This window comes from Mobula birostris, chromosome 3 (assembly GCF_030028105.1).
Source record: "Mobula birostris isolate sMobBir1 chromosome 3, sMobBir1.hap1, whole genome shotgun sequence".
Classification (NCBI taxonomy): Eukaryota; Metazoa; Chordata; class Chondrichthyes; order Myliobatiformes; family Myliobatidae; genus Mobula; species Mobula birostris.
In genome coordinates this window covers 8,245,636-8,533,993 of record NC_092372.1, presented here as the reverse complement: position 1 = coordinate 8,533,993, position 288,358 = coordinate 8,245,636, and the positions used below count along the sequence as shown (strand labels likewise).

The 288,358-nt window shown below is 42.8% G+C and overlaps 3 protein-coding genes across 3 annotated transcripts; 1 reads left to right on the top strand and 2 right to left on the bottom strand.

Moving 5' to 3' along the window:
* Positions 1-96,324: 96,324 nt before the first annotated feature.
* On the top strand, positions 96,325-138,736 carry LOC140194889 (RNA-binding E3 ubiquitin-protein ligase MEX3C). Its single transcript, XM_072252197.1, has 2 exons — positions 96,325-96,910; positions 130,394-138,736. The coding sequence occupies exons 1-2, from the start codon at positions 96,496-96,498 to the stop codon at positions 131,665-131,667; spliced, it is 1,689 nt and encodes a 562-aa protein (XP_072108298.1). The 5' UTR covers positions 96,325-96,495; the 3' UTR covers positions 131,668-138,736.
* Positions 138,737-163,802: 25,066 nt separating this feature from the next.
* On the bottom strand, positions 163,803-276,168 carry smad4b (SMAD family member 4b). Its single transcript, XM_072252196.1, has 12 exons — positions 275,981-276,168; positions 261,097-261,501; positions 240,782-240,956; positions 223,903-223,932; positions 219,978-220,202; positions 216,356-216,475; positions 207,597-207,710; positions 203,151-203,201; positions 201,042-201,225; positions 189,085-189,253; positions 178,942-179,080; positions 163,803-167,617 (listed from the first exon to the last, which is right to left on the bottom strand). Exons 2-12 carry the CDS (start codon positions 261,334-261,336, stop codon positions 167,406-167,408), a joined length of 1,659 nt encoding a protein of 552 aa, XP_072108297.1. The 5' UTR covers positions 261,337-261,501; positions 275,981-276,168; the 3' UTR covers positions 163,803-167,405.
* A 4,901-nt stretch (positions 276,169-281,069) lies between these two features.
* elac1 (elaC ribonuclease Z 1) lies at positions 281,070-287,402 on the bottom strand. The gene is made up of 3 exons (XM_072251737.1): positions 287,203-287,402; positions 285,725-286,195; positions 281,070-282,977 (listed from the first exon to the last, which is right to left on the bottom strand). The coding sequence occupies exons 1-3, from the start codon at positions 287,357-287,359 to the stop codon at positions 282,472-282,474; spliced, it is 1,134 nt and encodes a 377-aa protein (XP_072107838.1). The 5' UTR covers positions 287,360-287,402; the 3' UTR covers positions 281,070-282,471.
* Positions 287,403-288,358: the final 956 nt, after the last annotated feature.

Genomic DNA, 288,358 nt, shown 5'->3' with positions numbered 1-288,358 from the left:
GAATGTACAAACCCCTCATAGACAGTATGTACAAACTCCTCACAGTGTGTACAAACTCCTCACAGTCAGTGTGTACAAACCCCTCACAGACAGTATATACAAACTCCTCACAGACAGTATATACAAACCCCTCACAGACGGTATATACAAACCCCTCACAGACAGTATGTACAAACCCCTCACAGACAGTATATACAAACTCCACACAGACAGTATGTACAAACCCCTCACATACATTATATACAAACTCCTCACAGACAGTATGTACAAACCCCTCACAGACAGTATATACAAACCCCTCACAGACAGAATGTACAAACCCCTCACAGACAGTATATACAAACACCTCACAGACAGAACATATAAACTCCTCACAGACAGTATATGCAAACTCCTCAGAGACAGTATATACAAGCTCCTCACAGACAGTGTGTACAAACTCCTCACAGATAGTATGTACAAACTCCTCACAGACAGTATGTACAAACCCCTCACAGACAGTACATACAAACTCCTGACAGACAATACGTACAAACCCCTCACAGACATTATGTACAAACCCCTCACAGACAGAATGTACAAACCCCTCACAGACATTATGTACAAACCCCTCACAGACAGCATATACAAACTCCTCACAGACAGTATATACAAACTCCTCACAGTCAGTGTGTACAAACCCCTCACACAGTATATACAAACCCCTCACAGACAGTATATACAAACTCCTTACAGACAGTATATACAAACCCCTCACAGACAGTATATACAAACTCCTCACAGACAGTATGTACAAACCCCTCACAGACAGTATGTACAAACTCCTCACAGACAGTATATACAAACTCCTCACAGACAGTACATACAAACTCCTGACAGACAATACGTACAAACCCCTCACAGACAGTATATACAAACTCCTCACAGACAGTATGTACAAACTCCTCACAGACAGTATGTACAAACTCCTCACAGACAGTATGTACAAACCCCTCACAGACAGTATGTACAAACCCCTCACACAGTATATACAAACCCCTCACAGACAGTATGTACAAACCCCTCACAGACAGTATGTACAAACCCCTCACAGACAGAATGTACAAACCCCTCATAGACAGTATGTACAAACTCCTCACAGTGTGTACAAACTCCTCACAGTCAGTGTGTACAAACCCCTCACAGACAGTATATACAAACCCCTCACAGACAGTATGTACAAACCCCTCACGGACAGTATATACAAACCCCTCACAGACAGTATATACAAACTCCTCACAGACAGTATATACAAACTCCTCACAGACAGTATATACAAACCCCTCACAGACAGTATGTACAAACCCCTCACGGACAGTATATACAAACCCCTCACAGACAGAATGTACAAACCCCTCACAGACAGTATGTACAAACTCCTCACCGTCAGTGTGTACAAACCCCTCACAGACAGTATATACAAACTCCTCACAGACAGTATATACAAACCCCTCACAGACGGTATGTACAAACCCCTCACAGAAAGTATATACAAACCTCTCACAGACAGTATGTACAAACCCCTCACAGACAGTATGTACAAACCCCTCACAGACAGTATGTACAAACCCCTCACAGACCGAATGTACAAACCCCTCATAGACAGTATGTACAAACTCCTCACAGTGTGTACAAACTCCTCACAGTCAGTGTGTACAAACCCCTCACAGACAGTATATACAAACTCCTCACAGACAGTATATACAAACCCCTCACAGACGGTGTATACAAACCCCTCACAGACAGTATGTACAAACCCCTCACAGACAGTATATACAAACTCCACACAGACAGTATGTACAAACCCCTCACATACATTATATACAAACTCCTCACAGACAGTATGTACAAACCCCTCACAGACAGTATATACAAACCCCTCACAGACAGAATGTACAAACCCCTCACAGACAGTATATACAAACACCTCACAGACAGAACATATAAACTCCTCACAGACAGTATATGCAAACTCCTCAGAGACAGTATAAACAAGCTCCTCACAGACAGTGTGTACAAACTCCTCACAGATAGTATGTACAAACTCCTCACAGACAGTATGTACAAACCCCTCACAGACAGTACATACAAACTCCTGACAGACAATACGTACAAACCCCTCACAGACATTATGTACAAACCCCTCACAGACAGAATGTACAAACCCCTCACAGACATTATGTACAAACCCCTCACAGACAGCATATACAAACTCCTCACAGACAGTATATACAAACTCCTCACAGTCAGTGTGTACAAACCCCTCACACAGTATATACAAACCCCTCACAGACAGTATATACAAACTCCTTACAGACAGTATATACAAACCCCTCACAGACAGTATATACAAACTCCTCACAGACAGTATGTACAAACCCCTCACAGACAGTATGTACAAACTCCTCACAGACAGTATATACAACCCCTCACGGACAGTATTTACAAACCCCTCTCAGACAGAATGTAAAAACCGCTCACAGACAGTATGTACAAACCCCTCACAGACAGTAAGTACAAACCCCTCACAAACAGTATGTACAAACTCCTCACAGACAGTATGTACAAACCCCTCACAGACAGTACATACACACTCCTGACAGACAATACGTACAAACCCCTCACAGACATTATGTACAAACCCCTCACAGACAGAATGTACAAACCCCTCACAGACAGAATGTACAAACCCCTCACAGACATTATGTACAAACCCCTCACAGACAGCATATACAAACTCCTCACAGACAGTATATACAAACTCCTCACAGACAGTATGTACAAACTCCTCACAGAGAGTACGTACAAACTCCTGACAGACAATACGTACAAACCCCTCACAGACAGTACGTACAAACCCCTTACAGACAGTCAATACAAACCCCTCACAGACAGAATGTACAAACCCCTCACAGACAGTATGTACAAACCCCTCACAGACAGTATATACAAACTTCTCACAGACAGTACATACAAACTCCTGACAGACAATACGTACAAACCCCTCAGAGACAGTATATACAAACTCCTCACAGACAGTATGTACAAACTCCTCACAGACAGTATGTACAAACCCCTCACAGACAGTATATACAACCCCTCACAGACAGAATGTACAAACCCCTCACACACAGTATGTACAAACCCCTCACAGACGGTATATACAAACCCCTCACAGACAGAATGTAGAAACCCTGCACAGACAGTATGTACAAACCCCTCACAGACAGTATATACAAACTCCTCACAGGCAGTATATACAAACTCCTCACAGACAGTATATACAAACCTCTCACAGACAGTATGTACAAACTCCTCACAGACAGTATGTACAAACCCCTCACAGACAGTATATACAACCCCTCACAGACAGTACATACAAACTCCTGACAGACAATACGTACAAACCCCTCACAGACATTATGTACAAACCCCTCACAGACAGCATATACAAACTCCTCACAGACAGTATATACAAACTCCTCACAGTCAGTGTGTACAAACCCCTCACACAGTATATACAAACCCCTCACAGACAGTATATACAAACTCCTTACAGACAGTATGTACAAACCCCTCGCAGACAGTATATACAAACTCCTCACAGACAGTATGTACAAACCCCTCACAGACAGTATGTACAAACTCCTCACAGACATTATATACAAACTCCTCACAGACAGTATGTACAAACTCCTCACAGACAGTATATACAACCCCTCACGGACAGTATGTACAGACCCCTCTCAGACAGAATGTACAAACCCCTCACAGACAGTATATACAAACCCCTCACAGACAGTATGTACAAACCCCTCACAGACAGAATGTACAAACTCCTCACAGACAGTATATACAAACTCCTCACAGACAGTATATACAACCCCTCACATACAGTATGTACTAACCCCTCTCAGACAGAATGTACAACCCCCTCACAGACAGTATATACAAACCCCTCACAGACAGTATGTACAAACCCCTCACAGACAGAATGTACAAACCCCTCACAGACAGTATGTACAAACTCCTCACAGACAGTATATACAAACCCCTCACAGACGGTATGTACAAACCCATCACAGACAGTATATACAAACCCCGCACAGACAGTATGTACAAACCCCTCACAGACAGTATATACAAACTCCTCACAGACAGTATATACAACCCCTCACAGACAGTATGTACTAACCCCTCGCAGACAGAATGTACAAACCCCTCACAGACAGTATGTACAAACCCCTCACAGACAGAATGTACAAACCCCTCATAGACAGTATGTACAAACTCCTCACAGTGTGTACAAACTCCTCACAGTCAGTGTGTACAAACCCCTCACAGACAGTATATACAAACCCCTCAGAGACAGTATATACAAACTCCTTACAGACAGTATGTACAAACCCCTCACAGACAGTATATACAAACTCCTCACAGACAGTATATACAAACCCCTCACAGACGGTATATACAAACCCCTCACAGACAATATGTACAAACCCCTCACAGACAGTATATACAAACTCCACACAGACAGTATGTACAAACCCCTCACAGACATTATATACAAACTCCTCACAGACAGTATGTACAAACTCCTCACCGTCAGTGTGTACAAACCCCTCAAAGACAGTATATACAAACTCCTCACAGACAGTATATACAAACCCCTCACAGACGGTATGTACAAACCCCTCACAGACGGTATATACAAACCCCGCACAGACAGTATGTACAAACCCCTCACAGACAGTATATACAAACTCCTCACAGACAGTATATACAACCCCTCACATACAGTATGTACTAACCCCTCTCAGACAGAATGTACAACCCCCTCACAGACAGTATATACAAACCCCTCACAGACAGTATGTACAAACCCCTCACAGACAGAATGTACAAACCCCTCACAGACCGTATGTACAAACTCCTCACAGACAGTATATACAAACCCCTCACAGACGGTATGTACAAACCCCTCACAGACAGTATATACATACCCCGCACAGACAGAATGTACAAACCCCTCACAGACAGAATGTACAACCCCTCATAGACAGTATGTACAAACTCCTCACAGTGTGTACAAACTCCTCACAGTCAGTGTGTACAAACCCCTCACAGACAGTATATACAAACCCCTCACAGACAGTATATACAAACTCCTTACAGACAGTATGTACAAACCCCTCACAGACAGTATATACAAACTCCTCACAGACAGTATATACAAACCCCTCACAGATGGTATATACAAACTCCTCACAGACAGTATGTACAAACCCCTCACAGACAGTATACACAAACTCCACACAGACAGTATGTACAAACCCCTCACAGACATTATATACAAACTCCTCACAGACAGTATGTACAAACTCCTCACCGTCATTGTGTACAAACCCCTCACAGACAGTATATACAAACTCCTCACAGACAGTATATACAAACCCCTCACAGACGGTATGTACAAACCCCTCACAGACAGTATATACAAACCCCGCACAGACAGTATGTACAAACCCCTCACAGACAGTATGTACAAACTCCTCACAGACAGTATATACAACCCCTCACAGACAGTATGTACTAACCCCTCTCAGACAGAATGTACAACCCCCTCACAGACAGTATATACAAACCCCTCACAGACAGTATGTACAAACCCCTCACAGACAGTATATACAAACTCCACACAGACAGTATGTACAAACCCCTCACAGACAGTATGTACAAACCCCTCACAGACAGTATATACAATCTCCTCACAGACAGTACATACAAACTCCTGACAGACAATACGTACAAACCCCTCAGAGACAGTATATACAAACTCCTCACAGACAGTATGTACAAACTCCTCACAGACAGTATGTACAAACCCCTCACAGACAGTATATACAACCCCTCACAGACAGAATGTACAAACCCCTCACACACAGTATGTACAAACCCCTCACAGACGGTATATACAAACCCCTCACAGACAGAATGTAGAAACCCTGCACAGACAGTATGTACAAACCCCTCACAGACAGTATATACAAACTCCTCACAGGCAGTATATACAAACTCCTCACAGACAGTATATACAAACCTCTCACAGACAGTATGTACAAACTCCTCACAGACAGTATGTACAAACCCCTCACAGACAGTATATACAACCCCTCACAGACAGTATGTACAAACCCCTCACAGACAGTACATACAAACTCCTGACAGACAATACGTACAAACCCCTCACAGACATTATGTACAAACCCCTCACAGACAGCATATACAAACTCCTCACAGACAGTGTGTACAAACCCCTCACACAGTATATACAAACCCCTCACAGACAGTATATACAAACTCCTTACAGACAGTATGTACAAACCCCTCACAGACAGTATATACAAACTCCTCACAGACAGTATGTACAAACCCCTCACAGACAGTATGTACAAACTCCTCACAGACATTATATACAAACTCCTCACAGACAGTATATACAAACTCCTTACAGACAGTATGTACAGACCCCTCTCAGACAGAATGTACAAACCCCTCACAGACAGTATATACAAACCCCTCACAGACAGTATGTACAAACCCCTCACAGACAGAATGTACAAACTCCTCACAGACAGTATATACAAACTCCTCACAGACAGTATATACAACCCCTCACATACAGTATGTACTAACCCCTCTCAGACAGAATGTACAACCCACTCACAGACAGTATATACAAACCCCTCACAGACAGTATGTACAAACCCCTCACAGACAGAATGTACAAACCCCTCACAGACAGTATGTACAAACTCCTCACAGACAGTATATACAACCCCTCACAGACAGTATGTACTAACCCCTCGCAGACAGAATGTACAAACCCCTCACAGACAGTATGTACAAACCCCTCACAGACAGAATGTACAAACCCCTCATAGACAGTATGTACAAACTCCTCACAGTGTGTACAAACTCCTCACAGTCAGTGTGTACAAACCCCTCACAGACAGTATATACAAACCCCTCAGAGACAGTATATACAAACTCCTTACAGACAGTATGTACAAACCCCTCACAGACAGTATATACAAACTCCTCACAGACAGTATATACAAAGCCCTCACAGACGGTATATACAAACCCCTCACAGACAGTATGTACAAACCCCTCACAGACAGTATATACAAACTCCACACAGACAGTATGTACAAACCCCTCACAGACATTATATACAAACTCCTCACAGACAGTATGTACAAACTCCTCACCGTCAGTGTGTACAAACCCCTCAAAGACAGTATATACAAACTCCTCACAGACAGTATATACAAACCCCTCACAGACGGTATGTACAAACCCCTCACAGACGGTATATACAAACCCCGCACAGACAGTATGTACAAACCCCTCACAGACATTATATACAAACTCCTCACAGACAGTATATACAACCCCTCACATACAGTATGTACTAACCCCTCTCAGACAGAATGTACAACCCCCTCACAGACAGTATATACAAACCCCTCACAGACAGTATGTACAAACCCCTCACAGACAGAATGTACAAACCCCTCACAGACCGTATGTACAAACTCCTCACAGACAGTATATACAAACCCCTCACAGACGGTATGTACAAACCCCTCACAGACAGTATATACATACCCCGCACAGACAGAATGTACAAACCCCTCACAGACAGAATGTACAAACCCCTCATAGACAGTATGTACAAACTCCTCACAGTGTGTACAAACTCCTCACAGTCAGTGTGTACAAACCCCTCACAGACAGTATATACAAACCCCTCACAGACAGTATATACAAACTCCTTACAGACAGTATGTACAAACCCCTCACAGACAGTATATACAAACTCCTCACAGACAGTATATACAAACCCCTCACAGATGGTATATACAAACTCCTCACAGACAGTATGTACAAACCCCTCACAGACAGTATATACAAACTCCACACAGACAGTATGTACAAACCCCTCACAGACATTATATACAAACTCCTCACAGACAGTATGTACAAACTCCTCACCGTCAGTGTGTACAAACCCCTCACAGACATTATATACAAACTCCTCACAGACAGTATATACAAACCCCTCACAGACGGTATGTACAAACCCCTCACAGACAGTATATACAAACCCCGCACAGACAGTATGTACAAACCCCTCACAGACAGTATGTACAAACTCCTCACAGACAGTATATACAACCCCTCACAGACAGTATGTACTAACCCCTCTCAGACAGAATGTACAACCCCTTCACAGACAGTATATACAAACCCCTCACAGACAGTATGTACAAACCCCTCACAGACAGTATATACAAACTCCACACAGACAGTATGTACAAACCCCTCACAGACAGTATATACAAACTCCTCACAGACAGTATATACAAACCCCTCACAGACGGTATATACAAACCCCTCACAGACAGTATGTACAAACCCCTCACAGACAGTATATACAAACTCCACACAGACAGTATGTACAAACCCCTCACAGACATTATATACAAACTCCTTACAGACAGTATGTACAAACTCCTCACAGACAGTATATACAACCCCTCACAGACAGTATGTACAGACCCCTCTCAGACAGAATGTACAAACCCCTCACAGACAGTATATACAAACCCCTCACAGACAGTATGTACAAACCCCTCACAGACAGAATGTACAAACCCCTCACAGACAGTATGTACAAACTCCTCACAGTGTGTACAAACTCCTCACAGTCAGTGTGTACAAACCCCTCACACAGTATATACAAACCCCTCACAGACAGTATGTACAAACTCCTCACAGTGTGTACAAACTCCTCACAGTCAGTGTGTACAAACCCCTCACACAGTATATACAACCCCTCACAGACAGTATGTACAAACCCCTCACAGACAGTATGTACAAACTCCTCACAGTCAGTGTGCACAAACCCCTCACAGACAGTATGTACAAACTCCTCACAGACAGTATGTCGAAACCCCTCACAGACAGTATATACAAACAACTCCTCACAGACAGTATATACAAACTCATCACAGACATTGGCGGTAATCGAACCCTGATCTTACAGCTGATGCAGTAAAGCATTGTGTTAAATGCTACCCAATCCTATTCTGCTCTCTGTTATTGTTTTAGCTTGTACTACCTCAATTAACTGTTCTAATAAACTGATCTGCATGAACAATATGCCAGACAAATATTTCACTGTACTTCGATACGTGTGCCAATCAGAAACTAATTTAATTTAATTAGGGGAACATTATCTCCATGAAGTGAATTTTGTCATCGAGAATAAGCTATTTTGGTATCTCAACAAGTTTCCCTGTGGTGAACATCTTTGCCTCGCTCAAATGTGGAAACAACATGCTGTGTTACCAGGTGAACAGATGAAGAAATTCAAGAGTCTTCATAGCCTACTTGAAAAATGCAATCTCTCCTTATTTCTTGGGGACCCCCTGGTCCATTGCCACTTGAAGTAGAGAAAACCTTTCAGGTTGATACTGACAACCTAAAACCCATGTGTCATGAAACTATAAGACTATAAGACATAGGAGCAGAATTAGGCCATTCAGCCCATTGAGTCTGCTCTGCCATTCCATCATAGCTGATTTATTATCCCCCTCAACCCCTTTCATCTGCCTTCTCCCCATAATCTTTGACACCGTAACTAATCAAGAACTTAGCAACCTCTGCTTTAAATGTACACAATGACTTGACCTTCACAGCCACCTGTGGCAATACATTCCACAGAGTCACCAACCTCTTGTTAAAGGAATTCCTCCTCATCTCTCTTACTAATGGGCATCCCTGTATTCTGAGGCTGTGCCCTCTGGTCCAAGGCTCCCCCACTGTTGGAAACACCCACTGCACATCCACTTCATCTGGGCGTCACAACCACAGACTCTGATACAGGGTTTACGCAGATGGGCTGCACAGCAGATTCGGCAATTGCGCTCGTGAATATGCACATGTCAGCTAGTTATTATTTCATTATGGTGGTATTTTAGTCCCTTCTTTCCGTTGTCATGCTTGTCGACACTTGGGCGAAGCACGGCAACATTACGTGGCCTGTTTGCATTCGGCCTCGCCTGAGAAAGTGAACTGTTGAGTCAAATAATGCCGGAGGCTGGTGGTATTCATTTTCAAAGACGTACGGAGCATGGACGAACTATTACACCTGGAGTTGAAGTGGTCGCTGCGTCTGAACAGGCCTCCATCTTGGATCAAAACTTCTCTTTTTATATTTAGATATTCCTTTCAGCTACGATGTTGGCATCTAGTTTTCCACATGAGTGTTTTAGTTAACGGCCCTGTCTGGGCTAGCATTTGTTATTTTCCTTTCCCTTAAAATCCTGTTTGCATTAAAGTCTGTGAACTATCGACCCACTTCAGTGTCTCTCCCTCTCCACACTTGGGAGATATCCAAACACCGTGAAACTAGGCTTTTCAATATTCAATAGGTTTCGATGAGATTCCCCCCCTCGTTCTGCTAAACTCCAGCGAGTACAGGCCCAGAGCCGTCAAATGTTCCTCATACGTTAACCCTTTCATTCCCATGATCAGTCAGGAGCACGCAGAAGACTTGGGTGAATGGAAGAAGGAACACAGAACCTTATAGATTGCTCACCCACCTACCCCACCACGCACGTCCAACCCTGTCAGAAGAACTTACAGCTCCTACACTTTTGCTCATCAGCTATCTGGGGTCCACATCTATAGATCCCTCAAAGTTGCCGCACAAGTCGTTACGGTGGTTTAAAAGCTTAAATATGTTGGTCTTCATTAGCCAGAGGATTGAGTTTAAGAACCATGGGGTAATGTTGCAGATCGATAAAACCTTTGTAAGACCACACTCACATATTGTGTCCATTCCTGGTTGCCTCATTATAGGAAGGATGTGCAAACTTTACAGAGGGTGCAGAGGAGATTTACCAGGATTAGAGAGCATGTCTTACGAGGATAGTTTCAGCGAGCTAGGGCTTTTCTCTTTGGAGCAAAGCAAGCTTTTCATTCCAGAACCAAGGCGATATCCTCCTTCTTCAAAGAAAGGGACTTCCTTTCCTCCACCATCAACATTGTCCTCACCCTCATCTCTTCCATTTCACACACTCCTGCCCTCACCCCATCCTCCTGCCACCACACCTGGAATAGGGTTCCTCTTATCCTCACCTACCACCCCGTTTACCTCCACATCCAGCACGTAATTCTCTGTAGCTTCCACCACCTCCAAAGGGATCCCACCACCAAGCACATCTTTCCCTCCCACTCCACGTTCTGCTTTCTGCAGGGTCACTCCCTACACGACTCCCTTGTTCCCTTGTCCATATATCCTTCCTCATTAATCTCCTCCCGGCACTTATCCTTGCAAGTGGAACAAGTGCTACACCTGCCCCTACACCTACTCTGTCATTACCATTCAGAGTCCCAAACAGTCCTTCCAGGTGAGGTGACACTTCACCTGTGTATCTGTTGGGATCATATACTGTGTCTGGTGCTCCCGGTGTGGCCTCCTGCACATCAGTAAGACCCAATGTAGATTAGGAGACCACTTCACCAAGCACCTATGCTCCATCCACCAGAAAAAGCGGGATCTCAGTGCCCACCCATTTCAATTCCACTTCCCATTCCAATATGTCAGTCCATGGCCTCCTCCACTGCCATGATGAGGCCACACTCAGGTTGAAGGAGCAACACCTTATATTCCATCTGGGTAGCCTCTAACCTGATGGCATGAACATTGATTTCTCCAACTTTAATGCTCGCCCCTCACCATTTCCTATTCCCATTTCCCTCTCTCACCTACCTGCCCATCACCTCCCTCCGGTGCTCTCCCCCCTGCCCTTTCTTCCTTGGCCATCTGTCCTCTCCTTTCAAACACCACCCCCCCCCACCATTTCCAGCTCTTTGTCTCATTCACCAATCAACTTCCCAGATTTTCACTTCACCTCCCCCCTCTCCAGTTTCATTTATCACCCACCTCCTTTTACTTCTTCCTCCTACCTTCTTACTCTAACCTCTCATCTCTTTTTCTCCAGTCCCGATGAAGGGTCTTGGCCTGAAGTTTCGACTGTTTATTCTTTTCCACAGACGCTGCCTGGCCTGCTGAGTTCCTCCAGCATATTTTTGCAGATTTTCTCCTGTTTGTGATAGGATTACTTTACCATTTCCTGTCAGTCACCTTGAGTACAGACACTCCTGAACCCAGTGTCACTTGATGGACACACAATCAATCTGTGTATATGAGCTATCCCGTGTATTTATATTTATTGTGCTTTTTAGTATTGTTGTGTTCTTGATCTTATTGTGCATTTTTGTGCTGTGTCAGACCGGGAGTAACAATTATTTCATTCTCCTGTGGCACGGTAGTGTAGTGGTTCGCACAACACTTCACAGTCCAGGCAACTCAGGTTCAATTCCCACCGCTGCCTGTAAAGAGTCTGTACGCCCTCCCCGTCACCGCGTGGCTTTCCACTGGATGACTTGGTTTCTTGCCACAGTCCAAAGACGTACCGGTTGGGAGGTGAATTGGTCACTGTAAATTGTTCCGTGATTAGGCTTGGATTAAACCGGTGGGTGGGGGGGTGGCGGGGGTTTGCATGGTTCGAAGGGCTGGAAGGGCCTGTATCCCCATAAATAAATAGTTAAGTAAATTGTGCACGTAAGTGACATTAAACAATCTTGATTGATTGATTTGTCCTTATCCATCGTCTCAGAACCCATGAAACAGAATAAAAGTGAGTTTAGCTTGATCGTCAGACTCACCTTCGGAAGAAGAGGACGTGCTAAGTCCATGCTCAAAAGCCTGGAACTCCAGTCTCCTTAAGACATCTTTCCCAGCTGGAGGTGCAACACACAAGAAGAAAAAAGTTGGCCGGATTTGTCCAAGGGATTCTTTTCACTACATTGCAGTTCATCAGAGGGACTGGGAGAAATCCATGTTACTCGAGATTGTTTAATGTGATTTCTGGTTCACAAGTGTAAAGGAGAACAAAATAATTGTTACTCCAGATTAATTGTTAACCCGCAAGCAGGCTTTTTCCATTGAAGTTAGGTGGTACTACAACTAGAGGTCATGGGTTAAGGGTGAAAGGTGAAATGTTTAAGGGGAGCAGGAGGGTGAAACTTCTTCACTCAGAGGCCATGAGAGTGTGGAATGAGCCGCCAACACAAGTGGTGCATGCAAGTTCGATTTCAATGTTTAAGAGAAGTTTGGATAGGTACATGGACAGTATGGAGGGCTATGGTCCCTCTGCAGGTCAATGGGAGTAGGCAGTTTAAATGTTTCAGCACAGACTAGAATGGGCCGAAGGGCCAGATTCTATGCTGTTCTTTTCTATGACTCTATGATTCTAGATCTGATGCAGCGCAAGAGAATCACAATAAGATGAAGAAAACAATAAAAGAACAGAATAAATATAAATACATCAGATAGTTATATACAGTACATAGATTGAATGAATTGATATTCACAGATATTTACAAACAGCTGGTGATCTGTTTGCAAAATGCATCCAAAATTACAATAGTTCCTTCTCAAGCACACTTGCATACTGTTAAATTTTCCATTAATAAGTACAATCAGGTAGTCTTTCAGAGCGTGAACTTTTCAAAAATGTACCTTCATATTCTACAGGAGGATAATTGCACAGTTTGATTAACTGAACAGAAAGCAGCCTTGCCCCATAAATCAAGCAATTTATTTTGCGCTAATCCACTACTTGTGAGTAAGCGACTTCTAATTGAAGCTGTCTTTAAAAAAAAATCATTTACTGCTTGCATTAGTGTAAATGTTCAAATGCACCATCAATGAAAACTAATTAAAAGCTTGCCTGCCAGTGAATTTAAACAGAAGCTGCTCAAAGGTCTGTAAGTAAGAGTAAGTAGCAGGAATAGTGAAATTTTATGGATGGTAAATTTTATAGATTATCAAAGGATGTTCTAAAACATCATTCAGTAAGATCACAAAAGCTCGAACTGTGATAATCAAAGTTCAGTTCAAAGTACATTTATCAAAGTACTGTATGTATAAATTATACAACTTTGAAATTCGTCTCCTTGCAAACGGCCACAAAACAAAGAGAAACACCTTGGAACCTGTTTTAAGAAAACCCTCACACAGCAAGACCATAGACGTGCAAAAAAAGAACAGATTGTGCAAACAGCAAAAATGCGAATAAATAACATACAAAACATTAAACATCAAATCGTAGAGCCCCCGAAAGTGAGTGTGTTGTGTATTTAATATTTCAATAGTATATGAGTAATCTTGTATATATATATTGGTTGATAAGCATTCTTGTTTATTTAAATAATTCATTACGGGTTATTAGTATAAATTGCATACATTATCACGCACAAAGATAGACCCACATTTTGGACCCCCGTGTCTTCCTCTGAATTAATTTAACGTTTTGAAGTTACAAAGCATAACAGAGTCCACAGCCATGAGCTGCCGAAGCAAATAAATTCAATCTAGGAGACAAATCCTTCAGTTCAGCGTCATGTCAATAGCTTCAGACCACAGCCACACAACTTATCACAGCCTACACTTAAAATTCTGAATGCTGTTTTTTTTCCATTTATGAGATTCTGGGCGTTGCTGACAGATTTAATTTAATTAATTTAGAGACCCAGCACAGTAGCAGGTCCTTCCAGCCCGACGAGCCCACGCCACCCAATTACACACACGGTCAAAGTCAAACATTTCTTCCCCATTCCGATGTTTGGTTTGAACAACGAGTGAACCTCTTGACCACACCTGCATGTTTTTTTTATGCATTGAGTTGCTGCCACATGATTGGCTGATGCGAGATACGCATTGACGAGTAGGAGTTCAGGTGTACCTAATAAAGTGGCCACTGCATGTAATTTCACCACCACACCTTACGTTTACTGCCGGGGCTGAATGCACAGTTCTCGGGAAGAATTAGAACAAAATCTGTTAATCTATTATACACAGATGTATCAGAGAGGTGAATGAAGTGGAATTCATTTTCACAGCATTCTGAGAAAATTGACAAGGATATTACTGGGACTTGAGGACCTGGTTATAGGGAAAGGTTAAAAATGTTAGGACTTCATTCCCTGGAATGTAAGAGAATGAGGGGAGATTAATTATTAGATAGGCACATGGATGACGGTAAAATGGAGGGAAAGGTTAAATTGATCTCGGAGTAGGTTAGAAGGTCAGCACAACATTGTGGGCCAAAGGGCCTGTACTGTGCTGTAGTATTCTATGTTCTAGGTTAAAAAAAAACCAAAAGAATAACAGCTCCTAAGAGGGATAGTTCAAATCTTTGTGTTTGTGTGTGCAAACAAATTTTCGAAGTACTTTTGTTTTGTGAAGACAAGGCAATTCATGATGAATTATTCCATGGAGTGCAACAGACTTCATTGTACAACACAACATGGGGCAGGAGAGGCTACTACAGAAGCAGCAATCATTTCTAAATCACATATTGTTTGTTAGAGTCTGTGATTGAATCAATCGTACTTGGTTATTAATTAAATAATTACTGGCTGCCTGCTGTGGACCATCTGCTAAAGACAATTCCATATCGTGTCTCCTCATGTTCAAAGCCTGATCAATAGCGCCATCCAGCGGAGCTTTCAGACTGTGCAATCCTTCCCTCGTACTTCTCTGTTTGTGGAGTATCCAAAATTCAAGAAGTTCAAAGTAAATTTTATAATCGAAGTACAGATACATCACCATATATTTTCCTGCAGGCATACTTGGAAATTCTACAGAATAGTAACTATAACAGGATTAATGAAAGATCAAACAAATTGCAGAAAACAACAGCTGTGCATATGCAAATATAAATAAATAGCAATAAATAACAAAAACATGTACGGAGTCTTTCTTTTTTGTTAAATGTAAAATGGCTTCTTTGTTATGTTATACTGGGGAATGCTGAGACAGTCTCTAACTAGACAGTTGCTTGGGTTATTAGAGATAGCAGGGTGCTATTAACCAATGGGTGGTCGTGTATCGTTTTGTTTTCGGATACAATGCTGTACCATATGACGGTGGACGGGGTTTTGATGGGGAGTCGGAGGAGAGACGGGGAGGACGGCAGACGGGGGTTTTTGGCAGGGAGTCGGGGGAGAGACGAGAAGTTGGAGGAGAGACGAGGAGGACGGTGGAGAGACGGGGAGGACGGAGGAGAGACCAGGAGGACGGAGGAGAGACGGGGAGGACGGTGGATGGGGTTTTGACGGGGAGTTGGAGGAGAAACGGAGAGTCGGAGGAGAGACCAGGAGGACGGAGGAGAGACGGGGAGGACGGTGGAGAGACGGGGAGTCGGAGGAGAGACCATGAGGACGGTGGATGGGGTTTTGATGGGGAGTCGGAGGAGAAACGGAGAGTCGGAGGAGAGACGAGGAGGACGGAAGAGAGACGAGGAGTCGGAGGAGAGACGAGGAGGGTGGAGAAGAGACGGGGAGGACGGCGGACGTGCGGAGAGGCTCCAGTCGATCACTCCGGGTGGTCCCGAGCCGTGAGTCAACAGGATTCGGGTGGTCGTCCGGAATCGATTGAGCTCCAACGGTTGTGCGCAAAGAACTTGGACTTTGATAAGTGTTGGCGCCTTTTTTTTCATTACTTCCCTTTCTGTATCGAATTTATATTAATGTCATAGAATTAGTAATATCTATAAAGTGTACTTGTTAAAATTTACTGGGTGTGCTGGCTGATGATTGATGTTTGGGATTAATTCGGGTGGCAACCGACCCTGTGGGGAGCGTTAAGGCAGGTGCTGGGTGGGATTTCCCCTAGATATATATGAGACAATATAACTGAGCATTACAAACATAAAGTAACAAGATAAAGAGTCCTTAAAGTGAGATCACTGGTGCTGGGAACATCTCAATGGATGGGCAAGTGGGTGTAGTTATCCCCTTTTGTTCAAGAGCCTGCTGATTGTGGGAAGTAACTGTTTTTGAAACCGGTGGAGCGACCTTATTCAGGATCTTCTGTTCAAAGTCATTAGTCTTTCCATACCAGGCAATAATGCAACCAGTCAATACTCTCTCCACAACACACCTATGGAAGTTTGTCAAAGTTTTTGAATCTCCAGGCTCCAAAAGAAGTAAGGCACTGCCGAGCTTTCTTCACAATTACACTTACGTGCTGGATCCAGGACAGGTCCTCTGGAATAGTGACACCCAGGAATTTAACGTTGCTAACCCTCTCCATCTCTGATCCTCCAATGAGATCTGGCTCATGGACTTCTGGTTTCCCTCTCCTGAAGTCTGTAATCAGTTCCTTGGTCTTGTTGATGTTGAGTGACACCATTCAGCCAAATTTTCAATTTTCCTCCAGTATGCTGAAAGTATTTTGAAAGTTCAAAGTAAAATTTATTATCAAAGTAATGTACATAGGCAGTCAGTGGCTACTTTATTGGTACCTCCTTCTGCCGCTGTAGCCAATCAACATCAAGGTTAGGCATGTTGTGTGTTCAGAGATGCTCTTCTGCACACCACTGTTGTAACGTGTAGTTGAGGTACTGCCACTTTCCTGTCAGCTTGAAATGGGAATGAGAATTAAAATGTTCGGCTACCAGGAAGTTCTGCTTTTGACGTAACGAGTGGAGGTGCTCAACAAAGCGGTCTCCCAATGTACGACAGATCTCACCAGTGTAGAGGAGGCCATATCAGCAACACTCTGCAAGAGTTGCCCCACCTGGAAGGACTGATTGTGACCCTGAATTGAGTGAGGGGAGGCTTGTTAAAGTACATTCGGAAATAAATAATTTTTGCCTCTTGAGCCTGCATAGTCCCTAGACTAACCAACAACTGCAGACAATTTCAGGGTGGCAGAACATTTTGTCTTTCTTACAAATTTATACCAATCAGCTCTGAGGCAATAGAGGGGTTGACATGACAGCTATAGAATGAATGTCACTGTTCCCTTTCATCACAATCAGAATCAGTTGATCGTCACTTATATACGTTATGAAATCTGTTGTTTTGCAACAGCAGTACAGCGCGATACATAAAGTTACTATGTTACTATACAAATATGTAAAAAAATAAAGAAATAAAGATAGCAAAATAGTGAAGCATTATAAGATCATCGTCCATTCAGAAATCTGATGGCAGTGGGATGACGCTGTCCTGAAACACTGAGTGTGTGTCTTCAGGCTCCTGTACCTCCCCTTTGATGGAGGAGATGAGGACCTGTTCTGTTGGTGAGGGTCCTTCATCTTTTTGATGCACTGCCTTTTGAAGATGTTCTCGATGCTGGGAGGCTAGAGCCCAAGGTAGAGCTTGCTGAGTTCCATCATGGGCCCTAGCCTCCCCAGCAACCCTCTGCAGCTTTTTCCGATCCTGTGCAGGAGTGCCTCTGTACTAAACATGTAATACAGCCAGTTAGAATGTTCCCCATTGTGCATCCCCCTCTCCTTTCTCCCTCTTTCCATTCCACATTCTGGCTCCCTTCCGGCCTCTTCTCTTCTCCTCACCTGCCCATCACGGCCCCCCCCCGGTTCCCCTCCTCCTTCCCTTTCTCCCATGGTCCACTCTCCTCTCCAATCAGAATCCTTCTTCTTCAACCCTATACCTTTTCCACCTGTAGCCCCCCTGGCCAGCCTCAGGGTCGCTCAGCTCACTGTCGTCTAGGGAAACAGCCCTCGGCCCCGCCAAACTGGGTAATTAGTTTGTGTGGATGCTGTGTGATGTACCCCACCCCGCCCAAATAATAGACAATACACCAGATACGATTAAATAATTTACAGTTTATAGATATTACTGGAACCTTATAATTAAGAGAGAAGAAAATATAACAGGAAAATAAAAGTTCAAAGTTCAATCTGTTCGTGCACAAACAGTTGGAGCTCAGGACCCTTCTTCTTCACCTGCGATCCCTCAGACCACCTCGACCGGCCACCTGGGAACAACCACAGTGGTTGACCAGACGCTCCACACGAGTCCATCTCCATCTCCTCTCCTCTCCTCACCCTGGACCTTGGACTCCTGCTCGGGGTCCGACCCCGTTAGCAGACTCACAGCACCTGGTCCATCCTCTGTCTCTCTCTCCCACCTTCTGCCCAAAACCCCGCGCATACAATATCTTACAGACACACCAAAAGCATAACAGCTATCCCAATTGGTTCGTAACACCTTCCTATCAGTAACGTGATCCAAACAATCTGCTAGCGGGAGGACTTTCTCAGCAGTTAACATAACAAAGAAGCCTTTTCAATTATAACATAACAAAGGAGCCATTTTAATTAGACTATGCAGTGACATATAAAAAAGAAACCCCTTCCACACCTATTACCTCCCAACTTCTTATTTCATCCTTCCGCCCCACCCACTCTCCTTCCTCCTCACCTGGTCTTACCAACGACCTGTCAGCCTGTACCCCGCTCCCTCCCCCTACCTTCTGCCATCTGCCCCCTTCCTGTTCAATCCTGACGAAGGGCCTCGGCCTGAAACTTCGACACTTCACTCACTTCCATGGATGCTGTCTGACCTGCTGAGTTCCTCCAGTATTCTGTGTGTGTGGCTCTGGATTTCCAATGTCTGTTGAATCTCATGTGTTAACAGTAAATACTTTATCTATTACACCAGAAAAGTGGTGAATTCCACACAGAAAACTGAAGAGTGAAAGGTGAGGTGATTAAGGGAACAAGAAGGGAAACTTCTTCACTCAGAGGGTGGTGAGATTATGGAATGAGTTGTCAGTACTGGCGGTGCATGCAGATTTGATTTCAACATTTAAGAGAAATTTGGATAAATACATGGGCGTGAGGGATATAAAGGGACATGTCTGGGTGTAGGTTGATGGGACTAGGCAGATTAATAGTCTAGCACATACTAGATGGACTGAAGGGCCTGTTTCAGTGCTGTACTGCCGATGACTGTAACATTACAGCATATCCTCCAATACACCGTTGGGTGTTTGTGTACTGGTAATGCTAGATATATCAATTTGTTCATTGGCATAACTTTTCATAGCACGTGGTATTTCAAACATTAATCATTCCATCTGGAACTAAACAGCCCATCTCTGAACCAGTTCACATCTGGGAAATAATTCACCATTTATCCCAAACGTCAGCCACTGATGGAAGTTGAGCTGAGTTATAACAGGCCTTGGATATATCACGAAATAAAAGAGGAGACCATTTTAAGTTATCTTAGGCAAAAGACACTCTGCAGATTGTCATAATTGTTTAGTCAATGTTAGATGCTGGAGCGTCATAGTGAAGGGAGATTAGTTCACAGATTGTATTACAGTATATGAAATAAATCACATTTGATTGATAGATTTTCTTTAAGTACTCTCTGGAGAATATGATGGAGATTTACAGCAATGTAAATGTGATGACTTTTCATTGTGCAAACCAATGGAATTTGAACATTTTTGCACAGAACTGGAACCCAAAGTTCAAAGTACATTTATTATTGAAGTATGTATACCACACATAGCCTTAAGATTCATCTTCTTGCAATCAGGGAAAAAACAAAGAGTCAATAACAAAGACTCAAACATCCGATGTGCTAACAGAGAAGAAATTGCACAAACAATAAAAAAGTGAACAAATAATCTTTTCTTCTCACTCAATCTTTTTATCTTCAAATTCCTTCACTGCTGCTTTCTTCTCTTTAATATAATTCCTTCCCACTTGTTCTGTCTCCAGTTGCAGAAAAAGCTCTGCATTTCATATTCTTTCCTTGTATGATTGATCTCGTTTCTTCATCCTTTTCTGATACTCCTGCAGGGTGCCTTCCTGTAACTGCTGTAGCTGTCTTTTGAGAGATGTCAATTTCTCCTGGGTCATCTGCTCTTTTACTTCCAGGTAGTCTTCATCATCCTGCTTATTGGCAATATCTGTCTCCCTTGCATCCTCTGTATCTTCATCCGAGTCACAGCCACAGATACTGCATTTGCCCTTATTGTCAATGCTGTCTAGCTCCTCCTCGTCATTGTAATAGTCAACAATGGGTGAGAGGAGAGCTGTGGACATCTTCCCCACAGAGCTGCCCTCCTTTGTTGACACATCTAGTGCCTTGATGGTGTGCCAATCCAACTGGGTTTTCCTGAGCCATTCACGTCCCAGCAATGGTGGTCCTCCATTTTTCAGTACACAGAGGTTCAGCTGCTGTGTTTCGTCTCCGTAGGTCACTGTACTTTAATTTTACCTTTGGGATGCACTTTCTGTCTTGTTTTAAGTCTTTAGCAGTCGTTTAGTTCATTTCAGAGGTATGTGAGAAAACAGTCATTTGTTGTCGTGTACAGAAATCGCTGTTAAAGCTGAGCCCGTGTCCAACTCCATTTTCAGTCTCACGCCTGCCACTTGTGGAGTGATTCATATTACTCTTAGATCATCTGTCTCTTTCACGCTGTGAAGTTGCAGACAAGACAATTCACTTTTGTCTGTGTCATTTTCATCAGAACTGCTTTCTTTCGTTTTGTGTACATTGTTGTGTTTTCCTTTCTGGGGTTTCTTGTTACTCTGTATTTTGTACTTTTTCTGCTGTTTACTAGCTTTGCATATTCTGCCAATGTGGCCCTGTTTACCACAGTTTCTGCATTCTTTGTCTTTAATCCAGCAGTCATCAGGGTAATGTGACCTGTTCCCACAACGGTAACATTTCTTTCCTTCATTCCTGTTTAGTGACATTTTATTTGTGGCATATTCCAGAGATTTTTGTTGTATCTCGGAAGCACCCCATGCCGCTGTTTCCATTGATATTGCAATGTTTAGCGCTTTCTTGAATGTAAGGTCTCTTTCACACAGAAGTTTCTTCTGTGTGGTTTCACAGTGCATGCCACACACTAACCTGTCCCTCAATGCCTCCGATAGACCAGCTCCAAATTGACAATGTTCAGCACAATTCAGCACAATATTCAGAAATGCTTTCATTTTTGCTCTGATTCCGATTGTGAAATTTAAATCTTTCAGCAATGACCAGCGGTTTGGGGTTTAAATGCTGTTGGAGAATGTCTACTATTTGCTTGAACGTTTTGTCAGCTGGCTTTTCAGGGGTTAACAAGTTCCGTAGCAGGCCGTATGTTTTTACTCCCATAATACTGAGTAAGGCTACGTCCACACTAGACCGGATAATTTTGAAAACGCCGGTTTCGCATAAGAGCAATAGGCATCCACACCAGGCGTTTTTGAAAATACCTCTGTCCACATTAAAACGGGTATTTGGGCGAATCTCCTCCTACTGGGCATGCGCAGGACACATCTACAGAAAACAAGCGAAGAGGAAACGGTATATTTGGTGTGCGTTTGTCCAGTTACAGGCTAGAAAAACTTAAAAGGAAATTGCCAAATGACGGACAGCTGTTGGCTCTCACGCAGGAGAACTTAAAACTGAAAAAACAAATACTGGAGAGTATGGAGGCAACCGACAGGGAGTTCGTGGACAGTATGACCCGGCTGATGATGAACATTGAAAAAGTGACTAACTCTGTTGCAGAGGGACTTGCAATGATGAGGAATATGATGGCCCCCCCCAGTACTTTTCACTGTCACAATACCAGCCTCACAGCCACTACAATAGCTACACATACGGCCACACAGACCCCCAAGTGGCCCCACCAACACCTTCCCCACTCCCACAGCCATCATCTCTTTACCGATGAAAGGGACGACAGCTACAACTAAATGCAGTAAGGCTTGATACCGGACAAAAGTGAAATTTGCTGTTACCTCATTTGTTTGCCTTTACTCTTGCCATTATTTTGCTGTATTTAACATGTGCAATAAAATGAGTTACTGGGCAAAAGTGATTTCATTTTTACCTGAGTAACAGTGAAACTTACAATTTTCCTTTTTTGGCCTTAACATTTTCACGTCTATGCCAAACATAAGTTACGACTTAAAAATAACATTTTGGAAGTAGTGACAATTACATCTATTGAATATTTGCACAAGCAGTACATTAATAAAGCACCTTGTTAAATGTATAAAACGTCTACATCAGTGTTATCTTGTATTTCCACACAATGTTACATTAGGCTGTTACACATCTATTGTCAGATATTGTTGTGGTGTTGGAGGTTGCGTTCAAGAAAACAATGAAGTGCCGCGCTGCCACCACCATTTGTTCTGGCACGTCATGACAGCGGTTTTAAAATTAGCCAGTTACTCCGTACACACTACACAGTCCAACTGGCGTTTTCAGGTTTAAACACTCTGGAGAGTGTTTTAGAAAAGCTCCGTTTTCAGGGGAGGAAAACGTCGTTTCGGTGTGGACAGAGGGTCAAAACGAAGAGAAAAAGCTTTAGTTAAGGATTTATCTGGTCTAGTGTGGACGTAGCCTAAGACGTTGGCTTTCTTTTCATCCTTAACACCGTTAGCCTCACAATATAACTCCACTCTTTCAATGTAAGCTGCCCAGTCTTCAGTGCCACTATCAAATGCTGTAATGGTTCCAATCATCGCCACCTTTGTTATGTTAATTAAGCTCCGTTCTCCCCTTATTTTCCTTTTTGACTCACGTGTCCTTTTTGCTAGTGCCATATGCGGACACCGTCTAGATGTGTGTGTCGCTCCTTTTTATCTCCCTTCTGGGGCAGGCAGACCCTCAGCCCCTGGGGGTCAGCACCGGCTGTGGTCTCAGCTGGACATTCTGCGGCTCCAACTGTGTCTCTTGGTCTCCCGATGTTCCCGACTCCGGCTGTGCTCCTGCTTCCTTTCAGACTCGCAGCCTCGCTCTGCCTCCTTCTCCCGCTCCTTGGTTCGTTCCTTGCGTTCTTTTTACGAGTGTCATTATCAATTAAAACACGGCGTTCCGATACGATGTAGGTTCATTAACCTTTTCGCCAATTTGTTGTGTATGGGGCCTGGTTACACAACAATGCCATTAATAAAAATGCTGGAGACGAGAGTTAAGTTTCATGGTTCTTTACTGGCAGAAACCGAACTCCGCACACATGTACAGACCAATACATGCCTAATAACACATGCTCATTCAACGACGTGTTACTAAAACATAAAGTAGTCCCTCTTTATACTGTAGGCTATATGGTACATGCAGGTTCCCTGAAAGTGAGTCCACAGCACTGCAGCTGGCCCAGGAGCCCATAGCTGCAGGCCACAGCTACGAGGCCAGGTCCAGAGCTGAGGTGAGTGCCGATGGCTGCAGGCCACAGTCACTGAGCCAGTTCAGTGCTGAGATGAGTAAACTCTCACAAAGTAGTGCACTGAACAACATTTCGGACTTGCCCTCGGCGTCAATGCCTTAATCTTTTTAATCCAGCTTGGCGTTTAGAGTCATATAGTCTTAGAAAAGTACAGCATAGAAACTAATCCATGCCAAAACATTTAAACGGCCTATTCCTATTGATCTGCACAAGGAGCATACCCCTACCATCCATGTATCTATCCAAAATTCTCTTAAATGTTGAAATCGAGCTCGCATGCACAACTTGCACTGGCCCCTCATCCTCTCTCATAACCCTCTGTATGAAGAAGTTTCCCTCAAACTCCCCTTAAACATTTCACCTTCCACCCTTAACCCATGACCTCTAGTTGTAGTCAACCCCAATCTCAGTGGGAAAAGCCTGCTTGTATTTACTCTATCTATACCCCTCATAATTCTGTATACCTCTGTCAAATCTCCTCTCAATCTTCTACATTCCAGGAAATAAAGTTCTAACTTATTCAATCTTTCCTTATAATCAGAATCAGAATCAGGTTTATTATTACTGGCATGTGATGTGAAATTTGTTAACTTAGCAGCAGCAGTTCAATGCAACAAATAATCTAGCAGAGAAAAAAAATAATAATAATAATGTAAATCCATTACAGTATATGTATATTGAACAGATTTTTTTAAATATGCAAAAACAGAAATACTGTATATTAAAAAAAAGTGAGGTAGTGTCTAAAGATTCAATGTCCATTTAGAAATCAGATGGCAGAGAGGAAGAAGCTGTTCCTGAATCACTGAGTGTGTGCCTTCAGGCTTCTGTACCTCCTACCTGATGGTAACAGTGAGAAAAGGGCATGCCCTGGGTGCTGGAAGTCCTTAATAATGGAAGCTGCCTCTCTGAGACACGGCTCCCTGCAGATGTCCTGGGTACTTTCTAGGCTAGTACCCAAGATGAAAAGCCGGCTGGTGACGTACATTAGATTAGATTAGATTATGAGGACACGCAGTCCTCTTTTATGGTCATTTAGTAATGCATGCATGAAGAAATGATACAATTTCTTCCTCCAGAATGATATCACAGAAACACAAGACAAACCAAGACTAAAAAAACTGACAAAAACCACATAATTATAACATATAGTTACAACAGTGCAAGCAATACCGTAATTTGATAAGAACAGACCATGGACACGGTAAAAAAATTTCAAAGTCTCTCGAAAGTCCCATCATCTCACGCAGACGGTTGAAGGGAGAAACTCTCCCTGCCATGGGCTTCCAGCGCCGCAAACTTGCCGATGCAGCATCCTGGAAGCACCCAACCACAATCCGACTCTGAGTCCGTCTGAAAACTCCGAGCCTCCGACCAGCTCTCCGACACTGAGCACCGAGCACCATCTTTGCCGAGCGCTTCGACCCCGACCCCAGCAATAGGCAATAGGCAATGCCGAGGACTCGGGGCCTTCCCTTCCGGAGATTCTCGATCGCACAGTAGCAGCGGCAGTGAAGCAGGCATTTCAGAAGTTTCTCCAGATGTTCCTCTGTGCTTCTCACGGCTGTCTCCATCAAATCAGGATTGTGCACTTCATAAATACGATATCAATTTGGAGCGGCCGCGCGCACTGCGTCGCGCCGCCATCTTCTCCTCCCTCCTAGTGGCATCAGCGCCAGACTTTGGACCGAAGGCTCCCAAGTTCAAACCCAGCCGGCTCCCCAGGCATGCTTTCCATCCGTGCGGGGTTGAGCGTCGAGCTAGCAACTCGACCTTGTAAAAAAGAAATTGCCTGCTACGGAAACATCAACAGCAAAAAGTTGATGGCCTATGCTCTCTTGTGAGTTTAAAAAGGCAATTTCCTTTCCCAAGATGAAGCTGACTAGATTTACAACCTTCTGCAGATTCTTTTCGTCCTGTGCAGTAGCCCCTCCATATCAGACAGTGACTCAGCCTGTCAGAATGCTCTCCATGGTACAACTATAGAAGTCTTTGAGTGCATTTGCTGACATGACAAATCTCTTCAAACTCCTCATAAAGTATAGCCGCTGTCTTGCCTTCTTTATAACTACATCGATATGTTGGGACCAGGTTAGATCCTCAGAGATCTTGACACCCAGGAACTTGAAACTGCTCAATCTCTCCACTTCTGATCCCTCTATGAGGATTGGGATGTGTTCCTTCATCTTACCCTTCCTGAAGTTCACAATCAGCTCTTTCATCTTACTGACATTGAGTGCCAGGTTGTTGCTGCAGCACCACCCCACTAGATGGCATATCTCGCTCCTGTACGCCCTCTCGTCACCACCTGAGATTCTACCAACAATGGTTGTATTGTCGGCAAATTTATAGATGGTATTTGAGCTAAGCCTAGCCACACGGTCACGTGTATTTAGGGAGTAGAGCAGTGGGCTAAGCACACGCCCCTGAGGTGTGCCAGTGTTGATCGCCAGCGAGGAGGAGATGTTATCAGCAATCTGCACAGTTTGTTGTCTTCCAGTTAGGAAGTCAAGGATTCAATTGCAGAGGGAGGTACAGAGGCCCAAATTCTGCAACTTCTCAATCAGGATTGTAGGAATGATAGCATTAAATGCTGAGCTCAGGACTTCCAGACCCAGCAACATCCTTGTAAATATTCACAAACATGAGAAAATCTGCAGATGCTGGAAATCAAAAGCAATTCACAGAAACTACTGGAGGAACTCAGCAGGTCAGGCAGTAACTATGGAAAAGAGCAAACACACAATGTTTTGGGCTGTAAGCCTTATCCTGAAGAAGGGTCTGGCCTTGTAGATTTTCTCTGTCCTCTTTCAACCTTACTTGCATCTTTCCTGTAGGCAGGTGACCAAAACTGCACACAGTACTCCAAATTAGGCTTCATCATCATCTCATACAACTTCAACAAAACATCCCATCTCCTGTACTCAGTACTTGATTTATGAAGGTCAATGTGCCAAAAGCTTTCTTTATGACCCTACCTACCTGTGCAGCCAATTTCAATGAATTATGGACCTGTATTCCCAGATTCTTTGTTCTACCACACTCCTCAGTGCCCTACCGTTCATTGTGTAAAACCTACCCTGGTTGGCCCTACTGAAGTGCAAAACCTCGTACTTGTCTGCATTAACTTCCATATGCCATTTTCAGCCCATTTTTCCAGCTGATGCAGATCACTCTACAAGCCATGATAGTCTTCCTCGCTGTCCACTACAACACCAATCTTGGTGTCATCCACAAATTTACTGATCCAGTTAATCACATTTTCATCCAGATCATTGACATTCAGTAGGTGACAAACAACAACGGGCCCAGTAGTGATAACTGAGGCACTCCACTATTCACAGACCTCCGTTCAGAGAGACAACCACCTACAACCACTCTCCAGCTTCTCACACAAAGCCTGAACCTAATCCAATTTGCTACCTCATTTTGAATGCTGAGTGACTGAACCTTCTTGACCAACCTTCCATGCGGGACCTTGTCAAATGCTTTGCTAAAGTCCATGTAGACAACATCTACTGCCTTTCCTTCATCAACTTTCCTGGTAACTTCCTTGAAAAATTCTGTAAGATTAGCTAGGTATGACCTAACACACACAAAGCCATGTTGACTATCCTTAATCAGTCCTTGTCTATGCAAATACTTATATATCCAGTCCCTTAGAATACCTTCCAATGACTTCCCCACTAAATTTGGAGAGGAAGGGACTTCAATCAGGTCCACTGCTCGAGGATAAAAGGCGAGAGCATAATAGAGCTTTGAACAGCGATCCAACTTCAATCAACTCAATCAGGATTGATTAGTAAGAGCAAATTAAATGAAGGCAGGTGTTTTCAGATGGCCTTTGGCAAGGTGCCACACATAAGGCTGCTTAACAAGCTACAAGCCCATGGTATTACGGGAAAGATAAAGCAATGTCTGATTGGCAGGAGGCAAAGAGTGGGAATAGAGGGAGCCATTTCCAGCTGGCTGCCAGTGACTAATGGTGTTCGACAGGGGTCTGTATTAGGACCAATTCTTTTTACGTTATATGTCAACGATTTAGATATTGGAATTGATGGCTTTGTTACAAAGTTTGCAGACGGTATGAAGATAGGTGAAGGGCCAGGTAGTTTTGAGGAAATAGTGATGCTACAGAAGGACTTGCTACAGAGGTAATGTTGCAGCTATAGGACCCTGGTCAGACCCCACTTGGAGTACTGTGCTCAGTTCTGGTCACCTCACTACAGGAAGGATGTGGAAGCCATAGAGAGAGTGCAGAGGAGATTTACGAGGATGTTGCCTGGATTGGGGAGCATGCCTTATGAGAATAGGTTGAGTGAACTCGGCCTTTTCTCCTTAGAGTGGCAGAGGATAAGAAGTGACCTGATAGAGGTGTATAAGATGTTGAGAGGCATTGATCGTGTGGATAGTCAGAGGCTTTTCCCCAGGGCTGAAATGGCTAGCATGAGAGAGCACAGTTTTAAGGTGCTTGGAAGCAGGTACAGAGGAGATGTCAGGGGTAAGTTTTTTTACGCAGAGAGTGGTGAGTGCGTGGAATGGGCTGCCGGCGGCGGTGGTGGAGGCGGATATGGTAAGGTCTTATAAGAGACTTTTAGATAGTTGCATGGAGCTTAGTAAAAAGCTCACCTTCAAAAATCTAAAAAGGAAGTGGTATGGCCTTGCCTAATTTTTGTTTATATTATTGGGCAGCCAACGTTCGTTGTCTTATTCTTCATTCTTTCTTCCATAATCGGTCTGACTGCCCAAAATGGGTGGCAATGGAGTTGAATTCTAGTAAGGATCTTTTCATTTCTGCACTTCTCGGATCCCTAATAAGGATTGAAACATGCCCCCCCCCCTTGGCTTTAGCCGGAAAAGCAGAATGGAAGTGCTGTCCCACCCACCTAGACATAAAGCGAGAGTTATCAAAACTACAAATTTGATTGCAAAATTGCAAAAAAGCAATGTCAGCTTTGAGCTGCTTAAGATGTGAAAACACCTTCCTTTTAATTGATGGTTCAATCCCTTAACATTCCAGCTTATAAGATTCAACGGGCTAACCATTGTCATATAAAAAAGCATAAAGGGTAGTAGGCATAAATAGGAACAAACATTCAAATAACAGCTGTGGGGCAAAAGTATAAGACAAGAAAATCAGGACACAAAAAATAGTCCTGAGTAACAAAGAACAACTAAGGGTTGTATAAATAGTATTGGCACTAGGACCCTCCCCTCCCTCTAATCCCAAAGCAAGAAAGCTACCAAAGAACAGCAGCAAGCTCTTCAGAAAAAAACTGCCCCTAAACCCAACTTCAGTTTCTGAATATCCTCATAAGCTCCATTTAATTAACAGTTCATTTAAAAAACCAGAGAACTTATGCACTACGAATTAAAAATTGTACATAAAGAAAGAAACAGTACAATCAAAGAGTATTAGACTTAACTCAAAATAATAATCCAGAGTACCATACCCGTGAAAAACTATAAAAAAGAATTCAGTAATTAAAAATTTAGTTTAAAAAGAAAACAGGGAAAAAACCAAAGAGAGAAAAAAAGTACTAATCAGCCATTTAAAATAATCAAATCGAGTCTGAAGGAGTTGCGATGGCAGACAGACCTTCGAAGAATTCCTGAGCTTCTGTAACAGAGTTGAACCATTTTTTGTCCCCAGTAGAAAGAGTTATTCGGAGATGGGCAGGATAACGCAGAGAGGGTGTGAATCTCTCACGACTTTGTATTCGGCATGCAGCCTCAAAACTTGAGGAGCATAATCTTCAACAATACAAATGGAATGAACCTTGAAATGCAATTTTCCACTCCGACATGCTTCCATAATCAAAAGGTTTTTCATCTGATGTCAATGAAAACAGAGTATAACTGGGCGTGGCCTAGAGCCTAACTCGGGCTTGGCCAGAAATGAACGGTGAGCTCTGTCTAACTTGGGTAAAGTCAGAGATCTTTCCCAAAAATCTCACAATGTAAAAAAGAAAAAAATTCAACAGGAGATCCGCTTTCGATGGCCTCTGGCAGACCGAGGATTCGTAGATTATACCTTCTGCTCCGAGCTTCAAGATCAGTTAAATTAGATGTTAACTTGGTGTTATACTCACTCAAATTAGAACAAACGGCTTACAGCTGCTGAACACGACATTTTAACTCTTCGGTCTCTGAGTCAAGATGAGAGAGACGTACGGCATGATCCTCCACTTTGGAATTAATTTGATACAATTTTGACTCCAACAAACTGAAAGAAGTCTTATATTCGGACTTAAATTGAGATATAATCTCTTGTCGGTGCTGATCCAAAATGGCGGTAATGTTGGTAGAGGAGCCGGAGGCAGTCGCAGTTGCAGTCACAGAGAGTTCTTTTTTCCCAGATTTAGAGGGCTTGAAAGCCATTGTAGGACAGGTGTATTCGCAGGCAGGTAGGAGAACAAAAAAAAATTAGCAGCTTGGGGTAAAAAAAAGATAAGAAGTGCAGAGGTAAGAAATGAAACGGAGCGACAGTTTTAAGCGACTAACCTATCGCCATCTTACCGGAAGTCCTCGACTATTTTCTAAATGGAGCAAAAATACAAAAAAAAACTGAGATGCAAAGGCCCTTGGGAGTCGTTGTGCGGTATTCCCTGAAGGTTAATTTGCAGGTTGAATCTGTGGTGAGGAAGGCAAATTAGCATTCATTTCAAGAGGACTAGCATGTAATGTTCAAAGTTTATTAATCACTGGAGAGGCCTCACTTGGAGTATTGTGAACAGGTTTGGTCCCCTTACCTTAGAAAGGATGTGCTGCAACTGCAGAGTTCAAGGGAGGTTCATGAAAATGATTCCAGGATTGAACGGCTTGTCGCATGAAGAGTGTTTGATGGGTCTGGGCCTATATTCACTGGAATTTGGAAGAATGAGGGGTGACCTCATTGAAACCTATTGAATGGTGAAAGATCTTGACAGAGTGGGTGTGGAGATGATGTCTCCTATGGTGGTCAAGTCCAAGACCAGAAGACACAGCCTCAGAAAAGAAGGGTGTCCTTTTAGAACAGAAATGAGAAGGAATTTTTTTAGCCAGAGAGTGGTGGATCTGTGGAATTCTTTGCCAAGTCTTTATGTATATTTGAGGCAGTGGTTGATAGATTCTTGATTGGTTAGGGCACGAAGGGATATGGGGAGAGGGCAGGAGATTGGAGCTGAGAGGGAAAATGGATCAGCCATGATGAAATGGTGAGCAGACTCAATGGGTCAAATAGCCTAATTCTGCTCCTATATCTTATGATCTTATGGTCTCTAAGTATGTCAGGCTCACTGGGCTATAATTTCCTGTCACCACTACAGATTCAGTGCTGCAGCAGGTTCGGCAATTGCACTCGTGAATACGCACATGTCAATTAATTATTATTTCATTGTGATAGTGTTTAACTCCATTCATTTCATCAAGTATTTATCGAGACCCGGACACAGCAATGCTTTGCTGCCTGCTTGCATTCCGTCTTGCCTGAGAAATTGGACAGTCGGGTCAACCAAATCTGAAGTCTAGCAGTATTCGTTTTATCCTCAGTTGTTCTTTTCAGCCGCAGTGTAGGCTTCATTCACCATTTGAGAGTTTTTGCTAACGGTCCTGTTTGGCCTAGTGTATATTGTTTTCTTTTCCCTTTGACACTGTTCGCATTGAAGTCTGTGAACTATCGACCTGCTTCAGTGTCTCTCGCTCAGCACATGGGCCATATCCGATCCCGGTGACAATTTCCTGGCTTATCCTTAGAGCCTTTCTTAAACAACAGAACAAAATTAGCTCTCCTCAACAGCAAACACCTCCTCTGTAATCTCTATCAGGTCCATGACCTCACTGCTGCTTTGCCTCATTTCTGTGGACTCTGTGTCCATCTCCTAAATAAATACAGATGCAAAAAATCCATTTAAGATCTCCCTCATCTCTTTCGGCTCCACACATGGATTACCATTCTGATCTTCCAGAGGATCGATTTTGTCCCTTACAGTCTTTTTACTCTTAACATATCTGTAGAATCCCTTAGGACTCTCCTTCACCTTGTCTGCTAGAGCAACCTCATGCCTTCTTTTAGCCCTCCTGATTTCCTTCTTAAATGTTCTCTTGCATTTCTTACACACCATAAGCACCTAATTTGTTCCTACCTGCCTATACCTTTGTCTTAACCAGGGCCTCAATATCTCTCAAAAACCAAGGTTCCCTTAACCTGTTATCTTTGCTTTTTATTCTGACAGGAACTTACAAACCGTACTCTCAAATTTCACTTTTGAAGGCCTCCCATTTACCAAGTACACCTTTGCCAGAAAACAACCTGTCCCAATCCACACTAGTCTGATCATTCCTGATACCAACAAAATTGACCTTTCTCCGATTTATAATTTCAACCCGAGGACCAGACCTATCTTTTTGCATATTTACTTTGAAACTAATGACATTGTGGTCATTGGATACAATGTGTTCCCCTACACAAGTCTGTCACCTGCCATGTCTCATTCTCTAATAGGAGATCTAGTGTCACACTCTCTCTAGTTGGGACTTCTACATACTGATTAAGGAAATTTTCCTAACACATTTGACAAATTCTTTCCCATACAGCCAGCTTACAGTATGGGAATCACAGTCAACATGTCAAAAGTTATAATCACCTACTATCACAACCTTAAGTTTCTTGCAACAGTCTGCGATCTCCCTATAAATTTGTTTCTTTAAATCCCACGGACTGTGGGTAGTCTATAATATAATCCCATTAATGTGATCATAATGTCTTTATTCCTCAGTTCTATCCGTAAAGCCTCACTAAGCAAGTTCTCTCGTCTGTCCTGTCTGACCACGGCCATGACATTTTCCCTGACTAGTAATGCCACCCCTCCCTCTTTCATCCCTCCCACTCTTTCACATCCAAAACAACAGAACCCTGGAACACTAAGCTCCCAGACATGCCCCTCCGACAAACAAGTCTCACTAATGTCTACAATATCTTAATTCCAGATGTTGATCCATGCCCTGCGCCCATCTGCCTTTCCTATAATAGCGTTTTACTACTATTGGACTGCAAGACCATAAGACATAGGAGCAGAATTAGGCCATTTGGCCCATTGAGTCTGTTCTACTATTCGGTCATGGTTGATCCGTTTTGCCCCTCCTCAGCCCCACCCCCAGCCTTCTCCCAGTAACCTTTGATTCTGTGTCCAATCAAGAACCTATCAAGCTCTGCCTTAAATACATAATAAATTGTATAATAAATTTCATAAGTTCACCACCATCTGGCAAGAGGAATTCCTCCACATTTCTGTTTTAAATGGACGCTCCTCTATCCTGAGGCTGTGCCCTATTATCCTAGATTCCCCTACCATGGGAAACATCCTTTCCACATCTACCTTTGAAAGGTTTTAATGAGATCCCCCTCATCCTTCTAAATTCCAGTGAGTACAGATCCAGAGCTATCAAACCTTCCTTATATGATAACCCTTCCATTCCCGGAGTCATCCTTGTGAACCTCCTCTAAACCCTCTCCAATGCCAACGCATCTTTTCTTTGATGAAGTGCCCAAAACTGTTCACAGTGCTCAAGGTGAAGCCTCACCAGTACCTTATAAAACCTCAGCATCACATCCCTGCTCTTGTATTCTAGATCTCTTGAGATTAATGCTAACATGGCATTAACCTTCCACACTATCGACTCTACCTGCAAGTTAACCTTTAGGTTGTTGTGCACAAGGACTTCCACATCCCTTTGCATCTCAGATTTCTGAATTTTCTCTTTGTTTTGAAAATAGTCTGCACATTTACTTCTTCTACCAAAGTGCATGACCATGCATTTTCCAACATTGTATTTCATTTGCCACTCTCTTGCCCATTCTCCTAATCTGTCTAATTCTTTCTGCAGCCTACCTGCTTCCTCAACACTACCTACTCCTCCACCAATCTTCCTATCATCTGCAAGCTTGGCAACAAAGTCATATATTCCATCATCTAAATCATTTATATACAGCATAAAAAGAAGCGGTCCCAACACCAACCTCTGCGGAACACCACTATTCACTGACAGCCAACCAGACAAGGATTCTTTTATCTTCTCTTGCTGCCTCCTACCAATCAGCCAATGCTCTAACCAACCAGTAATTTCTCTGTAATGCCGTGGACTCTTAACTTGATAAGCAGCCTCATGTGTGGCACCTTGTCAAAGGCCTTCTGAAAGTCCAAATATACATCATCCACTGCATCCCCTTTATCTATCCTACTTGTATTCTCCTCAAAGAATTCCAACAGGTTTGTCGGGCAAGATTTTCCCTTAAGGAAACCATGCTGACTTTGTCTATTTTGACCTGTGTCACCAAGTACTCCATAACGTCATCCTTAACAATTGACTCCAACATCTTGCCAATCACTGAGGTCAGGCTAATTGGTCACAATTTCTTTTCTGCTGCCTTCTTCCTTCCTTAAAGAGTGGAGTGACATTTGCAATTTTCCAGTCCAGACCATGCCAGTGTCAAAAGATTTTTGAAAGGTCATTACAAATTCCTCCACAATCTCTACTGCTACCTCTTTCAGAACCCTAGGGTGCGGCTTATTTGGTCCGGGTGACTTATGTACCCTTAGGTCTTTCAGCTTTTTAAGCATCTTCTCCCGTGTAATAGTAACTGCACTCACTTCTCTTCCCTCTCACCCTTCAACATCTGGCACACTGCTAGTGTCTTCCACAGTGAAGACTGATGCAAAACACTCATTTAGTTCATCTGCCATCTTCTTGTCCCCAATTATTATTACTCCTGCCTCATTTACTAGCGGTCCTATATCTACTCCCACCTCTCTTTTATTTTTCACTACCCACTTTGATATTGTTTGCAAGCTTGCTTTCATATTTCATCTTTTCCTTCCTAATGATCCTTTGAGTTTCGCTCTATAAAGTTTTTAAAACTTCCTAATCCTCCATCTCTCCATAATTTTTGCTTTGTTTTATGCCCTCTCTTTTGTTTTTATTAGCTTTGACTTCCCTTGTCAGCCATAGTTGTACTAATTTGCCTCCTGAGTATCTTTTTGTTTTTGGAATACATCTATCCTGCACCTTCCTCATTTTTTCCAGAAACTCATGCCATCGCTGCTCTGCTGTCATCCCTGCCAGCACCTCCTTCCAATTTACTTTGGCCATCTCCTCGCTCATAACACTGAAATTTCCTTTACACCACTGAGATACTGCTATGTCAGACTTTACTTTCTCCCTATCAAATTTCAAGTTGAACTCAATCACATTATGATCACTGGCTCCTAAGGACTCGTTTACCTCAAGCTCCCTAATTGCTTCCACTTCATTACATAACACCCAATCCAGTATAGCTGATTCTCTAGTAGCTCAATGCCAAACTGCTCTAAAAAGCCATCTTGTAGGCGCTCAACAAACTCACTCTCTTGAGATCCATCACCAACCTGATTTTCCCAATTGGCCTGCATGTTAAAATCTCCCATGACTATCATAACATTGCCCTTTTGACACACCTTTTCTATTTCTCATTGTAATCTGTGGCCCACATCCCAGCTACTGTTGGGAGGTCTGTTTCTAGCTGCCATCAAGGTCCTTTGACACTTGCAGTTTCTTAACTCAATCCACAAAGATTCAACATCTTCCTGTCCTATGTCTCATCTTTCAACTAATTTGATGCCATTGTTTACCAGCAGAGCCATGCCACTCCCTCTGTCTACAGTCCTATCCCTCCAATACAACGTGTAACCTTGGACATTCAGCTCCCAACAACAACCATCCTTCAGCCACGATTCAGTGATGGCTACAACATCATACCTGACAATCTGTATTAGTACAACCAGATCATCCACCTTATTTCTTATTCTCCATGCATTGAGATATAACACTTTGAGTACTGTATTTGCTACTCTTTTGATTCTGCATTCCTAATGCACAGATATGCACCCTGCTGGCTGCAGTTATGTCCTATCATCTGCCTGCACTTCCTGACAGTCTGACCGCACCCTATCTTTGCTTTTTTTTAACCATCCGTCCTATCCCAAGTCCCTTCTCTCCAGTTTCCATCCCCCTGCCAAATTATGAAAGGGGGGAAGAAGGAGGAGCACCAGGAGCAGAGATTAGGCTGGTGAGGAGAAGAGATGAGGCCAGAGTGGGGAATAGAGGACGAAGGAGGGAAGAGGGATTTTTTCAAACCAGTAGGAGAAACCAATGTTCATGCCATCAAGTTGGAGGATACACAGATGGAATACGAGGTGTTGCTCCTCCACTCAAAGTAGCCTAATCATGGCACAAGGCCAGGGGGGGGGGGGGGGGGGGGCCATGGACCGACATGTCAGAACGGGAATGGGAGCAGGAATTAAAATGGTTGGCCACTGGGAAATTCTGCTTGTGGGGGATGGAGTGGAGGTGCTCGACAAAGTGGACCCTCAAGTTATGTCGGATTTCACCAAGGGGAGGCTGCATCAGGAGCGCCTGATACAATTACTGACCCCAGTAGATTCACAGGTGAAGTGTTGCCTCACCTGAAAGGACTGTTTGGGGCCCTGAGTGGAGGTGAGGGAGGAGGTGAATGGGTAAGTGTAGCACTTCAGCAGCCTGCAGGGGTAAATGCCAGGAAGGAGATTATTGCGGAGGGACAAATGAACAAGGGCATCACAGAGAGACTGAAATTAGATGATGGGGACACTCTGAGTTCAAAGTTCAAAGTAAAATTTATTATCAGAGTACATACATGTCACCACATACAACCCTTCTATCGGCATACTTAACAAATCTATTGTACAGTAACTGTAAACAGGATCAAATGGACAACAAACTGTGCAAATTTAAATATAAATAAATAGCAATAAACAACAAGTATGAAATAACAAGGTAAGAGTCCTTAAATAAGTGTAGCTATCCCATTTTGCTCAAGAGCCTGATGGTTGAGGGGTAGTAACTGTTCTTGATCTTGATGATGCAAGACCTGAGGCTCTTGTACCTTCTACCTGATGGCAACAGTGAGAAAAAAGCATGGCCTGGGTGGTAAGGATCTCTGATGATGGATGCTGCTTTCCTATGTCACCTTTTCATGTGAAGGTGCTCAATGGCTGGGAGGGTTTTACCATGATGTACTGGGCTGAATCTATTACTTTTTGTAAGATTTTCCACTCAGACATATCAGTGTTCCCATACTCAGCCATAATGCAGCCAGTCAGCACACTTTCCACCACCCATCTATACAAGTTTGCCAAGGTTTTCGATGACGTGTGCATCTCCGCAGACTCCTGAGGAAATAGAGGCCACTGCCGTGCTTTCTTCGCAATTATATTTATATGATGGGTCCAGGACAGGTCCTCTGAGATAGTGACACCCAGGAATTTAAAATTACTGACCCTCTTCACCTCTGATCCTCTCCTGAAGTCTACATTCCCGGTCCACCCTTGAGAAAATGGCTCAGAGCAGAGGACAATGGAGACGGGAGATTGTCAATAGCCTGTGCTCCACTAGGAGTAAAGAGACGAAGAAGAACTATATCATTAAAGATAATACTGGTATCTTGGCTGGCTGATGATTGAAGATTGTTACTCTCTTCACACATTTTGCAATCTATATTATATGTTACAGTACATAGAGACTAGAAAACCAAGTTAACCTTCAGAAAATAGCCAACCTCCTTTCGACAGATTGATGCCTTTAAAATGGGTAATAATGACAGACAGATAGGTTTCATGCTTTCCATGATTGTTGCTATGGTAACAGTGGATGCAAAAGGAGAGAAAAATTTCATTGGCGTCTAAAATCCCTATGGTGCAGAGGAACTAGCCTCATCGAGTGAACACATTTGTAGCGCTCATTAATGTAAGATTTGTTTTCCTTAATTCAAGCTTTCCTTTGGTAGATTGGTCATGTAAGGACAGATGTTTGAGATGGAGTTGGGACGAAACACCTGCCGGGTGCTATGGTGGTGTAGCAGTTAGCATGACACAGTAACAGTCAGATTTTGGAATTCAATTCCGATATCATCTGTAAGGAGTTTGTACGTTCTCCCCTTGAATGTGTGAGTATCCTCCAGGTGCTCTGGTTTCCTCCCACAGTCCAAAGACATATCGGTTAGTAGGTTAATCGGTCTTTGTAAATTGTCCTGTGATTAGGCCAGGATTACGTGGGTTGCTGGTTGGTGCAGCTCAAGAGGCAGAAGGGGCTGTTCCGTGCTGTATCTCTAAATAAATAAAGTCATTCAGTTCAAATATCAGCAATTTTGTTTGAAAACATACAGAACGTGACATAAAGCCCATGCTCTCTTCTCACTACTGCCTTCAGGAAAGTAGTGCTGGATGCTGATGGTCTGGATCGGAGGTTCTTCATAAGTCAAGAATGAGGCATAAAATGTGTTGCTTACCAAGTGTTTATTAAGTTCTGAGGACAAAGGGATTAGGAAAGGAGAGTAGCGAAAGCAGGGCCTAGTAGTGAAGGAAGGTGAAGATAACAAAAGGGGCTGATGCAACATGGTTTATCCTTTTTATACCATTTTGTTAACAGCAATAGTTTGTTCAAGTTTAATTGTCAACCATACATGAATACCCATGAATACAGACAAGTGAAACACCATTACTCTGAGGCCAAGGTACAAAACATAGTACTGACAATCATACACATCACAAGGCACGTACGCACATAGCACATATTAGACAGTAGTAAAATACAGTCACACAAAAAATATATAGTTCAAATCTCTGAGTCCATGAATGTTGCAGTAGTCTGCAGTCGAACACAATACAGCTTGTCTTCTGCCGAGGAAACACTGGAGAGCACAACCAACATCAGCTTAGATACCACACCACACCAACTCCGATGCCTCAATCCTGGGTGGCTGCAATAAATGCCATTCAAATTCTGTTGCTTGAATGATCCAATAAGATAGCCCACATTCAAGTAATGTGATACTCGCAATCACAACCAAGTCGTTGTAAAAGCAACTACAACCACGAGGAAACATGTTGAACAATAAATGTACATGGGTAATTATATATGAATACAAACAGGCATAAGAAAGTTAATTTACAAGGAACATAACAATTTTAAAGCCTAATCCAACAGAAGTCCAGGAGCCTGAGAAATTGGTCCCAAACCATCAGGATCAGAAATAGTTACTACCCTTTAACTAACGGGCTCCTAGATCACCGTGGATAACTTCACTCATCTCAACTCTGAACTGACGTCACAACCAATGGACTCACTTTCAAGGACTCTTCAGCTCATTTTCTCAATATTATTTATTATTTATTATCATTATTTTGTGTTTTTATTCTGTATTTGCACACTTTGTTGTCTTTTACGCACTGGTTGTTTATCCAACTTTGTTATGTACAGTGTTTCATTGATTCTATTGTGAATACCTGTAAGAAAACAAATCTCAGGGTTCTATATGGTGACATTTATGTATTTTGATAATAAATTTAGATTAGATTATTAGATTATGAGGACAGTCAGTCCTCTTTTATTGTCATTTAGTAATGCAGGCATTAAGAAATGATACAATTTGTTCCTCCAGTGTGATATTACAGAAACACAAGACAGACCAAGACTGAAAAACTGACAAAAACCACATAATTATAACATATAGTTACAACAGTGCAAGCAATACCGTAACTTGATGAAGAACAGGCCATGGGCACAGTAAAAAAAAAAGTTCAAAGTCTCTCGAAAGTCCCATGATCTCACGCAGACGGGAGAAGGAAGAAAACTCTCCCTGCCATACCCAACCACAGTCTGACTCTGAGTCGTCCGAAAACTTTGAGCCTCCGACCAACCCTCCGACACTGAGCACCGAGCACCATCTCTGCTGAGCGCTTCGACCCGGCCCTGGCCGCCAGCAACAGGAAAAGCCGAGGATTTGGGGCCTTCCCCTCCAGAGATTCTCAATCGCACAGTTGCAGCGGCAGCGAACCGGGCATTTCAGAAGTTTCACCAGATGTTCCTCCGTGCTTCTCACGTCTGTCTCCATCAAATCAGAATTGTGCACGGCCCTTATTTAACAAATACGATATCATTTCATCGGCGAGGCTGCGCGCGCTGTGTCGCGCCACCATCTTCTCCTCCCGCCACGTTACTCCTCCCACAATTTATTTTGAACTTTGAACTTTGAGCATAGAACAGTGGGACACAGTACAGGCCCTTCGGCCCACAATGTTGTGCTGACCCATATAAACCTACTCCACCATCAATCTAATCCTTCCTTCCTACACACCCTATAATCCTCCATTTTTCTTGCCTCCATGTGCCCGTCTAAGAGTCTCTTAAATGACCCTAATGTATCTGTCTCTACCATCATCCCTGGCAGCATGTTCCACGCACTCACCACTCTCTGTGTGAAAATCCCCCTCTACTTTCAACCAGTCACCTTAAAATTGTGCCCTTTGATATCAGCTATTTCTGCCCTAGGAAAAAGTCTCTGGCTGTCCACTCTATCTATGCCTGTTATCATCTTGCACACCCCTATAGAGTCACCTCTCATCCTGCTTTGCTCTAAAGAGAAAGCCCCTAGCTCACTCAACCTATCCTCATAAGACATGTTCTCTAATCCAGGCCACATCCCTCTTTAATTTTTAAGATATTTCTTTCTACTTGGAATGCAGATCCACTCAGTTTTGATTAATGAGTTTCCATAAACTCGACTTTAAATATAGTAAGTTTCACCCACTTCCTCAACTTATTGGCAAGATTATATTGATGAGTGTAGCTTTCTGATTAATCACTGTAAACTGCAAAGCCTTCATTTTTTTTCTTGAAGCATTCTGTGTCATGTTAATAAACGAACTACTCCACAATTCTTGGAGACTTTAATATTTTGGATACCGTTTTACCGTAACAGCATCACAATGACATGATGTTAGCACCTCAGGGAAAATGACCAATTAAACACACGATTAAATCAGAAGGTGGTGAATTGCAATAAACTAACATCTCAATGTTCAGCATCGGGATGTTATTTCAATTTTGATGTAAATTTATTATCAAAGTACATATATGGCACCATATACGACCCTGCGATTCATTTTTCTGCAGGCATACTCAATAAATGGGTGACGGGGTGCAGATAAGACTCTACCAAAGGAGGTGCAAGATTTTTCTGTTCTAGAAATCTTTGAACTCAGGTTCTTCAATTGCTTAAAAAAAAATAAATGCTTGTCTAAAAATTGAAAATGATTACATTGTTTAGTCACATGTACCTTGCTTCTTTCCATCCCTTCCAATTCTTTCAGTCATTTATTTGTTTATTCAGATGTACAACACAGTTACGGGTCCTCTCGGCCCAGCAAGCCCTCTCTGCCCAGTTACACCCACGTGACCAATCAACACATCCGTCTTTGGAATGTGGGAGCAAACTGGAACACCCGGAGGAAATCCACCCCGGCATGGGGAGAATGTGCAAATTCCTCACACATTGCGGTGGGAATTGGGCCTAGTTCATTGGCTGTAATTAGCATTACGATAACTGTTAGGCTACTGTGCCACCAGTTGCAAAATCTCCTCACAATGGAAAAGATCAGCTTCACCCAATGGTTTCAAGAACATTAGAAGGCACAAGAAGCCACATAGTCCAAGAGCCTGCTCTACAATTCAGCAATTTATGATTTTCAAAGTTTTCCAATGCACCTGAATATCCTTGACATTTAATAAAGTGTAAAAAAAACTTAAAAGCACAAAAAATGTTTTTAAAATACAAATAATTTAAAAAGTAATAGCATGCCTTGTTCTTGTAGCCTCCAATGTGATAGCATTGATTTCTCCAACTCTGGTAAACTTTCTCCTCCCCCTCAACATTACATCCTTGTCTTTATAGTCTAGTCCTTTTGAAATGAATGCTAACATTGCATTTGCCTTCCTCACTACAAGCTCAACATGCAAATTAACCTTCAGAGAATCCTGCACAAGGATTCCCCAGATCCTTCCCACTTCAGATTTTTGAATTTTATCTCCATTTAGAAAATAGTCTTTGCTTTTATTTCTTCAACCAAAGTCATGACCATACACTTCCCAATACTGTACTCCATCTGCCATTTCTTTGCCCATTCCACTAATTTGTCTGTCTTCTGCTGACTCCCTATCTTTGTATCATCTGAAAACTTCGCAACAAACCCATCAATTCCATCATCCAAATCATTGACAAATTACATAAAAAGAAGAGGTCCCAAAATAGACCCCTGTGGAACACCACTAGTCACTGACAGCCAACCAGAAAAGCTTCCCTTTAATCCCATTCTTTGCCTCTTGCCAATAAGCCAATGCTCTATCCATGCCAAATTCTTTCCTGTAATACTATGGGCTCATAACTTGTTAAACAACCTTATGTGCGGCACCTTGTCAATGGCCGTCTGAAAATCCAAGTACACAACACCCACCAATTCACCTTTGTCTATCTTGCTTGTTACTTCTTCAAACAATTCCAACAGATTTGTCAGACAAGATTTTCCATTACAAAAACCAAGCTGACTCTGGCATATTTTACCATGTACTTCCATGTACCCAGAAACCACAGCGTAAACAATCAACTCCAACATCTTCACAACTACTGAGGTTAGACTAACTGGCCTATGATTTCCTTTCTGCTGCCTCTCACCTTTCTTGAAGAGTGGAGTGACATCTGCAATTTTTCTGTCCTCCAGAACCATGCCTGAATCTATTGATTCTTGAAAGATCATTACTAATGCCTCCACAATCTCTTCAGCTACCTCTTTCAGAACATTGGGGTGCAGACCATCTGATCCAGGTGACTTATCTACCTTCAGACCTTCCAGGTTTCCAAACACCTTCTCCCTAGTAAAGGCAAGTTCACTCACATCTGCCCCCTGAAACTCCTGAACTTCAGGCATACTGCTAGTGTCTTCTACAGTGAAGGCTGATGCAAAATACTTATTCAGTTCATTAACCATTTCCTTGCTCAAATTACTACCTCTCCAGCATCATTTTCCAGCAGTACAATATCTACTCACCTCTCTTTTACACTTTATATACATAAACAAACTTTTGATATCCTCTTTAATATTATTGACTAGCTTACCTTCACATTCCATCCTTACCCTCTTTTTTAGTTGCTTCCTATTGGTTTTTTAAAACTTCCTCTAACTTACGACTAATTTTTGCTCTTTTATTACCCCTCTCTTTGGCTTTAGTGTTGCCTTTGACTTCCCTTGTCAGCCACGGTTGCATCATCCACCCTTTAGAGTACTTCTTCATTTTTGGGATGTATCTATCCTGCACCTTCAGATTTGCTTCCAGAAACACCAGCCATTGCCGCTCTGCTGTCAGCCCTGCTGGCTAGTGAACCCTTCCGACCAACTCTGGCCAGCTCCTCTCTCATGCCTCTGTAATTCCGATAGCTTCTGGAGAGGTGGTGGTACATTCAGATACAGCGCCATCTCCGAGGGCCAACCAAAGGTGTATTATTTCTGTGTCAAATGCCTCTTCTACAATTGCAAGACAATGCTGCCATCCAAGAACTTCGGGTACTGCAAGTCTATCTCATCAGTGGGCTGCTCGTTGGCGGAGGATCTGGACTAGGTGCAGCCGTGTTGCTGCCTGCGAAAAGGAGACATCGAAGGCATTGGAGCTGGTGCATGAAGCCACCATGTAACCATGGGTGGTTGCCTTGGATGCTTCCCTTGTCACTGCAATACCTTGTTGTACGTTCAGAACATAAGGTGCCCCAGGCCTGTTTCCCCTGTCCGGTAATGCAACAAGTGGCAGGACAGCTGTGTGGCCTCAGTTGTAACGAGGATCACGGGCTTGCCTGCCGCTGCAGTCCGAGAGAGGAAATGCCAGCGGCAATGTAGTGTGGCATCCATGCTTGGTTGGGGGCTAGCCTCTCCCGTTGAGAGCTGAATTCCGTGTGTGTACTTGACTGTGGAGACTGCCATGAAATACACTGTCAATTTGCGGGACTGGTCACTCGGGAATCTGGATTATTTATATATATTTATGTGTGTATGTGTATATTTTTCAGCTGTATCTGTGTATGGTTGGATGATAATTAAACTTGATTTGATTTGATCCCCTTCACTCCAATGTAAAATTGATACATCTCACCTTAGCTTCTCCCTCTCAAATTGCAGGGTGAATTCTCATATTAAGACTATGACATAGGAGCAGAATTAGGCCATTTGGCACATCGAGTCTGCTTTGCCATTCAATCATGGCTGATCCTTTTTTACCCCTCCTCAGCCCCACTCCCCAGCTTCCTCCCCATAATCTTTGATGCCATGTCCAATCAAGAACCTATCAATCTCTGCCTTAAATACACCCAACGACCTGGCCTCCACAGCTGCCTGTGGTAACAAATTCCACACATTCACCACCCTCTGGCTAAAGAAATGTCTCTGCGTCTCTGTTTTAAATGGACACCCCTCTATCCTGATGCTGTGTCCTCTTGTCCTAGACTCTCCCACCATGGGAAACAGCCTTTTCTCATCTACTCTGTCTAGGCCTTTCAACATCTGAAAGGTTTCAATGCGATCCTCCCTCATCCTTGTAAATTCCAGCGAGTACAAACCCAGACCCATCTACCATTCCTCATATGATAACCCTTCCATTCCTGGAATCATCCTTGTGAACCTCCTCTGGACCCTCTCTAATACCAGCACATCTTTTCTTAGATGAGGAGCTCAAAACTGTTCACAATATTCAAGGTGAGGCCTCACCAGTGCCTTATAAAGCCTCAGCATCGCATCCCTGCTCTTGTATTCCAGACCTCTTGAAAAGAATGCTAACATTGCATTTGCTTTTGTCCTATGACACTGGTGACCATCCCGCACTTTTCCTACGCTACATCGATGGCTGCATTGGTGCAGCTTCCTGCACCTGTGCTGAACTCGTCCATTTCATCCACCTTGCCTCCATCTTCCACCCGGCCCGCAAATTCCCCTGGCCCATTTCTGACATATCCCTTCCCTTTCTGGATCTGACTGTCTCGATCCCTGGAGACAGGTTATCCACTGCTGTCTATTATAAACAACGGACTCTCACAGCTACCTGGACTATACCTCATCCCACCCTGCTACTTGTAAAAACACCATCCCCTTCTCTCAATTTTTCTGTCTCTGCCACATCTACTCCCAGAATGAAGCTTTTCATTCTAGAACAAAGCGCGGATGTCTTCCTTTTTCAAAGAAAGGGGTTTCCTTTCCTCCACCGTCAACACTGCCCTCAACCGCATCTTTTCCATTTCATGTACATCTGCTCTTACCCCATCCTCCGGCCACCCTATCAGGGACAGGGTTCTTCCTGCCCTCACCTACTACCTCCGCATCCAGCACATAATTCTCCAAAACCTCCGCCACCTCCAACTGGATCCCACTACCAAACACATCTTTTCCTCCCCCCCCCCCCACACTTTCTGCTTTCGCAGGGATCGCTCCCTATGCCACTCCCTTGTACATTCATCCCTCCCCACTGATCTCCCTCCCGGCACTTATCCTTGCAATCGAAACAAGTGCTTCACCTGCCCCTACACCTCCTCCCTCACTACCATTCAGAGCCCCAAACAGTCCTTCCAGGTGAGGCAACACTTCACCTGTGAGTCTGTTGGGGTCATATACTGTGTTTGGTGCTCCCAGTGTGGCCTCTTGTATACCGGTGAGACCCGACGTAGATTGGGAGACCGCTTCGCCAAGCATCTACGCTCCGTCTGCCAGAACAAGCGGGATCTCCCATTGGCCACTCATTTTAATTCCACTTCCCATTCCCATTCTGATATGTCCATGCATGCATGGCCTCCTCCACTGTCGGGATAAGGCCACACTTAGGTTGGAGGAACAACACCTTATATTCTGTTTGGGTAGCCTCCAACCTGATGGCATGAACATTGATTTTTCAAACTTCCAGTAATGCTTCCACCCCACTTCACCATTTCCCATCCTCTTGTCCCTCTTTCATGTTATCTCCTTGCTCACCTATCGCCTCCCTCTGGTACTCCTTTCCCACCCCCCCCCCGTTTCCATGGCCGTCTGTCTCTTTCACCAATCATCTTCCTAGCTCTTTGCTTCATCCCTCCCTCTCCAAGTCTCACCTATCGCCTGGTGTTTCTCTCTCCCCTCGTCCCACCTTTCAAACCTTCTCTTTGGCTTTTTTTCTCCTGTCCTGCCAAAGGGTTTTGGCCCAAAACGTCAACTGTACTTTTTTTCCGTAGATGCTGCCTGGCCTGCTGAGTTCCTCCAGCATTTTGTGTGTGTTGCTCAGATTTCCAGCATCTGCAGATTTTCTTTTGATTGCATTTGCCTTCCTCACCACCGACACTACTAGCAAGTTAACATTTAGATTGTTCTGCACAAGAACTCCCAAGTCCCGTTGCATCTCAGACTTTTTGGTTTTTCTCCCCATTTAGAAAGTAGTCCGCACATTTATCTCTACTACCAGAGTGCATGACCATGCATTTTACAACATTGTATTTCATTTGCCACTCTCTTGCCCATTCTCCTAAAGCTGTCTAAGGCCTTCTGCAGCCTTTCTGTTTCCTCAACACTATCTGCTCCTCCGCCAATCTTCATATCATTTGCAAACTTAGCAACAAAGTCATCATCTTAATTATTGATATATGGTATAAAAAGAAGTGGTCCCAACATCAACCCTTGCAGAACACCACTAGTCACTGGCAGCCAACCAGAAACAGATCTTTTTATTCCCACTGACTGCCTCCTACCAATCAGCCAATGCTCCAACCATGCCATTAATATATTGTGTCATATTATGATCACTGTCCCATAAGGGTTCCTTTAGCTTAAGCTCTCTAATCAAATCCAGTTCATTGCACAACATTCAATCCTGAATAGGTAGATCCCCGGTGGGCTTAACCAAGAGCTGCTCTAAAAAGCATCTCATAGGTGTTCTGCAAATTCCCCACCTTGGGATCCAGCTCCTGTCTTTCCCAATCTACCTGCATATTGAAATCCCCCATGACCATTGTAACATTGCCCTCCTGACTTGCTTTTTCTATCTCCTGTTGTAATTTGTACATCATAGCTTTGCTACTGTTTGGAGGTCTGTATATAACTCTCATCAGTGTTTATTTACTTGCTCTAGTCACAATGGTTCAACACCTTCCGATCCTATCTTTCTAAGGATTTGATTTCATTTTTTTACCAACAGAGCCACCCCACCTCTCTGTCTTCCTGTCTTTCTGATACAATGTGTTTGGATCTTAAGCTTCCAGCTATACAGTAATCCTCTTTCATCCATGATTCAGTGATCCCCACAACATAATACCTGCCAATCTGTAACTGTGTTACAAATTCATCTCCTCATTCCATATACTGTGTGCATTCAGATATAACACCTTCAATCCTGTACTCATCACCTTTTCTGATTTTGTCCCCCTTTTACATTGCATCTTGTCCTGTTGACTGCAATTTTGCCCTATCATCAGCCTCTCCTTGCCAGCAGTCTCACTACACATTGCCTCTGTTTGTAAACTAACTATCCCATCCTCAGCCAGATCAAGCAACACACATCAAAGTTGCTGGTGAACGCAGCAGGCCAGGCAGCATCTCTACGAAGAGGTACAGTCGACGTTTCGGGCCGAGACCTTTCATCAGGACTAACTGAAGGAAAAGCTAGTAAGAGATTTGAAAGTGGGAGGGGGAGGGGGAGATCCAAAATGATGGGAGAAGATAGGAGGGGGAGGAATGGAGCCAAGAGCTGGACAGGTGATTGGCAAAAGGGATATGAGAGGATCATGGGACAGGAGGCCCAGGGAGAAGGAAAAGGGGGAGGGGGGGAAAATCCAGAGGATGGGCAAGGGGTATAGTCAGAGGGACAGAGGGAGAAAAAGGAGAGTGAGAGAAAGAATGCGTGTATATAAATAAATAACAGATGGGGTATGAGGGGTAGGTGGGGCATTAGCAGAAGTTAGATAAGTCAATGTTCATGCCATCAGGTTGGAGGCTACCCAGATGGAATATAAGGTGTTGATCCTCCAACCTGAGTGTGGCTTCATCTTTACAGTAGAGGAGGCCGTGGATAGACATATCAGAATGGGAATGGGATGTGGAATTAAAATGTGTGGCCACTGGGAGATCCTGCTTTCTCTGGCGGACAGAGCATAGGTGTTCAGCAAAGCAGTCTTCCCAGCCTGCGTCGGGTCTCGCCAATATATAGAAGGCCACATTGGGAGCACCAGACACAGTATATCACCCCAGCCGACTCACAGGTGAAGTGTCACCTCACCTGGAAGGATTGTCTGGGGCCCTGAATGGTGGTAAGGGAGGAAGTGTAAGGGCATGTGTAGCACTTGTTCCACTTACAAGGATAAGTGCCAGGAGGGATATCAGTGGGGAGGGATGCTGGGGGACAAATGGACAAGGGAGTCGCGTAGGGAGCGATCCCTGCGGAAAACAGAAAGGGGGGAGGGAAAGATGTGCTTAGGGGTGGGATCCCTTTGGAGGTGGTGGAAGTTATAGAGAATAATATATTGGACCCGGAGGCTGGTGGGGTGGTAGGTGAGGACCAGGGGAACCCTATTCCTAGTGGAGTGACGGGAGGATGGAGTGAGAGCAGATGTGCGTGAAATGGGGGAGATGCGTTTGAGAGCAGAGTTGATGGTGGAGGAAGGGAAGCTCCTTTCTTTAAAACAGGAGGACATCTCCCTCGTCTTGGAATGAAAAGCCTCATCCTAAGAGCAGATGCGGCGGAGATGGAGGAATTGTGAGAAGGGGATGGCATTTTTGCAAGAGACAGGGTGAGAAGAGGAATAGTCCAGATAGCTGTGAGAGTCAGTAGGCTTATAGTAGACATCAGTAGATAAGCTATCTCCAGAGACAGAGACAGAAAGATCTAGAAAGGGGAGGGAGGTGTCGGAAATGGACCAGGTAAACTTGAGGGCATGGTGAAGGTTGGAGACAAAGTTAATGAAGTCAACGAGCTCAGCATGCGTGCAGGAAGCAGCGCTAATGCAGTCATCAATGTAGTGAAGGAAAAGTGGGGGAAAGATACCAGAATAGGTTTGGAACATAGATTGTTCCACAAAGCCAACAAAAAAGGCAGGCATAGCTAGGACCCATACGGGTGCCCATAGCTACATCTTTAGTTTGGAGGAAGTGAGAGGAGCCAAAGGAGAAATTATTAAGAGTAAGGACTAATTCCGCTAGACGGAGCAGAGTGGTGGTAGAGGGGAACTGGTTAGGTCTGGAATCCAAAAAGAAGCGGAGAGCTTTGAGACCTTCCTGATGGGGGATGGAAGTATATAGGGCCTGGACATCCATGGTGAGAATAAAGCGATGGGGGCCAGGGAACTTAAAATCATCGAAAAGTTTAAGAGCGTGAGAAGTGTCACGAACATAGGTAGGAAGGGATTGAACAAGGGGGGATAAAACTGTGCCGAGGTATGTAGAAATGAGTTCGGTGGGGCAGGAGCAAGTTGAGACAATAGGTCTGCCAGGACAGGCAGGTTTGTGGATATTGGGTAGGAGGTAGAAATGGGAAGTGCAAGGTGTGGGAACTATAAGGTTGGTAGCAGTGGATGGGAGATCCCCTGAGCAGATAAAGTCAGGTCAGCCAGATCACTCTATTTCTATAGCCTTGCCAAATCAGTTTTTACCTTCCTTAACAACTCCAGCAAACCTGCTCACAATGATTTTGGCCCCCTTCAGGTTCAGGTGAAACCCGTCTCTTTTCTGCAGGTCATACCTTCTCCAGAAAAGACCACAATGATCCATAAACCTGAACCCACACCCTCTGCACCAGTTCCTCACACCATGTATTCACCTGCCAGATCATCCTATTCTTACCCTCAGGCAGCAATCCAGAGGTTACTACCCCAGTGCTCCTGCTGTTCAGCTTTCTATCTAGCTCCCTAAAATCTCTCTTCAGAACCTCCTCGTCTTTCCTACCCATGTCATTGGTGCCAATATGTACCAAGACTTCTGGCTGCTCACCCTCCCGAACAACTCCAGCAAACCTGAATAATGTGGACCCAATCAGAGACGAGCTGAGAAATCATCGGGGTCTCACTTCCTACTATTACAGACATTTACAGCACACGCTGCACCCGCAAAGCTAACAGTATTGTGAAGGACCCCACGCACCCCTCATACAAACTCTCCTCCCTCCTGCCATCTGGCAAAAGGTACCGAAGCATTCGGGCTCTCACAACCAGACTGTGCAACAGTTTCTTCCCCCAAGCCATCAGACTCCTCAATACTCCGAGTCTAGACTGACATCTACATCATTTATTATTATATTGTAATTTGTCCTCGACTGTGCCTATTGTCTTGTTTATTAATTATTGTACTGCCCTGCACTGTTTTGTGCATTTTATGTAGTCCTGTGCAGGTCTGTAGTCTAGTGTAGTTTTTATGTTGTTTTACATAGTCTAGTGTAGCCTTGTCCTGTCTCACCTAGTCTAGTGTAGTTTTGTGTTGTTTCATGTAGCACCAGGGTCCTGGAGGAAAGTTGTTTCATTTTTACTGTGTATTGTACCAGCAGCTTATGGTCGAAATGACAATAAACTTGACTTGACTTGACTTGAGATTTCCTGGTGGTGGCTGATGGAGTAACAGCAATCTGCCATTGCTCCAACTCTAATTATCTTACTATTTCCAATCTGTCTTGAAACTTCTTTTTTTAAGTGTGATATTCTTTCATTATGGCTGGAAGGAGGGCCAGAAGTACTAAAAAGGATGATTTTCCTGCCTCTTTGAATTCTATTATGGATTTGCTGCGGAGTCATACACACAACACCTCTGAGAAGTTTCAACAATTCAGCTCTGAATTTAAACAAATAGATGGTAAATCGGATTCTATTCAACAAAGTCTTAATGAACACGATGAACGTATCAAGAATAATGAGGAAAATCTGTTGGCTCTGGAAATGGAAGTGGATGAATTGCAGAAGCTTTGTGAAAAGCTATCGAAGTCCAATGAAAAGTTAAGACAGAAGATTATCAACCTAGAAAATAGAAGTAGAAGGAACAACCTACGGGTTCTGGGTCTCGAAGAATTAATTGAAGGTAACCATCCTATGGAGTTGTTTACAAACTTTTTGCAAGAATTATTTCCGGAGATTTTGACGTCTGTGCCTATGATCAATGGAGTTCACAGATCTCCTGCATTTAGACCTCCTAACGCTCAGAGACCAAGATAAGTAATAATCTGTTTTCAGGAATTTAAAACAAAGGAACTCTTAATTTGCGAATCTCGTCAAAGAGGCATGATTGATTATAAAGGTCGCAAGATTAGAATTGTTGAAGATTATTCACCTAAGGTTCTGCAGGAGCGTGTTGAGTTCAAAGAAGTTATGTCCGAGCTTTTTAATATGGGTTTCAAGCCTTCCCTTTGCTACCCAGGCTGATTCAGAATCACACTTAAAAATGGTTCTTTCAAATGGTTCCGCTCAACTGTTGAAGCACAAAAGTTTTTAAAATCTGAAGGCTAACTGTTTAGTTTCTCCTCACATGAAGACACAAGATTAAATAAGAAACTTTTAATTCGCAAATCCCATCGAAGGGGCATGATTGGTTATAGGGTGGAATATTAAGATTCTTGAAGATTATTCGCTTGAGGTTATTCAGGAATGTGCTAAATTTAAACAAGCTCTGCTGGAATTTTTTTAACAAGGGTTTTAACCCATCCCTTGGCTACCCAGTTTGACTGAGAATCTCAATAAAGATGGATCCTTCGAATGGTTTCGTTTGAATGCTGAGGCACTAAGATTTTTTAAAGTTGAAGGCTAATTGCTTAGTCTGTTTTCCCATGAAGATATAAGATTAATGTTCAATGTCTGTCTGTATGAATAATTGTACCTTTTACTTTTGGTAAACCTTTGTAACTAATTTCCTTTCATATTTTTAATACTGTATTTTTGATAGACGAGAATTGAATCTCTTGTTTGGGTGTTGTTTAGTCTAGGTTGGAATATAAATAACCTTGAAACTAGTTTTGGTCTCCTTATTTAAGAAAGGACGTGCTGACGTTGGAGAGGGTACAGAGAAGATTCACGAGAATGATTCCGGGAATGAGAGGGTTAACATATGAGGAACGTTTGTCCGCTCTTGGACTGTATTCGTTGGAGTTTAGAAGAATGAGGGGAGACCTCATAGAAACATTTCGAATGTTAAAAGGCATGGACAGAGTGGATGTGGCAAAGTTGTTTCCCATAATGGGGGAGTCTAGTATGAGAGGGCATGACTTCAGGATTGAAGGGTGCCCTTTCAGAACAGAAATGCGAAGAAATTTTTTTAGTCAGAGGGTGGTGAATCTATGGAATTTGTTGCCACGGGCAGCAGTGGAGGCCAAGTCATTGGGCGTATTTAAGGCAGAGATTGATAGGTATCTGAGTAGCCAGGGCATCAAAGGTTATGGTGAGAAGGCGGGGCAGTGGGACTAAATAGGATAAAATGGATCAGCTCATGATAAAATGACGGAGCAGACTCGATGGGCCGAATGGCCTACTTCTGCTCCTTTGTCTTATGGTCTTATAGTCTTCTTTGGAGCAATCACCAGGTTTTTTGGGGGTTTGTCCATAGTTTGTAGATGCCGACTTTCTATTAGTTAGTTTTCTTTCTTTGGGAGGTGGGCAAGGTTATGGGGTTTTTTTCCCAGAAACTGTTTTCGAATTTTTAGCCAACTTGTTGCTTGGTTACCATTTCTCAAGGTTTATGGCTTGGTTTTTAACTTACATTTTAGCCCTCCCTTTAAATAATATAAAAAATGGACCAAACTATTAATTTACTCAGTTTTAACATGAAAGGGTTAAATCACCCTGTAAAAAAAATTAATAAGATTTTTGCTTATATTAAGAAATTTAAGGTCCCTATTATTTTTTACAAGAAACTCACATATACAAATGTGATAATCTATGTTTTTTTAGCCGTTGGAATGAACTTTGTTTTCACTCTTCTTTTCAGGCCAAACCTAGAGGAGTTTCAATTTTTATAGACAATACACTTTCCTTTGTCCAACATAAAGTAGTGTCTGATGTAGGATGTACATAAAGTAGTGTAGGATGTTTTATTACAGTTTCAGGAAAACTAGATAATAAATTAATAGTATATGCCAATGTGTATGCCCCAAATGTAGATGACCCAGGATTCTTTGAACAGTTTTTTTCATTTTTACCAGATCTGAATCTTTATTCTTTGGTGATGGGAGGAGATTTTAACTGTTGGCTAGACCCAATTTTAGACCGATCATCTTCTAAACCAGCGTCTCTTAGTAAATCAGCTTTGTTTATTCAATCCTTTTTATTGAAGTGTGGTATAGTTGGTGTTTGGCATTTTTTACATCCTTTAGGTAGGGAGAATTCATTTTTTTCCATGTTCATCACACATATTCCAGGATTGATTATTGTTTTATCGATAGTCAAATGATCTCATCAGTTCGTTCCTGTGACTATAAAGAGATTGTTGTTTCAGATCATGTTCCTATATTTTTATCTTTAAAACTCCCTGGTCTTCTTCAAACCAAGAGATATTGGCGTTTTCATTCTTTCTTTCTTCTTCCAATATTTTTATTAAACTTCAAATACACAAATACAGAATTCATAAGGATACTTATTATAAATCAAAATAAGATAGCGCAAATGCACTATATATAAATCACACTGATACAATCATGGTATCCCATATTCATGATCAATCAAATAAAATAAATTGAATTATGAAATACAATAATATGGTTAATTATATTATTTTTTTTAAATCTACCCCCACTACCAAGACAAAGCTGGTTGGTAAAAAAAAAACAAGAGAAAAAAAAAAGAGTACTTTAGTACTTTACCATATAGGGTTTTATAATAATGGCCCAGATCTACATTTTATTAACAATAACAATTCAAAGATTTTTAAAATAGTTCAGAAAGGGTCCCCATAGCATTTGAAAATCTTGATTAGAATCAGAAATCGAACAACGTATCTTCTCTAAATTTAAACATGACATAACATCGCATAACCATTGAGCATGTGTGTGGGGGGGGGCAACATCCTTCCATTTAAGCAAGGTCGCCCTCCTAGCCGTAAGAGAAATAAAAGCCAGTACCTGCAAATGAGAAGGCTCCAAAATTATAGCTTTTCCTCAACAATACCAAATAAGGCAGTCAAAGGATTGGGCTTAAAATCAACTTTAAAAAGTACAGAAAAAGTTTGGAATACACCTTTCCAATATGTTTCAAGGCTCGAACATGACCAAAACATATGAATTAATGAAGCCTCTCCATATTACATCTGTCACAATAAGGAGACATCTCTACAAAAAAACGGCAGAGCTTGTCTTTAGACATATGGGCCCTATGTACCACTTTAAATTGTAGGAGGGAAGCGTTTTAATACAACTTTGTTACCTGATAAGGAATTTTTAAAATTTCTGGAGAAGCATATTATTTTCTTTTTTGAAGAGAATAAAAAGGAAGAGACTTCTAATCTTATTGTATGGGATACTTTCAAGGCCTATATTAGAGGACAAATTATTTCTTATACTGCGAGTGTTAAGAATAAAGCTAATAAAGAAAGAATTGATTTAGCCAATCAATTAAAACAATTAGATCAAAAATATGCTGCAGCTCCAGATCCTGTTTTATATAAAAGACGTGTTGAAGTTAAAACTAAATATGATCTTCTGTTAACATATCCAATTGAAACTCAACTTCTTAAAGATAAAACTCAATTTTACATTCACAGAGATAAATCAGGCAAAATATCGGCCAACCAGTTAAAAATTTCTGCAGTTAAACAACAAATTAAAGAAATTTGCAAAACTAATGGTGATAGGACAACTGATTACTCTGAAATAGGGGTGTATGGGGTGTCAGGGAGGGGTAGCACCTCTGGTGGGAGAACATGTTGCGTCCTTTTCAAGACGGTTAGTCCACCTTTGGTCCCCACCTGGCACTCAACTCTCACCTGTGGCTCCCCATAGCTTTTGCATGCAACAGTGGCCACACCCTGGGCAACGGCTTCGACAAGCCGGCTAAACCAGGTGAGGGTAGCCGATGGGTCTCAAACCCTTGGTGAGATAAGGAGTTGTCTATCCCAGCATGTGAAGACAGACTCCAGTGGATTGAGCGGACGAGACCAATGGAAGGTCTAACGGTCAAGAAGGTGGTCTCTGCAAGCGTCATGGAACGTGTAGAGCAGGACAAGACACAGAAGATGTCCTGGTCATCCACTGCGCCCAGTCCAATATCCAGCCGTCTTGACTCTGTCTTGCCACTGGATCCAGATGGGAATTGGGAAGAGAGAGTGAGGCTGACGCTGCGCAACGCTCCCTCACTTAAATCCAAATCACGCACTAGTCTCGACACCATCTGGTGTCGAGGTCCTCATCAACATCAACGATGGACAAACAACTCTGAAATATATTATGCTTTTAGAGAATTCTATTCTAAATGTTATAGTTCTGATTCCTCTAAAGATAATACTATAATGAATAATTTTCTAGATCAATTAAATATCCCTGCACCTTCTGCAGATCATTGCAAACAGGTGGATCAACCCATTTCTTATGAGGAAATCGCCAAGGCTATACATTCAGAAGGCTCTGGGTCCAGATGGATTTTCTGGAGAATTTTACAAGGCTTTTTCTTCATTAATTATACTGCAGTTACATTTAGTCTTTTTGGATTCTTTCAAATTGGGTAGTTTGCCTCAATCTTTTTATGAAGCTTCTATTTCGCTTATCCTAAAAAACAACAAGGACCCAACTGAATGCTCTTCATATAGGCCAAATTCATTACTTAATGTAGATACTAAAATTCTTTCTATTTTACCTTCTATTATTTCTGATGATCAGACTGGATTTATTAAAAACCGACAGTCCTATTTTAATATACGCCGTGTATTAAACGTTATTTACTCTCCTTCTCAGGAGATATCGGAATATGTGATATCCTTAGATGCTGCGAAGGCCTTCGATTGGGTTGAATGGAATTATTTATTTAAAACCTTAGAAAAATTTAATTTTGGACCAGATTTTATTCAATAGATTAAATTACTTTATTTATCTCCTTCTGCTCGGGTTCTTACTAATTTTCAAAATTCCAAACCATTTAAACTTCACCGCAGAACTAGACAAGGTTGTCCATTGAGTCCTTTGCTCTTTGATCTAGCTTTAGAACCCCTTGCCATTGCTTTTCGAGAATCTAATGATACCTGTGGTATTTTAAGGAGAGGTATTACTCACAAAATGTGGCTTTACACTGATGATATATTGCTTTTTATCTCTAATGTTGAGACCTCGTTACCTTCTGTACTTTCTTTACTCTCCCGTTTTAGTCAGTTTTCAGGATATAAATTGAACCTACATAAGAGTGAATTATTTCCTTTAAATAAATTGGTATCAATTAATACTAATATCCCTTCTAAAATTGTAAGGAATCAATTTACTTATTTGAGTGTAACAATCACTAAGAATTACAAACACCAGTTTAAAGAAAACTTTCTTACATAATTGAACCATGTAAAAAAGATATTATTAAATTGGTCACCTCTCTCAATATCATTGATTGGATGAATTAATTCTATTAAAATAAATATTCTACCTAAACTTATAAATCTTTTTCAGGCTTTACCCGTTTTTATTCCTAAATCCTTTTTTGACTCTCTTGCATCTACTCTATCCTCCTATGTATGGAAAAATAAATGTCCTCGTTTAAATAAAGTTCATCTTCAAAAATTTAAAAAGTCTGGAGGTTTAGCCTTACCTAATTTTAGGTTTCATTACTGGGCAGTTAACATACGATATCTTACATTTTGGCTATATTATATTAATCGTGCAGACTGTCAGGTATGGGTTTCTTTAGAAGCTAATTCTGTTAATAAGTTTTCTATTATTTCTCTTCTTGGATCCTCACTTCCTTTATTTGTAAGTAAACTAACTGATAATTTAGTAGTTAAACATACTCTGAGGGTCTGGATACAATTTAGAAAACATTTTGGTTTATTGAGATTTTCCCTTTCTAGACCCATTTATTCTAATTTTTTTAAACCCTCCATGACTGATTTAGTTTTTAAAGAATGGGACAGGTTGGGAATTAAATGTTTTTGGGATCTGTTTGTGGAGGAAATCTTTTTTCATTTGAGCAATTGCCAACTAAATATAGCCTACCCTAAACTCACTTTTTTAGATATCTACAAATCAGAGACTTTCTAAGATCTCAATTATGCACATTTCCTATAAGCTCAGATAAGAACTTACTGGACGTAATTTTTAATTTGACATCTTTTTATAATGGTTCAATATCTAATATTTATGGTATGTTACTGGAGACGAGGAATGTTCCTTTAGATAAAATTAAGAATCTCTGGGAACAAGATTTACAGACATCAATGTCTGAGGGAACTTGGAATGAAAATTTTAAACTGGTTAATACTTCATCGTTATGTGCTCGCCATTCCTTCATACAAGGATAAGAGGAACCCTATCCCTGGTGGGGTGGTGGGAGCATGGGGAGAGAGCAGATGTGTGTGAAATGGAAGAGATGCATTTGAGGGCAGCGTTGATAGTGGAAGATGCTACACCAGGAGCATCAGATCAAAATCAGAATCAGAATCAGGTTTATTATCTCTGATATATGTCACTCACAAGTAAATTGTCACCTCACCTGGAAGGACTGTTTGGGGCCCTGAATGGTAGTGAGGGAGGAGATGTTGGAACAGGTGTAGCATTTACTTGGCATGCAAGGATACGTGCCAGGAGAGAGATCAGTGGGGAGTGACGAATAGAGATGGGAGTTGAGCAGGGAGCAATCCCTGCAGAAAGCAGAAAGTGGGTTGGGGGGGGAGGGAAATATGTTATTGGTGGTGGGATCGCGTTGGAGATGGCGGAAGCTACAGAGAATTATGTGCTAGACGCGGAGGCTGGTGGGGTGGTAGGTGAGGATAAGTGGAACCCTATCCCTGGTGGGGTGGTGGGAGGATGGGGTGAGGGCAGATGTGAGTGAAATGGAAGAGATGCATTTGAGGGCAGCGCTGATAATGGAAGAAGGGAAGCCCCTTTCCATGAAGAAGAAAGACATCTCATTAGCTCTGGAATGAAAAGCCTCATCCTGAGAGCAGATGCAGCGGAGATGGAGGAATTGAGAGAAGAGGATGGCATTTTTACAGGTAACAGAGTGCAAAGAGGTATATTTCAGGTAGCTGTGAGAGTCAGTGCTTCTTTAATAGACATGAGTAGACAAGCTGTCTCCAGATTTTGTGTGCGTGTGTGTGTGTGAGAGAGAGAGAGAGAGAGAGAGAGAGAGAGAGAGAGAGAGAGAGAGAGAATGAGAGAATGAGAATATATATATCGAGAAAGGAGAGGGAGGTGTTGGAAATGGACCAAGTAAATTTGAGGGAAGGGTGGAAGATGGAGGCAAAGTTGATTAAGTCAACGAGTTCCACATGGGTGCAGGAAGCAGCACCAATGCAGTTGTCAATGTAGCATAGGAAAAGTTGGGAAGGTGATACCAGTGTAGGCTTGGAACATTGACTGTTCCACGTAGTTGGCAAAAAGGCAAGGATAGCGGGAACCCATGTAGGTGCCCATGGCTACACCTTTTACAGTATGGGAGCTCCAGTCAATTTGTAGAAAGTTAAAATCACCTACTATCACAGCATTATGTTTCTTGCAACAGTCTGCAACCTCTCTACAAATTTCCTCAACTGAATCCCACAGACTTTTGGGTGGTCTATAATATAATACAGTTAATGTAATTGTACCTTTCCTATTCCTCAGTTCCACTCATAACGTTTCACTAGATGAGTTCTCCAGTCTTTCCTGACTGAACACTGCTGTGGTATTTTCCCTGACTAGTAATACCACCTCTCCCCTTTAATCCCTCCTGCTTTATCACATCTGAAACAATGGAACCTGGGAACATTAAGCCGCCAGTCCTGCCCCTCCTGCAAATAAGTCTCACTAGTGGCTACAATATCATAATTCCACTTGTAGATCTATGTCATAAGCTTATCTGCCTTTCCTACTTCAGGCTGACTGGTAAACTGCACTAAAAACAAAATTGGCTGACTTCCAGTTGTGGTCCAACTGAAAAGTCAGCAGATCTACTAGTTAACAAGTAAATTCCTAACAACTGCCCACCACACATGTTCGGACTGTGTTGGTCGTAGAGGCAAATGACACAAAGCCAACCTTAAAATTTAATCTTAAAAAAATCTTAAAGCCATACTAACTCTGGAAACGTGGTGACACTTGTGTGCTATCCAGTACCAGCCTTGTGGATTTGATTTGACGCAAAAGACGCATTTCACTGTATGTTTCAATGTGCATGTGAAAATAAAATTAATCATCAATCTTTTGTTTTTAAACAAGTGTGAAATGATAAAGATTTGGATTTTAAAGGATCAATAACTGTTAATATCAGACAAGAAAGCAGACTTAAGGTCAAAGAGCAGCTTCAATCTCAACAAATATTTAAGCAGTGTCACAAGGTCTGGAGAGGAGTCACCTTCTTCAGTCAACTCAGTAGTGTTTACCTTCAGTTCAGACTGCTCTGATAATAACACAACTCCTGTCAGGACTGACATACATTAAAGGCATCATCCTCTTTACCAGGAAGGAGCAGTCAAAACAACTGCATCCATTTTGGATTCTGTCTCCAACCAGATGACATGAATATCAATTTTTCCAGCTTCTGGTAATTTTTCCCCCTTCCCTGTTCTTCCATTCACCATTCTGACCCCTTACCTCGTCCCGTCACCTGCCTATCACCTCCCCCTTGTGCCCTCTCCTTCCCTTTCTCATCATAAGAGACACACACCATCCAGGTCATGCTCTCTTCTTGCTGCTGCCATCAGGAAGGAGGTACAGGACCCGCACCACCAGGTTCAGGAACAGTTATTACCCCTCAGCCATCAGGCTTCTGAACCAGAGGAAATAACTTCACATAACTTCACGCTCCATCACTGAACTGTTCCCACAACCAGCGGATTCAAGGCCTCTTCATCTCATGCTCTCAATATTTATTGTTTATTTATTTACTATAATTTTTTTTATATTTGCATGGATTGTTGGCTTTTGTATACACTGATTGTCCACCCTGTGGGGTATGGTCTTTCATTGATTCTACTATGATTCTTGGATTTACAGTATGCCTGCAAGAAAATGAATCTCAGGGTTGTATATGGTGACATATAAAGTATGTACTTTGATAATAAATTTACTTTGAACTTCTGCTGTCCTATCAAGTTATTTTTTCTACAGCCTTCACTTTTTCCACCTATCACCTCCCAGCTTCTTACTTCGTCAGCCCTCCCCCCAACCACCAATCACTAGGCTTCACCTATCACCTTCCAGTTTGTACTACTTTCCCTCCCCTCACTTTCTGATTCTGGCATCTTCCCCCTTCCTTTCCAATCCTGAAGAGGTGGCTCAGCCAAAAACGTCAAATATTTATTTATTTCCATAATTCTGCTGAGTTCCTCCAGTATTTTGTGTGTTTTACTCTGGATTTCCAGCATCTACAGAATTTCTTGTGTTTAGCATCCATTCCAGTGCAATGGCATCGCCCATATTAACAACACTGAAGCATTTTTACAGTCATAGAGTCGTAGAGTACTACAGCACAAAAGCATACTCTTTGGCCCATCTAGTCTATGTTGAATGATTATTTTGCCTAGTCCCATTGACTTGCACCTGGACCAAAGCACTCCATACCCATCCCATCCATGTACCTATCCAAATTTCTCTTAAAAAATTGCAACCAAACCCAGGTCCACTGTTTCCATTGGCAGATCGTTCCACACTTTTACCACCTTCTAAGTGAAGAAGTTCCCTCTCAGGTTCCACTTAGATATCTCACCTTTCATCCTTAGCGTATGACCTCTAGTTGTCGTCTCACCAAACCTCAGTGGAAAAAGCCTGGTTGCATTTACCCTACCTAGACCCCAATTCATTTGGTATACCTCCATCAATATCCTCTCATCCTGCTACGCTCCAGGGAATAAAGTTCTAACCTATTCAAACTTTCCCTATTACTCAGGCCCTCCAGTCCCAGCAACAAATCTTTTCTGTGGATAGGTGACCAGATGTATGATTTTTACACTATGGTCAAACATTTTAATGCCATATACAATGTTGTATCTTCCCCAGATAAGCAAAGCAGAGCAGCTAACGTAACACCTAGCAGCACCAGTGATGAGAGGTTCAGTTCCTACTGCCGTCCGTGTAAAGAGTTTGTACGTTCTCCCCGTGACCATGTGGGTTTTCTCCTGCCTCTCTGTTTCCTCCCACATTCCAAAGATCAGGGTTAAACCAGAAGATACAGCAGCAGAATTAGGCCATTCCGCCCATCGAGTCTGCTAGCCATTTGATCATGGCTGGTTTATTATCCCTCTCTGTTGCGAGGACGTGGCTGGGGACGAACCCAAGAGCAGGACACAGGCATGGAGACAGGGTCATGAGGCGTTAGCGCAGCCGCCAACGTGGAACAGGTATTCAGGAGAATCCCTGGACAAGATTTACGTAGATTATCCAGGGAATGGTGCGGAGCTTGGAACTGACAGTCCTAAGGAATCAGGAAACGAGATTTACACACACTAGAATAGACCAACGAACTGGCGAAGTGTGACAGTGACGCCAGGGTTCTTATCCTCAGTTCGCTGACGGAAAGCAGGTGTGCTGTAACTAATGAAAACTGGGAACACTTGGAAATCAGACCAGGGGATTCAGACCTAATCAAGGAGATAATAGCAAGATGGGGCATAGCCGACAGGACACTCTCCACACTATTCCCCTGCCTTCTGCCTGTACCCTTTGACAACTGAAGCTAAATCTTTAAAAATACAATGACATCACATACCAGCAATACCATAGCAGTTTTACAATGTGATCGCACTATGTGCCATTTCGTTCCCTACCCTAGGTAAGCAAAATAATTGCAAAGAGTGACAAAGCCTTTTTCTCTTGGCTGATGCTTCACACTTATGGTCTTTACTTCGAGAATATAGGAATGTAGGATCTCAGTTCCACAGCAATTCATTTGGCTAAACAATGTTATCACATTGGCCACACATCAAGGAATTATTTACTTATTAGCTTGAGGCATTCAACCACAACTTACAAATGGAACATGTCAATGTACACCAATTAATAATCTGAAAAATGTCATTCCTGTTCTATTGAATAGCTAGGCAATCTTCAAACTTTGTGTGTTTCCCTATTAACTTTGCAGAATAGGGTCCTCATTTGCATCTCAGTTGATATTCTATATTTTACCTCTCAACTTAATACTGAACTGATTCCACAACCTTTGCACTCTCTTTCAAAGACTCTGCATATCATTATTATTGGTGCAGGTGGGACTCCTCGGCCGTGGTTGACAGCTCATCTAGGAGAAAGAAAACTGTCAAACCTCCGCTGCCTTGCGACTATACCCACTCATGGGAAAGGCTTCGGGAGTAAAGCCTGAGAAAATATCTGGAGCTGGAGTTCCTAAGGCAGTCCTACGTTGAGCTCAATGCTGACTGGCCACCCCTGCGGTGCTGCTGGTGCCAAATTGTATTGGTCTCTACCATTCCTTTGGTTTATCAGCTGCATGGAGAGCGCGAGCCTGCAACATGGGCAACAGCATGCTCTCCACGTTGTACTACCCTGGTGTGTGTACTAGCTTGCGTGTCTAAACTGCCAGGATGCAACATCCATGGTCAACCATGACTAACAAAGACCTCACCATTATCATTATTTGCTCATTTTTTTGTATTTGCACAGTTATTGGGTGAGGATGCATTTGCAGAGGGTGGTTAGGGGAGCAGAGAAGGTTATTGGGGTCTCCCTACCTTCTGTCCAAGACCTCTTTCAGAGTCAATGCCTCCAGAAGACACGGTACATAATTAAAGACCCCTCACACCCTCTCCAAGAACTGTTTGTTCTTCTGTAATTAGGCAAATGTTACAGGAGCATCAAAACTAAAACCACAAGGCTACTAAACAGCTTCCTCCCACAGGCAGTCAGACTGCTAAATAGCTGCTCTACCTGACTCTGCTTTTGGACACTTTTAACTTGCACTGGACACTTATAACTTGATTTTAACTGACATGTGGCTGTTGTGTTTTACTATTTATTGTTATGTTTATTATTTAGTGTTGCGTTTTGTTATGTTATGATTGCACTGCCCCTGAGAAATGCTGTCTCATTCTGCCCTGCAGAGCTAATGTATGGTTAGAATGACAATAAAGTTTTTTGAATCTTGAATCTTGAATCTTAAATCTTATTCTACTTTTGCACATTGGTTGTTTGTCAGTCTCTGTGTGTATTTTTTCATTGATTCTATTGTATTTCTTTGTTCTATTGTGTATGTCTGCAAAAAAATGCTGGCATTCAAAGTTGCCTTCGCCCTAACAGTGACTCCATGGCGCCTAACGGCAACTCCTTTGTTTGCATCTTCGGAAACTGCTCTATTTCTATCTTTATTATCTCTGTTTTACCCTTTCAAGGTTCTTTTGAAGACCCAGACCCTGAATTACACACTGACTGCAGTTCTCTGTGGGAATGGGACCCACTCTCAGGATCTCACAATTGGCCATTATTCGCTATGCTAAGGACACGGCCTAGAAGACTACTGCACCTTCAGGGTTCTGGGATTTCATGGGTCTGGAAGCAGGTGGACTCGAGGTCGGTGCCTCCACAGGAAACTGGTGTGTCGTGGGAGAGGGAAGATTGAAAGCAGCGAGCTGGCTGCTGGCTGTGTGCCCGGAGACCAGATATCTTTGGGCACAGAACTCGGAAAAGTGACGCAACAGACTTTTAACATCATAAATCAGCCAGTTGTTTGTTATGTCTCCCCTCTCGTTGTGAAACGGGGACACTTCTTTTTCCCTCATTAGGGAGAGAGAGAGCCTGTGGTATGTTGAATTACCGGGTGAACGAGTAGTCTTTGGGATACTGCAAGTCTGTGCTTCATTAATGCTTTGCAGCACGTTTGAGTGCTCAGTGGGGGGGCACTGATGCTATTTTTGCTAGTGGGGGAGGGGGGGATCATTGCTTTGCTGCTGTTTACACATGGGAGGAGGTAGCTGGGGGGCGTTTGGGGTTCTAACGTTTAACTGTCATTCATTCTTTGGGGCACCTCTGTTTTCGTGGATGGTTGCGAAGATAAAGAATTTCGGGATGTATATAGTACCATTGAAACTTTTGAGAAGGTAATTCAACGTATTTATCAACAATCAGTTGGTTAAGCTACAACTCGATACATCACTATTATCTCCAAACCATATGACAGACACTTGGGTCCCCAGAACACTCACCACTCCGCCTGCAGTGCGTTGGGTAGAACCCTCCAGCTGATTGGTGAACTGCACTGCATGGTGAAGCTAAATGGTAACCAGGTCAATGGTGTGTGTACCGAACGGACCAGCCAGATCCCAATATCCTTGGCATTGACTAGAACAACAAGCTTGATCTCTGGAGCATCTGTCTGGATGTGGTCAGTACAAAGACATTGCCTGTTCAAATCATGTCAAGTCGACTCGATTCCACCTTCTGCTTTCTGCCCACTTTCTGCTTTCCACAGGAATTGTACCCTACGTGACTCTCTTGACCATTCGTCCCTCCCCACAGATCTCCCTCCAGGCACTTAGCCTTGCAAGCAGAACAAGTGCCACACCTGCCCCTACACCTCCTCCCTCACTACCATTCAGGGCTCCAAACAGTCCTTCCAGGTGAGGCGACATTTTATCTATGACTCTGTCGGAGTCAATTACTGTATCCAGTGCTCCCTGTGTGGCCTCCTGTATAGCAGTGAGACCCCAATATAGACTGGGAGACTACTTCGCCGAGCACCTACGCTCCATCTGTCAGAAAAAGTGGGATCTCCCAGTGGGCACCCATTTTGATTCCACTTCCCATTCCCATTCCGGTATGTCAGTCCATGGCTTCCTCTACTGTCACGATGAGGCTACACTCAAGTTGGAGGAGCAACACCTTATATTCCATCTGGGTGGCCTCCAACCTGGTGGCATGAACATCGATTTCTCGAACTTCCAGTAATGCCCGCCCCCTTCATCATTCCCTATTCCCTTTTCCCTCTTTCACCTTCCCTCCTTACCTGCTTATCACCTCCCTCAGGTGCTTCACCCCCTTTTCTTCCTTCCATGGACTTGCGTCCTCTCCTATCAACCTCCCTCTTCCCCAGCCTTGCATCACCAAACAACTTCCCAGGTCTTTACTTCACCCCAGCCCCGGTTTCACCTATCACCTTGCATTTCTTTCCCCCCTTCCCCACCTTCCAAATGACTCCTCATCTTTTTTTCTTCAGTCCTGATGAAAGGTCTCAGCCTGAAACATTGACTACACTTTTGAATAGATGCTGCCTGGCCTGCTGAGTTCCTTCAGCATTTTGTGTGTGTTGCTTTTCTCTGAATGTGTTGCTGTAGTACATGTGATAAATAAAAAAAATCTAACCTAATCTAACAAAGCAACCAATAAATATAAATGACAAATATAATGATAAACAAATAAATTAACTAATAAGTACATTGATAATAAGTTTACTTTGATTTTTACTTTGACTTTGAAGTGTTTTACATTGAAAGTAGAAAGAAATATCTAAACTTTGTATAGAAACTTTGTTTAGTATGTCCCCATACTTCCATTTACTGAATTGGCTCTTCCAATAAAAAGTTAATTCCATATTTATTCATTTCTTCCCCACCTAATTAAGTTGATTCATAATCAGGTTTATTATCACTGACATGTGTCAATAAATTTGTTGTTTTGTGGTCACCCACTTTATTAGGTACAATCATACTCCTGCTCATTAAGGCAAATACTTAATCAGCCAATCACGTCACAGCAACCTAATGCACAAAAGCATGCAGGCATTGTCAAGGGGCTTGCTTCGACCAAACACCAAAATGGGGAAAGAATGTGATCTCATTGACTTTGACTGTGGAATGATTGATGGTGCCAGAAGGGATGGTTTGAGTATCTCAGAAACTGCTGACCTCCTGGGATTTTCATGCACAAGTCTCTAGAGTTTACAGAGAACGGTGCAAAAAGTAAAATATATCCAGTGAGGGGCGAAAGTGGTTCAGAGGAGAATGGCCAGACTTGTTAAAGCTGACAGGAAAGTGACAGTAATTCAAATAATCACATTACAACAGCAGTGTGCATGCACAACACGTTGAACCTTGAAGTGGATGAGCTACAGCAGCAAAAGCCCATAAACATACACTCAGTGGCCACTTTATTAGGCACAGGAGGTTAGAGGTGCAAAACAGAAAACAAAAATAGTGAGGTACTGTTCATGGGTTCAATGTCCATTCAGAAATCTGACGGCAGAGGGGAAGAAGCTGTTCCTGAAATATTGAGTGTGTGTCTTCAGGCTTCTGTACCTCCTCCCTGATGGTGGCAATGAGAACAAGGCATGACCTTAATGATGAATGCCACCTTTTTGGGGCACTAAAGATGTCCATGATGGTGGGGAGACTAACGCACACGATGGACCTGACTGACTGCAACCCTCTACAATGTTTTCCAATCCTGTGCAGTGGCTGTTAGAATGCTCTCCACGGTACATCTGAACTGACTGGGGTCTGCAAGTGAGGACATTGTTGTGTATTTAATTACTTTAGTTACATTAGAGTAATCTTGTGTGTATATGTACACAGTTCTTTGATTAAGCATTCTTGTTTGTTTAAATACTTAATTACTGGTTATATGTAAAAATACATCATCATGCTACCTACCACATGATACATGTGCACCTCACCTAAAGACAAAATTACACTTACATTTCAGACTCCCATCTTCATTTGAACGAATTTAACATTTTGAAGTTGTACAATATAACATTGGCAATAAGGTATTTTCAAAATGAACCTGACACAGCTATCAACTTGTTGCAAGGAGATGTTTGGAATAAGAATGAGCAATATCAAAATAGAGCACCACATGTTCTTCAGAAGGTTTCAAGGTTTCATAGGTAGATTTAGTGTCAGAGAAATGCATACAATATACATCCTGAAATGCTTTTTCTTCACAACCATCCTTGAAAACAGAGGAGTGCCCCAAAGAATGAATGACAGTTAAAAGAACCGCAGCTCCCCCCTCCCACGTGTAAGCAGCTGCAAAGTGACGATCCCTTCCCTCCCCCACCAGCAAAAGGGGAGACATAACAAACACTAGCTGATTTACCACGATAAAAGTCTCTTGCGTCGCTTTTTCCGAGCTCTATGCACAAAGGGAAGACAAGATCGAGTTTAAGAAAAAAGGCCATAAACGGAAGAATTCAGGGTTCATAAAGAGTGAGTACTGGGTGATAATAATTATTTAAAAAACCAGAATTGGCTGGCTGTGTCAGAAAGATTGACAAATTTGATTAAACAGGTAATTGGCTCGTGTATACTGAGTTACTGGAACAGTATTTTGAAGCAAGTGAAATTTAGCCAATGAAAAGCGAGTGCCAATTTTGCTCAGTGTATTAGGTTTAAATGCATATAGTTTGCTTCAAAGTTTCACTGCTCCAAACAAACCATCTGAAATGAGCTTTGCGACAATTGTAAAAATAATGCAGGAACACTTAGAACCAAAGCCATTATTGATTGCCGAACGCTTTAGGTTTCACAGGCAGAATTAATAAGAAGAGGCACACGTAGTTGAATTAAGAGATTGTCTGAGCATTGTAAATTCAGTAATGGGTGTAATGATACATTGAGAGATTGTTTGGCTGGTGGAATCTTAAAATAAAGCATTCAAAAACAGCTCCTAATTGAAGCACAGCTTACATTTAAAAGAGCAATGGAAATCACAATTTCAATGGAAACTGCAGACGGATGCAATTGAGCTGGCATTTATTTCAAGGGGAATAGAATATAAAGGCAAGGAGATAATGCTGAGGCTTTATAAGACCCTAGTCAGGCTGCACTTGGAGTATTGTCAACAGTTTTGGGCCCCATGTCTCAGAAAGGATTTATTGTCATTGGAGAAAGTCCAGAGGAGGTTTACGAGAATGATTCCAGGAATGGAACAGTTAGCATATGAGGAGTGTTTGGCAGCATTGGGCCTGTACGCACTGGAATTTAGAAGATCTCATTGAAACCTACCAAATGTTGAAAAGACTGGATAAGGTGGATGTGGAGAGGACGTTTCCTATGGTGAGGGTATCCAGAACTAGATGGCACAGCCTCAAAATTGAGGGGTGACATTTTAGAACAGAAGTAAAGAGGAATTTTTTTTAGCCAGAGAGTAGTAAATCTGTTAAATGCTCTGGCACAGACTGCGGTGGAGACCAAGTCCATGGGTATATTTAAAGCGAACGTTGATAGTTTCTTCTTTGGTCAGGGCATCAAAAGATATGGTGAGAAGGCAGGTGTATGGGGTTGAGTAGGATCTGGCATCAGCCATGATGGAATGGCAGAAGAGCCTTGATGGGCTGAATGACCTAATTCTGCTCCTATGTCTTATGGTCTTAAAGAGTTGCAATCAGGAATGAAAGTGAGCATGAACAAAATTGCATCATCTAAACAGAAACCGTCCAGCCAAACAAATTGTGTGAACATTGTGGCATGGGGCTTACATACACCAAACAAACACAGATTCAAAGTGAAACTTGCAGAAAATGTAACAAAGAAGGACACATACGAAGAGTATATCAGGCAGACAAAAATAAATGGGATGCTCAGGGAAGAGGAGAAGATAAACAGTCAAGTTGGAGTTTCAAAAAGAGCACTAATCTTCATTTCTGTTGATGTAAAATCTGATAATGATGAGAGTGACACAGAACTGAATAGCCGTGAGATTTTCAATGTGAAAACTAACAATAGACAAGCGAACATGAGGAAATATGCAGATGCTGGAAATTCAAGCAACACACATAAAATGCTGGTGAACGCAGCAGGCTAGGCAGCATCTATAGGAAGAGGTACAGTCGACGTTTCGGGCCGAGACACTTTGTCAGGACTAACTGAAAGAAGAGATACAAAGAGATTTGAAAGTGAGAGGGGGAGGGGGAGATCCGAAATGATAGGAGAAGACAGGAGGGGGAGGGATGAAGCCAAGAGCTGGACAGGTGATAGGCAAAAGGGATATGAGAGGATCATGGGACAGGAGCCTGGGGAGAAAGAGGGGGGGGGAAGCCCAGAGGTTGGGCAAGGAGTTATAGTGAGAGGGACAGAGATAGAAAAAAAGGGGGGGGGGGGGAGATAATAAATAAATAAACAAACAAATAAGGGATGGGGTACGAACGGGGGGGGGGCATTAACGGAAGTTAGAGAAGTCAATGTTCATGCCATCAGGTTGGAGGCTAACCAGACGGAATATAAGGTGCTGTTCCTCCAACCTGAGTGTGGCTTTGAGTGATTATGCAGAAAGTTTGAAGTTAATAACCCATCTCCTTCTACCTTAGGTCATGAATTTATCAATCACCCCTGATGAGTTATTAACTGATGAGCTATTAACTTCAAACTTTCTGCATAATCACTCAAAGAGTTGAACTGCATGTGCATGTAACGAGAGCAGTATAACTCATCTCCTTCTACCTTAGGCCACGAACTTATCAAGTATCTGTGCTGTGGACACTCTCTGGAGGTCCAAGATCCATATGCTCCACGACCGCTGGACTAAGTCTGTAAATGTAGGAGGGGACTATGTTGAAAAATAAATGTGCCAGGTTTTCTAAAATTGACTCCTTCTACCTTAGGCCATGAACTTATCAATCACCCCTCGTATTCTATACCTCTAGAAATGAATGCCAACATTGCATTCACCTTCTTCACCACCGACTCAACCAGGAGGTTAACCTTTAGGGTATCCTGCACAAGGACTCCCTAAGTCCCTTTGCATCTCTGCATTTTGAATTTTTTCCCATCTAAATAATAATCTGCCTGTTTATTTCCTCCACCAAAGTGCATGACCATACACTTTCCAACATTGTATTTCATTTGCCACTTCTTTACCCATTCCCCTAAACTATCTTAGTCTCTCTGCAGGCTCTCTGTTTCCTCAACACTACCCATTCCTGGAAGTAGCTGGAGAGATTGCAGAGGCATTAACAATGATCTTTCAAGAATCGCAAGAACCTGGCATTATACCGGGTGACTGGTGTAGTGTTCTCGTGCAGTGTGTTGAAACTCTGACTAAACACCAAGTTAAACTGGAGCCAATGAAGACAGCATCGTAGTAAGGTTAACCATTTTCTGTGCACTCTTCCACATTAACATCGTATGGTGAAACTGTTGATAAAAAAAATACAAACATATACAGCGTCTGTCTCATTCTGGAGACCACGCGCTCTCTCTTCTTTTAGCGAGTGTCTCCAGCTGCCCTGAGTAGGGAGCGAGGGGGTCCCGTTAAACCACCATCGGGCTCCAGCCGACCCCGCGTTTGAAATTGAAAAGCCGGCACACGTGTCACCCGAACCGTCGCTTCCTTAACAGAAACCGCGTTAATATTTTTACTTCAAATACATTCTTACGAACTTATGGTGTTGCTTCGATAATGTTTCTTTGTGGGTAGAAACGGAGCTCTTCACGATCACGATCACGCTGCACGCGTGGCACCCACCTTCACACCTTCCCCGAACCAGAAGTTACACATAAGACACGGCGAAACCAGAGGTGACGTTATCACATGCTGCGATATACCATAGACAATGAATTTACCTTTGTTATACTGTAACTTAATTAACAACCTTTAACTTTAACTAGAAAATAGTTACAAACAAATCATTGAAACCGTAGACCCAACAAAGTCAAATAAATGCCTTAAGGTCAACACAACTGGAAAATCGTAAATGTTACTTATACTGGAGGAAAGATAACTCTTGTGGGAATGACATTCATAACAGTGAAATACAACAACCAACAAGACACATTATACTTGTTTGTGGTAAAAACAGGAGGACCAGACCAGCATTGCGAGGACAGGAGTGGTTGAGACAACTACAACTTTGATTGGAGATCCAGCCACCATTTGCATGCCACATCCCTCGCAATGAAGCCAACAGAAAGCGAATTAAGAAAGGAACTGAATGATGCCACAACTGTCTCCATGCCAAACCCCATGAACAGAGGTCCAACAGAGGTGCCAACCTCTGTGCCTCTGGTTGGTAAGCAAATTCAACCCAGAAAACACATTGCTTGCTCAGAGGAAGCGTGAAAGTGATGAAGTGGTCAACTACAACAGTTTGTAAGCAACGTATCTGAGAAAGCTTCTGATTTGTTAATCAGGCAGTTACTTGCAAAATGCGGCTTGGTTTTAAGCTGGAAGAGAGTTCAAGGAGCTTCAGGAAAGTTGCAAGCATTCAGCTATTGCGAGTACAAAGGACCAGAATCTACTCTGCGTAAGTTAAAGCTGTTGCATGAACTTCAAGTGGGGACAAAAAGCCTCTTGTAAAAGTAAATGCAAAGACCAAAGCCCAGCTGGATGAATGGAAGGCCAAGAAGAAAGGTGGTGTGGAAGAGAGAAGGAACATGAGAAAGAAAAAGAAAAGGATCAAGGAGATTCAGAGAGAGAAAAGGAAAAGAAAGGAGTCCAGAGCTGTCAGAACCACTTCCTGCAATCTCAGAGTCAACTCCTACAACCACCATGGAAGAGGCCCCAAACCTGAGATTGTTTCACAGCCACAAGTCTCACCTCCCGAGCAGAATGATCCCTGTTATCAGGAAAGACATAATCCCAAGAAGAGCATGGTAACCGGCCTCAATGGCTATCGTCCAGTGGCACTGGCATCCACAGTGATGAAGTGTTTTGAGATGGCCTCTTAGAAAGTGTAAATAGGACTACTTTAAACTCTAACTGCAGGTATGGCCATTGCCAAATAATTCAACTGCTCTTGCTGTGAAGAAGGGCATTTTGACAATATAATGGACTGCAAAGCCCTCTGTTGCCAGGGAAGGAGTGAAAAGCTATTCAATCTTGGAAATCAAATTTCAGAAATTGATCTACTGTAGTCATATTATTCACTTCCACAAAGTAATCATAAGAGGTAAAAGAACAGCCAATAAACCTGGCAACATAAATCACTTCTTAATGATGTCATGTAAATTGTCCTGTCCCAAAAGGATATGATTTATTCTATCGGATTCTGATGCTTTTAATCCAAGGTTCTTTCAGAAGTCAGGAAAGAAGCACAACATTTGTTGTTTCATGATCATTTTATTAAGCATTAATTGAACAAAGAGAATTGCAAAAGTGGCCAGTGATAGCAGGGAGAGAGAAGCAAAAAGATATCAGAGCCTCGAGGTCAGCTCTTTTCATACTCCATATAAATAGAGATAAGAGATGGAGATCAGATAAGAGTCAACCAATCAAGTAGTTCTTACCCAAATAATGCAATACCAGAGAAACGTCCAGAATCATACAAATAACCACTAGGGGACACACTGAACAACTGTATGTACATACTGTGACCACTAGAAAACATACCAAACAGTTACATATATATAAGTAGTTATAAAAAATACGAAGTACAAAGTAAAATTATTATCAAAGTACATATTTATCACCATATACAACCTTGAGATTAATTTTCTTGTGGGCATACTCAGCAAATCTATAGAATAGTAACGATAAACAGGATCAATGAAAGATCAACCAGAGTGCAAGAGACAAGAAACTGCAAATGCAAATGTAAATAAATAGCGATAAAGAATGAGAACATGAGATGAAGTGTCTTTGAAAGTGACATCATTCATTGCGGGAACATTTCAATGATGGGACAAGTGTAGTTGAGTGAACTTAACCCCTTTAATTCAAGACCTGATGGTTGAGGAGTAGTAACTGTTCTTGAACCAGGTGGTGTGAGTTCTGAAAATGTTGTAATTTCTTCCTAATGGCAACAGCGAGAAGAGAGCTTGACCTGGGTGGTGGGGACCTCTGATCATGGATGCTGCTTTCTTATGACAGCATTTCATGTAGATGTGCTCAATGGTAAGGAGGCTTTATCCGTGATATAGTGGGCCGAATCCACTACTTTATGTAGGATTTTCCATTCAAGGGCATTGGTGTTTCCATACCAGGCTATGATGAAGCCAGTCAATATATTCTCCACTACACGTCTATAGATATTTGTCAAAATTTTAGATGTCATGCTGAATCTCCACAAACTCCTGAGGACATAGAGGCACTGCCATGCTTTCTTCACAATTGCACTTAAGTACTGGGTCCAGGACAGGTCCTCTGAAATAGTAGTAACCGGGAATTTAAAGTTGCTAACCCACTCCGTCTCTGATCCTCCAATGAGGCTGCTTCACGGACCTTTGTCTTCCCTCTTAGATAGATAGATAGATATACTTTATTAATCCCGAGGGAAATTTAGTTTCGTTACAGCCGCACCAACCAAGAATAGAGCGTAAATATAGCAATACAAAAAAACCCAACAATCAAACACCAAAATGCAAACTATGCCAGATGGAAAATAAGTCCAAGACCAGTCTATTGGCTCAGGGTGTCTGACCGTTCATGGGAGGAGCTGCACGTTTGATGGCCACAGGCAGGAACGACCTCCTGTGCTACCAAGTGTTGTATCACGGTGGAATGTGGCCGAAGTCCAACAGTAAAAAGTTCAATATCCAGTCTGCAGACACGTTCCTCGATCGTAATATACCCTGGATTGCACCATCCGTTGTTAACCAGATCAGTAAGCACCCAACTCCTTTACACTTACCGCTCTCAGTGTACTTCCGGTCAGCCAGAATGGTATTACCCACTGAACTCCTCTTCTCCAAAAGTCTCTGTTGTCTCGGCCCGGTCCTCTTTCCTCAGCTTTGTGATCCCCCTCTGTGTGTTTTCCTCCGGATTTCAGCAGGGGTGTCCGCTGCTCTGTTCGCTAAGCCGGCCGGTGTTTGCTATCCGTGGAATACACAATGCAACCTTGCTTCTGTCCCGTGTGTCGGGATGTAACCATTTCCAGCGCTAAAGAAAACCCAAGTAAAACTCTCTCTACCAGCATGTTAGAGAGGGTGCAGCTTCGACGTGTTACCGTGAGAAAAAAAAATGTAAATTAAAAAGTAAGAAGAAGAAAGTAAGAATAGATTGGAACGGCTGTACCAGGCTGCATGCACAACCGGCGCATGCGCACTTGTGAGGTCTATAATCCGTTGATGACCAAGTTGACTCTTGAACCAAAGGGGGTAGCTTCAGTCAACTACACTTGCCCCATTATTGAAATGTTCCCACAACAAATAGACACAATTTCAATGCCTTCACCTCATAGTTACGATAGTTATTTCTTATTTATTAATTAATTATTATGATTCCTTTCTCTTTGTACTTGCACAGTTTGCTGTCTTTTGCACACTGGTTGAATACCCAAGTTGGTGCAATCTTTCATTGATTCTATTATGGTTATTGTTCTATAATGCCCATCAGTACATATAAATTATATCTAGACTATAATAGAGTATGCCCATCAGTAACTTCCAAGACATTAGCCCCAATACTTCCTTGTGCAACTGGATTCTGGATCTCCTCACTTGTAGACTCCAGTCAATTTGGATTGGCAACAAACCTCCTCCATGATCTCCATCAGCAGAATTGGACCACGAGGCTGTGTGCTTAACGTCCTGCTCCATTTGTTTTATACCTATGACACCGCTGTTGAGAGCTAAGTCAAAGGTAATGACTTACCAGCATATAGGAGGGAGATTAAAAATTTGGCTGAGTGTTGTTGCTGAATTTGGTGGTGCAAGTCCTGAGGCTACTGTACTCATGCAAGATGTTGCTGGTGAACCACAATGACATTCTGCAGGCTACGTACAAAAATACTAGCAGGCAAATAATTATAAGCAGAAAAGAAAACAACAATGAACCAGTCTAATCCAACAATTCCATATTTGGCATCCATTTCAGATGTTAAAATAAGTTCCACTGAGACAACTTCCAAAGAAAGAACACTTACTTATACAAGAAGATTTAAGAATTACATAATTACCAGAGAATACTTATTAACAGAGATCAGCAAATGTTACTGGACTTCGTATAGCTGGTAATCTAAAACCCTTCAGTTTGTCAAGTTCATAACTAAGTAAACAATATTCAAAAAGGTCACTTTACCAATAATTCTATACTTTGACAAATAATTTCCATATGGCTGTGCTCTCCAGAAATATTTCTGCAAGCTTCTTGTTAAAGCATTCATGGTTGTGCTCTCCAGAAATATTTCTGCAAGCTTCTTGTTAAAGCATTCATGGTAACTTATTCTCTGGGCACATTATATACCTGACTTCATGCTCCTCATGGCTTCATTTGAAATATAACGTAATAAGAAAGTAAATAACAAAATAAATCTGCTGGTAACTGGCAATGAATTCACAATATTGCTTGGATTCTATCCCTCATTGTTTGCAATAAATCAGTTCCTCTCTCATGGTTAATAAGGTTGAGTGGGATAGTAAATCAGCCATGATGGATTGGTGGAGCAGACTTGATGGGCCAAACAGCCCAATTCTGCTCCTATGTCTTATGGTCATCAGAGTTTGCAGTTAACAGGAGGAAATTAGAAAGAAGGGAAATAGAATACTGCATTTTACCCATAAATCTTTAAAAGCCATTCAATTCTTATTTCATAAGGCTGAGGATCAGAATTAGGCCATTTGGCCCATCAAGTCTACTCTGCCATTTCATTATAGCTGATTTATTTTCCCTTCACCTCCATTCTTCTGCCTTCTCCCCTTGCTAATCAAGAACTTATCAACCTCTGCCTCCACTTTAAATGAATTGGACTCTACAGCTGTCTGTACCACAAATTCCATAGATTCACCACCCTCTGGCTGATGAAATTCTTTCCCATTTCAGTTCTAATTGGACATTCCTCTATTCTGAAGCTGTGCCCTCTGGTCCTAGACTCGCCCACTAAAGCAGTGGTCCCCAACCTCCGGGCTGCGGATCAGTATCGGTCCGCGGCCCAGAGTTTGCGGACCACTGCACTAAAGGACACATCCTTTCCTCATTCATTCTATCTAGGCCTTTCAATATTCAATCAATTTCTATGAGATTGCCCCTTGTTCCTCGAAACTCCAACAAGTACAGGCCCAGAGCCCTCAAACAATCCTCATACATTAACCCTTTCATTCCTGGGATTATTCTCATGAACTTGATTTGGGTTGTTCACAAGATCACAAGACAAAGGAGCAGAAGTAGGCCATTCAGCCCATTGAGTCTGCTCCGCCACTCCACCATGAGCTATACTATTCTCCCATCTAGCTTCAAGAGTTGTTTTCTCTTGAGCAGTAGAGGCTGAGGAGAGATACAATAGAGGTTTGTAAGATTATGAGCGGCATAGGTAGAGTAGACAAACAGTATCTTTTTCCCAGAATTGAACTGTCTAATACCAAAACTCAAGTACTTAAGATGAGCGGGAGGAGGTTCAAAAGAGATGTACAGGGCAAGCTTTATCAAATGGAGAGTGATGAATGCTTGGAATGCACTGCCAGTGGTTGTGGTTGACACAGACAGGAAAGGGGTGTTCAAGAGGCACATGAATATACATGAAATGAAAGGATTATGGATATTGTGTAGACACCAAGGCCTATTTCTGTGCCTTTCTGTTTTATGTATTAAAGATTTTTAAAGATTGCCTTTATTTTAAAGATCACAATTATTGAACAAAAACATCAAAACATACAACGAAATGTATTATTTTGTGTTGAGGATGCGCTGGGGTCGGTCCGCAAGTGTCACCACGCTTCTGGAAGCAACATAGCATGCCCACAACTTACGTCTTTGGAACGTGGGAGGAAGTGGGAGCACCCGGAGGTAGCCTATGAGGTCAAGTGGAAAGCAAACAAACTCCTTCAGAATCGGAATCAGCTTTAATATTACTGGCATATGTCATGAAATTCGTTGACTTTGCAGCTGCAGTACAATGCGATACAGAATAATAGAAAAACACTGAATTACAGCAAATATATGACAGCTGAATTAAATAAGAGGTGCAAAAATAGAAGTAAAAAAGTAGTGAGCTAGTGTCCATGGGTTCAATGCCCATTCATAAAATGGATGGAAGAGGGGAAGAAGCTGTTCCTGAATTATTTGCCTTCAGGCTTCCATACGGTACCTCCTTCCTGATGGTAGCAATGAGAAGAGGGCTAATGCCCATGACAGAGCTGACTAAGTTTAAACTCTCTACAGTTTACTTCGATCCTGTGCTCTCCACAGTACACCTGTAGAAATCTGTGAGTGTTTTTGGTGACATATCAAATCTCCTCAGACTACTAATGAAATATAGCCACTGTCGTGCCTTCTTTGTAATTGCATCGATATATTGGGTCCAGGTAAGATCCCCAGAGACATTGACACTCAGGAACTTGAAATTGTTCTTATAGACAGTGACGGGAATCGAACCCTGATCTTACAGCTGCTGCTGGAAAGCAACGTGCTTCCTGCTACACTACCGTGCCAACCCTTATGTTGTGTATGTGCATTGTAATATAAAAATGAAATTGCTATTTTAACAATCAATGTCTTATATAAAGTAGAACCATTGTCAGGTTATTGAGTTCAAAATGCTCTTTAACAGAACTACTTCTGGTAGTTGAGTGTACTAAAATCAAAACTTTAGAAATAAGAAAAGATATATGACAACAAATTGAGAGGTATATAAAATTAAGATGTCAATAATGGACTGAGTAAGGACATAGCTCAACTAGTGGGACTTGAATAATAGAGTGGAAATATTTCTGCAATCCTGAAGTCTTTATGAATTTATAACCTTTGTAAAATGTAATGTGACAAAATGGAACCTGTGAGATTCCAGAGTGCTTTGCTGGTATGAATAGAGGCATATTGGAAGTTGTGTGTGTTTTACGATAGGGGATGTGTGCTTTATGATAGGGGTGTGTTTATGGCAAGGATATTTCGACAACAGAGAAAAACAGGACATGGCTGTCATGAGGCAGAAGCCTCTAAAAACAAATGGATTAACTGAAGAAGAAATGGCAGGAACTGGAGACATTTGCAGATAACAGAAGAATGTCTGTATGGAATGAAAGAACCTGATTACTGTTTTCTGTAAAAGATATAAAAGTTCTTTGTTTGAGCTATAAGATTGAAGCTATTTTCTGGATGATAACATGTGGAGGTAGTCTACACTTGTAAGTGAATAAAATTCACCTATAACTTGATCCATTGTGAATTTATTGTAGTTTGCTATTGAATGTTAGAAGTAGCTGAACAATACACAACAGTAGTGACAGATACCACTTAATGCCTAAAAATTTTGAAAATTCAAGATTGTTTAATGCTATTTCCAGCACACAAATGTAAAAGAGAACAAAATAAATGCTACTCCAAATCTGCTGCAGCACAAAAATACACAATAAGACGCGATAACAAAATAAACTAATATATATAGGTAGACTGTAAATATTGTTACGTAACCGGCAACAATGAATATTAATCAAGACAGGTTTTATAAAAACCACCAAACATTTATTAAACACATATAAATGATAAGGGAAAAAAAAACCAAAGGAAAACTTTGACCGGAGGTTAAACAGGTACGCAGCCATTCATCAACTCCACTCGGCTCTGGTTCTTAAAGCGCTAAATGCGAAAACAGTTCTTAAAGCGATACAGTCAGATACAGTTCTTAAAGCGATAACTTCAAAAGTCCAACAGTTTTACACATTCAATCAGGACAGACTCCTCTGGAGAACGATTTCTTCACCGACGCACCTTTACTGTCAGTTCTGTCCACAGGATTCCCGATGCCGAAAATAAACAGTTTAAATCGACTGATCTTAAATTGTTCAGAGAGAGAGCCTTTGTGCATGAACTCATTGCGCTTTTACAAGAGTTATCCCAATGCAGCTTCTCTTCAACGAAGACTCAATAAGGTCGATCCTTTATTAAACTGCCAACCGATGCCGACTTCTCTCGATCCTTCACTTCGATGAATTCTTCACTCTCTCTTCAAAACTGTCGGAATTGAGTAAATTGGCACTTCCAGCCACAAATTTCCAGTCCAAGTAATATGGAATCTTTGAACAGAACGTACAACCATTTTAAAAATGAAACTGCGTCACAAAAACAAATATGCAACTGAAACGGAGGCACAACACGTTCTACCTGGAAATCTACAAACTCAAAAACCCACTGCGTCATCTGAGCCGACCCCCAGATAGTCACGGGGCACATGTCATCACGTGACCTCACATCGGCAGGAAAATCACATCAGGTGACCTCCAAAAGACCATTACAGCATTCTCAAAAAAAAAAGATCTCCTTGAGCATGTAACAATATAAATGCATAAGATAGCATATAGATTGATTGTATATCCATAAAGTGACACGTGTGGGCACGTGGCCAAGTGGTTAAGGCATTGGACTAGAAACCTGAAGGTCATGAGTTCGAGCCCCAGTCGAGGGAACATGTTGTGTCCTTGAGCAAGGTACTTAATCACACATTGCTCTGCGACGACACTGGTGCCAAGCTGTATGGGTTCCAATGCCCTTCCCTTGGACAACACTGGTGTCGTGGAGAGGGGAGACTTGCAGCATGGGCAACTGATGGTCTTCCATACAACCTTGCCCAGGCCTGCGCCCTGGAGAGTGAAGACTTTCCAGGTGCAGACCCATGGTCTCACAAGACTAACAGATGCCTTTAAAGTGACACTAGGCACAGAAATGTCTCTACATAAGGTGACTGACAGGAAATGATAAAGTAGTTGTGGTTAGGGGTGTGGATGGGTGGGTTAGTGGATGGAGCTGTTGATCAGATTTACTGCTTGGAGAAAGTTACTCTTTTTGAGTCTGGTGATCCTGGTGTGGATGCTATGTAGCCTCCTCCCTGATGGGAGTGAGACAAAACAGTCCATGAGCAGGGTGGGTGGGATCCTTCGTGATGTTACTGGCTTTTTTCCAGCACTTTCTGTATGTATGTCCTTGATGGCAGTTAGACTGGTGCTGGTAATGTGCTGGGCAGTTTTTACTACCCATTATAGAGCTTTCCTGTTTGTTGCATTGAAGTTTCCATCCCATGTGGTGATACAACTTGCTAGGATGCTCTCTACTGCACATCTGTAGAATGATGGGAGTACAGATGTACATATGTAGCCCAGCTCTCTTCAACCTCCTCAGAAAGTAGATGCATTGGTGAACTTTTCTGAATGTATATAATTGTTCTAGGACCATGAGAGGTTGTGCAAGGTGTGCACTCCCAGGTGTTTGATACTGCTATGTTGCCGATGTAAAGAGGGGTGTGAGTGGTGCGATTCTCCTGAAGCCAATAACCGTCTCCCTTGTTTTGTTGGCATTGAGGAACAGATTATTTGTCTAGCACCAGGCCTCGAGCTGTTCCTCCTCCTCACTGTAGGCCATCTTATCATTGTTGGTGATGAGCCCCACCACTGTCGTTTCATCGGTGAACTTGACAATGTGATTACTCAAATGTTTGGCTGTGCAGTCATGTGTGAGCAGAATGTACAACAATGGTCTGAGAATGAAGAAGTGAAATATATTTTAAATGGAGAAGAAAGCAAAAAGAAATGATATTAATGACCAGGTTGAGTGTGCTCGGGCTTGGTTCTTTGGAGAGAAGTAATTCTCATTAGCCAATGAGAATTAACTTCAATGCCTCGATAATTATCATCCAGTAGCATTTACATCCACTGTGATAAAATGTTTTGAGAGGATGGTGATGAAACATTTCAACACCTGCCTGATAAGTGACTCCAGTTTGCCTACAGGTCTGCAGCAGGTGCCAAGTCATTGGCTCTTTACTCAACCATGGAGTATACGGGCAGCAAAAATTACTACAGCTCAGCATTTCATACCATCATCCCCTCAAAAACAATTAATAAGCTTCAAGACCTTGGCCTCAATACCTACTTGTGCAACTAGATCCTTGATTTCCTCATTTGCAGACCCTAGTCAGTTCAGATTGGCAACAACATTCCCCTCCATAATCTCCATCAACACATGTGCACCACAAGGCTGTGTGCTTAGTCCCCTGCTCGACTCGCTTTACACTTTGACTGTGAGGCTAAAGACAGCTCCAATGCCATATTCAAGTTTGCTGATGACACCACTGTCATTGGCTGAATCAAAGGTGGTGAAGAATCAGCATATAGGATCAAGATTGAAAATCTGCCTGAGTGGTGCCATAACAACCTCGTACTCAATGTCAGCAAGATCATCGAGCTGATTATTCACTTTAGTAGAAGGAAAGCAAAGATCCATGAGCCAGTTCTCAGCAGAGGATCAGAAACTTTAAATTCCTTGATGTTATTATTTTGGAGGACCTGTCCCGGGCCCAGCAATTACGAAGAAAGCATGACAGTGCCTCTACTTCCTTAGGGGTTTGTGGAGATGTGGAATGACATCCGAAACTTCAACAAACTTCTATACATATGTAGTGTAGAGTATATTGACTGCATCACGGCTTAGCATAGAAACACCAATGTGCCTGAGCGAGGGATCCTACAAAGGATGACCCAGTCTGTCGCGAGTAAAGCCCTTCCAACTACTGAGCACATCTACATGAAATGCTGCTGCAGGAAAGCTGCATCCATCATCAGGAACTCCCACCACTCAGGACATGCTCTCTTCTCATTGCTGCTATCAGGAAAAAGATACATGAGCCTCAGGACTCATGCTACCAGGTTAGGAACAGATACTACCCCTCAACCATCAGACTCTTGAACCAAAGGGGATAACTTCACTCAGCTTCACTTGCCCAATCTCTGAAATGTTCCCACAACCAAAGGACTCACTTTCAAGGACTCTTCATCTCAAGTTCTGAATATTTATTGCTTATTTATTCACTATTATTATTATCTTTCTTTTTGTATTTGCAGTTTGTTGTCTTCTGCACTCACACTGAATGCCCAAGTTGGGCAGTCTTTCCATCATAGATAGATAGATAAGACATACTTTATTGATCCCGAGGAAAATTGGGTTTCGTTACAGCTGCACCAAGAATAGAGCATAAATATAGAAATACAAAAACCACAAACAATCAAACAACAATATGCAAACTATGCCAGATGGAAATAAGTCCAGGACCAGCCTATTGGCTCAGGGTGTCTGATCCTCCACGGGAGGAGCTGCAAAGTTCGATGGCCACAGACAGGAACGACCTCCCGCGACGCCCAGTGTGTATCTCAGTGGAATATGGCTGAAGTCCAACAGCAAAAAGTTCAATATCCGGTCTACAAACGCGTTCCTCGATCGTACTATGACCCGGATTGTTGTTATCATTCCGTTGTTATTATTCTATAGATTTTCTGAGTATGTCCACAAAAAAATGAATCTCAGGTTTGTATGTGGTGACATATGTGTACTTTGGAAATAAATTTTCTTTGAACTTAATAGATGTGTACAAGATGATAAAAGGCCTAGATGAAGAGGATAGCAAGGGACTTTTTCCCAGGGTGGAAATGGCAAATACAAGAGGGCATAATTTTTAGCTCATTGGAGGGAAGCATAGGGGAGGATGTCAGGTAGATTTTTTTTTGAACACAAAGAGTGGTGGTTGAGTAGACCGCCCTGACATTCAGATTTACTCATCGTATGTACATTGACATATACAGTGAAGTGTCATTTATGTTAACAACCAACGCAACCCAAGGGTGTGCTGGGGCAACCCAGACGTGTCGCCACACATTCCGGCACCAACATAGCATGTCCACAGTGTTCAGCAGAACAACAACAAAACAACAAGAGCAAAATAATCCCCATTCCTTCCTCCCACCTACTAGGAGAGGCGATCAAGGGAGATACACTAGGGACATTAAAGAGACTCTTAAGCACTAGCTGTAAGATCAGGGTTCAATTCTTTTCCACCACTGTCCAAAAGGTATCTGTACATTCTCCCCATGATGCGTGGGTTTCCTCTGGGTGCTCCAATTTCCTCCCGTGTTCATAAGATGTATCGGTTAGGGTTAGTAAGTCGTGGGCATGCCATGTTGGTCGTAGGTGCAAACAACACATTTCACTGTACGTTTCAATGTATGTGCGACAAATAAAGCTAATGTTTAATTTTAAATAGGTACATGGATGAAAGAAAAATGGAAGGCCATGTGGGAGGGAAGAATTAGATTGATCTTAGAGTACATTAAAAGGTCAGTACAACATTGTGGGATTCCAAGGTTGTCAAGCCGAGGAGTGGTAGTGGGGACAAGCTCCCACTACCTAAAAGTACTCCTCACAGCATGCGCCTCAAATAGCCTCTGACAACCAAGTCCAACTCCTGGCCTTCTCCTGTGGATTAGCCTCTAAGCCCGGCGGAACTGTTTTTACTGACAGGAGAAGGGGCGAAGGCGGGTCCTGGCGCCTTAAAACCAGTGCTTCGGGTAGGTGGAGCTCGTCAGCCTGGGAAGGCAGTCCACCTAAGAGAGGGAAAACTCCGATTTCAAACCTCTGCTGCCTTGCGACCATACCCACTCATGGGAAAGGCTTCGGGAATAAACCCTGAGGACAAATCCAGAGCTGGAGTCCCTAAGACAGTCCGACATTGCCTTCAACCTCGTTCTGGCAACTCCTGCGATGACACTGGTGCCAAGCTATACCGGCCCTTGCCCTTCCCTTGGCCAACATCGGTGTTGTGGAGAAGGGAGACTTGCTGCATGAGCAACTGCCGGTCTTTCATACAACCTTGCCCAGGCCTGCACCCTGGAGAACCTTTCCAGGCGCAGATCCATGGTCTTGCAAGACTAACGGATGCCACCACAACATTGTGGGGCCAAGCTGCTTGTACTGTTCTATGTTCTTTATCAAACAAATGATTAAGTATGCTTTGAAGAGCACATTGATCAAGAGCAGCAGATATATCAGGAAATTTGTTCACAGCACCTTCTCATTAACATCACTGGAATCGAATAGCCTGATTTAATGATGTTGGTGGAGAGAGAAATATTGCCCAGATAATGGTATTATCACCACCCTGCTTCTTCAAAATGGTATCTCACAATCTTCTAGACTTTGCTGAGTGAGCAAATGGAACCTTGGTTTAATTCTTCCAAAAGGCATGAAATTCAACAGTCTAGCTCTCACTCATACTTAGTATAACATCTGTAAGTGCCCAGATTTAATTCTCTTATGCAATATTAGTGTCACTGACAAGGCCAGTGAAGGACAGTGATAACCATCTTTCTTGATTCACTGCAAAGTCAAAGTCAGAGGCAGAGTAAAATGTATTATCAAAGTCCGTATACACATAGTGGCCACTTTATTAGGTACCTCCTGTATATAATAAAGTGGCCACTGACTGTATATCCATGGTCTTCTGCTGATGTAACCCATCCACTTCAAGGGCCAATGTGTTTTGCATTCAAAGTCAAAACAAATGAAATGAAATCAAGTTTAATTGTCATTCAACCATACATGGACACAGCTAAACGAAACAGCTTTCCTCAAGGGCCAAGGTGCAAAACAATCACAGCACATTCAAAATAGCAAGCAAAAGAAACAGACACACAAAGAAACACATATATAGTCCAAGACCCTGATCGACATGTCCTGCAATTCGATGGTACAGTTCCTGGCAATCCAGCCTGTGATTCCAATGATTGAACACTGGAGGGTAGCGCTGACAGGAGAGCCCAACCTCCAAAGGAGGTCAGACGCCACGCTACACCATCTCTGGCATCTTCTCACCCGGACTGCCGCAGCAGGCAAGCCTGCGGCTTGAGACCTAGCCCTCACTGCGACCGAGGCTGCATAGCACCCGTGCCGCCTGTCTCACCACCAAACAAGGGAAACAGGTCTGCAGCATCTTATACTATCAATGCCCAGGAAACATCTTACATTTTCAATGTCAGAGATGCTCTTCTGCACACTATTATTGTAACAAGTTACTGTTGCTTCCTATCAGCTTGAACCAGTCTAGCCATGCTCCTCTGACCTCTCTCATTAACAAGGCTTTTTCACCCACAAAACTGCCACTCTTTTTTTTTTTTTGTTTTTCACACTATTCTCTATCGACTCCAGAGACTGTTGTGCATCAAAGTCCCAGGAGATCAGCAGTTTCTGAGATACTTAAACCACCCTGTCTAGCACCAACAATCATTTCACAATCAAAGTCATTTAGATCATATTTCTTCCCTATTCTGATGTTTAGTCTGAATAACAACTGAACCTCTTAACCATGTCTGCATGCTTTTATGCACTGAGTTGCTGCCACATGATTAGCTGATTAGATATTTGCATTAACAAGCAGGTGTACAGGCATACATGCTTAATGCTTTAGCTTAGTTGAACTATTGCAAAGTGTCAGCATCATTATGCAAATAAACACATTATATTCAATAAAACCTCATCTCTTATTTCTCCAAATTCCAACATGATACCAGTAGTCTGAAATTATATTTGTGTTCAGCTTCAAGAGATCTATAATTAAGCAAAAAAAAAATTCTTAGGAAGCAAAACTTTTGAGAAAATTTGCTGTCCTGTGATATTATTAAAATAGATTATCTAAACGTTAACATTTTCCTGTTCGTAACAGCTTGGAAGGGATTGTGTGTGATTGGGTGGGTGGGAAGGAAGAATGGGGCTCGTTTTGCTGTTGTTGATTTGATACTTGGTGTGTTCCATTTTGCTGCGTTCTGTGTTGTTCTGCTAAGCACAGTGGGGATGCTATGTTGGTGCTGGAATGTGCAGTGATACTTGCGGGCTGTCCTGAGCACATCCTTGCGTGCGTTGGTTGTTAACACAAATGACACGTTTCAATGTACAAGTGACAAATCTGAATCTGGTAGAGTAGCAGATCCAGTGTTCAGGATTCAATTCCCACTGCTGTAAGGGGTGTGTCAGTTCTCCCCATTGATGCAGGGGTTTCCTCCCTCAGTCCAAAGACGTACAGGTTAGTAAGTCGCTCGCATGCTATGTTAGAGCCGGAAACACAGTAACTTGCAGGCTGCTCCCAGCACATATTCATACCGTTTTGGTCATTGATACAAATGACACATTTCACTCTCAGGGACCCAACAATTCATGTTCTCAATAGTAATTTAATATTATTTTCTTTTTGTATTGCAGTTTGCTGTCTTTTGTGCGTTAGTTGTCCATCTTTGTGCAGTTTTTCTATTGTGTTTCTTTGTATTTACTGTGAATGCCCACAAGAAAATGAATCTCAGGGTGGTAAATGGTGACATACATGTACTTCAATAATAAATTTTCTTTGAACTTTGATGAACATGTGGCAAATAAGGCTCATCTTTACTCTTTAATTAAACAAGATACTGGAGGCACTCAGCAGGTCAGGCAGCATCTTATGGAAGAGTAAAAAGACACTTTGGATCCAGACTCTTTAAATGCAACCTCAATCCTACATTTTACAATATAAAGTCATTGAGAACACTTTAGAGACTGGACCTTCAGTTCAGCTCAACCAAGCTGATCATAGTGCCCATGAAATTAACTCCAGTTGCCTGCATTTGACCCAAATCCCCCTAAACATCTTCCATTTATGTACTTACCCAAACATATAGTTTAAGTACGCAACTGTGATCTGAATTTTACTGCCTTAAGCAATAATGCAAACAGAATCAATCTACTGGTGTTTGAAAAGAATATGGAACAGCATTTATAACTTTATGTAGTGTTCTCATGCAGTGTGTTGAAACTCTGACTAAACACCATGTTACACCGGAGCCAATGAAGACCGAGTCGTAGTAAGGTTAACCATTTAATGTTCACTCTTCCACATTAACATCGTATGGTGAAAACTGTTGATAAAAAAATACATATACAGTGTCTGTTTCATTCTTGAGACCACGCGCGCTCTTCTCTTTTAGCGAATGTCTATAGCCGCCCAGAGTAGGGGGGGGTCACGTCAGACCACCGCCAGTCTCAGGCCAACCACGCGTTTGAAATTGAAAAGCCAACACACGCGCCGCTCCAACCGCCGCTTCCTTTAACAGAATCCGCGTTAATATTTTTACTTCAACATGTCTGCTGTCACATGAACTTACAGCGTTGCTTCTATAATGTTTCTTTGTGGGTAGACATGGAGCTTTTTACATTCATGCTGCATGCAGGGGATCCCACCTTTTCTCCTTCTCCAAACCAGAAGTTACCCACAAGATGCGGCAAAACCAGAGGTGACGTCATCACATGCCGCGATATACCATAGACAATGAATTTTATCTTTAACTAGAAAATAGTTACAACAAATTACTTAAAGCAAAAACCCAACAAAGCTATACAAATGCCTCCAGGGCAACACACTCCCCGCCTGACCTTTGTAAGGTCACTATGAACATGGGATAGAACTTCAGTCTCTAGAGCAGTCTTTAGATTAGATTAGATTATGAGGACACTCAGTCCTCGTTTGTTGTCATTTAGCAATGCATGCATTAAAAAATGATACAATGCTCCTCCGGTATGATAGCACAGAAACACAAGACAGACCAAGATTAAAACTGACAAAAACCACATAATTATAACATATAGTTACAACAGTGCAAAGCAATACCGTAATTTGATAAAGAGCAGACCATGGGCACAGTAAAAGAAAAAAAGTCTCAAAGTTCCAATAGCCCCAATATCTCACACCGACGGTAGAAGGAAGAAACTCTGCCTGCTGTGAGCTTCCAGCGCCACAAACTTGCCGATGCAGTATCCTGGAAGCACCCCACCACAGTCCGACTCTGAGTCTGTCCGAAAACTTCGAGCCTCCGACCAGCCCTCCAACATCAAGCACCATCTCTGCAGAGCGCTTGGACCCCGGCCCCGGCCACCAAGCAACAGGCAAAGCCGAGGATTCGGGGCCTTCCCCTCCGGAGATTTCTGATCACACAGTAGCAGCAGCAGTGAAGCAGGCATTTCAGAAGTTTCACCAGATGTTCCTCCATGCTGTCACCTCTGCCTCTATCAAATCAGAATTGTGCACGGCCTCCTACTTGACAGATTACAGATACTCATCACCAGAGAGGCTGCGCGCACTGCGCCGCGCCGCCATCTTCTCCTCCTCCTCCTCCCAGAACATAGAAGTAGAACGACCTCTGCAACTGGTCTCAGGTAAGTTTTCACATCACTTTGGTCAATAGTTTTTAACTCAACCTTCCTGACATGTCCATCCTTTCCAGGGAATGTGGCAGTGATTCTGGCCATCGGCCAGCAGTTGCGGGCGACCTGCTTGCCCCTGAGCAGGACTAGATCTCCAACTTGAAGGTTCCTGCGAGGTTCTGTCCACTTCTGTCTGTGTTTTAACAAAGGTAGGTATTCGTGGCTCCAACAGGTCCAGAACTGATTTGCAAGAGCCTGAACCTGTCTCCATTGCTTCGTGTACAAGTCCTTGTCCGAGAAGTCTCCAGGTGGAGGGGGAACTCCTGCCTTCTGAGTAAGGAGCATTGATGGTGAGAGTGTGAAGGGGCTTTCCGGGTCCGAAGACACAGGTAGCGGTGGTCACACATTTATAATGGCTGTGACCTCTGCCATTAGTGTGCACAGTACCTCATGGGTCAGGCGTGTCCTTTGCTGCAGAAACACTGAATCAAGGATTCTTCTGGCGATGCCAATCATCCGCTCCCAAGAGTCTCCCGTGTGAGAGGCGTGTGGTGGGTTGAATTCCCAGTTGCATCCCTGCTCACTGAGGTACCTTTGCACAGTCTTGTCCATCCCAAGCTCCTTGCACGCTCCAACAAAGTTTGTGCCGCAATCGGATCTTAACTGTTTTGCTGGGCCTCTTAGTGCAAAGCAGAGCCTGGATGCAGCTGGATGTAGCTAAAGACTCGATGACCTCAATGTGCACAGCGCTCGAACTCATGCAGCTGAACATGATGACCCACTGTTTGTGAGATCTGGTGATGCGGATGAGGAATGCAATTCCTCTCACTAAGGAGCTCAAGGTGGAGAACCGCTGAAAGCGGTCAGTGGTACGTATTAATTCTTCCAGGTAGGTGGCACAGGTTTGTATTTGCAGGCGGATTTCCCAGTCTCTTTCGGGTTCGATCAGCTCAAATGTCTTGCTCGTTTGTTTGTGTTCTCTGCTGGTGGCTGACGCAGGCAGGAGGGTCCGGTGAACCAGGAGGACTGCGCCAAACGGGATGCAGGTAAGGATCTCGATGTGTGGTCTGCAGGGTTTTCCTCTGTACGTACATAATGCCATTGTTCGGGCTTTGAGGACAGGCAGATGCGTTGAACTCTATTGTGAACGTACACATAGAAACGTTTTGATTCATTGTAGATATAGCTGAGCACTACTTTGCTGTCTGTGTAGAAGTTGGTGGCATCTAGCTCTAGGTCTAGCTCGTCCCGGATAAGATCTGCCATTTCCACAGCTAGGACAGCTGCGCACTGTTCAAGCCTTGGGACTGTAGGCTCAGACTGAGGTGCTAGCTTCACCTTGCCAGTTACAAATCCCACTTCAACTTGACCATCTTTCCGAGCTACTTTCAGGTTAGCAACAGCACCGATGGCCTTGATTGACACATCTGAGAACACTCACAATTCTCTATGCACGGCCTCGGTGAGTGAGGTCACAGTGTACCTACATGGGACACAAAGCTGTTTTAGGTCTTGGAGTGAATCTCTCCAAGCTTCCCATCTGCTAAGCTTGTCTTCTGGTAGCGGAGTGTCCCAGTTGGAAAGCTCAGAGGTAAGTTCTCCGAGGAGGGCTCTTCGCTGGATCATAACCAGCACCAGCAGACCCAGGGGATCGAAAACATTGTTGACAGTGGAGAAAACTCCACGGCAGGTGAATGGTTTGTTGGTGTTTGGCATGGAGAACGTGAATGCGCCGGTCGTGATCTCCCACAGGAGACCCAAACTCCTTTGTGTGGGTATGGTTTCTCCACCCAGATCTAGGTCCTTGATCACTGGAGCACAGTCATCGGGTGGGAAGGACTCCATGACTGCCTGCTCTTTGTTGTTTGGCAAGCGCTGGCGTGGTTCTCTGAATGGTAGTGGGCAACCCAGTTGTTTGCTTCGTCTCTAAAGACCTTTGTATCCATTATTTTTCAGAAGATGGTGTCTTCCACTGATGGAGCAAGTTTATTGTCGTGCTCGATTTGGGCGAAGACTGACTGTCTCAGTGTCTTCTCGGTTACTTTACTATGCTTGTGCTTCCTTGCTACACATAACGCTTGTGCAGGGCTGAAAAATTGAATAGCAGCCACTCTCTAGCACGTTAGTCTTGAGCGTGTTAACTGTCAGTTTGTGTGCATTGCCAAGGCACACCTCCCCTATCACCACCCAGCCCAGATCCAGACGTTGGGCGAAGGGGGCGTTGTGTGGTCCATTGACCTGCTGCCTGGCTTTGTGCACCCTAAGAACGTCTCTTCCGAGTAGCAGGAGTATTTCTGCTTCCGGATCCAGTTCTGGGATGTGCTTGGCAATGTGGTGGAGATGGGGCTGGTGTAGCACTGCGTTTGGCGTCGGAATCTCGGATCGGTTATTCAAGATCTCGTTGCACTCTACAAGTGGAGGGAGACAGATGACAACTTTGCCATCCAGCAACTCAAGCTAGAAGCCTTCTGCCTTCCTCCCAGATGTTTCTGCAATGCTAGAGCAAGTTCTGAGGTAGTATGGGAATGGATTACTCTCTATGCTGAACAACTCGAAGAACTCTGGTCTGACTAGTGAGCGGTTGCTCAGGTCGTCCAGAACTACATAGACTTTGATGGCCTTGTCTTTGGCTCCCTTAGGGGATACCTTAGTGAGGCAGATCTTTGAACACGAACGGCTTGACTGACCTGGACCACAAACTTCCGTGCAGCTCGAGGTGACAATAGTTGTATCAGAGTGATCCTCTCCCTCCCCGCCATCCTCTTGTGGGAGTGGAGGAGCCTTGGCAGTTTGCGGTGACGGGCCGGGATGCATAGCCCCATCATGATTAGTGCTGTTGCAATCTGAGCACTTTACGGGGAACGTGCACTCTTCAGCGAGGTGGGAGGTAGAGGAACAGCACTTAAAACATATTCTTTTTTCCTTGAGAAGAGCTTTTCTTTCGTCAAAGTGTTAGTTTCTAAACATTCTGCATTTTCTGAGGGGGTGGGGTTTGTTGTGCAATGGACAATTCTTGCTAGGGTCGTTGTTGGTTGCGGAGACTTCGGTTTTATGCACGGAGATGGGTTTATCGATGTTAAAATTGTTCAAAATGGATTTCACTGGCTTGGTGTGAGTTGTGGTGCTACATTGATTCATGAAGCTAAGGTCGTTTCGCTTCTTCGCCTCACTGCACACAAACCTACTAAAATACTCAAAGGGAGGAATCAACTACCGTTTTCTTCCTTGTACCCTGAGCCAATAGACACCCAACTTTCCTGCAGCCCAAATGCAAGTTTATCCACAATTGGTCCAATTCCACGTGAAGTATCCAGATACGACAACCCAGTTAAATAGCCATCTTCTTTAGCACCTTCAATCTCCATGAGTAAATCTCTGAGTTCTCGTAATTTAGTGTGGTCCTTGGCTGACACCCTAGGAAAATTGTCCAGCTGTTGAAATAGTACCCTCTCAACAATTTCAGGGGCCGCATAGCAGTCCCGAGGTCTCTCCCACGCTTTGTGTAAGGCTAGCTTGGGGTTGTTGACGTACACTGAGCGTATACATTTCACCTGTTCACTTGATTCCTTTCCCAGCCATTTAGTGACAAGGTCCAACTCTTGGGTTGCTGTGAGCTGGACTCTGGTGGCTGCACTGGTGAATGAGGAGTACCATGCACGGTAATTTTCAGGCTTATCGTCATACTGGTAGTCCTGAATTGACGAGGTCTCGCCGCGCTAAATACTGTGCCAAGGGTTCTGCTGCAGGTGGCGTGCTAGCTGGGGGAATATGTTGGGGGACATATGACTGAGCGTGTACGTTCATGATGGGATTTGATGTTCTGACTTCCGCCTTTGTCTCTGCTCTCGCCAGATCTGGTAAGTTTGGTGTTGGGAAGTATTTATAGTCAGCCCTTTCATACCTGAGTTTGTGGCAAGGTTGCAATTGTGAGTTGTCTTCCCCAGGTGGACACGTTGCAACGAAGCTTCCCTGTGATTTCACATGAGTTGGGACACCAACAGGCAAGGATGGAGAGGGAGAATGAATCTGCAGGTCAATTTGAGATTGGACATATTTGCTGGTGCATTCTAATTTGGCCCTTTCTGATATAGATTTTCCTATTTCATCTAGAACGTGCATTTCTTCAGCATTTTCCAACACTTGTGCTTCCACTGCGGCTCCATCAGCTTCTCATTGTAGCATCAGCAATTCTAACTCTGTATCTATCCTTGCCTTTTCCAACTGGTTTTCTGCTTCTCTGGCAGCCTTTTCCATCTGGTTTTGTGCGTCTCTTGTGATACTTTCCGCTTTTCTGGCAGCCTTTTCCATTTTCAGTTTTGCTTCTTGGTTAGCGTATGATGCTCGCACCTTGGCGGCTTCTGCTTTAGCTCCTGCGAGGGCAGCCACACTTGCCAATGTCCTACTGCTCTTGGCGCTGGATGCAAACAACTTGGTGCTTGATCACGAAGCCACCATACTACTTGTCAAAACATCTAATGATTCCGCCTTTTCACTGTAGTATTCTCGTGCAGTGTGTTGAAACTTTGACTAAACACTAAGTTAAACCGGAGCCAATAAAGACAGAGTTGTAGTAAGGTTAACCACTTACTGTTCACTCTTCCACATTAACATCGTATGGTGAAAACTGCTGATAAAAAAATACAAACATATACAGCGTCTGTTTCATTCTGGAGACCGCGCACGCTCTCTTCTTTTAGAGAGTGTCTACAGCCGCCCCGAGTAGGGAGTGGGGGTCGCGTCAAACCGCCGCCGGGCTCGAGCTGACCCCGCATTTGAAATTGGAAAGCCGCCATGTGCGCCACCTGAATCGCCGCTTCCTTTAACAAAATCCGCGTTAATATTTTTACTTCAACATGTCTACCGTCATACGAACCTACGGCGTTGCTTCTATAATGTTTCTTTGTGGACAGACATAGAGTTTTTTACGTTCATGTTGCACGCACGGGACCCCACCTTTTCTCCTTCTCCAAACCGGAAGTTACCCACAAGGCACAGAGAAACCGGAGGTGACGTCATCACATGCTGCGATATACCATAGACAATGAATTTTATCTTTAACTAGAAATTAGTTATGAACAAATTATTTAAAGCAGAAACCCAACAAAGCTAAACAAATGCCTCCAGGGCAACACACTTTATACTTCAGTATAATGAGATCTTAGACAAAAATAATTCTGAATGGTTCAAGAACCCAACAGCACTTCAGTATTCCTTTTCTTTTGCACTATTTATTTTTGCAGTTTTTAATATTTTGTCTTTGCTCTACAATGATGCAGCAAAGCAACAAACTTCACATAACACATCAGCGATAATGAATCTGATTCTGAAAATGCCGATCAAACTCAATTGTCTGAGAGAGAACTGTATGGTTCCACCGTTTCATACCGACTTCATGGTAAGGAATTCGCTGTGAAACTAAATTACACTTTATTTTTGCATTTGTAGTGTTTTGCTACATTCCAAGGGAATACTATTTCAAGCCCTGCACCAACCACCAACTAACCAAGCAAACTACCAAACAACTCAACCCTACCAGCCAACTCACTCGATCACCCACCAATCAACAATGCAATCACCACCAGTCAACCAATTCACTCAATTACCAACCAACCAGCCGAATCACTCAGATACCCACCCATCAACAATGCAATCACCACCAGTCAACCAATTCACTCAATTACCAATCAAAGTAAATTGGCCACAAAGTAAATTGGAAGGAGCTGCTGGCAGGGATGTCAGCAGAGCAGCAATAGTGTGCATTTCTGGGGAAAATGAAGAAGGTACAGGACATGTGTATTCCAAAAGTGAAGAAATACTCAAATGGTAAAATAGTACAACTGTGGTTGACAAGGGAATCAAAACTAATGTAAAAACAAAAGAGAAAGCATACAAAGTAAAAATTAGTGAGAAGTTTCTAAAAACCTACAGAGAGCAACTAAAAGAATCATTAGAAGGGAAGAGATGAAATATGAAAGCAAGCTAGCAAATAATATCAAAGTGGATAGTAAAAACTTTTTCAAGTATGTAGAAAAATAAAAGAGTGATGAGACTGGATATAGGACTGCTAGAAAATGAGACAGGAGAAATAATAACGGGGACAAGGAGTTGGCAGATTAACTAAATGAGTATTTTGCATCAGTCTTCACTGTGGAAGACACTAGCAATATGCCTGATGTTGTGTGGAGGAAGAGAAGTGGGTGCAGTTACTATTACAAGGGAGAAGGTGCTCAAAAAAACTTAAAAGACCTAAAAGTATATGTCACCCAGACCAGATGAACTGCACCCTAAGGTTCTGAAAGAGATAGCAGTAGAGATTGTGGCAGCATTAGAAATTATCTTTCAAAAATCAGTGGACGCTAGCATTGGTGCCAGAGGATTAGAAAATTGCAAATGTCACTCCACTCTTTAAGAAAGGAGGAAGGCAGCAGAAAGGAAATTATAGACCAGTTAGCCTGACCTCATTGGTTGGGAAGATGTTAGAGTCAATCATTAAGTACGAGGTGATGAGTACTTGGTGACTCCGGAGAAGATAGGACAAAGTCAGCATGGTTTCCTTGAGGAAAAATCTTGCCTGACAGACCTGTTGGTTTTTTTGAGGAGATTACAAGTAGGATAGATAAAGGGGATGCAGTGGATGTTGTACATTTGGACTTTCAGAAGGCCTTTGACAAGGTGCCACACATGAGGCTGCTTACCAAGTTAAGAGCCCATGATATTACAAGAAAGTTACTAACATGGTTAGAGCATTGGCTGATTGACAGGAGGCAGCAAGTGGGAATAAAAGGATCCCTGTGTGGTTGGCTGCCAGTGACTAGTGGTGTTCCACAGGGGTCAGTGTTGGGACCACATCTTTTTATGCTGTATATCAATGATTCAGATGATGAAATAGATGGCTTTGTTGCCAAGTTTACAGATGATATAAAGATTGGAGGAGGGGTAGGTAGTGTTAAGGAAACAGGTAGGGTACAGGAGGACTTAAAGACAGATTTAAGAGAATGGGCAAGAAAGTGGCAAATGAAATACAATGTTGGAAAATGCATAGTCATGCACTTTAGTAGTAGAAATAAGTGTGCGGACTATTTTCTAAACGGGGAGAAAATCGAAAAATCTGAGATGCAAAGGGACTTGGGAGTCCTTGTGCAGAACACCCTAAAGGTGTTGCAGGTTTAGTTGGTAGTGAGGAAGGCAAATACAATGTTAGCATTCATTTCAAGAGGTCTAGAATACAAGAGCAGGGATGTGATGCTGAGGCTTTATAAGGCACTGGTGAGGCCTCATCTTGAGTATTATGAACAGGTTTGGGCTCCTTATCTCAGAAGAAATATGCTGGCATTGAACAAGGTCCAGAGGTGGTTCACAGGGATGATTCCAGGAATGAAAAGTTTCATACAAGGGATGTTTGATGGCTCTGGATCTGTACTCATTGAAATTCAAAAGGATGAGGAGGATCGCACTGAAAACTTTTGAATGTTGAAAGGCCTAGACAGAGTAGACGTGAAAAGGATGTTTGCTATGGTGGGAGAGTCTAGGACAAGAGGGCACAGTCTCAGGATAAAGGGGCGTTTATTTAAAACAGATGAGGAGAAATTTCTTTAGCCAGTGGGCAGTGAATTTGTGGAATTTGTTGCCACGCGCAGCTGTGGAGGTCAGGTCATTGGGTGTACTTAAGGCAAAAGTTGATAGGTTCTTGATTGGACATGGCATCAAAGGTTATGGGGAGAAGGCCAGTGAATGGAGTTGAGGAGAAAGAAAAAAATGATCAGCCATGACTGAATGGGCCAAACACCCTAGTTCTGCTCCTGTTTCCTATAGTCTTGGGGTCAATCAACTAGCCAAATCACTCAAGACACACACCAAGCAACTAAACAACCAAACTAACCGACCAGCTCAGTCAATCACCAACCAACCTAGTCACCCAGTCACCAAGCAACTAACTAGCAAACTAACTCACTCGCCCACCATCTCTGATGGCGGGAACAGGGCGTGACCTTGCCTGAGCCATCATGAATAGAGATAAACCATTCAGCGCCACCACCAGCATTGTTTTCGTTTAACTTCACGCCGTTCGACGGCCGGCTTGGAAGATACGGAGGACAATGGGCAGCGGGCTCTCGCCCATCACATTTGAAACGGCCGACACGAAGCCTCGGAACGGGTCGGCGTGACGCCATCCCGTCGCCTCGGCGAGTGCAGGGTGGCGGGGCGGGACAACTGTGCATGAGTGACAGCTCATCCATCCAATGCGCGCTGAGAGCCGCGCGTCAGTCGCGAGTTTGACTGGAAATGGGCGGGACTCCACTAGAACGGAGCCAATCAGAATGCACGCTTCCTTCGGTTGGGGGCGTGGCTATAGACCTTCCGACGATGGAGTGAAAGAACAAAAGAATTAATTCAGGGGCGCTGGCGCTTTTGTAGAGAAAAAAATATTTTTTTAAAAAAAGAAGAGGTTTATTATTTAATGAGAAAAATATTTAATGATAATCTTGTGCTGTTAGTGTTGTACAATGCCGAGTAGTACAGTGTTTACAGAGGTGGAGCGGGACGACGGCGACTCCAGGCCGCTCCACATCGCCATGGAACAACTCTCCGTGTTCGGCCTCCCAGACTCGCCGCCTCCTTCCGCTCAGCACCGCCGGGGCCCGGACACCGACTCCCCGCCTTCGCCGCCCCCGCCGTCGTCGGCCGGGGCCGGCGGGGTTTCGGTGTCTGGGCCCGGGGTCGGGCCGCTCCTCCCGCCGCAAGGAGCGGCCCCTTGCCCCGGCGGCCTTCCCCTCGTTTCCTCCGTCCTGGCTCTATTCGACGCCGAGCAGGTCCAGCCGCCGCAACAGCAGCCGCCGCCCAGGAAGAAGAGCGTCAACATGACCGAGTGTGTGCCCGTGCCCAGCTCCGAGCACGTCGCTGAGATCGTGGGCAGGCAGGGTGAGTGACGGCAGGCGAGGAAAGGAAAGTGGGGCCCCGACACCAGCCCCTTCTCCCCCCCCACACCGGTGTCACCCCCCTCTCCCCCCCCACACCGGTGTCCCCCCCCCTTCACCCCTCCACACCGGTGTCCCCCCCCCTTCACCCCTCCACACCGGTGTCCCCCCCCCTTCTCCCCCTCCACACCGGTGTCCCCCCCCTTCTCCCCCCCACACCAGCCCCCCCTCCCCCCCTTCTCCCCCCCACACCGGTGCCCCCCTCCCCCCCTTCTCCCCCCCACACCGGTGCCCCCCTCCCCCCCTTCTCCCCCCCCACACCGGTGCCCCCCTCCCCCCCCTTCTCCCCCCCCACACTGGTGCCCCCCCACTTCCCTCCCCGCCCCCCCACACCGGTGCCCCCCACTTCCTGCCCCCCCCACACCGGTGCCCCCCACTTCCCACCCCCTCCACACCGGTGCCCCCCTTCTCCCCCTCCTCCCCCTCCACACCGGTGTCCCCCCCCTTCTCCCCCTCCACACCGGTGTCCCCCCCCCCTTCTCCCCCTCCACACCGGTGTCCCCCCCCCTTCTCCCCCTCCACACCGGTGTCCCCCCCCCCTTCTCCCCCTCCACACCGGTGTCCCCCTCCACACCGGTGCCCCCCCCTTCTCCCCCTCCACACCGGTGTCCCCCCCCTTCTCCCCCCCCACACCGGTGTTCCCCCCCCCTTCTCCCCCTCCACACCGGTGTCCCCCCCTTCTCCCCCTCCACACCGGTGTCCCCCTCTTCTCCCCCCCACACCAGCCCCCCCTCCCCCCCTTCTCCCCCCACACCGGTGCCCCCCCTCCCCCCCTTCTCCCCCCCACACTGGTGCCCCCCACTTCCCTCCCCCCCAACACCCCGCCCCCCCACACCGGTGCCCCCCCACTTCCTGCCCCCCCCACACCAGTGCCCCCCACTTCCCACCCCCTCCACACCGGTGCCCCCCTTCTCCCCCTCCACACCGGTGCCCCCCCTTCTCCCCCCTCCACACCGGTGTCCCCCCTTCTCCCCCTCCACACCGGTGTCCCCCACTTCTCCCCCCCACACTGGTGTCCCCCCCTTCTCCCCCCCACACCAGTCCTCCCCTCCACACCGGTGCCCCCCACTTCCTGCCCCCCTTCTCCCCCTCCACACCGGTGCCCCCCTTCTCCCCCTCCACACCGGTGTCCCCCCCTTCTCCCCCCCCACACCAGTCCCCCCTCCCCCCCACACTAGTCCCCCCCTCCACACCGGTGCCCCCCCTTGCCGCCTCCCCCCTCCACACCGGTGTCCCCCCCCTTCCCGCCCCCCTCCACACCGGTGTCCCCCCCTTCCCGCCCCCCTCCACACCGGTGTCCCCCCTTTCCCGCCCCCCTCCACACCGGTGCCCCCCCCTTCCTGCCCCCCTCCACACCGGTGTTCCCCCTCCTTCCCGCCCCCCTCCACACCGGTGTTCCCCCTCCTTCCCGCCCCCCCCACACCAGTGTCCCCCCCTTCTTGCACTCCCTCCACACCCGTGTCCCCCCCTTCCTGTCCCCCCCCACACCGGTGTCCCCCCTTCCTGTCCCCCCCTCCACACCGATGTTCCCCCCTTCCTGCCCCCTCTCCACACCAGCGCCCCCCCCCCCTCCATAGTGACCTGCCCCCTCCCTCCACACCGGTGTCCCCCCCTCCCCCCCCACACCGGTGTCCCCCCCCCCACACCGGTGTGTCCCCCCTTCCCGCCTCCCCATACCAGTGTAACCCCCCCCGCTCCTCCTCCACAGTGTCCCACCCCCTCCCTCCACACCAGTGTCCCCTCCCCTCCTGCCCCCTGTACACCGGTGCCCCCCACCTCCCGCGCCCCCCCCACACCAGTGTCCCCACCAGTCTCCCCCTCCCGACCCCCCTCCAGTGTCCCGCCCCCTCCCTGCACACTGGTGCCACCCCCCTGCCCCCTCCCTGCACACTGGTGCCACCCCCTCCTGCCCCCCCCACACTTGTGTTCCCCCACTTCCTGCCCCCCCACACCAGTGTTTCCCCCCTCCCCCTCTATACCAGTACCCCCTTCCCGACCTCCCCCTCTACACCGGACCCCCCCCCTCCTGCCCTCCCCCTCCACACCAGTCCCCCCCTTTCCACCCCCCCCACACTCCGGTCCCCCCCAATTCCCCCCTTCCCTCCCAATATCAATTTCTCCTTCCAGTAATATTTTTTTCTTCAGAATCATGGTACTTATCCAGTGTACATTGAAGCATACAGTGAAGTGCATCGTTTGTGTTAACAGCCAACACACCCAACAAGGAAGTACTAGGGCAGCTCACAAGTGTTGCAGTGCCAATGTTACATGCCCACAATGTTCAGCAGAACAACGCAACAAAACCTTACAACAGATGCAAAACCAGCTCCTTTCCCACCCGCGCATCCTCCCGTCACCTCATACAGACAGACCTCCAACGTCAGGACACACCATTATTAATGACACATGCTGTTATAAACCAGTTTATCAATAAACAGTTTAAAGTCTGAGCTTTAGAGATGCAGATTCTGAAGTCTCCAGAGGCGGTAGCGCAAAGTAAGGGGAACAACTTTACAATGCAACACTGGGTGATTTCTACTGTACATGTGAGGCAGTGTTACCTTCTCCTGTATCCAAAAGACTCCATGGGAAAGAAAACAGATTGATCCAGTATCAGTTTAATTTGTCTTGTATTTATCCAACTGATGTTGCAGACTTTAACATAGAACTGCAAACATTACGGCACCTTACATGCTTTTCAGCCTATGAAGAATTGATCTACTCCAAGATCAATTTAACCCTTTTCTCTTGCATAATCTTCCATTTTTCTTTCATCCATCTGCCTTTCTTAGATTCTCTTAAATGTCCATAATGTATCTGCCCTTACCACTGGACAGGGTGTTCCATGCATTCACCACTCTCAGTGTAAACAACTTGCCACCCTTTATACTTCCTCTAACTCCCGTCTATTGGCCATTTCTGCCCTGGGAAACCGTCTCTGGCTGTTTACTTGATCTGTCATTTCTGTACATCTTCAAGTCGCCTCATCTTCCTTCCCTCCAAAGAAAAAAGACCTAGTTCGATCAACCTAACCTTATAAAGCTTTACTCATTGATATTACGACTATATATTTGATGATAATAACCCATCAAAAGTACTTGATTAGTTGAGTTCTTTAGCACGTTCTGCAGCTTTGAGAAGTCTTTGTATGTTGCAAGACATTTCATGGTTAAATGGTTCTGCTTATTATCGGAGGATGTATACAGAATACAACCTGACATACTTGTCTTCAGGCATCCACAGAAAAAGACCCCAAAAGAATGAAAGAGATAAACATAGACATAAACATAAACAAAGCCCTCTCTCACCCCTCTGCCACATCTGTAGTCTTTTTTTTAAACACACCTGAGAATTGTTGTTATTTGTTAATCACAAGCTGTCAACTTTAAAATAATACATAATAGTTCTGCAAGACACTTTTCAGTTAAGAAACAGCATTTGAATTAGACAAACCAAATTGTTGAAAATTCATTCTCCAGCACCAGCATGCTGAATAAGCAGATTATAATATAATTCCTTGTAGATCTCATGTGATCGCCACTGTGCTTCAGGAAGAGAAAATTGAAATTTCTTACCAATGGTTGATATATACATTTTGAAAATTGCGTCAGAGTCATTACTCTTTGGATTAAAGGTTCTTGGTCACTTATTTTACACAAAAGAACTAATGGAATTTACCAAAATGAAGTTGCAGGATTTCTGAAATGGCACTTGTTTCCTTGAGCATTTGACATAAACTCAAAAGTTTGGTTGACTAGTTCTTGGTGTACAGGATTGTATGATCTGAAAATTCAACTGTTAGTAAGCCCTATCATATTTTAACTGAAATATTTGCATCATAAATCTTTTCAGTTTATTAGCTTTGGAATGTATTTTGTGTTTGGCAACAGCTCAGTTTAATTTCTGAGATACTGCCAAATTAAAAGGAGAACATCTTGGAGCCTTAGTTTGAAATTTGTATTTAAATTGTACAGAAGTGAATAAATTAGTTTCTAACTTGGTTAGCAAGAGTCCTGTAAGAAAGTAATTCTGTCAGTTTAACCTTGCTAATTTCTGTCTGGGCGGGAAGGGAGAATTAACTGATGTAGGGCTGACTAGAGAGGAAATGGTCTGTGATGTTTTCCTCCTTTTGCTGTAAAGCAGATTAAGTGAAACAACTTTAAACTTGCATAAGCCCATTGCCCCTACTGGGACATTGGCTGCTGAAAGTAGCTCGCCACAGTCCTCTGTCCTGAGCCCGTCTTTCTCCAGGTGTAGCCCTCCTTAGCCCTTCTCTCCCATGGATGAGGTCATTGGAGTTTCTGTAGCTCTAGGGTTTTTTAATGAGATAGGTTTGATGGCCCCAGGCCAACTCTCTTTTCACAGCTGGGCTGGGGACCATTGATGGCAGTTAACCTTAAACTTTGCCTGAGCATAATTTAGTAAATCATGAGTTTATATTCAGTGTCTAAGAAATAAAAAAGAAGAACATTGCTTGTTCAACAGAATTACTGATTTGTTACCTTAAATATTTTTGAGTCGCTGTTTGGGTCATCTTCAGTTTAGGTTGGATTTTAATGGATGTAGAGATGCTTTTGTGGCTATACAGTTGAGGGATGAATGACACTTTCAGTTATATAATACATTTCAGAATCATACATCCCTAAATAATTTAAAATCATAACAGTGACGTACAAAATGAGGGCCAGTTACATAGAAATAGCACTGCTTTTTGCTTTGTAATGTTCTTTGGGGTATAACTGTACTGTACTATCCCATACCATTTTGCTAACTCTTGAAGAGAACAAAAAAGTCATGGCTGGGGATGTTTTATGTTCCCCTGACAAGAGTAGAAGGTGCTTTTGAGTTTAAATGTGTTGGTGCTCATTCTCGCTGCACTGGATGTTTGACCGAAATTTGATCTGCCTTTCGATGCAGTACAATAATGTGTTAGTGTTAGAAATTTCCAAGATTATTTGACTATGAAATGAGTTTGCAGTATCACGTAGGAAGAGTTGTTGCTGTATTCTATCCTGCAAAAACTGCATCAAACTACAGATAGTAGAAAACCCACTCAACCCCATACACCTGCCTTCTTGCTATATTCTTTGATGCCCTGACCGATCTGGAAACTATCAACTTCTGCCTTAAATATACCCTCGAACTTGGCCTCCACCGTAGTGTGTGGCAGAGCATTCCACAGATTCACTACTCTGGCTGAAAAAAAATTCCTCCTTACCTCTGTTCTAAAAGGTCACCCCTCAATGTTGAGGCTGTGCCCTGTGGTTCTGGATACCCCTGCCAACGGAAACATCCTCTCAACATCCACCTGCTCTAGTCCTATCAACATTCAGTTGGTTCAATGAATTAGAATTAGGTTTATTATCACTGGCATGTGTCATGAAATTTGTTAACTTAGCAGTTCAATGCAATACATAATGAAGAAGAAAAAATAATTAATAACTCAATTACAGTATATGTATATTGAATAGATTAAAAATCATGCAAAAAACAGGAATAATATATATTTTAAAAAATGGGTAGTGTTCACGGGTTCATTGTTCATTTAGGAATCAGATGGCAGAGGGGAAGAAGCGGTTCCTGAATCACTGAGTGGGTGCCTTCAGGCTTCTGTACCTCCTACCCGATGGTAACGGTGAGAAAAGGGTATGTCCTGGATGCTAGAGGTCCTTAATAATGGACGCTGCCTTTCTGAGACACAGCTCCCTGGAGATGTCCTGGGTACTTTGTAGACTAGTATGCAAGATGGAGCCGACTAAATTTATAGCGCTCTGAATCTTCTTTTGGTCCTGTGCATTGTATTATCCAGGTGGTCTATGAGATTCTCCCCCTGGCCCCCCACCCCAGGCACTCTTCTAAGTTCCAGTGAGTACAGGCCCAAAGCTGCTCAACACTCCTCTCTGCAGCATATATTATTATTCTCCCAATTTAGATAATAGTCCACACTATCGTTCCTTTCATCAAAAGGCATTATTGTACATTTCCTAACACTGTGTTCCATCTGCCACTTTTTTTTTTTGCCCATTCTTCCAATTTGTCTAAGTCCTGCTGCAACTGCATTGCTTCCTCAGCACTATCTACCCCTCCACCTATCTTTGTATCATCTGCACACTTTGCCACAAAACCATCAATTCCATTATCCAAATCATCAGCAAACAATATAAAAGGTAGCGGAACCCAATACTGACCCCTGACAAACACCACTAGTCACAGGCAGCCAACCTTAACCACTCTCTGCCTCTGCCTGTCAGCCATTCCTCTGTCTGTGTCAGTATCTTTCCTGTAACACCATACTATTTTGTTCAGCAGCCTCTTGTGAGACATCTTATTAAATGCATTCTGAAAATCTAAGTAAATGACATCCACTGCCTCTCCTTTGTCTACCCTCTAAGAACTCATAACAGATTTGTCGGGCAAGATTTCCCTTTACAGAAACTGACATTGACTTATTTTATCATTTGTCTCCAAGTACCCCAAAACCTCATCCTTAATAATAGACGCCAACACTTTCCCAACCACTGAGGTTAGGCTAACTGACCTATAATTTCCTTTATTTTGCCTTCCTCCGTTAAGAGTGGAGTAACATTTGCAACCTTCCAGTCCTCCGGGATCATGCCAGAATCAAGTGATTCTTGAAAGATCGTGACCAATGCATCTGTTATCTCTTCAGCAACCTCTCTCAGGACTCTGGGATGTAGTCCATCTGGCCCAGGTGACTTATCCACCTTAAGACCTTTGAGTTTGCCTGGCATGTTTTCCTTTGTAATAACAATGGCATTTACTCCTGCTTCCTGACACCTATGGACCTCTGGCACACTGCTAGTGTCTTCCGCAGTGAAGACCGATGCAAAGACTTATTAAGTTCATCTGCCATTTCTTTGTCGCCCGTTACTACCTCACCAGCATCATTTTCCAATGGTCCAATGTCAGTTCTCATCTCCCTTTTACTCTTTATATCACTGAAAAAACATTTAGTATCCTGCTTTATATTTGAGATAAGAATGAAGCAACTCAGCCATAGTTGGTGCTTGAAATTCTTTTTAGAAGGTGATGCTTTGTGTTTTAAGGCTTGATTAAACCCACTTAAAGCATTAGTTTAAAGTGGAGAGCACATAATTGTCAACAATTGCATAGCTATAACTTTTCCTTGAGGTGCTTGTAAACTGTTTTACACTGCTGTGGTCCTGAGTTATAGGGAAAGTTTGAATAGGTTTGAAATTTAGTCCTAGAGCGTAGGAGGATGAAATAAACAAAACTGAAGGGTCTAAGTAGGTTAAATGCCACTAAGGTTGGGGAGACAAAAACTAGAGGTTAAGGGTGATAGGTTTAAGGAGAACATGGGGGGGGGGGGTTCTCCTTCACTCAGAAGGTGGTGAGAGTGTGGAACGAACTGCCAGTAGAAGTAGATGCAAGTTCGATTACAACATTTGAATAGGTACATGGATGGGAGGAGTATGGAGAGCTATAGTTCGGGTTTAATTAGTTTGGCACGGACTAGTTGTGCTGAAGAGCCTGTTTGTGTGCTGTAGTGCTCGATGACTGTGGTCCTTGGATGAGTGTCTTCTAAATTTGAGTCTTGGTGGGGAGTACCAATAATTGGACAAGATAATAATGTAGAAATAGCAGTTGTAGTTCCAAATTAGCATTGTGGTTCCTTTGTAGAATTTTGCAGTGCTGTATGTTTGTTACTGTTGTGGTTTTGGAAAGTGCTGTCAGAGAACTTCAGGAGCTGCGATGCATTTATAGACAATTCATAATAGATTTCTGGTATCTTCTGCTTTTAATATTTCTTGTATCTGCAGGTTTTTTGATTTGTGTTAGTTCAGTTGTTTTCTTAAAGGCTTTTATCACTACTCTCCTGGAAAGAAACTTGTCTTAATAAAGTTGGTCTCAAAGAACATGCCAATGACAGACATATCCATGCTTTTTGATTCTTTTTGCCGTGGCATGTTTGCAGGGATTAGTAATTTTCCTCTGGAGACCCATGAGCATATGAATTGAGCTCAAGATTAGGCCACCAAGCCCCCAGACCAGTCAAAGCATGGCTGATCAAATTGCAACTTCAACTCTTTAGTCCATTTGCTCACAGTAACCTTTCATCCCTTTATCTTTATTATTTCTCAAAAATACAGTACCTATAAAAAGTATTCGCCCCCTTGGAAGTTTTTGATGTTTTATTGTTTTAACAACATTGAATCACAGTGGATTTAATTTGGCTTTTTTTGACACTGACAGAAAAAGGACTCTTGTTTCAAAGTGAAAACAGATCTCTACAAAGTTATCTAAATTAATTACAAATATAAAACACAAAATTATTGCATTCACCCCCTACAAGTCAGTATTTAGATGCACCTTTGGCAGCAATTACAGTCTTGAGTCTGTGTGGATAGGTCTATAACAGCTTTGCACATCTGGATACTGCAATATTTCCCCATTCTTCTTTGCAAAAGCTGCTCAAGCTCTGTTAGATTGCATGTGGATCGTAAGTGAACAGTCCTTTTCAAGTCCGGCCACAAATTCTCAATTGGGTTGAAGGTCTGCACTCTGACTGGGCTACTCTAGGACATCAACTTTGTTTTTAAGTCATTCCTGTGTAGCTTTGGCTTTATGCTTGGGGTCATTGTCTTGCTGGAAAACAGATCTTTCTAAGTTGTAGTTCTCTTGAAGACTACATCAGGCTTTCCACTAGAATTTCCCTGTATTTTGCTGCATTTCGTTTTACCCTCTACCTTCACAAGCTTTCCAGAGCCTGCTTCAGTGAAGTATCCCCACCGCATGATGCAGCCACCACCATGCCTCACGGTAGGGATGGTGTGTTTTTGATTATCTGCGGTGTTTGACTTGTGCCAAATATAGCGTTTAGTTTGGTGGCCAAAAAACTCAATTTTGGTTTCATCAAACCATAGAACCTTCCTGCTGACTTCAGAGCACCCCACATGCCTTCTGGCAAACTCTAGCTGAGATTTCATGTGAGTAACACACATAAAAAATTGCTGGTGAATATAGCAGGCCAGGCAGCATCCATAGGAAGAGGTACAGTCAACGTTTTGGGTGGAGACCCTTCGGCATGTGAGTGTTTTTTTTTTCCCAACATTGGCTTTCTCTTTGCCACTCTCCATAAAGCTGCAATTGGTGAAGCACCTGGGCAACAGTTGTATGCACAGTCTCTCCCATCTCAGCCACTGAAGCTTGTGACCACTCCAGAACTGTCATTGGTCTCTTGGTGGCCTCCATTACTAGTCCCCCTTCTTGTATGGTCACTCAGTTTTTGAGGGTGGCCTGCTCTGGGCAGATATACAATAGTGCCATATTCTTTCTATTTCTTGATAATTGACAACTGTTTCTCCAAGGGATATTCAATGACTTGGAGATTTCTTGTATCCATCTTTTCATAACTTTTTTTGTGGAGTTGCTTGGGATGTTCTTTTGTCTTCATGGTATAGTTTTTGCCAGGATATTGACTTGCCAGCAGATGGACCTTCCAGGAGTACTACTACTACTTTTTTGTTATATGGCGGTTGGCAACCAGTTTTCAGTGCATTACTGCCACCTGCTAGACTTCTTGTGTTCCAACCAAATACGTCCTGGAGTTCTCTACTTTAGACAATCTAGTTGAACCTGCAGTTCCCTATTAGCATCACTCTGTAGTTGCAATTCCTCGTGAATGCTTAATACTCTCATTAGATAATGCCGCAAACTGCTATTTTCCCCTAATTTTGTCACGTTTTCGTGTAGTTGCATTACCTCACTTACATTGATTTCATCTACATCACTTGTAAGACTAAAATTGTCTTGTTAAAGAATAGTAATTATCGCATGTTATACTTTTAAAATTGCTGTTTTTTCCAAGTCTATCTGCTTTTTTCAGGTTTTCCTTTTCTTGGATCATAGCTTGCAGTTGTTTACTGAGACCTCAGAGTTCTTCTTCATTTGCTTCCATGTTTTCATTTTATAATCTGAATGTAGATATTCACTTGCAACAAATTCCTTTTCCTTTTGTATCCTTATAATAATTTCCTCTATCTTCCAATCTCTTTCCAACTCACTGTTGTTCTTGTCCGGTACTTCTATTTGTTGTTGCAGTTCTGCACATTTACCCTGGGCTTCAACCATAAAATCTGAGGATTTTCCTTAAGTTCTGAAACATTTCTTATATTCTTGACCATTTGCAAGAAATTGCCATTAAGATTCCATCTCCCCTGCCTGTGAACTGTTGGATCCTCCATTCAGTGTTTCTTTGACTTCTTCCCACCTAATCCCTTTAATACCAAGATACTTTTCTGCAGACTTGACGATAATTTTAATTTTCTCAGTTCTTTTGCTTGTTTGTGCTGAACAATTGATTGCATCCACCAGAAAAAGCACGAAATCCTTTCTACTCATTAATAGTGTATCCTTATTTTTTCACGTTACAGCTCTCACAGTTCACCAGTTTATTATTCCCTGTATTTGTTTGCTTGACAGCCTCTTTTCATCAAATTTTTTCACTGCCTTTGCATAACTGATTCCTTGAGTTACTTTTACATATCGTATCTCAGCTGCCTTCTTGCTATAAATGCACCCTGGGTAAGCTGCGCTGTGTTCCTCGCCACAATTGCAGCATTTCAGCCTAGCTCCCGCTTCACATTTCCCATATTCATGTTCTCCAGCACATCTCCCACATCTGTTTTCCTCTGCAGACCGCCGCAATTTGCCTGAATTTCTGACATTTGTAGCATCTTAAAGGCGGTGGTATTTATATCTAACCGCATAACACATATACCCTAAGTAAACGTTAGTCAGCAATCTCTGTCATCAAAATTAATCATTACCAATAAACTATCACACTTTTTCCCAGTTCTTGTAACTTTCAAATGTTTGGCCTCAATAATTTTTGCTCCTTTTATGTTCTGTTTAATCTCATCCATAGTAACTTTTGTTGGTATCCCTGAAATAACTCTCTGGTCCACTTTCTATTGTTGAGCATTGTACTTCTTTGCCATCTATTTTACATAATCTTATCATTTTGCCTTGCTGAGCAGTATCCCGACAAATCACTAATAGCGATACATTTCATAAAATTTTTGCTCCTTTAATCTCACCTATTATCTTGTTGAGCATCTTCATCAAACGAATCAGGTTCCAATCACCAAAAGGCAACCCCATCTTCACTTAGTTTTATAATTGCTTTAATCTCATCTTCTTTCCATTGCTTTGCTGTCCTGTTTTGATCATCCACTGACTCCTCAGAGTTTGATATCCCATACCTCTGCTTTCTTTTCTTCCTCTTTCCATTCTGTTCCTCTTCCCGCCGACCTCCATCTCTAGTTCACTTCCACTCTCGCCAAAAACTTCCTTCAACAGCTTGGCTCGTTCCTTGATGTTTGTTTGTTCGTTCTCTCTCTCTCCCTCCCTCCCTCCCTCCCCCCCTCCCCCCCCTCCCCCCCTCCCTCCCCCCCCCTCCCTCCCCCCCTCCCCCCCCTCCCCCCCCCTCCCTCCCCCCTCTCCCCCCCCTCCCCCCTCTCCCCCCCCCTCCCTCCCCCCTCTCCCCCCCCTCCCTCCCCCCCTCTCCCCCCCTCCCTCTCCCCCCCTCCCTCTCCCCCCCCTCCCTCACCCCCTCTCCCCCCCTCCCTCTCCCCTCTCCCCCCTCCCTCTCCCCTCTCCCCCCCTCCTCTCCCCCCCTCCCTCTCCCCCCCCTCCCTCCCTCCCCCTCCCTCCCCCCCTCTCCCCCCCCCTCCCTCCCCCCTCTCCCCCCCCCTCCCTCCCCCCTCTCCCCCCCCTCCCTCCCCCCTCTCCCCCCCCCTCCCTCCCCCTCTCCCCCCCCCTCCCTCCCCCCTCTCCCCCCCCTCCCTCCCCCTCTCCCCCCCCCCCTCCCTCCCCCCTCTCCCCCCCCCTCCCTCCCCCCTCTCCCCCCCCCTCCCTCCCCCCTCTCCCCCCCCTCCCTCCCCCCTCTCCCCCCCCTCCCTCCCCCCTCTCCCCCCCCCCTCCCTCCCCCCTCTCCCCCCCCCTCCCTCCCCCCTCTCCCCCCCCCTCCCTCCCCCTCTCTCCCCCCCCCCTCCCTCCCCCCTCTCCCCCCCCCTCCCTCCCCCCTCTCCCCCCCCCTCCCTCCCCCCCTCTCCCCCCCCCTCTCCCTCCCCCTCTCCCCCCCCCTCCCTCCCCCCTCCCCCCCCCCTCCCTCCCCCCTCTCCCCCCCCTCCCCCCCCTCCCCCCCCCTCCCCCCCCCTCCCCCCCCCCTCCCCCCCCTCTCCCCCCCCTCCCCCCCCCTCCCCCCTCCCCCCCCCTCCCCCCCCCTCCCCCCCCCTCCCTCCCCCCCCCCCTCCCTCCCCCCCCTCCCTCCCCCCCCCTCCCTCCCCCCCCTCCCCCCCTCCCCCCTCCCCCCTCCCCCCTCCCCCCCTCCCCCCTCCCCCCCTCCCCCCTCCCCCCTCCCCCCCTCCCCCCCTCCTCCCCCTCCTCCCCCTCTCCCCCCCTCCTCCCCCCTCCTCCCCCCCTCTCCCCCCCTCCTCCCCCCTCTCCTCCCCCTCTCCTCCCCCCTCTCCCCCCCTATCCCCCCCCTATCCCCCCCCCAGTCACAACTCCACCATGTCCCACCACACCACCTTCCAGGAGTATTTTTACAACAGTTGATTTATAACACCTTGACTGCGCACAGGTGATCTCTATTTAACTAATTATGTGACTTCAGAAACTAATTGGCTGCACTAGTGATGATTTGGTGTGTCATTAAAGAGGGTGAATACTTACACAAACAGTAATTTTGTGTTTTATATTTGTAGTTAATTTAGATAACTGTAGAGATCTGTTTTCACTTTGCCACAAGTGTCATTGTGTTGATCAGTGTCAAAAGCCAAATAAAATCCACTGTGATTCAATGTTGTAAATCAGTAAAACATGAAAACTTCCGGGAGGGGGGCAATATTTTTTATAGGCACGGTATTCAAGAACCTTGACTTCTCGTGCCCTTTAGGGAAAAGTTCTAGACTTGTGACTTCTTGCAGCGGTTTGAGGAAAATATTCCTTGTCTGTTTTAAATAGATTATACCACATTTTTTTTAAAAGAGTAGTTGTAAATTCTGAAGATCAACACTCAACAATTTAGGAACAGCTTTTTCCCCTTTGCCATAAGATTTCTGAGCAGTTCGTGAACCGCACTATTCCTTTGCAGTGTGCTGCTGAAAAACAACAGATTTTATAACATATGTCAGTGATAATAAACCTAATTCTGTATGTCCTACCTTTATTAATCATCCCAAGATGTATTACCTCCCCAGCAGGATTAATTACCATCTGCTATTATTTCACCCATTTTACCAATTCATCCGTGTCCTTAGACCACCACCTTGCTACCAACAACATCAATTTTCATGTCTGCGGAGTTACTATTTCAACCCAGGTTCATAACCAAACTATTATTATATATATCAAACAGTAAAAGTCATAGCATCAAGACATTTGGTGTGTCTCCAAAGACAATGTACCATGCAGAGCATTCTAACCGGCTGCATCACAGTCTGGTATGGAGGGGGCTACTGCACAGGATCGAAGTATGCTGCAGAGAGATGTGAACCTAGTTCCATTGTGGGCTGTAGCCTCAAAGAGGTGATGTCCGTTATTAAGGACCCTGTACCACCCGGGTCGTGCCTTGTTCTCATTGTTACCATGAAGGAGGAGGTACAGAAGCCTGAAGACACATACTCAACGATTCAGGAACAGTTTCTTCCCCTCTGCCATCCGATTTTTGAATGGACATTGAACCCATGAACTCTATTTCACTATTTTTTAATTTCTATTTTTGCACTATGTTTACTTAACTGTTTAATATATAATTTACTGTAATTCAGTTTTTCTATATTTATCATGTATGGTATGTACTGCTGCCACAAAGTCAACAAATTTCAGACATATGCCAGTGATATTAGACCTGATTCTGATTCTAACACAGAGCAACAAATACCAAATATCTCCCGTCTCCAAATAGGTTTTGGATCCAGTTTGTCTCAGATCCTCTGGGTTTCTGTAGGACCTTGTCAAAGGTCTTATTGAAGTTTGTGTAGACTGAATCAATGCATGTTATTCTTTTGCTTAATTTCTGCCTTTCTAATTGTCAGATTAATTTTGTCTTCAAACACCCTATTACTGATGTTAGATTCACAGCTCTGTAATGAGGTGGTTTATCAATGCTGCCTTTGAATAACATTACCATATTTGCTACCTTCAGTATTCTGGTGCCTCGTCTATGGCCAGGAAAGATTTAAACAGCTCAGGGCGCCTGCAGTCTTGCCTCCCACAGTGGCTTTGGATACATTTCATCAGGACCTCGAGATTTTTTTCATTTTTGAGTCAGCTGAGCCAACTAATACAGATGCCTTTTTAATGTTGGCCGTTCCCCTCCCTGAATTCTCTAACTGCAATTTAGACCACTCTAAATAGAGAACAATTCTGTACCCAGTACTCTGGATGAACTTTCATCCGCATCCTACATCACTGATGCATAATTTCCCTGCTTTTGGTAACTTCCCTAATTGCCGGCATACCAGGTTTGTAGATGATGTGCTGGGACAATCGGATCCTTTTGTATATTTGATATGTGCAACCTTGTTTAGAAGTATGCTTTTTACTTTCTTTTGCCAGTTTTACACGTTCCTCATTTTATTTGCACATTTACTTGTCCACGTTCCTTTCTAGTTTCTCTATAACCATCATCTCAATGTGCTTTCCTACCTACCTTTTGAGTTATCTGCAAATGTACCAGCTATATCTTTAGAGACTTTATTGGGTGATAAGAGCATGGAAAAGGCCCTTCTGGCCCAACAAGTTGTGAAGCCCAGGAATCCACCTATTTAACCCTAGCCTAATCATAGCAATTTACAAAGAGCAATTAACCTACCAACTGGGATGTCTTTGAACTGTGGGAGGAAACCAGAGCATCTGGTGGAAACCCACGTGTTCATGAGAGGATGTACAAACTCATTGCAGGTGCACTGGAATTGAACTCTGAACACCAACGGCCTGAGCTGTAATAGCACTGCGCTCATTCAAGTCATTCACTTAGATCTCCTTGGACTATCTCTAATGCAAAGTTAACTGTTTAAACTTCAATGCTCTAAATGTTATGTAACCAAATCACAGATTAATATGTTGTTACTGTTTTGAGAGTAGTGTGATTACTTTGGCATTTTGAGGTTTTGTTAATGTGGCTGAAGTGGGTCATTGTTTAATTCACCTAACCTGCTTGGGCTGTATTGCATCTCCTTTTAAATAACAGGTTAATTTGGTCAAATTAAATTGCATGTGACCATTTGATTAAAGTGCGATTTTTGTTGTCTGCACAATTCTTTTTCTCCCCCCCCCCACCCCACCCCCCAAAAATTCTCTCCAGGAAATGCTGATGTATGGAATTTTTGATGTAATTGCTTTATTCGGTTCACATTTTGACAGTTGTCTCAAGTTTCTGATTCTAAGGGATCCAAATGACTCTTGTTTGAAGCACACAAAATGTTCCCTTGCTTTCCAGTCTTCAAATAATTATTGGACATAGTTAATAAATTATCCTGCATCATCGTGATTATCACTGACATTGCTGGTGTCCTTTCAGCAGGAATTTTATTGGCAACTTTCTGTTGGATCTGTAGATAAAGTTTAAAACAATCTGTTTGAAATGCTTTGCAGCTGAGCACACATTGTGTGAGAGGAAAATCTTGCCATTCTTAACCAGGTGGTAGCTTTGCTATGAACAAAGAGATTCTGCGGATGCTGGAAAGCCAGAGTCTCTCAGAAAATGCTGGAGGAACTCAGTAGGTCAGGCTGCATCTATGGAAATGAATAAACAATTGACGTTTCAGGCAGAGACCCTTCATCAAGACTGGACAGCTTTGCAATATTGAAAATGGAGTCAGCATTGTTCTGTTTCTTGTGTTAAGACTATGTTGAGCTCCTTATGGCCTCTCCTTTATTCTTGCCTGTTGGGTTCTTAGTCTGGACTTTAAACTAAATTTGAGCCTATCTAAGAGCAGTCTATTTTGTTTTGAAGTACTTTATTCTGTTGCCACTTTGACAGTGTGCTTAACTTTCCTACTGAATATTCAATGAAATCACTTCTTCGAATATTTTACTTATACAGTCTTTTTCCTGTCAAACTTTTGAAAAGTTGCATTTGCAGAAACTTTATTTCTGATTGTCCTTTTAATTTGTATTCCAGTGAAAGCCCTTTCCTTTGTTTTTGGGGTTACATAGTTGTATGATATATTAAATAATTTGACACCACTTATTCAACATATCAGTAGGTTGAAGAGATTCAGCTTTGTCTTCAGGTGGTTTACAAGGCCATCAAGGGAGCTAGCATGTGGTCATGCTGTATGAATGAAGTAATTTTGTGTTTATGCTGTAAATTAATGGGCATTCTCAAACTAGTCTGTGAGTTATTATTTAACATTGTTATCTGTTTTCTCTTTCCACGTGCTTTCTGACGGTTTCCAGTGTGTTTGATAAAGATTTCCTAAATTCTTCCATTTTTATTTTAATTTATTATTGAACTCTCAATGTTATTAATGATAACTGCTATCTTTATTAGAGTGTTTAATGTCTAAGCAGATGTTTCTAAATGTATAACTGTCAGAATTGGTCCTTGTCTCTCATTTTGACTTGAATACGTAGGCATTTTTCATTTTGTCGATCTTCCATTGTTGCTATATCTTTTGGGTAAGGGAACCAGAATTGTCTGGTATTCCAGGTGAGATGTCATGAACCTCCTGGATGTTTGCAACAGAACCTCATTATTTAAAATCCAACATTCTTGCAGTACTCTCTGGTGGCCCTGCCTACTAATGTTATAATTCATGCACTAGAACATCTAGGTTTCCCTGTACTTTCTCACCAGTATTCTTTAGCTGCTGTCCCCTCTGGTTTCTGTTTTCAAATGGCCTGGCCCACATTCCCCCACATTAAATTCCATTTCCTATTGGTTTCTAATCAGTAATGATCCCTCGGATGGTGATGTCGAGGGCTTTGTTAATAGTGATGTCTTTGAATAATAGGTGGATTGACTCCTTTTATTATTGTGTGCAGTTTATGTTCACCTACCAACAGGAAAGATGACAAGAAGATTGAAAGAGTATAAATGAAGTTTACAAGGATGTTGCTGGAACTTGAGGACCTAAGTTAAAGGGAAAGGTTGAATAGGTTAGGACTTTATTTCCTAGAGCAGAGAAAAATGAGGGGAGGTTTGATAGGGGTATACAAAATTAAGGGTATTGATTGAGTAAATGCAAGCAGGCTTTTTCTACTGAGGTCAGAAGAGACAAGGACAGGATTTACCCAAGCAATAAAGCCAATCAACGCCCACTCACCCACTAACCCACCCCTTCACACTCCACTCCCCGCCCCCGATCACTACTTTTATCATTTCCTGTCAGTCACCTTCTGTACAGATTCTCCTGTGCCTATCTTGTGTGTCTGTATTTTGTTTCTTAGTTATTGTGTTCTTTATCATTGTGTTTTTGTGCTGCATCGGATCTGGAATAGCAATTATTTTGTTCTTCTTTACACTTTTGTACTGGAAGTGTATCCAAATAGCCTCTGGCAACCAAGTCCAGCTCCTGGCCTTCATGTGTGGCTTAGCAAGCCAGGCAGAACAGTTTCTGCTGAAAGGAGAAAGAGCATAGGTGGGTTATTGGTGCCTTAAAACCAGTCACTTCAGGCAGATGGGGCTCATCAGCCATAGTTGGCAGCTCATTTAGGAGAAGGAAGATTCTGGTCTCCGCTGCCATGCAGCTATACCTGCTCATGGGGAAGGCTTCAGGTGTAAACCCCTAGGGGCAAAAAGCCAGAGCTGGAGTCCCTAAGGCAGTCCTGCCTTGAGTTCAACGCTGACCGGCAACTCCTGCAATGCAGCTGGTGCCAAACTGTATCGGTCTTTGCCATTCCTTTGGGTTCATCAGATGGATAGAGAGGGGGAGCTTGCTACATGGACAACAGTTTGTTCTCTATATCATACTGTCCAGGCTTGCGTATCTATACAGCTAGGACACAACATCATGGTCAAACCTAATCGACGGAGGCCTCACTCAGTGGAAATGACATTAAGCAATCTTGAATAGGAGGTCATGGGTTAAAGGTGAAATGTTTCAGAGGAACTCCGTCACTCCAGAGGGTGGCGAGTGTGGAACAAGCTGCTAGTGGACGTGGTGGATGCAAGTTTTGATTATAATATTTAAGAAGTTTTGATAGGTATGTGGATGGAAGGGGTGTGGATGGCTATGGTCTGGATGCAGGTTAATGAGACTAGGTAGATTAATAGTTCTGCATGGACTTGATGGGCTGAGTGGTCTATTTCTGTGCTGTGGTGTTCTATGGCTCTATAAAGGGTTATTATTGTGAAGTGTGCATTGTGACTCAGCTTGTCACCCACCCAAGGCCTATATATTGTGTGTATCTCTAGATGTAGATGCAAACTGCTTGAATATCTGAGCAGTTTCCATTTGATCGTGAAGAGAACAAATTTTGACTAACCAAAAGAAGATAGTGAGGTGTCACGTTGAGTGCTCTGCTATATTTAATGATTAAACTTAATCTGTTCACACAATTTTCCATGGGTTTGTTCACTGGATCAGTGAATTGGTATGGTAAAACACGAATCAAAATAGAGTTAATTGGATCGTCTGTTGGTCCATCAGTTAATCAGGGCAGCCACTTGTTTGGGACAATTCTTAAAGAACAAAAACTAGTTGAGAAAATAGACGGGATTCCCTTTGCTCATTTGGGACACACCGCTGCTTAATTGGGAAAGAGGATGTTGCTGAACAATTTCTAACTAGTGTCAGTCACATTGTGTGGCCATTAGAAACTAAACTGTGTTTGGAGCAGTTTAGAAATAGTGTCACTTGCATGTGTTTCTGTTCAAAAGGCAGTGATTTTTGTCACTGGTGAGATGATTCAGAACTGTTTTGCTCATTGAGGTTTCAAGCATTCAGGTTTGGAGATGACAGAAACGGCTGGGAGTGAAAATAGAAAAATTTCACTACGTTAACATGTTAGGAACTACAAAGAATTTAAAGGCATAGACAGTCATCTTGAATGTTACACTGAAAATGAATTTTTGGAGCATGCAGGCATTGAACGCATTGTATAAAGGCAGTACAATCTGCACTAGGTGTTTGCACTGATTTTATTCATTTAATCAAAAGAGCACGGTAGTGCACGTTGAATTCCTACATTGATAGATAACTATTGGGAACTCATACAGTTTTTTAGTACTGTCGTAATATTGATAGCATACTGATTTGTTATGTGTTTCATTTAAATAATTTGTTATTCAGTTAAAATTAGTTTGTCTTTTTTAATACCTTTTTAACTATTCTATGTAGCTTTGGCTAATTTGGACAGCCACTTAATTGGGCCAAAATGTACTGTTCCCGATGTGTCCCAATTAGCTGGATGGAATCCACGTATTTGTAAAGTGAAGTGTGGATCTTCTGGCTCACTCTTGCCTCCTGTCCCATGATCCTCTCGTATCCCCTTTTGCCTATCACCTGTCCAGCTCTTGGCTCTATCCCTCCCCCTCCTGTCTTCTGCTATCATTTTGGATCCCCCCCCCCCTCCAACTTTCAAATTCCTTACTCACTCTTCCTTCAGTTAGTCCTGACGAAGGGTCTCGGCCTGAAACGTCGACGGTACCTCTTCCTACAGATGCTGCCTGGCCTGCTGCGTTCACCAGCAACTTTGATGTGTGTTGCTTGAATTTCCAGCATCTGCAGAATTCCTGTTGTTAGTGTTTTAAATGCTCTTGTTTTCCTCCCATAGTCAATGAGAGTGCCTCTCCTTTCTATAAACCTCAGAATATTATTGGCATATGTCATGAACTTCGTTTTGCAGCAGTACATTGCAATGCATAATAAAAAAAAAGCTATAAAATATAAACATTAAATTGAATCAATGCAAAAAGAGCAAAAACTGAAGAAAATAGTAAGGTCATGCATATGGATTCAGAAGTGAATTAATGTTTCAAAACAAAATTTTATTGTGCTTTCTGTTCTTTTGTCAGGGGCTTCATCCCACATCTCTTTATTTTTCTAGCTTGTAATTTTTCTCTCAGATATATAGGTTCACCCTGGCTAAATGCCTCTTGAGGCAGTCTTGAAGGGTGTCCAGAGATTTCCGTAGTCCAGGATTTAGAACAAATAATATTAAAGCACAGTAAAGGCCCTTCGGCCAATGACCTTGTGCTAATCTTTAAATTTATCCCTCCAATTTTCTGTCGTCCATGTGTGTGTGCCTAAGAGTCTCTTAAATGTCTCTAATGTATCTGCCTCTACCACTACTCCTGACAGCATATTCCTTGCACACACCATTCTTTCTAAAAGTAAACTTAATTCTGTATTTAATATATCAGTAATATTTGGGTGATATTCTAAATATATTTGATTAAGCTTTCTTTGTTTAAATAATTCATTATTGATACATGTATAAATTACTGTGGGTGAATAGTCTACGCCTTGTCATACCTGTGCACAGAGCTTAAAGTAAACACGAAGTTAGACTCTCATTTCAGACTCCTGTTTTTTTCCTTTCAATTAGTTTAATGTTTTGGATTTACAAAACATGATACCTCGTATTAGTCATTTCCACCCTGTGAAAATGTTTCTGGCTATAAACTCCATCTATGTCTATTGTCTTGTGTTTGTTAATTGTCTATTCTTAGTGCTAGAGCCCTATGCACTACTTTTACCCTCCAAGCCGCACCACCCACCAACCCTAGCCTAATCATGGGACAATTTACAATGACCAATTAACCCACTAACCGGTACGTCTTTGGACTGTGGGATGAAACTGGAGCACCCGGAGGAAACCTGGTGGTCACAAGAAAAATGTATAAACTCCTTATAGGGAACGGAACCCTGGTCACTGGTACTGTAAAGCATCGTGCTAACCACTACACTACTGTGCCACTCCTGTAACCAGTAATGTAGATATTGTAATATTTAATATTTCCATAAGCCACAGATAAAGGTCTGAATTTCATCACCTTTCAAAATAATTTTAAGGATGGGTACCACGGTAGTGTTGGCGTGATGCTGTTCAGCCTGGGACGTCAGAGTTCAATTCCAACTGCATCTGTAATGAGTTTGTATGTTCCTACCCGTGGAATGTGTGGGTTTCCTCTGGATGGCAGATGAGATAAAGTCTACAGATGCTGGAAATTCGAGCAACATGCAAAATGCTGGAGGAACTAGCTTAATTGGTGCATGCAACATAGGAACAGAATTGGGCCATTCAGCCCATCGAATATGCTCCACCATTTCATTGTGGTTGATCCCGGATCTCACAAAATCCCATACACCTACCTTCTTGCCATATCCTTTGCCCTGACTTCCATTTTAAATATACCCATGGACTTGGCCTCCACAGTAGACTGTGGCAGAGCATTCCACAGATTTACTACTCTCTGGCTAAAAGAAATTCCTCTTTACCTCCGCTATAAAAGGTTGCCCCTCCATTTTGAGGCGGTGCCCTCTAGTTCTGGATACCCCTACCGTAGGAAAAATCTTCTCCATGTCCACCTTATCTAGTCCTTTCAACATTCAGTAAGTTTCAATGAGATCCCCCCAGCATTCTTCTAAATTCCAGTGAGTACAGAGCAAAAGCTGACAAACACTCTTTATATGTTAACGCCTTCATTCCTGGAATCATCCTCATGCCCTCCTTTGGACTCTCTCCAATGATGACACATCCTTTCTGAGATATGGGGCCCAAACTGTTGACAGTATTTAAGTGTGACCTGCCTAGTGTCTTATAAAGCCTCAGCATTATTTCCTTGCTTTTATATTCTGTTGCCCTTGAAATAAATGCCAACATTGCATTTCCCTCCTTTACCACAGACTCGACCTGGAAATTCACCTTCTGAGACTCCTGCATGAGGACTCCCAAGTCCCTCTGCACCTCTGATGTTTGAATTTTCTCCCCATTTAGATAATAGTCCACACTATTGTTCCTTTTATCAAAATGCATTATCATACGTTTCCCAACACTGTATTTCATCTTACAAACGAGAGAGTCTGCAGATGCTGGGAATATGGAAAAAATGTTTTTTTCCATAGATACTGCCTGGCCTGCTGAGTTCACCCAGAATTTTGTGTGTGTTGACTGTATTCCTGCTGCAATCGCATTGCTTCCTCAGCACTACCTAACCCTCCACCTATCTTCATATCATCCGCAAACTTTGCCACAAAGCCATCAATTCTATTATCTAAATCATTGACAAACATTGTGAAAAGTTGCGGCCCCAATACTAACCCTTGAGGAACACCATTACTCATGGCAACCAACCAGAAGAGGACCCCTTTATTCCCACTCGCTGACTTTGACAGTTTATCATTGGTCTCCAAGTACCCTGAGACCTCATCCTTAATAGTAGACTCCAACACTTTCCCAACCACCTTTCTTTTGCCTTGCTCCTTTCTTAGAGTGGAGTGACATATGCAGTTTTCCAGTCCTGTAGGACCATGCCAGTATCAAGTGATTCTTGAAAGATCATGACTAATGTGTCTGTTATCTCTTTAGCAACCTCTCTCAGGTCTCTAGGATGTAGTCCATCTCATCCAGGTGACTTATCCACCTTAAGACCTTTGAGTTTGCCTAGCACTTTTTCCTTGTAATAGTAATGGCACTCACTCCTGCTCCCTGACACTCACGGGCTCTGGTACACTGCTAGTGCCTTCCACAGTGAAGATTGATGCAAAATACCCATTAAGTTCATCTGCGATTTCTTTGTCCCCCATTACTACCTCACCAGCATCAAGCTCCTCTCTGATGCTGCAGTAATCCCCTTTACTCCATTGTAATACTGATATATGTGATAGTGCTTCTCCCTCTCAAATTGCAGTATGAATTCAATCATATTATGGATCACTGTCTCCTAAGAGTTCCTTTATGTTATGCACCCTAATATCTGGATTATTACACAACATCCAATCTAAGATGGCCTTTCCCATAGTAGGCTCAAGCACAAGTTGCTCTCAAAAGCCATCAACAAAGGGCATTCAACAAATTCCCTCTTTTGCAATCTGACACCAACCTGATTTTTCTGATTTCCTTACATTTTGAAGTCCCCCTTTACAATTGTGACATTACCCTTATTACATGCCTTTTCCAGCTCCCTTTGTAATTTCAACTGGCTACTATTTGGAGGCCTGTTTATGATTCCCACAATGGTTTTTTAGCCCTTGCAGTTTCTTAACTCCACCCACAAAGATTCAACATTCTCTGATCCTATGTCATCTCTTTCTAAAGACTTAATTCCATCTCTTACCAACAAAACCGCCTATGCCTTCCTTCCTGTCCTTTCGATACAAAGTATATCCTCTGATGTTAAACTCCCAACTGGCCTTCTTCCAGCCATGACTCAGTGATGCCCACAATGTCATACTGACCAGTCTCCAATTGTGCCTCAAGTTTGTCCACCTTATTCTGAATGCTATGTGCATTTAAATGCAGCACCTTTAGCCCTGCATTCTTTACCCGTTTGAATTTTGCCTCAGAGGTACAATCTTTGCTCTGTCTGAATTTGTACACAATCATTGGCTTGTCCTTCCTTACATTCATGTTATACCCATCATCTACTTGTAAACCTACTCATCCTCAGCTCTATCATACTGGTTCCCATCCCGCTGCCATATTAGTTTAAACCACTCCCAAGAGCTCTAGTAAACCTGCCCACAAGAATATTGGTCCCCCTTGGTTTCAAGTGTAATCCATTTCTTTTGTACAGGTCACACCTGCCCCCTGCTCCAATTCTTCAGCCATGAGTTTTTCTGCCACCTCATTCTATTCCTATACTCACTGTCACGTGGCACAGGCAGTAATCCCAAGGTAACTACCCTTGAAGTCATGCTTCTCAGCTTCCTTCTTAACTCCCTGCGTTCTGTTTTCAGGACCTCCTCTCTTTTTCTTCCTGTGTCGTTAGCACCAATATGTACCACGACTTCTGCCTGCTCACCCTCCCTTTTCAGGATATTGTGGACACGTTCAGAAACATCACGGACCCTGGCAGCTAGGAGGCAAATTACCATCCCTGTTTCTTTTTTGCATCCACAGAATGTCCTATCCGTCCCCCTAACTATAGAGTCCCCTCTTACTACTGCCATCCTCTTCAGTTCCCTACTCTTCTGAGCCACAGGGCCAGACTCAGTGCCAGAGGCACAGCCACTGTTGCTTCCCCCAGACAGGTCATTCCTCTCCAACAATTGTTGAGGGGGATGGCCACAGTGGTACTCTCCACTATCTGTCATTCTTCCTTCCCTCTCCTGACAGTCACCCATTTATCTGTCTCCTGTCGCCTTGGGGTGACTGTCTCCCTGTAGTTCCTGTCTATCACCTCCTCACTTTCCCAAACAAGCTGAAGGTCATCAAGCTGCTGCTCTAGTTTCTCAACATGGTCTCTAAGGAGCTGCATCTTGAAGCACCTGGTACAGATGTGGCCACCTGGTAGTCTCCCAGAAATTCCACATCTGACACCCAGAACAGAACACTGGCCCTGTATTCGTACCCCCTATTCTCTCAAGAGTTAAATAAGAAAAAAGAAATACGTAAGAAATGAACTTGCCTATCTTGCCTCTGCCTTAACTTGCCAAAGGCCTGTTGAGCTAAATCCGTACCACTCTGATTCAGACTACTCCGATGATGACTGCTCTGCTAGACGGTACCCCTCTTTTATGGAGACTGGGTTTTTAATGCTCTTCAGACTTGTGCGGGAATGCTGCTGCTGCGCAGTACTCCAATCAAAGCCTTATCATTGTGTATTGTCCTGTGATTAGGTTAGGGTTAACTAGGTTTGATGTTGAGTGCCGTGGGCTTGTTAGGCCAGAAGGGCCTGTTCCATGCTGTATCTAATCTGGTACCATTCAAATTTCAGTGCTGAACTGTCAGATTTTTAAGAACTATTGGATATTAATCATCCTACTATACAACAATGCCTTTAGTTTGTCGGTTATTATACTACTTTGTAGCATCTCAATTTTTACATCAAAACATTTGGTGATTTTAAAGGGATTAGTAGAAATGAGACCTTGATCATTCAGGTGCCAAGCCTTAAGGAATTCTAAACAATGGGGTAGTTTTAATGTAGATTTTGTAGTTTTCTATCTAGCTCAACACCTGGTATCAAGGACCAATACTATTAAGCAAGAGGTCTGTGGACCACAGGTTAGGAACCTCTGATCTAGAGTCTGGACCATAAAACATAGGAACAAAATTGAGCTGTCTACTCCTCCACTATTCTATCATGATTTATTAATCACTCTCAGCCCCATTCTCCTGTCTTCTACCCATAATCTTTGCTCTGACTAATCAAGAACCTGTCAACATCCGCTTTAAATATACGCAGTGATTTGTTCTCCAGAGTCATCTGTGGTAGATTCACCACTCTCTGGCTTTAAAAAAATCATTTCTGTTCTAATTGGGCGTCCCTGTATTCTGAGGCTGTGACTTCCTCACAATATGAAACACCCACCCCGGGTCCACTTTATCTAGGCCTTTCAGTTCAACAAACCTGTCCATAATGTCCAAAAGATTTTCCTTTCCTTTAGACAATACTAATTTAACTTCAATTTTCTAGTTGATAAAAAGATCCCTTGTTTACCTTCTGTCCAGAGCTCTGTATGTCCTCAGTCATTAGTAGAGGTTTCTAGGCCAAAAGAATCTGAAGAACATGGCAACTCAGCAGGAACATGAATGGGGTCTTGGATTAGCCATAATCCCAGGAATGGGGCCTTATGGCTGCCTTCTCTTCCTTAATCTTCTTTACTAATCAGCGTTGAGAGAAACTTTTTTAAATTATTCCAATTTGTATGCAAAGCTATTGAATCTGTCATCAAATTTTATATGTCATTTTATATGTTGCAACACAGGCATGGGTATATGTTAAACTCCTGATATGGACGATCTATTCTCAGCCAATGATTTACACTGGACTACTTTGTTCCATAAAACAGCATTTTTTTATTGTAACAATTAATCCTTTTAAAGATGTGTATGTGGAACAGAAAAGGCTACTCTTAATTTTCCAACATTTAAACTTCAGAGTCTGATGTGCACACTTGTGAAAGCCTGAATGGGAAGCTTGTTCAAAGCCGGTGTGCCCTAGATTTTGGCAAAATTTACTTAGAGATATAGCTTTGGACTGGTCCTTCTGGCCCAACGAGCTGCACCACCCAGCAACCCACCTATTTAATGCTATCCTAATTGCAGGATAATTTACAATGACCAATTAATCTACGAAGTGGTATGTCTTTGAAATGTGAGAGGAAACACACATGTTGACAGCATGACATACACACTACTTTAACGAGGATGCCAGAACTAAGCTACGAGCTCTGCCCTGAGCTGTAATAGCGTCGCACTAACCATTATGCTATCATAGCATATCAGTTAGCATAACGCTTACAGCGTCAGTGACCCAGGTTCAATCCCACCACTGTCTGGAAAGAGTTTGTACGTTTTCCCCATGACTTTGGGTTTCCTCACACACTCCAAAAGCGTACCAGTTAATAGGTTAAATGGTCACATGGATGTGCAGTGGGGGCTTGCTGGGCTGGCAAGGCCAGTTACTGCGCTCAATCTGTAAACAAATAAAATAAATTTTATCCTCTAATTTGGATACAGAAGATTCATGTTTCTATATGCTTAATCACTTCTCCACAGCATAATCTATTAGTGACATAACAAAATGTTTTCATTATATAATTTGTACACTATAATGCCATTCCTTTTTTTTTGGAATTAATTCTTATGACCGCAGAAGAATATTCAGAAGAAACATGACGATCTTTTTTGAGGGACTGTTTGGGTCCGTCACTGGCCCTACCAAGGTGCTCAGACATGGAGATTTTAATTCAAAAGGGGAATACAACTAAATTTATTTCTAATATGTATTCTTCATTCCAAGACCAATGCCCAAAGCTTGGTATATACAGATCGAGGGAGAGATGGGAGTCGGATTTGGGCATTGTAATTGATCATCAATGTTGGTCACATCTATGTTTGGATAGTGTTACCACTTCTATCAACTCAAGATACAGAATGATACATTTTAATTTTTTACATCAGTTGTATCTCACACCTGAAAAAATACATAAAAATAAACCAGAAATTTCTGACAGGTGTTTCAGGTGTGGCATAGATGTTGGTACCTTTTTGCATTCCACCTGGCTATGCACGAAACAGATCTTTTTGGATAGATCTTGGGGAGCTACTAGGAAAGATTCGGGGGATGGATTTCCCTCTAGACCCAGAATTGTTTCTTCTCGGGAACTTAGCAGTTCTGAAAGTTAACCTCCCCAGGAATAAATCCAAATTTATTAAAATTGCATTGTCAGTGGCCAGGAAATGAATAGCAGTAACATGGAAATCCGATTCCCTTGTACATATTGATCGTTGGAATAAAGAAATGCAAAGTTGTATACCCCTTGAGAAGATTACTTACACCCTTAGGAATGGATACACTAAATTCATTGAGATTTGGCAACCATATTTGGATTACTTAAATGCCCAGCTTGTTTAATCTTTTTATTTTAATTTTTTAAAATTAATGTATCCCTTATTATAAGCTAGTTTATTTAATTTGTATTTTAAACTGACTCTGAGAGGGGGATGCCTACTCTTTTTTATTTTTTTTCTCTTCTTTTTTCTTCTCTCCTTTCTTTCCTCTGTCTTTTATGTTTTTTTCCTCCCTTTTTTTTTCTAAATGCGAGGACATGGTGTTGTGATAGCTGTTCTTTTTTTTCTTTTGGACTTATTAATGTATTTGAATTTGTTTCAATATGTATTGTTGTATTAATTGAGTCCTTATGTTTCTTCTTTTAAAAATTAAATAAAATATATTTTTTAATGTAGATCTAAGTACAGTGGATTCCGGTTAATGGGGCCACATCAGGACCAATACATTTTGACCCAATTAAGTGGCTGCCCCACTTAGCCAACAATTAGCTGAAGCTTCATGAAAATAGTTAAAAAGGTATAAAAAAATACAAACTACCATTTAACTGAGTAACAAATTATGTATTCAAATAAACTAAGGGAATCCCAGCTATTTTCTTGATTAGTTTTCATTCTTTAAGTGTTGTCTCAAATAAGTAGCTGCCCCGATTAACTGATGGCCCAGTTAACTGAAACTACATAATAATAGTTCCCAATTTTAATGAATTGCCAAAGATAGCTGTACACTGAAGATCTAAGTTTCCCTTCCCTCATGATATAACATTGTGTTAACCATGATAGAATGGCAGAACAGACTTGGGCCGAGTGATCTAATTCTGCTCCTCTGCCTTGTGATCTCTACATTAACCCACGCTGATATATCATCATTGATATTTTCATAGAGCACAGTACAGGCCCTTCGGCCCATGATATTGTGTGGACATTTTAACCTTCTCCAAGTTCAATCTAATAGCCTTCCAATTTTCAATTTTCCACTGTGTGTGTGTGTGTGTGTGTGTGTGTGTGTGTGTGTGTTAAACAAAACTACCTCTGGCATAGTCGCCTGTGTTGAAGTTGTCATCGTACAGCACAGTAACAGTCCATTTGCCAACTGTAGTACTTGATACATTTCCCGAACTTTCCTTTATTTGTTCTGTAGTCTTCTGCACCTTGGTGATTAAACGTGTAGATAATATGTTCTGAGAGTAGTGCATTCCAGATTCCGACCACTTTCTCCGTGTGTGGAGGGGGCAGAACTTACTACCTCTCACCTTTTACCTCTGCCCTCCTGTGTTAGACACCCCTACTACGGGATAAAATTTTTGTCTTTTATTTATATATATCTCTTGTATTTTTGTATATTTGATCTCTCTTTCTAGCTCAATCTCTGATGAGTTCTGCATCCTCTCCAGCTAGGAGGCCCCTCATTGGTCAGGATCGACCATGGAGGTAGCGTCCTACCTGTCTACGTTTGATATGCAAGCCAGGGCAGTACGATATAGAGAGGAAGCTGTTGCCCATGCTGCAGGCCCCCATCCCCATGCAGCTGATGAATCCAAAAGAATAGCAGAAACCAATACAGTTTGGCACTGGCCGCGAGGCAAGAGTTGCTGGTGTTGAACTCGATATTGGATTGCCTTCAGGACTCCATCTCCGGGTTTTCCTTGATATTTACTCCCGAGGCTTTCCCCATGAGTGGGTATAGCTGCATGGCAACTGAGATGAGGGGCCAACCAGAGCTGTCGAGCCACATCTGCATGAAGCGACTAGTTTTAGAGTGACAGTAAGCTGCCTTTGTCCGTCTCCTGTCAATAGAAATGGTTCCACCAAGCTTAATAGCTGAGCCATACGTGACGGCCAGGAACTGGATGGACTGGTTGTCAGAGGCTATTTGAGACACATGCCATTGGGAACATTTAATAGGTAGTGGGAGCTTGCCTATTCTGCACCCACTCCAAAGCCTTAACATCCTTCATATAATGAAGCAGCTATAATGTATGCAATACTCCATATTCAGATCTGTGGAGAAAGCGTTCCACACGCCATTATACCACCAGCAGCCTGAACAGTTGACAAAAGGCAGGACGGTTTCACGGATTCATATTGTTTCTGTCAGATTCAAACCCTACCATCTACATGTCACAGCAGAAATAGAGATTCATCAGACCAGGCAATGTTTTTCCAATCTTCAACTGTCCTGTTTTAGTGAACCTGTGCCCACTAGCCTCAATGTCCTGTTCTTAGCTGACAGAAGTAGAACCTGGTGGTCTGCTGCCATTTACTTTTAAAAGTAGATGTAGCCCATTTACTTTGAAGGTTCACCGTGCTGTGCGTTCAGTAGTATTCTTCTGCACACCACTTTTGTAACTTGTGGTTATGTGGTCTTCCTATCAGCTTTAACCAGTCTGGCCATATTCTCCTCTGACTTCTGTCATTAACAAGCTGTTTTTGCCCACAGACACTCACTACATAGTTTTGCTTTCCACACCATTCTCTGTAAACTTTAGAGACTGTTATGCATGAAAACTCAAGAAGATCAGCAGTGTCTGAGACAGTCAAACCACCCCATCTGGCACCAACAATCATTCCACGGTCAAAGTCTCTTGAATCACATTTCCTCCCCATTCTGATGTTTGGCCTGAGCCACAACTGATCCTCTTGGCCGTGTTTACATGTTTTTATGTACTGAGTTGCTGCCACGTGATTGGCTGATTAGATATTTGCATTAATGAACAATTGCTGTATTCTAATTAATTTCTTTTGGAGGAAAACCAATCAACAGAGACCCAAGTTCCTGCATTCCTGTTACTTGATCGCACAGCCCTCTCACTTTCCAAACTTGTATCCCAAAATTTTAATTACTTCTCTCAACTCATTCTAAGTTCTTTAATTGTTTCTGCCTGTTGTACCAAGGGACTAAAATTGTGTTAATTTAGTTGTCTGGCTCTGTACTTTTCCCAATTAGAGCCAGTGTGACTTGACTTTGGGTTGGATTTATAATCTGGGTTTCAGTTGTATACCTCACCAGACCTCTGCCTTGGGTGCCTCAAACCTGATCAACACAGTGCTGCAGCTTTCCGACCACAATATCAATGTGGGGGTTTTGTCTGCCTCGCATTTAAGACTGTAGCTTTTAGTTAAATGACTTATTACTTTGTGGGCATTGCATTCCCACGGAGCTTTTAAAGTTCCAAGTAAATTTATTACTTCCCCATTACTTAACCGGACTAAAACTTCTGGTAAGATGATGGCACATTCGAATGTAGTGGCTTCTCAGGGGCCAACCAAAGGTGCACTTCTGGTTTTAAAATTTTTTTTTTAATGATCATAAGACTATGCTGTACTCCAAGAACAACAGGTACAGCCAATCTACCGCATCTGTGATCCATTCACTGTTTGGAGCCACTGGCTGGTAGAAGACATCAGAGATCAGGCTGATTTATACTTGTGCGTACTAGCTTACACCGTAGCCTACGCAAGTGGGCTACGCCCTTGTGAGCATTTATACTTTTGCATTGGTGTGTCTGCGTCTGTCTGCAATTCACAGCCAAAACGCTAGTTGGCAGTGAGGTTTCTATGCCACTGTGTTAAGTTTCTTCATGTTGAAACTCAACACGAAGAAACTCAAACTTCAAACAATGGCGACTGAAACTGAAGGAGGGTGAATTTTCTGTGCTTGTCCGGCCACTGAGAGATATGGACGAGGAAATGCATTTCAAATATCTTTGGGTGTCAGCAGGAATATTTAAAGATTTGGTTCATCGTCTCCAGCCATTTATTTTGCATCAATGTATGCACGGTATACTCTGAGACTGGCAATCACCATTCGAGTTTCAGCTTCAGGTGGAAGTCAACAGGCTGCAGCAGCTAGCTACAGACTGGCGTCAAGCACAGGGTCCTCCATAATTTCGGAGGTCTGTAAAGCTTTATGGAAAGCATTGCAGCCAGAGTTCCTTCCCAACCCTTCAGTCGCCCGATGGCCAGTACAGAACACTGGCCTCCTAGGCATACCTCCTATACCTATTCATCGCAAATAAGTTACTTCACCTGGACCCGTTGAGCCAAAACCCTCCTACTTTGACTTCCTATATTCTGCCACCCACTCTGTAAAGCTGTCTTCTTTTTTTATACTCTTCCGGCCGGCCTAACTCGCTGACGTCTACACGCCTGCGTGTTATTTCTCTATCTTGTTGCTTCACAATCATTTTATTAAGCACAAAGAAAATTGGAAATTTACAGCTGCAAAAGTCTAGTAGCTAAAAACAGTGACTAAAGGCTAAAAGATGGTGGACCAATATGGTTGACCTTCCTTCTCGCTCATAGATAAAGAAACTTTCCATTCAAATTTGTAGGTAAGAGTTAACCACTTGGGTAGCTCCTACTCTATTTGTTTATCGCGTATATCTAAACATATTGGGAACCGCCATGGCAGCGTAGTGGTTAGCGCAGTGTTATTCCAGCTCGCAGCATCGGAGTTTGGAGTTCAATTCCAACATCCTCTGTAATGAGTTTGGAAGTGCATTTCTTTGTGCACATGGGTTTCCTTCCACAATTCAAAGACATACTGGTTAGAAGGTTAATTGATCATTAGGTTATCCTGTGATTGGACTAGTGTTAAAGTAGGTGGCTTGCTGGACGGCATGGCTTGTTGGGCTGAAGGGCCTGTTTTGCACTGTATCTCAAAATAAATACGGTGAAATGCTGTCTGACTCTTATGTCAGTGGAATTGGTTTATTGTTCTTGCATATACCAAGATACGGTGAAAAGCTTGTGTGGCATACTGTTTATACAGATTTTTATATATTGAGATCGTACAAGACAAACCAGTAGGGGTGCAGACCAGTGCAGGTAGACAAGGTGCAAGATTAATATAATAAGGCATATTAAAGCATGTAACAAGGCAACATCCAGCACCCAGGACGTACCCTCTTCTCATCAAGGAGAAGGTACAGGAGCCTGAAGACTGACACTCAATGATTCAGGAACAGCTTCCTTCCCTTCACCAACATATTTCTGAATGGACTATGAACCTGTGAATACTACCTCACATTTTTTGCTCTTTTTGCCCTACTTATTTAATTGTTTTCAATATATTCCTTATTGTAAATTATTTTTTATTATGTATTGCAATGTACTGCTGCCACAAAACAACAAATTTCATGACATATGCTAGTGATATTAAACCTGATTCTGAAGTCAAGAGTCCACCTATTAGAGAACCATTCATTAAACTTGTAACAATAGGCTGCTCCAAAACATTACTTGTAAAGTTCTCTAAAATATTGTAAATCTGGTAAACATCCTGCATGGGTCATAGTCCTCTTGGATTGAAGTTAAACTAAGTGAAGTCCTGATGAAGGCTCTCGGCCTGAAATGGTAACCGTTTCTCTCCATAGACGCTGCCTGATTTTCCACGTTCCTTCAAACTCAAGTTTGTTTTTTATTCTTTAAGAACATTTGCTAAAGATTCTGAAATAGAAAATCTCATGGTAATCTCATGTTAACTTGATAAAGGTGGACCAGATGATAAGGCATATATTAAATGGACAGCCAGTGACTTTCCATGGGTAAAATAGTTAATACAAGGGGATATAAATTTGAGATGTTGCGATGAAAGTGTAGAACAGATAGGTTTATTAAACAGTGGTGAATGTGTGGAATGCACTGCCAGGGATGGGGGGAATGATAGAGACAGATAGATTAGGGACATTTAAGATATTCTTAGATAGGCACATGAATGATAGAAAAAAATGGAGAGTTATGTGGGAGGGAAGGGTTGATTGATCTTGGAGTTGGTTAAAATGTCAGCACAATATTGTGGGCCAAGAGCCCGTTTTGTCCTGAACTGTTCTGTGTTAATTTGAGATCTGTGCATTGTAAATTAACAAGAATAACTGAACACTGGTGCAATTCCATTTAAATGTTTTACTAATGTTTTGCCATTCTTTTTCTCTGTCCTGCTGTCCCCCATCCCAACTGTTTAAAGGTTGCAAAATCAAAGCACTAAGAGCAAAAACCAACACTTACATCAAAACTCCAGTTCGAGGAGAAGAGCCCATTTTTGTTGTCACTGGGAGAAAGGAGGATGTGGCAATGGCCAAGAGGGAGATCATTTCGGCTGCAGAGCACTTCTCAATGATACGAGCATCCCGAAACAAAACTGGGGTTGTACCTGGCGCTCCTTCTGGAATACCTGGCCTCGCTGTACCTGGCACTCCCAATCTGCCTGGGCAAACCACCATTCAGGTACGGGTTCCTTACCGTGTGGTGGGTTTGGTAGTGGGGCCCAAAGGAGCCACGATTAAACGTATTCAACAGCAAACCCATACGTACATAGTCACTCCCAGTCGGGACAAGGAGCCGGTGTTCGAAGTGACCGGTATGCCTGAGAATGTTGACCGAGCTAGGGAAGAAATAGAAGCACATATTGCTGTTCGTACGGGCAACTACATTGAAGTAAATGAAGAGAATGACTTCCACTCAAATGGCACAGATGTGAGTTTTGACAGCAGTGGGTTTGAGTCAACGTGGGGGAAGATGAGCTCTGTTCCCACCACCCGCAACAGACTTCTCTCCAGCTACAGAAACGACAGCTCCAGCTCCCTCGGGAGTGGATCAACTGATTCCTACTTTGGAAATAACCAGGTGGCTGACTTTAGCCCGACAAGCCCATTCGGTGCAAGTGGTTTCTGGTTCGGTGAGTCTGTTGCAACCATGAGTTCGGATGATTTGGGCTTTGAATCTTCTGCTTTTGACCCTCTTCCGGCCACACCTCAGTCTGTCATCTGGTGTCCATTTGAACAGGGAAATCCTATTGGCATCGCTAATGAATCGGCTGCTGGTGCACTAACACATGACAGTCAGCCGACCACCCCCCGCCTATCACCAACCTTTATGGAAAACATAGAGATCCACCTTGCCAGGAGGCCTTGCAGTGATCCCTTGAACATGGTCAGTCAAGTTGGGCTTCCAGTATACATCTCTGCCTTCTCCAACGGTACAAGTTACTCCTCCAACAGCAGCGCCACGTCCGGCTCGCCCACCGACTCCTCCGGCTCCGGAATGGCCCGGGGCAAACGCGATTGTGTGGTCTGCTTTGAAAGTGAAGTGATTGCAGCCCTGGTGCCTTGCGGGCACAACCATTTCTGCATGGAGTGTGCCAACAGAATCTGCGACAAGGAAGAGCCGGTGTGCCCGGTGTGTAACTCACTCGTTACTCAGGCAATCCGCATCTACTCAATGGACCAATTGGCAGGGTGATTAATGGGCAAGGAAGAGTTTAGATGTTGGTACTTGTCTGGAAACTTCCTAATTCTAAACCATGACTGTTACGTAGTTGGATGCATGGGATTAGACTGTGGGTTTTCTCTAAATTTAAATCAGTTGGGTAATTTTTTGATGGGTAAATCTGTTTAATGGATTAAGATGCAAGATGAATCAGCTTGAGTATAAACACTTTGGAAAATATGCTTCTCAACAATGTGAAAGTGGTCTTGAGGAGTTAATATTTTAAGTTGTACCACTTTTTTCAAGCCTAGTTAAAATTCTCTGCCAGGGTACCTGATCTCTAAAACCATTTCCATGCTCTGGTTATTCCTACTGGAAATGTCTAAATGAGAAAACAGCTTGTTATTTTGAAACCCCCTGACAATTGTCTTTTAAACTTTTCTTTCGTCCCACCAGTTGATGGTTCAAACTTGGGTGAGGTATGAGAGGATTGCAAGCACCTATGAAACTCTAGTGCAGTAAGGGATTTGAGGAAAAGAGTTAAAAGTTGGGATTAGGATCAAAAGATACAGGTATGACAAATGTGAAACTGCCATGAAATTGGTTGGATCCAGAGGAAAATTGAGGACTTGTTATTCTGTGGATATGGAAAATTGGGCATTTTGTCAGTTGTTGCAGGTAGATTCTCTGCCTTCTCAACTCCTGTGATTTGATTTAACATTTTAAAAATGTTGAGTATTGTCTGTTAGAAAAAAGTAAGTCATTATATATCTGCAAACCTTATTGAGCCATTAGCGTATGTGTCCTACACATACCAATTGTCTTTAATCAAAGACAGACCATTTCTAGCGATGCAGAAATACATTTGCTATCAGTTTGAATGACATACTGAAGTAGTTGGTGGGTGGAGAGGGAAAGGCTGTTTTTCTAGTGGGGTGGGATTCGTGTTTGGCGATGGTAAGTGAACGACTGCTCTTTTTGAGTTTTGATCTTCAGCCATTTGGCAAGTATTCTGAACCCAGGCTGCTAGGTGGTAGTTTGTTGATTTTTGAGTGAGACTTGTTCCCTGGGGGAAGAACTTGGCTGATGAACAGTTGAGTGATTTTTAAAGAATTTTTATTATACATAAACGTAGATGGTTATGGACTGAATCTTAATACTCAAAGAGTTGCAAATCCCTGCTATAGAAAATTTTCAAATTTTCAGTAATCTTGTATTATTAGCAGGCCCCAGGCTTGGCCTCCAATCATAAGCTTGCAGGTGTTTTCCCTCCATAATGCTTGCCCTGAATCTCATGACTTTTCCCTGTTTCTTTAACTTCGCTAAATTAACCAATATTGTTTCTAGAGTGTGACTTCTGGAGGTCTTTTTAGTGGTTTCCTTGTGGGAGGAACTTGGCTAATGAACAGCTGAGTGATTTTTGATTTTTTAATATTCTTCATGATGGATTGTGGACTAAGTCTCAATGCTCAACAAGCTGCAAATCCCTGCCATTTAAAATTTTTTAAATATTCTGTAGGTATTAGTCCAGGAGTCACCAGCCTTGGCTTCCAATCATAAACTAGTAACCTTTTTTTCTGCATAATTTCTCTGAACCCTGTGGTTTTTCTCCATCATTGTTTCCTTTGTTTTTCTAAACTGGCCAATATTGTGCAGTAACTACCTTCCTTCTCTTAGGAACAGTTTAGAAAACTGTTCAGGGTTTCTGTTTACGGCATATGGGCATTATTAGTGAGGCTCTTAATCCCTTCAGCAAATGGAAGTGAGCATTAACCCTCTTGTAAAGATATTCCCATAATCCTGTTAGATTGGATGTTACCATATTTGGATCCTATGAAGAAGGAATGTCTATGCAGTGGATTCCAGTTAGCAGGGACACGTGGGGACCTATTTTGGCAGAATTAAGCAGCTGCCCCAATTAGCTGGAATAGCATGGAAATAGTTAAAAAGGTATAAAAAAGACAAACTACTATTTAACTGAGTAACGAATTATGTGTTTAAATGAAATACAGAACAGATTAGAACACTACCAAAACTACCAATGTACTACAAACTGTATTAGTTCCTAGTAGTTATCAACGGAGGAATTCATCCACTGTATGCTGCTGTGTTCTTTTGACTGTAAAATCAGCATAGGCACTTAGTGTAGATAATGGTCTGCCTTCATACAACGCTATCAACAATTGCATTCTTCAAATCTTATTTTTCATTGTTCAAGATGATTGTTGATACCTTCAAATTCTTTGTAGTTCCAAACTTGTTGAAGTAGTGAAATCATTTCATTTTCACTCCCAGCTGTTTCTGGCGTCTCCAGGCTTGAATACTTAAAACGACGGTGAGCAAAGCAGTTCTGAATTGTCTTACTGTTTATTTCTCACCAACACAAAATCACTGCTTTTTAAACAGAAACACTGGCAAATTACACTATTTTAAAAACTGTTTGCTCTAAGAACAGTGTAGTGTCTAATGGTGCTAGTTAGAAACTGTTTGGCAGCATCCTCCTATCCCACCTATTTCTTGAGTAGATTTTGTTGGTTTGTCTGAAATAAGTGGCTGTCCCAATGGCCCATTTAACTGGAATCCACTGTACTTTGGGATATGTGAAATTTTTTATTTTTGTGTGCAGACTATTTTTTCTAAAGTTTCAATGCATTTCACCACCGAGATTCAGCACTGTTACCCAAGAACTTGATTTAAAGCATTGATGATAACAGAACTGTCCAGTGGTGGGGGGGGAGCGGGGTGTCCTCAGTTTCCTGTGTCTTCATATCTCAGATTGTTTTGAAGGCAGCGATAAAAGCACTATCACTACTAGCTGTTCAAATTTTAATTAACACAGTAATTTTTATTTTGCCATGGTATTTGTAGTTTGTTTCCAACTGCCTGTTACAGCTCTCAACAGGAGGAGGCTAGTTAATTGGACCAATTTATTTAGTTGCAATTTGGCTGGGCTGGTTTTTTTATATATCATATCCTGGGTAAAAGGTTCATTGATTTTTTTTTGTTCTTTAGAATGACTTGGGAGTTTTTACATTTTTAATGTTAATGCATTAATTACTGATTCTGCTCATGGATAACAGTTGAAATTTTGGTTTGGGTGCACTTTTGATCACAGATCGTGGATGTGAAGTAAGTGAACACCATTAACAGGACCAAGATGTGTCATGAATTGAGCCACATCCTCTCTCATTTTAATTTTTTTTTGAGGGGGGGAATTATGATATTTTTTAAATTGCAGCCTTTTATAGATTGAAATCTGAAACAGACCAGTGATTCTCTGTAACATTTTTGTTTTTCTTTAAAATGTCAGATGATTTGAAAATTGCACTCCCATGTCTTTTTGAAAGTGTGACAGTTGAAAGTTCAATTCTGACATTATCTGTAAGGAGTTTATACATTCCTCCCTGTGAATGTGTGGGTTTCCTCCTGCAGTCCAAAAACGTACTGGTTAGGTTAACTGATCGTTGTAAATAGTCCTGTGATTGGGCTGGTGTTAAATAGGTGGTTGCTGGGCAGCGTGACCCATTGGGCTGGAAGGACTTGTACTGTATCTCTAAACATGCAAATTAAATTAAATGGCCTGAGAGATCTGCAACATTGGTTTTCAACCAGCTTGATATTTTTCACTTTGATACATTTTTTTATTATGGACACCTGTTGGGAGTCACAGTTTACTGAAATCTCCCATTGTAAATTTCTTGGAAGCAGATCTTTCAGTAACCGTTTATTTAGCTTACTTCCAACTGAAAAATCTTCGAATTAAACTTTCCCTCCATGTACCACCTGTTTAAAATTACCACTGACTATATGCTTGACTTGTAAAAATCTATCACAGTGATAAATCTTAGACTGATATATTTGTGCATATCAAGTGTAAGGTCAGTGCTAACTTAAACAGGTAGTATGTGGAGAGATAGTTTATCCACTTTGTAACTAATCAAAATGGGATGCATTGTTATTCTACATGGAACAGTACAGCTCAGGAACAGGCCCTTTGGTGCTGAACCCATTAGGTTATTATCAAATGACTACCTAAACTGATCTCTTCTGCTACACAATGTCCATATCCTTCCATTTCCCTTGCATTCATGTTACTATCTAAACAACTGTTAAATGTCTCTAATGTATCTGCCTCTACCACCACCCCAGGCAGTGCATTCCAGACACCTACCACTCTCTATTAAAAACTTGCCCCTCACATCTCCTTTGAAATTACTTTGTTCACTATAAATGCACGTCCTCTGGTATTGGACATTTCAACCCTGGGAAAAAGATATTGTCTGTCTATATCTATGCCTCTCATAATCTTATAAACCTCTGTCAGATCTCCCCTCAGCTTCTGTCGCTCCAGAGAAAACAACCCAAGTTTGTCCATCCCATCCTCTCGTTATAGTACATACCCTCTACTCCTGGTGAACTTCTTCACCCTCTGCAAAGTTTCTGAATCTCTCTGGAAAATTCTATCTTTTGGTTTTTGTGGTGTTATTGCTTCAATATTTTTATCAAACTTGACCCTGAGAAGGATGCAAGGTGTGTAATGAGATGGAAATGAGTTTTAAAGCAGCATATCAACCCCATGGGAGGTCATCCCAAGAACACAATTCTCACTGGGCTCTGATCAGAGCTGCCTGTAGCAGAAATTCAGCATTAATTTTTAAATAGCATTCCAGCTTTTTACCTTTTTAATATAAAAAAAATTACAAATCTTGTTTTAAGGTTCTGTTAGATATAGACTCTAAAAGATTCTATAATCAATGTGAAAGCTGTTTCCAATTTCGGAGTGAAAATTTTTTTAACCACAGTCGTGTAGTGGTTAGTGTGATGCTAGTACTGCTTGGGGTGTCAGAGTTCAAAGTTCAATTCCTGCATTCTCTGAAAGAAAGTTTGTACATCCTTCCCGTGTGCGAGTGAGTTTCCTCCGGGTGCTCCAGTTTCCTTCCACAGTCTAAAGATGTACAAATTAATAGGGTAATTGGGCATTGTGTAAATTGTCCTGTGATTAGGCTAGGGCTGTTTCGCGCTGTATCTAAAATTTTTTAAAAATAAAACCAGATAGTTATGTATCTAAAGCAAATTGCCCGGGTCCTTATATAGCCTTAATGCAAGTGTCTTGCAAAACTCATTGAATACTGCCTATTAAATACAATATGCCATCGGGTACACATCTTGGGTAATATTCCTCTTTCCTCCCAACAAGCAGTGGAACTTTGAGGCCAGCAATGAGCCACACTTCTGGCAATTTTCCTTTGATTTAGAGATCTTCTACTCATTATTAATAATAAGCACTGTTTTGTCTCATGAGGTAGTTACCAGGAGACATCTGTCTATTTAACCCTGCTCTCCTTCTCTCTTGCACCCCCCCCCCCATTTAACTTGGAACTTGTAATGATCATAAGTGTGACTGTATCTTTAGCCAACAAACTTTTAAGTTTTTAAAGTTTTTTTTAATTATTTAGCAATACAGCGTGAAGTAGGCTCTTCCAGCCCTTCAAGTAGCACTGCCCCAACAATGCTGATTTAATGCTAACTTGATCAGTTTACAATGACCAGTTCACCTACTCCTTATGTCTTTGGACTGTGTGAGGAAACTGGAGCACCCAGGGAAACCATGCATTCCACGTGGAGGACGTACAGAGGATGTCAGAATTGCACTCCAAACACTGGCACCCTGAGCTGTAAGTGTTTTGCTAACTCCCAGTTATTAAACTGTTAAGAATTATGTAGCCTAGTGCTTGGGTTTTGCCCTGAATTAGCTTGTTTGTGATGTTGGGGGAGCTTCCATTTGACAAACAGACTAGTAGTCTAAATGCAAATGATATGTGTGTCTGCTGTGGGTGAAGTTAGTTCACTTACCACTCACTGGAGCAGGCTGCATCGCAACAGTAGGCAAATTTGAGCAGGGATAACGAATCACTGAAACTAATGTGACTTTAAATTAATCCTTATACAGTTCACTTTGTAGGAGCAAGATGTGAAGTAGAATTGTGCTGGACAGGTTAGTGTTACGCACAATGACGCATAGAGCAGGTGTAGGCCACCAACAGCAACTCACCAGAGTCCTCTGTCCCAGGCCAGTCTTTCAAATTGTCCCCAGGTGTAGCCCATCTTTGTAGATCCTTCCTCTCCCAGGGCTAAGGTTTCAAAGCTTCTGTTGCCATTTCTGTAGCACTGGGATTTTAACAGGATGGGGTTGCTAGTTCCATGCCCCACCCTCCTTTCACAGCCAGACGGAGTTGGGGATATAATGACTTGGGTGAAATATGGGAAGTAGTGTTCACATTTGGATCTGGAGCCTGGAAAGCAGGCAACCTCTCCAAATGAGAGACTGGCAGAAAGTTGGTGGTGAGGGTACTCTTTGAAACAGGAAGATTAGTCTGGTAGACCTATGTCCTACTGCCACATAGAACATTAATTTGTCAAAATATAACTGGTATTTGTTCTCCACTCAAGGGCAGGTTTAACTTCAGTACATGTAAATATATATTCATTGAGTAGATATACAATTTATTTTTTATTTCCACTTGAAGTTACATTTCTTATTCAAAGTTTACAAAAATAAAGGTTTTTATTTCAAGTTTTTTTTCAGTATGAAAATCGCCTTGATGGCATTTATGATGTAATGCATAACTTCACTGCTAATTTTTGCTTGTAGACTAGTTGACGTCAGTATTAAAATGAACACTAGTTGCCATATTGGAATAGGTATTAAACAAAAGTTCGCTACGCATGTATTTTGTATTAGTAAACTTTAAACTGCATTATACTGTACACTACAATTGGGGAAAAAAGCCAAGGAAATAACACAAGCCTGTATTATTTCTAGTTCAGAAGAAAAAACACACAAACCAAGAATGGAAAAAACATACCAATAGAGTTTAGTATTTGCTAATTTTACAATACCTTGTTTGTTATGTATATGTAGGAAAGTGATAGGGATAAAAATTCAATTTATTGAGTAAAGTTTAAAACCATATATTTTATGATAAAGGGCCTTTAACTTAATGTGGCCAAAGCACTGATATATATTTGCTGTAAAGAGAATTATAAGAGTTTTATTTTTCTGATATTAAAAGTTACTTAATAAAGACGGTTTCCATTAAAACTGACGCATCTGGTTTTTAATGCTTGTTGATTAACTGGCCCACCTCTGAGAGATGGAAATAAGTAAAGCCAGCCAGCAGGACTCTGATGAAGTTGTATTGGTCAATCCCCTGTATGGGGGATACAATAGATTACCCAAACATTGAACTCCAACCAAACCATTCACTTTGGACGATGGAGACAGGAGGTCCTCAATGGCCTGTGCTCCACTGGGAGCTAATGGCCCAAGTAGACGATTAACTGACCCAGTAAAATCTTTTGAGTATAATCCAATGTAATCAAAATTTGAATATTAGAATACCAGTGCTAAACTCAAGAGTGATGACACCTGAGAGCCTGAATCAAAGAGTAGGAAGGGTCAACAATGGGTAGTCAAAACTACCCAATGCATCATGGGCACCAGCCTACCAGCTATCAAGGATATATATACGGGAACATAACGAAGGCTCCCACCCACCCTGCTCATGGGCTCAAACACAAGGAAATCTGCAAATGCTGGAAATCCAAGGCCACACACAAAATGCTGGAGAAACTCAGCGGGTCAGGCAACTTCTAAGGAGAGGACTAAACAGTTGACGTTTCAGGCAGAGACCCTTCATCCTGCCCGTGGACTATTTGTCCCACTCCCATCAGGGAGGATGCTATGTAGCAACCACACCAGGACTACCAGACTCAAAAACAGTTACTTTCCCCAAGCAGTAAGGCTGATCAACACTTTCACCCACTGACCTATCTCTCCACACCCCCAACCACCACTACTTTATCATTTCCTGTCGGTCACCTTATGTACAGACACCCTGTGTCTCCTGTCACTTTATGAACATACAATCAATCTGTATATATGCTATCATGTGTATTTATATTTAATGGATTCTTAATTATTGTTTTTTATCTTACTTTTTTTTGTGCTGCATGGGATCCAGAGTAACAATTATTTTGTTCTCTTTTAACTTTGTGTACTGGAAATGACGAACAATCTTGAGTCTTGAAAGTATGCTGCCTGACCTACTGAGTTCCTCCAGTTGCTCTGGATTTCCAGCATCTGCAGAATCTCTTGTGTTTACAGAACAGCTTTTGGATTTATTTTCTTCTCACAGGTACATGGGAACAGACAGTGAAATGTGTTGTTTGCATTAACGATGCACCCAAAAGTGTACTAAGGGCAGCCCGTAAGTGTCACCACCGATGTCCACAGTGCTTGGCAGAACAACACAAAACTTGTTGAATGTGAATCACGCACACGATGCAGGTTTCCAGTTCATGGAAGGCTGCTTCTACATTCCTAATGAGTACAGACCCCGAGGCATCAAATACTACTCATACATTAACCCTTTCATTCCTGGAATCATTCTCCTGGAAGATAAATAGCTTCAACAAGTTCTAATGGCCAGAGGTAGAAATGAAACCCATTTTCTGCTGGGAAAGATTTGAGTAAAATCTGTACTTCTATGCTGCTTGAAACCACAGGAACCCATTGTGGTCATTTAATATGAAGTAAATAGAAACTGTATTGCTTCAATATGAATCATTATTGAACAACCTAATGGGTTAATGTATGAGGAGTGTTTGGTGGTTCTGGGCCTATCTATACCTGTTGAGTTTGGAAGAATGAGGTGGGATTTCATTGAAACCTATTTAATATTGAACAGCCTAGATATAGTATATGTGGAGGGAATGTTTCCTATAGTGGGAGAGTCTAGGACCAGAGGGCACAGCCCCAGAGTACAAGGATGTCTCTTAGACTAGAGATTCATAAAATTCTTTGGAAGTTGCATCATATGTAGATAGAGTCATAGCTTTTGACACATTGAATCTGAATCACTTTAGTGCCAGTATGTGAAACAAACCAGAATTGATTGTGGTTTGATGCCAAGGAAAAAACCATAAGACATAGGAGCAGAATTAGGCCATTCAGCCCATCATGTCTGCTCTGTCATTCCATCACAGCTGATCCTGGATCCCACTCAACCCCATACACCTGCCTTCTCGCCATATCATCTGATGCCCTGACCGTTCAGGAAGTGATCAACTTCCGCCTTAAATATACCCATAGACTTGGCCTTCATCACAGTCTGTGACAGAACATTCCACAGATTCACCACTCTCTGGCTAAAAAATTCCTCCTTACCTCTGTTCTAAAAGGCCACACATCAATTTTGAGGCCGTGCCCTCTAGTTCTGGATGCCCCCACGATAGAAAACATCCTCTCCACAACCATCCTATCCAGTCCTTTCAACATTCGGTGGGTTTCAACGAGATCTCCATGCACTCTTCTAAATTCCAGTGAGTACAGGCCTAAAGCTGCCAACTGCTCCTCACACGTTAACCCCTTCATTCCTGGAATCATCTTTGTCAAGCTCCTCTGGACTCTTTCCAATGACAACACATCCTTTCTGAGATACGGGGCCCAAAATTGTTGAAAATACTCCCAAATGTGGTCTGACTAGTGTCTTATAAAGGCTTAGTATTTTATATTCTATTCCCCTTGAAATAAATGCCAACATTGCATTTTCCACCTTTTGCACAGACTTGCTCTGTAAATTAACCTTCTGGGAGTCTTGCACAAGGACTCCGAGGTCCCTCTGCACCTCTGACATTTGAACCTTCACCCCATTTAGATAATAGTCTGCACCATTGTTCCTTTTACCAAAATGCATTATCATACATCTCCCACTGTATTCCATCTGCCACTTTTTTTGCCCATTTTTCCAATTTGAAGTCCTGCTACAATCACATTGCTTCCTCAGCAGTACCTACCCCTGCACCTATCTTTGTATCATCCGCAAACTTTGCCACAAAGTCATCTATTCCATTATCCAAATCAATGACAAACAATGTGAAAATTAGTGGTGCCAATTCTGACCCCTGAGGAACACTACTGGTCACCAGCAAGCAAACACGAAAGGCCCCTTTTATTCCCACTCACTGCCTCCTGCCTGTCAGCCATTCTGCTATCCAAGCCAGTATATTTCATGTTACACCATAGGATTTTATCTTGTTAAGCAGCCTCATGTGAGGCACCCTATCAAACGCCTTCTGAAAATCAAAGTAAACGACATCCACTACCTCTCTGTCCACTCTGCTTGTTATTTCCTCAAAGAATTTTATCTTTAGTCTCCAAGCACCTCAAAACACTTTCCCAACCACTGACACGAGGAATTCTGCAGATGCTGGAATTTCAAGCAACACACATAGAAGTTGCTGGTGAACGCGGCAGGCCAGGCAGCATCTGTAGGAAGAGGTACAGTCAACATTTCGGGCCGAGACCCTTCGTCAGGACTAACTGAAGGAAGAACTGGTAAGAGATTTGAGAGGGGGAGGGGGAGATCCAAAATGATAGGAGAAGACAGGAGGGGGAGGGATGGAGCCAAGAGCTGGACAGGTGATTGGCAAAAGGGATATAAGAGGATCATGGGACAGGAGGCCTAGAGAGAAGGAAAAGGGGGAGGAGGGAAACCCAGAGGATAGGCAAGGAATATAGTGAGAGGGACAGAGGGAGAAAAAGGAGAGAGAGAAAAATATATTAAATAAATATAATATGGTCTCCCAGTCTGCGTCGGGTCTCACCAATATATAGAAGGCTGCATCGGGAGCACCAGATGCAGTATATCACCCCAGCCAACTCACGGGTGAAGTGTCGCCTCACCTGGAAAGACTCTGGGGCCTTGAATGGTGGTGAGGGAGGAAGTGTAAGGGCATGTGTAGCACTTGCTCCGCTTACAAGGATAAGTGCCGGGAGGGAGATCGGTGGGAGGGATGGGGGGGACAAATGGACAAGGGAGTCGCGTAGGGAGCGGTCCCTGCGGAAAGCAGAGGGGGGAGGAGGGAAAGATGTGCCAGACCCAACGCAGACTGGGAGGCCGTTTCACTGAACACCCACGCTCTGTCCGCCGGAGAAAGCAGGATCTCCCAGTGGCCACACATTTTAATTCCACATCCCATTCCCATTCTGATATGTCTATCCACGGCCTCTACTGTAAAGATGAAGCCACACTCAGGTTGGAGGAACAACACCTTATATTCCGTCTGGGTAGCCTCCAACCTGATGGCATGAACATTGATTTCTCTACCCCTCCTCCCCTTCGTACCTCATCCGTTATTTATTTATTATTTTATATTCTTTTTCTCTCTCTCCTTTTTCTCCCTCTGTTCCTCTCACTATACCCCTTGCCCATCTTCTGGGCGTCCCCCCTCCCCCCTTCTTTCTCCCTAGGCCTCCCGTCCGTCCCATGATCCTCTCATATCCCTTTTGCCAATCAACTTTCCAGCTCTTAGCACCATCCCTCCCCCTCCTGTCTTCTCCTATTATTTTGGATTTCCCCCTCCCCCTCCCACTCTCACTTTCAAATCTCTTACTAGCTCTTCCTTCAGTTAGTCCTGACGAAGGGTCCCGGCCCGAAATGTCGACTGTACCTCTTCCTAGAGATGCTCCCTGGCCTTCCCAACCACTGAGGTTAGACTAACTTGCCTATAATCCTTTATTTTGCCTTCCTCCCTTCTTAAAGAGTGGAGTGACGTTTGCAATCTTTCAGTCCTCCGGGACCATGCCAGAATCAAGTGATTCTTGAAAGATCATGACCAATGCATCCATTATCTCTTCAGCAACCTCTCTCAGGACTCTAGGATGCAGTCCATCTGGTCCAGGTGTCTTATCCACCTTAAGACCTTTCAGTTTGCCTGGCACTTCTTCCTTTGTAATAGCAATGGCGCTCGCTCCTGCTCCCTGACACTTACGGACCTCTGGCACACTGTTAGTGACTTCCACAGTGAAGAGTGATGCAAAGTATTTATTAGGTTCATCTGCCATTTCTTTGTCCCCCCCCCCCATTACTAACTCACCAGCATCATTTTCCAGTGGTCCAGTATTAACTCTCACCTCCCTTTTACTCTTTATATAACTCAGAAAAAACTTCTGCTATCCTGCTTTTATATTATTAGCTAGTCTTCACTCATATTTCTTTTCCTTCCTTAGAGCTTTTTTAGTTGCCTTTTGTTGTATTTTAAGATTCCCAATCATCCAACTTCCACTCACTTTTGCTACCTTATGTGCCCTTTCCTTGGCTTTTATGCAGTCCTTAACTTCCCTTGTCAGCCACGGTTGCCTACCCCTGTCATTTGAGAACTTCTTCTGTGGGACATACCTATCCTGCACCTCGTGAACTATTCCCAGAAACTTCAGCCACCTCTGTTCTGTCGTTATTCCCACCAGCATCCTCCTCCAATCCACCTGGGCAAGCTCCTCCCTCATACCTCTGTAATTCCCTTTATTCCATTGTGATACTGATACATGTGACTTGTACTTCTCCCTCTCAAATTGCAATATGAATTCAATCATATTATGATCACTGTCCCCTAAGGGTTCCTTTATGTTAAGCTCCCTAATAAGATCGGGGTTGTTTCAAAATACCCAATCTAAGATAGCCTTTCCCCTTGTAGGCTCAAGCACAAGCTGTTCTAAAAAGCCATCTCATAAGCATTCAACACATTCCCTCTCTTGTGATCTGACACCAACCCGATTTCCCTAATCTCTTCACATATTGCGGTTCCCCATTACAATTGTGACATTCCCCTTATTACATGCCTTTTCCAGCTCCCTTTGCAATCTCAACCCCACATCTTGGCTACTATTTGGAGGCCTATATATGATTCCCATAATGGTTTTTTCACCCTTGAAATTTCTTAACTCCACCCAGAAAGATACAACATTCTCTGACCTTATGTCACCACTTTCTGAAGATATAATTCCATCTCTTACCAATACAGCCACACCATCACCTATGCATTCCTGCCTGTCCTTTGGATACAAAGTATATCCTTTGATGCTAAGCTCCCAATGATGACCTTCTTTCAGCCATGACTCAGTGATGCCCAAAACGCACACCGACCAATCTCTAATTGCATCACGAGTTTATCCACCTTATTCCAAATGCTATGTACATTTAAGTACGTTCAGTCTGCATTCTTCACCCTTTTGAATTTTGCCTCTGTGGTACAGTTTAACTCCTTGCTTTGTCTGCATTTGGACCCAGTCATTGGCCTGTCCTTCCTTACATTCACGTTACATCCGTCATCTGCTTGTAAAAATGCTGGGTCATCCTCAGCTCCATCATACTGGCTCCTATCCCCCTGCCATATTAGTTTAAACCACTCCCGACAGCTCCAGTAAACCTGCCCAGGACAATACCATAACAGACAACACAATAGCAACCAACAATTTACAAGACAACAGTCCAAATAGCCATGATCAATAATTAAACTTAAATGTGAGCATATGAACAGACTCATTAATTATCAACAGAACAAGGAGAGTAGGAAAAACCATTTAACAGATGTTCAGGGACAGTTAGGGTATTACATCTGAGTGAGTTTTGTTGAGCTATGGGAAACGAGTTTCAAAGATGACATCTAGCCCTGATAGTGATGGACTTGTAGCATCTCCCTGATGGCAATTTGGTGAATAAGTGACCATCACCAAATGGTGGATGGAGTCAACAGTAAACTTTTCAGCTCTTTCCCTCACTCTGGCGATGAACTGATGTTTTCTTCGGTAGCTGACAGCCAAAGATCTCTGCTGAGAGGATCACTCACTGTAACCTATAACTGGTGAGGGAGGAGGCAGCAGGAAACGAAATGATGATATCTGGCTAATCTGTTCCGTACCTTAGAATATCTAAATTATGTACCTTACTTTGTTTATGCATAATTCATCTGTAGATTTTATTCTTTCCTAAGATATTGTGTGTTATATGTGTGTAATATGTACTATTGTGTTTTACACCCTGGTTCGGAGAAATGCCTTTGACGATATACATGTAACCTGACGACTGAGGAGGTCACAATGTTCACAATAATGGCTGAGTTGAGTTGTTCAGAATATTCCCTGCGGTATTAAGTTTCCTAAGCTGGCGTAGGAAAACCAGTCTCTGCTGGACTTTCCTAATGGTGAGTGGAACATGCTGGTCCCACTTCGGTTTATTGGAAATGGTACTCCCCATGAGTGTTAATTTCCAAGAGAGGGCAGGTTGTCGATGGAAGTCAATCCTCATTTCCTCTGTTATGATAGCATTAAGCTTTGAGTTGTTACAAATGCTGCAAGACAGCTTATCTCACTTTAATAACAAGTCACATCATTATTATTGATGTGACCAACTACAGTCGTGTCATCTGCGAATTTAGGATTTTAATGGATCTACCTGTGAATAAAGTGACAGCAGGAGGGTGAAAGAACACAGCCTGGGGAGAACCTGTGCTATAGACATTGGACTGGACAAGTAGACCCCAGCCTTACATTCTGCTTCCTTCCTGTCAGCACTGACATGAACTGCAGGGTACAGCTAGATTGCTGTGGGAAAACTCCAGAACAGTAGTGTTGAAGGCAGAGCTAAAATCCACAAACAAGATCCTCACATAGCCTAGGTGTTGGGGGAGTTCAAATGTTGAAGTAAGTAATGAAGGTGCAAGTTAACTGCATCCTCAACTGAGCAATTTGCTCTATAAACTGTAGCGGGTCAAGAGGAGGATCGTCTTGGATTTGAAGCAGGCTAACATTAGATGTTCAAAGATTTTCATAACTACTGAAGTCAGCGCAACTGATCTATAATCGCTAAGTCCAGTGATCTTGTCTTTCTTGAGAAATGGAATGATTATAGCAACTTTAAAGCAGATGGGATCCCTGCATAGTTGCAGGGAGGTGTTAGGTATCTCAGTGAAGACAGGTGCTAGCTGATGCAGAGTGTCTTAGGTGAGATGTCGTGCCAACAGGGCCTGCAGCTTTTCTAATAGTCCTGATTTTCCAAATAGTTTGCAAACGTCTTCTTGCTTCGCCGAAAGTACAGGGTGGGGTTGGAGGGAGAGGGAGGAGACTGAAGACATGATGATATTGGAGTGGTGTGAAAGGGAAGGGGTAGGGGCTCAGCATATAAAGGTCAGAGGGAGTGAGAAGACATAGATGTTGAATGTCCATATCAAACTGGCAATAAAACTGATTGTCCAAGGTAGGGGAGGGGAAGATTTGGGAACACTTCTGTTTGAAGATGGTAAGATCTTGCAGGGAACTCCAGTCTGCCTGGTTATTGTTGAAGTCTCTCTCTAGACAGTCCTTGTAAATGGTTTTCGCCACTTCCAGATCTTTACTAACCTGCCATTTGCAGAGCCGATTCTTGTTTCCAGACCTCTAGTCATGATCCTTTACAGATCTGATGTTCTCAATCCTTGATGGACCATGACTTAGGGTAGTTCTACCTCACAATGGTCTTTTTTCAGTAAGATGCTCATCTTCAGAACTAGATTTCATATCGCCAGCATATGTCATGAAAATAGTCTTCACAGAATTTGTCTTCAGCATCTTCACAGAAGGAGATGTAGGATGTTACAGTGGCAGAATAATCATCTATACTGCCACACCAACCTCCCATGGCCTTCCAATCCGGAGAGCCTAAACAGTCGGGATGTTTAAGTTCTTTAAGACATTGGTGAGGCCTAAGTTGGAGTTATTGGGTTCAAGTTTTTGATTAGTAAGGGTGTCGAGGAGAAGGCAGGCGAATGGGTTTGAGAGGTATAATAAATTATAGAAACATAGAAAACCTACAGCACAATACAGGCCCTTCAGCCCACAAAGTTGTGCCAAACATGTCCCTACCATAAAAATTACTAGGGTTAACCATAGCCCTCTATTTTTCTAAGCTCCATGTACCTATCTAAAAGACTCTTAAAAGACCCTATCGTATCTGCCTCCACCACTGTTGCCAGTAACCCATTCTACACGCTTACCACTCTCTGCGTAAAAACTTACCCCTGACATCTCCTCTGTACCTACTCTCAAGCACCTTAAACCTGTGTCCTCTTGTGGCAACCACTTCAGCCCCGGGAAAAAGCCCCTGACTATCCACACGATCAATGCCTCTCATCATCTTATACACCTCTATCAGATCACCTCTCATCCTCCGTCACTCCAAGGAGAAAAAGCTGAGTTCACTCAACCTGTCTTCATCAGGCATGCTCCCAAATCCAGGCAACATCCTTGTAAATTTCCTCTGCACACTTTCTATGGCTTCCACATCCTTCCTGTAGTGAGATGACCAAAACTGAGCATAGTTCTCCAAGTGGGGTCTGACCTGGGTCCTATATAGCTGCAACATTACCTCTGGGCTCCTAAATTTAATTCCATGATTGATGAAGGCCAATACACAGTATGCCTTCTTAACCACAGAGCCAACCTGCGCAGCTACTTTGAGTGTCCTATGGACTCGGACCTCAAGATCCCTCTGATCCTCCACACTGCCAAGAGTCTTACCATTAATACTATATTCTGCCATCGTATTTGACCTACCAAAATGAACCACTTCACACTTATCTGGGTTGAACTGCATCTGCCACTATCAGCCCAGTTTTTGCATCCTGTCAATGTCCCACTGTAACCTCTGACATCCCTCCACACTATCCACAACACCCCCAACCTTTATGTCATCAGCAAACCTACTAACCCATCCCTCCAGTTTCCCATCCAGGTCATTTATAAAAATCACCAAGAGTAAAGGTCCCAGAACAGATCCTTGAGGCACACCACTGGTCACTGACCTCCATGCAGAATATCACCCATCTACAACCACTCTTTGCCTTCTGTAGGCAAGCCAGTTCTGGATCCACAAAGCAATTTCCCCTTGGATCCCATAACTGCTTACTTTCTCAATAAGCCTCACATGGTTACCTTGTCAAATGCCTTGCTGAAATCCATAAACACTACATCTACTGCTCTTCCTTCATCAATGTGTTTAGTCACATCCTCAAAAAATTCAATCAGGTTCGTAAGGCACGACTTGCCCTTGACAAAGCCATGCTGACTATTCCTAATCATATTATACCTCTCCAAATGTTCATAAATCCTGCCTCTCAGGCTCTTCTCCATCAACTTACCAACCACTGAAGTAAGACTCACTGGTCTATAATTTCCTGGGCTATCTCTACTCCCTTTCTTGAATAAGAGAACAACATCTGCAACCTTCCAGTCCTTCAGAACCTCTCCCGTCCCCATTGATGATGCAAAGTTCATCGCCAGAGGCTCAGCAATCTCCTCCTTCACCTCCCACAGTAGCCTGGGGTACACCTCATCCGGTCCCAGCGACTCATCCAACTTGATGCTTTCCAAAAGCTCCAGCACATCCTCTTTCTTAATAACTACATGCTCAAGCTTTTCAGTCCACTGCATCACTACAATCACCAAGATCTTCTTCCATAGTGAATACTGAAGTAAAGTATTCATTAAGTACCTCTGCTATTTCCTCTCGTTCCATACACACTTTCCCACTGTCACACTTGGTAGGTCCTATTCTTTCATGTCTTATCTTATTGCTCTTCACATACTTATAGAACGCCTTGGAGTTTTCCTTAATCCTACCCGCCAAGGCCTTCTCATGGCCCCTTCTGGCTCTCCTAATTTCCTCTTAAGCTCTTTCTTGTTAGCCTTATAATCTTCTAGATCTCTAACGCTACCTAGCTCTCTGAACCTGTTGTAAGCTTTTCTTTTCTTCTTGACTACATTTACTACAGCCTTTGTACACCATGGTTCCTGTACCCTACCATAACTTCCCTGTCTCGTTGGAACGTACCTATACAGAACTCCACACAAATATCCTCTGAACATTTGCCACATTTCTTCCGTACCTTTCCCTGAGAACATCTGTTCTCAATTTAACTTCCAAGTTCCTGCCTCATAGCCTCATAATTCCCCTTACTCCAATTAAACGCTTTTCTAACTTGTCTGTTCCTATGATGCCATGATGGAATGGTGGAGCAGACTACATGGGCCAAATGGCCTAATTCTTCTCCTATATCTTATGGTCTTATTATGAACTGAAAATGCAGAAAGGAATAAATCTCAGATCAAGAACAGTGAGGATTGTGGTAGAACAGAGGGATCTGGAAATACAGAGCCAAAATTCCTTGGAAGTGGAGTCACAAATAGATAGGGTCGTAAGACACCGCTCCCTGAAGATGTCCTGGGTACTTTGTAGGCTAGTGCCCAAGATGGAGCTGACTAGCTTTACAACCCTCTGCAGCTTCTTTCGGTCCTGTGCAGTAGCCCCTCCATACCAGACAGTGATGTAGCCTGTCAGAATGCTCTCCACGGTACAACTATAGAAGTTTTTGAGTGTATTTGTCAACATGCCAAATCTCTTCAAACTCCTAATAAAGTATAGCCACTGTCTTGCCTTCTTTATAACTACATCAATATGTTGGGACCAGGTTAGATCCTCAGAGATCTTGACCCCCAGGAACTTGAAGCAGCTCACTCTTCCAATACATAAATAAGATTGAAAGAGTGCAGAGGAAATCTACAAGGATTCAAGATTCAAAGCATATTTATTATCAAAGAATGTATAAATAATACTGCTTGGAATCTGCTTACAACCAGTCACAAAGCAAGAAACCCAAATAACCCAATTTTAAAAACGGACCAAAATCCACTGTGCAGAGAAAGAGCGGGAAAAAATACATATTATGCAAACAATAGGGGCAAGCCAACAGCATCTAAAACCAGACTGAGTCCAGATCCACTCCTGGAGCAGCCAGAGTAGGCCCAAACCCTGATCCCGAGAACATGACGCCAGGGGGGCAGAAACACACAACAGCCAGATCAGTCCACAGCCTCAGTGCCACAGGCTAAGGAATGAACATTCACAGTAGAGCAAGCAAAATTAGCCCAACCCTTGGGCTTTCAGTCTATCTGGGCCAGCGTTTAAATTGTCCGAGTGCTGAGTAGTGCCACACTCCAGCACCCGGACTTGCTTGGGCTACTCAGTTCCAATCTCGCCAAATCAGATCACCACTTAGGGTGAGCCAACAACCCCGCACCCCACACCTGGCTTAGGTGGATGGCATCCATCTCTTCCTCGTCGACTCCTCTCCAAATCCCTCTCCGGCAGCGACATGAACTCCGTCTCCATCTGCGGCTCAAACACATCGCGCCTCACAGCATGGCTCATCCCCCAAACCTGCCTCACCTGTCTGCCTCCTCACTGTCTGCAGCCATAGGATTCACAAATAGGTTTCAGTAGGTACATTTAATGTCAGTGAAATGTATACAACATACATCCTGAAATTCTTTTTCTTTGCAAACATCCGTGAAAAGAGTACCCTAAAGAATGAATGACAATTAAGTCTTAGCGCCCCAAAGTCTCCCAGCTCCCTTCCCCACGCATAAACAGCAGCAGGGCAATGACCCCACCCCCACCAGCAAAAAAGCATCGGTGCCCCCCCACCAATCACTCAAACATGCAACAAAGCATCAATAAAGACACAGACCTGCAGTACCCAAAGACTACTCATTCAGCCGGTATTCGACATACCACAGGCTCTCTCTCTCTCCCTAATAAGGGAAAAAAGGGTGTCCCCATTTCACAGTGAGAGGAGAGACATAACAAAACAACATGCTGATTTATGGTGTTCAAAGTCTGTTGTGTCACTTTTTCCGAGTTCTGTACCTCTGGGCACGCAGACAACAGCAGGCACACTGCTTCCGACCTTCCTTGTTCTCCCCCGACGCATCAGTCAGCGGTGGTGGCACCAGCCTTGAATCTGCCCACTTCCAGAGCCACGAAAATCCGGCACCCTGAAGGTGCGTTAATCCTCCAGGCCGCGTCCTTGGAATATCGAAAAGTGGCCGGCCACGATGCCCTGAGAGCTGGTCCCATTCCCGCAAAGAACCAAAGTTAGAGTGTAACTTCAGGCCAGGGCCTTCAAAAGAACCTTGAAAGGGAGAAAAAGAAATATCAAAGATAGAACTAGAGCTGCGTCTGAAAATGCAAACAAAGGAGTCGCCGTTTAAAGTCATCATCACTCAGCTGATTAGAACTTCATATAAGACCTAAAACTAGATAAAGAGAACCCAATTAAATAAATAACACAAATAAACATTATACTTGCTCATTTATTTATTAAGAAAAATGATCCAATATTACATGTATTTGTTGGAAAAAGTATGTGAACCACTGGGGTAATGATTTCTACAAAAGCTATTTGGAGTCAGGTGTTCCAGTCAGTGAGATGATATTGGACGTGTGGATTGTAGAGGTGCCCCATGCTATAGAAACAAAAACACACAAAGTCGGGTTACTGACAAAGCCTGGTCTCAAGAAAGATCTGTTTATGTGCATCATGCCTCGATCAAAAAACTTTCAGTGGACCTTAGAAGAAGAATTGTGGAGAAGCATGAAGCTGGAAAAGGCTACAAAAGCATTTCTAAAGACCTGAGTGTTCATCAGTCCACAGTAAGAGAAATTGTCTACAAATGGAGGAAACTCAGTACTGTTGCTACTCTCCCTAGGAGTGGGCAACCTGCAAAAATCACACCAAAAGCACAACATGCAATGCTGAAGGAGGTGAAAAAGAACCCAAGGTAACAGCAAAAGACCTGCAGAAATCTCTAGAACTTGCTAAAGTCTCTGCTCATGTGTCCACTATAAGAAAAACACTGAACAAGAATGATGTTCATGGAAGGACACCACAGAGGAAACCACTACTCTCCAAAACAAACATTGCTGCATGTCTCAAGTTTGCAAAAGACAACCTGGATGTTCTTCTGAGAGAATGTTCTGTGGACAGATGAGACAGAAGTTGGACTTTTTGGCAGAAATGCACATTGCTATGTTTGGAGGAAAAAGGGCATTGCACACCAACACCAAAACCTCATCCCAACTGTGAAGCATGGTGGAAAGAACATCATGGTTTGGGGCTGCTTTGCTGCCTCAGGGCCTGGACAACTTTCAATCGTTGAGGAAACAATAAATTCAAAATTGTATCAAGACATTTTACAGGAGAATGTCAGCATAGCAGTCCATCACCTGAAGCTTAATAGAAGTTGGATAATGCAACAAGACAATGATCCAAAATACAAGAGTAAATCAACAACAGAATAGTTTAAAAAGAAGAAACCTTGTATTTTGGAATGGCCAGATCAAAGTCCTTACCTTAATCCTATAGAAATGTTGCGGAAGCCCACCAACATCCCAGACTCCAAACCAATGTGCAGGACCGATCAACAGTTACCAGAAACGTTCGTTTGAAGTTATTGCTGTACAAGGGGTTCACACCAGTCACTGAAAGCAAAGGTCCACATACTTTTTCCAACAAATACATGTAATATTGGATCATTTTTCTCAATAAGTAAATGAACAAGTATAATATTTATTTAATTGGGTTCTCTTTATCTAGTCTTGGGACTTAACATGAAGATCTGACCACACTTTAGGTCATATTTATGCAAAAATAGAGAAAATTCTACAGGGTTCACAAACTTTCTAGCACCACTGTATTTGTACAACAGTTTGCGTGGAGATATGCTAATGTTGAGATACTGATCACAAATCTTGGATAAGACAAGTGAAGCAATTGTACAGTGTATGGATACGGATGTTGGGAACTGTTGTCATCCGCAGGAACTCTCACCACCCAGGACATGCCCTCTTCTCATTGCTACCATCAAGGAGGAGGTACAGGAGCCTGAAGAAACACATACAACATTTTAGGAACAGCTTCTTCCCCTCCACCATCAAATTTCTGAATGTACACTGCCTCACTATTTTTTGCTCTCTTTTCACACTAATTTGATCGTAGAACAACTACAGCACAGAAACAGGCCCTTCAGCACATCGTCTGATAAATTATATATATATATAGTACTGTGAAAAAGTCAGGCACTTACTGTATATATAGCTAGGGTGCCTGAGACTGTTGCACAGTACTGTATTTGTCAACATGGAGTAGAGAGCGAGTTTGTAAATCTGGCAGGAGCAAAGGGTGTTGGGAATGGTGATGGTGGAGTGCTGTGAGATGGGTGTGGGACAGGTGGCAGAGAAGGAGTGCCAGGGGTGTAGACACACCCAGCCCTGAGACACCAGGAATCATTTGATTCCAAACAATTGGTTTATTGATCATTACAGAATGTCTCTCTGGTGCTTCCTGCTCCATCCCCTCTCCTTTTCCCTTTTCCCAACCATGATTCCCCTCTCCCTGCCCCCTCCCCCCTCTCAGTTCAAAATAGAGACCCGTATCAAAATCATCACTCACATATGCCATGAAATGTTTTTTTTTGGGGGGGGAACAGCAGTACAGTACAATACATAAAATTACTAAAGTACTGTCTTAGACACCCTATGATATTGTATATGTATAATGTATATAAAGTTCTTATTGTAATTTGTAGTTTTTATTACGTATTGTAATGTTCTTTTGCTGTGAAACAAATTCCATGATATATGCCAGTGATATTAAACCTGCTTCTGATTTTGATTCTTTAGACATTTAAATCTAGTACTCTTTCAAACCAAATTTCAGTACTCCCTTGATTTGATCTTTGTCTCTGAACTCTAGAAATTGTGTTTAATCACTTCTTAGTTTGTGGCCTTAAATTATTTGTCATATGCTGTTATACCAGTAGAGGGTGCTCTGTTCATTTCTTGCTGGTTATTACCAAACAATTCTCAAGCAGAATGTTCAATGTTTACCCATCAGTGGCAGCTATAGCTAATTTATAATCTTTATTTTGCCTAAAGTTTGAAAACAACATGTTTCTTCTTTTGACTTTAGTGCAAATTCTTCAAACAGAATAAAATTTCACTTGTCGACTGAAGTTGTGCGAACCTTTTTGAACATAAATTTATTATTCAAGTATGTATATGTTATCATACACAACCCTGAGATTCATTTTCTTACAGGTGTTCACAGGAAAATAAAGAAATACAATGGAGCTTACGAAAAATGGTACAAGAACAAAGACTGACAATCAATCAATCCGAAAAACGTTGAATATTAACATACAGCTCAGTACAGGCCCTTTGGCCCATGATTTTTGAACCTACTTTAAGATCAATCTGACACCTTCCTCCAATCACCCTTGTATTTGCTGTTGCCATGCCGGGGAAAGAGTCTCCGGCTGACAAATTGTGCAAATAAAAAATTACTGAGAACATGAAATGTTATGCTACATTAACAAGCAAATAAATAAAATTAAATTGCTTTGGACACCTACTCCTATTTGCTATCTTTTAAATTGCTTATTCACACTGCAAATCATCCAAAGCAATAGTAAAAAAAAATTCATTGGTAAGGAAAACTCTATCCCTCACTCATTTATTTTGCAAAGGTCTTTGGAGATTTAGTGTAGTGTGATCACTTGAGCCAAGTATGATGTTCTCCAAAGGGATTGTCTATTGGTGGGTCCTCAGGTAGAGACCAGTCCAGGATCCACACCTCACAATCCTTCTCCCTTTGTCACTCGTTGACCACCACAAAACCTAATCTGGGATAGAAACATGGAAAACCTACAGCACAATACAGGCCCTTCGGCCCACAATGCTGTGCTGAACATTTACCTACTTTAGAAATTACATAGGGTTACCAATAGCGCTCTTTTTTTTTAAGCTCCATGTACCTGTTCAGGAGTCTCTTAAAAGATCCTATCGTATCCGCCTCCACCACCAGCAGCCCATTCCACGCACTCACCACTTTGCGTAAAAAACTTACCCTGACATCTCCTCTGTACCTGCTTCCAAGCAACTTAAAACTGTGCCCTCTCGTATTGGCCATTTCAGCTCTGGGAAAAAGCCTCTGGGATGTTATGGTGGATTGCCTTAATGGAGAACATGACTTTGTTTAATGAGGGGAGGCTGATGCTTAGATTGGGTTCAGGGTCCAGTCGATTGGTAAATGATTCCAGGATTAAATAGCTTGGGGCCTGTATACACTGGAATTCAGAAGAATGCGGTGTCACCTCATTGAAACCTATCAAATGGTGAAAGGCCTTGATAGAGTGGATGTGGAGATGTTTCCTATGGTGGGGGAGTATAGGACCAGAGGACACAGCCTCAGAATAGAGGGATATCCATTTAGAATGGAGATGAGGAAGAATTTCTTTAGCCAGAGGAAGGAATTCATTGCCACAGACAGCTGTGAAGGCCAAATCATTGGGTATATTTAAAACAGGTTGATTAGTAACGGCATCAAAGGTTACAGGGGGATGGCAGGACAATGGCATTGGGAGATTGGGAGGGTTAATTAATCAGTCATAATGGAATGGCAGAGCACATTCAATGGGCCAAAAAGCCTAATTCAGCTCCTCAGTCTTATGATTTTATGGTTTATACTAGTTCCTGTTACATTTGTGGGTAGCTCTTTATAAGAAATTAATGTTTTTCCTGAGGAATTTGTGTGATTTGATTCTGGATCAAAGGTTATTTACCCTCTTTTGCATAGTTATAGCCGATGGACATCTGATTCATGTATGGAACTCTACTTCCAAAGTGAACTAAATGTTTTGCATAATTTTAAGAGCTCTCTGTAAAGATTGATTCTGCGTTGACTGGAGAAAGATTCATGACTGAATACTCATTAAACATCAACATTAGATGCAGTTCAGCTCATCTATGCCACTGACTGGAACAATGTCTCAGGAAGCCACATGGTGGGTTCACAGATTTCCATGGCTCACACATGGCATCTGTTAGAGTTGGTATCAAGTATGTTCTGCAGGACTAGAACACTACAGCACAGTTCAGGCCCCTTAGCCCTCAATATCCTGCCCACACCCTAACCTACTCCAAGATCAATCAAACCCTTCCCTCCTACACAGCCCTCTATTTTGTCCTCATCCATGTGCCTGTCTATGAGTTTCTTAAATGCCCTTAATGTATCTGTCTCTACCACTGCACCTGCCAGGCGGTCCATGCACCCACCAATCTCTGACCTCTTAAAAGTATGCCACTCTTGTATAAGGCATTTCCACCCTAGTGTACAAGATGATAAGAGGCATAGATCAGGTTGCCAGTCTGGGACTTTTTCCAAGGCAGAGATGGCTATTTTCCAAGGACAGAATTGTAAGGTGATTGGAGGAATGTTTGATGGGGTTGGGGGGGGGGGTACCTAATAAAGTGGCCACAGTGTATATATTTATGAACTTCTGTTGTATCCCAGCCGCTTCATAGTTCAACATGTGTGTTCTGAGATGCTCCCTCTGCACACCACTGTTGTAATGCGCTGTTTTTGAGTTACTGTCGGCTTGGAGCAGCCTGGCCATTCTCCTCTGACTTCTCTCATTAGCAAGCTGCTTTCACCCAGAGAACTGCCACACTGGACGTTTTATATTTCTCACACCATTTGGTGTAAACATTAGAGACTGCATGTGTGAAAATCACAGGACATCAGCAGTTACTGAGATGCTCAAACCATTCCCTCTGGCACCAACAATCATTGCACAGTCAAAGTCACTTAGATCACATTTCTTCCCCATTCTGATCACAAACAGAAAATCTGCAGATGCTGAAAATCCAGGCAACACACACAAAATGCTGGAAGAACTCAGCAGGCCAGACAGCATCCACAGAAAATAATAAATAGTTGATGTTTCGGGCACAGACCCTTCATCAGGTCTCATGACGAGTCTCGGCTGGAAACATCGACTGTTCACTCTTTTCCATAGATGCTGCCTGGCCTGCGGATTTCCTCCAGCATTTTGTGTGTGTTCCCCATTCTGATGTTTGGTCCGAACAACAACCGAACCTCTTGACCATGTCTGCATGCTTTTATGCATTCAGCTGCTGTCACATGATTGGCTGATTAGATATTCACATTAACAAGTAGGTGTAACTAATAGAGTCGGCACTGAATGTCTATTGAATTTGTCAATTCTAGATAATATTTTTCTTTGAACTTTATTTCATTTTAATTGGCATTCCTCTTTACTTCATTCCAGTTGTATATTCGAATCCCTGGGCACAGCAGGTCAGACCACAATATCACCAATTTTGTGGTGTGTGTGTTGATAAGCCATCCATTTAATGGCTCCATTACCCTTTCCTTGGTTACCCGCCTTTCTCTACTCTCTACTAGTTTGTTTTCTCTTAGTTCCAATGAAAGTTCTTCAAACTGAAATACTATCATTTCTCTTTCCACAGGTGCTCCAGCTTCCCTACCATCACTCACACATTAGGAGGGCTAAAAGAAGGGGTGTGGTTGCTCTAGCAGTCAAGGTGAAGGTGAATCCCAAGGGATTAAGAGCAAAACGATTGCAAGGGACAATAAAACGCAAACAACAGGAATTCTGCAGATGCTGGAAATTCAAGCAACACACATAAAAGTTGCTGGTGAATGCAGCAGGCCAGGCAGCATCTCTAGGAAGAGGTGCAGTCGACGTTTCAGGCCGAGACCCTTCGTCAGGACTAACTGAAGGAAGAGTGAGTAAGGGATTTGAAAGTTGGAGGGGGAGGGGAGATCCAAAATGATAGGAGAAGATTTTCCGTAACTTTCGCCACCTCCAACGGGATCCCACCACTAAGCACATATTTCCCTCCCCCCCCCCGCATTCCGCAGGGATCGCTCCCTACGCAACTCTCTTGTCCATTCGTCCTCCCCACTGATCTCCCTCCTGGCACTTATCCGTGTAAGCGGAACAAGAGCTACACATGTCCTTACACTTCCTCCCTTACCACCATTCAGGGCCCCAAACAGTCCTTTCAGGTGAGGCAACACTTCACCTGTGGGTCGGCTGGGGTGATATACTGCGTCCAGTGCTCCCGATGTGGCCTTTTATATATTGGTGAGACCCAACGCAGACTGGGAGACCGCTTTGCTGAACACCTACGCTCTGACCACCAGAGAAAGCAGGATCTCCCAGTGGCCACAGATTTTAATTCCACATCCCATTCCCATTCTGACATGTCTATCCACGGCCTCCTCTACTGTAAAGATGAAGCCACACTCAGGTTCCTTATATTCCGTCTGAGTAGCCTCCAACCTGATGGCATGAACATCGACTTCTCTAACTTCCGCTAATGCCCCACCTCCCCCTCGTACCCCATCTGTTACTTATTTTTATACACAGATTCTTTCTCTCACTCTCCTTTTTCTCCCTCTGTCCCTGTGAATATACCCCTTGCCCATCCTCTGGGTCCCCCCCCCCCCGTCTTTCTTCCCGGACCTCCTGTCCCATGATCCTCTCGTATCCCTTTTGCCTATCACCTATCCAGCTCTTGGCTCCATCCCTCCCCCTCCTGTCTTCTCCTATCATTTTGGATCTCCCCCTCCCCCTCCAACTTTCAAATCCCTTACTCACTCTTCCTTCAGTTAGTCCTGACGAAGGGTCTCGGCCTGAAACGTCGACTGTACCTCTTCCTAGAGATGCTGCCTGGCCTGCTGCGTTCACCAGCAACTTTGATGTGTGTTGCAAGGGACAATGTAGGTCTTCTGGAAGATCAGAATGGTAATCTATGTATGGAGCCAAAGTAGATGGGGGAGTTCTTAAATTAATTCTTTGTATCTATATTCACTCAGGAGACAGACACAGCACTGAGTTGGGTACTGAGGAACATAGAACGGTATTAACACAGGAACAAGCTAATCAGCCCAAAATGTTGTGCTGAACCAGCTAAAAAGCAAATGTAAAACACTGAAACACTAATTCCTCCAACCTACACCATGTTCATATCCCTCCATCTTCCTTACAATCAATGTGCCTAACCAAACATCTCTTAAAAACCTTCAATGCATTTGCTTCTACCAGCATACCAGGCAGCGATTTCCAGATCCAGGACTCGAGTAAAAAAAACTTACTCCTCAAGTCCCATTTGAACCTGCCCCCTCTCACCTTCACTGCATCTCCTCTGATATTAGATATTTCAATCCAGGGAAACAGATTCTCTCTATCCACTCTAACTACAGCACCTATAAAATGTATTCACCCCCCCCCCTTGGAAGTTATCATGTTTTATTATTTTACAATATTGAATCACAGTGGATTTAATTTGGATTTTTTGATATTGATCAATAGAAAAAGACTCTCATATCAAAGTGAAAACAGATCTCTCCAAAGTGATCTAAATTAATTACAAATATAAAACACAAAATAATTGATTGCATAAGAATTCAGCCCCTTCAGGTCAGTATTTAGGTGCATCTTTAGAGCAATGACAGCCTTGGGATTGTGTGGACAGATCAGCACATCTGGACACCGCAACTTTTACCCATTCTTTACAAAACTGCTCAGATTCTGTCAGATTACACTGGGATAGTGCGTGAACAGCCCTTTTCAAGTCCAGCCACAAATTTTCAATTGGATTGGGGTCTGGACTCTGACATGACCACTCCAGGACATTAACTTTGTTGTTTTTTGTTGTGTAGCTTTGGCTTTATGTTTGGGGTCATTGCCTTGCTGGAAAACAAATTTTCTACCAAATTGCAGATCTTGCAGACTGCATCAGGTTCGCCAATATTTCCCTGTATTTTGTTGCATTCATTTTACCCTCTACCTTCAGAAGCGTCCCAGGGCTGCTGCAGTGAAGCATCCCCACAGCATGATGCAGCCACCATAAGAGACTTTTGGATAGGTACATGGAGCTTAGTAAAATAGAGGGCTATAGGTAAGCCTAGTAATTTCTAAGGTAGGGACATGTTCGGTACAACTTTGTGGGCCGAAGGGCCTGTATTGTGCTGTAGGTTTTTTATGTTTCTATGCTTCACAGTAGGGATAGTGTTTTTTTGATTATGTGCGGTGTTTGGCTTATGCCAAACATAGCGTTTAGTCTGATGGCCAAGAAGCTCAATTTCGGTTTCATCGGACCATAGAACTTTCTTCCAGCTGACTTCAGATTCTCCTACATGCCTTCTGGCCAACTCCAGCCAAGATTTCATGTAATTTTTTTTCAACAGTGGCTTTCTGTTTGCCACTCTCCCATAAAGCTGCACTGATGAAGCACCCAGGCAACAGATGTATGTGCAGTCTCTCCCATTTGGTGTTGGGCATGTGGCCAAGTGGTTGAGGCGTTCGTCTAGTTACCTCAAGGTTGCTAGTTCAGGCCTCAGCTGTGGCTGCCTGTTTGTGTCCTTGAGCAAGGCACTTAATCACACATTGCTCTAGTCTGTGCGAGTCGACTGTACCTCTTCCTAGAGATGCTGCCTGGCCTGCTGCGTTCACCAGCAACTTTGATGTGTGTTGCTCACATTTATCTGGGTTTAACTCCATCTGTAACTGATCTATATTGCGTTGTATTCTTTTCCAGTCCTCTACACTGTCCATAACTCCACCAATTTTGGTATCATCTGCAAATTTATAACCCACTCACCTACATTTTCATCCAGGTAATTTATATACATCACAAACACCAGAGGTCCCAGTCCTGGCAACATCCTTGTAAATTTTCTCTGTACTCTTTCAATCTTATTTATATCTTTCTTGTAGGTAGCTAAAACTGAATACAATACTCCAGCACGAGGAATTCTGCAGATGCTGGAAATTCAAGCAACACACATCAAAGTTGCTGGTGAACGCAGCAGGCCAGGCAGCATCTCCTGACGAAGGGTTTCGGCCTGAAACGTCGACTGTACCTCTTCCTAGAGATGCTGCCTGGCCTGCTGTGTTCACCAGCAACTTTGATGTGCGTTGCTACAATACTGCAGATTGAGTTGGGCAGTGACCAATCAAAAGAGCAATCAATGAGAAGGATTCAACAGAAAGAGTGAATAAAAATAATGCAAGTGCTATTGGAAAGGCCATTCTTTTGAGTCTGCCAGTGTTTAGATTGCTGCCAGTGAGGATAAGAATAGTATTATTTGGCAAGTGAATGCATGGCTAAGGAACTGGTGCACGGGGCAGGGGTTCATTGGAATCTCTTCCGGGGACGGTACCACCTGTACAAAAGGGACGGGTTACACCTGAACCCAAGGGGATCCGATATCCTTGTGGGTAGGTTTGCTGGAGTTGTTAGGGACTGTTTAAACTAATTTGGCAGGGGTTGGAAACCAGAGTGATGGTGCAAAGAATGAGGTAGTTGGTTTACAAACAAAGGCAATGTGTAGTGAGACCCTAGCAAGGAGAGGCTGATGAAAGGGCAAAATTGGTTGGAACTAGAGAACATAGTATCAAGATTCAGAGGCATTGCTTTAGAACAGGGATGAGGGGAAACATTTTCTCCCAGAGAGCAGTGAATCTGTGGAATTCTCTGTCCAGGCTCCTTCATTAAATATATTTTATCTATTTAGCGATACTGTGCAGAATAGGGCCTTCCTGCCCTTTTGAGCCCCATCAACCCCTGACAAACCCAATTAATCCTAACCTAATCACAGGACAATTTACAATGACCAATTAATCTACCTCTTACATCTTTAGGTTGTGGACTGGAGCACCTGGAGGAAACCCACACATTCAATGGGTGGACATATGGAGGCTCCTTACATAATGGTGCCAGAATTGACCTCTGAACTCCGGAACGCCCCAAGCTGTAATACAGTCCTGCACACTGCTGCACTACCCTGGCTCCCTTAGACAAGTTCAGATGGATTTTTGCACAGCAGGGGACTTAAAGGTTTACAGAAAAAGGCAGGTAGCTGGAGCTGAGTCAGCCACAATCCTATTGAATAGCAGAGCAAGCTCGACAGGCCAAATGGCCGACTTCTGTTCTTATTTCTTATGGTCCTATATTTAGACCACTACAAAAGCAGATCAGAAACCATCCTGAGTCAGATTTCAGATTTATAACCTGTATCAGTGACACTACATAGAAACATAGAAAACCTACAGCACAATACAGGCCCTTCGGCCCACAAGGCTGTGCTGAATATGTACTTACTTAGAAATTACCCGGGGTTACCCATAGCCCTCTATTTTTCTGAGCTCCATGTACCTGTCCAGGAGTCTCTTAAAAGATCCTATCGTTTCCGCCTCCACCACCATCGCTGGCAGCCCATTCCACGCACTCACCACTTTGTAAAAAAAATTTAACCCTGACATCCCCTCTGTATCTACTTCCAAGCACCTTAAAACTGTGTCCTCTCGTGCTAGCCATTTCAGCCCTGGGAAAAAGCCTCTGACTATCCACATGATCAATGCCTCTCATCATCTTATACACCTCTATCAGGTCACCTCTCATCCTCAGTCACTCCAATGAGAAAAGGCCGAGTTCACTCAACCTATTCTCATAGGGCATACTCCCCAATCCAGGCAACATCCTTGTAAATCTCCTCTGCACCCTTTCTATGGTTTCCACATCCTTCCTGCAGTGAGATGACCAGAACTGAGCACAGTACTCCAAGCGGGGTCTGACCAGGGTCCTATATAGCTGTAACATTACCTCTCGGTTCCTAAACTCAATCCCACAGTTGATGAAGGCCAATACACCATATGCCATCTTAACCACAGAGTCAACCTGCGCAGCAGCTTTGAGCGTCCTATGGACTCGGACCCCAAGATCCCTCTGATCCTCCATACTGCCAAGAGTCTTACCATTAATATTATATGAATTAATACATTATGAATTTTTAGTTTTCTTTACATCTTAAAGTTGCTACTGAACAAACTGGATGGTATTAAGAGACCAGATAAACCCTTCAGTTCAGGTTCAAGTTTAACTGTCATTCAACCATACACGAACACAGCCAAACTAAATACTGTTACTCCGAGGCCAAGGTGTAACACACCAGTACCAACAGTCACACACAGCACAAAGCAAAGCAGTAAGATACAGTCACACAAAAAGACCCCGATTCCATGAATGTGGCAAAGTTTGCAAATACAATACAGCTTCTCCTCTGCTGAGCAAACACTAGGGGGCGGGCAGCTGTAAACAGGTGACACCACGGCTTGAGGCCTAGAACTTGCTATGGCCGAGGCCACGCAGCTTCCCCACTGTCCGTCAATATATCAGCAAATTGTATTTGAAGCATTACACATAATAATGTCCAACAGGCTCTTGCGATCACAATAAAAGTGACCAAGATGTTCACTCGCAGTTAGACAGCACAGCTCCTTCACTTACTGACGCCTCTCTGATGCAGACAGCAACACGGTCCACACTGCCCAGATCCTTCGGATTCTCCGCCAATGAGCAACTTGCTGATGGGGTAGACTGCGATACTTAACGTCCAGCAGGGTCTTGCGATCGTAAAAAATCCATTTGAAAGGCACCTTTCACTGACCCCGTAGAAGCCACTGTGATCGAACGCGCCGCCATCTTACCCTTGACCCGTTAACCAATACAAATTAAGCATATCAAGAGACATAATCAAACTGCAAATTATTTATTGCAGTCTACACACCTACAGAATATAATCAAAGTAGTCTACATTATTTGGAGATATACAATATTTCAGGTTGAATAGAATATCTAAATTTATAGATAATTTTAAGAAAGAGGCTGTAAAAATGAAAAATATTATACTTCGCAAACATTTTATTTATACTAGTTGCTGAAAAGATAAAATGCATACATTACTTGCTCAACTGAAACGTTTAATGACATTTTTTGTTAAAATTGTTCTACCTTAGACAGGCTTTCAGTGCTGCCTTGTGCAGTCAATGCCATCCCATCACCAAATAGTTACTCCAAAGAACACTTCCGAATGCCTGACTCTCACTAATAATGGATTTGGTGTCAAAGTAATATGGATACCATTTCATCAATTAACGTTTTGCCATTTTGATGCAGAATTATTTTTCAGGATTTTTTTTTCCTTAATTGAGCTCAGTCATGTCATAATAGCCTTTGTTAGTCTATTACAACAAAATTTATACATTTTATTTATTTAGACATACAGCATGGAATAGGTTCTTCCAGTCCTTGGAGCCACACTGCGCAGCAAACCACTGATTAACCCTAGTCTAATCACAGGACAATTTACAATGACCATTTAACCTACTAACCAGAATGTCTTTGGACTGTGGGAAGAAACCAGAGCACCTAGAGGAAACCCACATGCACACAGGAAGAATGTACTTTATGGAGAACACCAGAATTGAAGTCCGAACTCCATGCCCCAAGCTGTAATAGCCTCACGCTAACCACTATGGTACTGTGGTGCCCTATTTATCAGAAGAGATGATGAGAAGAGCCCACAATGCTGTATGGCCTCATAGAAATTGACTTGGTCTTGATATGAAGAATAAGTTTTTCTTAAACTCACCTTTTAAAGTTTGTAATTTTGAAAGTGACATGTATTCCTAGATTTAAATATACTTGTGGAAAGAAAATAGTATCCTAAATACATCTGTGTTCAAGGTTTCACATCTCCCCCCATTCAAATAATTAAAATAGACGTGTGAGACAGGCACTCATTCACCTCATTGGAATTCATCACCATTATTTCATCCTCACCTATGTAATGTCAATGCCTGATCTCTTGCACATTAGTTTTAATAAATACCATAATCCAATGCAACTCTAATGTAAGAAAAAGGACTCTCTTTACTATTTCTAGATAGATATTTCAGACTTTTACCATGTTTTGCTTTAAGTAACCTAATAATACTTGGTTTTCTAGTAGTCTCTAGATACAAATGGTGCCTAAGCATTGTGTAAAGAATTTGCAAAATGTGCACACATACACATCAAAACGGGAGGAGAAAAAAAGTTTGCCAGCAATTTCCCCTTTTGCCCTTTAGTAAAGTTTATAAAAACTTTACAGTAGCAAATCACTTGCAATTTAAATAATAGCCAGTAACCAGAAAGTAGATAATTCCAGATTCAACATTTTAAAGAGGGTGTGCAAAAAAAAATCTTGTATTTTGAGTTATTGTACTCCACTTATTGCATTTCTAGATGGTCATGTCTTCAACATTATTGACAAGTAATTCAAAGACAATGTGATGTTGATAAAAAATCATGTAAGTTTATAGTTTCCTATCTTCACTTTTAATTCCCGTTAAAATGACAAATATTTCATAAGAGATACACTCCATTTTAGACTTGGATTCACTTGAAATGGTGGTAGTTTGTCTTTCACAGAAACTAATCAGCAGACATACCTGTACCACAAAACAACAAATTTCATTGTATCCCAGTGATAAACCCAATTTTGATTCGGAGCAAGAAATGAAATAATTTAAATTTCAATGATGTGAAGTAGTCATTGACACACTCCCTTTTGGGTATTTTTTCCTCAGAGAGGGATGATACTCAGAACTTACACGTCATGTCCACCCAAACTGGAAAACATCCAATAACATAATTCAGATTCTGACCGTTCAAATTTAGGCTGCCTCTGACGAGAATATTTGCACTCGATAAAACACCTGGTGATAATGGTAGAAGCAATTTCGGATGGTGTCATTTTCCAAGATCTGTTTTAGGGCAGATTACATTGAGGATCAACACTAGTGAATTCTTTTTTAAAAATTGAAGTTCAAAAGATCTACAAGTATGAGCTATTAAAAATAAAATTTGGTACGGCTGCAAATTGTAGGAATATTCACCATCAACAAAAGCCCATCTCACAGGGAACATCACTGACGATGTTTATCGTTTCCAGCCTGTCCCTGTAGCTGGTTAAAATAGGATGGGTTAGCTGATAAAGATAAGAAAAGAGCTGTTTCAATGTCGGCTGCTACTGGGAAAAGTTCCACTATTCTTTAGTGTTACTAACAAGAACTGGGCTCCTTATCATTTTTAACCCCCTTTTGGAACCTCTTTCCTGATAAGAAACTGAACATTCTGAAGACTTTGGCCAAAGCAAGTTAGTAAAACAGGCCAAATGGAAAAAAAATCGTAAAGAAAATTCAAACTGAAAAAAATAATGAAGCTAACTTATATTAATGGTAAAGAACAGACTGTACAAGACAAACATTTCTCTGGAGAGGAGATCTCTCAAGGGTGTAGTACATACACAGAAATTTGAATAAAGTGCCAATACAGGTGTTCTTTCAAATAAAGAAAGCCTGGATGTGTAAAGGGTAGCAAGAGATTGGCTTCCTTGAACTAATGCATGAACTACAATGCGATAGAAGGCTGCCATCCATCTACCAATTTTCTAAAATCAGTTTTTGAAATTTCTAAATTATAAATCATAAACCATGTCTTTTCCTTAACTTAAAATAAATCCTCTCCTTTACTGCCTCCCTTGACACAGGCAGCAAAAACAACTAATTAATGTTCACTCCTGCACTTCATTTGTCCCACCAACTTCTCAATCACCATCTCCCTCTTCCCCACACACCCCTCCATCTCTTCACCACCACTCCAGATATTCAATTTGGATTCAAGAAAAGTATCTTAACTTAAAATAAGCTAACGGCCTGTTTCTAAACCAAGTTAAGCTTTCTTCACAGAATATAAAGGGAAGGCATTATTCCTGGGAAACTCCGCCATGAATGGTCCCAAGCCCAGCTGTGAAAGGAGGAGGATTGGGCATGGGGCTAGCAAACCCATCCTGTAAAAAGCCCAGCGCTACAGAAACACCAGCATAAACTCCAAAGACCTCATCCCTGGGACAGGAAGGCTCTTTGAAGATGGGCTACACCTGGAGACAACTTGAAGTACTGGCCCTGGACAGAGAACCCTGGCAAGTTGCTGTTGGTGGTCTATGTCCCACTAGGGGTGATGGGCTTAATTAACTAACTGTTCCTGGGAACTAAAATGCAGTCTGTTACAAATAACACAGGCTGAGAAACAAACTGGTGGAGTTTCAGGAACACCAGTTATATATAACTGGTTAGCTATAAAACAAAGGCATAAGATGGAATACTGGGTTTCTTGTCTTGAGAGAAATGAACAATAGTTTGGTTTTCTTTTTGCATACCTTTTTTTTTGTTCTGAAAGCATATTGTGAACAATGGTAAAATAGATCAGTTTTTAAGCAAGGCAGAACTCTAGTCTTCTCCCTCACCCCACCCAAGCAAGACGGTAACTGCACAGAGGAACTCAGTCCAAGGGCTGTGGTTCTGCGATTGGCATGGTGTGAAGCACTTCATCCAGTAACTGGAGGGCACGGTGCAGGTGGATTTCAATCCAGCAAGGGGTTTCTTTAATGCTTTGTCTTGGGTAATCAGGTCCCCAGCCTTTAACAAAGCTCATCCTGAGAATGCATAGACGTCGCAGATCGTCCACTCCAATTCCAGCTGCAGCTGACAAACCTGGAGATAACAACAATTAGATTACTGCAAAAGCTTGTGTAAAACTACAATTTGTTTTTAACTACTAGTATTTTATAATTTCCCATCAGTCATCTTATGTACAATCAGTCTATGTACACTCAGTGGCCATTTAATGAGGTACACCAGCTCGTTAATGCAAATATCTAATCAGTCAATCATGTGGCAGTAACTCAATACATAAAAGTATGCAGACATGGTCAAGCGGTTCAGTTGTTGTTCAAACCCAAAGAAGCCCTCTGGTGTCCTTGGCTGCATAAGTCTAGGGAGGGCAACCTCCAGCACTGCCAAACTCATGAGATTGAGACACTCTCTCAACCCACACCCCAATTTGTGGGGATGCTGCGTAACTTGCTACCCTGTTACAAACTGGTGCCACAAAATAACAGACAGTTATACAATTAAAGGAATTATATTTATGAATCTTAACTTAACCAAAGGGTTAGCAAATTAACGTGCTGCAAGGTTTCGCTGCTAATGTAATGGTTTCTCTGTAGCAGCAACGTCTGGGTTATGACTGAGGGGATGTATCCCAGGATGCTGAGGGAATTGGCGGAGGCTATTGTAGACTCATTGGTAATCATTTACCAAAACTCTCTAGACTCTGGGAAGGTCCCAGCAGATTGGAAGACAGCAAATGTCACGCCACTTTTTAAAAAAGGATGTAGGCAAAAGATGGACAACTACAGGCCAGTTAGCTTGACATCTGTAGTCGAGAAAATGCTTGAAGCTGTCATTAAGGAAGAAATAGTGAAACATTCAGAAAGGAGTGGTTCCATTAGACAGATGCAGCAGGGATTCAGAAAGGGCAGGACCTGTTTGACAAACTAACAGGAGTTCTTTGAGGACATAATGAGTGCAGTGGATAGAGGAAAACAGGTGGATGTCACATACTTGAATTTCCAGAAGGCATTCGATAAGGTGCTGCACAAAAGACTTATAAATAAGATACGGATGCATGGAGTCAGAGGAAGTGTACTGGCATGGATAGTGGATTGGTTAACCAATAGAAGGCAGAGAGTTGGTATAAATGGGTGTTTCTCTGGTTGGCAGTCAGTGGTGAGTGGGGTGCCGCAGGGGTCAGTGCTGGGCCCGCAGCTGTTCACTATTTACATTGATGATTTGGATGGGGACTGAGTGTAGCGTAGTGTAAGGGGGTTTCAACTTTTATGTTACCGCGGAGGCTAATTAAAATGGCGTCTTTGTTATTTGCTTATGACACTAAACTGAGTGGAAAAGCAAATTGTACAAAGGATGTGGAGAGTCTGCAGAGGGATATAGATAGGTTAAGTGAGTGGGCCAAGGTCTGGCAGATGGAATACAACATTGGTAAATGTGAGATCATCCACTTTGGAAGGAATAATAGAAGAGCAGATTATTATTTAAATGGTGAAAGATTGCAGCATGCTGTTGTGCAGAGGGACTTGGGAGTGCTTGTGCATGAATCGCAAACAGTTGGCTTGCAGGTATAACAGGTTATTAAGAAGGCAAACGGAATGTTGGCCTTTATTGCTAGAGGGATTAATTCAAGAGCAGGGAGGTCATGCTGCAACTATACAGGGTACTGCTGAGGCCGCACCTGGAGTACTGTGTGCAATTCTGGTCTCCATACTTGAGGAAGGATAGAAACAAAGAAACATAGAAAATAGGTGCAGGAGTAGGCCATTCGGCCCTTCGAGCCTGCACCGCCATTTATTATGATCATGGCTGATCATCCAACTCAGAACACCGCCCCAGCCTTCCCTCCATACCCCCTGACCCCCGTAGCCACAAGGGCCATATCTAACTCCCTCTTAAATATAGCCAATGAACTGGCCTCAACTGTTTCCTGTGGCAGAGAATTCCACAGATTCACCACTCTCTGTGTGAAGAAGTTTTTCCTAATCTCAGTCCTAAAAGGCTTCCCCTCTATCCTCAAACTGTGACCCCTCGTTCTGGACTTCCCCAACATCGGGAACAATCTTCCTGCATCTAGCCTGTCCAATCCCTTTAGGATCTTATACGTTTCAATCAGATCCCCCCTCAATCTTCTAAATTCCAACGAGTACAAGCCCAGTTCATCCATTCTTTCTTCATATGAAAGTCCTGCCATCCCAGGAATCAATCTGGTGAACCTTCTCTGTACTCCCTCTATGGCAAGGATGTCTTTCCTCAGATTAGGGGACCAAAACTGCACACACTACTCCAGGTGCGGTCTCACCAAGGCCTTGTACAACTGCAGTAGTACCTCCCTGCTCCTGTACTCAAATCCTCTCGCTATAAATGCCAGCATACCATTCGCCTTTTTCACCGCCTGCTGTACCTGCATGCCCACTTTCAATGACTGGTGTACAATGACACCCAGGTCACGTTGCACCTCCCCTTTTCCTAATCCGCCACCATTCAGATAATAATCTGTTTTCCTATTTTTGCCACCAAAGTGGATAACTTCACATTGATCCACATTAAATTGCATCTGCCATGAATTTGCCCACTCACCCAACCTATCCAAGTCACCCTGCATCCTCTTAGCATCCTCCTCACAGCTAACACTGCCACCCAGCTTCGTGTCATCCGCAAACTTGGAGATGCTGCATTTAATTCCCTCATCCAAGTCATTAATATATATTGTAAACAACTGGGGTCCCAGCACTGAGCCTTGCGGTACCCCACTAGTCACCGCCTGCCATTCTGAAAAGGTCCCGTTTATTCCCACTCTTTGCTTCCTGTCTGCTAACCAACTCTCCACCCACACCAATACCTTACCCCCAATACCGTGTGCTTTAAGTTTGCACACTAATCTCCTGTGTGGGACCTTGTCAAAAGCCTTTTGAAAATCCAAATATACCACATCCACTGGTTCTCCCCTATCCACTCTACTAGTTACATCCTCAAAAAATTCTGAGATTCGTCAGACATGATTTTCCTTTCACAAATCCATGCTGACTTTGTCCGATGATTTCACCACTTTCCAAATGTGCTGTTATCACATCCTTGATAACTGACTCCAGCAGTTTCCCCACCACCGACGTTAGGCTAACCGGTCTATAATTCCCCGGTTTCTCTCTCCCTCCTTTTTTAAAAAGTGGAGTTACATTAGCCACCCTCCAATCCTCAGGAACTAGTCCAGAATCTAATGAGTTTTGAAAAATTATCACTAATGCATCCACTATTTCTTGGGCTACTTCCTTAAGCACCCTGGGATGCAGACCATCTGGCCCTGGGGATTTATCTGCCTTCAATCCCTTCAATTTACCTAACACCACTTCCCTACTAACATGTATTTCGCTCAGTTCCTCCATCTCACTGGACCCTCTGTCCCCTACTATTTCTGGAAGATTATGTATGTCCTCCTTAGTGAAGACAGAACCAAAGTAATTATTCAATTGGTCTGCCATGTCCTTGCTCCCCATAATCAACTCACCTGTTTCTGCCTGCAGGGGACCTACATTTGTCTTTACCAGTCTTTTCCTTTTTACATATCTATAAAAGCTTTTACAGTCCGTTTTTATGTTGCCTGCCAGTTTTCTCTCATAATCTTTTTTCCCCTTCCTAATTAAGCCCTTTGTCCTCCTCTGCTGAACTCTGAATTTCTCCCAGTCCTCAGGTGAGCCACTTTCTCTGGCTAATTTGTATGCTGCTTCTTTGGAATTGATACTATCCCTAATTTCTCTTGTCAGCCATGGGTGCACTACCTTCCTTGATTTATTCTTTTGCCAAACAGAGATGAACATTTGTTGCAGTTCATCCATGCAACCTTTAAATGCTTGCCATTGCATATCCACCGTCAATCCTTTAAGTGTCATTTGCCAGTCTATCTTAGCTAATTCACGTCTCATACCTTCAAAGTTACCCCTCTTTAAGTTCAGAACCTTTGTTTCTGAATTAACTATGTCACTCTCCATCTTAATGAAGAATTCCACCATATTATGGTCACTCTTACCCAAGGGGCCTCTCACGACAAGATTGCTAATTAACCCTTCCTCATTACTCAAAACCCAGTCTAGAATAGCCTGCTCGGTTCCTCGACATGTTGGTTCAAAAAACCATCCCGCATACATTCCAAGAAATCCTCTTCCTCAGCACCTTTACCAATTTGGTTCACCCAATCTACATGTAGATTGAAGTCACCCATTATAACTGCTGTTCCTTTATTGCACACATTTCTAATTTCCTGTTTAATACCATCTCCGACCTCACTACTACTGTTAGGTGGCCTGTACACAACTCCCACCAGCGTCTTCTGGCTATACTGGATATACTGGCTTTGGAGGCAGTGCAGAGGAGGTTCACCAGGTTGATTCCAGAGATGAACAGGTTAACCTATGAGGAGAGATTGCGTCTCCTGGGACTATACTTTCTGGAGTTCAGAAGAATGAGAGGGGATCTTATAGAAACATACAAAATTTTGAAAGGGATAGATAAGACAGAAGTAGGAAATTTGTTTCCATTGGTAGGTGAGACTAGAACTAGGGGACATTGCCTCAGGATTCGGGAAGAAGATTTAGGACGGAGATGAGGAGAAACTGTTTTTCCCAGAGAGTGGTGAATCTGTGGAATTCTCTGCCCAGGGAAGCAGTTGAGGCTTCTTCGCTAGGTATATTTAAGATACAGTTAGATAGATTTTTACATAGTAGGGGAATTAAGGGTTATGGGAAAAAGGCAGGTAGACGAAGCTGAGCTTACGGACAGATCAGCCATGATCTTATTGAATGGCAGGGCAGGCACGATGGGCCAGATGGCCTACTCCTGCTCCTATTTCTTATGTTCTTACGTTCCTATAACAAGGCTTTGGAATGTGGGGCTATCCAATGAGAGGGATGTTATTCTTTCTTGTGGGTCTAGGAGCAACAATTCCGCGGTCTTTTGCTGAGGAGGGATGAGAGAAGATGAGAATGGAGAGAGTTGGTAGACCGCCAGACGGAATGGACATCGAGCGAGGGTCCGAGGGTCGGCTATGTTCAGAGGAGATCGACGGGAAACCAGTGGACTGAACCGTGAGCTCCAACGTTGTGCATTAGACTGTTTCATGAGAATGGGCCCTTTTCTTTTTTTTTAGTTTTTTTACTAACCGTAGAGTCGGATTAAGAATTATGAAGCTCAATCATTTAATCACCTATTGTGTACTGTTTGTTATTTAGTGGTACTGATTTGTAATGGGACAAATTGCGCAGCATTCACCCATACAAGATTTCTTAAGTTTGGCCGGGCCGAGGGCTGTCTTCCCCTAGTTTAATCCGCGAGCCGAACCGAGAGTTACATAAAGAATAACAAAAAGAAAAGGGCCCGTTCTAATTTGAGGGCCCACTCAAATGTGGACAAGTTGGAAGTCATCTTGAACTTCTCTGTCACTCACGAGCTGGGCCCTCGTCAACGTGAATGCCCACACCACCTTCCAAACATCGCTCACAGTCCATCTCGAACAAACGGGTCTCCCACCGGATCGTACGCTACGACCGGTTCTCCCCAGCGTCTTGTCTCTTCATTTCCCACCCACCAAAAGTCCAAGACCAACCTTATTGTCCCACACCAAGAAAACCTCCCGCTAATTGGATGGCACACACTCCACATCATCCCTTATCTTCAACAGTAACCCAAACAAGCTGCTCTTACAGAACTACTGGTCTCCTGAGATTTTCGTGCACAACAGTCTCTAGAGTTTACAGTGAATAATGCGAAAAGCAGAAAAAAACATCCAGTCAGCAGCAGTTCTGCAGGCAAAAATGCCTTGTTAATGATAGAGATCAGAGGGGAGAATAGCCAGACCAGTTCAAGCTGAGAGGAAGGTGACAGTAACTCAAATAACCACATGTTACAACAGTGGTGTGCAGCAGAGCATCTCTGAACATACACGTCGAACCTTGAAGTGGAAGGACTACATCAGCAGACAATTACTTGTTTATATACACCCAATGGCCACTGAGTGTATATAAGCTACTCTTGTGTATTTATATTTATCATGTTTTCTTAATTGTGTTTTTTATGCTCAATGAATTTTTTCTATGGAGCATCAGATTCAGGGTAACAATCATTTTGTTCTCCTTTACACCTGTTTACTGAAGAATGATAATAAACATTTGAGTCGTAATTAACTGGGTGTAACTGAAAGAAAGAGTGCTGGGATTGGAGAAGGTCCAGAGGATATTCACAAAAATGAAAGGGTTAACATATGAGGAATGTTTGATGTCTCTGGACCTATGCTTGCTGGAATGTAGAGAATTATGGGGGATCTCAATGAAACCTATCAAAAACTGAAAGGCCTAGATAGAGTGGGTGTGGAGTGGATATTTCCTACAGTGAATGAGTCTAGGACCAGAGGGGCATAGCCTCAGAATAGCAGGACATCCATTTAGAACAGAGATGAAAAAGAATTTCTTTAAGTCAGAGGTAATGAATCTGTGGAATTTATTGACACAGATGGCTTTGGAGGCCAAATCTCCAGGTATATTTAAAGTGGAGCTTGACAGGTTCTTGATTAGTCAGGGCGCCAAAGGCCACGGGGAGAAGGCAGGAGAACTGGGTTGAGAGGGATTAAATATCAGCCGTAATGCAGGCTCAATGGATTCTGCTCCTATGTCTTATGGTCTATGACTGTTAGAAATAAACACTGAAGGGTTCCAAATCTCGGCCAGATTAGCCAAATTCCAAAAGGATTGTCGTGAAGGCTGTCTGGCACAACTTTCCATTCCATGTCTACACCAATAAACTAATACAACTTGAGTACCCCTTGTTTGAAATGTTTGGGACTGGAACTTTCCAACCGTGGATTTTTAAAAAAAATTTGGAATATAATATATGCAGGGTAACAAAAGCAGCAAAGCATCATAGGGAGAATATCTGAATCAGCAGTTGAATAACAAACAATAGCAATGTTTTGATTGTTACAGTACACTATTTATATTTTACTTTTTTAAGGTTTTATGTAAGGTATAAAAACAGACAGCATTGTTAACTTGTTCTGTGTTAGATTTTCATCAGCAATGATCTTGGCAAACTCATCAATGAATTTCTCAGCTGCTCTACGATTATCAAACACTTTATCTTTAAAATTTTTAAAGTCTTGAAAAACTTATTGCCATGCCTTTTCTTAGACTTCTGCAACCAGTCTGCTGAATATTCCTAATTACCTTCAATTTTCACTTCATCACAATAGATCTTTGTTTCGTGATCAGCATACTGTAAAGCGGCATATGTTCACAACACAGATGAATCCACTCTTCCAATACATATTTGAGATCTTCATTTTTTTTGCTTTATGCAGTGTTTCTACTGTATGTACTTCTGTTCATTACATACATGAGGTCATTTTTCAGAACTGTCTGTGATCCACAGAGACCTGTGCATTGCCTAGGAACCTTCCCAGCACCATGTGGAATTTTCCATTGTTACGTCATGTCAGCACTCAAAAAACTTCTGGATTTTCGGATAAGGGGTACTCAACCTATATTATGTATATTGATTTTGCTAATGTTCTATCATCTGAATGCCTATAGCTCAAATCTTCAAATGTCTTTGAATACTGGAAATGAATACCATTTTAGTAGCATTCCTACTTCTGCAGAAATAATAATGAGATGATTTTAGTTCCAGTTTACTTGGTTACCACAGATTCATTTTTCACGTGGTACAGTACATCAAAACATATTGTGATGTGTCATTTGTGTTAACAACCAAAGGATGTGTTGAGGAAAGCCCACAAGTTTATTTCTTTCTTTTATTAAGAGATACAGCACAGAGCAAGCACCTCCAGCCCTTCAAACCATGCCACCCAGCAACTCAGTAATTTACCCCCAGGTTAATCACAGGACAACTTACAATCACAATAAACCAACTAACCAGTACGCCTTTGGACTGTGGCAGGAAACCCACTTGTTTACAGGGAGGACATAGAGATTATGTTTCTTGTGAACATTTTTAATATGGAATGCTGAAAGTCCGACTCACTGATTTATCAGCGGACGGCAGGACAGCTGTGTGGCCTTGGTCATGGCGAGGACTGGGCCTCAAGCTGTGGTGTCACCTATATACAGCTGCCCAGGAGACAGACGTTGGAGTCTGTGCACTCCACTGGAGTACTGGGGGCAGTGTGGTGTGGTGTCCAAGCTTGGTTGGTGCTGCCCTCCAGTGATAGCTTGGCAGAAGGCATGTCTTTGACTGCAGACTGCTGCAACATTTATGGACTCAAGGACTTGGACTATATTTTTTCTGAGACTGTAAGTTTACTTTACTGCTATCTTATATGTGCTATAAGTGTCTTGTGCTGTGTATGACCGCTGGTAATGTGTTTTACAACTTTGCCCTGGAGTAACTCCCTTTCATTTGGCTGTATACATGGGTATTCAGTGACAATTGAACTTGAAATCCTTACAGATGACAAGGGATTTTTACTACAAATTCTGAAGTGTCATGCTAACCACTACGTCACCATGCTCCCTAGTGATACCACACATCCTGGTGCCAACACAGCATTCCCACAATGGTCGGCAGAACAACACAGAAGACAATAAAACACAACAAGCTGCAAAACAAACCCTATTCACCCCTCCTACCCACTCGCACACACAGCAGCCCTCCAAATCAAAGACAGGCCTCCAGCCATCCGACTTTGAGTTCCAGACTTTTGATCAACCTATGGGCTTCAGAAATCAGCATCAACACCTAGACAAGACAGTGACGTAATCCAGGCTCGAACTCTGGGCTTGCTGATCAACTGGCTTCCCATGCCTCCTGCTCGCATGCACATCTGATCCGGGGTCCCACAGACCTGGAATAGCCAGACATCCACTGATGTTCTTCATCACCTGTCCACCTGGTCTTCAAATGTGGAGCCTGTCCTCTAACTCCCCCCAGAACCTGTCCTGAAACTCTAATCCTACCACCTTACTTCTCCACATCCCTGTCTCTAAATCCTAATCTGACCACCCTTTGCCCCCAAATCTATCCCTACAAATGATTTACTCTTACACAGTTTATTGAACATCCTTCAATATTCTGGACAGAGCTGGATGGCTGAAGTTATCCCCTCTGGTACTTAACTTACTGTTAGGATGACAAATATCTAAAACAAATCCCATGTAACATGTCACATGTCGAAATAGGTCGGACGTACACTTTCAATTTCAAAACCAAAGGTCTCACTCCAAGTAAGAAATGCAATTCAATTGTGTGCAAGGTGGGACAGGGGAAACCTGATTGGATGAGGACTAGCTAATCAGGAGGGACAAGCAACTGGGGTACATATGCCACCGGACTACATATGCCTAGGCATCGTTCTTGTTGAAGTTTGGCATCAAAACCTTGGTTAAATCTATATCTACACCCGGACGGAAGCCCGGGAAGAGTTTATTCACCCTATCAACTTGCAAGGAAACTTTGAGGGATCTATGGACGAGGACCCCAAGATCCTTCTGTTCCACCATAGTGGTAAGAATCCTGCTATTAACCCCGTACACTGCCTTCAAATTTCACCTGTGAATCACCTCACACTTTTCTGTAATGAGCTCTAACTGCCACTTCTCAGACAGGTTATGCATCCTGTTCCATTGTAACCTACAACAATCTTTGACACTGTCCACAAAACCACCAATCTTTGTTTCATCTGCAAACTTACCAACCCACCCTTCCACTTCCTCACCCAAGTCAGTTATAAAAAGACACAAATATCAGATCCCTGCAGAACACTTAGTCACTGACTTCCAGACAGAATATTTTCCATCTACTACCATCACCTGCCCTCTATCGGCAAGCTAACAGAATCCACACAGCCAAATTTCCCGGGATCCCATGCCTGATGACTTTCTATGGGGAACCTTGTCCAACAGCTTACTAAAATCCATATACACCACATCCACCACTCTATCTTTATCAATTTGTTTTGTTACTTCATCAAAAAAAATCATTTTTTTCCAAGATGAAGTGGTCAGCTGGATTCAACGTTAGTTTAACCGGAGAAGCCAAACAGTGGAACTAAATGGTTGCCTCTTTGATTGGAGACCTATGACTAGTTTTGTACCACATGAATCAGTGCGTCTGTTTTCATTTGATAGCTAAATTAATAATTTAGATAATAATGTAGAAAATTAGATCAGCAAATTTCCAGATGACAGCAAGACTGGAGGCAAAATGGACAGAAGAAAGACTATCACATCTTCAAGGGTGATTTGAACCAGTAGGGAAAACGGGCTGAAAAACAGTATTTATTGGAGACGTGTGAGGTGTTGCACTCAGAGGACCGATCAGGATAGGTCTTATACAGTGAGTGGTAGGGCACTGAGGAGTGAGAAGGACCAGAGGGATCAAGGAATACAGATTAATTTTTCCTTGAAAGTGGCGTCACAGGTAGATAGGGTTGTCAAGAAAGCTTTTAGCACACCGGCTTTTAAAAATCAATGTACTAAGTACAGGAGTTGGGATGTTTTGGATAAGACATTAGAGAGGCCTAATTTGGACTACTGTATGTAGTTCTGGTCACCTATCTACAAGAAAGATATGAATAAGATTGAACAAGTACAGAGAAAATTTACACTTAGGAAAGGTTTAACAGGTTCGGACTTTATTCCCTGCAGCGTAGGAGATTGAGGAAAGATTTGATAGGGGTATACAAAATTATGAAGGGTATAGATAGGTTGAATGCATGCAGGCTTTTTCCACTGAGGTTGGGTCAAACTAAAGAACATAGGTGAAGGATAAAAGGTGAATACTGAAGGGAAATCTGAGAACCACTTCACTCAGAGCATGGTAAGAATGTAGAATGAGCTGCCAGCAGAAGTGGTGGATGCAGATTCAACTGCAACATTTAAGAGAAGTTTGGATAAGTATGTACATGGATACTCCATTTTTTAATTGCTATTTTGCACAACTTTGATCATGATGCACTGGCTCTGCAGCCTGCATTCAATGAATGACACAGCGGTACTTTGAACTGAACTGAACTAAAGTGAACATTCTTAGACTGTTTTAATGACTCTGTGGTTTGGCGTGTAATACTCAGTGTGTTATTCGCTCACTTCTTGCCATTTGCGCAATTTGTTCTTTTTTTGAACACTGGGTGTTTGATGTTGTCATTGAAGGGGTTCCATGCTGTTTCTTTGTTTCGTGGCTGTCCACAGGAAGACAAATCTCGAGTTGTATACTGCATACATACTTTGATAATAAATGTACTTTTGATGGGAGAGGTGTGGAGGGCTATGGTCTGGGTCAGGTAGATGGGACTAGGCCTGTTTCTCTGCTGCAGAACACTATGACCCTATGACTAAATCAATGGCTCTGTATGTACCACGCTGTGAATTTTGTGAAGAACAAAGGTGCTGGCTGGCATCGTTACTTACTGATGGCTGGGGCAATCCCTCCCACTGAACCTGGTCCAGGAATATTTCCAGCAACAGCTGCGGCCTGGGCAGCAGCCGCAGCCTGAGCCGTGGCAGCCTGCTGTTGCATTTGGCGGTGACACTGACGCAAATCAAACACCTGAAACACAAAAAAACATGGATTTTAAAATGACTATACATCAGGATTGGACAAGACTTCAAAATATATTTAGAAAAGATCCTTTTGGCCTTTATGAGGAAACTGTTCCCATGCACATCCAACATTCAAAACCCACATAAATTATCAACACATGAAGACAAACTCCAAGGTCGTGTTCGTATTTTGCATCTGGTATATAGAACATAGAACGCGACATCACACAGTACAGGGCCTTCAGTCCATGATGTTGCACTGTCTTTTTAACCTGCTCTAAGCTCACCAAACTCTTCCCTCCTATATGGCTCTCCATTTTTCTTTCATCCATGTGCCTGTCTAAGAGATTTTTACCGCAACCCCGGCAGGGCATTCCACACACCAACCAGTCTGTGTAAAAAAACCTACCTCACATCCCCCTAGACTTTCGCCCAAACACATTAAAACTTGTGACTCCTTTGATTAGCCATTTCTACCCTGGGACAATGTCTCTGGCTGTCCACTCAACCCACAGTATGATTCTTTGTCATTTTGTAATTGTAGTTGTTGTTGGTACAGTAATAATAGTTGTAGTAGTAGTGCAATCACATGAGTCGAGTATGTTGTTTGCCTAAAGGGTTGTCTGTTGGTGGGTCTTCAAGGTGACTGTAGATGCTCATCCAAAATCTACATATTCTGAGGGGCTTCCAGACCTACCCGGATCTAAAAGCCAGGAGGCTAATCTCCAGACAGCACAGCCCTCAGGATCTTAGGAATTAACAAGGACAGAGAGACAAGCAATAAATCAAGAACAAGAGATGAATAGTCCTTGAATGTGAGTCCATAAGACCAAAAGACATAGGAGCAGAATTAGGCCATTTGGCCCATCAAGTCTGCTCCACCATTCAATCATGGCTGATACTTTTTTTTCTCCTCCTCAACCCCATTTTCCTGCCTTCTCCCTGACCTATCAATCCCTGCCTTAACTACACCCAACGACCTGGCTTCCACAGCTGCATGTGGCAACAAATTCCACAAATTCACCACCCTCTGGCTAAAGAAATTTCTCTGCACCTCTATTTTAAATGGACACCCCTCTATCCTGAGGCTATGCCCTCTTGTCCTAGACTCTCCCACCATGGGAAACATCCTTTCCACATCTACTCTGCCTAGGCCTTTCAACATTCGAAAAGTTTCAATGAGATCCACCCTCATCCTTCTAAATTCCCGTGAATACAGATCCAGAGCCATCAAACGTTCCTTGTATGATAACCCTTTCATTCCTGGAATCATCTTTGTGAACCTCCTCTGGACCCTCTCCAATGCCAGCACATCTTTTCTAAGATGAGGAGCCCAAAACTGTTCACAATACTCAAGGTGAGGCCTCACCAGTGCCTTATAAAGCCTCAGCATCACATCCCTGCTCTTGTATTCTAGACCTCTAGAAATGAACGTTAACATTGCATTTGCGTTCCTCACCACCGACTCAACCTGCAAGTTTACCTTTAGGATGTTCTGCACAAGGACTCACAAGTCCCTTTGCATCTCAGATTTTTGAATTTTCTCCTTGTTTAGAAAATAGTCCACACATTTATTTCTACTACCAAAGTACATAACCACGCACTTTCCAGCATTATATTTCATTTGCCACTTTCCTGCCCATTCTCCTCATCTAAGTCCTTCTGCTTCCTACCTGTTTCCTCAACACAACCTGATTTTTCACCAGTCTTTGTATCATCTGCAAACGTAGCAAAAAAGCCATTTCATTATCTAAATCATTTATATACAGCATAAAAAGAAGTGGTCTCAACACTGACCCCTGTCAAACACCTTCTGAAAGTCCAAATATGCAACATCCACTGCATTCGCTTTATCTATCCTACTTGTAATCTCCTCAAAGAATTCCAACAGGTTCATCAGGCAGGATTTTCCCTTAAGGAAACCATGCTGACTTTGTCCTATCTTATCCTGTGTGATCAAGTACTCCATCACCTCGTCCTTAACAATTGACTCTAACATCTTCCCAACCACTAAGGTCAAGCTAACTGGTCTATAATTTCCTTTCTGCTACCTTCCTCCTTTCCAGTCCTCTGGCACCATGCCAGAGTCCAATAATTTTTGAAAGATCATTGCTAATGCCATCAAAATCTCTAATGCTACTTCTTTCAGAACCCTGGGGTGCAGTTCATCTGGTCTGGGTGACTTATGGAACCTTAGGTCTTTCAGCTTTTTGAACACCTGCTTCCTTGTAATAGTAACCGCACCCACTTCTCTTCCTTCACGCACTGCAACATCTGGCACACTGCTAGTGATGCAAAATACTCATTTACTTCATCTGCCATCTCCTTGTCCCCCATTATTATTTCTCCTGCCTCATTTTCTAGCGGTCCTACATCCACTCTCATCTCTTATTTTTTTTTTACATACTTGAAAAAGCTTTTACTACCCACTTTGATATTATTTGCTAGCTTGCTTTCATATTTTTATCTTTTCCCTTCTAATTATTCTTTTAGTTAATCTCTGTATAGAAACCATAGAAACTACAGCACAGAAACAGGCCTTTTGGCCCTTCTTGGCTGTGCCGAACCATTTTCTGCCTAGTCCCACTGACCTGCACACGGACCATATCCCTCCATACACCTCCCATCCATGTATCTGTCCAATTTATTCTTAAATGTTAAAAAAGAACCCGCATTTACCACCTCGTCTGGCAGCTCATTCCATACTCCCACCACTCTCTGTGTGAAGAAGACCCCCCTAATGTTCCCTTTAAATTTTTCCCCCCCTCATCCTTAACCCATGTCCTCTGGTTTTTTTCTCCCCTTGCCTCAGTGGAAAAAGCCTGCTTGCATTCACTCTATCTATACCCATCATAATTTTATATACCTCTATCAAATCTTTTAAAAACTTCCCAATCCTCTATCGTCCCACTAACTTTTGCTTTGTTGTATGTCCTCTCTGTTGTTTTTACATTAGCTTTGACTTCCCTTATCAGCCATGGTTGTACTATTTTGCCATTTGAGTATTTCTTCATTTTTGGAATACATATATCCTGCACCTTCCTCATTTTCCCCAGAAATGCATGCCATTGCTGCTCTGCTGACATCCTTGCCAGCAGCTCCTTCCAATTTACTTTGGCCAACTCCTCTCTTATACCACTGTAATTTCCCTTACTCCACTGAAATACTGCTATGTCAGACTTTACTTTCTCCCTATCAAATTTCAAGTTGAACTCAATGATAAGTTGTGGAAACAGTTCAGGTCTGGGGAGAGAGAAGTTGAGTGAAATTATCCCCCTCTGGTTTAAGAGTCTCATGGTTGAGGGGTAATAACCATTCCTGAATCTGGTGGTGTGGGTCCTGATGCTCCTGTACCTTCTTCCTGATGGCAACAGCGAGAAGAGACAAAGGCCTGAATGGCTGGAGTCCTTGATGATGGATGCTGTTTTCTTGTGGCCCATGTAGATGTATTCAGTGGAGGGCAGAGCTTTACCTGTGATGGACTGGGATGTATCCATTACTTTTCAGAACACAGCACATCCAGAATTCACCAGCTAGACAACTTTTGAGACTATGATACTGTGGGTATTGGTGGATTGTTATCACCAACACTGGCTAAGTTCAGAGTACCCAATTTTAACATTCAACATTACTTCAGTGCAGTTCTGGGGTTTGGGACAAATGGATGTCACTGCACTAGGTGAGATGCTGTATCATATCCTAGGCAGTCACTCACTTCACCACTGTAAGTAATTTAGTTCATTAATGTTTGGGCCAAGGTTACAAAGAGGTGTGGAACTGAGTGGTCCCAGTTGAGTTTAAGTTGAACATCTGTTGACAGATTTTTAGTAAGTGTTGTATAATACATCAGCAATATTTTCCATCATTTTAGGAATACAATGGATTCTGGTTAATTGGGACACATCAGGATAGTACATTTTGGTCCAATGAACGAAAGTTTAATGGAAGTAGTTAAAAAGGTATCAAAAAGACAAATCGAGTAACAAATTTTATGTAATGCAATGAAATACACAACAAATTAGAATACTACCAATAGTACTACAGTACTCTCCTCCCTCACTTCCATTCAGGGCCCCAGGCATTCTTTCCAGGTGATGCAACACTTCACCTGCCAATCTGCTGGGGCCATCTATTGTGTCCAGTGCTCCCAATGCTGCCTCCTCTACATCGTTATCAATTGGGGGACCACTTTGTCGAGCACCTCCGCACCATCTGCCACAAGCAGGACTTCCCATTCCAACATGTAGGTCCATGGTCTCCTCTTGTACCAAGATGAGGCCACCTACAGGGTGGAGGAGCAATACCTTATATTCTGTCTACTTAGCCTCCAATCTGATTAAGAAAGTAAGGAGGCATGGGATCCAAGGGGACATTGCTTTGTGGATCCAGAAATGGCTTGCCCACAGAAAGCAAGGAGTGGTAGTAGACGAGTCATATTCTGCATGGAGGTCAGTGACCAGTGGTGTGCCTCAGGGATCTGTTCTGGGACCCCTACTCCCTGCTCTGGATTAAACTGATAAACCTTACTCCTTTGGCTTCAGTATTTACCAATAATCAAAGATCTCCCTTTTCTCAGTTATTCCGTGGTACTAGGCAAGATTGCTCTCTTAGTCCATTATTATTCGATATTGCCCTGGAACCGTTAGCTATTGCTATTCGTGACTCTCCTAACAGATTTGGTATTACCCGTGGGAATGAGATACATAAATTATCACTATACGCAGATGATTTACTATTATATATTTCTAACCCTGAGAAATCAATTCCAGCTGTATTATCTTTGCTTGCTCAGTTTAGTAGTTTTTCTGGTTACAAATCGAATCTTGGTAAGAGCGAACTTTTTCCAGTAAATATGCAGGTTCCCATTTATAGATGTTCACCATTCAGATTGACTACTAACTATTTTACGTATTTGGGGGTTAAAATTGCTAAGAGACATAAGGACCTATTCAAGCTCAATTTTTCAACGTTAATTAGTCAGGTTAAACAATCGCTTACTAAATGGTCCCCATTGTCTCTATCACTGATTGGCCGAATCAATGTTATTAAAATGATTATTTTACCTAAATTTTTATATTTATTTCAAGCGGTACCAATTTTTATTCCTAAATCTTTTTTTGATACTATTGATTCTAAAATTTCCTCTTGTATATGGCAGAATAAAAATCCCAGGCTAAGTAAAAAATATTTACAGAGGTCCAAGAAAGATGGTGCTTTTAGCATTGCCGAATTTAAGATTCTATTACTGGGCAATTAATATTTGATATTTAATATTTTGGACACAAGATTGGGATATAATTCCAAGTCCACAATGGGTAAACCTCGAAGATTACTCTGTACAAGGGTTTTCATTGGTTTCTATTTTAGGAACTTCACTTCCCTTTGTATTTTCTAAATTGAATAAGCAAATGGTTAATCCAATAATTAAATATACATTACCAATATGATTCCAATTTCGTAAAATTTTTTGGTTCATATTATCAAGCCCTAATATATCTAATTTTTTTTCCAACCCTTGGTTATGGATCAAGCCTTTTTGAAATGGAAAATGAAGGGTATAACATGTTTCCGTGATTTATTCTTGGATAACTGTTTCATGTCTTTTGAACAGTTATCTAATAAATATAACTTGCCCAGATCCCATTTTTTTTAGATATTTACAAATAAGAAACTTTTTAAATACCACACTGCCTATCTTTCCGATTTAACACTCTACTGATATCATAGACAAAATTTTAGGTTTAAATCCTTATCAGAAGGGATTAATAGCAACTATCTATGATACAATTATGAAATTACAGTCAGGTATATCTGATAAAATTAAAAATAAATGGGAAAGGGAACTTCAACTTCGTCTACCTATAGAGAAATGGGAAAAAATATTTCAATTTGTTAGTTCTTCCTCTATATGTGCTAAACATACGCTGGTACAATCTAAGGTAGTGCATAGGGCCCACATGTCTAAAGATAAACTAGCTTGTTTTTACTCCCATATAAATCCTATTTGTGACAGATGTCACTCTGAGGTGGCTTCTTTGACTCATATGATCTGGTCCTGCCCTCTCTTGGAAAAATTTTGAAAAGATATTTTTGATATTATTTCAACAGTTTTGTGTTTTGATTTACAACCCCACCCTATCACGGCAATTTTTGGTTTGCCAATGACAGAACATAGATATTTATCCTCTTCAGCCTGTCGGACGATCGCATTTGTTACACTAATGGCCAGAAGATCCATTTTATTGAATTGGAAAGAGACCTACCCCCCTACTACATTCCAATGGTTTTCTCAAACTATATCATGTTTAAATTCAGAAACAATTAGAAGTGTCATTTTTGATCCTTCGGTTAAATTTGAAGAGACTTGGAAGCCATTTATTCAACATTTTCATATGATGTAGTTTGACCTTTTCCAAATCCTTTTTATTAACTTAGAATATATGAATAGAGGAGCGGAGTTGACGACATTAATGATTGTATTCAATCTAATATATTGGTTCAGTCTTGTTTTGTTCTGTTTGCTTTTTTGGGGGTTTAGCCATTAGTTCTATTTTTTTTTAGTTTTTTTCCTGGTTTTTTGGGGGTTTTCTTTGCAATATCCTTTTTATTTTTTTTCCATGATTATCTATATCAAGAGCTTGGAAGTCTATTACACTTGTACTATTTGTAGTCTTTTTTTGTATATGTTTATTAACAATAAGCTAATTCCAATCTCTTTGTATAACTATTGTTATTATGTTTATGAACTTGAAAATTAATAAAAAGATTTAAAAAAGGGACATTGATAGGATGCAAAACTGGGCTGAGAAGTGGCAGATGGAGTTCAACCCAGATAAATGTGAGGTGGTTCATTTTGGTAGGTCAAATATGATGGCAGAATATAGTATTAATGGTAAGCCTGTTGGCAGTGTGGAGGATCAGAGGGATCTTGGGGTCCGAGTCCATAGGAGACTCAAAGCTGCTGCGCAGGTTGACTCTGTGGCATACGGTGCATTGGCCTTCATCAATCATGGGATTGAGTTTAAGAGCTGAGAGGGAATGTTACAGTTATATAGGACCCTGGTCAGACCCCACTTGGAGTACTGTGCTCAGTTCTGGTCACCTCACTACTGGAAGGATGTGGAAACTATAGAAAGGGTACAGAGGAGATTTGCAAGGATGTTGCCTGGATTGGGGAGCATGCCCTATGAGAATAGGTTGAGTGAACTCGGCCTTTTCTCCTTGGAGTGACTGAGGATGAGAGGTGACCTGATAGAGGTGTATAAGATGATGAGAGGCATTGATCGTGTGGATAGTCAGAGGCTTTTTCCCAGGGCTGAAGTGGCTAGCACAAGAGGGCATAGTTTTAAGGTGCTTGGAAGTAGGTAAAGAGGAGATGTCAGGGGTAAGTTTTTTTACGCAGAGTGGTGAGTGCATGGAATGGGCTGCCGGCAGCAGTGGTGGAGGCGAAATGATAGGGTCTTTTAAGAGACTCCTGGATGGCTACATAGAGCTTAGAAAAATAGAGGGCTATGGGTAGAGCCTAGGTAGTTCTAAGGTAGGGACATGTGCGGCACAGCTTTGTGAGCCGAAGGGCCTGTATTGTGCTGTAGGTTTTCTATGTTTCTATGATGGCATGAATATTGATTTCTCCTTCTGATAATCAAATTTCCCCCTCCCCCTTTCCTTTATTCCCCCACTCTGACCGTTTACCTCTTCTCACCTGCCAATTTCTTCTCCCTGGGGCTCCTCTTCTTTCCCTTCCTCCTACTGTCCAATCTTCTCTCCTATCAGATTCCTCCTTCTTCAACCCTTGGCCTTTCCCAACAACCTGGCTTCATCTATCACCTTCCAGCTGGACCTTTCCCCTCCCCCCCCCACCTTTTTATTCTGGCATCTTCCTCGTTCTGAAGAATATTGACCATCTATTCATTTCCATAGATGCTGCCTGACCTGCTGAGTTCCTCCAGCAATTTGTGTGTGTCACTATAAAATTGTATTAGTTTCTAATAGCTATTGATGGAGAAATTCATCCAGTGTATGCTGCTGTGTTCTTTAGATCAACTGTAAATGAACAAAATCAGCACCAACACCTATTGTAGATAATGGACTGCCTTCAAACAATGTTTTTCATGATTGCATCTCCAAATTTTCATTTTCATTCCCAACTGTTTCTGGCATCTCCAAGCATGAATGCTTGAAACCACAGTGAACAAAACAGTTCTGAATTGCCTTACTGTTTATTTCTCACCAACTATCAGTGACAAAAATCATTGCTTTTTGAACACAAACACATTCAACTGACACTATTTAAAATCTGTTTGCTCTAAGCATAGTGTAATGTCTAACAGCCACACAAGTGCATATAACTGACAGTAGTCAGAAACTGTTTGGCCCAATTAAGCAGCATAGTTCCCAAATAAACAAAGGGAATCCCAGCTATTTTCTTGATTAGTTGCCCCAAATAAGCGGCTGCCCTGAATAACTGGTGGCCAATTAACCGAAATCCAGTGCATTTGAAGATTGACTGTAGGAAAGTATTTGGCAAGAAGGGATTTTCTTGCTTTCTGTAGGACACATTTGTTAAGTTAAGATTCCAGTATCTTAATGACCTGAGAGTAAACGTGCAGCATTATGTCCTGGATTTTATTGATTGTGGATACCTTTGCTATAATTAACACACTGGTTATATTTTCATCTCCAGCTTATAAGGTCAGCACAATATTTGAGGGCCAAAGGGCCTGCACTGTGCTGTAATGAAGGCACAGAGGAGATTTACCAAGATTCAGCTCTTTGTGGGAATGGGACCCACTCTCAGGGCCTCACAACTGGCCGCTTTTTGATATGCCAAGGATGCAACCTGAAAGACTAGCACACCTTCAGGGTGGCAGATTTTCGTGGCTCTGGAGGTGGGTGGATTCGAGGTCGGTGCCGACGCAGAAAACTGGTGTGTCATGGGAGTACATGGAAAATCAAAAGCAGCAAGCTGGCTGCTGGCTGTTTGCCCAGAGACCCGAGATCTTTGGGCACAGAGCTCAGAAAAAACAACAGACAGACTTCTAACACCATATATCGGTGAGTTGTTTTGTTCTGTCTCCCATCTTGCTGTGAAACGGGGCCTCTTTTTTCCTTATTAGGGAGAGAGAGAGCCATTAGTATATCGAATTATCAGATGAACAAGTAGTCTTTGGGGTACTGCAAGTCTGTGTCTTTATTGATGCACGCTTGACTGCTCAGTGGAGGGAGCAGATGCTTTCTTGCTAGTGGCGGGGTTGTTGCTTTGCTGCTGTTTACAAGTGGGTGGGCGAGCTGGGGTTCTAACATTTAACTGTTATTCACCCTTTGGGGCATTCCTCTTTTCATGGATGTCCGTGAAGAAAAAGAATTTCAGAATGTATATTGTATACATTTCTCTGACATTAAATGTACCTACTGAAATCTATTGAAGACACTGCCTGCATTAGAGAGCACATCTTATAAGGATAGGTAATATGAGCTAGGGCTTTTCTCTTTGGAAAAAAGGAGGATGAAAGTGACTTCATAGAGGAATACTGATGTTATGAGGCATAAATCAAGTGGCTAGTCAGAGACTTTTTGCCAGGACAGAAATGACAAATATCAGAGGCATAACTTTAATGCGACTGGAGGAAAGGATAGAGGTGATGTCAAAGGTAGTTTGTTTGTTTTTTTTAAACACACAGAGTTCTGGGTGTGTGGAACACCCTTTCGGGGTGGTGATCGAGGCAGATACATTTGGAACATTTAAGAGACCCTTAAATGGATGATAGAAAAATGGAGGGCTATGTGGAATGGAAGCCCTAGATTAAAGAGTTAAAAGGTCAGCACATCGTGGGCCATAGAGCTTGTACTGTTCTGTAATGCTCTATGACCTATGGTCTATAATTAAAGTTTGCCTTTAAAAAAAAACTGTAGAACATTTTGAGAAATAACTATGGCTTTATGTAACATGAAACTACACAGATATTTTAGAAATGAATATATTGATCACTTAGTTAATCCAATTGAACAAACCTTAATGTATGCACTTGGGTAAATCTTATGAACTGCGTCTCCAGGTGCACGGCCTGCTTCCCGATCCAAGTAGTAACTCTGCACAAACACGGCGTGATCACTCAAACATCGGACCCAGACATCTCCTTCCCCTTTGCACTCTAACTGCACGCCTTTCCCAATGTGTAACCTGTCAAAATCAAATGAAGCCGGTTTAAAAATTCAATGGTAAAGGAATAAAAAGAGGTGGTTAATCAAGGTTACAAGATGAGGAATTTCTTTAGCCGGGGGTGGTGAATCTGTGGAATTTATTGCCGCAGACACTGGGTATATTTAAAACGGAGGTTGATAGGTTCTTGATTAGCCAGGGCATCAAAGGCTACAGGGAGGAGGCAGGAATGCTCAAGCAGGGTAATAAATCAGCCATGATGGATTGGCAAAGCAGAGTTTATGGGCTGAAAGTCCCTGTTCTACTCCTATATCTTGTGGCCTTATGGTCTAAAATAATACTAATAGATTAAGATTTATTGATTTATTGAGACCTTTGGGCTTCAATCATGTAAACTGTGCAAGTATTTTTAAATTTAGATAGCACTTTACAGATACAAGGGGGGAAAAGGAGGAGTGTTGTAATTTCTGCCTCTTTCCTGAATTGTACCTCTGGTCAGGTTTAGTCCCACAAATGTAGATGAAATTGCAAGAGCATCATTTCAGTTCTAAGTAGCCATTCTGGTTGCTATAATGTTTTTTTTTTTGCAAATGCATTATTGTACTTGAATTGCATGTCAACCTTCAAGTTTGCAATACCTCAAACTGGCACCAGGCACCCACTACACAAAGAACAAACCCACAATCCAAACGACGATTTAAAAGGCTACCAATCTGCCTCATTTCACTTCATTCACCACTGCCCAGGACTTCCAAAATGCCAAAAGTATTCATTTCCTCCAATTAATCAAAAGCTACATGGTTCAAAACAATTGAACACTTCAGTTTGTTCATCTGTCTTCTACAATAGAGCTTTGACCAGTGGCCAATCCAAACATCGGAACTTTAGAGAGGAATACACTTCAGTCAGATCCACAGCCTGAGAATAGAAGGCAGGAGCAGTTCACGGCAGTGTAACAGAGCTTTGATCAGCGACCAAGCGAAGTTTGGGATTAATTAGTAAGAACAAATTAAAGGAGGCGGGGCAAGCGCAGTGGCTGTTGTCTGAGTAGACACAGGCAGAGTGGTGATCTTAAGGCTTTAGGGGTCTTTGAGGCTTTAGAGAACAGAGGCTTCATTCAGATAAAGCAAAGGAAAGAGTTTTTTTCCTTCTCTTCTTTATACCTGCTCAGCTAGGTCAGTAGAGATGACAGCAGGATACTGCAATGCTCCTCCTGCAGGATGTGGGACAGCAGGGAGAACTCCAGTGGTCCTAACCACGACAACTGTGAGAAGTGCATCCAACTAACAAACCATGTTAAAGAGTTGGAACTGGATGAACTCTGGATCATTTGGGAGGCTGAAGGGGTGATAGATAGGACATGCAGAGAAGTAGTTACACCCAAGGCACAGGACACAGAAAATTGGGTGACAGTCAGGAAGGGGAAAGGGGTTAAAGAGCCAGTGCAGGATACCCTTGTGGCCATCCCACTCAACAACAGGTATATCACTTTGGGAGGGTGGGGGGGGCAAACAGAGGAAAGACACAGTGGTTGGGTCTCTGGCACGGAGTCTGCCTCTGAGACCAGAAGGGAAGGGCAAAGAAAAGGCCTGCTGTGGTAATAGGGGATTTGTTTCTTAGGGGAACAGACAGGAGATTCTGTGGGAGAAAATAAAATTCCTGGATGGTATGTTGCCTTCCAGGTGCAAACGTCTGGGATATCTCACATCGAGTCCTCGGCATTCTCAAGTGGGAGGGAGAACAGCCAGTGACGAGGTTCTGCATAGACAGTTCATGGAGATCGGTGCTAAGATATAGGGCAGGACCTTCAGGGTTGTGATCTCAGGACTGCTACCTGTGCTACGTGCTAGTGAGGTGAGGTTAGAAGTAGGAAGATTACACAGTTTAATACGTGGCTAAGGAGTTGGTGTAGGAGGGAGGGCACAAGATTTTTGGATCATTGGGCTCTTATCCAGGGAAGGTGGGACCTGTACAGAAGGGGCAGTTTGCACCTGAACTGCAGGGGAACTAATATCCTAGCAGTAAGATTTGTTAATGCTGCACAGTGGGGTTTAAACTAGAGATGCAGGGGAATGGGAGCTAGAGGGCAAGATCAGTTAGTGGAGAGGTTGTGGAGGCAGATGTTGGTAAGACCTCAGACAAAGTTAGGAATCAAAACGCTGAACGTGATACAACAAAATGGAAAAGCGCGAATACAGGACTGAAGGTGTATCAGAATGCATGTCGTTCACTGAACAAGGTAGATGTACTTGCAACCCAGTTGCAGATTGGCAGGTATGATGTTGTAGGCACCACTGAATCATGGCTGAAAGATTATAGCTGGGAGTTTTATGTCCAAGGATGCACATTGTATTGAAAGGATAGTCAGGAAGGCATAGGGGGCAGCGTTCATCTGTTGGTAAAAAATGAAATCAAATCATTAGAAAGAGGCGGCAGACAGTTGGAAGGTGATGAATCATTGTGGATAGCGCTAAGGAACTGCAAGGGTAAAAATACCCTGTTGGGAGTTGTATACAGACCCCCAAACTATAGTAAGGATGTGGCCTACAAATTACAACAGGAGATAGAAAATACATGCCAAAAAGGCAATGTTACAATGTTCCTCACCTACTACCCCACCAGCCTCCGGATCCAGCACATTATCCTCTGCAACTTCCGCTACCTTCAACAGGACCCCACCACTAAGCACATCTTTCCCTCTCCACCCCTCTCCGCTTTCCGCAGGGATCGATCCCTCCGCAACCCACTTATCCGCACGTCCATCCCCACGGATCTCCCATCCGGCACTTATCCCTGTAAGCGTAAGTGCTACACCTGTCCCTACACCTCCTCTCTTGCCACCATTCAGGGCCCCAAACAGCCCTTCCAGGTGAGGCAACACTTTACTTGCAAATCTGTTGGGGTTATCTATTGCATCCGGTGCTCCCGGTGCGGCCTCCTCTACATCGGTGAAACCCGACGCAGACTGGAGGACTGCTTCGTCGAGCACCTCCACTCCGTCCGCCACAACAGACAGGATCTCCCGGTAGCCACCCACTTCAACTCTGCTTCCCACTCCCATTCAGATATGTCCATACATGGCCTCCTCTACTGCCATGATGAGGCTAAACTCAGGTTGGAGGAGCAACACCTCATATACCGTCTAGGTAGTCTCCAGCCCCTTGGTATGAACATAGAATTCTCCAACTTCCGGTAATTCCCTCCCCCTCCCTTCCTCTATCCCTATTTCACTCTGCCACCTTCCCCCAGCTCCCTCATGGTTCCACCGCCTTCTACTATTGTTCTCCTGCCAATCACCTCCCTGCTTCCCCTCCCCCACCCCTTTGTCTTTCAAATTACTGTTTTTTCAACTACCAGCATTCTTCAAACCCTCCCCAAAGTTCTTCCTTCAGTCCTGACAAAGGGTTTCGGCCCGAAACGTCGACTAATCTTTTCAACTGATGCTGACTGACCTGCTGAGTTCCTCCAGCGCATTGTGAGTGTTCCTTTGACAACAGCATCTGCAGATTATTTTGTGTTTAATGTTACAATAGTCACTGGGAACTTCAATATGCAGGTAGATTGGAAAAATCAGGTTGGTGCTGGAATACAGAAGGGGGAATTTCTACAGTGCCTACAAGATAGCTCTTTAGAGCAGCTCGTGGTTGAGCCCCCTAGGGGATAAGCTACTCTGGATTTGCACAATGAACCAGAATTGATAAGAGAACTTCAGGTTAAAGAACTCGTGGGGAAAAGTGATCACAATATGATAGAGGTACAGTCGATGTTTCGGGCCGAGACCCTTCGTCAGGACTAACAGAAAGAAGAGCTAGTAAGAGATTTGAAAGTGGGAGGGGGAGGGGGAGATCTAAAATGATAAGAGAAGACAGCAGGGGGAGGGATGCAGCCAAGAGCTGGACAGCTGATCTCTTTTGCCAATCAACTGTCCAGCTCCTGGCTCCATCCCTCCCCCTCGTCTTCTCCTATCATTTTGGATCTCCCCCTCCCCCTCCTGTCTTCTCCTATCATTTTGGATCTCTCCCTCCCCCTCCCACTTTCAAATCTCCTACTAGCTCTTCTTTCAGTTAGTCCTGACGAAGGGTCTTGGCCCGAAACGTCAACTGTACCTTTTCCTAGAGATGCTGCCTGGCCTACTGCGTTCACCAGCAACTTTTATGTGTTGCTTGAAATTCCAGCATCTGCAGATTTCCTTGTGTTTGCGACAATATGATAGAATTCACTGTGCAATTTGAAGAGAAGCTAAATCAGATGTATCAGTATTACAGTGGAGTTAAGGGAATTACAGAGGCATGAGAGTGGAGTTGGCCAGAACTGATTGGAAAAGAACACTGCAGAGATGACAACAAAAGAGCAATGGCTGGAATTTCTGGAAGCAATTCAGAAAACACAGTATATACATCCCAAAGAGGAAGAAGTATTCTAAAGGAAAAATGCCACATCAGTGGCTAACAAGAGAAATCAAAGCCAATATAAAAGCCAAAGAGAGGGGACATAATAGACCAAAAATTAGTGGGAGGTTAGAGGATTGGGAAGCTTTAAAAAAAACAAAAGACACCTAAAAAAGTCATTAAAAAGGTAACGATAGAATACGAAAGTGGCTAGACAATAATATTAATTAAGACACCAAAAGTTTCTTCAGAAACTTAAAATGTAAAAGAGGAGAGAGTGGATATCTGACCTCTGGAAAATGGTGCTGGAAAAGTAGTAAAAGGGGCCAAGGAAATGATGGATGAACTGAATAAGTATTTTGTATCAATCTTTGCTGTGGATGACACTAACAGTATGGTGGAAGTTCCAGGTGCCAGGGAGCATGAAGTATATGAAGTTAACATAACTAGAGAGAAGGTTCTTGGGAAACTGAAAGGTCTGAAGGTAGATAAGTCACCTGGACCAGATGGTGAACACACCAGAGTTCTGAAAGAGGTGTCTGAAGAGAAACGGAGGCATTAGTAATGACCTTTCAAGAATCACCCGATTCTGGAATAGTTCCTGAAGACTGGAAAATTGCAAATGTCACTCCACTCTTCAAGAGGGGAGAGAGGAAGAAAAAAAGGAAACTCAGACCAATTAGTATGACGTCAGAGGTTGGGAAGATGTTGGGAGTCAATTATTAAGGATGAGGTCTCAAAGTATGAGGCACATGATAAAATAGGACGCAGTCATCATGGTTCCCTCAAGGGCACTAACAAATCTGTTGGAATTAAGAAGTACAAGCACGATAGACAAAGAATCAATTGATGTTGTGCACTTGGATTTTCAGAAGGCCTTTGACAAGGTGCCACACATGAGGCTGCTTAACAAGTTAGGAGCTCATGGTATTACAGGAAAAATTCTAACAGGGATAAAGCAGGAGGATTGGCAGGAGGCAAAGAGTGGGAATAAAAGGAGCCTTTTCTGGCTGGCTGCCGGTGACTAGTGGTGTTCCACAGGGAACTTGGTTGATTCTTTTTACGTTATATGTCAATGATTTGGGTGATGGAATTGATGACTTTGTTGCAAAGTTTCCAGCTGATATGAAGAGAAGTGGAGGAGCACCTAGTTTTGAGGAAGTAGAGAGGTTACAGAACGACATAAAACTGATTAAGAGAATGGGCGAAGAAATGGCAGGTGGAATACTGGGTTGGGAAGTGTATGGACATACATTTTGGTAGAAGAAATGAAAGGGTTGAATATTTTCTAAATGGAGAGAAAATACAAAAAAAATTGAGGTGCAAAGGATCCTGAGAGTCATTGTGCAGGATTCTCTGAAGATTAATTTGCAAGTTGAGCTTGTAGTGAGGAAGGAAGATGCAATGTTAGCTTTCATTTCAAGAGGACCAGAAGATAAAAGCAAGGATGTAATGTTGAGACTTTATAAAGCACTGGTGATAGATAGATAGATTGATATACTTTATTGATCCCAAAGGAAACTACAGTGTCACAGTAGCATTCCAAGTGCACAGATATACAAATATCAGAAGAGAAGTAAGAAAGAATTTTCAAAAATTAGTTACCTCAAACAGTCTAAGAGGAGGGGCTCATTACTTCCCCGGATATAGGTTGACACATTATAGAGCCTAATGGCTGAGGGTTAAGAATGAGCTCATATAGCGCTCTTTGGAGCAGTGCAGTTGTCTTAGTCTATTACTGAAAAGTGCTCCTCTGTTCAGCCTAGGTGGCATGCAGAGGGTGAGAAACATTGTCCAGAATTGCAGGATTTTCCATAGGGTCTTTTGTTCTACCACAGTCTTTAGTGTGTCCAGTTTAACTCCTAGAGTCAGCATTTCTAATCAGTTTATTGCGCCTGCTGGCATCATCCGTGTTGATGTCATTGCTCCACCACTGCCTATGACAACAAATTTCACAAACTCAGCAACCTCTGGCTAAAGACATTCCTCATCTCTGTTCTAAACCGACATCCCTCTATTTTGAGGCTGTGCCCTCAACCAGGGGAATTAGCACTATTTAAGAGGCACTTAGACCGACCTACAAGCAGGGAATAGAGAGATAAAGATCAAGTGCAGGCAGTGGGATCAGTTTAATTTCATATCATTGTTAACACAGACATGGTGGGCTGAAAAGCCAGTTTCTGTCTGGTGCTTTTCTATGTTTCTATGTCTTTGAATGGATCACTAAACTATTTCACCTTTTTCACATGATCTGTATTAAAGAATATTTGTGGAAGTTCTCAAGTACTTTGTTTCTCCACTATCAAAATCAGTATGTTCATTTAAAGTGAACATAAGAAATCACAGTAGTAAACCTTCGGCACCTTATGCCAGAGTTGTTCTGTAATTTGTGAGATGACAAGAACGGCAACATGGTAGCGTAGCCATTAGTGCAATGCTTTTACAGAGCCAGTGACCCAGGGTCCATTCCTGCCGCTGTCTGTAAGCAGTTTGTATTTTTCTCTGTGACTGCGTGGGTTTCCTCCACAGTTAAAAGATGTACGGGTTAGTAGGATAGTTGGTCACGTGGGTGTAATTGGGAGGCACAAGCTCATTGCGCCAGAAAGGCCTGTTACTGAGCTGTGTCTCTAAATAAATAAACACTAATAACATGGCATGCAGTACCTCCCTATCTGACTCTCGTAAAGGTTTGGCATCTGCAGATCCTGCGAATCTGGCAAATTTCAGACCCACTAAATTCTCCATTTTTCCCAGCAGGTTTTCTCTACCTTATTTTCACTGAATATTTCATTTCATTGCTAATTCCTCAGTTAGTAATAATCCCATATTAACTTATTTTTTTCTTAACCTATCTATAGAAGTTTTTTTCTATTTGTTTTTATACTCTTAGCAAGATTAATCATGCTTCCCCTAATACCACAAGACCCAGGAGCAAAATTAGACCATTTAGATCAATGAGTCTGCTCAATCATGGCTTATATAACTCATTCCCTCTCAACCTCGTTCTCCTGCCTTCTCCGTAACCTTTGAAACCCTGACTAATCAAGTACATATCAACTTCCACTATAAATATAGCCAATGACTTGGCCTCCACTCACATAGTGGAGTTGGATTTGGCTTTTCCTTTTCCTCTTACCCTTCTCAATACCTTCCTTTGCTAAAATTTTACCAAAAATCTTCAAAAAAAGGTAACAGAATTTAAAAGCTGCAAAGCACAGCTTTGTTGTTCTTTTCTTCAACATTACAAGCATTACATTGGGTATGTTTTTAAAAAATTTTTTGTTGACCATGAAAATTGAGGTTTTATGCCTTAAAGGGTTTAAAATTTGTCATGAACCAAGTACTAATTCTTTGTTATCCATCATACGTTCTCTACTTAATTTAATCTTCAAATCTACCAGTCAACTGATGCCTCATACCTCTGTGGGTGGCTTGGTTTGAAAGACTCAGCTTCAAATTGATCTAAATAACTTTCAATTAAGCAGAATAATTACTTTTCCTTGAGGGACCAGAACTGCCAGATTATTAATTAACTATTTCTCTCTGCTGTATAGCATTTATAAAGTAGCCTTTTGCTTCCTTAATATACTGAACGAGAAGATCATCTCCCCAAATTAACAAATTTCTAAATGTGGCCATTATATTTAACTCCAAATCATTTATACACTCATTGGCCACTTTATTAGGTACACCAGCTCGTTAATCCAAATATCTAATCAGCCATTCACGTGGCAGCAACTCAATGCATAAAAGCATGCAGAAATGCTCAAGAGGTTTAGTTGTTGTTCGGACCAAACTTATGAATGGGGAAGAAATGTGATCCAAGCAACTTCGACTGTGGAATGATAGTTGCTGCCAGACAAGGCATCGAAGAAACTGCGGATCTCCTGGAGTTTTCATGTACAACAGTCTCTACAGTTTACAGAGAATGGTGCGAAAAACAAAGAAAAAATCCAGTGAGCGGCAGTACTCTGGGTAAAAACGTCTTGTTTATGAGAGGCCAGAGGAAAATGCCTCAAGCTGACAGCAACTCAAATAAACATGGGATACAACATTGTTGTGTAGGAGAGCATCTCCGAACAAAGAACACATCAAACCTTGAAGTGGATGGGCTACAGCAGCAGAAGACCACACTGTGTTCCACTACTGCACTGAGTGTGAATTCATCATGAAAGCAAGGTCTCTTGTACCTTCCAGCAGAACCCACCACATAAATCTTCCCAGTCACTAAAGTTGCATTCTGTCCCGAGTTCATTTACAATCCCACTTGCTTGTGGGCTTGCACAGATTTTAATTTTGTGATCAAGCTTACCATTCCTTACAATTTTGTTTGGTAATTTGTTAACTGGAAGTATTATATCCACTGGCCCACAATAACATTTCTTAAAGTGTTGAACATGAAAAGAGTACAGCAAAGTCTGCAAAGCTGTGCCAAACTAATGACACCTAATTCCTTCTGATTGCAACTGGCCCTTCTCCCTCCAGTCTCTACATATTTTGTCAATCTAAGAGCCTCTTAAATACCTCTATCATGTCTGTCCCCACTATAATCCTTGGCAGTGCATTCTAGGTACCCACCACTCTTTGTGTAAAAAAACTTGCCCTGCTCATCTCTGATAAATTCCCCGACTTCTAAATTTATGCCCTGAAGTGTCTGATATTTCTCCCACATCACAGACTTGACTTAAAACTCTGATCTCAAACCTCTGCTGCCTTGCAGCTATGCCCACACATGGGGAAGGGTTCGGGAGTAAACCCTGAGGGAAAAATCCAGAGCTGAAGTCCCTAAGGCAGTTCCACATTGAGTTCAATTGCTGACTGGCAACTTCTGTGACACTACTGATACCAAACTGTTTCAGTCTCTGCCGTTCCTTTGAGTTCATAGATGCGTGGAGAGGGAGAGCTTGCCGCATGAGAACAGGTTGCTCTCCATATTGTACTGCTCAGGCCTGTGTATCTAGAGAGCTAGGATAAATATCCATGGTCAACTCTGACCGATGGAGGCCTCAGACAGATAGACTCAGCAAATGATATTAAGATAGGTGGAGTTGTGGATAATGAAGTAGGTTTTCAAAGCTTGCAGAGAAATTTAGGCCAGTTAGAAGAGTGGGCTGAAAGATGGCAGATGGAGTTTAATGCTGATAAATGTAAGGTGCTATATTTTGGTAGGATTAATGAAAATAGGACATACATGGTAAATGGTAGGGCACTGAAGAATGCAGTAGAACAGAGGGATCTAGGAATAATGGTGCATAGTTCCCTGAAGGTGGAATCTCATGTGGATAGGGTGGTGAAGAAAGCTTTTGGTATGCTGGCCTTTATAAATCAGAGCATTGAGTATAGGAGTTGGGATGTAATGTTGAAATTGTACAAGGCATTGGTAAGGCCAAATTTGGAGTATTGTGTACAGTTCTGGTCACCGAATTATGGGAAAGATGTCAACAAAATTGAGAGAGCACAGAGAAGATTTACTAGAATGTTACCTGGGTTTCATCTCATAAGTTACACAGAAAGATTGAACGAGTTGGGTCTTTATTCTTTGGAGCATAGAAGGTTGAGGGGGGACTTGATAGAGGTATTTAAAATTATGAGGGGGATAGATAGAGTTGACGTGGATAGGCTTTCCATTGAGAGTGGGGGAGATTCAAACAAGAGGACATGAGTTGAGAGTTAGGGGGCAAAAGTTTAGGGGTAACATGAGGGGGAACTTCTTTACTCAGAGAGTGGTAGCTGTGTGGAATGAGCTTCCAGCAGAAGTGGCTAAGGCAGGTTCAATATTGTCATTTAAAGTTAAATTGGGTAGCTATATGGACAGGAAAGGAATGGAGGGTTATGGGCCGAGTGCAGGTTGATGGGACTAGGTGAGAGTAAGAGTTCGGAACAGACTCGAAGGGCCGAGATGGCCTGTTTCCGTGCTGTAATTGTTATATGGTTATATGTTATATGGTTATTCCGCCCCATCTTCAAAATATGGTGCATCAAGAAGGTGGCATCCATCATGAAGATCTTTAACACCCAGTTCATCAGAATTACCATCAAGGAGAAGGTATAGGAGCCTGGCAAGCCACTCTCAGTGATTTAGGAACAACTTCTTCCCTTCACCATAGGATTTCTGAACACTCCCCCCACATTCCTTCTCTTTGTCCTATTTACTTTTGTCATGCGGAGATGTTTATGTCTTTGTACTGGACTGCTGTCTTATAGTCAGTGATAATAAACCTGATTCTGATTCTGGCTGTCTATCTATACCTCTTGTTATTTTATAAACCAATCAGGGCTCCCCTTGGTTTCCACTGTTCCAGAGAAAACAACCCTAGTTTGTCTAAACTTTTCTAATAACACATGCCCTCTCATCCAGGCAGCATCCTGATAAACCTCTTCTGAACCCTCTTCATAGCCTCCACATCCTCCTTATAATGAAGTGTATTGTCTGTAAACTTACTAATCCACCCATTAACAGTACTGTGCAAAAGTCTTAGGCACATACAGTGGCATGCAAAAGTTTGGGCACCCCTGGTCAAAATTTCGGTTTCTGTGAATAGCTAAGCAAGTAAAAGATGAACTGATTTCCAAAAGGCATAAAGTTAAAGACGACATATTCCTTTAATATTTTAAGCAAGAAAACTTTTTTATTTCCATCTTTTACAGTTTCAAAATAACAAAAAAGGAAAAGGGCCCAAAGCAAATGTTTGGGCACCCAGCATGGTCAGTACTTTGTAACACCCCCTTTGGCAAGTATCACAGCGTGTAAATGCTTTTTGTAGCCAGCTAAGAGTCTTTCAATTCTTGTTTGCGAGATTTTCACCCATTCTTCCTTGCAAAAGGCTTCTAGTTCTGTGAGATTCTTGGGCCGTCTTGCATGCACTGCTCTTTTGAGGTCTATCCACAGATTCTCGATGATGTTTAGGTCAGGGGACTGTGAGGGCCATGGCAAAACCTTCAGCTAATGTAATGGCCACTCTGTAATGTTTCACTGCTAATGTAATGGTTTCTCTGTAGCAGTATATGTTTGGGTTATGACTAGAGATAACGGGGCTTTGGAATGTGGGGCTATCCAATGAGAGGAATGTTGTCCTTTCTTGTGGGTCTGGAAGAGGGATTTTCATGGTCTTTTGACAGCGAGAGATGAAGAAGGAAGACGCATGTGGAGAGAGCTGGTAGACCACCGGATGAAGTGGACTGGAAGCGAGGGTCCAAAGGTCAGTGACGCTCGAAAGAGGGCACTGGTTGATGAATGGCCACATCAGTGAGTTCCAATGTGCACTTTTGACTTTTTCCTTAAAATGGGCCCTTTTTCTTTTCATTTTCTTTTTTATGTGCTATATGTGCTTCACAGGAACACTGTTTCATTTGTCTGTATTCATGAGTATTCATATATGGTTGAATGACAATTAAACTTGAACTTAAACTTTTTTTTTTACCTGGCTCTTTCAATGGCATCGGTTCTGTGTACATTGGAAAGCTGACCCAGACAGAAACGATCACCTCCAGAAGGATCCACATATCCATCCACAGTAACCACAGGGCAGCTAGAGGGCACCTTGAATGTTTCTCCAACCTGAACGTCCATCTCAAAGTAGGCAATAGAGCACCAGTATTCAGGAACTTGAAAATGGATTGAAAGAATTTTACGATTTAACACTAAGCATTCGGCGAGAATAAAAATCATATTGTAACCCAAAAATATAGTCAATCATTTCATTCTGAAAATGGGAAAAGAATTAAAGGATCATAAAATCATCATATTAGGCCTGCTATTTACAGAACTCAATTATCCAATTTAAATGTAGATTTGCAAATTATACATTTCTCTTTCAATTTGTGAGGAAAGAAAGACTCTCATATCTACTAACCTGTCACTACTAGACCAGAATTCAAAACTTACTTGATGAAATATCAGGTTATATTCATAACCACATCACATGCACTGCTAAAATATACAAGTATATAAAATCAAAGAGGGCATAAATAACAGAGGGGAAAGATTTAAAAAGGATCCAAGGACAACCTTTACCATACAGAACAGGCTGTCAGAGGGAGCTGTAGAAATGCATACAATTAATGTTTAAAAGGCTTGAACAAAATGGGCTCGCTCCATCCTGTATAATTCTATGACATCAATGACTCTTACACCCTCGTGAATGTGATAGATCTATGGCCTGATGCATCACATGCTTCCTGGTCATATCCAGAAATCACGTAGTGCTTCACACCACTGACACCCAACATTAACTCTGGAACATCAGCAAAAGTTCTTCTTCATCAGATTTGGTTGAATTTTGCCTGAAAAAGATCTGCAAGCATATACATAGCTTTGCTCACCAAGCAGAATACAGCAACACATATTGAAGAGCTGTTTTCTGTTTGAGACAGGACCCTTTCACTAAGCTTCCTGATACCTCAATAAATGATCCATTTTAACCGTGATGACTGGTGATTTTAAGATGCACATGAATGGCCAGAACAGCAGATATGAAACTCTCATCTCCGGCAACCCTCAAGCAATTTCTGCACTCTGAAGCTTTTCAATCTACACATCACAGATAATCCAGTGGCTATATCAAGTAGCTTCTCTCAGATGTGGTAGTGCTCTGAATACCTAAGCATAAAAGCCTTTCTTGCATCAGTGAATCTTAAGATCTTAAAGACTATTTCCAGGGATTAATCTGAATTAACAGGTAGATACAAGCAATTATTTTGATAATGAACTATTATAATTCATGCATTTATTTTACAACTATTAATATAATTGTCCAGTTCATAAGGCTTCTTTTCTCAAGTATATATTTAAAATGGAGCCCATAACTTTTTTTTGATCTTTCATAGATCTCTCAATCCATGTCATGTGCATCTGAAAAACCACTGATAAATTTCCATGCAACACATACAAATTGTAGGCAAGGCAGCATCTATGGAAAAGAATAAACAGCCAAAGTTTTGGGCCAAGATCCTTTGTCAGGACTGGAAACAAAGATGAGCAGTCAGGTTAAGAAGGTGGGGGGGAAGGGAGAAAGAAGTACAAGGTAGGTAGGTGAAACTGGGAGAGGGGGAAGAGGGTGAAGTAAAGAGCTGGGAAGTTGATTAGTGAAAAAGATACAGGGCTGGAGAACGGGGAATCTGATAGGAGAGCGTAGAAGACCGTAGAAGACCGTGGAAGAAAGAGAAGGGGAGGAACACCAGAAGGAAGTGATGGGCAGGGAAGAAGATAAGGTGAGAGAGAGAAACGGGAATGGGAAAGGTGAAGTGGGGGGGGGGGGGGTCCATTACAGGAAGTTCAAGAATTTGATGTTCATACCCTCAGGTTGGAGGCTACCCAGGCAGAATATAAGGTGTTGCTCCTCCAACCCAAGAGTGGCCTCATCACAGCAGTAGAGGAGGCTGTGGACTGACAGGTTGGATTTCCACCTTTGGAGCATCACTCCTAAACACTGACTGCTTCTAACTTAGTGAAACAACATACATTTCAGTCAAGATTCAAATTATAAGTATCTATGTAGATAATGCAGCCGTCAGATATCATTTTTACTAACCTGGATGATTAGATATGGGCGGCTGGTAGGCAAGCTCATTATGTACTGCCCCTAGGGAAAGAAAGTTGCATGTAATTTTATAATTTAAATACACAACACACACAAATTACTACGCTATGAGTAGAAAAGATTTGTTTTAAGAGTATGAACTAAACTGACAATTTAATTCATTTAAAATGGGCTATAATGTCTGTACTTCTGACATCAACAGTGGCAAAATGAATATTGTTAAAAAGTCTCACTACATTAATGAAATGCACTATTTTAGTCAACAGTACTTCAAAGTCCCTAAAATTGGTTACACAGGTTGATAGGATGTTTAAGACGACACATGGCACATGCAGGCGTCTTGGGTCCCACACTGCCAGGTTTGGGAGCAGTTGTTGCCCTACAGCCATTAGGATCCTGTATGGGCTTCACCTACCCCAGCACTGAACAGGCTCTGCAGCTGTGGACTCACTTTTGGGGATCTGCAATTCATGTTTCACGTGTTGTTGATTACTTTTTTTTTACTATTTGCAGGACGACTTCCTTTGCAAAATGGATATGATGTAGCGGTCTTGTGTGTGTGTGTGTGTGTGTGTGTGTGTGTGTGTGTGTGTGTGTGTGTGTGTGTGTGTGTTTATTGTGAATTCTATTCTGTTTTTTCTGTTTTGTGAGAGGTGAAGAATCTCAAGGCAGTACATATATACATACTTCCAAAATAAATTTGAACTCTGAACTTTGCCATGCTTGCTTTTATTAGTTTAGGCATCGAGTCCAAAAGTCAGGAAGTTATGCTGCAGCTTTATAAATCTCTAGTTAAGCCATATCTGGAATATTGCATGTAGTTCTGGTCACCCCATTAGGAAAGATGCTGAGGCTTTGGAGAAGACACAGAAAAGGATGTTGCCTAGATTAGAGGGCGTGTGCTAGAGTGAGAAATTGGACAAACCTGGCTGATTTTCTCTGGAGCGCTGGAGGCTAAGGACAGATCTGATAGAGGTTATAAGATTATGAGGGGCATAGGGAGAGTAGACAGGCAATATCTTTTTCCAGGAGTTGAAATGTCTAATACCAGAGGGCATACATTTAAGGTGAAGGGCATAATTTCAAAGGAAGTGAGCGGGGCAAGTTGTTTTTCACACAAGGGACGGGTGTCTGGAATGCGCTGCCTTGGGTGGTTGTAGAGGCGGAAACATTGGAAACTTTTCAAAGGTGCTTAGATAGGCACATGAATGTGAGGAAAACGGAGGCATATGGACATTGTAAAGGCAGAAGAGATTAGTTTAGTTGGCAATTTGATTACTCATCTAATTGGTTCAGCATAATATTGTAAGCCGAAGGCTGTAATGATCTATGGTCTAGATAATAAGGTGGAATAGCCACACAAGTGTGATGTGATCTTTCATAGATCTTTTTATGAAGGCAAATGTGATGTTAGCATTCATTTCAAGAGGACTAGAATAGAAAAGCTTGGATGTAATGTTGAGACTTCATAAAGCACTGGTGAGGCCTCATGGAATATTGTGAACAGTTTTGAGCCCCTTAATAATAATATTAATAATAATAAGTACTTTACTGATCCCAAGTGGGATATTATTTTGTTAGAGCAGCAACATTTAAAAACACAATTTGCAATAATAAATATATTAATAATAAGTACAGAATCATAATATATACAATAATTTACCAATGTGCAATAGTAATGTACAAAATAATAAAACAGAGAATACTGTACTACGATGTGAGTTCTCCTGTTACATTGAGATGAACTGTTTTATATGCCTATTGCATTTGGTAGGAAAGATTTTTTGTAACAATTCTTGTGACAGCAAGCTGAATGAGTCTATTCAAAAGGGTGCTCAACTACTTATTCAGTTGGTCATGGGGAGGATGTGACTGATTGTCCATGATGGATAATAGTTTGTTTAGTGACTTTCTCTCCACCACTGACTCAAAAGAGTCGGGGTTGTAGCCGAGGACGATCCAGTCTTTTTGATGAACTTATTTAGTCTTTCTGGATTACCACCATCAATGCTGCTCCCCCAACATAAAGCTGCAAAGAGGACTGCACTCACTACAACAGACTGGTAAAAGATCGCCAACATCCTGTTACACACATTGAAGGATCACAGCTTCCTTAGGAAATAAGAGTCTGCTCATCCCCTTCTCGTAAACAGCCTTGGAGTTGGTTTTCCAGTCGAGTCTGTTGTTGAGGTGAACACCAAAGTATCCGTACTCCTCCACCACCATAACTTCTTCTCCCAGAATGTATACAGGCCTCATCACAGTCCTCTTCCTCTTAAATTAATCACCATCTCCCGGGTTTTGGCCACATTTAGCAGCAGGTGATTCCTCCTGTACCTCCCCACAAACTTGTCTCCTGTCCTCTGACTCCTGCCCATCTCTGATACACCCAACCACCGCAGAGAAATCAGAGGGCTTCTGCAAGTGACAAGACTCAGATTTGTACTGAAAAGTACAGTATGAACAGAAACAGAAATAGGACAGTCCCTTGTGGCTTTCATCTTAGAAAGGATGTGCTGAAACTGGAAAGGGTTCAAAGGAGGTTCGCAAAAGTGATTTCAGGATTGAATGGCTTATCATATGAAGAGCATTTGATAGCTCTGGGCCTGTATTCACTAGAATTCAGAAGAATGAGGGGTGGCCTAATTGAAACATATTGAAAGCTGAAAAACCTTGATCGACTTGATAGGTCAAGTCTTTATATATATTTAAGGCAGAGGTTGATAGGTTCTTGATTGGTCAAGGCATGAAGGAATACAGGGAGAAGGCAGGAGATTGAGGCCAAGAGGAAAATTAGATTAGCCATGATGAAATGGTGGAGCAGACTCGATGCCCAAATGACCTAATTCTGTTCTTATATCTTATGGCCTAAGTGTGGAAATTATACTAGCCCATTTATCCCAATGAAGCAGACCTCCTTTTTCCAAATTCCTTTCTGTACTATGTTGCTAATCAATCAATCAATAAATAAATAAATATAAAATTGCTTCTTTTACTACGTATCAATATTTATGAGACCTGAAGACTACTCAGTGATCTTCCCCTCCACCATCAGACTTCTGAACAGTCCATGAACCATTAGTCACAGGAGCAGAATTGGGACATTCAGCCCATCAAGTCTGCTTTGTGATTACATCATCATTAATTTATTATTCCTCAACCTCATCCTCCTATCTTCTAATAACCTTTGAAGCCTTTATGAATGTGAGGAAAATGGAAGGATATGGACATTGTGTAAGCAGATGAGATTAGTTTAGGTGGCCATTTGATTACTAACTTAATTGGTCTGGTGCAACATTGTGGGCTGTAGGGCCTGTTCCTGTACTGTACATCCTCTGTTTCAAACATATCCAATGATACAACCAACTGTGGCAACGAATTCCACAGATTCAACACCCTCTAGCTAAATAAATTTCTCCTCATCCCTGTTTAAAATAGACATTTCTCAATTCTGAGGCTGTGCTCTCTGGTCCTAGACCGACCGCACCCCCCCCCCCCCCACCACCAGAGGAAACATCCTCGCCACATCCACCCTGTCTACGCCTTTCAATATTCAATAGGTTTTAATGAGGTCCACCCCCCCCCCCCATTCTTCAGAACTTCCTCTCTAAAATGTAATGCTGTCTTAAAAGTTGAATGAACTAATTAATGGCACACAGGTGATCGACATCAACTATGTTGGAATTTTATGTGCAAATAACTTTAGTAAGAAGACTGGGAAGCACTTCGAAAGGAGTTTTATGCAATTTTACGTAAGCTGTTTTAAACCTTCCTTTTGTTCAAAGTAAGCTTATTATCAAAATACATGTACGTTGGCAAATACAACACTGAGATTCATCATTTGTAATGACTAAAAGGGAAAATGAAATTTTTTAAATTAAGTAAATTTTAATGTAAAATTAATGTGTTAACAATACAAATACATTGGCACAATAGCATAGTAACAACTTACAGAGCCATCGACCCAGGTTTAATTACCGCCACAGTTTGTAAGGAGTTTCTATTTTCTCCCTGTGATTGCATGGGTTTCCTCCAGGTTCCCCAGCTTCCTCCCACAGCCTAACTGGTTGGTAGGTTAATTGGTCATTGTAAATTGTCCCATGATTAGGCTAGGATTAATATGGGGGTTGCTGGGTGGTGCGGCTCAAAGGGCTGGAAGGGTCTATTCCGTGAACTATCCCAATAAATAAATAAATAAATAAATAACAGATTGAAAGACAAATCTAGGGATTCCAATTAAATAAATTGATCAAGACCATTGCACACTAAGAAACTAAAATGTAGAGAAGTTCCCAACCCATTGTTTCAACCACTATTGACTTCATCAGCACACTAACACAAAATAATGCTGCAGTCCAAAATGTACGATACAAATTAAATCTTTCACTTCCTTTCATTTTCCTAATAGCAATTTTTATTCTGATCACAATGACTTACAGTAATGGCCTGTATGGTGCATAGGGGTATGGTGTTGAAGGTGTCCATTCTGGTGATGAGGCATGCTTGGTGTAAATGTTGCTGTCCTGTTTCCAGTCCAAGTTGTAGTGCTATCTGTTAAAAGTTACAAATTGGGAAGATATAGTTGCATATGAATTTTTACAATTAAATCAAATATTTAATTTACAAATTTAAAAAGGTGTCAATCTTCAAATATGTAAATACAGTGGGAAGATATAAGGATATAATCTTTGTTAAATAAACATTACAGCAGAAATATTCAATTACATTTTCACCAAAATATATCAATATAATCCAAATATCAGTTTTTTGGTGCTTCTTTTGATATATAGCTTTACCCAGTTAAGGTGCTAAAAATGGGGTTGAGAAAAACCACCTTAAAAAAAAAACCTGTGTCATCAAAAGGCCTAACATTGAATAAAATATAAAGGGACAATCACACCTACTGTTAATATTACACGCCGTTTACATATAGGACCAGGAAATTAAGCCCATTGTAATTGCTTCTCAGTGAAATAAATAGAGACCCAATATCATCAACAATCAAATACATAAATCAGTTGTCAACATGCAATACATTTGAAGAACTACTTTTAATATAATGGAGAGGAATTTTGATTTAAAATGTTTAGTTATATTGTGAATTTATAAACAAGAATTAATCTTTTAACTCCTCCATGGACGGTACCAAGCCTAGCTGTGAAATCAGGAGGGTTGGGCATGGCTCTAGCAACCCCATCCGTAAAGACACAGCACTACAGAAATGCCAACCGAAGCTCCAAATACCTCATCCTAGGAGATGAAGGATCTTCAAAGATGGTCTACACCTTGGGACAATTTGAAAGACTGGCCCACAATAGCGGACTATGGCAAGCTGCTGTTGGCAGCTTAGGTCCCAGCAAGTCCAATAAGCCAAGAAGAAACAAGGATGAGTCTTTTAATATTAACTTCAACACCCCACAATACTCTTTACATTCTGGAACAGAAAGCTGAGGCAATGCCTGTTTCATAGTATGGAAAGAAATTATGGCTATTATGAAATGTCAAAAGACTCTTACGTGAAAGGATTCCATAACAATGGTGCTCATTATAAGGATTTATTTGAGATAAAAAGCAGTCCAACTGTATAGAGTATAAGTACATCAAATGGTCAGAAATTGTCAGAACAGTAAACCTTTATTGCCAGCGATAAAAGATGTGTTATTAGACTTGAAATTTGCTCTGTATATAAATTCTTCATGAAATATTCAGATTATGCTCAATATTAAACGCCATCATTTCAAATTCCCTCTACTACAAACAAATAAACTTGTAAATTTGTAATTTTCATCATAATTTTATATTTGCAGATCAGAAAACTGAACTTGATAGAAAAACTCATGGCAGTTGAGCCAATAATAACGCAAACACTAGGAAATCTGCAGATGCTGGAAATTCAAGCAACACACATCAAAGTTGCTGGTGAATGTAGCAGGCCTCCTCTATCCACGGCCTCCTCTACTGTAAAGATGAAGCCACACTCAGGTTGGGGGAACAACACCTTACATTCCGTCTGGATGGCCTCGAAAATGATAGCATGAACATTGACTTCTCAAACTTCCGCTAATGCCCCACCTCCCCCTCGTACCCCATCCATTTATTTATTTATATACACACATTCTTTTTCTCTCTCTCTCTCTCTCCTTTTTCTCCCTGTCCCTCTCACTATACCCCTTGCCCATCCTCTGGGTTCCCCCCCTCCCCTTTTCTTTTTTGTCCCATGGTCCTCTCACATCCCTTTTGCCAATCACCTGTCCAGCTCTTGGCTCCATCCCTCCTCCCCCTCCCCCTCTCAAATCTCTTACTATCTCTTCTTTCAGTTAGTCCTGACGAAGGGTCTCGGCCCAAAATGTCGACTGTACCTCTTCCTATAGATGCTGCCTGGCCTGCTGCGTTCACCAGCAACTTTGATGTGTGTTGCTTGAGCCAATAATAAAACTGCTTCAATTAAAATGGTGAATTAAATGCACAGGTAATTTTAATAAAAAGTTTTACTGATGCACGTAGGTCAAATAACAGAATACTTCTACAAACGAGCTTTATCTTATGGATGAATAGTGTCCATAAGTTTTAGTTTTAAGTGCCTCTCAGCAAAGAAATTGTAGCTATTATTTTCAGATATGAAAATTACCAACATGTCTAAAGCTTTGAGGAATAAACAGGAAAAGATTTGTCAAAGTGTAACAGATTACATCTCCCCTCATTCTTAACATAATCTTTACAATCGTTCTTTAAATGCATACTACCACTCTTTCTCCTGTAAAACATTCTGACCAAGTTGCAGAACCCACACTTCACAGTCAAGAGAGGAGTTAATGAGTGAACACCCTAACTGTTCTGAAATACAAATCTAACACCATAGTTTATGCAGAACCCAAGCAGGATCTATGGAGTTCTGAAACCTGGATCTGAGTTGCTTCTGCACTGTAATGAGGTCCCCATAATCTGCATAATTAAAACTCAAACTATTTCAATTGTCAATACTAATATGCATCAGCCATCTTACAGCTGCCTAGAATATGGTGCTGTTAAATCCAATTAACCATTTCTTAAGCCAGACAGAATAACATAATGCAAAGTAGCTTCATAACCCTTTTATTCCAACATCTAACGCAAAGCCAATCTAACCAAGGGAATACCCATGCACAATTCAGACAAATCTGAAAAGTATTAACATACTAAGTGCAAAATTAATAATATCACCATTGCATTATCAAGGTGGGCTGGAGGAGAGGAGTGGGAACATTGTCCCTTGGAACATTTCCCCGGATTAGTACATATCACAGGTTCTGCAGTCTTCCAGTCCCAATGGGGCAAGTTTAATCAGAGGGTCAAGTGAAGTTGGCTCATTTTAATCTCAAACGTAAGGAATAATTTTATTTATTATTTATTTATACAGTGCAGAACAGACCCTACCAACTCAACAAGCCAAGCCACCAAGCAACCTAATCACCGGATAATTTGTAATGATCAATTAATCCACATCTTTGGACTGTGGGAGGAAACTGGAGCACTTGGAGGAAACCCAGTGTTCGTGGAGAGAGCATACAAATTCCTTACAGATGGCACCAGAATTGAACTCCAAACTCCAATGGCCCAAGATGTAATAGTGTCATGCTAACCACCACCCTACCATAGCACCCATACCTTACATATGTATTCCAAACAGATATAACTTTATACGGTGGATTCTGGTTAATTGGGCCATCAGATAATCAGGGTGGCTGCTTATTTGGGACAACTCAAAGAACAAAAACAAATCGACAAAATAGCCAGGGTTCCCTTCATTTATTTGGGACACTATGTCGCTTAATTGGGGAAGGTGTCTGTTGCTGAACAATTTCTAACTAGTGTCAGATGTGTGCACTCGTGCCGCTTTAGACACTACACTTAGAGTGAACAGTTTTTAGATAGCATCAGTTGCGTGAGCTTGTGTTCAAAAAGTAGTGATTTTTGTCAGTGATAGCTAGCAAGAAATAAGCAGTAAGACGATTTGGAACAGGCTTGTTCACTGTGGTTTCAAGCTTTCACTCTTGGAGATGCTAGAGATGGCTGGGAATGAAAATGAAACAATTTCACTACTTCAACAAGTTAGGAACTACAAAGAATTTGAAGACATCAACAATAATCTTTAATGCTACAATGAAAATGAAGATTTGGATGATACAATCTTAGAAAATTGTATGAAGGCAGTCCATTATCTGCACTAGGAGCTTGTGCTGATTTTGTTTATTTACAGTCAATCAAAAGAATACTGCAATGTACAATCGATGAATCCCTCCGTCAGTAACTGGGGTAGCCACTTAATTGGGCCAAAATGTACTGGTCCCGATGAATCTCAATTAACTGGAATCCACTGTATATGTATATAAACACATATAGCTCTATATATTTATTCCAAACATATCATTGACCTCACCCTTTCTTAGATTTTGTTCTTTTTTTAGATGCAAAGATCTTGAAGTCAGGCATGGGGGTCCTTCATTCTCATAAAGACCAGCAGAGATAATCAAATACACTGTACCACAAGACATGCCACTTAAAGAGTAAACTTGGTGGTCTGAAGAGGGATTTTCATTCTCAGATACATGTCTACAACATTCTCCACATTATATAGTCCTTTAAAATACTGTATAGTAATCAAAATAGCATAGCTAAACTTTCCGTTATGGTAACTTACAGCGCAACTACATGACAGAATGTGATGATTTATAATAACACAAAAAGCTGAGGAACTCAGCAGGTCAGGCAGCATCTATGGAGAAGAATAAAGCTCTCCAGCTTTGAACCAAGACCCTTCATCAGGACTAGGTGAAGGGTCTCAGCATGAAATGTTGACTCTTTATTGCTTTCCAGGCATGCCGTCTGACCTGCTGTGTTCCTCTAGGTAGATGTGTGTGTGTGTGTGTGTGTGTGTGTGTGAGAGAGAGAGTGAGTTTATGTGTGTGTTTGTGTGTGTGTGTACTTGTGTGTGTGAGCGAGAGAGTGTGTGTGTGTGTGTGTGTGTGTGTGTGTGTGTGTTTGTGTGTGTGTGTGTTTGTGTGTGTGTGAGCAAGAGCGAGTCTGTGTGTGTGTGTAAGAGCGAGAGTGTGTGTGCGTAAGAGCGAGTGTGTGTGTGTGTGTGTGTGTGTGTGTATGAGAGAGAGACAGAGACAGAGACAGAGAGAGAGAGAGAGAGAGAGAGACACACACACACACACACACACACACACTCTCTCTGGATTTCCAACATCTCCAGAATCTCGTGGTTATATGATTGTTTATGTCAGGTTTTCATTTGATGGGCTGGAAAGGGAATGTGTCAGTGCGCAAAATAGTAAAAGGCAAAAATAAATTTTGTTTAAAAAAAGAAATTGGCACCTCCTTTATAGGAAGCCAAACCTACATATGTGATGTCACACATTTTTTAAGGCAAGACCACACTTTCCAAGAAAAGCTAATATGTACAAGATTTTTAAAAAACTGTCCCATGGAGATCTACCTATCTTCAATTAATTCTTTGTTTCTTGAATGGCCCTCTTTCACTCTGTCCAAGTACTGTTTCTAAAGAGACACTGGAAGGACCAGGCTCTGCAGTCGCTTCAGTATGTGAAGTTGCCGAATCCACCTGCACTGGCCGGTGACTGGCCTGCAAGTGTGCAAGAAGTTCCCGAAGGGTTTGTCCTATTAGTTGCAGGGGTGTACGGAGAGACTCGATGGAGCCACACAAATTCTCCATGTGCTCATTCATGTCTTGGCGCAGTCCATGAATTCCTTCTTCGATCCTTTGGAAACCGTCGATCAACATGGCACTGTGACATTCCTCAATTTTTAACAAAGTCTCTTCAGGAATCCAACTCGAAGACCTCCACCTATTTGGCCCATTATCTGGATCATCCCCCGGAGAATCTGGATGAATAATCTCCTGGGGCTCCTCATAATCATCCTCATCATCACCTTCATCTTCAATGGTTACAAGGTTCGGATCCGTCGAGGTATCTGTGAGAAAAACAGGCGAAGCGGGAATCTCAGCATATATCGATTATCCAGGAGGACAAGTACATTCATATGAAAGGATTCAGAGGGGGAAAAATGGATGACTCCTAGCCCATTACAAGAGGCTAAAGAGGTTCGGCCTGTTCTTACTGAGGGGAGAGGGAAAAATTGTGGAGGGGTTTGCGATAATGAGGAATGATTTTAAGTCATGGAAAACTGAGTTTAATGTTTTATTAAATGAGAATTATAAGAAAATCTGGGAGTGCTGCCACAAGCTAAAGTCATCACAAGCTAAATATGTCTTACAGCTGTTGGTTAGTCTGCGCATGTTCACTACACACCAAGAGTTGGTAGTATTATGTCTGATGCATTCAAAGGATATTGGACCTATTTCCTGATTTGCAAAGTTTAAAAGATGACATTAGCACAGCGATTTAGCGATTTTGATAGATTTTAAGATAACTTAGTGAGAAAAGGATGACTGTCTCTAGTATGATGAAAAGGCACACCTGTGTTGCCTCTTGCCAAAGGCTTTGACAGGTTCAGGATATTGTGCGTGAACCCTGCTTCCTCCACATCCCTCCAGCAATTATTTCCAATGCAGAGACAGCACAGATTTAATGCAAGCTGGATCACTCTTACTTCCTCTCAAACATATCTTGGGTACAGAGAAGAGCATATAAAGATTTTTTTTCCAAACAATTGGCCACCACAATTTTGATTTTTGCCATCTATGGGACAGTGTTTGGTTTTGTCCTTTCTGAACAATTCCTCCTCATGGTGCTGCACCTCTATACAATTTCTCGTCTGAAGTTTTGTTTTGGTGCACATAATGGCAGCTTCTGTGTCGTGAAATGTCTCCATATATTTCCCAGCCGCAAGCAGCAACCAAACTGAGGCAGCTCATCGTAAACACGCATTTCCAAACAGGCCCGCCGTGCTTCCCGAGAGTCACAATTTTAGAGCAATGTGCAAAGAATTTTCAGAACATCATCAAATCATCGAGTGTATCAGTGCAACAAGAGTGGGTCCAAATGAATGGCCCCATTCTTTGATGAAAAGTGAAATGAACAACGTAGAGGAATGTGTTTAACAAATTTGTTCCATAGCAACCCTCTTAAGATTTTAAATATTTAATTACTGATAAAGTCATGGTATTCCAAACGTCGATCTATATGTATTCTGTTTCAACTCACAATGGGACAAAAACTTGAATGAACAACAAGTTTAACTGGTAATATTCAGAACAAGGCAGGTTGGTAAGCTTTTAAAGGAATTTAACCATATTAACTCTGGCATGAGTGGTTACTGTAGAAAAGCAGATTCAAGCAAATATGCAGAATTAGCAGTGTAACAACAGGATATTCATCCCAAATGGTCCAAGCTTTCCCACCTCTCCACATCCTTCCATTACTATAAGACATAGGAGCATAATTAGGCCTACTCCACCATTCCATCATGGCTGATTTGTTAACACAGATGTCAAGCCTCTCTTCTTAATAAAAAAAAAACAATCTGTTTCAACAGCTCTCATTTTCGCCAGGTTAAACTTCTTTATTTGATATATATCCCCAAGTACAAGCACTTTGAATCAGCAGACTGAACTCAAAACAACAATTAAAGCAACTAATTACTTAGCAAAATAAACTTCCATAAAGTAGAGCAAAACACATAAAATGCTGGAGGAACTCAGCAAGTCAGGCAGCATCTATGGAAATTAATAAACAGTTGATGTTTTGAGCTGAAACCCTTCAGCAGGAATAGCTTATAGCTTGTTCTCCTCCCTCCTCGCCCTACCTTCTTATTCTAGTATCTTCCCCCTCCTTCCTTCTCCGCCCTGAAGAGCCTTGACCCAAAACATCGACCGTTTATTCATTTCCATAGATGTTGCCTGAAATACTGAGCTCCCCCAGCATTTTGTGTGTGTTGCTCTGGATTTCCAGCATGTGCATAATTGTTTGTGATTATGTGATCATTTATATCAGTTAGGTAAGCGCAATGCCATTATGTTGGAGTTCAATCCCAGCATCCTCTGTAAGGAGTCTGTACATGCTCTCCGCTGAATGTGTGGGATTTAATTCGGATTCTCCGGTTTCCTCCCACAGTCCAAAGATGTACAAGGCAGGTTAACTGGTCATTGTAAATTGTACCAAGATTGGGTTAGAGCTAAATCAATGTTGTGGGGGTTGTTGAGTGGCATGGTTTGAAGGGCTGGAAAGGCCCAAAGGGCCTATTCTGCGCTGTCATAAATAAATAAAATAAAATCTGCAGAATCTCTTGTGTTCCATAAGTAGAGCCTGAAATTAAATCAGTTTTAAAAAATACCAGGAACAACAATTAAAAAATTGCATAAGAATGAGCCCAACAATACAAACTAGCACTATACTTTATGAAACCATCAAACACACACGATGTATGTGATACGCATGCCTTGATTTGAATGAGTCAAACTGCCATTTAATCTTAGCCTCAGAGGATTTAATCATCTGTGACTACAGTGGATTCCGATTAATTGGACCATCAGTTAATTGTGACAGTCACTTACTTATTTGGGACAACTTCATTTATTTGGGGCACTATGCTGCTTAACTGGGACAAGAGACTGTTGCCAAACATTTTCTAATCGGGCCAGCCACATGCACTTGTGTGGCCATTAGATAGTATACTGTACCTAGAGCAAACAGTTTTTAAATAACTTTAGAAATGGCCAGGGAGTGAAAATGAAACAATTTCACTACTTCAACCAGTTGGGAACTATGAAGGGTTAAAAGGTATCGACAATCATCTTGAATGTTACAATGAAAATGAAGATTTAGAGAATGCAATCTTAGAAAATTATATGAAAGTAGCCTGTTGCTGATTTTGCTCACTTACAGTCAATCAAAAGAACATGGCTGTGTACACTGGATGAATTCTTCTGTTGATAACTATGAGGAACTAATACACAATTTTATAGTACTACGGAGGTATTGGTAATGTTCTAATTTGTTTTGTATTTCATTTAAATACATAAATTTGTTACTCAGTTAAACGGTAGTTTGTTTTTTCCTAAGTACCTTTTTAACTATTTTCATTAAGTTCAACTAATTGGGACAGTCACTTAATTAGGCCAAAACGTACTGGTCCCTTTATGTCCCAATTAGTCGGATCCACTGTATTTGTTCTTCAGGCAGATCACATGTCACAACGATACTCAAAAAAAATCTGGAAAATTGTTTCCTTACTGTGATGGTAAGTTGCTGGTTGTGCAGGGAAGCCATTCTGCTGCGTTGTTTGCTGAGGTCCCGAGGCAATCGGTATTAATCCATCATTATGGCTCACTGGCAACATGTTACTCGGCTGACCTGAGAGAATAAAGTAGAGTGGAAGATTATAAACCAAGAAAGTCTGCAGATGCTGGAAATCCAGAGCAGCACACACAAAATCCTGGAGAAACTCAGTAGGTCAGGCAGGATCAATGGAAATGAAGAAACAGTCGATGTTTCAAACCAAGACCCATCATCAGGACTGGAAAGGAAGGGGGAAGACGCCAGAATAAAAAGATTGGGGGAGGGCAAGGAGGACAGCTAGAAGGTGATAGGTGAAACCAGGTGAAAAGAAAATATAAAGGGCTAGAGAGGAAAGAATCTGAAAGGGCAGTGGACCATAGGAGAATGATGAGACAGAGCAGACCCAAGGGGAGGTGATAGGCAGGTGAGAAGTGATAAGAGGCCAGAATGGGGAAGAGAAGAGGGAAGGGGGCCAGAGTTTTGTTTTTACCAGAAGGAGAAATCAATATTCATGCCATCAGGTTGGAGACTACCCAGATGGAGTATAAAGTGTTGCTCCTCCACCCTGAGGTGCTGAGATGAGGCCATGGACCGCCATGTCGGAGTGTAAATTGGAATTAAAATGTTTGACCACCAGGAAGTTCTGCTTTTGGTGGATGGAGCGGAGATGCTTCACAAAACGCAAGATTAAACATAAACTCTTTGGCACTTAGCCACAATGGTAATGGGTGGGTTTGCGGGTGAGTGGGAGGTAGGAAGGGGTTAGATGGGTCAACACAACATCATGAGCTACAGGACCTATACTGTGATAATACTGTTCTACATTCTCTGTACTATGTTTCAAAAACACTACAAGTAATAAGGTTACACACATAAAAGTTGCTGGTGAACGCAGCAGGCCAGGCAGCATCTCTAGGAAGACTGTACCTCTTCCTACAGATGCTGCCTGGCCTGCTGCGTTCACCAGCAACTTTCATGTGTGTTGCTTGAATTTCCAGCATCTGCAGAATTCCTGTTGTTGAAGTAATAAGGTTGTGAGGAATCACAATAGTTCCCATTAGACTCCAAAGCTATACAGCACAGCTACAATTAAAGTGTCATCTTATACACTGTAAATGAGAAGTAAATAAATGTTCAAAATTCACAGCATTATGACTGGCTGAATCACTGCCTGGTACAGAGGCCCTGATGCACAGTATCAGAAAAAGCTGCAGGAAGTTGTGAAAACAGCCAGCTCCATTGTGGGGCCCACCACTGAGGACATCTTCAAAAGGCGATACCTCAGTGAGACCTCATCCATCATGAAGGACCCCCCCACCATCCAGGACATGCCTTCTTCTCATTACTCCATCAGTGAAGCAGTACAGGAGCCTGAAGACACAGACTCAATGTTTTAGAAACTGCAACTGCTCTCTGCCATTTGATTTCTGAATAGTCCACGAACCCATGAACACCACTATTTTGCTCTCTTTTTGCACTATTTATTTTGACTATATATTCTTATTGTAATTTATAGCAATTTTTTATGCATTGCACTGTTTTGCTGCCACAAAACAAATTTCATGACATTAGTGATAAAAAACCTGATTCTGATTATCTTTCTGTAATGTTGGCTCAGCTTTTTCTCCTCTCCAGTAGTACACCCCAACTTGAAACACATCATACTTTGTCATCTTCTAACGGCCCCATTAACAACTTACCCCTACAGCATCAATCGCCTCAACCTGTCAGATGTTTTCCTTTTGTTCTACCCATTCCCCTCTCTACTTTTTGTTTCTCAATTCTGACAAAAGATTTTCAACCTGAAGATCTTCCTTCCAGAGTTGCTGCCAGACCTGCTGTGTATTTCCTGCTTGTCTTTTTTGTTTCAGATTACCAGCACGTGCACTTTTAATTTTCAGAGACCAAGAGAAAAGGGGAAAGGCAAGTAAATGGAGTTAAGTGCCAGACCCCTTAAACCCATTTCCCCCTGCTCACATGCACAAAATCTGCAGCTTTTTTTTATTTGTTTGTAGACAGCAACAATCATATTGTTTGAAGGTCGATGCAACAGCACAGATATGCTGTATCTGATCTGTGCTATGATGCTGACATGTTCAATCGCCCTCTACACCCAATCAAACAATGCTATTAAGTACATATACTTTAGATTCATTCATAGAATTGGAGTTAAATAGTATATTTCTGTTCTCCACTGCTGCCAACGGAACTTCTGAAATCCAACACATTTTCTGCTTTGTTCCATTTCCAGAAGTAGCATTACCGTGCACCCCCCCCTCACCACTCCACACTTCCCTCCGGTATAGCAAACTTATAAAATACCCATGCACGTAAACTCCATATTAAAAGAGTTTCAAAATATATAAAACATAGAACACCACTGTGGACCGGTTTAATATTGACAATATTCTTGCGGACCAGCCGAGCGGGGGGTGGGGGGTGTTCAACTAGGGTTAAACTCACCTCAACATGTCTCTTACAGTTAGGGTTGCCAACTTTCTCACTCCCAAATAAGGGACAAAAGTAGCAGTCAAATCCCAGGACACTTTACCCCAGGAAAGACTACCATGACCATGAAGCCTTGCGCGGGCACCTGTGTGCGCATGCGTGACGTGAGCATATGATGTGCGCTTGCCCTTTTTTCCCACAAATCGGTTTTGCCTTTATCTTCCCAACTATACTGTACATACTGTATTTCTACTTTATATAGGCTGTGTATTTATCATATCATTCCTGCTTTTACCATATGTTAATGTTATTTATTTTTGGTTTTATGTGTTATTTGGTATGATTTGTTAGGTTATTTTTTGGGTCTGGGAATGCTCAAAAATTTTTCCCATATAAATTAATGGTAATTGCTTCTTTGCTTCATGCCAATTTGGCACGAAAGGTTTCACAGGAACGCTCTACCTTAGCGGGGAAAGTACAGGACAAACCAATTTAGCCCAATATACGGGATGTCCTGGCAGATATGGGACAGTTGGCAACCCTATGTTCAAGTTCAACAGTGCATGACAGGGAATGAGGAAAGGTGAAGCTGACTCATATCATTTCCTCACGGCCCGGTAGCACAGGCTTTGCGGCCCGGTGGTTAGGGACCGCTGTTTTAACCAACTCTAAGATCGATCTAACACTTTTCGCCTACATAGCCCTCCATTTTTCTATCATCTATGTGCCTCTCTAAGAGTTCCTTCAATGTCTGTAATATATTTGCCTCTACCAGCACATTCCATGCACTCACCACTCTCTGTGTAAAAACGTACCTGACATCCCCCTAACAACAAAACAACCCCCAACAGCCACAGAAGTGATTTTTAAAAAGCAGCCAGTAGTCTTGGTGAGATTTAGCAGAAAAGAAAATAGTCTCAAAATTTAAAAAATAAATTGCCATTAAAAAAAAATTCAACACGGGTTTTAGAGCACTACAGTTTGAAACACACGACAGATGCAGAACCTTTAAAATAGATGTTATAAAAACATACTAGATACTGAAACTTTTTTATTACATAAAATATGAAAGTTTTTTTTTACATTACACACCAATTTAGCTTACAATAAGAATCACATTTCTACTCACTTGTGGTAGCAACAGGAATACTGGGGAAATTTGTGGTGCTTGGAGTACTTGGCTCTGCTGGTGTTAACATGGCTGGTCCACTGTAACTTTCATTTGGTTGCCTGGCGCTGGGTGGATGCTGAATGGTTTGCAAAGAATGTCCTTCGGTATTCAACAGAGACGGCGGGCCTTCAACTTGCACATAATCATTTACAAATTCATCTTTCACTAAAAGGCTTGTTTGACCTGGAATTAATGGAAAAATTATTAACAGACTACACATTTGGTATTTGGTACTTTCTCTTATAATATGATCTTTCACGTTATCCGCTATTAAAATAAACATGCTTCCAGGCTTCCATAAATCCAGTCTGATCTGACACCAGAAGCTGATCAAATGGTTTAGATCGTCTACATTATTAGGCGTGCTTCTACTTCTCATTTGTCACAAGGTTCATTCAAAGTTTACCTCAAGATTTAGTATGTCACCAAAAATACTTGGCAAATTTCTACAGATATACTGTGGAGAGCATTCTGGCTGGCTACATCATCGTCTGGTATGAAGGAGCCACTGCACAGGATCAGAAAAGGCTGCAGTGAGTTGTAAACTCAGCCAGCTCCATCATGTGCACTAACCTACCCACAATCCAGGTCATCTTCAAAAGGCGATGCCGCAACTTGGCAGCATCCATCATTAAGGACCTTAACCACCTAGGACGTGCCCTTTTCTCACTACTACCATCAGAGAGGAGGTACAGGAACCTACAGACACACACTCAACATTTTAGAAACAGCTTCTTCTAGTCCGCCATCAGGTTTCTTAACAGACAGTATACACTACCTCACTATGCTTGCCCCCTTTTTGTACTGGGCGGCCGGAAGTACCTATTCTACACTGCAATAATATCTATTTCTTATTGTACGTGATAGTGTATTTTACGTATTGCTGTCACAAAACTAATTTCACAACATATGTCAGATTCTGAATACAATTCCATTAGGACTGATGATCTTTAAATACTTCCTTAAAGTCAATATAATAATCAACTTGAAATAGCTGAAGCAAGATTACTTAAGCATGTGCTAATATTTTGTGCTCATGCCAGAATCTGGAGAACAGTTGCTCTACCCCTTCCCACCTTATTCTACTGTGGAGATCGACTGCTGAAAAGTGTTGGGGTTGTGATTTGTTACAGATGAAGAACAACTTTCATTAAGTTTGTTGCCATTTAAATCTTTATAATGTTACCATTTCAGATTCAATGATGCTCCCATTCCAAAGATCCAGTTAAATCATTAATATGCCAATAATGTGTAGAGTACTGATTTATGAAAGCCTCATTAGCAACTTCAACTTTATCAAAAAATTCTATTTATTTTGCCACTTTTGCGTGCACAGCTAATGCATTTGAGCACTTTGAGCAAAATGGCACTGAGCCACGAGGATAAATGTTAGGGAAGTTCACACACAATGCTGGAGGAACTCCGCAGGTCAGGCAACATCTATTGAGGGGAATAAACAGTCGACATTTTGGGCTGAAACCCTTCATCAGGATTGGAAAGAAAGGAGGCAGAAACCAGGGGATACCCAAAGACCTGATGAAGGGGTCTTGGCCTGAAACAGTGACTGTCCAGCTGAGTTCCTCCAGCATTTTATATATGTTGTTCTGGATTTCGAGCATCTGTAAAATCCCTTGTATTTATGTTAGGAAAGTTGGCATGTTTGATAACAATAGATGGGTTTGAAGTAGCATCTTGAAAGGAGCAAAGGGGTGGAGAGGTAAAAGTGGCTGAGGTGGTGCAGTAGAGAAATCCAGAGCTCCAGAACATGCTAGTTATCACCAATGGATTTGTAGATGAGCACAGCAAAATTAAACATAATCATCTTGAGACATAGGGACTGAAGAGATGAGACAGAGGATTTGAAAACATTTGATCTCATGTTTTCAATATTTATTGCTTATTTATTTATTGTTATCTTTTCCCTCTTTCATACTTGCAGTTTGTTGTTCTTTGCGCATTGGCTGTTTGTCTATCCTGTTGGGTGCAGTCTTTCATTGATTGTATTGTGTTTCTTGTAATTATTGTGAATGTCCACAAGAAAATGAATCTCAGGATTTTATATGATGACATATAGGTATTTGATAATAAATTTATTTTGAACTTTGAAGACTTCTAAGTCGTGGTTTGTTTTGCAGAGAGAGAATGTAGGTTTTGGAATAACCTCTAGTAACAGAAAAAGAGCAAAGGAAGTCAGCTTGGGAGTGGGCTTGATACTCAAAATTCATTTATTATTAGTGTAATAATTATCATTTATTAATATATTAGCATATTTTTAATATACTACCTTGAGATTCATTTTCTTCTGGGCATTCGCAGTAGATACAAAGAAATACAATAGAATCAATGAAAATCTACAAAGACTGACAATGTACAAAATACAAACTATCAAATGCCAAACATAATAATAACTAAGTAAATAAATAATAATGAGAACATGAGTTGCAAAGACCTTGAAAGTGAGTCCATACATAGGTTGAGGAATCGCTTCCAAGTTGTGGTAAATGAAGTTATCCACGCTGGTTGAGGGGTAATAACTGTTGAAGAACCCGGTGATGTGGATCCCAAGTCTCCTGTACCTGCTTCTTGGTGGCAGCGGCAAGAAGGCAGCATAGTCTGGATGGTGGTGGGGGGCTTGATGATGAAAACTATTTTGCCATGCTGCCTCTCTCTAGATTCAGATGCCCAATTCAAATCTATCCCTCTGAACATGTTCTTACATGCCACATTCTGATACTTCCTGATTAGTATTGATGGGTAAATTACTTTAAGATTCTGGTAACAGTGTTTGCTGAAATGTGTTTTATTAAATTCTCAAGCTGATACAAGCCAATGCAGTAATGAATGGAGGGCTGCAATGGCCTTAGTTTTCTGGGTTAGGGAGGGGATGCACTGGTCTGAAGTCACATTCCAGTTCACTATCAGCTGGTTGGATTGGAAAACCAATAACAGACCAGACCGTACCTGCTTTTGTTTACTATCAAGAGGTGTGTGAAGATATACTTGCGATGTGGAAAAGGGTGTGTGATAGGAGAAATAAATCAGTATAATCAAATCCTTAACACTTCTGCAGATGCTGGTAATCCACAGCAACACACACAAAATTCTGGAGGAATTCAGCAGGTCAGGCAGCTTCAATGCAGAGAGACAAACTGATGAAATTTTAGGCCGAGGGCCTTCATCAGAACTGGAAAGGAAGGGGGAAGAAGCCAGAATAAGGTGGTGGGGAGAGGGGAAGGAGTGTAAGCTGGAATGTGATAGAAGAAATCTTGTGGGCAGGGGAAGGGGTATGAAGATGATAGGTGGAAAAGGTAAAGGGCTGACAAAGAAAGAACTTGATAGGAGATGAGAATGGATCATGAGAGGAAGGGAAGGAGGGGCATCAGAGGGAGGTGATAGGCACATGAAAAGAGAAGGGGTATGAGGGAATAGAAAAAGAATGGGCAATGAGAAAAGAGTGAAGGGGAAGGGTGAAATATTACTGGAAGTTGGAGAAATCAATATTCATGTCATCATCATTTAGTAATTAAACTATTCTCTGACTCCGGTGCACATGCTAACTTTTCAGTTATATTTTCAATGCCAAGTTAAACATGCAAAACAAAGCTTAATTCGAAGTGACCGAGCCATTTCATTAATTGCGGGGTTGAAATTCTTTTTTCCATTCATATTCAGGAGACTGAATACAACACCAAAATTGAATTTAGCACCTGCAACTCTGAATTAATGCTAGCAGTGCAGACTACTGAGTCCAGTACTCAGTGCATGAAGTGCAGAGTGCAGAAAGGAAGAGATTTACACTGAACAGCTATCTTACAATCAGAAGATAAGAACTAATTAAATTCACAAACCGATTAACCCAGAAGCAATTGGTGATGTTTCTTACCTGAGCTTTGCAGCGTCAATCCTGAGAGATCTTCATTTAATGAAAAAATCAAAAATTAGTACTTATTTTATTTTATTCAAATATTACAAAAATTTAACTACAGGTGCTTTTCTGTAATAAATGTTAAATAAGACCAACATGAGAAAGCAATACATTCTACAATACTGATTGATACCAGTAATGCAGTGAAACCCACTCACTGTGTGGGGTCCATGTCAGTCTGTAGAGATAGGTACCCAGAATTAAGTCAACATCAGTGGTACCATAACAAACAGTGCCCACAATACAGAATTGTGCTCAGGTTTATCAACTTTTAATAAATCCATTCACCTCCAACTCTTACTTCACCACTGAACACAGATACAATCTAACATATCGGTTGAAAAGAGATGGAAACTTCATAGGCCTCTGCTCCCAATTAGAAATTCCAAAGTTGCAACAATTACCACAACCTTTATTCAACTAAATGCAGCAATGTCTAATCTACAGCAATGAATAATTAGCCACTGAGGTCGAGTATCCTGATCCTAATGGTGGTGAGCCTTTTAATTTATTTCTGGGGGTCTTTTCTTAAAACCAGAATCAGAATATAAAGAAACATTATTATCAGTAACTTAAGATTTATGCAAATTTTATTATACAGATCCAAAATTTAAAAGCAGCTCTCAAAAGCTCCTTGGTCCTACCACAGCAGCTCATCATAGTAAAACTGTAGTAGGGTAACTTGATTTTGGTTGCAGGCTAGAGGGATGCAAATGGCAGTAACTTTAAACATGTAGTTTGTATCCCAACTCCCCACTGAAATACAGTCAACCTTCACTAATCCGACTACCTGTAATCCAGTTCCTTCGATAATCCTGCACTGATTTCAAATTTTCCGCGCAACTGTAATTTCAAATTTCCCGGGCCACCATACCAATCTGCTGCGCATTGTTTTGGTTGCGCTAGTTCTGCTCACGTGTTGGCGCCCTCTTGTATGCACAGACAGGCGATGCCTGCTTGTTTTCCTGCATTTATTAATATCACTGGCTCTTTTTTAGCCCTAATTATGGGCCCAGTGAGTAAAGGAAACGCACCTCGTGCTGTGAAGCGAAAACACTGCACGTTATCCATGGTTAACAAGGTTAAGCTCTTGAAAAAACTGGACAGTGGTGTATCGGTGAAAAGCTTGTGCGAGTGTTACAACATTGACTGTACAATATAAAGAAAACTGCTACATTTTTTGCTGATAGTGGCTCAAAGAAACAGATGCGCGTAAGAAAAACAATGAAAGACGGAAGAAGTTCAGTAAATAAAGTGTTGATAATGTGGTTTAATCTTCGTGTAAGTGAAGGTGTTGAACTATCTAGAAATATGGTGAAGGAACAAGCAAAAGTGTTTCATGAAGAACTAGGTCTAAGTTATGAGTGTGACTATAGTGAAAGCTGGCTTCATCGGTACAAGCAGCGTCATGGTTTACAGTTTCATGCAGTGTGTGGTGAAAAACGTTCAGCAGACAAGAAAGCAGCAGTTAGTCTCCGATGAAAAATTAAGCCCCAAGCAGCTGTACAATGCTGATGAGACTGCTTTGTATTGGAGATGTACACCAAGAAGAACACTAACAACAGCAGATGCAGAATCGCCAACAGGGTATAAGGCATCGAGAAATCGTGTGACTTTGCTAGGCTGCTCTAATGCTGCAGGAACCCACAGATGTAAGTTACTGGTCACTGGCAAAAGCTTACATCCCAGGGCCTTCAAAGGTATGACGCAATTTCCTGTAATTTACTGTGCTAACAAAAACGGATGGATTACAACTAGCACCACACTAGAATGGTTTGAAAATTATTTCGTTCCCAAAGGACGAGCTCACTGACTATCTTGGCCTGCATCACAAATGTTTAGTTTAGACAACTGTTCAGCACACCCGAAAGCAAAACTCCTGGTAAAAAAAAACAATGTTTTCGGTATCTTCCTGCCACCAGACTGTCATTAATTCAACCCCTGGACAATGACATATTACGTTCTCTCAAGTCGAAGTATCGTTCCCTGTTTATGAGGCGCCTTTTGAGTCCAGTTAATGCTGGCAGACTGGTAAAGGAATTTATAAAGGATTTTAATATGACAGAGATGATTTACTGTGCTGCTAATGCTTGGAGGTCTGTAGAGCCATCCACACTGAAGAATGGTTGGCATAAATTATGGCCAGGTTCAATGAGTCTGCACCTGGTGAAGACACTGGAAATGACTTTACAGGCTTTAGAATTTCCAAGGAAAAACAGATGATACGTGAAATGCTTTCTTTTGCTCAAGAGCTAACTAATCCTGCTGCCAAGGATCTTGCATCAAGGTTCAATGATGACAATGTTGAGTGGATGAGTATGAGCCTACTGTTCATCATTATACTGACTTGGAAATTGTGCAGATGGTTGTACATCCAGAGAAGGAAGATATTGGAGGAGAAAGCAGTGATGAAGATGAGGACGTTGTAGCAGACTTTCTATTGACAAGCTAATTAAGTGGACAGGTGAATTGCTGAAAGGATGAGAGCAACAATGTTTTATAACTGAGCAAGAAATAATGAGTGTTTATATGCTGCAGGATAAGCTAAGCAGAGAGAGACCAAAATATATGAAACAGCTTACCTTGGAAGATATGTTCAAAAAAATTGCTAAAAAAGTGCAACACGGGAGCTAACACTTCAAAATCCAGTGCCATCAACTTCTGCTCACCCAAATGTGCTGCCACCAACATCAACAGTTTGTGAAGAAACTGTTGTGCCAGTTTCAGCACCAGCTCGATGCTTCACTCATTTTTCAAGATGAAGATGTTGATGATCCTGACAACCCCACACTTGCAGACATGTAACTTTGCCTGAAGGTATATTAAATGTCTCACTTTAGAAGTGGAAGTGCTCAACTTTTCTGTATAAGTTAATTCCTGTACACTTACCTGTACCCTTTATTTTATCTGTGCCTGTACAGTATATTATTTAATTAAAATTTCACTTGCTACTCATTTAATATTTCTGTTTTATTATTACCTAACTTGTACTGATTTACATGATAATTTAAAGCTATGATGAGATGGTTAGCTATTGCTTAATGTGATCCTTCTGTAATTTGGCATTTTCACTAATCCGGCACTCCTCAGGTCCCAATGGTGCCGGATGAGTGAAGGTCAACCTGTAGTTAAAACCATGTTCAATTAACGACTTTGAAAAGGTGGTTAAGAAGATCTATGCCAATGTTGGCCAGAAAGAATGACAGTCTATAAATCAGTGAATTCAAATGAATCAAGGACAGTGGAAGCAGACAGACTAACTGTCTTTGTTCTTGCCGCATGCTTGGAGATGGAGCCTGCCATTTTGTGAAGACACTCTATTCTCCATTTTCTGAGCTTGACATGCTGGGCTTGATCAATGTTTTAAAGAAGACACAATGATACTTCAGGTAATCTGCTGGACGGACGATCATTTCCAAATAAGTTATTTGTGAGATGTTATTTGGTTGGACATAACATGCAGGTTTTTGACTGTTGTTAGTATCTGTTCTGCATGAATCAAGCTTATTGCTGATTAAGAACAAAGAGCCATAAATTGTCGACTGTCACTTGATGGGAAGAGGGCAATATATGGACGCTGGTTTGGAGCCAATAACAAGGTGTTAAAGGACAAACACATGACCTGTGGCCAGTGATACTGGAATGCAATATTTGAATTGAAAAGGAAGAATATAAAAGTGGACACTTCATGTGTGCTGGCAGAAGTAACTTTGAAGAATAAGCATCGCAGATACAAGCGAGAGCAACCCTGTGTGAAACACGAGGGTGAATTGGGACAATGAGGAACGCCTGGCCACCATAAACTCCCTTGCCCGGGTAATACCTTTGTTATTCTTTGACTATTCAGGAGAGTCAGTGATACGAAGCGGGTGTGCTGCACAAGGTATTTAGTGTATGAGTTCCCGTAAAGGTACTTGTCAGTAAATACAGATCTCTCTGTGCCTCTCTAATCATCGTTAGAAATAGTACTTTTTAACAACACCAAAAAGCTTGTATATGTATAAAGTGGTATGAAATTCAGTCTTATAAAAACTTTGAACACAGCTGCATTGTATGATCAACAGATCTCAATACAAAGATGAAATTAACATTAGTATAAATTAACTACAATATGTTGGATTAGATTGTTTAATTGGCATTATCTTTGCAGTTTAACTATTAATACCTGCTAGCACTTTTTTAAATAACTGCTTATATACATGTAACTGTGTAGTACGCTTCCTAGCGGCAACAGAATGTATATGCAGTTTAGAGTGTCCCTAGTCGTTACAGTTCTTTGAATCATTCTGGAAAGCTTTGGAAGCTTTTCTGGTTCTCTGGTGTTTCATTATTTCAACAAGAGCTATCCAATTAGTTGAATCTTATCTATGAATTTGAATGGAATGTTTCTCATCTTTGGGGTATAAAAAGAGATGGCCAAGAAAACCTCCCATCTTATGCCTCTTCTCTCCTGTTCCTTACTATACCTCTACACAGTCCATTTCAATTTTCTTTGTTCTATTAAAGCTTCATAAAATTCCTGTGAAGCAACAAGTTTTATGCCTCTTTTTTGACCTTCAAAAGAAGCTTGGATTAAAAACATCAGAATCCAACAGATGGTGCATTTGCAGTATTAACATGAGTAATAATTAATGTACATAAGATAATTTAATTTGATAGGGAGAAAGTAAAGACTGATGTAGCAGTATTTCAGTGCAGTAAAGGAAATTACAGTGGCACGAGAGATCGTGTTGGCCAAAATACACTGGAAGGAGATGCTGGCAGGGATGACAGCAGAGCAGCAATGGCATGAGTTTATAGGAAAAATGAGGAAGGTGCAGAATAGATGTATTCCAAAAACAAAGAAATACTCAAACGGCGAAATAGTACAACCATGGCTTGGGAAGTCAAAGCTAATGTAAAAGCAAAAGACAGGACACATAACAAAGTAAAAATCAGTGGGAAGGCAGAGGATTGGAAAGCTTTTAAACCCCTACAGAGAGCCACTAAAAGAATCATTAGGAGGGAAAAGATGAAATATGAAAGCAAACTCGCAAACTATTCCAATGTGGATAGTAAAACCTTTTTCAAGGATATAAAAAATAAAAGACAGCTGAGAATAGGATATAGGACTGCTAGAAAATGAAGCCAGAGAAATAATAACGGTGGCCAAGAAGATAGCAGATGAACTAAATGAGCATTTTGCATCAGTCTTCACTGTGGAATACATTAACAGTGTGCCAGATGTTGAAGGGTGAGGGAAGAGAAGTGAGTGCAGTTATTATTACAAGAGAGAAGGTGCTCAAAAAGCTGAAAGACCTAAGGGTACATAAGTCACCCAGACCAGATGAACTGCACCCTAGGGTTCTGAAAGAAGTAGCATTAGAGATTGTGGCGGCATTAGCAATGATCTTTCAAAAATGATTGGACTCTGGCATGGTGCCAGAGGACTGGAAAACTGCAAATATCACTCTACTCTTTAAGAAAGGAGGAAGGCAGCAGAAAGGAAATTATCGACCAGTTTGCCTGACCTCAGTGGTTGGGAAGATATTGGAGTCAATTGTTAAGGATGTGATTATGGAGTACCTAGTGACACAGGATAAGAGAGGTCAAAGTCAGCATGGTTTCCTTAAGGGAAGATTTTGCCTGACGAACCTGTTGGAACTTTTTGAGATTATACATAGGAGAGAGAAAGGGGATGCAGTCTACATTGTATATTTGGACTTTCAGAAGGCCTCTGACAAGGTGCCACACATGAGGCTGCAGTTTAATATTAAATACAGAGGACATATTTTCCTTACATGAATATAGTGATAAGTCAATTGTATCCTTATGTCCAGACTGTTCCACAATTTAGTTTTCGTTGCATTCGTTGCAGAAAACTCCGCTTCACAGAGATATGATGTTGGAAATGGAAGCTACGTTTTCAGTGCTTTCGTAGCTATCTCAGGATATTTAGTCTTGACTTTGATCCAGAATGCCGGCAGAGATGTTATGTCAAATATACTTTTCAGCCCACTGTCATTTGCAAGCTCAAGGAGTTGATCAAGGAGTCGGGCTGTGCAGCGCGGCAGATTTAAAAGGAACAGAGCCTCATAGAGCGGGCAGCGTAGTTTGCGGGCTGCGGAGTGAGCCGGGAGCAGAGTGAAGACTTAAGGGCTTCGGCTCAACGGGCTTAGGCGGAAACGGGCGAGGAAGGTTTGGCATTCATTTTCAGTTGTTATTTGAGGAGAGGGGCAGTATGAGTGTGAGGGCAGTTTGTTGTTCTCGGTGTCGGATGTGGGAGGCCCTGGAGTCTCCAAGCCTCCCGGACGTCTACATCTGCGCCAAGTGCATCGAGATGCAGCTCCTAAGGGACCGCGTTACGGAACTGGAGCTGCAGCTCAATGACCTTTGTCTGGTCAGGGAGAGTGATGAGGTGATAGAGAGGACGCCGGGGCCACGGGAGGCAGACAAGTGGGTCACGGTTAGGAGGGGGAAGGGGAAGAGTCAGGTAATAGGGAGTACCCCAGTGGCTGTGCCCCTTAACAACAGGTACTCCTGTTTGAGTACTGTTGGGGGGGACAGCTTACCCGGGGGAAGCGACAGTGGCCGTGCCTCCAGCACAGAGTCTGGCCCTGTAGCTCAGAAGGGTAGGGCAAGGAAGAGGAGGGCAGTTGTGATAGGGGACTCGATAGTAAGGGGATCAGATAGGCGATTCTGTGGACGCAGTCCAGAGACCCGGATGGTAGTTTGCCTCCCTGATGCCAGGGTCCGGGATATTTCTGATCGTGTCCAAGATATCCTGAAGTGGGAGGGTGAGGCGCCAGAGGTCGTGGTACATATAGGTACCAATGACATAGGTAGGAAAAGGGATGAGGTCCTGAAAGGAGAATATAGGGAGCTAGGAAGGGAGTTGAGAAAAAGGACCGCAAAGGTAGTAATCTCGGGATTACTGCCTGTGCCACGCGACAGGGAGAGTAGGAATGCGATGAGGTGGAGGATAAATGCGTGGCTGAGGGATTGGAGCAGGGGGCAGGGATTCAAGTTTTTGGATCATTGGGACCTCTTTTGGCGCAGGCGTGACCTGTACAAAAAGGACGGGTTACACTTGAATCCGAGGGGGAACCAATATCCTGGCAGGGAGATTAGCGGGGGCTACTGAGGTGACTTTAAACTAGAATGGTTAGGGGGTGGGAATCAAAATAAAGAGGCTAGGCGAGAGGAGGTTAGTTCACAACAGGGGGATGGGAACCAGTGCAGAGAGACAGAGGGGTGTAAAGTGAGGGTAGAAGCAAAAAGTACTAAGGAGAAAAGTAAAAGTGGCAGGCCGACAAATCCAGGGCAAGCATTAAAAAGGGCCACTTTTCAGCATAATTGTATAAGGGCTAAGAGAGTTGTAAAAGAGCGCCTGAAGGCTTTGTGTGTCAATGCAAGGAGCATTCGTAATAAGGTGGATGAATTGAAAGTGCAGATTGTTATTAATGATTATGATATAGTTGGGATCACAGAGACATGGCTCCAGGGTGACCAGGGATGGGAGCTCAACGTTCAGGGATATTCAATATTCAGGAGGGATAGACATGAAGGAAGAGGAGGTGGGGTGGCGTTGCTGGTTAAAGAAGAGATTAACGCAATAGAAAGGAAGGACATAAGCCGGGAAGATGTGGAATCGATATGGGTAGAGCTGCGTAACACTAAGGGGCAGAAGACGCTGGTGGGAGTTGTGTACAGGCCACCTAACAGTAGTAGTGAGGTCGGAGATGGTATTAAACAGGAAATTAGAAATGTGTGCAATAAAGGAACAGCAGTTATAATGGGTGACTTCAATCTACATGTAGATTGGGTGAACCAAATTGGTAAAGGTGCTGAGGAAGAGGATTTCTTGGAATGTATGCGGGATGGTTTTTTGAACCAACATGTCGAGGAACCAACTAGAGAGCAGGCTATTCTGGACTGGGTTCTGAGCAATGAGGAAGGGTTAATTAGCAATCTTGTCATGAGAGGCCCCTTGGGTAAGAGTGACCATAATATGGTGGAATTCTTCATTAAGATGGAGAGTGACATAGTTAATTCAGAAACAAAGGTTCTGAACTTAAAGAGGGGTAACTTTGAAGGTATGAGACGTGAATTAGCTAAGATAGACTGGCAAATGACACTTAAAGGATTGACGGTGGATATGCAATGGCAAGCATTTAAAGGTTGCATGGATGAACTACAACAATTGTTCATCCCAGTTTGGCAAAAGAATAAATCAAGGAAGGTAGTGCACCCGTGGCTGACAAGAGAAATTAGGGATAGTATCAATTCCAAAGAAGAAGCATACAAATTAGCCAGAGAAAGTGGCTCACCTGAGGACTGGGAGAAATTCAGAGTTCAGCAGAGGAGGACAAAGGGCTTAATTAGGAAGGGGAAAAAAGATTATGAGAGAAAACTGGCAGGGAACATAAAAATGGACTGTAAAAGCTTTTATAGATATGTAAAAAGGAAAAGACTGGTAAAGACAAATGTAGGTCCCCTGCAGACAGAAACAGGTGAATTGATTATGGGGAGCAAGGACATGGCAGACCAATTGAATAATTACTTTGGTTCTGTCTTCACTAAGGAGGACATAAATAATCTTCCAGAAATAGTAGGGGACAGAGGGTCCAGTGAGATGGAGGAACTGAGCGAAATACATGTTAGTAGGGAAGTGGTGTTAGGTAAATTGAAGGGATTGAAGGCAGATAAATCCCCAGGGCCAGATGGTCTGCATCCTAGAGTGCTTAAGGAAGTAGCCCAAGAAATAGTGGATGCATTAGTGATAATTTTTCAAAACTCTTTAGATTCTGGACTAGTTCCTGAGGATTGGAGGGTGGCTAATGTAACCCCACTTTTTAAAAAAGGAGGGAGAGAGAAACCGGGGAATTATAGACCGGTTAGCCTAACGTCGGTGGTGGGGAAACTGCTGGAGTCAGTTATCAAGGATGTGATAACAGCACATTTGGACGGCGGTGAAATGATCGGACAAAGTCAGCATGGATTTGTGAAAGGAAAATCATGTCTGACGAATCTCATAGAATTTTTTGAGGATGTAACTAGTAGAGTGGATAGGGGAGAACCAGTGGATGTGGTATATTTGGATTTTCAAAAGGCTTTTGACAAGGTCCCACACAGGAGATTAGTGTGCAAACTTAAAGCACACGGTATTGGGGGTAAGGTATTGGTGTGGGTGGAGAATTGGTTAGCAGACAGGAAGCAAAGAGTGGGAATAAACGGGACCTTTTCAGAATGGCAGGTGGTGACTAGTGGGGTACCGCAAGGCTCAGTGCTGGGACCCCAGTTGTTTACAATATATATTAATGACTTGGATGAGGGAATTAAATGCAGCATCTCCAAGTTTGCGGATGACACGAAGCTGGGTGGCGGTGTTGGCTGTGAGGAGGATGCTAAGAGGATGCAGGGTGACTTGGATAGGTTGGGTGAGTGGGCAAATTCATGGCAGATGCAATTTAATGTGGATAAATGTGAAGTTATCCACTTTGGTGGCAAAAATAGGAAAACAGATTATTATCTGAATGGTGGCCGATTAGGAAAAGGGGAGGTGCAACGAGACCTGGGTGTCATTATACACCAGTCATTGAAAGTGGGCATGCAGGTACAGCAGGCGGTGAAAAAGGCGAATGGTATGCTGGCATTTATAGCAAGAGGATTCGAGTACAGGAGCAGGGAGGTACTACTGCAGTTGTACAAGGCCTTGGTGAGACCACACCTGGAGTATTGTGTGCAGTTTTGGTCCCCTGATCTGAGGAAAGACATCCTTGCCATAGAGGGAGTACAAAGAAGGTTCACAAGATTGATTCCTGGGATGGCAGGACTTTCATATGAAGAAAGACTGGATGAACTGGGCTTGTACTCGTTGGAATTTAGAAGATTGAGGGGGGATCTGATTGAAACGTATAAAATCCTAAAGGGATTGGACAGGCTAGATGCAGGAAGATTGTTCCCGATGTTGGGGAAGTCCAGAACGAGGGGCCACAGTTTGAGGATAGAGGGGAAGCCTTTTAGGACTGAGATTAGGAAAAACTTCTTCACACAGAGAGTGGTGAATCTGTGGAATTCTCTGCCACAGGAAACAGTTGAGGCCAGTTCATTGGCTATATTTAAGAGGGAGTTAGATATGGCCCTTGTGGCTACGGGGGTCAGGGGGTATGGAGGGAAGGCTGGGGCGGGGTTCTGAGTTGGATGATCAGCCATGATCATAATAAATGGTGGTGCAGGCTCGAAAGGCCAAATGGCCTACTCTTGCACCTATTTTCTATGTTTCTATGTTTCTTCCTGCGCTGACATGGATGATTCACCGGGGACATTCACAAATGGGTCACGGACCCATTCCTTTGCAGGTCTTGGGTCATTTGCGGTTGGGAAGTAACACTCGAATTCTGTCGAAAGCGAAGATAGGTGTTCATGCACCAGCTGTGAGCCTCAGTCTCTTCCAAATTCCCAGCTAATGTCGGGAATGTCAAATATGCCCCTGTCCACTCCTCGTCCCCACAGTTCCACTTTGGCTTTGAAAGCACACTTTATCTGCCAACTTGAAGACAGTTGTCATTATCCCCTGAAGTGACAAATTGAGTTCATTGAGCAGGTTGAAGATGTCACACAGATAAGCGAGTTTTGCTATCCACTCCTCGTCACTGAAGTGTGCTGCCAGTGGTGACTTCTTTCCTGAAAGAAATCTCTGTAGCTGCTCTCTTAACTCAAAAACACTGGCCAGGGCTCTCCCCCTTGATAGCCACCTGACTTCAGTGTGTAAGAGAAGGCGTTTGTGCTCTGCATCCATTTCCTTGCAAAGCTGCTCAAACAGACGTGAGTTAAGGGCTTTTGCTTTGATGTGATTGATAACTTCAACAACGTCACTCAATACACTGTTAAGACCAGGTGACATTTTTCAGCTAGCCAGCATTTCCCTGTGTGTGACTGGCATTCAGGAGCAACCTCTTTGACTCAGGTAGTGAAACCAGACTTGTTAAGCCGTTCCAACAACTGTGCTTCAATGTCCTCTGCTATGTCATCGATTCTCCTTGAAACTGTGGTAGCTGAAAGAGAAACCTGTGCCATCGTGTTAGCTGCAGCTTCTCCCAACAGTTCACGGCACATGTACTTGGCAGTAGGCAGAATCAATTCTTCATCAACAGTGAAAGGCTTCTTAGCCTTAGCAATACGGCTAGCCACTAAGTACGACACTCTCAGAGCAGCAGCATTTGTGGAGGTGGTGGCTCTCAGCACTTGCTTCTGTTCCACTTGCTCACGTTTTTTCCACTCAAAAAACTCAATGGGTTTGTCTTTAAGTGCAGGATGCTTGGACTCAAGGTGCTGAAGCAGATTTGAGGGCTTCATTGCCTCATTGGACAGCTTGTCTCCACATGTCACACACAGGGGGCTTGGAGCATGCAAGTCACCGGTCGCAATAAAGCCATATTTTATGTACGACTTGTCATATTTTCTGTTGAAGGAAGCTTTCTTTTTTTGCAGTCTCGGCCTCAGCTGCCTCTACGTTATCATCAACGTTAGGCCTTTTATGTCCCCTACCATCTCTTCCAAAGAAACTCTCAAGCTACCTTTGTTTTTCACTCATCGAGTAGTTGTAGGTTAAAGACCGACTGATGTCCTCGCGTGGGTAATGACCTCGTGTGTGTTCAAGTTGAACAGTGGGCGTGATAGGGTATGAGGAAAGGTGAAGTTGACTCATATCGTTTCCTTGTGGCCCGGTACTGGTCCGCACCCAGTGGTTGGGGACCACTGAGTTAGAGCATTGGCTGATTGGTAGGAAGCAGTGAGTGGGAAAACGACCCTTTTCTGGTTGGCTGCCAGTGACTAGTGGTATTCTACAGGGGCTGGTGTTGGGACCGCTTCTTTTTATGCTGTATATGATTGATTTAGATGATAGAATAGATGGCTTTGTTGCCAAGTTTGCAGATGATGCAAAGACTGGTGGACAGGCAGGTAGTGTTGAGTAAATAAGTAGTATGTAGAAGGACTTAAATAGATTAGGAGAATGTGCAAGAAAGTGGCAAATGAAATACAAAGTTGGAAAATGCACGGTAAAGCACTTTGGTAATAGAAATAAATGTGCAGACTATTTTCTAAACAGGGAGAAAAAATCCAAAAATCTGAGATGCAAGTGGATTTGGGAGTCCTTGTGCAAAAAGCCCTAAAGGTTAACTTGCAGGTAGCGTTTGTGGTGAGGAAAGCAAATGCAATGTTAACATTCATTTCAAGAGGTCTAGAATGCAAGAGCAGGGATTGATACTGAAGCTTTATAAGGCACTGGTGAGGCCTAACCTTGAGTATTGTGAATAGTTTTAGGCACCTCATCTAAGAAAAGATGTGCTGGCATTGGAGAGGGTTCAGAGGAGGTTTACAAGGATGATTCAGGGAATGAAAGGGTTATTATACGAAGAATGTTTGGTGGCTCTGGGTCTCTAATCGATGGAACTTAGAAGGATAAGGGGGGGGATCTCATTGAAACTTTTTGAATGTTGAAAGGCCTAAGTAAAGTAGATGTGGAAAGGATGTTCCCTATGATGGGGGGTATACAAGAGAGCACAGCCCCAGGATAGAGGGGCGTCCATTTAAAACAGAGATGTGGAGAAATTTCTTTAGCTAGAGGGTGGTGAATTTGTGGAATTAATTACCACTGGCAGCTGTGGAGACCAGGTCATTGGGTATACTTAAGGAAGAGCTTGATCGGTTTTTGATTGGACACAGCATCAAAGGGTTAGTGGGGCTGAGAAGGGGAGAAGGATTAGCCATATTTGAGTAGTGGAGCTGACTCAATGGGCCAAATGGTCTAATTCAGCTATGTCTTATGGTTTTAATATAGCTTTCACAAAATTAGTCTGTATAGCAATGGCACAAAAGACCAAGTACATCCTGCATTAAGATGAACAAAGTAGGCACATTAAAACCAATCCTTCAATGAAACCAAACAAGCGGCATTACCTTTTTCTAACAAAATGTGAAAATTAAAGATTATTTCCATATGCACCATATGCAGCTAAATTTTCTTGTTCAGCCGTTTACTAGTGGTGTACCTCAGGGATCTGTACTGGATCCAATGTTATTTGTCATATACATTAATGATCTGGATGATGGGGTGGTATATTTAATAAATAAGTATGCAGATGATACTAAGATAGGTGGAGTTGTGGATAATGAAGTAGGTTTTCAAAGCTTGCAGAGAGATTTAGGCCAGTTAGAAGAGTGGGCTGAAAGATGGCAGATGGAGTTTAATGCTGATAAATATTAGGTGCTACACTTTGGTAGGACTAATCAAAATAGGACATACATGGTAAATGGTAGGGCATTGAAGAATGCAGTAGAACAGAGGGATCTAGGAATAACGGTGCACAGTTCCCTGAAGGTGGAATCTCATGTGGGTAGGGTGGTGAAGAAAGCTTTTGGTATGCTGGCCTTTATAAATCAGAGCATTGAGTATAGGAGTTGGGATGTAATGTTAAAATTGTACAAGGCATTGGTGAGGTCAAATTTGGAGTATTGTGTACAGTTCTGGTCACCAAATTAGAGGAAAGATGTCAACAAAATAGAGAGAGTACAGAGAAGGTTTACTAGAATGTTACCTGGGTTTCATCACCAAAGTTACAGAGAAAGGTTGAACAAGTTGGGTCTTCATTCTTTGGAACGTAGAAGGTTGAGGGGGGACTTGATAGAGGCATTTAAAATTATGAGGGGGATAGATAGAGTTGACGTGGATAGGCTTTTTCCATTGAGAGTGGGGGAGATTCAAACAAGAGGATATGAGTTGAGATTTAAAGGGCAAAAGTTTAAGGGTAACATGAGGGGGAACTTTTTTACTCAGAGAGTGGTGGCTGTGTGGAACGAGCTTCCAGCAGAAGTGGTTGAGGCAGGTTCGATGTTGTCGTTTAAAGTTAAATTGGATAGATATATGGACAGGAAAGGAATGGAGGGTTATGGGCTGAGTGCAGGTCGGTGGGACTAGGTGAGAGAAAGAATTCGGCACGGGCCTGTTTCCGTGCTGTAATTCTTATATTATATATGGTTATATTTTAGCAAGCAGCAATAGTGTTTCATAATGCATTCAAATAGTATAAATTGAAGTAACTCACAAAAAGCTACAGGAACTAAGTGGATCAGGAAGCATCTATGGAGAGAAATGGACAGTTCTTCTTTTAGGGCCAAGACCCTTGCCTGCAGTATTCTGTAACTATATAATATGTTCAAATATGTTGTCAGGAAATAACAGTGGTACCACAGTGTAATCTAATGACTGAATATTCACATAAAACTGGATCAGCAAATTTGTGGATGACACCAAGATAGCAAGGAAGGATATCAAAGCTTGCAGCAGGATCCAGACCAGCTGGAAAAATGGGCTGAAAATGGCAGATGGTATTTAATGCAAATAAGTTGCACTTTAGTAGGACACACCAGGGTGGGACTTAAAACACTGAGTGGTAGAGCACTGAGTAGTAAAAAAAAGGGATCTGGGAATACAGATCCATAATTCTTTGAAAGTGATGTCACAAGTAGATAGGGTTGTACAGAGAGCTTTTGGCACATTGGGCCTTCATAAACCAAAGTACTGAGGACAGGAGTTGGGTTGCTATGTTGAAGTTGTATAACACATTGCAAGGCCTAATTTGGAGTATTGTGTGCAGTTCTGGCCACCTACCTACATGAAAGACCTAGATAAGATTGAAAGAGTGCGGAGATTTACAAGGATATTGCCAGAACTTGAGTTATAAGGAAAGGTTGAATAGGTTAGGACTTGACTCCCTGGAGTGTACGAGAATATAGGAGACTTGATAGAGGTACGCAAAATTATCAGAGGTGTAAATAGAAAAATGCTTAAGATGAACCTGAGTGAGAGCTTCTTCATTCAGAGGGTAGTGAGAATGTGAAATGAGCTGCCAGTAAAAGTGATGGATTCAGGTTCAATTTCAACATTTAAGAGAAATTGGCCCAACCAGCTACATCCACCACCACTTCAATGACTGGCACCTGCCAACAATGCAATAGGACTTGTGAATCACGCATCGGTCTCTTCAGTCATTTCAAGATCCACAAGTGACCAGATCAACCACCAGGAGAAGAATCATACTCGACTACGAGCGATCGCTGATGCTGATGGTCCAGGTGCAGGTCAATGGGACTAGGCAGATTAATAGTTCAGCATGAAGTAGCTGAGCTGAAGAGCCTATTTCTGTGCTATGACGATGGGCAAATCTGCAGCATTTGCTGCAGTGGCATGAGCAGTCTCCAACCAAAACACTTTCAAAACACTAATAAATACCAGATTATTAAACAAAATTTGAAACATGATACACAAAAGCATCAAAATTAGTATAAATCTAAGGTGGAAGGCTGTTGAACTTATTAATTCAGGTTTTTCCAATTCTAATTGTTTTGATATTCATCATGCCTTACTTACATATCAAAATAACATAACCAAAGGTGGCAAGGATGATTAATGATGATGAAAATCATGATGAAAATCCCCTCACCATCAACCTTCACTTGCTTTTTCTTAATATAGAGTCATAGAACACTATAGTACAGAAACAGGCACTTCAGCCTATCTAGTCCATGCTAATAAACTGCTGAGTCCCATTGACCTGCACACAGACCAGAGCCCTCCATATCCCTCCCATCCATGTACCTATCCAAACTTTCCTTAATGTTGCGATTGAACCCGCATCTAACACTTCTCCTGACAGCTCGTTCCATACTCCCACCAGCTCGAGTGACAACCCATTTATGGGAACCCATGTTAACTAGAGGTCATAGGTTAAGAGGGAAAGGTGAAATATTTATGGGAACCCATGTTCCCATAAATATTTCACCTTTCCCTCTTAACCTATGACCTCTAGTTCTAGTCTCACCCAACCTCAGTGGAAGAAATCTGTTTGTTAGTTACCCTATCTATATACTCTGCTGCTTGTATTTACCTTATCTACACCCCAACTGAAGGCACACACTCAGCGATTCAGGAACAGCTTCTTCCCCTCTGCCATCCAATTCCTAAATGGACATTGAATGTTTGGACACTCAACTCACTCTTTTTTTTAAAATATACAGTTTTTCTGTTTTTGCACTTTTTCTGTAATCTATTCAATATACATAGTTGATTTACTTCTTTATTTTATTTTATTTATTATTTTTTTCCTCTGCTAGATTATGTATTGCATTGTACTGTTGCTTCTAAGTTAACAAATTTCACATCACATGCTGGTGATAATAAACCTGATTCTGATTTGTAGCAGGGATAGTATGAAGATTTACATCAAGGCTGAGTACTGCATACTGCTCCAATTTCTGGCCAAGAACTCCAAATCTATGGAAGACCCCTCAGTTTTTCCTCATTTCGCTATTGCTTACAAAGTACATCACCAACTCTGTTGTCAACTAACTATTCTTCTTCTAATCTTTATTGCACTGAGGACCAGAAATAGCTTGCACCTAGACTTGCTCCTCACTGAGGTGTTGCTATAGTGAAAGTAAGTCTTCCCACAGGCCATGACACTAATGAATACCCTGCCAGTACCAAGGTCCCATCACTAGTATAGCAAGCTGTATACTGCACTTTTTACCAGTGCCGCATACTTCACATGTATTTTGAATTATATTTTACTAACTTAATTGTGATAATACTTTGTTTATGTGCTATGTACATCATATGTATTGTGGGTGCACCATGGTCCGGAGGAATGTTGTTTCTTATGGTCGAATATGTGTAGAGTCAGATGACAATAAACACAAAGTCAATGTTGTCCCAGGCACCTGACCACAAGTAGCTAATTCACGCACTACAGATTTGTTAGTACATACGTATAGAAAATAAAACAGAAGCCCTTACCAATGCCAGGAGAAACCACACGCTCATAGTGATAAGGGTTCACGCAGACACTGTCACATTTCAGGTCAAATGCATACTGACAATATTTTACATGTTTGAGTTCATTTTTGTGAAGATCAGGCCATCTCCAGAGCCTGGCGTAAATCACATGTGGAAAACCTTTCCGTCCAGCAACCTGGGGAAGACAGGATTTTTTTTATATATAGATATATATTTATACATACACACAAAAGTCATCATAAACTATACAATAATTAATTGTGCAGAAGTAACCTGGGAATAGTGCAATAGCTAATACTGTGAATATGAATTTGAAACTTCAATTAAATAAAAAGAACAGATCAGGCTATGTAGAAAATCAATCATGGGAACAGTCAAATTACTGAACTCAAAACAGACAACAAATGTTCTTTATCATTATTTGCTACTTAAAATACATGATTTACCATATTAGATTTCTCTGCATTTCAATGTTAGCTAAATTTCGTACTATTTTCTAATACAATGGGTTCCAGTTGACTGGGTCTTCGGTTAATCAGGACAGCCACTCAAATCTTAAAGAACAAAACCTAATCAAGAAAATAGCCAGGATTCCCTCATTTATTTGGAATACTGTGCTGCTTAATTCGGATAGGAGACTGTTGCTGAGCAGTTTTTAACTAGCGTCAGTCACGTGCATTTGTGTGGCCGTTAGACTCTACACCATGCTTAGAGTGATCAGTTTTTAAATAGCACACATGAAATGCTGGAGGAACTCAGCAGGCCAGGTAGCATCTATGGAAAAAAGCACAGTCAACGTTTCAGGCTGAAACCCTTCAGTAGGACTGGAGAAAAAAGCTAAAAGTGGGGAAGACATGTTTGGTGGTGGGATCCAGTTGGACTTTCTGCTTTCCGCAGGGATTGCTCCCTACGTGACTCCCTTGTCCATTCGTCCTTCCCCACTGATCTCCCTCCTGGCACTTACCCTTGCAACCGGAACAAGTGCTACACTTACCTCTTCACCTCCTACCTCACTACGATTTAGGGTCCCAAACAGTCCTTCCAGGTGAGGCGACACTTCACCTGTGAGAGTGTTGGGGTCATATACTGAGTTCAGTGCTCTTGGTATGGCCTCCTGTTTACCAGTGAGACTTGACATAGATTGGGAGACGGCTTCGCTGAGCATCTACGCTCCGTCTCCCAGAACAAGCAGGATCCCCCCAGTGGCCACCCATTTTAATTCCACCTCCCACTGCCATTCCAACATGTTCATCCATGGTTGGAAGACCAACACCTTATATTCTGTTTGGGTAGCCTCCAATCTGATGGCATGAACTTTGATTTCTCAAACTTCCAGTAATGCCTCCCCCCCACCATTTCCTATCCCCTTTTCCTTCTCTCATTTTATTTCCTTGCCTGCCCATTGCCTCCCTCTGGTGCTCCTTCCCCTCCCCTTTTCTTTCGCCCATGGCCTTCTGTCTCTTTCACCAATCAACTTCCTAGCTCCTTGCTTCATCCTTTCCCCTCCAAGCTTCATGTATCGCCTGGTGTTTCTCTCTCCCCTCGTCCCACCTTTCAAATCTACTCCTCAGCTTTTCCCCCACCAGTCCTGCCGAAGGGTTTCAGCCTGAAACATTAACTGTGCATTTTTCTTTCATAGATGCTACCTGGCCTGCTGAGTTCCTCCAGCATTTTGCGTCTGCTGCTCGGATTTCCAGCATCTGCAGACTTTCTCTTGTTAGTGTTATTAAATAGCATCAGTTGCATGCATTTGTGTTCAAATAGCAGTAATTTTTGTCACTGACAGTTGGCAAGAAATAAACAGTAGGACAATTTGGAATTGCTTTGATCACTGCAGTTTCAAGCATTCAGGCCTGCACACTCCAGAACCAAGAAAAAAGCAACCATGGACTAATAGCTGGCAAGAAACATTTGCGCCGTAACAGTTCTAAGCAATGACACCTCCAAAAAGAGTGTCAATCACCTATCTTCAACATTCAGTGGCATTAAGTAATGGAATTCCCAACATCAACATCCTGCAGGAGACACACTGGAGTTGTGGATATACAAGTCTTTATTCATAACAACAAACAAACATTCGCTTGGAGATGCTCTTGGTAGAGGCTCACAAACCCAAAAGTACATCATATTTTTATACCCTAAAGATCAAAGGTGAACAGCAGACGATTCAGTACAATCTCAATGGTTAATGATGTCATTTACTTCAATATTTTGGGACACTCAGACTGAAAAGCCACAGAAATACCATGACTACAAAGCAAGTCAGAGATTGGGTTCCCTGTGAGTGACTCACTTCTTCACACTTCAACACCCTCCCACAAATGTACCCTCTAAGCTCCCAGGTGTGTGACCATGTAGTAACTGAAATGCTCCCATGCACAGTGTCTTGTTGATGATATTTTATATAAAGTGAATACAATATTGAAATTATGCTAATACAGATATAATTTTGAAATCTATGTTAATGTAATCATGAAATACCCAGTAATTATGTGTTAATGGATATAATCTAATAATTTTCTAAATTATAAATCTAAATAAATAAATAAATAAATGCAGGCATCCAATAGTCTTGCGAGACCATGGATCTGCGCCTGGAAAGTCTTCACTCTCCAGGGCGCAGGCCTGGGCAAGGTTGTATGGAAGTCCAGCAGTTGCCCATGCTGCAAGTCTCCCCTCTCCATGACACCAATGTTGTCCAAGGGAAGGGCATTAGGACCCATACAGCTTGGCACCAGTGTCGTCGCAGAGCAATGTGTGATTAAATGCCTTGCTCAAGGACACAACACATGTTGCCTCGGCTGGGGCTCGAACTCACGACCTTCAGGTCGCTAGTCCAATGCCTTAACCACTTGGCCACGTGCCCACATAATTATAAATCTACCACAACCTTTACTTTGAAACACTTCAGGGCTTCAGCATATTTTAGTCAGTATAATACTGCGTCCGGTGCTCCCGATGTGGCCTTTTATATATCGGCGAGACCCGACGCAGACTGGGAGACTGCTTTGCTGAACATCTCGCTCTGTCCACCAGAGAAAGCAGGATCTCCCAGTGGCCACACATTTTAATTCCACATCCCATTCCCATTCTGACATGTCCATCCACGGCCTCCTCTACTGTAAAGATGAAGCCACACTCAGGTTGGAGGAACAACACCTTATATTCCGTCTGGGTAGCCTCCAACCTGATGGCATGAACATCGACTTCTCTAACTTCTGCTAAGGCCCCACCTCCCCCTCGTACCCTATCTGCTACTCATTTTTATGCACACGTTCTTTCTCTCACTCTCCTTTTTCTCCCTCTGTCCCTCTGAATATACCTCCTGCCCATCCTCTGGGTCCCCCCCCCCTTGTCTTTCTTCCCGGACCTCCTGTCCCATGATCCTCTCGTATCCCCTTTTGCCTATCACCTGTCCAGCTCTTGGCTCTATCCCTTCCCCCTCCTGTCTTCTCCTACCATTTTGGATCTCCCCCTCCCCCTCCAACTTTCAAATCCCTTACTCACTCTTCCTTCAGTTAGTCCTGACGAAGGATCTCGGCCTGAAACGTCGACTGCACCGCTTCCTACAGATGCTGCCTGGCCTGCTGCGTTTACCAGCAACTTTGATGTGTGTTGGTTGTATCAAGTTACAATACTGTTATAAATTGTAACAATAAACACAGAATGGAAGTCAGTAGCCCAGTGTTAATAAAGTGCCAGCCCGCTGAACACCAATATTGTCTAGTCTTTACTTCTGCTATTGTGCCTATCAGTTGTTCTGACTGCATGCCATCATTTACTTGTGTTGTGAGCTGTGATTTCTGTTTGATATGCATATTCCAAAAATACATTTAAAGTGCCACGCAGTTTTCAGGCCGTGTAAAAATTTTCCACTCAGAGCAATAGCTGGTCTGTGTAGCTGTAAATAAGTATTACAGGGATTGTTGCCTCCCATGCTATACAAGGCACAGTTCATGGGATATTCTCCACTTCTGGACGAGTGCAGCTCCAACATCACTAAAGAAGCCTGATATCATGCATGAAAGAAAGGAAGGAACTCTTATTAGCAAACAAAAACATACAGGGCAAAGTAATTAAAGATTACCACACCACACCACCCCCCCTGGACCTGGGGTCTCTAAGACCATAAGACATAGGAGCAGAAATTGACCATTCAGCCCATCGAGCCTCTCCCCCATTCTATCATGGCTGATCCCAGATCCCACTCAAACCCATATACCTGCCTTCTCACCATAATCCTTTGATTCCCTGACCAATCAGGTAGCGATCAACTTCTGCCTTAAATATACCCACTGACTTGGTCTCTACCACTGTGGCAGAGCATTCCACAGATTCACTACTCTCCGGCTAAAAAAATTCCTCCTTACCTCTGTTCTAAAGGGTCGTTCCTCAATTCTGAGGCTTTGCCCTCTAGTTATAGATATCCCCACCATAGGAAACATCCTCTCCACATCCACCCTATCTAGTCCTTATCGTGTGCAATTAGCACGATACTATTACAGCTTGGGGCGTCAGAGCTCATTGACCTCTGTTTGATGTTTGTATGTCCTTCGGTTAGAAGGGTAATTGGTCATTGTAAATTGACCTGTGATTAGGCTAGGTTTAAATTGAAGGTAACACACATCAAAGTTGCTGGTGAACGCAGCAGGCCAGGCAGCATCTATAGGAAGAGGTACAGTCGACGTTTCGGGCCGAGATCCTTTGTCAGGACAGTTGGAGGAAGCTGGGCAGCGCATCTTGGAGGGCCTGTGTCACACTGTATCTCCAAATAAAATAAAACACTTATTCATTTAAAGTGGTTACACAACAGTTGTTCTAGTGAACCCATTGTTTTTCAAGTGAGCACAAGAACCAAGGACCCCGGAGCACTAGAAGTGAGCTGTGGGGAGCATGGACCCCAGCTAGTTGGAAAAATAAAGATCAGCTTTATTTGGTACATGTATATCCAAACATCAGCACACATAATGGAATGTGCCTTTTGCGTCAACAATCAACATAGATATGCTGGGGACAGCCTGCAGATATCTGCACACATTCTAGCACCAGCACAGCATGCCCACAATGCTCGGCAGAACAACACAGAACATAACAAAACAGCAACAGCAAAACAAATCCTGTTCTTCCCTCCCACTCACTCAACCACCAATGCACACAGTCCTCTAACCCAGGACAGACTGTCCATGGCCCCAGTTCCAGCGGACTCATGGATTTCCAAACACTGGACTCAGGACTTTGGGCCCTGACCACTAGACTTCAATCAACCTTCGGGACGAATGGAACTGTACTAGTGGGAGTTGGCATGGGCACAATGAACACAATGACCTCTTGCATTGTATGTAGCAAGTTCAAGTGGAAACCAGAATAGGCCACTGAATCGCTAATGCTGATCTCTTACCTTGGTTACCAACAACGATGAGGCACAAGAGCTTGAGACCTGGTGCCACGCAAATAACCTCTTCCTTAATGTCAACAAGGCAAAGGAGATGGTTATCAAATTCACATGCCTCTTTACACCAGTGCCAGCAGTTTCAAACTCTAGGGAGTGCACATTACACACAACTTCTCATGGCCCTGGACACATCCTACACAATCAGGAAAGCTCACCAATGCCTCTACCCTCTGAGGAGGCTGAAGCGAGATGGTCTATGCATACATCATTCTACAAATGCATAGCAGAGAGTATCTGAACATGCTGCATCACTGCAGGGTATGGAAACTACACTGCGGCAGAGAGGAAGGCTCTACAATGAGTAGTCAAACTGCCCAGTGCATCACCAGCACTAGCCAACCTGTCATTAAGAACATATATACAGAAAGGTGCTGGCAAAAAGGTCAGCAATATCATGTAGGATCCTACCCACCCTATTCATGGACTGTTTGTCCCACTCCATCAGGGAGGAGGCTACAAGGCATTTACACCAGGACCATCAGACTCAAAAAGATTACTTTCCACGAACAGTAAGGCTGATCAACATATCCAACTACCAACCAACCCCTCCACACCCCCAACTATCACTACTTTATCATTTCCTGTCACCTGATGTACAGACGCGTGCCTAGCATCACTTTATGGACACACAATCAATCTATATACATAAGTTCTTGTGTATTTATATTCATTGAGCTTTTTATTATTATTGTGTTAATAATCTTATTTGTTTTTTTTTGTGTGTGCTGCATCGGATCCGGAATAGCATTTATTTAGTTCTCTCTTACACTTGTGTACTGGAAATGACATTAGGCAATCTTGAATTGAGAATATTCTCAATGAATATATATATCTTAAGCAGATCAGGCAAGAAAGATCTTTTAGGAAAGGTCTTAGAAAAGCATAGCTTCCATTTGCACAGTAAAGAAAAGGAGCCACTGTGGCTTACTGTGACGCTTTGAGAATGTAAGGAAGGATTCAAGGCACACGTACCAACTAAGGAACAACTGCTTCACCAACTTCAAAGTATCATCAGTGGTAAACCTATTGTGAACGGTGGTTGATCTTGCAAATATGGAATTTGAAAGTTATCAATATCTGTAACTGCTGACCAGTTCTGTACAAAAATGTAATTTCTTCAGAATGGTATGGTGGACAGGGGTCATGCTGTTCTCCTTGTGCGCAAGTAAATAATGAGTGAGAGTTTTTAAGAGTCAGGTTAATTGGCAAACATATCACTACAGAGCTGAGTAACTGACATGGATTTACTCACAAGTTCACAAAAGGCCCTCATAAGAAACCTAACTAAAGTTAACACTCAGAAATAGCAGATCCCTCTTTAGGAAACTGGTTATGTGGCAGGAGATGGTGGGAACAATAGGCTCAATTTTACTCCTGTCCTGAAAAGAGTTATTTATAAACTATTAAAACAATAGGATTAAAACCCTTACAATCAAGAGAGTCATATATTATTATAGTATTCACGCCGGGACCACCAGACTGAAAAGCAATTACTTCTCCCAAGCAATCAGGCTGTACAACACTTCCACCCAGTAACGCACCCCTCCACACCCCCAACCACCACTAGACACACGTTATCTAGCACCATTTTATGTACATACAGTCTAGCCCTGAAAAGGGTCTCAGCCCGAAATGGCGACTGTTTATTCATTTCTATAAATGCTGCCTGAACCACTGAGTTCCTCCAATGTTTTCTGTGTGTCGCTTTGGTTTTCCAGCATCTGCACAATTTCTTGTGTTTATGAATATAATAGTTCCTTGTACATTTTAACAGGATTACTTTTATATTTATATTTGCTGTGGTTTATTTGTTTCGTATTGGGTTTTTATGCAGATTGTATTTTTTTAAAGCTGCACTGGATCCAGAACAACAATCATTTTGTTCTCTTTTACACTCGTGCTGAAGAATGACAATAAATTATCTTGAATCTCTCAGCCAAATGTGTACTTGTACTCCCAGGTCCTTCTGTTCCACATCTATGAATCCTGCCTTCGTTCAACAGTCCAAAATACATCACCTCACGCTTATCAAAGTTGAAATCCCTGTGGTACCCTCCTGCCAATCTAGTTAAAATTCTCTCCAGTTGCAAAAGCATATTTCCCCTCTAGGATACAAGACCATAAGATACAGGAGCAGAATTAGACCATGCAGCCCATTGAATCTGCTCCACCATTCCATCATGGCTGATCCCAGATCCCACTCAAACCCATACACCTGCTTTCTCGCCATTTCCTTTGATGCCCTGGCCAACTTCTGTCTTAAATATTCTCACAGACTTGGCCTCCACCATAGTCAGTGGCAGAGCATTCACAGGTTTACTACTTTCTGACTCAAAAAAAATTCCCTTACCTCTGTTCTAAAGGGTCACCCCTTAATTTAGCGGCTGTGCCCTCAAGTTCTGGACACCCCACCGTATCTAGTCCTATCTAGTCCTTTCAACATTTGGTAGGTATCAATGAGATCCCCACAGTAGTACCAGCCCAAAGCTGCCAAACACTCCTCATATGTTAACCCCTTCATTCCCAGAATCATCATCATGAACCTCCACTGGACTCTCTCCAATGACAACACATGCTTTATGGGATATGGGGCCCAAAATATGTTGACAATACTTCAAGAGCGTTCTGACTAGTGTTCTATAAAGGCTCAGAATTATCCCCTTGAAATAAATGCCAACATTGCACTTGCCTTCTTTACCACATACTCAACCTGGAAGTTAACCTTCTGGGAGTCTTGCACAACTTCTAAGTCCCTCAGCACCTCTGATGTTTGAACCTTCACCCGAGTTAGATAACAGTCCACACTATTGTTCCTTTTACCAAAATGCATTTTCATACATTTCCCAACACTCTATTCCATCTGCTACTTTTTTGCCCATTCTCCCAAATTTGTCTAAGTCCTGCTGTAATCACATTGTTTCCTCAGTACCAACTACCCCTCCACCCACCTTCGTATCATCAGCAAACTTCGCCAATAATCATTATCAAAATCATTAACAATGTGAAAAGCAGTGGTCCCAAGACTAACCCCTGAGGAACACCAATAGTCAGTGGCAGCCAACCAGAAAGGGCCCCTTTTATTCCCACTTGTTGCCTCCTGCCTGTCAGTCATTCCGCTATCCATGCCAGTATCTTTCCTATAACACCATAGGATTTTATCTTGTTAAGCAGCCTCATATGTGGCACCTTATCAAACACCTTCTGAAAATCCAAGTAAGTGACATCCAATGCCTCCCTTTGTCCATCCTGCTTGTTACTTCCTCGAAGAATTCTAACAAATTAGTCAGGCAAGATTTCCCTCTACAGAAAACATGATGACTTGAATCTCAACATGGGGAAGACCAGAGAGCTGACTGGGGACTTCAGGAAGGCGCAGGCTGACCACCCCTCACTGCAGACAAGTGACTCCTCTGTGGAGAGAGACAGGAGCACTGAGTTTCTGAGTATGCAGATGATCTCAGCTGCTCCCTCAATACCAGCTCTTTGGTCACAACAGCATCTCCACTCTCCACTTCCTGAGGAAGTTAAGGCCAGTGAAGCCCTAAACACCCCCCCCCCGCCCACTTACCAACCTAACCAATTTTTAAGGAACACCATCGAGTGTGTCTCCACAAGCTGTCTGGTACGGGAACAGTGTGGCATCTGACTGCAAGTCTCTACAAAGGATTGCAAGAACTGCGAGAGGATCACTGGGTTCTCCCTTCTTCCTATTAGAGATACTTACCAGGAGTGCTGCATACGCAGGGCCCTAACCAGTATCAATGATCCCTCCTATCCATCCAACAATCTCTTTGACCCCTGCTTCTCCCCCCTCCCCCCACACCCATTTGGAGGGGACCCATTGGGACCAGAGATAGCTTCTTCCCCTAGACAACTGGACTCCCTGTTACCACCCAGGTCTCATCACATATGATGTGCTAGCAGTGTTATACTGTTTACTTTCAAACTGGTGTCATACAGCCTACAGAGGAGAAGTCAACACCCTGACACAGTGGTGCCAAGAAAACAACCTCTCTCTCAAAGTCGAAAAAAACAAAAGGAGTTGATTGTGGATTAGAGGAGGAACAGAGACAGGCTAGCCTCTATTGACATCAATTGGGACTGTAGTTGAGAGAGTGAGTAGATTCAAGTTTCTGGGTGTACACATCACAGAGGATCTCACCTGGACTATACATACCGACTGTGTGGTGAAAAAAGCACAACAGCGCCTCTTTCACTTCAGATAGCTGAAGTCTGACATGCATCCCCAGATCCTCAGGACTTTCTACAGGAGCACCATCGAAAGCATCCAGATTGGCTGTGTCATCGCCTAGTATGGGAAATGTACTAGCCTCAATCACAGAGCACTGCAGAAAGTGGTGTGGATAGCCCAGTGTACCTATTCAGGAAATTTGCAGCAGCAGGTGCACAAAAAGGGCCCGAAGGATCATCAGGGACTCCAGTCACCCCAACCACAAACTATTTCAACTCCTTCCATCTGGCAAATGGTCTCACAGCATTAAGGCCAGGACCAACAGGCCGGGCTTCTTTCACTAGTCCATCAGATGTATCAATACACATTGATCTGACTGTACATACATGTATACAAAACAATTATGTATACAGTCTTAGTGTTTAGGCAATATCCTCCCTCATTTCCCTTTCTTATTGCTTGTACATAATGACAGAAATACAACAAATATTTTTACTCCATCACATTGTAAGAAATAATATTCTAATTCTAAATCTACATGCACTTTATTATTTCTTAATTTATGGTGATAATATCACTTTATACATTATGTGTGTGAGTTATATTCAGTACAAAGCAATGCACTTTGGTCCAAAGGAAAGTTGTTTCATTAGATGGTATACAATTGAACAGATGAAAGGCAATAAACTATACTTGAACTTGAGTAATGTATTTATAGTGACAACTGTGGAGAAGCTGGAGAGATCTGGGTTTTCAGATTATGAAAATCCTGCAGGTATTAACAAGGAAGAGTCAAAAGTTTTAACAGAACATCTGTTTCTTCTTGTGGAAAGAAATGTATTGTTCAGTTATGCAGACCTCTAATCATCTGAAGTACTATATTCACTTTTGGGCAGTATACCCACAAAAATACATGACCTTGAATGGGTATAACAATCGCAGAACTCAACAGGACATGTTGCATAAGCTTTGGCTTGAATTCTCAAGTACAGAAGATTGAGACGTTAATCTAACAGTGTTTAAAATGAGGAAAACATTTGCTAGCATAGACACAAAAAAGTCCATTTCCTCTGGTAACATAACCGAAATATTAAGGACAAGAAGGATATTTAAGAGATGAAGCTATGTAGGTTAAGCTACGTAAAGCCAAGATTCAAAACCAAGCGCAAGTCACCAAATATCCAGGAGAACTGAAATATCAAATAGTCAGGTCTTACATCAACATTTTTGATTAAAAAAGTGTGCTCCCATGCATTGGCAATTACTGATTTCAGCACCTTGAAATAACGCAAATCTCATACAAGTTGTTAATGTGGGGAACACCATATCTCAAAGAGTGGATCAATGCATAAATAATTAAAAAACACAGGCTAATGAAGACGGAGTAATACTTCTTTTTGTAATCTTTAGGCATTGTTTGAGCCAAGATGTTCAGTACAGTTAAGAATTGTTATTAATGTCACTGCTTTTTCTTTTCTCCTTAGTCACAAACTTAATCATTATGTGCTGTGTCGTTTGAAATGTGCAATCATGGTCTTATCCATGAGCACGATTGTTCTTGACAAATTTTTCTAAAGTAGTTTACCACTCCCTTCTTCTGGGCAGTGTCATTACATGAAGGGTAACCCTAGCCATTATCAATATTCTTCAGAGACTGTCACATAACCAGGACTTGTAATATACACCAGCAGCTCATACAACTATCCACCGCCTGCTCCCATGGCTTCATGTGACACTGATTAGGGGGCTAAGCAGGTGCTACATCTTGCTACACCTGCATGCTAGCGGAGGGAAGGAATGCCTTACACCTCCTTTAGGAACGGACGTATCTCTACCCCACAAGTTTATTTATTCCCATTTGAACATCTTTAAATTGCATTATTTTCCCCTACTCTTTGCAAAGGAGTAAATTTTTCAGTAACAGGCATTGCTGTAATAACTTTAACATGAACCAAACAAGATTATTTGAGAAGCAGCCCACATCAAGATTAAGACTAAAGAACATAAGATATAGGAGCAGAGTTAGGCCATTTGGACCACTGAATCCAATTTTCCTCTCAGCCCCAACAGAAACATAGAAAACCTACGGCACAATACAGGCCCACAAAGCTGTGCCAAACATGTCCTTACCTTAGAACTACTTAGGCTTAGAGGGCTACGGTCCATGTATCCATCCAGGAGTCTCTTAAAAGACCCCATTGTTTCCCCCTCCACCACCGTCGCCGGCAGCCCATTCCACGTACTCACCACTCTCTGCATAAAAAACTTACCCCTGACATCTCCTCTGTACCTACTTCCAAGCACCTTAAAACTATGCCCTCTCGTGCTTGCCATTTCAGCCCTGAGGAAAAAGCCTCTGACTACCCACACGATCAATGCCTCCCATTATCTTGTACACTTCTATCAAGTTAACTCTCATCCTCCATCACTCCAAGGAGAAAAGGCCGAGTTCACTCAACCTATTCTCATAAGGCATGCTCCCCAATCCAGGCAACACCCTTGTAAATCTGCTCTGCACTCTATGGTTTCCACATCCTTCCTGTAGTGAGGTGACCAGAACTGAGCACAGTACTCCAAGTGGGGTCTGACCAGGGTCCTGTGAAGCTGTGACATTACCTCTCGGCTCCTAAATTCAATTCCATGATTAATAAAGGCCAATATACCGTATGCCTTCTTAACCACAGAGTCAACCTGCACAGCAGCTTTGAGTGTCCTATGGACTCTGACCTCAAGATCCCTCTGATCCTCCACACTGCCAAGTGTCTTACCATTAATACTATATTCTGCCATCATATTTGACCTACCAAAATGAACTACCTCACACTTACCTAGGTTGAACTCCATCTGCCACTTCTCAGCCCAGTTTTGCATCCCATCAATGTCTCGCTGTAACCTCTGACAGCCCTCCACATTATCCACAACATCTCTAACCTTTGTGTTATCAGCTATCTTACTAACCCATCCCTCCACTTCCTCATCCAGGTCATTTTTTAAAATCAGAAGAGTAAGGGTCCTAGAACAGATCCCCGAGGCACGCCACCGATCACTGACCTCCATGCAGAATATGACCCATCTACAACCACTCTTTGTCTTCTGTGGGCAAGCCAGTTCTGGATCCACAAAGCAATTTTCCCTTGGATCCCATAACTGCTTACTTTCTCAATAAGCCTTGCATGAGGTACCTTATCAAATGCCTTGCTGAAATCCATAAACAGTACATCTACTGCTCTTCCTTCATCAATGTGTTTAGTCACATCCTCAAAAAATTCAATCAGGCTTGTAAGGCACGACCTGCCTTTGACAAAGCCATGCTGACTATTCTTAATCATATTATGCCTCTCCAAATGTTCATAAATCCTGCCTCTCAGGATCTTCTCCACCAACTTACCACCCACTGAAGTAAGGCTCACTGATCTGTAGTTTCCTGGGGTATCCCTACTCCCTTTCTTGAATAACAGAACAACATCCGCAACCCTCCAATCCTCAAGAACCTCTCCCATCCTCATTGATGATGCAAAGCTCATCGCCAGAGGCTCAGCAATCTCCTCCCTCGCTTTCACAGTAGCCTAGGGTACATCCCGTCCGGTCCCGATGACTTATCCAACTTGATGCTTTCTAAAACCTCCAGCACATCCTCTTCCTTAATATCTACATGCTCAAGCTTTTCAGTCTGCTGTAAGTCAGCATGACAATCACCAAGATCTATCTTTTCGAATGACCTACTCCTGCACCTATTTTCTATGTTTCCCTCTCCACCTTCCGCAGGGATCGGTCCCTCCGCGACTCCCTGGTCCACACGTCCCTCCCCATGGATCTCCCACCTGGCAATTATCTCTGTAAGTGCAAGTGCTACACCTGTCCCTACACCTCCTCTCTTGCCACCATTCAGGGCCCCAAACAGTCCTTCCAAGTGAGGCAACACTTCACTTCTGAGTCTGTTGGGGTCATCTATTGCATCCAGTGCTCCTGCTGCAGCCTCCTCTACATCGGTGAAACCCGATGCAGATTGGGGGACTGCTTCGTCGAGCACCTCCGCTCTGTCCGCCACAACAGATAGGATCTCCCAGTAGCCACCCATTTCAACTCTGCTTCCCACTCCCATTCAGATATGTCCATACATGGCCTCCTCTACTGCCATGATGAGGCTAAACTCAGGTCGGAGGAGCAACACCTCATATACTGTCTAGGTAGTCTCCAGCCCCTTGGTATGAACATAGAATGCTCCAACTTCCGATAATTCCCTCCCCCTCCCTCCCCCTATCCCTAACGTCATTCTGCCCCCTCCCCCAGCTGCCTATCACCTCCCTCATAGTTCTGCCTCCTCTACTACCCATTTTGTTTTCCCCTATTCCTTCTTCACCTTTCCTGCCTATCACCTCCCTGCTTCCCCTCCCCCACCCCTTTATCTTTCCCCTTACTGGTTTTTCACCTGGCACCTACCAGCCTTCTCCTTCCCACCCTCCCCCCACCTTCTTTATAGGGCCTCTGCCCCTCCCCTTCCCTCTTCAGTCATGACGAGGGGTTCCGGCCCGAAACGTCGACCGATCTTTTCCACGGATGCTGCCCGACCTGCTGAGTTCCTCCAGCGTGTTGTGAGTGTTGCTTTGACCCCAGCATCTGCAGATTATTTTGTGTTTACCATATTCCATCTGCCATTTCTTTGTCCATTTTCCTAATTGAAGCCCTTCTGTCGCTCCCTACTTCCTCAAAACTACCTGCCCCTCCACCTATCTTTATATCATCTACAAACTTTGCAACAAAGCCATCAATTTCATCATCCAAATCATTGACATATAACGGAAAAGATATGGTCCCAACACAAATGTGGAACACCACTAGTCACCGGCGGCCAACCAGAAAAGGCTCCCTTTATTCTCACTCTTTGCCTCCAACCAATGCTTTATTCATTCTAGAATCTTTCCTGTAATGCCATGAGCTCGTAGCTTGTTAAGCAGCCTTACATGGCACCCTGTCAAAGGCCTTCTGAAAATCCAAGTACACGATATCAACCGATTCTCCTTTGTCTATCCTGCTTGTTATTTCTTCAAAGAATTCCAACAGATTTGTCAAGTAAGATTTTCCCTTGAGGAATCCATGCTGACTACAGCCTATTTTATTGTGTGCCTCCAAGTACCCTAACACCTCCAACATGAGTGTGGCCTCATTGCTATTCAATGCCTCCTCGACTGTCGTGATGAGGTCACACTCAGGTTGGAGGAGCAACACCTTATATTCCATCTGGGTAGCCTCCAACTTGCTGGTATGAACATCTATTTCTCGAACTTCCGGTAATGCTCCCCCCCACCACCACCATTTCTTATCTCCTTTACCCTCTCTCATCTTATTTCCTTGCCTGCCCATTAGTTCCTTCTGACGCTCCTCCACTTTTCTTTCTTCCATGGCCTTCTGTCCTCTCCTATTGCACTCCCCCCTTCTCCAGCCCAGTATCTCTTTCACCAATCAACTTCCCAGCTCTTTACTTCATCTCTCCCCCTCTTGGTTTCACCTATCACCTTGAGTTTCTCTCTCCCCTCCCCCATCTTTTAAATCTAGTTCTCATCTTTTTTCTCCAGTCCTGTCGAAGGGTCTCAGCCCAAAATGTCAACTGTGCTTTTTTTTCCCCATAGATGCTGCCTGGCCTGTTAAGTTCCTCCAGTATTGTATATGTGTTTGTACACACTGTATGTTGGCTTTGACTTCTCGTTAGTTGTGGTGGTATCATCTTTCCTTTAAGCATACCTCTTCCTCTTTGGGATGTATATATCCTGAGCCTTCTGAATTGCTTCCAGAAATTCTGGCCACTGCTGCTCTGCTGTCAGTGCTGCCAGTGTTCCTTTCCAATCAATCCTGGCCAATTTCTCTCTCATGCCTCTGTAATTCCCTTTACTCCACTGTAATACTGATACATCTGACTTTAGCTTCTCCTTCTCAAATTTCAGGGTGAATTAGATCATATTATGATCACTTACCCTTAGGGTTCTTTTACCTTAAGCTCTCTAATCAATTCTGGCTGATTGCACAACACGCAATCCAGAGTAGCCGATCTTCTAGCGGACTCAACCACAAGCTGCTCTAAAAAGCCATCTCGTGAGCATTCTAGAAATGTCCCTTCCTGTAATTCAGCACCAACCTGATTTTCCAAGTCTATCTGCATGTTGAAATCCCCCATGACTATTGTAACGCTGCACTTTTGACAAGCATTTTCTATCTCCCATTTTCTATTTAGGCCACATCTTTACCACTGTTTGGAGGTCCGTATACAACTCCCACTGGGGTCTTTTTATCCTTACAGCTCCTTAGCTCTATCCACAATGATTCAATACCTTCTAAGCCTATGTCACCCTTTCTAATGATTTGATTTCATTTTTTTTTTACCAACAGAGCAATGCCACCCCCTCTGCCTTCCTGCCTATCCTTTTGATACAATGTGTATCCTTGGACATTAAGCTCCAGCTATAATCTTTCAACCATAATTCAGTGCCTAAAACATACCTGCCAGTCTGCAACTGTAATGCAAGTTCATCTACCTTATTCCGTATACTGCACGCATTCAGATACAACACCTTCAGTCCTGTATTCACCCTTTTTGATTTTCACACCATGGTCAACCTTTTGATTCTTTACTTTGTCTGAGGTCTAACCAACATTTGCCTCCACAGCTTCTCCACTAACTGTTCTGGCGCTCTGGCTCCCACCCCCCTGCAGCTCTAGCTTAAACCCCACCATGCAGCCTTATAAAATCCTTCCTGCTAACATTAGTTCTCCTCCAGGTCAGGTGCAAACCGTCCCTTTTGTACAGGTCCCACTTTTCCTGGAAGAGAGTCCAATGATCTAAAGTCTTAAGCCTTCCCTTCTACACCGACTCCTTAGCCACGTGTTAAGCTGTATAATCTTCCTACTTCTAGCCTCACTGGTACGTAGCACAGGTAGCAATCCTGAAATCACAACCCTGGAGGTCTTGCCCTTTAACTTAGCACCTAACTCCATGAACTCCCTTTGCAGAACCTCATCGCTCATCCTATCCATGTCATTGGTACCTACATGAACCACAACATCTGGTTGTTCACCCTCCCACTTAAGAATGCTGAGGACTCGATCTGAGATATCCCAGATGGCAACGTATCATCCAGGAATCTCATTCTCGCCCACAGAAGATCCCATCCATTTCCCTAACCAATGAACCTCCTATCACCACGGTGCGCTTCTTCTTCCTCCTTCCCTTCTGAGTCACAGACGCAGACTGTGCCAGAGACCCGACCACTGTGACCTTCCTCTGTTCAGTCATTCCCCTGACAATATGCAAAGTGATACCTGTTGTTCAGGGGGACATTCAGAGGTACTCTGCACTGGCTCCTTCAACCCCTTCCCCTTCCTAACCATCACCCAGTTTCCTGGGTCCTGACACCCTGGGTGTAAAAACCTCTCTATATGTCCTATCTATCACCCCTTCAGCCTTCCGAATGATCCAGAGTTCATCCAGTTCCAACTCCTTAATGCAGTTTATTGGAAGCAGCAGCTAGATGCACTTCTCGTAGTTGGGAGTGGTCAGGGACACTGGAGGTCCCCCGTTTTCCCACATCCCACAAGAAGAGCATGCACTATTCACCTGTCCTCTCTACCTAAATGAGCAGATATAAAGAGAAGGAAAAAAAACTTGAGCTTTTGTTTTCTCTGAGTGAAGCCTCAAAGATGACACAACTATCTGCAACTGAAATATATGTTTAATAGCCAACAAGATCTAAACAGTTAACCAAAATAACGACTTCTACTGATAATTCGCAAAGATGAAAAGAAACCAATATGGATTTTTGTCCCAATAGTTGTTGCAAAAATCACAGCAATGAAGCAGAGGCCCTCCATGGGTTGGCGCCAACCATGGATGTTGTGTCCTAGACGTCAATACACAAGCCAGGGTAATGCAATATGGAGAGTAAGCTGTGCTCTGCAGCAAGCTCCCCCTCTCCACACAGCTGATGAATCCAAAGGAACAGCAGACACCAATACAGTTTGGCACCAGTGGCATTGCAGGAATTGCCAGTCACTGTTGAACTCAGCGTAGGTCTGCCTTAGGGACTCCAGCTCTGGACTTTAGAAACATAGAAACACAGAAAATCTACAGCAAAATACAGGCCTATGAGCCCACAATACAAAATACTCTGCAGATGCTGGGGTCAAAGCAACACTCACAACACACTGGAGGAACTCAGCAGGTCGGGTAGCATCCGTGGAAACGAACAGTCAACGTTTTGGGCCGGAACCCTTCGTCAGGACTAAAGAGGGAGGGGGCACCTATAAAGAAGGTGGGGGGAGGGTGGGAAGGAGAAGGCTGGTAGGTGCCAGGTGAAAAACCAGTAAGGGGAAACATCAAGGGGTGGGGGAGGGGAAGCAGGGAGGGGATAGGCAGGAAAGGTGAAGAAGGAATAGGGGAAAGCACAATGGGTAGGAGGAGACGGAACCATGAGGGAGGTAGGAGGCAGCTGGGGGAGGGGGCAGAGTGAAACTGGGATAGGGGAAGGGAGGGGGAGGAAATTACCAGAAGTTGGCGAATTCCCAGTGCTCCCGGTGCGGCCTCCTCTACATTGGTGAAACCCGACAGATTGGGGGACTGCTTCGTTGAGCACCTCCGCTCCATCCGCGACAACAGTCAGGATCTCCCAGGATTTGGATATGTCCATACATGGCCTCCTCTACTGCCATGATGAGGCTAAACTCAGGTTGGAGGAGCAACACCTCATATACCGTCTAGGTAGTCTCCAGCCCCTCGGTATGAACACTGAATTCTCCAACCTCCGGTAATTCCCTCCCCCTCCCTTCCCCTATCCCCGTTTCACTCTGCCCCCTCCCCCAGCTGCCTACTACCTCCCTCATGGTCCTGCCTCCTTCTACTACCCATTGTGTTTTCCCCTATTCCTTCTTCACCTTTCCTGTCTATCCCCTCCCTGCTTCCCCTTCCCCACCCCTTGATCTTTCCCCTTACTGGTTCTTCACCTGGAACCTACCAGCCTTCTCCTTCCCACCCTCCCCCCACCTTCTTTATAGGGCCCCTGCCCCTTCCCTCTACAGTCCTGACGAAGGGTTCTGACCCAAAACGTTGACTGATCGTTTCCACGGATGCTGCCCGACCTGCTGAGTTCCTCCAGTGTATTGTGAGTATCGGCCCACAATGCTGTACTGAACATGTACTTACTTTAGAAATTACCTAGGATTACCCATAGCCCTCTATTTTTCGAAGCTTCATGTACCTACCCAGGAGCCTCTTAAAAGACCCTATGGTTTCCACCTCCACCACCGTCACCGGCAGCCCATTCCACACACTCACCACTCTCTGCGTAAAAAACTTAACCCTGATATCTCCTCTGTACCTACTTCCAAGCACTTTAAAACTGTGCCCTCTCGTGTTAGCCATTTCAGCCCTGGGAGAAAGCCTCTGACTATCCACATGATCAATGCCTCTCGTCATCTTATACACCTCTATCAGGTCACCTCTTATCCTCTGGCGCTCCAAGGAGAAAAGACCAAGGTCACTCAACCTATTCTCATAAGGCATGCTCCCCAATCCAGGCAACATCCCTGTAAATCTCCTCTGCACCCTTTCTATAGTTTCCACATCCTTCCTGTAGTGAGGTGACCGGAACTGAGCACAGTACTCCAAGTGGGGTCTGACCAGAGTTCCATATATCTGTAACATTACTTCTCGGCTCTTGAAATCAATCCTCGAGGTTTACTCCCAAAGCCCTCACCAATAGTGGGTATAACCACAAGGCAGCGGAGGTTTGCGATCAGAGTTTTCCTTCTCCTAGATGAAATGCCAACCACGGCTGATGAGCCCCATCTGCCCAAAGCAACTGTTTTTAGAACCCAGTAACCCGTCTTAGCTCTTTCTCCTGTCAGCAGAAACAGTTCCGATAGACTTAGTAGATCACCTATAAAGGCCAGGAGCTGGACTTGGTTGTCAGACAATGAAATAACAACTTCTATTACATACAGAGTTGCAGAAACAGGCTCTTCAGCCCAACTTGCCCAAGGTGACCATGGTGCCCACCAAGCTAGACCCATTTGCCTGCGTGTGGCCCATTTCCCTTTAAATACCTCTTATCCATGAACTTATCCAAATGTCTTTTAAATATTATTGTACCTGCCTCAACCACTTCCTCTGGCACGTTATTCCTTATATGCACCACCCTCTTGGCGAAGAAGTTGCCCCTCAGGATTCTTAAATCTGTTAACTGTCACCTTAAACTCGATGTCCTCTATTTTTTATCTCCTCTTCCCGGGACATGATTTTTTTTTTTGCATATATGCAGCACAGAACAGGCCCCTCCAGCCCAATGAGCTGCACTGCCCAGCAACCCACCTATTTAACACTAATCCAATTTACAATGGCCATTTAACCTAATAACCAGTACAGCTTTGGACTGTGGGAGGAAACCGGAGCACCCTGGTGGAAATGCACAGTCATGAGGAGAATGCACAAATTCTTTTTACCAAGGATGGCGGAATTGAATTCTGACACACCCCGTGGTAATAAAATCACAATAACCGCTACACTACCATGGCACCCTATCCCAAGATGTGCTGGAGATTTCATTCTCCTTGGAATGTTTATATGCAGGAAAGGCATTCTATTAATACAAATAGTTATTTGTAAGAAAAAGTCCTCTGAACACTTACCTGAAGCCTTCCATCTAGTGTCCTTTGTATTGTGACACATTTGCTGGGGTGAGCTCCATTGGTTGTTATAGCTGTGATTAATGAATCCAGCTCATCTTTCTTCTCCTTCAGCTTTTTGACCAAGCTCTCAATGGCTCTTTTGGCAAAGGTTTCACTTTCTCCACCTTGTCGATGGCACATCAAACTGTGTACAATGCTCAGGCAGGCATCATTACTAGTCGGGGTATTGGTGATAGACATGATGCTGATCCCTCAATCAGTTTTATTTTGTCCTTAAAAGCACAATCGTTTAAAGTTAACCGGTCCTGCTCTTGTGTACAAAAAGGCACGAAGCTCAGTCTGTCCGCTGCAGCGAGATATTCAAAGGCAGCAAAGCAATAGGTCTGAAGATTTCCTTGGAGCAACCTTGAAAACAAACCACATGAAGAATATAACTTACAAAAAATTCATCATCTGCAACTTCCTAAGCTGGCATTTAAATTACTGGAATATTGGTTATAATATTTACATTAGAAGATAGTACAGGACAGGAACAGGGCCTTAAACAATCCTGAGATTGAAAGAAGGCCAAATAGAAACAGCGGGAGATAGAAAAGACCAAATAAAATTTATAAACAGATCAGATCAATGCTCTATAGTCCTGATGGTGTACAGTGCACAATTAAGCAGCTAAAGCAGGCGTAACAAACAAATCAAAAACAGCAGAGTCCAACAGGGAAGGGAAAAACACAAGGCAGAAGCATTTGATAGCATCTTCAAACAGAAGTGCCAAGTGAACATGATGTCTCAGACCTTCCAACATTGCCACCTTGGTAGGAACCAATCTTCAGCTAATTTGACAAGTTACCTATGATATTAACGAATTGAGAGCACTCAACACTCCAAATTATTGGGAGTGTACAATACAAAATCTCCCAAACCAGCGCACACTTCTGGTTCAGTGGTTCACCTGCAGCCACGAAAATGCTATATGGAAAGTTAATGAGGTATACCCTAAATGAGGTAGACCATAAAAAGCAAAGCAGGTGTAGTCTAGTTAATCATCATGTCAATCCTAATCATTAATGAACATATAGGTATAATTGACAGTACTATAAAACAAGATAATGTGCCTCAACGACTACTGCCCAGTGGCCCTGACATCCAGTATCATGAGGTGCTTCGAAAGGCTGGTGTTGGCGTGCATTAACTCCGGCCTTCCAGACAACTTAACCCACTGCAATTTGCCTTCTGCTGTAACAGGTCCATGATGGATGCAATCTCCCCGGCATCTGGATAGTAAACACACCTACATCTGACTATTGTTTACAGGCTGTGGCTTTGCCTTCAATATCTTAATTCCAAGCCAACTCATCATCAAACCATTATTAAAGCCCCCCCTCTGCAATTTGATCATTGACTCCCTGACCAACAGATCACAATCAGTAAGGATAGGCAACATTACCACCCTGATGATCTTAAACACTCACTGCCACAACTCAGCGCCCTGCTGTATTCCCTGTGATGGTGTGGCCAGATTCTGCTCTACACTGATGAGTTAGAGTACAGAAAAGAGGGAGACAGCTCGTTAACATCTCATCATGACAATAAGGTGTCAGCCTAGGCTCAATAAGCAGAATGGCCTACTCATATCAGTAAACAATCTTACGATTTTACGAGTGAATAAAAAACAGGAATGTGGTGTCATGACAACACCCTATTCCCTCAACATCACCAAAAGAGCTGGTCACTGACTTCAGAAAGGGGAAAAGAGCATATGCTCCTGTCTATGCCAAAAGTATTGAGATAGAGAACTTCAAGTTCCTAGGAGTGAACATCACTGATAGCCTGTCCCGTCCATCCACAAAATGCTGGAGGAACTCAGCAGGCCAATAGCATCTAAGGAAACGAGTATAGACAGTCGACATTTCGTGTTGAGACCTTTCACTGGGACAGGTCTCCCTCCATAGGCTCTATCTATACTTCTCGTTGCCTCAGTAAAGCCCCACCACAACAGATATTATCTCCACTCCCTTCGGGCAGAAAATACAAAAGCCTAAAAACACATGTCCATGCTCAAGGATTGCTTCTACCCTGTTAGTATTAAAGTGGTTCCCTCTTAATTGGTTAAGTGGTAAGATAAGATGGGTTCAACATCATCATCTACTGTATTTTGATCTTGCACATTACCGTTTTTTCTGGGCTGCACTTTCTCTGTTGCTGTTACACTTTATTCTACATTCTCTTATTGTTTTATCTTGTTCTACCTCAATGTATTGTGTAATAAATTGTCCTGTATGAACAGTATGTAAGACAAGCTTTGTACTAGATCTTGGTACATGTCACTATAATAAACCATTTCCAATAGCACACTCAAGAGCCTAACCACGTCCCCATCCTGATCAATGGCATCAGCATCAAATTCTCCAGCACAGATATGAAACAGCCAGATGAAGCCAGGCGTCCTGTCGCAGGTGATATAACTCCTGAATCTAAAAATGCTTTCACAGCTTATACAAAGTTTAATTTAAAGAGTGAAGCAGCTTGGTACTACCAACTCAAATCAGCCTCTTTCAGAGGCACAATGTACCTCATAAAAAAATATTCACTTGTCCACTAGTGGTGCAAAGAGACCAGTGTGCCAAGGATTCATTCCCCATTCTGGCTCTCCTCTTCTCATCTGCCCATCACCTCCCCCCACCTCGCCAACCCGGTTCCCTCCTCCTTCCCTTTCTCCCATAGTCTACTCTCCACTCCTATCAGATTCCTTCTTCTTCAGTCCTTTACCTCTTCTACCTCACCACCCAGCTTCAACGGGGTCCATGACCCCAAACTGCTATTGAGGAACCCTCACACACATCTCACCTTACCCTTACTCCCACCCATCCTAATCTTCACTTACCTCCACATCCAATGTACCCACCATATCACTCTTCTTACTTCCACCATCTAAAGCAGAATCCCACCACCGGGCACATTCTACACAACCACCCCCACCACTCAGCTTTCCACATGATTCACTCTCTCCATGATTCCCTTCTCCGCTCCTCCCTCCCTACCCAAACCCCTCGCTCTCCAGATACAGTGGCATGCAAAAGTTTGGGCACCCCGGTCAAAAGTTCTATTCAAAAGGTTCAAAGGAACATCTAAACAAGCCTGATGCATTCTGGAAACAAGTCCTGTGGAATGATGAAGTTAAAACAGAACTTTTTGGCTGCAATGAGCAAAGGTATGTTTGGAGAAAAAAAGAGCGCAGAATTTCATGAAAAGAACCCCTCTCCAACTGTTAAGCACGGGGGTGGATCAATCATGCTTTGGGCTTGTGTTGCAGCCAGTGACATGGGGAACATTTACTGGTAGAGCGAAGAATGAATTCAATTAAATACCAGCAAATTCTGGAAGCAAACATCACACCATCTGTAAGAAAGCCAAAGATGAAAACAGGATGGCTTCTACAACAGGATAATGATCCTAAACACACCTCAAAATCCACAATGGACTACCTCAAGAGGCCCAAGCTGAAGGTTTTGCCATGGCCCTCACAGTCCCCTGACCTAAACATCATCGAGAATCTGTGGATAGACCTCAAAAGAGCAGTGCATGCAAGACGGCCCAAGAATCTCACAGAACTAGAAGCCTTTTGCAAGGAGGAATAGGCGAAGATCCCCCAAACAAGAACTGAAAGACTCTTAACTGGCTACAAAAAGCGTTTATAAGCTGTGATACTTGCCAAAGGGGGTATTACTAAGTACTGACCATGCAGGGTGCCCAAACTTTTGCTTCAGGCCCTTTTCCTTTTTTGTTATTTTGAAACTGTAAAAGATGGAAATAAAAAAGTAATCTTGCTTAAGATATTAAAGATATGTGTCATCTTTAACTTTATGCCTTTTGGAAATCAGTTCATCTTTTACTCACTTAGCTATTCACAGTAACAAATTTTGACCGGGGTTCCCAAACTTTTGCATGCCACTGAACATCCCTCCCTCATAACCACAAAAAATGTAACACCTACTCTTGCCTCCTTCTTTGCTACCATCTTGGGCCCAAAACCAGGTGAGATAGTCTTTCCCATGTGAATCCAGCAGTATAATTTACTGCTTGTGGTGCTCCCATTGTGGATTTCTCTACATCACTCAGTCCAACAACGCTTTACCAAGTACATTCTTGTCCGTCCGCTATGCTAGCTGGCATATCCCAGCAGCCAGCCACCTTAATTCCACTCCCCATTCCCCCATCAACATATCGATCCTCAACCTCAAGTCAAAGCTAAACACAAATTAAAAGAACATCATCTCATTCCACCTGAACAGTCTCCATCAAGGACATATATACAAAAAGATGCCAGAAAAGTGCCAGAACATCATGAAGGATCCCAGCCACTCTGCTCATGGACTGTTTGTCCCACTCTCATCAGGAAGGAGGTTACATAGCATCCACACCAGGCCCACCAGACTCAAAAACAGTTGCTTTCCACAAGCAGTAAGACCTCCACCTCCACCTACTAACCCACCCTTCCACATCCCCAACAACCACTACTTTTATCATTTAAGCATATAAGCAACCTTACGTATTTATATTTATTATTTTTTATTATTATTGTTATCTGATTGCAGCAATTATTTCATTCCCCTTTACACTTGTGTACTGGAAAGGCCATAAACAATCATAAATCTTAAATGTGATGACATGAATATGAAATTCTCAAGCATTATTCTTCCACCTGTCACCCCTCAGTTTACATGATCATTCCCTCACGTGGATCCAGTTTTCACGTACCAGCTTTGTTTCAGCTCTTCCATCCACGGTTTTATATAGGAACCTTCCCTCTCTTTCCCATGCAGAAAAATGTAGTGGTTAGCATAAAGCTATTAAAGTGACAGCAACATGGGTTCAAATCCCGCTGCTCTCAGTAAGGAGTTTGTACGTTCTCCCTGTGCTGCATGGGATTCCTCCAAGTGCTCCGGTTCCCTCCCACATTGCAAAGATGTATGGGTTAGCAGGTTAATTGGTTACAAGGGCTCGTTGGGCCAGAAGGACCCACTGAGTTCCTTCAGCACATTGTGGACTGCTCCAGATTCTGACATCTGCAGTCTCTTGTGTCTCTAGTAAATTTTCTTTCTCAAATGGAGAGCATTTTAAAATACATGGGAATCTTCAAAAATACTGATCCCTAAACCAAAATCACTAGAACAGTAAGACATAGGAAAACTTGGCCCATCAAGTCCACTCCGCCATTCCATCATGGCTGTTTATTATCCCTCTCAACTCAATTCTCCTGCCCTCTCCCCATAAACTTTGATGCCCTGACCAATCAAGAACCTATCAACCTCCGTTTTAAATATACGCAATGACTTGGCGTCCATGGCAGTCTGTGGCAATGAATCCCATAGATTCGCTACCCTCTGGCTAAAGAAATTCCTCCTCATCTCTGTTCTAAATGGACGTCCCTCTATTCTCAGCCCATGCCCTCTGGTCCCAGACTCCCCCATTATAGGAAACATCCTTTTCACATCCACTCTATCTAGTAAATGGTTTTTTACTTCACTGACAGTGGCAACCTGCAGTAGAAAAATTTACCGTGATATTTTCAGCATGACAACATCAACCTCCAGTTGAACCAAGATATTTAATTGGCTGTAGAGTGCTTTGTGGCATGCCAAGGTCATGAAATATGTCACCCAAATACTTAAGATTTCTTAACCATCTGCTATTTAATTTTGCATCCAACTAAATCACGTTTTTTGGTTTGAAGAATACATATTGAAGTACTTAGTTTACATCAACAAATGTAAAAACACTTTACTCTGTTGTTCTGTTGCTCTGTTGCGCCTGGCAAACTCAGTCTGCTCCATCACGGACACTAGCTTCCCCAGAAGCAAGGACATCTTCAAAACGTGATGCCTCAAAAAGTCAGCATCCATCATAAAGGATTATCATCATCCAGGACATGCCCTCTTCTTTGACGGTAGCAACGCGAAGAGGTACAGGAGCCTGAAAACACACAATGTTTCAGGAACAGCTCCTCCCCCTCCATCAGACTTAGAAATATAGAAACACAGAGAACCTACAGCACAATATAGGCCCTTCGGCCCACGATATAGTGCCGAACATGTACTTACTTTAGGGTTACCCATAGCCCTCTATTTTTCTAAGCTCCACGTACCTATCCAGGAGTCTCTTAAACCCTGTCGTATCCCCCTCCACCACCATTGCCAGCAACTCAATCTACACACTCACCACTCTCTGTGTAAAAAACTTACCTCTGACATCCCCTCTGTACCTACTTCCAAGCACCCTAAAACTATGCCTTCTTGTATTAGCCATTTCAGCCCTGGGAAAAAGCCTCTGGCTATCCACACGATCAATGCCTCTCATCATCTTGTACACCTCTATCAGGTCACCTCTCATCCTCTGTCACTCCAAGGAGAAAAGGCTAAGTTCACTCAACCTATTCTCATAGACATGCTCTCCAATCCAGGCAACATCCTTGTAAATCTCCTCTGCACCCTTTCTATAGTTTCCACATCCTTCCTGTAAGGAGGTGACCAAAACTGAGCACAGTACTCCAAGTGGGGTCTGACCAGGGTCCTGTGAAGCTGTGACATTACCTCTCGGCTCTTAAACTCAGTCCCACGGTTGATGAAGGCCAATGCACCGTATGCCTTCTTAACCACACCTCAACCTGTACAGCAGCTTTGAGCGTCCTATGGACTCAAACCCCAAGATCCCTCTGATCCTCCACACTGCCAAGAGTCTTACCATTAATTCTATATTCTGCCATCATATTAGACCTACCACAATGAACAACCTCACAGTTATCTGGGTTGAACTCCATCTGCCACTTCTCAGCCAATGTTTGCATCCTATCAATGTCCCGCTGTAACCTCTGACAGCCCTCCATACTATCCACAACACCTCCAACCCCCCCCCCATCAGCAAATTTACTAACCCATCCCTCCACTTCCTCACCCTGGTCATTTATAAAAATCAGAAAGAGAGCGGGACCCAGAACAGATCCCCGAGGCACACCACTGGTCACCAACCTCCATGCAGAATATGACCCGTTTACAACCACTCTTTGCCTTCTGTGGGCAAGCCAGTTCTGGATCCACAAAGCAAGGTCCCCTTGGATCCCACGCCTCCTTACTTTCTCAATTAGCCTGGCATGGGGTACCTTATCAAATGCCTTGTTAAAATCCATATACACTACATCTACTACTCTACCCTCAATGTTTTTAGTCACAAACTCAAAAAAATTCCATCAGGCTCGTAAGGCACGACCTGCCTTTGACAAATCCATGCTGACCATTCCTAATCATATTATGCCTCTCCAAATGTTCATAAATCCTACCTCTCAAGATCTTCTCCATCAACTTACCAACCACTGAAGTAAGACTCACTGGTCTATTATTTCATGGGATATCCCTACTCCCTTTCTTGAATAAGGGAACAACATCCGTAACCCTCCAATCCTCCGGAACCTCTCCAGACCCATTGATAATGCAAAGATCATTGCCAGAGGATCAGCAATCTCCTCCCTCGCCTCCCACAGTAGCCTAGGGTATACCTCGTCCAGTCCTGGTGACTTATCCAACTTGATGCTTTCCAAAAGCTCCAGTGCATCCTCTTTCTTAATGTCTATATGCTCAAGCTTTTCAGTCCCCTGTAAGTCATCCCTACGATTGTCAAGATCCTTTTCCATAGTGAATACTGAAGAAAAGTATTCATTAAGTATCTCCGCTATCTCCTCCGGTTCCATACACACTTTCCACTGTCACACTTGATTGGTCCTATTCTCTCACGTCATATCCTCTTGCTCTTCATATACTTGTAGAATGCCTTGGGGTTTTCCTTAATCTTGCTTGCCAAGGCCTTCTCATGGCCCATTCCGGCTCTCCTAATTTCACTCTTAAACTCCTTCCTGCTAGCCTTATAATTTTCTAGATCTCTATCATTACCTAGTTTTTTGAACCTTTAATAAGCTTTTCTTTTCTTCTTGACTAGATTTTCAACAGCCTTTGTACACCACAGTTCCTGTACCCTACCATCCTTTCCCTGTATCATTGGAACATAACTATGCAGAACTCCACGCAAATATCCCCTGAACATTTGATACATTTCTGCTGTACATTTCCGAGAACATCTGTTCTTAATTTATGCTTCCAAATTCCTGCCTTATAGCTTCATATTTCCCCTTACTCCAATTAAATGCTTTCCTAACTAGTCTGTTCCTATCCCTCTCCAATGCTATGGTAAAGGAGATAGAATTGTGATCACTATCTCCAAAATACTCTCCCACTAAGAGACCTGACACCTGACTAGGTTCATTTTCCAATACCAGATCAAATACAACCTCTCCTCTTGTAGGCTTATCTACATATTGTGTCAAGAAACCTTCCTGAACACACCAAACAAACTCCACCTCATCTAAGTCCCTAGCTCTTGGAAGATGCCAATCAATAATGAGGAAATTAAAATCTCCCACCACGATGACCCTGTTATCATTACACCTTTCCAGAATATGTCTCCCTATCTGCTCCTCGATGTCCCTGTTACTATTGGGTGGTCTATAAAAAACACCCAGTAAAGTTTTTGACCACTCCCTGTTCCACCCACAGGGACTCTGTAGACAATCCCTCCATGACTTCCTCCTCTTCTGCAGCCCTGACACTATCTCTGATCAGCAGTGCCATGCCCCCACCTGTTTTGGCTCCCTCCCTGTCCTTTCTGAAACACCTGAAGCCTGGCACTCCAAGAAACCATTCCTGCCCTTGAGCCATGCAAATCTCTGTAATGGCCACAACATCACAGCTCCAAGTACTGATCCACACTCTAAGCTCATCTGCTTTATTCATGATGCTTCTTGCATTAAAATAAGCACATCTCAAACCATCAGTCTGAGCACATCCCTTCTCATCACCTGCCTATCCTCCCTCTCACACTGCCTACAAGCTTTCTTGATTTGTAAATCAACCGCCCCTTCTTCCATCTCTTCAGTTCAGTTCCCACCCCCCAGCAATTCTAGTTTAAACTCTCCCCAATAGCCTTTGCAAACCTCCCTTTCAGGAAATTGGTCCTCATCGAATTCAAGTGCAACTCATCCTTTTTGTACAGGTCACGCCTGCCCCAAAAGAGGACCCAATGATCCAGAAATCTGAATCCATGCACCTTGCTCCAATCCCTCAGCCACGCATTTATTCTCCACCTCACTCTATTCCTATACTCACTGTCACGTGGCACAGGCAGTAATCCCAAGATTACAACCTCTGAGGTCCTGCTTCTCAACTTCCTTCCTAAATCCCTGTTGTCTGTTTTCAGGACCTCCTCCCTTTTCCTACCTATGTCGTTGGTGCCAATATGTACCACAACCTCTGGCTCTTTACCTTCCCACTTCAGGAAATCGTGAACGCAATCAGAAACATCCCGGACGCTGGCACCTGAGAGGCAAGCTACCATCTGCATTTCTTTCCTGCATCCAGAGAATCACCTGTCTGTCCCCCTAACTATAGAGTCCCCTATCAGTGCTGCCATCCTCTTCCTTTCCCTACCCTTCTGAGCCACAGGGCTAGACTCTGTGCCAGAGAAGTGGCCGCAGTTTCGTCCCCCAGGTAGGCCAACCCCCCGCAACAGTACGCAAACAGGAGTACTTATTGTTAAGGGGGACAGCCACAGGGGTACTCTCTAGTATCTGCCTCTTACCCTTCCCTCTCCTGACTGTTACCCACTTATTTGTCTCCCGAGGCCCCAGTAACTACATGCCTATAGTTCCTCTCTATCACCTCCTCACTCTCCCTGACCAGACAAAGGTCATCGAGCTGCATCTCCAGTTCCCTAACCTGGTCCCTAAGGACACAGATGTGGCTGTCTGGGAGGCTGGGAGTGTCTGTATACCCCAGTATACTACCAATACTTTTTTTTATACTATGTACTACTTAGTTATTTTATAATACAGGTTGACCTTCTATAATCCGGCACCATTGGGACCTGAGGAGTGCCGGATTAGTGAAAATGCCGATTTACAGAAGGATCACATTAACCAATAGCTAATTACCTCATCATGCCTTTAAGATATCAAAGGATTCAAAGGTTCACTTAATGTCAGAGAAATGTATACAATATACATCCTGAAATGCTTTTCCTTCGCAACCATCTACAAAAATAGAGGAGTGCCCCAAAGAATGAATGACAGTTAAATGTCATTTAAACTCCTAAGCTACCCCCCCCGCTCCCCTCCCTCCCGCATGTAAACAGCAGTGAGCAACAATCCTCCCTCCCCACCGGCAAAAAATAAAGCACACCCACTACCAGCACTCAACCATGAGCTAAGCGATAGCAAAGGCACACATTTGCAGTTACCCCAAACACTACATTGCACTCGCAGTTACGAAAGGGAGTCCTCGTTAGTTTCTTTTCCTCCGCTTAGTAATATGCTTAAATTCAGCAGGTCACCACGTCTGATCTGAGGTCATAGGCAGAAGAAAACGGAGCGCCGGCCGGGTGACGCCGGAAGGTAGTGTGCGACTGCCGGCAGGCGGGCGAGAAGGTGGACTGACCAGCGCATGCCAGCTCTCCCGCCGCTGGTGGGTGCCAAGCTGCCGCGCCTCATACAAATGATATTAATAAATGCAGGATCAATATTTTTTTATTGCAATTTAGTTTCTTTAGTAATAGGTATTACAATGTATTGCTGCAAAACAACATACAGTACTTCACAACAAATTCCAGTGATATTATATTAATCCTGATTATGATTCTGAAACCTCTATGGCCCCCCTTTGACTTCAGACATTTAGGATCTGTCAATCAGAAAGCCGATATCAAGCGTCCTCAATATTAAAAAATCGTACTAAAATACAGGTGCACATTCCTTTATCCAAAATTCTGAAATCCAAAAAGCTCCAAAAACCGAAGATTTTTTCGCCAACAGCTGATGTCACTCAGGTGTGACGTGGCAGCACTAGCAGAGGCCGCCAGACGTCAGTTGTGGCTCAGCGCTCGTACTGGTTACACGTGCATTTGCTGTTCACTGATATTTTGTGTTCACTGTTGACTTTGTGTTTAATTTCACTGTGAAAATGTCAAAAAGAGCTGCAGATACCCCTATGGGTAACAATGAGAAAAAAGAGAAAGAATCTTCTCTATCAATAACGCAGAAAGTGGAGTTATTGCAGAAGCTCGATCATCTTGTGTCTGTGCAGCGTCTTACCGAAGAAAATAAGTGTCGGAGCTACCACTGTATATGATTTAAATAAACAGAAAGACAAGTTACTGAAGTTTTATAGTGACAGTGACGTTCTACATTTATTCCAATAAGTCAATTACCATGTGTTTGATTCGGTTTGTTTGAAGCTGTGTATTTTTGTTTTATTGAATGTTTCTGTTGGAAATAAAATTTCTTCTTGTCATTATTCCCTAAACAACACAGTATAACAATTATTTACATAGTATTTACATTGTATTAGGTATTGTAAGTAAACTAGAGATGATTTAAAGTATACGCGAGAATGTGCGTAGGTTTGGTGCACCGCTGGGTCCTGAAGACCACCGTACTGAGACAGTTAAATAAGGGACTTGAGCATTCGTGTTTTTTGGTATGGTGGCGGGGTCTGAAATCCAAAAAATTCTGAATTCCGAAATGCAACTGGCCTCAAGGATTTCGGATAAGGGGTTGTGGACCTGTACTACTAAAGGATCTTACTGAAATATACTCAAAATTCAATACAATCCAGTCTTTCAGTTTTAAATTCATTTTTCAGGATGTAGACATTGAGTGCCCATTCTTGGCTGTTATTGAGAAATCAGCCAAGCCGTTTCAGACTTTGATTCGTTGCTGTGGGTCTGAAGTTGTAGAGAGGTCCAGCTGGACAAGCTTTCCTCAGATAGGGCATTAGTGAACCAGCAGGGTTTTCATGGCTCTGGCCTTTTATTTAAATACCAATAAAACACTAAAAACAATAACCTTCCTTGTCTAGGACACACTCCTGTGAGGAATTTCAAGGTATCAACAATCATCTTGAATGTTACAGTGAAAATGAAGATTTAGAGGATGTAATCATCAAAAGGCAGTCCACTAACTGCACTGTGCACTGATTTTATTAATTTACAGTCAATCAAAAGAACACAGCAGCATACACAGAATCAATTCCTCCGTTGACATTTGTTATGAGCTAAAACAAAGTTTTATAAAGAATCGAGAAAATCTGCCAGTGCTGGAAGTTCTAGCAACACACACAAATGCTGGAGGAACTCAGCAGGCCAGGCAGCTTCGATGGAAAAAAAGTAGTCGATGCTTTGGGCCGAAGGGTCTCAGCATTTTGTGTGTTGCTTGGTTTTGTAGTTCTGTAGTAGTATTGAGGGTGTTCAAATCTATTCAATATTTTATTTAAATACATAATTTCTTACTCAATTTGCATTTTTGTACTTCTTTAACTATTCGATGAAACTTTGACTAACTAGGGCAGCTGCTTATCTGGGCCAAAATGTACCGGTCCCTTTGTGTCCCCAGTTACCCAGAATCCACCGTAATTCATTACCGGTTTGAAGAGATTTCGTATGTCACCAAAGACACAAGCAAACCTAGAGTAATTCTGACTGCATCATTGTCAGAATTGATCAGAAAAAGTTGCAGAGAGTTTAAACTAAGCCACCTCCATCTTGGGCACTAGACTCCCCACCATCAATGACATCTTTAAAATGCTATGCCTCAAGAAGGTGGTATCCATCATTAAGGACCACCACCAGCAAGGACATGCCCCCTTCTCATTACTATCATTAGGGAGGAGATACAGGAGCATGAAGACACATACTCAACCCTTTGCAATTACCTGGTTTTCTGTATCAACTAACTCACGGTAACAGCCAAACACAATCTGTCTATTTTAGACAATATCCACATACAAAACTGTTTCAGTTCATCAATATTTCTGGGAGAGCTTACATGAACAGCCCTCTTCAAGTCATACCACAACATCCCAATTGCACTAAGATCCAAACTCTGACACGGCCATTACAAAGTACGGGGGGGGGGGAGAGGGCGTGTGGTGAGGAGGAGGAGGAGGGGAGCTGGGGAAGAGGAGGGGGGAGGAGGAGGAGGGGAGCTGGGGAAGAGGAGGGGGGAGGAGGAGGGCAAAGAGGAGGGGAGCTGGGGAGGGCGACGGGAGGAGGAGGGGATCTGGGGAGGGCGGGGAGGAGGAGGGGAGCTGGGGAGTGTGGGAGGGGAGGAGGAGGGGAGCTGGGGAGGGTGGGAGGGGAGGAGGAGGGGAGCTGGGGAGGGCAGGGGGGTGGAGGAGGGGAGCTGGAGAGGGCGGGGGGAGGAGGAGGGGAGCTGGAGAGGGCGGGGGAGGGTCCAAGAGGTGGGGGAGGACAGGGGGGGGTCCGAGAGGTGGGGGAGGACGGGGGGGGGGGGTCCGAGAGCTGGGGGAGGACCGGGGGGGGGGTCCGAGAGGTGGAGGAGGACCGGGGGGGAGGGTCCGAGAGGTGGGGGAGGATGGGGGGGTCCGAGAGGAGGGGGAGAACTGGAGGGGGGTCCGAGAGGAGGGGGAGAACTGGAGGGGGGTCCGAGAGGTGGGGGAGGATGGGGGGGTCCGAGAGGAGGGGGAGAACTGGAGGGGGGTGGTCTGAGAGGAGGGGGAGGACCGGAGGGGGGGGTGGTCCGAGAGGAGGGGGGTCCGAGAGGAGGGGGAGGAGTTGGAGGGGAGAGGCTGGAGGGCAGGGGTTGTTGGAGGGGAGAGGGAGAGATGGGGAGAGGCTGGAGGGGAAAGGGAGAGATGGGGACAGTCTGGAGGGCAGGGGGTGTTGGAGGGGAGAGTGAGAGATGGCAAGTGGCTGAAGGAGGTGTTGGAGGTGTGAGTGAGAGATGGGGAGAGGCTGGACTAGGGTGCAGTGGAGAGCAAGCGGGGTAGGAGGCTGGAGGTGGAGAGATGCTGGAGTTAGGATGTTGCAGGGGAGAGCGAGAGATGGGGAGATGCTGGAGTTAGGATGTTGGAGGGGAGAGGGGGAGATGGGGAGGGGAGATGGGGAGGGGAGGATGGGGAGAGGGAGGGGATGGGGAGAGGGAGGGGATGGGGAGAGGGAGGGGATGGGGAGAGGGAGGGGATGGGGAGAGGGAGGGGATGGGGAGAGGGAGGGGATGGGGAGAGGGAGAGATGGGGAGAGGGAGAGATGGGGAGAGGGAGAGATGGGGAGAGGGAGAGATGGGGAGAGGGAGAGATGGGGAGAAGCTGAAGGGGGTGTTGGAGGTGCGAGCGAGAGATGGCGAGAGGCTGGAGAGGTGGGGTTGGAGGGGAGAGGGAGAGGCTGGAGGGCGGGGGGTGTTGGAGGGGAGAGCGAGGGAATGAGGATGAGCGAGAATGTGTGGTAAGGGAGATAAACGTTTAATGAGAGCGAGAAGGAGTGAATAAGAGTATGAGAGTGAATGAGTGTGTGAAAGAGTAAGTGAAGAGGACAGAGAATGAGAGAGCGTGAGAAGGAGCCAGTGAGAATAAGAAAAGGGAATTTTAAAAGTGTATTTCTGTGTATAATGTTTTGGGGGTATGTGGTGAGACCGGAAACCTACCCCCTCCAGTCTCGTGTTTACGGTGTCGAGAGGCCCCTTTAAAGATCTGAAACCCGAGCCGACGAACCAGTATAAATATCTTTTCGATCACAGTACATACTCTCATCGGCCAGCGGACTCCGACACGGCGAGAACAGTCGCGGCCACGGGACAACAACCAAGGGCGGTGTGCGGTGATGAAAGAAAGGCCGGGACCCTCGACGATGTTAAAGAACCAGGGCCGTATGCCGGTGAACGAACAGCAGCCTCCCCCTGTCCCAGTGAAAAAGCCCCGGCCGTGAGCTGCGGCCTAGCCGGGCCTCGGCGCCCCCCCCCCCAATCTGACGCCAAATTTCCCCCAGCCCTGCTTACCGCTGCTCGCTCGCCGCTGTCGGAGGCCAGCCGCTCTCCGGTGACTCTCCTCCCGGAATACCCAGGCCGCATCGGAGCTCAGCGCTCGACTCCCGGGTCTCATTTACTCGTTTTCACCGGGCTCTCTCCGCTCCCCCTCACCCAGTTTTTGTTCAGGACACAACATGGCGGCCGGGGAGCGCATGCGCCCTGCGAGGTGTGTGTTGTGTCAGGAGAAGGAGGCAAGGCTGAAGCCCTGGGTCTTCAGCTGGTGCAGGGACAACAGACAAAGCTGGTCTCATCAGCTGGTGTAGGGGCAAGAAGCAAGGCTGAAGCTTTGATCTCCTCAATCTCTTAAAATAGGCGAGTATTAGGGCAACACACACACAATGCTGGAGGAACTCAGCAGGCTAGGCAACATCTATGGGGAAAAAAAAGTACAGTTGGCGTTTCGGGTCTGCTGTGTACCTCCAACATCTTGTGTATGTTGCTTGTTTTTCCAGCACCTGCAGATTCTCTCTTGTTTGGAAGTATTTGGGTGATCCTTTATCAATAATTTTATTTAATAAGTGTTATGTACACTGGATAATAAAGATAATTAAGATTAATACATCAAATAAATATAATTAGATTTTGCAATGATAGGAAGAACTTAAATGTGCTATGTAATATGACATCAAGGGATTTATAATAATTTTTGTAATAGGTCTACTTTAAAAATACACATTGATAAGTCCACAGGATTTATATTGTCTCTAAAACTAAAAATAGGTTCCATGGTAGCTTAGTGGTGAACACAAAGCTATTACAGCTCAGTACATTGGATTTCGGAGTTCATTTCCAGTATCCTCAGCAAGGAGTTTGTATGTTCCTTCCCATACTCTCTGTAAACTGTGTGAGTGTCCTCTGGGTGCTCCAGTTTCCTCCCAAAATCTAAACACATACCTGCTATTAGGTTAATTAGTCATTGCAAATTGAATTGTCATTAGGCTAGGGTTAAAAAGATGGGCTGGTGGGTGGTGGGGCTCGCTGGGTCGTAAGAGCCTGTTCATCTTTTTAAAAAATGGTTTGGAATTGATCGAATTGTGGAGGTTAGTGTAGGAGTGATGTTTGAGGCTAGCATAGGCTGAATAGCCTGTTTCCATACTGTATGACTCCATTAAAATCCTCCTCTGCAATAGGGCAGGGGATGGAGAGATGAGTGAGCAGAAATTAGATTTTAATTCAGCCTAGTGAAGAATAAAACACATTTGATCCCTGGGTAGGATAGATCAACAATTATTAAACAAATCAGAAATATGAAACACAAATATGAAAAACACATAAAAGTGGGGAGAAATTTAAACTTCATTAAGGGTGATTTTGGAGCGGCATAGCAGTGTAGTGGTTAATGTCAGCGACCTGGGTTCATTTCTGCCTTTGTCTGTAAGGAATTTGTATATTCTCCCTGTGACTATGCGAACTTTCTCCAGGTGCTCGGGTTTCCTCCCACGGTCCAAAGACGTACCGGTTAGTAGGTTAATTGGTCCTTGTAAATTGTGCTTTGATTAATGTGATGTTAAAATGGGATAGTTGTTGGATGGTGTGGCTTGTTAGGCTGCAGGAGCCCGTTCAGTGCTGTACCTCTAAATATAAATAAATAGAAAGGATGTCCCTTTAGAACAGAGATAAAGAGTAATTTGTTTAGTCAGGGGGTGGTGAATCTGTGGAACTTATTTTCACTTATGGTTAAGGAGGCCAAGTTATTGGGTATATTTAAAGCAGAAGTTGATAGGCTTTTGATTAGTTAGGGTGTCAAAGGTTATGGGGAGAAAGCATGTCAATGAGGTCGAGAAGGTTAATAAATTAGCCATGATCAAATAGCAGAGCAGACTCAATGGGCCAAATGGCCTAATTCTGCCCATGTCTATAGTCTTACATTAATATCATTTGCCAGCTCTTGGCATGCAATCTGATACTGCTCTGTCTTGATGATTTAGTGATAATTGTAAGGGTTGTTCAGGGAGGGTAGCACCTCTGGTGAAGGGGTTTATCATGTCCATTTTGGGGCAGCTCACTCACCTTTGGGCCCCACTGGACATTCACTCTCACCCTGTGGCTTTAAGTAGTTATTTGCATACAACAGCGGACTGACATTTATGCACTGCTTCTACAAGTGGGCTAAACCAGGTGAGGGGAGTAAGTGGGCCTCATACCTTGGTGAGACAGACATGCCCGTCCAAAAATGAAACGTCAGCTCCAGCGGACTGGGCAGATGAGCTCAACAGTGAACTCCAGTGGCCAGGAAGTCAGTTCTGCAACGCTCCGTGGAGAATTCAGGGAATGACAAGGCACAGAAAAATTCATGGTCATCCACTGCAATGAAGAAAGACTACTCTTACTACCGAACCTGGACTTCCAAAGTTAAGAGAGTGGAGCTGCCATAGTGCAATGGCTTTTCCGCATTAAAACTCTCTCCTATGTCTCCTATCATTGTCGGATACAACAGAAACTGCCAACTGCATGGAAGCAGATAAAAAAAATCATTCTTAACTCCTGTATCATGCAACAAGAAAGTAAGATGAAGTTCAAAGTATAGTTATTATCAAAGTACATATGTCACCATATACAACCCTGAGATTAATTTTCTTTCACAGTAAATACAAGAAACACAATTCAATCCATGAAAGATCACACCCAACAGGATGGACAAACAACCAGTGCTGCTTTCCTGTGACAGTGCTCTGTGTGGATGTGCTCAATGGTGGGGAGGACTTTACCCATGATGGACTGAGTCATATCCACTACTGTACTTTGTATAGGCGGTTCCATTCAAAGATATTGGTGTTTCCATACCAGGCCAGGATGCAACCAGTCAATATGCTCTCCACCAGCCATCTATAGAAGTTTGTCAAAAGTTTTAGATGACAAAGAAACTTAAGGGACAAATTTGATTTTTAAAAACCAAGAAATGACAAGGAGTCTTCCGAGTCACAAAGAGGATCAACATAATACAAACTTCTAAAGATTTGTGGTGGAGGCCTGGTATGGAAATACTAATGCCCAAAAAATGAAAAAACCTACAAAAAGTAATGGATACAGCCCAGAACATCACAAGCAAAGCCCTCCCTAGCATTGATTACATCTACATGGAGTTCTGACACAAGAATGTAGCACCCACTATCCCAGCCCATGTTCTCTTATCGCTACTATCATTGGGAAGGAGGCACAGGTGCCTTAGGTCCCATACACCCAGGTTCAGGAACAGTTACTACCCCTCAACTATCAGGCTCCTGAACTGAAGTGGATAACTTCACTCACCTCAATACTGAACTAATTCCACAACCTATGGACTCACTTTCAAGGACTTCACAACACATATTCAGTATTATTTATTATTTTGTTTGTATTTGCACAGTTTGTCTTTTGCACATTGGTTGTTAGTCAGTCTTTGTGTAGTTTTATATAGATTCTATTATGCCAGAGGCACAGCCACACTTGCAGGATGCTTCCGTCACAATCTTCACTGATTTAATTTGATGCAAACAACACATTCCACTATGCTTTGATGCGCATGCAACAAATAAAGCTAATCTAAGGCATCCAAAGGATACATTTGGTTTGAGCACATCTTTCCCTCAGACAGTAGACTGGATTCAATCTTACCTTAAATATCTGCCATCATAAATCTCTCCAACAGTGTCTAGAAGAGGTTCATGAGAATGATTCCAGGAATGAAAGTGTTCACATATGAGGAGTGTTTAGGCCTGTACTCGCTGGAGTTGAAAAGAATGGGGTGGGGGGTGATCTCATTGAAAATTTAAAAGATGATGTGGAAAGGACATTTCCTATGATAAGTGAGTCTAGGACCAGAGAGCACAGCCTTAATAAAGAGACGTCCATTTAGAACAAAGATGAGGAAAAAATTCTTTAACCACAGGGTGGTGAACTTATGGAATTCACTGCCTCAGGCAGCTCTTGAGGCCAAGTCCTTGGGTATATTTAACATGGAGGTTGATAGGTTCCTGATTAGTAAGGATGTCAAAAGTTATGGGAGAAGGCAGGAGAATGGAGTTGAGAGGAATAATAAATCAACCATGATAGAATAGCAGAGCAGATTTGATGGGCCAAATGGTCTAATTCTGATCCTATGTTTTATGGTCTTAAAGCAGTAAAGATAGACATTTCTCAAGATTGAAGTGAACTATTTGATTTGCATTTCAAATGGCTCTCACAATTTGGAATTTTCCATTCCTTTTTCAGAAAGAGAAAAGCTGAGTACATCAAGCTCCATTCCCTTTCTACCAGCATGCAGCTCAGGTATTCATGATTACCTGCTCCTTGCACTAGACAATTCCAAGAGCAGTCTGAGTATTCACAGGTGCATATCACACCTAACCAAGCATAAGTCATTATGGCTAGAAAAACAAAAAGGTCAGCAAATTCTACATTGTCTAATTAATTAAATTTGGAGTTAAGGGATAAGCCTACCCAAGGGGACAGGAGATTTGATAGAGGTATAGACAATTATGAGGGGTATAGATAGGGTAAATGCAAGCGGGCTTTTTCCACTGAGGTTGGGTGAGATATTTAAGGGGAAACTGAGGGGGAACTTCTTCACTCACAGGGTGGAGTGTGGGGAATGAGCCGCCAGTGGCATGGGTCTAGACGGTGAAAAATGGAGGGTGCTGCCCGGGCTGACTGCCTGCCCCTTTTCCGAGGCTACGTTCGTGCCCAGCTGTCCTTGGAGAGGGAACATGCGGTCGCAATGGATACAGTGGGGACTTCCAGAAGCAATGGGTCTCCCGGGGTATTGACTGTTTTATAGACAGTAGTAACTGTATTTTGAGTATACTTACTGTCTTGTAAATATTGACTGTCTGTACCTTGTGCATATGTAATGTAAATAAACTTTTATAGTTTTGTAAAAAAAAAAAATTAGCTGCCAGTGGAAGTGGTGGATGCTGGGTCAATTTCAATATTTAAGAGAAATTTCGATAGGTATGTAGATGGGAGAGTTATGGAAGGCTATGGTCCGGGTGCAGGTCAATGGGACGAGGAATATTAATAGTTCATGTTTCAATACATGGGTTTCAACTCAAAGAAAAAAATGGCTGGAGTCACTCAGCACTTTCGTGCAAGGGTATTTATTCGGTGCGTCAAAAATCAAACTTACAAAAATATCAAAAAGAAAACTGCCAATATTTACAAAAAGGTATCTACCAGAAAACACAATTATAGCTGCATACTATGTTCGGTGTGAACTCCTGGCAGCTCAATCTCTCTCTCCCCAGCTACTGAGGCAAACTGTCCTAATTTTCAGCACCAGGACAATCTTTAATTACCCACAAAGTTAACTTAAAACTACACGAATTAGAATATGATGCACCCCACAATGTAATTACAATCATATTATAAAATAAACAGAAATATCTACCTTAAATACAGTAAAGTAAAGGCATCCGTTAGTCTTGCGAGACCATGGATCTGCGCTTGGAAAGTCTTCACTCTCCAGGGCGCAGGCCTGGGCAAGGTTGTATGGAAGACCAGCAGTTGCCCATGCTGTAAGTCTCCCCTCTCCATGCCACCGATGTTGTCCAAGGGAAGGGCATTAGGACCCATACAGCTTGGCACCAGTATTGTCACAAAGCAATGTGTGATTAAGTGCCTTGTTCAAGGACATAACACGTTGCCTTGGATGGGGCTTGAACTCACGACCTTCAGGTCGCTAGTCCATGCCATAACCACTTGGCCACGTGCCCACACTTAAATACAGTACATAAACAATATATACATATTTACAAATCCCCATCCCACTATGTGTATGGCAGGAAAGGTATCATAAAGCCAAAACCTTTATAAGAATATACCAGGGGGGAAAAACATTGAAAATTGAAGTGCGCACACTCAGCACAACAACAGTAGAATGTCACTGTTGTGTGTATGTGTATATATAAAACTGCGCTCTCCGTCACAGTTCAGTATGGACTAGATGGGTCGAAAGTCTGTTTCTGTGCTTAGTGTTCTATGACTAAGGCAAAGTTAACAGTGGGAGTCCACAGTAAAAGCAAGAACTTGCAACCCACTGCTCAGTTAATTTTCTAAATTTATAACAACCGTCCACATCAGACAACCAGGTGCAAGCAATGCAGATATTTCCTCTTCTGTTTCTCGTTCAGAAGCAGTTCCTGGGTGTCAACATCTCTGAGAATCTATCCTAGGCTCAACATATTGATGCTATTATAAGTAAGGCACAACAACAGCTATATTTCATGAGAAGTTCTGAAGAAACTTGGTACCTCACCAAAGACTCACAAATTTCTACAGATGTTCCTTGGAGAGCATTTTAACTAGTTGCATCAGCATCTGGTACAAAGGGGCCACCACCAGTGATATTAAACCTGATTCTGATTCATTATCAAGAGTTAGCAGTTACCTCATTGCACAGATGACATCATAAAAACCCTGAAAACCATTGTAAAATTAACTGCAGACAGATTTTATTAATCCATCTGGTCACATTCTATATTCTGTCATTGAAGTGTTTCACTGTGAGGGATTATTTGTTGCTTTGTCTTGTTCAAAGGGATTTCAATCACCATAAAATCTTCAGCCAATGTCACTTCCTGTCCTTTCAGTATCTGTTCAGCTTGATTCTTCAGTTCCGTGATATCATCATCATCCCCTTCAGCAGCAAGGGCAGTAGGCTTGTACCTTTGACTGAAATGAGTAAGGATCAGCCGTTTACCTTTACATAATTTTGCAAATTCTGCAGCGGTTTTTGGCGTGCAGTGTCCGCGTTCCTCAGCTTTGTCAGACTGATTATCATTTAATGTGGCCTCATGCACCAGAACATCTGCATCAGCACAAAGTTCTTTCGCCTTTTCACCCACCGGTCTCGAGCAGTCTCCCAAAATGCATATTTTTCGACCCGGAATCGGAGTTTCCAGCACATCCATAGGATAAACAGTAACGCCACTGTTAAGAGTGATGGGCTGTCCATTTTTAAGTTTCCCATACAGAGGTCCTGGCTGAATACCTAGATTATTCCGTTAACAACATTTAGGGGGGAAAAGAAAGCACAAGTTAAAAAAGTAAAAGGAAAAATAAAAAAGGCAAACATATCAAATTTTAAGCAACACACACAAAATGCTGGAGGAACTCAGTAGGTCAGGCAGCATCTATGGAAAAGAGTACAGTACAGTCATATTTTAACTCGGCCATGGATGGTCCCAAACAAGAGAAAATCTGCAGTTGCTGGAAATCCGAGCAACACACATAAAATGCTGGCAGGATTCCGAAGGGTTTTGGCCCAAAACGTCGACTCTACTTTTTTCCATAGACACTGCCTTGCCTACAGAGTTCCTCCAGTATTTTGTGTGATGGACGGTCCCAAGCCCAGCTGCGAAAGAGGGAGGGTTGGGCATGGGGCTAGCAACCCCATCCGATAAAAACCTAGAGTTTCAGAAACACCAACAGAAGCTCCAAAGTCCTCATTCATGGAAGAGGAAGGATCTTCACCAGGACAAGACCCTGGCAAGCTGTCGGCTGCCTATGCCCCAGTTAAGGGTGATGAGCTTTAAGTATGTATCATATTTTGTAAATCTAAGGTAATCTTTTTTACTGATTTGCCTTCCCACAAGCGGTAGTATTTAAATAGTACTGTTCAGTAGAATTTAAATTTTTGGATTTAGACAATTTTATAATGCAAATTTAAATGTCATAGCTTCAGAAGTAGATTCAGTGTGTTTCTAACAGTTCGTGTTTATTCACAATTTACTTTCCACAATAACCTGCAGAGGTAATCAGATCATATGACATAGGAGCACAGTTTAACTTCTTATTTCATAACCTACTCTGTAACATTCTTTCTATTCTCCCCCTCCCAAAATTTAGTTTTCAATCAGGCTGGAATATGACTGTCCAAACCCAAATTAAGACCACTTACAAAAATAAAGATAGTTGGAGAAAACCGTACGGTGGCACGGTAGGGTAGTGAATAGCACAACACTTTACAGTACCAGCAACCCAGGTTTAATTCCCTGAATGGAGGCGACCGAGGAGATAGGTGTATCATTTCTGTCGCTTGCAAGGATACATGCCAGGACAACACCCAACCTTCAGACTGCAATGCACTTGAAAACAAAATGGGCTGGAATGGGTAGACTAGATTACGAAGAAAAATAATTCATCTTGCAGAGAAAGGTGACTCTAAATATTCAACATGAATACCAAGTAATCCAATCATGGTCATTCAGTCCAGGAATAGCAACTTAAAAAATAGGAAAATTAAAACCGTGGAGGCCAAAATAATTTTCTAAAGTCTTTCCAAAAATTTGTCTTAATGGAAGCAAATAAGCAAGCACAAAAAAAAGATGTTAAGGTTTACTCATTTTCAACTGGCATTTTCAAACAGTGGCTACAGCTCTAGATTCTCCACAGTAATGTTAGCCATCAGCTATTCCAATTATCTGTGGGCTGGTGTATATTGGAGAGTTTACTTATGTTTATATATAGAAAAAAAATTGTTATCACTTCATAAATTAGCTAAGGTTAAAACTAGTCACCACACTTCAAGGGAGCTCAGGCTAATTTGGATGTGGTTAAATGGTTATCTTATGGATTTCAAGAGGTTTTGATAAAGCAGACAGAAATAACAATTCCCTCTGAAGAATAGGCCAGAAGTAAAGGGGTAGGACTCAGAGTCATTTTGAAAAAGACGTAGAGAATTATTTCCAGTTATTGAAATCTGGAATGTTCTCCCCAATAAATTAGGTCCCACACCACCAAGTTCAGGAACAGTTATTACCCTTCAGCCATTAGGCTCCTGAACCAGCATGGATAACTTCAGTCACCTCAACACTGAACTGATTTCACAACCTATGGACTCACTTTTAAGGTCTCTACAACTCACGTTGTCAGTATTATTTATTTACTTTTTTTTTTATGTATTTTGCAGTTGCCTTATTTTGCACATTGGTAGTTTGTCAGTATTTGTGTAGTAGTTCATTAATTCCATTATATTTCTTTATTCTACTGTGAATACTCTCAAGAAAAAGAACCTCAGGGTATTATAGGTGACATAGAAAGTATGTACTTTGATAATAAACTTACTTTTGAATGTTAAGTACAAGAAGGTGAAAAACAGAGATGAGGCCAAAACCAAGACAAGACACCGTGTATGAAAGTTTTCAAAGAGATAAAACAGATATGACTAGCTCAGTGGCCTTAATTACCCATGGGCGTTGTGGAAGCGTAGTAATTAGTGTGACACTATTACAGCTCACGGTGTCAGAGTTCGGAGTTCAATTCCGACATCCTTTGTAAGGTACGCCCTTCCCATGAACTCGTGGGTTTCCTCCGGATGCTCCGGTTTCCTCCCACGTTCCAAAGGTACCGGTTAGTAGGTTAATTGCTGATTGTAATTGTCTCGTGATTAGGGCAGGATTAAATCAGGGATTGCTGGGCAGTGCAGCTAATTGGGTCAGGAGAGTCCGTACTGCGATGGATGGACACATAGATAGATAAATAGTATCAATGCCAGGACAAAAGTTAATTAAAGCAAATTTCTTTTAAAAAGTTATTCCCTCAGCTTTTACAGTATGATGGAGCCCCACTGTTTCTTTATCTTTGGGAGGGGAGAGAAGGGAGTATAACTTATTGTTTTGATCTAGTTCAACCCATTGCATGAATTTTTAAGAACCTCTGTGTACATCATATTGCCAGCAGTTAGAGGTTCTGACAACTGAATCTGAAGAAATCTAACAATGCAATAGACAAAATTACCCATATCTTTCAATTTCTGAGTCTGAAGTTTTCCTGGTCGTTCTTTCTCTTTGATTACAAACCCAAATGACGGTATGCGGTGAAAAAGCCTAAAGGCTTTTACAGTGAATTGTTCATGAGTCAAGAGATTATAACAGTCTTGCTGAGGGTCAAGGTGAATTGTTGTTCCTTGTAGTTCCTGTGGATGAAGCTGGTCATCCACACCATGCACAGAGGGGGGCCTCCATTCCTCAGGAAAACACTGATCTTCTGTTGGAACCAGTTCATGGACTACATATGGAAAGACCAACTGAGAGTGTGAAAGCTGCATGCATGCCCTCAGAAATTTCCTTAATCCAACTGGCCCATAAACTTCAACAGGCTGCTTGTTCGGGAGAGAACTACACTGGAGGCTCACTGTGCACAGCAGTCCAGGCAAACCAAACAGATGGTCACCATGGAGATGAGTAATGAAAACTTTTGAAATTTTACCTGAAAAAGAAAGATTTGTATATTATTTTTAAATCTGAGTCTTTAAAAAAAGATTTAAAATTAGTATTTATCTTAACTTATTGCCAAACAAGATTTAACTGTTTTTTGAATGGCATCTGAAAAAAAACTATTACATAATTTATATAATTTCTCATGTGTATGCTTCAATCAGTTAATAGACAGAATGTGAGGTATTGCTTCTTCAACCTGAGAGTGGCCTCATCATGTTAGAAGAGGACCAACATGTCAGAATAGGAAAGAGGATAGGAAATTAAGTGAAATTCTGCATTTTGTGGATGGAGCAGAGGTGCTCGACAAAGCAGTTTCCCAATATACATCTCACCAACGTAGAGGTGGCCGCAACAGATTTGCAAGCGAATTGTTCCTCACCTGGATTGTTAGGGTCCCTGAATGGATGTGAGGGAGGTGGTGAATGGAAAGACGTAGCACTTCTTCCATTTGCAGGATTAAGTGCCAGGAAGGAGATTGGTGGAGAGGGACAAGTAGAGGAGGGAATCACAGGGAAGCAATCCCTGCAGAAAGCCGAGGGCGGGGAGGAGGTAAAGTTCTCATTGAAACCTATGGAATTTTTAAAGATCCAGATAGGGTGAATGTTTCCTATACTGGGTGAGTCTAGGACCAGAGGGGTCAGATCAGAAAAGGAGGACGTCCATCTAGAACAGAGATGAGGATACATTTCTTTAGCCAGAGAGAGGTAAATCTGTGGAATTAATTGCCACAGACGGCTGCCGAAGCCAAGTCATGGAGATTACTTAAAGCACTGATTGATAGTTTCTTGTTTAGTCGGGGCGTCAATGGTTCCGGGGAGGAGGTAGGAGAATGGGGTTGAGAGGGGTATTAAATCAGTCATAATGGAATGGCGGAGCAACTCAATGGGCCGAATGGCCACCCTCCCCTTCCATCCGCGCTTTTTCCGTCTGTGTGTAAAGCCGGTGGCTGAGGGAGGCAGCGGCCGGCTGAGCGGCCGCTTGGTCGGGGAGCCTCACCTGCTCTCAGGTGGCTCCGCATCAGCTGGGTCTGCGTGCCCTCGCCGCAGTCGAAAAGCCAGCACTCTCCCTCGTAGCGCAGCACCACGGCCGAGGCCCCGCGGCTCGGCGACGGATAGGCCGACCCAGTGCCCAGAAAAGTCAGCTCCACCGACATTACGACAGCGGCAGCTGAAGCCTGTCCTCATGGAGCGGGCGGCTCGACCCCTCGCACATGCGCAGTGTGCCTCCTGTCACCCCTCCCCCTCAAAATCCACCCCTTCACCATTCCCGCTCCTGTATTGGCTCAGATCGCCACGTGACCCCGTCAATCAAAGACGGCGGAAAATACAAACCTGCAGATACCGGAATCGTGAAATCAAACCCCGATGATCGGAGGAACCGGGGTAGCGGACTCTCAGAACTGTCATATGTTATGAATTCCCAAATCAGTATAATAATGCCTCACAATTATAATAGATTTCTCCTGCGAACTGGTGAGTTTCAGGCGACTGCAGACGTCAATAAGACACATTAGAAAAACAAGAGATTCTGCAGATCAACAGTCACGAAATGCTGGAGGAGCTCGGCAGGCCAGGCAGCAGCTATGGAAAATTAGAGTAAACAGTCGGCGTTTCGGGCCGAGGCTTTCATCAGATTTTCTGCAGATGATGGAAATCTTGAGCAAACAGACAGTCCAGAGGAGGTTCACGAGGATGATTTGGGGAATTAAGGGGTTAATATATGAGATGTAATTGGCAGTTTTGGGCCTGTACTCACTGGAATTTAGAAGAATGCGGGGGGAGCTCATTGAAACCTACTAAATATTGAGAGGACAAGATAGGCTGGATGTGGAGAGGATGCTTCCTATGGTGATTGTATCCAGAACTGGAGGACACAGCCTCAAAATTGAGGGGAAACCTTTTAGAACAGAGGTAGGGTGGAAGTTTTTTAGCCGGAGTAGTGAACCTGTGGAATGCTCTGCCATAGACTGCAACGGAGGCCAAGTCAAACCAAGGTAGACTTCAGTTTGTGATAAGTACTCGTACCACTGGACCAAGATATCCGAGGTCAAGAAAGTGGAACTGTCCCAGTTTAATGGCTTTTCTACTTTAAAAATTCTCCCACACAGGTCTCCTGTCACTGTTGGAAACGACGGAATGTTGCACAATGTCTG

Bases quoted from the DNA above. Each gene is read 5' to 3' on its own strand.
- LOC140194889 (XM_072252197.1), top strand. From the start codon at position 96,496: ATGCCGAGTAGTACAGTGTTTACAGAGGTGGAGCGGGACGACGGCGAC. The intron at 96,911-130,393 runs GTGAGTGACGGC...AACTGTTTAAAG, and splicing joins TGAGATCGTGGGCAGGCAGG to GTTGCAAAATCAAAGCACTA.
- smad4b (XM_072252196.1), bottom strand. From the start codon at position 261,336: ATGTCTATCACCAATACCCCGACTAGTAATGATGCCTGCCTGAGCATT. The intron at 216,476-219,977 runs GTGAGTAGAAAT...TTATTCTCTCAG, and splicing joins TATTCCTGTTGCTACCACAA to GTCAGCCGAGTAACATGTTG. The intron at 203,202-207,596 runs GTAAGTCATTGT...TTCTTTCCCTAG, and splicing joins GCACCATACAGGCCATTACT to GGGCAGTACATAATGAGCTT.
- elac1 (XM_072251737.1), bottom strand. From the start codon at position 287,359: ATGTCGGTGGAGCTGACTTTTCTGGGCACTGGGTCGGCCTATCCGTCG. The intron at 286,196-287,202 runs GTGAGGCTCCCC...TTTCTTTTTCAG, and splicing joins GCGGAGCCACCTGAGAGCAG to GTAAAATTTCAAAAGTTTTC. The intron at 282,978-285,724 runs GTAATTTTGTCT...GGAATAATCTAG, and splicing joins TCAGAAATTGAAAGATATGG to GTATTCAGCCAGGACCTCTG.